General features: G+C 39.3%; 1 protein-coding gene across 13 annotated transcripts; it reads left to right on the forward strand.

The window, feature by feature from the left end:
• The first annotated feature begins 64,852 nt into the window (after window positions 1-64,852).
• ELAVL2 (ELAV like RNA binding protein 2) lies at window positions 64,853-200,750 on the forward strand. 13 transcript variants are annotated; one of them, XM_033437736.2, is made up of 8 exons: window positions 64,853-65,390; window positions 126,067-126,157; window positions 128,948-129,188; window positions 160,595-160,698; window positions 186,310-186,463; window positions 189,758-189,983; window positions 197,342-197,380; window positions 197,987-200,750. In XM_033437736.2, the coding sequence occupies exons 2-8, from the start codon at window positions 126,086-126,088 to the stop codon at window positions 198,315-198,317; spliced, it is 1,167 nt and encodes a 388-aa protein (XP_033293627.1). In that variant the 5' UTR covers window positions 64,853-65,390; window positions 126,067-126,085; the 3' UTR covers window positions 198,318-200,750. The 13 variants fall into 13 exon arrangements, with proteins under 13 accessions (XP_033293627.1, XP_033293625.1, XP_033293628.1 ...); XM_033437734.2 differs by having other exon boundaries at window positions 64,854-65,390; window positions 128,945-129,188; XM_033437737.2 differs by having other exon boundaries at window positions 64,854-65,390; window positions 197,990-200,750.
• The last annotated feature ends 87,608 nt before the right edge of the window (window positions 200,751-288,358 follow it).

The raw sequence follows: 288,358 nt of genomic DNA on the forward strand, positions 1-288,358 counted from the left end.
ATGACCCCCAAGAGGCAGGTGCAATATATAAAAAGCATGGTGTGGTACTTTCCAATTGAGTCCCTCTTGACTTTCAATTGAATGATGTCCCAGCCCGGTTTGGCTGAGATCAGACAGGTAACTCCTCTCCCCTACCATTCAATTTGACAACACCACAGGAGTACTGGAGTCCTGAAGGCTTTCTAGTAGTTCCTGACATAAAATAACATAAAGGAGAAATATCTGAACAGGTGGTTCAGAATTCAAAATGACAAAAATAGTGTGATATAGCTGGACACTAATCTACACATGAACAAAAATAAACAAATCAGAAGAACTATGTAAGATTCATCAGCAAATCAGATGCCTTCATATAAAATAGCAATTCTGGTTGCAGATTAACTGGGGGGGATGAAGTATTGGAGACAGTTTACAAATCAGATAGATTCAAAGAGTGCTCCTACTGGGGCTTGGCTTAGAATAAATCCTGCCTGAGTACCCTGAAATTCTGAGTTTAAATAATCAATTACTATTGATTTTTCACTTTTGTTCTGCCAACATTTGGTTATTCCCTGGGTCACATAGCCTTGCCATTTGAGCTAAAGTCAATAAATAATTTATTCATTCATTAGAATCTGTAGAGGTAGAATGCAATGCTGAAAAATTACATTTAAGATTTTCTACAGTAAATATCAATCATCTTGTGTGGGATTTTAATGTTCATGACAAATCTGGGTTACAGACACCAACAAGATAAACTTATGTCTTGTGAGGGACTGGCTTTGATTAATTGAATTGCATTACTGCCCGAGAAAAGTGACTTAGAAAGAGTCCAACAATAACTTTTTGGACTTTGTAGCAGGATTATGAATATTAATTTGCTCATATATTAACAATCATGAAGTATTGTCATTATATTCTTTATAATTCTTGAAGGCATCAGATACAAATAGAGTATTATGGTCTGACTTCTATTGGCCAAGTCCATTTCAATGATAAGCTGTTGGTAAGAGCATAGAAGTAAAGATTTCTGTAGGAATATCAAAGTATAATAGCTCCCACTTTGTCTAATGGTACAACTAGTGCTCATGAAACCATCTTGATTAACTAGGAAAAGTTTATTCATTTCTTATTTATTACATTTGCTCTAAGTATTCTCTTTAATTTTTATGCAAAAACACCAGAATGCCTCACAGTGCTTTTCAGTAAGCAGAAAGCTATAGCTCTATCAATCACTTCCAATAATAATATTGGGGTTTTTTTCAGTTGGTTTTCTTACGTATATAAAGATGGTAAATGTTGCTCAGAATATTTTGGTAAATTAATAAGGTTCTATTTCATCATATCATTTATCAATTGTTTTTAAAGATGTGTAAGAGTTATTTGTTGATTTCTACCTGGAAACCTCTTTGAAGGTAACAAGTGGTATACAGTCTTAACCACATTCTTACTTTTTTCCATGATTCAGTATGTAAAACTCTTAAATTTATGATTATGGAAGCTTCTTGGATCTTCTATATCTTTCTTAATATTATGTAGCGTTTCTATAGTGCTTTTACAATTACAGAATTTTTCTCATCCATTTTCCATTCTATCCCCACATCAGGCATTTCGTCTGTTTTACTCCTGAGGAAACAGATGCAAAAAGATTTAGTGAAACCAAGATGTAAAAACATTACTTGTAGAATTCAAATTAGAACCCGTCATTTTCTCCACTAGATCGCGGTCTCCATTTGTCCTGCTTGAGTTAAACTTTGAGGATAATTCCTCCTATACACTCATTAGTTCCAAACAATGTTACATAAATTCAATGAAGTTTTGGGTACACAATCTCAATCCAGGACAATGAAGATGTGCCATTATGCTCAACTTTTAAAAATTAACTTATGAATATTAATTTATAAAATTAACAAAATCATAGATTATATGAACAAGATTTTCTTCTCCTAAATGAACTATTAATGTAAAGTTGGATTTTCCAAAAATGACCATATATCTTATGTTTCCATTGTAATTTTTTCAAAGGATTTTAAGTTGTGGGGAGAAGGTTAAGCCTTGAAGAAAATACATAAAACAAATATTTCCCTTAAGTTTCTTTCCATTAGCAACCACTAGGAACCCACATGTGGATATTCCAAATCCATATCCCATCACCAAAAGCGCATATTTTAAGCAATTCTTTAGATTCTTATGGATTTTTGTTCTTTTTCACACCAAGTAATTCATTCCTATATTAAGACTGACATTTTGAATCAGAAGATATTTTTATCAAATAAAAAATTAAATGATTGACTATCTCAACATTTTCATTTTACAAACACAAAATGTCGATTTCAAAGATAGATTCAACAGTGTTTTTTGTGACTCTAAATGATATTTTCTTTCTGCTTTTTCAAAACAGGAAAAGAAATTAAGTGAGGGTTTGTGTGGCATACAAGTGAACACAATTAAGGAAACCCTCATTGTTGTCTTCTGAATAGACTTGTCACATTACTATTCACAGCTTTGTCTAGTGACAGTGGAATATCAAAAAGATACTGAATAATATAGCAAAAATCTATTGTGCTACTGAGATCTAATCTTTGTCTGAATGTAATTGCCTTATTAAAAGATTTGCAAGCTTACTCTTTCTGTGATTCTAAAATAAGCTAAGAAAAACCATGCTGTAAAACTGCAACTATAGTCTCTATGATATGGCAACAGCCTGTAAGTCAAAATGAAAATTAAAACCCCATTCCATGGTTCCCCAACAATGGCATGGATGCTTCTAGTCCTACGATTATCCCTGGTGGTATGAATGGCATTTGGAAGACTTTCTTCCCATGAACTTAGCTTAGAGCGCCTGAGGAACTGCTTATGTAAATACGAGTATCTCATTTAGATTGTAATTTATGTTATGTAGCAGTGTCTGATTCTTCATACCTGTTCATTATAGCTAATAGATTCAGGATAAGCTCTTTTGTCTTTTTCCCTACCCTCTACCCCGAAACACCTTGCTCTAAGCCTTCCTAGGGGGAGAACAGTTTCACTGTTCAGTGGAAGTAAAGAAGTAATTGCACATACTGATGCCAATGCCCATTACAAATTGTCAGCTTTAGTAAATAGTGTAAGTGAATGAAACTTCTTCTTCTACTTTTTTTTTTTTTGCCCTTCAGTCTATTCCTTTTTTATATATTGTAATGTTTTACTTTTATGATACTATGAAAGGCATTGCTTCCCACTCCCCTCACTCCCTTCACTCAGGTATAATAAGACATAATACATTCTCCACAGAAATAATAGCATTAATTCACTTCAGTTGTGGCCTCAAGTCTTTATTTGTAATTGAGAAATGAACAACAAACCATTTCAATTTTCTATAATACAGCTATCTCATTTAGGAAACAATAGGCATTTAACACAACCCCTTCAATATGAGTGGATTGAAATAGGAAAGCCGGTGAGGATTCATGTGTATTTTAGCACTGTGTAAATCAGAAGAATTATTTGTTATGCATCCAGCCTTGGTGGGTTTTGGTATATATTAGATATGTATAAAACCATGATGTATAAATTAGAGAAAGTTTTTCTTCAGTGTTCCCTTTGCACTTCAATAGCATGGGGGCAATCTAGTCGCATAATTGTGAATTTATAACTGCTTGTTTGCTGAAATGAAAGTATAAAGTTAAGTCTACTCAAACTATGACTCATCATGATGATCACCTGGAAACATCAACTTAACACTGAAAATTACATATGAGCTCATGTTCAAAACATAAAAATTTGACATACCAACTACATAAAATGGTATTTATTCAGTGAAAGTATTAACAAAATTCCAACAATGGAAGCTTGTTTATAATAAGAAGTTTCTCCTTACAAATTCAGATTTTGGTTAGCTGTTATGGAAGTTAGGACTATATAACTGTCCTTAAAAGAACATTTGTATTCATATTATAGTTATATGAAATAAGATCAAATATATTTGCACATAATTTGCATGTGCCAATATATCTGTGCCTTCATTTTAAATAGTAACAATTTAAACATAATTATTGCTTCCTAATAGAAGGCCATCACTTCATTTTTTTCACTTCCTTTTTCCTCAAATCCTCACTAGATGGGAAACTGGAAGACAGAAGAAGATGACTATAATATATTAATAGTCTCACAAGTGAATGTCTGTTAGTGTCCTTGAGCAAGAATGAGGTAAATGCTGTCTTATAGTAAGATTAACCCAAGTCTGTCAAGCACATAGTACACAATTGTCCAATTGAAGCAAAATTAATGTGATAAAATTTAGGGGCTCTAACTTTATGCAATTCTGGCAAAGCCATTCATTCATTTTCTCTCCAAAAATCTCTTGGATTAGCTGGAAAAATGTAAGCAAAAAGGAATATCCACTCCACCTTATCCCATCAGCATGGTTTAACCAAATTAAACACTCAATATCCTCGGGTACCCAAACTTAGATGGACAATTCTGATGTAAAAGAGGGAGCTATTAATAATTGTACCAAGACAACAAGCATAAACAGAAGTGTCTTGTGAATACTAGGAAGTACGTGTACTATATCCATCAGCCTAATCTCCCCTTTTCCAGGGCGGGATACACTCACTCTTTTCTCTTAGAACAGAGGTAGTGGGGAATATATATGATGCTGTTAACGTATCTCAGATGATGAAGGCTTAACTGCTCCTGGAGACATCCTTCTGTAGTCAAAGGGGTATAAACTGAAAAGTTTTAATCTTTTAGTATCTCAATTTTTCTTCCGTAAAATGAAGATATTGGAATGGATAGTTTTAAGATCTCTTTTCTGTTATAATATGCTTGGATTTCCCACATGAACTTGAAGTTCTGTGTTGTTAGGAAGAGGAAAACACAGTGAATGTTTTGCTCCTTGTTTTAAAAAATGTTAGTCATACACTAAACATAGGAAAATATCACTTTTTTTTCTCTTAAATGTGAAATCCTTGACGGCCTGTTTTTAGAGATGATACATAAGCTTGCGTTCTAACAACTTCAAGGGAAAAAACATTTTTTTTACTAAAATCTAAGTATAGAGCAAAATCAAAAATAATAAATTGAAGGTGATGCAAATATTGTCATAAATTTATAACGTTTTAACTATTTTATAAGACAAATACTAATAAATAAATCTCTTCAAATTATGCCAACATCCATCCTCTTCTGAGTTTATATCCTTGTATATAGACTTCTACACCTTCAGTAGAGATTTTCTCTCTCCCATTTCTGAAACAAATTACTTAATCTTTGAAATATTGAATACTCATTTGTTTCACACAAGACAGGAATTTTTCTTAAGTCTCATAGGTTCCTTACAAGCAAGATCAGTTATATTAAAGCTTTATTTGAAGACAATTACTTGAAGCAGATATGGATGATTTAAAAATTAAATCATTAAAATGCATCCAGTACAATCTCATGAATATTCATGGTAAGTTTTCCATTTATTGGCAGCAGTTGATTATGTATTTTGTCCAACTTTTATTTATTTATATATTTTTTGCGGTACGTGGGCCTTTCACTGTTGTGGCCTCTCCCGTCACGGAGCACAGGCTCTGGACGCACAGGCTCAATGGCCATGGCTCATGGGCCCAGCTGCTCCACGGCATGTGGGATCATCCCGGACCGGGGCACGAACCCGTGTCCCCTGCATCAGCAGGTGGACTCTCAACCACTGTGCCACCAGGGAAGCCCTCAACACCCATTTTTGATAAAAACTCTCCAGAAAATGGGCAGAGAGGGAACCTACCTCAACATAATAAAGGCCATATATGACAAACCCACAGCAAACATCATACTCAATGGTTAAAAACTGAAAGCAGGAAGAAGGAAGGATGTCTTCAGGAAGAAGACAAGGATGTCTACTCTCACCACTCTTACTCAACGTAGTTTGGAAATCCTAGCCACAGCAATCAGAGAAGAAAAAGAAATAAAAGGAATACAAATTGGAAAAGAAGAAGTAAAACTGTCACTGTTTGCAGATGACATGATACCATACATAGAAAATCCTAAAGATGCCACCAAAAAACTACTAGAGCTAATCAATGAATTTGGTAAGGTTGCAGGATACAAAATTAATGCACAGAAATCTCTTGCGTTCCTATACACTAACAACAAAAAATCAGAAAGAGAAATTAAGGAAACAATCCCATTTACCATTCCAACAAAAAGAACAAAATACCTAGGAATAAACCTACCTAATGAGGTGAAAGACTTTTACTCAGAAAACTATAAAACATTGCTGAAAGAAATCAAAGATGACATAAACAGATGGAGAAATATACCACGTTCTTGGATTGGAAGAATCAATGTTGTGAAAATGACTATACTACCCAAAGCAATCTACAGATTCAATGCAGTCCTTATCAAACTACCAATGGCATTCTTCACAGAATTAGAACAAAAAATTTTACAATTCGTATGGAAACACAAAAGACCCCTAATAGCCAAAGCAATGTTAAGAAAGAATAATGGAGCTGGAGGAATCAGGCTCCCTGACTTCAAGCTATACTACAAAGCTACAGTAATCAAGACAGTATGGTACTGGCACAAAAACAGAAATACAGATCAATGGTACAGGATAGAAAGCCCGGAGGTACTACGCACATATGGTCACCTAATTTACAGCAAAAGAAGCAAGAACATCCAATGGAGAAAAGACAACCTCTTTAATAAGTGGTGCTGGGAAAACTGGACAGCTACGTGTAAAAGAATGAAATTAGAACAATACCTAACACCATACACAAAAATAAACTTCAAATAGATTAAAGATCTAAATGTAAGACCAGACACCATAAAACTCTTAGAGGAAAACATAGGAAAAACACTCTATGACATAAACCACAGCAAGATCTTTTTTGACCCACCTCCTAGAGAAATTAAAATAAAAATAAATGGGACCTAATGAAACTTAAAAGCTTTTGCACAGCATAGGAAACCATAAACAAGATGAAAAGACAACTCTCGGAATGGGAGAAAATGTTTGCAAATGAAACATCAGACAAAGGGTTAATCTGCAAAATATACAAACAGCTCATGGAGCTCAATACCAAAAAAAAAAAAAAATCCAATTGGAAAATGGGCAGAAGACCAAAGTAGACATTTCAGCAAAGAAGACATACAGATGGCCATGAGGCACATGAAAAGTTGCTCAACATCACTAATTATTAGAGAAATGCAAATCAGATCTACAATGAGGTATCAGCTCACACTGGTCAGAATGGCCATTATCAAATAATCTAGAAACAATAAGTGCTGGAAAGGGTGTGGTGAAAAGGGAACCCTCCTGCACTGCTGGTGGGAATGTAAATTGTTACAACCACTATGGAGAACAGTATGGAGGTTCCTTAAAAAGCTACAAATAGAACTACCATATGACCTAGCAATCCCACTGCTGGGCATATACCCTGAGAAAACCATAATTCAAAAAAAGACATGTACCACAATGTTCATTATAGCCCTATTTACAATAGCCAGGACATGGAAGCAACCTAAGTGTCCATCAACAGATGAATGGATAAAGAAGATGTGGCACATATATACAATGGAATATTACTCAGCCATAAAAAGAAACAAAATTGAGTTATTTGTAGTGAGGTGGATGGACCTAGAGTCCATCATACAGAGTGAAGTAAGTCAGAAAGAGAAAAGTAAATACCGTATGGTAACACATACATATGGAATCTAAAAAAAATGGTTCTGATGAACCTAAGGGCAGGACAGGAATAAAGACACAGACGTAGAGAATGGACTTGAGGACACGGGGAGGGGGAAAGGTAAGCTGGGACGAAGTAAGAGAGTAACATTGACATATATACACTACCAAATGTAAAATAGATGAACCTAGTGGCAGGGCAGGAATAAAGACATAGAGAATGGACTTGAGGATGCAGGAGTGGGAGCGTGAAGCTAGGGCGAAGTGAGAGTAGCATCAACATATATATATTACCAAATGTAAAATAGATAGTTAGTGGGAAGCAGCCACATAGCACAGGGAGATCAGCTCGGTGCTTTGCGACGACATAGAAGGGTGTGATAGGGAAGGTGGGAGGGAGGCTCAAGAGGGAGGGGATATGGGGATATATGTACAACAGAAACTAACACAATATTGTGAAGCAATTATTCTCCAGTAAAGATCTTTTTAAAAAAAAGAAACAAAAAAACACCATGTACACATTTCTTAATTAACCTGCTGATACTTTTCAATAATATTTTCAACTTTATGGTTTTTAAATGGTAGCTATATATGGAGTTCTAGTAAAATAATTTTTTTTGTAAAATAATTTTTACTATAACTTTTTGTTTTAAATTTTACCATATTTTATTATAAAATTAACATATAACTATTACCTAAATTTTGTAAAGTAGAGAAAAATAAAAGGAAAAACGTACATCCAGTATCCCAACATCTAGCGACAGTCCTTATTACCCTTTTGGTAATCTTCCTTCTGGTCATTATTCCATAGATTCTTTTAAAATTGGTTCCAATTACAATGTGTAAAACTGTGAATCCTGAATTTAACATTTCACATCATAAAATGTTTCTTATACTAATATAAACTATGCATGAAAACAAGTCAATTTAAAGGATGTTATGAGAATTACATGAAGTAAGGCATGGAAAGGACTTAGTATAGCTCATGATACACAGTAACTGCATGTCAGCACATATCAGCTACCATCTTCACATTATATTTATTATATAATACGCAACCATAAGGCTCTACCATAATATACATAACCATCTAATTATTAAAAGATACTTAGTTTCCTTACATTATTTTTAGCTTTAAAGATAATGCTGTATTTGGCATATTTTGTACATAAAGCTGTTTCCATATTTTTTCTTATTTCCTTAGAGGAAAATTCCAGAACAGAATTACTGAATAAAATGGATGTTCATTGTCAAAGGCTTTTAATATACATCACCAAATATTTTGCAGAGGGTTATTCAACTTCTACTCCCACAAGCAGTGTATAAGATTGGCCCTTTCATGGCACCCTCACTAATATTTAATAATCTCTATTTTTTTTCCTTGGTGTATATTCATCTACTTCAATCATGTTCTTAGCTATATCCGTCTCTAATACCATATCAACTTTTTTATTTTGAAGAGTGAACTTATTGACATAATTTAAGAGTACCAGAAAAGACAGAAAAGTAATACAAAGAATTCTCCAATATCCTTTACCAGATTCCCTAAATGTTAGCATTTTATTACATTTGCTTTATCTTTTTTTTTCTCCTTCTCTCTCTCTGTAAATATAGATATAATTCTTTTCTGAAATGTATAACAGTAATTTGCATAAATGACACTCCTTTACCTCTAAATACTTATTTTACATGTGTACAGTACAATTATCAATATCAGTAAATTAACATTGACACAATAATATCTAATCAAAAGATTAGACTTTAAAGTATTTGTGCTATCTCAGGATTGGTTTCTATTTTCAGCTTTTTTTTTCTGAACTATAGGTCACATTTTCCTGTTTTTTTGCATGACTAGAAAAAAAATTGCTTTATGTATTGGACATTGCGGCTGACACACTGTAGAGACTGAATCTTGTTACCTTCCTTTGAAGAGTTTTGAGATTTTGTTCTAGCATAAAAGTTGACTTGGTAGTACTCAAACTCTAAACTGTCTCCCCTTAGCTTTCCAACGTGATATCTCCTAGACTCCTCAGAGTCTTCCTCACGCATGCCCAGTTCAGGGGTTAGCCAAAGATTTTGCAGATTTAGGGGCTCCCCACACTGTGGAGCCCTCTTTTATGTCATTTACCCCTTCAATTTTAAGCTACTCTGAGGGCCCTAAATGCCATACTTTATACCACAAGCCAATAATTCTGTGTTTCTTTACTTAAGCTGTCCTGCATTGCTAGGACTAGGAAAGGTCCTCAGGGAAAAGTCTATAATAAATGTGGGTATTACTCAGTGCAGTCTTCTTTCAAGGATCAAGTCACTTTTAGTATCTTTTCCTGCTTTTGGTTAAACTCCATGCCTTCCTTTTTTTTTTTTTTTTTTAAACTTAATCCTCGGTTTACAATTGTTACATATATTTGTTACATTTGTTACATATAGCATACAAATGTTACATATATTGTGGTTATTCCAATACAAGATCCATGGCTACTACTGGAACCAGAATTTAATAGTTTTTTAGTCTACATGATAATCTAACAGATTTACAGCAGCATTTCACAAAGTGTGTTCTCTAGAACTCAAGTAGTTCCTTAAAACAATCAAGAGGAGGTTGTTATGTGGTCAAACAACCCTGCCTGGTCTTTCATCCACTATGCCTGTCAGATATTTACAATTGCATAAGTATATTAAAGGATATTCTAAGTCCTTAAGTAAATAAAACTATTAAACTTTAATATTCAGTGTTTCATTGATTTAATAAATATTTATTAACTCACATTTTAGTGTTTTTTTCCAGGCATATCTCATTTGGAACTCTCTTTTATTTTCTTTTAACACTTTCATATTCCATAACCTAGTGTTCTTTGTAACACACTTTTAAAATATTGCATTAAAAGTATGGCCCTTACCTAGATTTTTAATTTTATCTCCTAGAATTTAATTTTAAAACTTTGCTGTTACAGAAAACTGGTGTATTACCACATAAACACATCATATTTGTTTTCTACCTCTATGATTTTATTTAGGGCAATTATATTTATCAAAATAGTTTCTCCTTAACTGATTAATTTATACTTCCCAATTATTTTACCATGAAAGTGGATACATTTCATTTTTTCCCTTAAAACCAGAATCCCACTAAAGATCTAAGACAGTTCATAATATTTCTCCCATAGGTGTAGCACATATTAGAGAGCATGCAGAATAAAAGTGAAAGCAGAATTACAACACATAAGGCAAAATGTCTTTTGTTGTTTTGTTATCCAGTAGTATGAAACAAAGTACCCCAAAACTTAGTGCCTAAAACAGTGAACAACTTCATGCTAAAACATTTGAAAATTTAGATGAAAATGAAGACTTCCTAGAAAGTATAACTTATAAAACTAATTCATGCAGAAATAAAATTATCTGAGTAGTCCTATTCTATTGAAGAAATTGAATCCAAATCAAAAATCTTGCCACATGGAACACTCCAGGCCCAAATGATATCACTAATGAAGATTTCCAAACATTCAAGGAATAAACCATTCCAGTCATATTCAAGTCTTCCAAAGATTAGGAATAGAGGTTATAATCCCTAAATCATTTTATGAGGCTATCATAAGCTCATGTATGATATATTTATTAGAGAGCTCAGCCTGTAATTGCCTTCTCCTGTGCTGTCCTTCTCAGCATGTCAATGATTCCAGTTTTTCATTATGTAAACATGTAAAATATAGCATATACATTCAACATTAACTCACATTTCTGAGGTAGATTAAGAGGTACAAACTTCAGTTACAAAATAAATGAGTCGGGCTTCCCTGGTGGCGCAGTGGTTGAGAGTCCACCTGCCTATGCAGGGGACACGGGTTCATGCCCCGGTCCGGGAAGATCCCACATGCCGCGGAGGAGCGGCTGCGCCCGTGATCCGTGGCTGCTGAGCCTGCGCGTCCGGAGCCTGTGCTCCACAACGGAAGAGGCCGCAACAGTGAGAGGCCCGCGTACCGCAAAAAATAAATAAATAAATAAATAAATAAATGAGTCACGAGTATGAAATGTATAGTGTGGGGAGTATAGTCAATAACTATGTAATATCTTAGTAGGAGACAGATTGTAACTAGACTCATTGTGGTGATCATTTGGAAATGTATAGAAATATCAGATTATTATGTCATGTAACAGGAACTAACATAGTGTTGTAGGTCAATTATAATTCAAAAACAAACTCATAGAAAAGGATCAGATTTGTGGTTACCAGAGGCAGGGGAGATGGTAGGGGAAGAGAGAATTGGAGGAAAGCAGCCAAAATGTACAAACTTCCAGTTATAAGATAATTCTAAGGATATATAAGGATATACAACATGATAAATATAATTAACACTGCTGTATGTTAATTTTTTTCTATTTCTTTAATTTTGTATCTACATGAGATAATGAATGTTCATTAAACTTACTGTGATAATCACTTCATGATGTATGTGAGTCAAATCATTATGCTGTACACCTTAAACTTATACAGTGCTGTATGTCAATTATATCTCATTGAAACTGGAAGAAAAAATACATTACTTACATTAAAAACTAATTAAACATTAACATGTGTTAATGTACGATGATCAGTTCCCTCAGTAAAATTAAGGGACATAGATGATTGGATTATAGGCAGTCTTTTTTCCTTTAGATTTTCTGGATATAGTCAGCCTTCCACATCTTCAGGTTCCACAAACTCGGGTTCAGCCAAACGCAAGTGGAAAATATTCGGGAAAAATATTTCAGAAAGTTCCAAAGAGCAAAACTTGAAATTTGCTGCATGCCATCAACTATTTACATAGAATTTACATTGTATTTACAGCTATTTACATAGCATTTACATTATATTAGGTATTATAAGTAATCTAGAGGTGATTTAAAGTATACGGGAGGATGTGCATAAGTTACATGCAAATACTTCACTTTATATAAGGGACTTGAGCATCCTCAGATTTTGTTATCCTAGGGCGGAAGGGCTGGTCCTGGAACCAATCCCCATAGATACCAAGGCACAATTGTAACGAGGAAAGGAAAAAAGGTTTCTAATGTGTGTTCTGTTTTTTTCTCTTTCTCCCTATAGCTGCTGAAGATAATTTTGTCATTGCCCATTTAGATTCTTTCCCTTCCTGCTTAGAACTCCTTCTTTGCTGGACCTGTTCTTTTGTGATGCAAAATATAAGAATGAGAGAGTGAGAGAGGGAAGAAGGAGGGAATCCTTAGCCACAAAGTTCACATCTATTTACATAACAAAGAACTAGGAGAGAGGGGACAGGGAGATTAGAAGACCTGGGTATCTGGGAGAGTTCTGGGAGGTTCCTAATTATGATCCTTCAGAGAAATCTTTACAAGATGAGTAAGGTGTATTTTAGAGAGTATAGTTTGGTAATATAAATTTGATCCCCTTTTTTCTTCTATAGATGCAGGTAAAGATTGAAATTACTTCTTAGTGACCATTGTAGTAGTAAGTATTGTTACAGTATTAGTCTTTGTTTATTTATGACACACTTCAAAGAATAAGCAATGTGGAGCACTACAGTGAGCATGTTCCATTTTTCACAATATTAAAAGAAAAAATTAACCAGATATCAGCTGGGGGATCCCCATGTTTGTGACCTGAGCAAACTTGGCTGATCTGATTTACAAAATACAAAACTCTACCCAAAATTACAACAAATTACTGAGGGGCTTATGTTCTCAAAGCTTCTTTAGCCACCTTGGTTCTTGCTGCCATGTTGCAGAGCCTGAACCTGGAATGAAACTTAACCCTCACTCCACTGTACACACACACACTAATGGCATGAAGTATTCATGAGTTTAATGGTTAATTACTGACTTGGGAGGGGAGGATGAGAAACAGGCTTATATCTCAGCAATTCAAACAATTTCCCATGGAATATTAAGTCTGAACTACCTTTAAATACCCTTATGCCATCCTACTATTGCAATATAGTCCCAGGTTTTCCCCCAGTTTCCTGCTACTCCTGCCTCTTCTCTCTTTCTCCATTCTTCATGCAGAGGAACTTGGCCTCTTCTGATGATGAAAATACTAGTTAACATCTATTGAATATTTCATATATTTCAAACACAGTGCTAAGCGTTTTATACGTATTACCATACTTATTCTTCACAACAATCCTAGGAAGTAACTATTAATATTGTTATCCTTTTTACAGATGAGGAAACCAAAAGGCCTAGTAGTTTTTCCAAGTTTACACAGCTAGTAGTAGAGATGGAATTTGAACAAATGCAGTTTGATTCTAGAGCCTATCCTTTGAACCACTAGACTATGCTGCCTCCAACTATAGTATGTGAACTTGGCAACTGCCACAACTTGCAACAAAATACAATTTATTCCACATGAGCTTTTTACCCAAAACCCTTCTCACCAAGAGAGGAATTCTGAGGCCAATTGCTAGGATGATAAAATATTTTCCCATCTCATTAAACTTATATTTTTAAAGCTTGAGATGAAAATCTGGCATGAAACAAACAACAAAAATTATTATTTGATCACACTAAGGATATTTATATTGACAGAGCAATACTTAGACTCAAAGCATGATGATCTCCTTGGGGAATAGAAGACAAGAGGGAAGGATGGGGAAAGGACTGGGAGCAGAGAGGATCTGAAATGGAACTTGTATCCTAAACTGAGTTAGATCCTAGGGAAACTGTCCTGGTTGCAAAAGTAAAGCCATGTAAACAATGTTGTATCCTACATATATAGCTTTAGTATTCTCAGTCCATTAATTGGAGATCAGAGTCAGGAAATATAGGAATCAAACAATAATTAGGCATTAATGAGCTAGATGGTAGAAATGCAGGAATTCATTGTTCAGTATAAGTTGAACTGAGGGGAGGAAACTGGTAATATAAGATCTAAGGCAGAAGTTAGCTTTATTGACTGGACAAACACAGAGTTGGGGAAGCTACAAAGGAGTTCCTAAGAACATTAGCCCCTGAACATGAGAGTTATGTGGGCATCTGGAGGTTTTTGTACCTGTCAGGGTTCTTCAAAGAATCAGAACTAATAGGAGATTAGATAGATATATATAGATAGATAGATATAGATAGATAGTTGACATTGATAGATAGAGATGTTATTTATAGATCTTATATTATTCTTATATAGATAGGTAGGGATAGTATATATAGAGATAGATAGACACATATACATGTGTATATATATATATGGAATTGCCTTATGCAATTGGGGGAGCTGGCAAGTCTGGATTTTGAAATCTGTAGGGCAGATCAGCAGGCTGGAAACTCAGGCAGAATTTCTACATCACAGTCTTCAAACCGAATACCTTTGTCCAGGGAAACATTAGTTTTATGCTCTTAAAGCAACTGATTCATGTTATCTAGGGCAATCTCCTTAACTTAAAGTCAGCTGATTGTAGATGTTAATTACAGCTACAGAATATCTTCAGAGGAACAGCTAGGCTGTTGTTTAACCAAAAACTGGGCCCTGTATCTTAGCCAAGTAGATATAAAATAAACCGTCTCAGTATTCTTCGGAGACATTAGATTTTACATCTAGCTACTAGGGGAAAAAAATGTGGAGCAACACAGGTGATTTGCCTCAGTCAAGAAAGACTCAGGACTGAGAGGAGGGAACCAGACTGGTGCTGGTTCTTTGAGCTGGACCTTTCTCTGAGAAGCTAGTGAAATGGGAGGCAGTACAGAATAACTTAGAGGATCATGGTTCTAAATGTTAGGTTAAATGGGAATCACCCGGGAAATTTGTTAATCCCTGTGTTTTTATTCTGTGAATGTGTGCTGGAATCTGTATTTTAACAATCATCTCAGGTGATGCTGATGCAGTTCACACAAAAATGACACTTGAGGAACAACTGAAGTTAATAATGACATTCATCCCATGACTAAAAGAGAAAGTGAATTCCTAAACATAATACAGTCTCAGCGAGGACAAGCTTCACCCACCAAAATGATAGAATGACCAGCTAGACCCGAATCTTATCAGCCCGCTGAAGGAAGATAAGCTCTATAAAACAAAAGGAAGCGATGGCCTAGATATGCCAAATGAATTTAATTTCAGAAGAGCCATTTTTGAATGTACAAATGGAATCAGAACAAGTCACAATTGAAAGCCAATTAAGGATATGGCCTGTACCCTACTTCCTATCCCTACGCCTTTCATTTGTTTGTGGTAATAAAATTAGAGCATAACACAGAGAAATAGAACAAAGTAACTGCAATGCTAACTGAACAGTTTGTTCTCTGTACCCAGTTTTCAAAACTGCTGTTTATGAAAAAAAAAAACTTCCTTCTTCTTGCCAAATGAGATACTCACCAGTTTGAATGACTTACATAGGGTATATTAGACTGCAAGCATACCAAAGACAAAGCTTCTAATAGAAGATGAGCTTGAAATAAAATTGTAACTGAATTACCGTTGGTAATAGAGAATGGAAAGTAGAATCAAACTTTCATCTTATGGCAAAGCATTATTATTATCACGTGTTTGAAACCATTGTTGTAGCCATGCAAGTAGAAAAATAAAAATTTTTCCCCCTTTGAACTCGATCTAATTCATAATTGCCATCCACGGACCTCTAACCAGTTTCCTATCTTTTAGAATCATGGATTTCTAGAACTTTTAATTTGTAAGTGGGCTTGATACAGGTATATCTTGTATATATTGCAGGTTTGGTCCCAGACCACTACAACAAAGCAAATATCGAAATAAAGCAAGTCACATGATTTTTTTGGTATCCCAGTGCACGAAAGTTATGTTTGCACTATACTGTAATCTATTATGTGTGCTATAGCATTACGTCTAAAGAGATAATGTGCATACCTTAATTAAAAAATACTTTATTGCTGGAAAAATACTAACCATCATCGGAGCCTTTCAGCAAGCCTCAATCTTTTTGCTGGTGGAGGATCTTGCCTCGATGTTGACGGCTGCTGACTGATCAGGTGGTGATAGCTGAAGGCTGGGTGGCCGTGGCCATTTCTTAACATAAGACAACAGTGAAATTTGCTACACCAATTGACTTTTCCTTTCACAATTTCTCTGTAGCTTGCAATGCAATTTGATAGCATTTTACCCACAATAGAATTTCTCTTAAAATTGGAGTCAATTCTCTCAAATCCTGCTGTTGCTTTATCAACTAATTTTATGTAATATTCTATATCCTTTATTGTCATTTCAACAGTCTCCACAGTGTCTTCACCAGGGGTAGATTCCATCTCAAGAAACCACTTTCTTTGCTCATCCATAAGAAGCAACTCCTCGTAGGTTCAAATTTTTATCAGGAGATTGCAGCAAATCAGTTACATCTTCAGACTTCACTTCTAATTCAAGTTATCTTGCTATTTTCACGTCTGCAGTTATTTCCTCCACTGAAGTCTCAAACCCTTCAAAGTCATCTATGAAGTTTAGAATCAACTTCTTCCAAACTCCTGTTAATGTTATTTTGACATCTTCTCATGAATCACGAATGTTCTTAATGGTATCTGGAATGGTGAATCCTTTGCCGAAGGTTTTCAGTTGACTTTGCCCAGATCCATCAGAGGAATCACTATCTATGGCAGCTATAGCCTTATGAAATGTATTTCTGAAATAATGACTTGAAAGTCTGAATTACTTCTTATTTCATGGGCTACAGAATGGATGCGTTGTTAGCAGGCATAAAAACAGCATTAATCTTTTTGTACACCTCTATCAGAGCTCTTGGGTGACCAGGTGCACTGTCAATGAGCAGTAATATTTTGAAAGGAGTCTTTTTTCCCTAGCATCAGATCTCAACAGTGGTCTGAAAATATTAAGTAAACCATGTTGTAACAAGATGTGCTGTCAACCAGGCTTTGTTGTTCCATTTGTAGAGCACAGGCAGAGTAGATTTAACATAATTCTTTTAAAGGCCCTAGGATTTTCAGAATGGTAAATGTGCACTGGCTTCAGTTTAAAGTCACCAGCTGCATTAACCCCTAACAAGAGAGTCAGCTTGTCCTTTGAAGCTTTGAACATAGGCATTGACTTTTCCTCTCTAGCTATGTAAGTACTAGATGGCATCTTCTTCCAATAGAAGGCTGTTTTGCCTACATTGAAAATCTATTGTATAGTGTAGCCTCCATTGTTAATTATCTTAGCCAGATCATCTGGATAATGTACTGTAGCTTCTACATCAGCACTTCCTGCTTCACCTTGAACTTTTATGTTATGGAGATGCCTTCTTTCCTTAAACCTCATCAGTCATCCTCTGCTCATTTCAAACTTTTGCTCTGCAGCTTCCTCACCTCTCTCAGCCTTCAGAGAACTGAAAAGAGTTAGGGCCTTGCTCTGGATTAGGCTTTGGCATAAGGGAATGTTGTGGTTGGTTTGATCTTCTAACCAGAATTTTGTGGCTGGTTTGATCTTCCATCCAGACCTTTTTCTATATCAGTAACAAGACTGTTTTGCTTTCTTATTCATATGTTCACTGGAGTAGCACATTTAATTTCCTTCAAGAACTTTTCCTTTATATTCACAACTTGGGTGACTGGGCCCAGAGACCTAGCTGTCATCATTGTTCTTTTTGTTGTTTTGAGTAACCAAAAGTCAAAGAAAAAAAGATTCAAAACAAAAGCAGAAACATTAGTTTTTAAGGTGATTATGCCAATCATTTGATTTTAGAACTTGTAACTATTGAAATATCATTATTGATAATAAAAATTCTTATATTTAGTGAGTTTCTAGGAAAACCTTTCATGATAAATATTATAATTATTTTTAAATAAATATTAAAAGAGGTGGGAATTATCACTATATGACTGGTCCTTGGAGAAGTCACTGCTTGATCAGGATCACACAGGTAGTGCATTGAAAAATCAGAATTTGAGGCAAGGTCTTCTGAAATAAGGTTCAGTCTTTACAGTGATAAAATAAGGAAAATCAGAGTTAAAAAAGAAATCTATTTTCTATAAAACAGGAAGGGTCCAATCTGAGAACATGAACAAAGGTATATAAGCAAAGGCATTTTGAATCACTGTCCATTATCATATATCTCAAATAAAAAAGATTACCTCTTTCAATTGACATTATGTTCATAAAGTAATGAAATCAAATGAAGGATCTGTTTGTTAAGATATCCCCGTGAATGTTTTCATTATTAAGTATTAACTATTTTAACTATAGCAATTATATATTAATTTATTAATATATTAATAGAATTAATTTTAATTAATGTTACTGTATAATAATGTTTTTATAATATATAAATGTATTTGTGTAATTATACAATATCATAAATATTTATATATTTTATATAATTTTAATATATATAATTATATTTGTTACTCATCAATTATTCTAAACATTTGTTGGGAATCATATTGATATAACATTCACTACACTTAGAAAAAGTCTTTTGGACTTCCCTGGTGGTGCAGTGGTTAAGACTCCACGCTCCCAATGCAGGCAGCCCGGGTTCTATCCCTGGTTGGGGAACTAAGATCCCACATACTGCAACTAAGCCCACATACTGCAACTACTGAGCCCACCAGCTCTACAGCCTGCGTGCTGCGACTAGAGAAGCCTGTGCACTGCAAGTAGAGAAGCCCGTGTGCCACAATGAAGACCCAGCGCAGCCAAAAATAAATAAATAAAGATAGCTTTAAAAAAAAGTCGTGTAAGTCAATATTCATTAAAGTACTCTCCACAGTCCATTTTATTTATGAGGTGAATTATTAGTTTATGATACCTAACGTAAACAATTCCATTACTAATGATTTATCAAAAGGAATTATTTTCTCCCTTTAAATTCCAGTCAGTCAGTCCGTCAGTGTGTAAGTTAGACTACTGCCAAATGGTAAAACAAGTATTTTGAATTATTTATTTTCAGTTTAAGTTTCAGCAAAAAGATAATGTAAGACATCCCCCTAAAGGAATAGTTCACTTTTTGTGAACCATATCTTTAAGCATCTAATTATATTTATACAAACAAGATACATTTGTTTTCTATATTGCTTCAATTCTCCTACATTGTCAAAAATAATTTTTATTAAATATTTTCATGGACACACTTCAAACTTGAAAGAATTAAGCTAAAAATAGCTAACCCATGTTTCTTAAATATAAAGTCATAGAAAAAGAAACATCATTCCAAATTTATATTTCTGTAATCAATGTATTTTCAACAAATTAAAAAATAAAAATTCACAGTTCATTTGTATAGTTCTTTAACTCATGAATGCTGTGTTTTGTTTTCCGTCATAATATTTTGCACTAGATGGTGAAGGAGAAAGCAGGTTCATGAAGAAAAGAAAAAAGAATGTAACAAGGACAGGGTGATTAAGAACAGAAAGGCTAAGGAAAAATAGAGGCCTTGAAAAGTCAAGAATAAAAGTAAAGTAAGAGGCAATTATCATGTTTAGCAATAGAAAAGGAGCCAGAAAACTCTCCATAGGGAAGGGAAAAAGGAGCAAATGGAACATTACAATTATCCCTGTTTTGGGGGCAGGGAGAGGGGATTGGGAACTCTGAAAGTAGTATAATCACAGAGTGAAATACCATAATACGACAATAAAAATGGACAAACTACATCTATAAGTAACAACATGGATGGATTTTATAATATTGAACAAAAGAATACATATTGTATGATTTCATTTGTATAAAATATAAAGCAAATACAACTAAATGATAATGTTAGAAGTCAGGATAGTAGGCAGAGGCAATAGTGACTGGGAAAGGGCACAATCGACATTTCTGATGCTTTGGTGCTGTTCTATTTTTTGACCTGGAAAGTGCTTTTATGGGTTTCACTTTGTGTTAAGTCACTGAGCTATACATTTGCATTTTGTGCACTTCTCTGTGTAGGTGTTAAATTCAAAGTAGAGCTATACAAAGAAGTATTGAGGGAAAAAAAGCAATGAGATGATGACAGGATGCAAAGCTAACCGCTCAACTTCAGTCATACAATTATTAAGGCTCAAATACTAATACTATTTCATCTGCATGGACATAACTGCCAAGAAAACAAATTTTTTAATTAAAAAATAATTAAACCAGTAAGCTAAAATAGTTTTTAAATGTGAATTTTTAAAACTCCTTTCATTGAATTAAACAAAATAGGTTTTAAGTAAATTTTAAATGCCAACTACACAGCATTGGCCTTAATGGGGAAACAATAAAAGCATTCTCATTAAATCAGGGACAAGTAAAATACATTCTTTACCATCATTATTGTTGAACACTAATTCATTCATTCAACAAACATTTATTCAGAGTCAATTGGTGCTAGGCACTACTCTAGGCAGCTGGGACAAATCTTTGTCCAGAGCAGCTAAATATCTTGCCTTCATAAAGCTTACAGTATTAGGGGAAAATCAATAAATAAGCAAACAAATAAATAAAGATTTGCCCATGGATAACTTCACAGAATAGAAAAATGAATAGTCCTTATGAAATGATTTTACTTTCCCTTATAGTAAAAGAAATGCAAATTAAAATAATAAGATATAATTTTAAAAATTTATCAGAATGACAAATCAGGAAAGCTGAGTACACACTGTATTGTATTCTCCTGTGTATCAGAAAATAGGTACTTTCATAAAATGCTGGTTGGGGTGTAAATTGATATACGTTATCAAAATTTTTAAAGTATAAATCATTTTACTTAGCAATTCCACTTCTAGGCATTTTTTCTACAGATGTGCTTGCACAGATGAAAAATGACACATGTAAAAAGAAGTACAAAATTGTTGGTAATAGCAAAATATTGGAAAAAACTTAAATGTCCATCAATAAGGAACCAGACAGATAAATATTACAGGATTTTAAAACTGAAGTTTCCACCAAGGTATATATGAAGTTCAAAAAAAAAGTTGTTAGGGCTTCCCTGGTGGCACAGTGGTTAAGAATCCGCCTGCCAATGCAAGGGACACGGGTTCGAGCCCTAGTCCGGGAAGATCCTGCATGCCGCGGAGCAGCTAAGCCCGTGTGCTGCAACTACCGAAGCCCACGTGCCTAGAGCCCGTGCTCTGCAGCAAGAGAAGCCATGGCAATGAGAAGCCTGCACACCACGATAAAGACCCAACGCAGCCAAAAATAAATAAATTTATATTTAAAAAAAAAAAAAAACCAAAAAAACCAAGTTGTTACATGTTGAATTTACAAAGCACACTAAAAAACAATTACTTCATCAAACCTAAAACTTTTTGTTCATCAGAGAACACAGTCAACATGGTGAAAAGGCACCTTACAGAAATGGTAGAAAATATCTGCAAACTATATATTGGAAAAGGTATTAATATTCAGAATATATGAAGAACCCCTAAAACTCAACAACAAAAAATCAAATACCACAATTAAAAAATGGGCAAAGGGGACTTCCCTCTTGGTCCAGTGGGTAAGACTCTACGCTCCCAATGCAGGGGGCCCAGGTTTGATCCCTGGTGGGAAAACTAGATCCCACATGCACAACTAAGAGCCGGCGCAGCCAAATAAATAAATAAATAAATAAATATTTTTTAATGGGCAAAGGACTTGAATGGACATTTCTCCAAAGATGATATATAGATTGCCAACAACTGTATGAAAAGATGCTCAGCGTAATAAACATCAGAGAAATGCAAATCAAAACCACAATGAGATATCACCTCACCCCCATTAGGAAAAACAGAAAATAAGAAATACTGAAGGGTATTTGGAGAAGTTGGAACCCTTGTACCCTGTTGGTAGGATTGTAAAATAATTGCAACCACTATGGAAAACAACATGGGAGTTCCTCAAAAAGTAAAAATAGAACTACTATATGACTCAGCAATCCCACTTCCGGGTATATAGTCAAAAGAATTGAAAGCAGGGTATTGAAGAGACATTTGCACACCTGTGTTCACAGCAGCACTATTCACAACAGCCAAGTAATAGAAGCAACCCAAATGGAACCCATTCCATTCTATACAATGGAATACTATGCATCCTTAAAAAAGAAGGAATTTCTTTCACATACTACCACAGAGATGAACCCTGAGGATATTATGCTATGTGAAATAAGTCCAAAAATGACGAATTCTGTATGATTTCACTTATACGAGGTATCTAAAGCAGTCAAATTGATATATATAGAAAGTAGAATGGTAGTTACCAGGGAATACAGACAGGAAGCAAAGGGGAGTTGTTGTTTAGTAGGTATAGACTTTCAGTCCTACAGGATGAACAAGTTCTGGAGATCTGTTCCATAACAATGTAAATAAACACCACTGAACTGTACACTTGAAAATGGTTGAGATGCTAAATTTTATGTTTTTTACCACAATAAAAAAATTAAAAATAACCACTAATATTTAAACTGGCATTACTAACAAGCACTTTATATGAGTTAATTCTTTTAAACCTTACAGGAACTTCGTGAGGAACATAATGCTATTATCTCAATTGTACAGATGAGGAAATTGAAGTTCAGAGAATTTAAGTAATTTCACTTGTAACTGGCAAGACCAAGATGTGAATCAAGCCAGTTGATTTCTAGAGTATATTTCTCAAAGACCTAACCATACTACTTCTTCACTACGTACTCAGAGCCAATTTCAAGACTGGTGGATGCCTCAGCCAGATCAAGGTATAAAAATAACTTAGAGAGCCCAGAATTAAACCCACACTATGATCAATTAATCTACAACAAATGAGGCAAGAATATACAATGGAGGAAAGATAGCCTCTTTAACAAGTGGTGCTGGGAAAGCTGGACAGCTACACGTAAAACAATAAAATTAGAATATTCCCTCACACCATATACAAAAATAAACTCAAAAATGGTTTAAAGACCTAAATATAAGACATGACACCATAAAACTCCTAGAAGAGAACATAGGCAGAATACTCTTTGACATAAATTGTAGCAATACTTTCTTAGACCAGTCTCTCAAGGCAAAAGAAATAAAAGCAAAAATAAGCAAATGGAGCCTAATCAAACTTATAAGCTTTTGCACAGGAAAGGAAACCATCAATAAAACAAAAAGATGACTTACAGAATGGAAGAAAATATTTGCCAATGATGCAACTTATAAGAGGTTTATATCCAAGATATACAAACAGCTCGTACAACTCAATATCAAAAAAACAAACAACGCAATAAAAAACTGGGCAGAAGACCTGAATAGACATTTTCCCAAAGAAATACAGATGGCTAACTGGTACATGAAAAGATGTCCAACAGCACTAATTATTAGTGGAATGCAAATCAAAACCGTGATGAGGTATCACCTTATACCTGTCAGAATGGCTATCATCAAAATGTCTACCAAAAGCGATTTTTGATCCATTTAAAAAAATTTATCAAGCGTTTCTCAAGATTAGCCATTTGATTTACTCGATAATAACAGTCATTATTTTAAAAAAATTAATGGAATAAATGAGAAAAAAATGCCAATATAAAAAAAAAAGTCTACCAATAATGAATGCTGCAGAGGATGTGGAGAAAAGGGAACCCTCCTACACTGTTGGTGGGAATATAAATTGGTGCAGCCACTATGAAAACAGTACAGAGATTCCTTAGAAAACTAAAAATAGGACTACCATATGACCCAGCAATTCCACTCTTGGGTATATGTCTAGAAAAAATGAAAACCCTTATTTCAAAAGATACATGCACCCCAATGTTCATAGCAGCACTATTTACAATAGCCAAGATGTGGAAGCAACCAAAGGGCCCATCAAAAGATGACTGGCGGGGCTTCCCTGGTGGCGCAGTGGTTGGGAATCTGCCTGCCAGTGCAGGGGACACGGGTTCAAGTCCTGGTCTGGGAGGATCCCACATGTCGCGGAGCAACTGGGCCCATGAGCCACAACTACTGAGCCTGCATGTTTGGAGCTTGTGCTCCACAACAAGAGAGGCCGCGACAGTGAGAGGCCCCCACCTGCCACAAGTAGAGAAAGCCCACACACAGAAACGAAGACCCAACACAGCCAAAAATAAATAAATTAAAAAAATTTAAAAAAAAAAAAAAGATGACTGGCTTAAGAAGATGTGATATATACATATGTGTGTGTGTGTGTGTGTGTGTATATATATATATATATAAACATATATGTATATATATATAATGGACTATTACTCAGCCATAAAAAATAATGAAATATTTTTTGCAGCAATGTGGATGAACCTAGAGAATAATTGCTTAGTGAAATAAATCAGAGAAAGATAAATACTATATGATATCACTTATATGTGGAACCAAAAAATAATATAAATGAATCTATATACAAAATAGAAACAGACTTACAGATCTAGAAAACAAACTTATGGTTACCAAAGGGGAGAGGAATTGGGGAGGAACAAGTTAGGAGTATGGGATTAACAGATAAAAATTACTGTACATAAAATAGATAAGCACAAGGATTTACTGCATAGCACAAGGAATTATACCCATTATCTTGTAATAACCTATAATGGAATATAATCTGCCAAAAAATGAATCACTGTCCTGTACACCTGAAACTAACACAATATTGTAAATCAACTGTACTTCAAAAAGAAAAAAACTCAGAGTATGGAAACAGAGAGGATTTTGTGAAGAGAATTTTTTGGAGAGAAGTTTTGTACTGATGTGAAGGGGAATGAATGAGGGATTTTCCCTCTTTCAGCTCAAGGAAGGAGCAGGGCCAAATGCAAAACTTGAGGGAGCTATCTTTTGGCTATTATAAATAATGCTGCAATGAATATTTTTGTGTGGACATATGTTTTCATTTCTCTTGGGTATATCAATAGAGACAGTAAGTACACTAGTGGTTGCCTAGGGCTGTGGAGAAAGTGGGGGTAACTACTAATGTGTTTTTTGGGAGGTGATTAAAGTGTTCTAAAATTGTGATGGTTAAAAACTCTGAGAATATACTAAAATCCATTCAGTTGTACACTTTAAATACATAAATTCTATGATGTGAATTATATCTCAATAAAGCTATTATTTTAAAAATTTAAGAGGATGCCAAAAATACAGTAATCAAGATAAATAATAGTGCAAGATTTTTAAAAAATCAAAATTAATGCAAAACCAATCCACATTGAACAAAATTTCTGGGAATTCCCTGGTGGTCCAGTGTTTAAGACTCCGTGCTTTCTCTGACGAGGGCCCAGGTTCGATCCCTGGCTGGTCAGGAAACTAAGATCCTGCAAGCTGTGCGGCACAGTCAAAAAATAAAATAAAATAAAATAAAAAACAGACTGAAAACTACATATTCTGGTGGCATCTAAAAAAACAAACAAAAAAATCAAATTTTTAAATAAAGATAAGTTGTTTGTTTGTTTTAGGACCTTGCATTATTGTGCAAGGGAAGAGTCATTTCTAAACAGCCCTCATTCCAGGCCAGCACAGTCATTGTGTTCTTCCCTCTGGGCATGTTTATGTGGGTTGGCAAAAGTGTGCAACCACAATGGACAAAAGTGAGGCTTTATATATAATCATAAGGGGAAGCTTTTAACTTTCTTTCACTTGGTTCAAAACATAGGAGGATATTTAGTTAACTATATATAGGGGTGCACATCTTCTTTTTGCCTCAGACACCATTGTAGTTCAGCAAAGTACTAGAAAGGAGCTTTCATTGAGGCTGGTGGGAGAGCTTGAGATGTGTTCCCTGTAGAGAACCCCATGGGAGCTGAGAAGTTCAGAGGGTAAATAAAGGGGGCTAACTAACCACTTGATGATAAAGCCAAGAGAGTTCTGTTGTGTTTAGGGTAGACCACAGTCCCAAAATTGTCAGGGGAAAAGATATGATTCTCTATGGACATTAAATAAAGAACCACACTGGGGCCATTTTTAGTTTGGCCTGAGAGGGCATCTAGAAACTGGCAGAGGGTGAGGGGACCCATCATTGAATAATTATGTAGGGTGAACTGCCTGCCAGGGAAATGTAAGTTGAGGCAGGATAGGAAGGGGCCTGATGAAAGAAAAGGTACATGGCCCATGTCAAGAGGGTCATGTTTGGTGGGACCCCGCAGGGAACCTCTGAAAAACCCACTAGAAAGTCCACTTTAAAAATATGTCTGGCCTAGAGGGCATGAGGAAATGCAGCTTGAAAGCGATCAGTCCATATGTCTTGCCTTTCCCATCCTCCCAGCTCTGACCCTGGAGGGCTCAGAAACTAGCAAATTTCAAGCGGTTAGGGGAAGGGGGTTGAAGGGGCTCCATACGGAAGAAGAGTTTCACATCAAAACAACCCTGTTTCCCTTAAGCTTGGTGTGTTAAATCAATTTCAAATTGATTACCTCTGAATTTTGAATAATCTCTAAGACAGTGCATTCTGATTTCTGAATTCAGTCTCTGTGACAAAGTGAGTATAGAACTATATAATTTCCTAAAAGGGAGCAAAAAAGTCTTGGGGATCTGCCCAAGCTTCCACCTTAGGAGCAGGGGAAGATTATGCCCATTAATTATATCTTGTGAGTCTCAGTGACACAATTATGCATGGATATAAAATAAAATATTGTGCACAGTTAAAAAGAATACATCAAAAGGGAGGAGATATGGGGATATATGTATAGCTGATTCACTTTGTTATAAAGCAGAAACTAACACACCATTGTAAAGCAATTATACTCCAATAAAGATGTTAAATAAATAAATAAATAAATAAAACCAAACTGTACATTCCATAAATTCTTTTGTATTTTGAATAAATCATTCACCAAAACAACAAAAAAAAAATGCAGCAGTTGTATATGTTTGTATATGGAACTACCTTCAAGATAAAATAAGTTTTTAAAAAGTATAAAACTGTATATGCTGTATGCTATTATTTTTATTTAAAATACTAAAAATAATATTTATGCATACATGTATACATATATACACAGATATATATGTATTCTGTATACACAGAAACCATTCATTTCTGGAGATTTACACTAGAATTGGTAACTGTAATTGCCTCGAGGGAAAGTATCCATATAGATGGAAGACAAGAGTAGGTAGAATACTTACTTCTCACTATACACACACTTGTATATTTTGCATTTTGTATTGTGTATTGCCTATTTAAAAAATTAATGTTAATTAAAAAGAAAAAAAATGATTTCAGACTCACATGTAAGGATAGTCAAATGAAATTAAATTACAAAATTGACTACAAAAATAGTAAAAGCCAGACCAAAAATGTCATATATACAAGAAAAGGGGCATAGCCTAAGGGCATTAAAAAAAAAAGATAGCCAACAAAATAAGTAGAGGATTTTGGAAGACAGCATGATGTATCTCCCAACATCAACCTCCAATCTGCCCTATCCCCACCTGAACTATACTGTTGAGGTCTCTGAGAGGGTCTTTCTGGCCTACCTGTTTTCTGAAGGGGAAAAATGAAAAATAACACAAGGTGTAGGCAGACAAGAAACATAAATATTACATTTATAGCTGAAAGAATTTAAGTTGATGACATAGCTTAGAGTAGGAGCAAAATGAGCTACCAACTAAAACCCAGAAATAATCATATTTATCTACCAAGTCAGAAGCATCATTACCCATCAGAGAAGTAACTCTATCACCTTTGGCACAAAGAGAGTTAAGAAAGGCCAGAATATAGGCTAATGGATCTCATTCAATAGGAAAAGTACCATCAGGAGTGAGCAACTTTCTCTTTTCCTTATCCTGACTGGAGAGTAGTGGAAATGATTGCTAAGGAAAAGGAGATAATACAAACAAAGTGAATGATGTGGGCTCTCTCTTTGAAAGAGGTGAGGTCTACACTCAGAATTAAGAGACCACCCTAATTGCAAGTAAATTCCCCAGTAAGAGTGAAATACACCACCCCTGCCCAAGCAGGAGCAATGAACCCTGGTAGAGACCTTTAATAAAATGTGCGAAGTGATAGCAGAACCCAGATGTTCACATAATCTTGAGTTCTCCTTCTTCCTCACTTTGCCTTCTTGGTCTAGGAAAAAAAAAATCTAGAACACTAAATCCCTAGCCATCAACTATTTATAAGAGGAGAAAGCAAGCTGGTCTTAGTTAAGGCAGCAAGTTGTCAAAGCATTCCTTTAATTACAGGAAAACAAAGGCAGGTCTGGACAGATCCCAATGCACATGCACAATGAAAATAAATAGCAGGCAATAATACAAACACATTAGGAAGGGAGGAAAAATATATTAAAGACTGACATTGAACCAAGCCTAGAAAAAACATAATGCAAGAAAATGAATTACGTTCTCTGCAACGGCTTTGCCATTTAGAATAACTTAAGAAAAACAAAAACACAAATTCAAAAATGAATTTTAAAATAGCAGAATGAAGAAAAGAGGGATTGCAAACCTAAGGAAGTAGAGAACTGAAACAATATTATTAAAGAACTAATAATAAATATTAAAAGCAAGAAAGACCTGAGATAATCATAGAAATGCAAATGAAAAATAAAGAAATTAAGAAATTGGAAAGAAGGTAATAGACATGGAGGACTGAAAAATTCCATGCAACAGAGCAGTGTCTCTTAGGTAGAAAACTCAGAGGAACACAGCAATGTACCCACAAAGATGTAATTTTTTTTTTAAATTAAGAAGAAACATTCTTTGAATTGAAGCAAAAGTTTAATCTGTAGATTGAAAAGAAGCATATGTTTTGATTAGGAAAACTCATCTCTGAGATAAATCCATAGTTAAATTACCAGTCCTCAAGGATAAAGAATTCTTCAGGCACCCAAAAAAGCAGAGCAAATCTCCATCAAAGGGAAATATCTATGCTAGTCTCATGTTATTCCACAGTAACATTCAGTAACAGAAGCCATTGGAAAATATCTAAGAAATTTTGGGGACTTCCCTGGTGGCACAGTGGTTAAGAATCCGCCTGCCAATGCAGGAGACATGGGTTTGAGCCCTGGTCAGGGAAGATCCCACATGCCGCCTATGCACCACAACTATTGAGCCCGTGCTGTAGAGCCCGTGAGCTGTGGCTGCTGAGTCCCACGTGCCACAACTGCTGAAGCCCACGTGCCTACAGCCCATGCTCCGCAACAAGGGAGACCACTGCAAAAAGAGGCCCGCGCACCGCAACGAGCGAGGACCCAATGCAGCCAAAAATAAATAAATAATTTTTTTTTTTAAAAAAAGAAATTTTAGAGTAAAGAAATATAACAGTAATATAAACATCCAAAATACACAAAGTATACATGTATACAAAGTATACAACAGCAATATGTAGAACAGGTAGATGTTTTCAAACATGAAAGAAGTCTGCAGAATACAACACCCATGCACACTTCTTCACCAAAACCAACACAAAACATAAACCAAAAAACAGGAACACACACTACTTGCTAATGAAATCCAACTACTTAAGAGATGAGGGAAAAATAAAGAGGAAACACATGAAAAGTCTTGGGTGAACATTGAGTCAATTTAAAATATATCTAATTATAGAACAGAATGTAAATGTAAAAACCTTGTCAATATATAAATAATAATATAAATACAAAGATTGAGAGGTGGGAAGAGGGGCAAAGAGAGAAGCTAATGTCTTCATCTTTCAGAGCAGGGAAACAATGGATGCCATCTACAACTGAAACGTGTAGGTTTTAAAGCTATGATTTCAACATTTTAATGTTTTCAGTTATCTCTTCTTAACTTTAGAGGAATCTCTCAAGAGATAATGTTCTCTGTACTGGATACAACATTTATTTGAAGTTTAGCAATCCATTCCAATTCATTTCAGCTTCACTTGGCTTCTTTCTAATTCATTACTTATTTATAAAAATAGCAAGCATTGTGTGCTAATAATGGTAAAAAGGGATTTAGGGTGATTTTTTTAAAAAGCTCTTTTTACTTTTCTGCATGACTTGAACTCATTAAAATAAGCAAGTGTTACATTTACAAAATCAATAAAGTAATTCTTCTTTTAAAAATGAACAGGAAAGATAAGAACGGGGAGACATTTAATTTTTTTTAATAAACTGATGTTGAGCTCAATAGAAAAAATGTTGTAATTTAATTATTTCTCAGACTTAAGATTTTCTGTGCACTTGGATAGATGTCATCTCCAAATTCCAGATAAGCGCTTCCATTTGAAAATCCTTTGATTCTGTAAACAGACTTTCGCATGCAGCATAAGTCCTAACACTTAAATTACTGACTTGGCTTCTAAATCAACAGCATAGATGGGATCCAGGGCTGGAGCCAGAGAAAATGATGAAGTTTGAGAGTGGAATTATTACATTATAATAAGAATTCAAAAAAACTGCTTCTACTTTTACAAAGCTATCTTCTGTTCCTTCTCCTTATTCCTGCACCCATTTGAATTGGTCCCCATTTCTTTGGGGGAAGCTCGTTTTTACAGATGCTCTCCTCATATACATAGGTGTGATGCTTTCAGGTTAAAAACAATACTCACAGAACATGAACTCTAGAACAACACAGGCTTTTAAAAACATACATTCCTACAAGCTACTAACTGCATTACAATTTCCTTCTCAATCTCCTTAGAATTTTCAGTGCACTACATGAATTCCCTAAAGTCAAAGAGCCTGTGATAGTTTTACTTGTATATTGTCTTTGTAAATCCTAGTGAATAGATATCTTTACAGATACTTGTTTACCATGAGAAATTTGTTTCTTCACTACACAGATGTGATAGGCAGAATAATGGCCCTCCCTAAGATGTCTATGTCGTAACCCCCAAAATTTGTAAATGTATGGCAAAGGGGAATTAAGGTTGCAAATGGAATTAAGTTTGCTAATCAGATGACCCTCAGATGAGGAGAGTATCTGGATTATCCAGGTGGACCCAATGTAATCATAACAGTCCTTATAAGTGGAAGAGGGAAACAGGAGAGTCAGTACCAGAGGGGTACAACGGGAGAAAGACTCCACCACCATCACTGGCTTTGAAGACGGCAAGGGGTCAGCAGCCAAGGAATGTAGGCAGCCTGAAGAAGCTAGACAAGTACAATGAAACAGATTCTTCCCCAGAGCCTCCAGAAGGAACGCAGCCCTCCTAACAACTTGATCTTAGCCCGGTAAGACCTGGGCTTTTGACCTACAAAGTTTTGTGTTGTTCCATTGTGTTGTTTTAAGCCAGTGCTTGTGGTAATTTGTTGTAGCAACAATAGACAACTAATTCAGTAAATAAAAGGTGAAGACATAGCACAAACTTTCTCCCTGGACCATGCTTCTGAATTTCCATGGATCCAGGGCAGAATTTCCATGGATCCTTAGGCAAAACATAAAGTGGCTGTCTAGGGCAACTTGCTCCCTGTCAGCACCTTACTGCTCCTTTTGGGTAACTTTGCCTCATAAAAACCACAGAATTTAAAAAACGAAAAGGGCACTGTCTGCTATATACCTATACTACACTGCCTTTCCAGGACCAGGCAAGTAACTCATGTTTCACTTTCCTCCCCCTACCATTCATTTCTAAGACCTGGGTGGTGGGTGAAACAGCTGCAATGAGAGAGACTGCAGTGCACAAAAAGAATGGGTGTCTGAACATAGAAACAAGGCAAGAGATTCATTATTCAAAAGATAGGCATTCCAATGAAAGATTTCCATCTTTTGTCTTCTTGGGGAAAATGTAAGGGGGATAAGGAAGCAGAGCAGACAGGACACAAGGACAGCTGGCAAGTAAATCCTGTAGCAAAAAATGATCAGATACCTAGGCAGGTAGGTGTTTGTTTAATATTGGGGAAGTCGAAAGGCAGGTATTGAGCACTATGACAAGTTATAAGATCTGTGCACGGGCATACCAGTCAGTTAATTGCACATAAGGATTTAATAATAACCATTAGCAAAGAAAACGGAGAACAAATCAGGAGAAAATTATGGTCAAAGTAGAAAAACCTATAGACTGAATCAATGCTAAGCTAAAAACTTCAAACATAGGGATCCTTATATTACCCTACCCTGAGACAGGTGTTATCTAAATGTGGAGTTGGAGTTACATGCTACCAACAGGTAACGGTTTAAAGCTGTATGAGCAGGACCCAAGCTCGTCATTTTATACTTACCGTGTTCAAATCATAATACTTCTGAGTCCTATTCTCACTGAAGCTTTTATTCATTAGATTTTACTGTGTGAGTTCATTTAGCCAGATAAAATAATTGAGGCAACACAACGCAGTGCAGTAGTACTTCTCAACCTTCGTCGTTAACCCCTACACACCTGGGGGCTGGAGATGATAACATAAATCTATCAATGACAGTAGAGTACTGTAGCAAAGGTTCTCATTTGGGGAGAGTGGGGAGAGGGTTTGTCAGGTGATCTGAAAAGTCCCCTTAGGATGATTCTATCAGAAACTGCCTTCTGCCCACACTACACCACCAGAGGGAATCCTCCCTATCTTTTGAAAATCACTGGTGTAGTTTAAAGTTGACCTCACTTGAGTCCTGGCTCCAGGATTAGTTTGACCCAGGCTTTCTCGGATAATTCCTAGCCCACCTGCAGCAGAATCACCTATTATGCTCACTTAAAAATGAAGCTTTCTCAAAACAAAAAAAAAAATGAAGCTTTCTCTAGAGGCCCATGTTGAAACAACTCATTGCTCAGTGTCTCATTTTGCAATCACAGGTGAGTATTTGGCACTCTAGAGATTGAAAACTTTATGTTGTGAATCACTTTAGCCAAGTTATTGCACTTCATTGGTTTCTTTATCTGAAAAATAAGAGGCTTGGGCTGGGAGGTATTTACAGTCCTTCCAGTTCCTACACTGTAGCAGAGTGGGAAATACAGGTGATTAAAAGACATGGGTTCCAATATCAACTCCACCACTTACTGTGTGACACTGAGTAAATTATTCAACCTATATTACTCTCATCTGTAAAATGGAATATTATTAATAGTAATATCCACTTCTCTGCAGGGTTGCTGTAAGAATTAGCAATGGTGTGTATAACTTGCTTGATTATTCTTAAAATGATCTTTATAAAGCAAGTGTTAACACCTCACAAATAATGTGATATCTTAACCTCATTAAAGTGTTATCAACGGAAAGCTTCTTAACGAGGGACTGGAATAGAATGTATTCTACACTTTGGGTAGGGTGTATCAATCAACATACTGCTGCATAATGAACCACCCCAAAACTCAGTGTCTTAAAGCAGTAAGCACTTATTATTGTTCATGGGTCTCTGGGTCAGCTGGGCAGTTTCACTCTTGGCTGGCCTTACTCATGCATTGGCTGTGGGTCCTATAGGCAGCTCTCCTGATTTTGGCTGGGTTCTCACATGTGTCTGGGAGTTGACTTGCTATAGCCTGGTCCTGATGCCCTCAGCTGGGATACCTGGGCTCTTCTCCGTGTGCTCTCATATTTGAATAGGCTATTCTGGGATTGTATACATGGCAGTGCCAGGGTACCAAAGGAGAGGAAAAATGAAAGAGTTCTTGAGGCCAGGGTACACAACTGGTACACTGTCAGTACTGCCACATTCTGTTGGTCAAATCACTTCACAAAACTAGCCCAGATTCCAAGGGTGTTGATAGAGATGACTTCTCTTGATGGGAGAAACTGTAAAGTCACATTATAAAGAATATATTCCTTTGCTCAAGCCTGCAGCAGTCGTTCTCAAATTTTCATATGCATCAGGATCTCCTGGAAGGCTTCTTAAAACTTAGATTACTAGGTCTACTTCGGTTTCTGATTCAGTAAGTCTGGGATGAGGCCCAATAATTTTGCTTTTCTAACAGTTTTTCAGATGATGATGATGATGTCTGCAGATACTTTGAGAACCATTGGTCTGCAGTTGAGTCCTTTCTATCAAAAAAAATTTTAATTTAACATACATGTAATTTTATTTCTGAATAAACTATTTCCTGCATAGCATAGCATATATTATTCATGCTATATTTCTCTTCTAGTAAAATAAGAAAAATCTAAAATCTAAGTAATTTTTAGAGGATTTTGCTTTTCCCTTTTTTCTGAAAAATTTAATTTCCTTTTGGAGATGGTACCCTAAAAACATAATAAACTCTAGTCAATCAAAAACTATTGAAAGATTTTCTTTCATCTCTCCCCTTGTCTCTCTCTACCTTTCTACATCCTATCCTCCTCCATACAACTATAATTAGGTCAGTGGGGGGAAGGTCTTGTTGAGTCAAATGAGAAAATTTTATTTTATATTTTGTTAAAATTAACTAGAAGCAAACAATTGAATAACTTAAAAGCATATTCATATTTCACTTTCTTATCTAATAGGTCTTTTTATCTTAGGTCTCCAAGTAATGAAATGCTTCTGGAGATCTTTTGTAAACTCCAAGTTAATTGTGACTTCCTGGTTCTTAGCAAATGCATCCAGTTTTCTATTCTTTACTTACAAGGGGTAAAGAAGTACTTACTGGATTCTTACCTATGTTTTGAGAACACTTCCCTGGAAGACAGACATTAGTTACACTACACTGAAGAAATGAGATTTAGGTAGGTTAAGTGTTTTATCTAGATTCATACACTGAAACCAGGACTGCATCAAACAAAATAATAAAATATCCAGATTAGTCCATGTTAACTATCCATGATTAACTCATAATTAACTCACAATAAACATATTGTGCATTTCTTTAGTCTTTTTTTCAAAGTGCCAAAGAAAACAGCTTTATTACATTTAGTTAGCATACCGATTCCTTCCTTGCGGGCCTCTCACTGTTGCGGCCTCTCCCGTTGCGGAGCACAGGCTCCAGACGCGCAGGCTCAGCGGCCATCGCTCACGGGCCCGCGGCATGCGGGAACTTCCCGGACCGGGGCATGAATCCGCGTCACCTGCATCGGCAGGCGGACTCTCAACCACTGCGCCACCAGGGAAGCCCCCTTCCATTTTTTCTTTCCTAATAGATGTGGTTCTAGGTTGGAGGACCTGAAAGGGAGATCAGGGAAAAATGAACTCAGTAAAATATGTTTTTCAGAATGCCTTCAAAACTGTTGAAAGTTAGAATTGTAGAATTTCATGCAGTTCTTGGTAGCAACTCCTATAAATGGCCTAATATTATTTACCTTTTAAGTATTCCAAAGACTTCACTATTTGCCTAACATGGTATTATCCTAAGTGATGCTTGTTGATCACCCACTACATCCCAATCATCACACACAAAGCCCATATATATTATTTAATATTCACAACAACTCTCTAAGATAGGTACTACTTTTATCTTCATTTTATAGATAAAAAATAGGCTTAAATGATTGAATAATCACTTAAATTACACAGCTAGTGAGTAGTAAGGTTGGAGCTCAAATGAAATTCTGTTTTATTCAAAATCTTACTGGTGATATTATTTTGTCTTGCTATTTGTACTTTTTTTTTTTAAAGAACTATAGTAAAATTATAGTACAAAAATGAACTATATGAACTTTGAATCAAATGAACACTGAACCTGTTTCAGAATAAGAAATTTATGACAGAATGGAAGGGGAAAGATGAAAAGGAAACATCTGGTTTATTCAAAGAAATTGCAACTGAGCATAGCTATGAAACTGATGAGTTTAGCTAACACATGTGACCAAGTGTGTGGACCTCCAAAGCTGCCACCTTGGGAAGACGTATGTTTATTTAAATCATGCCATCATTGCTGCAACACATTTTAAATTTGATTATTTTGTGTACATACCTAATTGTTTTTAACAATAACAAAAAATGTGTATTATCCAGTTTGTGATTGCTTACTTAATTTACTAGAGTTGACTCTGAACAACTTTTTGGATATTCTCCAAAATCGAATTCAATCTTCAGAGTACATATTCGTTGATATTGCTGGCATTCCCCAAAATTGGGATTCAGATTCTGAACATAATTCCTAAAAAGGGGCATTTAAAATTGTTTTGGCTATGACAGTAAACTGGAGTCATCAATTAAGTAGGTGTTTATAGTCTTCCAACATGAGTATTCTGAATATTGCAATATGAATACATTCCAAGGTGACTATACCTGTATGTTTGTTTGGAAACAAAAGCAAAGAGATATTTTATTATGAAAGGAAGGGGGAAAGACATTTGGATTAAATAAACTTTAAGTTCAATCTATTATAGGACAATTATGGTATTTCCTCAAAAAGAATTGTCAATTGCAGGATTTCCTCAAATAAATGGTCCTTAAAAACCTACTCCTGGCTCTATAATTTGAGCGAGCAGATTATCCCACCAGTACTAGTGACCTGGTTATGTGTGAAGTCTCAGAGAAGACTTTACCTGGAATTCTTCAAAATGGTTGATATCCAGAGTCATTTGAATAATTAAGCAGATTTTATTTACAGGCAGGAAACCACAACAATAGTAGCAGATATGTCAGTTAGGAAAGCTTCAAGTTACAGAGTATTCAGCTAAATACAGATTAAATAAAGAACAGTATGTTTTTTCATATAAAACAAAAAGTCCAAAGTTAGGCAGTCCACGACTAATTGAGCAGCTCAAATATGCCATCAGGAATCTAGGTTCTTCCCATCTTTCTTCTCCACCATCTTTCAAGGATTGCCCTTCGATTTATTGCTTCATAAATGCAGATGGCTGCACCACCTCCCCATCACACAATATCCAAGTAGGAAGAAGGGGGTAGAAAGGGGGGAAAAAGTGGTGGTAGCTGTGTCTATTCCTCTTTCATCAAAAAAGCAAGTTTTTCCAGAAGACCCCTCAGCAATTATGTATTAACATTTGCTTTTCCAGAAATGTGTCAAACAGCCATGACTAGCTGCAAGGAAAATTGGAAAATCAAATATTCAACTTTCTAGTCTCTAAATTAGTTTAAGACAAGAGAAAGGAGGTTGAGAATTTGTGTTGAGTGCGCCCAATTACAATGTTTGTCTCAATAGTGCTTACACTTTACCAGGCAGTGTTTTTTCACTCTTCGTATCGTTAAATCATCACAACAGTAGTTTATCCTTGCTCTTTTAATTTTACTAAAAAGAGAAGTGTAGTCTAGAGTGGTTAAGAGAATTGTCCAAGTCATCCAGTTGATAAGAATTGGAACCAATTTCTATATGACTCCAGAAATGCTGCTACCCAACATGGGTCAAGAAATCATAATAGCACGAAAATAATGCTTTCCCACAGACTGAGTATTGAACTTGCTCTTAAAAAGGCAGCATGCAGGAGAATCTTTAGATTCCTTATTGGAGTCTTACACAATCACCTTGTTCTTACTTGTAACAAAACTCATGGAGGAGTTCCCAAAAAGGGGAGAGTCAAGGTCTCTTGGGATTAACCACTGTATTCCATCAGTCACTGAAGCCTTAGCATGACTCTCAATATTTACCCACTGGTGGGAGATTTACAGTTGGTAAATTACTTATATAATACCTAGCCTATATATTTTCTAGACTTGTTTTGCTTTTATTGATTATAATCTAGTTCTTGATGTATGCCAAAGAAACTATTTTGTCCTCTATTTTTCCCTGCCACGTACAACAGGGAAAATAAATCAGGCCCCTAATCATAATTAAATAGATTTAATAAAAATAGAAAATATTATCTTCTTCGGGTATTAAACATCCTCTTTTCAGAGTGTACTAATGCTATCATATAGGTCATTATGGAACGGACTAGAAAATTTTGGTAGGACAAACACTTTTGCAGAATGGTAGTTTTTTTGTTTGTTTTGTTTTAACATACCTACAGTTTTTCTTTGGGCTTGATATAACCTTCTCTCCTAGAAAAATTTCAATTTACATTTAGGTATACGGTTCTTGCCAGTTTGGTACAACTGTTTTCCACACTAGGCTCAAGTTCTCATTAATGCTGAGTGAGTTGATACATCTTAATAATCTCCAACTGTGTTAACTTCTCCCAGGTGCAGTCTTATGTTTTGCAAGGTTAATACATTTAATGCATACATTTACTGGAGATATTTTTATCACATCTTAAAATTTTCATTTGTTAAAAGACCCAGTTTCTAAATTTATTGTTCATTTCTTTAGTCTGTTTAGAGTGTCGAGGAAAACAACTTTATTCCATTAGTTAGCATTCTCATTCCTTCCATTTTTCCTCTCCTAAAAGTTGTTCTAGTTTGGAGGAGCAGACAGGGAGATCAGAGAAAAGTGAACTTAGTAAAGTACATATTTTCCAGAATGTCTTCAGAACTGTTGAAAAGCTCATGGGAGTGTGGGGGAATTTACCCAGCCACCTAATGAGCTATTCTTTTTTTTCTTTTTTTTTTAATGAGCTATTCTTTTAAAAATGTCCTGGTTGCCTTCAACCAGGGGAATATGCTAAAAGTCCTTAGTGTCTTGCCCATCTAGGTCTTGAAGAAATGGCTAGTTTTAAGAACAACATAAACTTTTATTCTTTATTATTACACTTATAATTAATAATATAATACAAAAGCCATTCAAGCTCTGTTTCCACTCAAAACTGTCTTTATGAACTAACACTTGTACATTATGCAAATTATTAGTAAAACAATGTAAGAGGAAATGTCTTTTTAAAAAGTTTTCTATGTTCTTAAAAGAGCTGTTTACATGGAAACAATTATTTTGTTAAGTATATATAATTCTTATTCTTACTCATTGAAGTCTATCTTTAAGGAGTTCTAAGCATGTTTTAAGTCGGTGTTACTGTTAGTCAATAATTAGTCAATTAACTTAGATTCTCACTAATTCCAACTGGTCTTCTCCCCAACCTCCCCCCTTTATTTAATTATAAGAAGTAAGTGAACATAAGTCCGGTACTACCTTCAAATCATAGAATTGTAAAGAGTTGTAAAAAGTAATTGGTTATAAAGGGGGAAGGTTTTTGTGCCCTTGAAGGTTTATAAGAACTGAAGGAACCACGTAAAGTCAACACCACACCCTTTTTTCTCCTATGTTGAAAGTCTCTGACAAGATCTCTCCTTCCTGTCACTAAAAGTGGTTTCTTATCAGAAGCAATTAAAACCTGCCTGTTCTTTTGCTTTCCCTATGGATCAGAAGCTCTTTGAAGAGTGGCATAAAAATCGTCTTCAGTGCTCTCCCACGGCCTAGAACAGCCTGCACAACCTATATACACAAATTTTAAGTGATAAATAGCAGACATAAAAAGGGAGAGATGCTTCATTAGACATAAAGGTCCTGTTTTCTCTCTGCTTCTTGCTTTCTCTTAACTGCTATCAGGCATCAGCGAAGAAAATACATAAGTCGATTACAGTGTCAGAGAAGTGGAGCCATAAACTCTAATAAAAAATAAATATCATCCACGCGGTTCTGGAGAAATCGCTCAGGATGTTCGGAACAGGTGCTTTGTAGACATCGAGTGGATAGCATCACAGTAAGTTGGAAATGGTAAGCTGAGTGTAAAATAAGTCTATTTGTCCACGTAGAGAAATAGACTGTAAGGCTTTCCTATACTTGAAAAATCAGTGCCTGTGACTGGGAAAAAAAGTATCCGCGGATGTTTTCAACGGGGCAATAGGACGGCAGCGAAGCAACGATTCAAGACTCTCCACAAAGGGGGCGAAAGGAGAGGCATTTTCACGTGCTTTCTGCCTTCTGGGGGCTGCAGGGGCGAGACTGAGGAAGGAGTGAGACTGGGAGGGATGGCAAGGCTGTCAGGACGGGAGAGGAAGAGGCGGGGTCGCGTCCCGCAAGCTGAGACTTAGTGGCGCATCTGCGGCGCCGGCGCTGCCGGACCCGGGAGCCACGCAGAACTAGCGAACGGGACGGGGCGTCGGGCCGAGCGGTACCCAACGGCCGGGGACAGAACCCCTGGCCCGCCCCTCCCGTCTGGGACCCGGCACTCACTCCAGCACCCCGGCAGCCCCTGCCCGGCCGGTCCGGCTTTGCGTCGGGGTGCAGGCTTCCTCTCCCACCGGCTGCACGCGGTCCGGGTGCCGGGACCCCTCCTGCAATCTCCTCCCGGTCGGGGTCCTCTCGGGTGGGTTTTATCCCCTCTCCTCCCCTGAGCCCGGCCCCCAGGTTGGTTCTGGGGAGAACGCGGGGCGCGGAGAAGCCCGTCCCGTGCCTCTCGGAGCCGCGCGGAGGTGCTGGCGCGAGTTGGCTGACAGCTGTAAACTATCGGCCTGTGAAGGTCCCGGACGCCTGCCCCGGACCCCGCCCCACCCCACTCTTATCCCCACTCCCCCTTCCGCCTGTATTTTTCGATTTTAGGATCTTCTCTTTCCTTAAGGATAAATTCGCTATCTGTTCAGATGAAAATGACACGATGGTTTTCATACTTTTTTGAACGCTGACAGCAGAAAATCCCATAGGGAGGTGAGGAAAGAGGGAAGTGTGTGTGTGTGTGTGTGTGTGTGTGTGTGACAGAGACAGACAGAGAGAGAGAGAGACCGTCCGACCTAGGGGTGGCAGGGGGCTTCCCTCTCCTGGAGGACAGACAGAATGATACATACTGTCATTAACAGTTTTGACCCACCCAGACCCCACCCTTCGGTTGCATCCATCACACAGTCATTACAAAGGGGCAGCGCTGTCACACTGCCTGCCCTGGTCTGGGGCTCTCGGGCTGGCTTAATGAGGTGCACCCAGCCGGGGCTATTGTGCAGCGCGAATGAGGCAAGAACGAGACGGCAACGATCCTAGCAGCTGATCGCAGCCGCCCCGCAGCAGCAGCCAAGCCCAGACCTCAAGTGGATGGATGCCTCTGGAAGTGTTTTCCTGAACGAACCCAGAAGGCAGTGGAAGACTGTGGCAGGGCTAGCGAACTTAGATGGGGCATTCCTCTCCTAAGGTTGAGATGGCTGGAGGCAAGTGCAGTCGCTCGGGTGATCGCGGGGGTGCTGGAGGCGGGGGAGGGGTGATAGTCGTGCTGGTTTTAAGCCCTTCCTCAGTCTAAGGGCGGCTTGGATCGATTTCCCTTCCAACCACTCAACTCTCCCCTTTACCTTTTGTCTCGTTAGCTTGGCTTTTTCCGCCCCCATCCCCTCCCCTCCCCGGTGTAGTCTGAACCGTGCGTCTAGCTCTGGGGGTTGTGCATTTTAATGTAATTCTGATTGGTGAATGTTCTCTCCTTTTTGTTGTGATTACTAGAGATACTTTAGTCCTGCCTTCCCAGTTCTGCGCCCTGCACAAGCAGTTTTGAAAAATTAAGTGCAAAAAGCATGACAAAGCAATATGAGGTTGCCGTGGTAAGTGAACTTTTAAACAAAAAATTACCATTTCTTCTTGGGTGCTCGGTCTGTGGGTGGTTTGAAGGGGACTCATCACACACAAAGGGCTGGCGACTGGGAGCTGTGAGCAGGGGGTGGTGAAACAGAAAATAGTAGTTTTAATTTTTTCTCTTTACTATGGGCAGTAGAGGTGTTCCGTGTTTATCTGTTTGATACTCTTGGGAAGGCAATGGGCTTGATGTATTTCAAGTGGGTGAGAGTTGGCAGTCAGCAGGGTCGAGGTGCAGAGGATGGAGGAGAAGGGAACTAGGTTATTGTCTGGTTTCAAAAGAGCCGTGCCGTTCTCACTTCCTGAACTCAGCACAGTAGCCGGGTCATTCCTGACCAAAATCCTAAGGAGAAAAGGAACAATGGGGTCACGCTAACTTACTACAACTATCTCTGTGTCCTCACCTGCACAGTTAGACCTCCCCCTTTCTTCCTTGCACTTCCTCAGGTAGCAACCTTAGAAACCATCATTCTTACACAAATTTTAAACGCTAACTGATGATCACATAATGCATTTGGAAAGTTGTGATCTTAAAAGGTATGAGGCTGGAGAAAGGGATTGCTTGCTACCCTCCTTCCCACTTCTCCCTGCTTTCCTCCCCACCCCATCCTCTTTTTAAACTAAAATGAACAGGTTCATATACGGGTCCTTCCTCAATCTCCTCTCCTAATCCCTTTTATTTGTTTTAAATGGGAGGTGTATTCCAGGGAAAGATTTCTGAGTCTTGCCCCTTTATCTCATTCACTTTCTGAGAATAACTATCCAACTTAATATTTGTGGTAAAATTTAATAATTTCAAGTTTGGTAAAAGGCTCAACCTTTCCTCTGGAAAATTCTAAATTGTTTGGCCAGCTCTCAGTAGTCTTAACTTTTTCTGTTTGTGAATGTAGTTGCCTTTTGACTTGTCAAGGGCTGTTGCCATGGAGATGACTGGGATGCCCTATATTGCAATGGACCTGCACATTCTCTGCTGAGGCAAGGCCATCCAAGTTTTCTCATTTGAAGGATGAAATGGAGGCAAAAATGCCCCCTTGAAAGGAATTGTTCTCATGTTTTGTTGAAACCATACTTAACTTTATATGTGTGTAGATGTATAATTGTATGTGCTTACATGTCTCAAGATCTATTCTGAAATAAAGATTTTTTAAGTTATAAATATCTTCTGATCATAAGAAACACAGATAACTTTTAAACTGATTATATTGCAATAATGATTAATGTATTTTATTGGGCATATACTTTAATAACTTATTTTAACAACTGACTTATTTTTTGTCTATTCTACATGAAGCTACTGTAATTTACCAGTAACTATCACAAGAAAGTGTTACCTTATAGCTAGCTTTCAAAATCATCACTATTTCAATCACCATCCTTAAAACAGTTTTCAGTTTGAGAGCTTAAACACAAAATGACTAACTAAACTACTGATCTGTTGGTACAGGAAGAATCAATTCAGTAAAGTTTTGGCTCTCAAAAGAGTTTAGATTAGAATATAGTATTTTATATATTTTTAGGATATATATTTAAATCCCATTGAAATTAGGAAGTTTGTTTTTCTTATGTACTGATATTCTTAGAGTACAGATAGTCAACTAACAATGTTTTTAACTATATAATTTGTTTTGGACCATACTACTCAACTCTCATACCTATTTAATTTAAATGTATGGCCTGTACATACGTAAAATTAGATTGCTTTGATATTTGAATTGAGAAAAACATCTTTAATCAGATTTATTTTTATCATACTCATAATCTCAAACAAACCCTCAACTTTACTGTAGTTTTTCATTTGCACATTAAAAATACTATTTCAGTTGAAGATAATCATAACAATTATTATTTAAAATAAGTTGGATAATTGAGAGTTGTCTTCTAAATGATAATTAATATTAGTGCATATGTTTAGTTTCCTATATAAGTACTTAGACTAGAGCTGTATTTTCCTGGCACTTTCACTTACTAATACCCTAATTCTGTGGCTATTGTAGGTTTGCTAAATATTCTCAATATGGAAATTTCTGTATATCAGAATATGATACTATAATCATTTCTTTCTTCAGTGTTCTAATTATATATTATTGGCACATTAGAAATACAGTGGCCATGTTTTGATATTTTCCCTAAACCTCTGTCCATTAGAATAAATTTTACAAATAACAGAAACCTTATAATGTTCATAAGAACAAAATTCTAAGTGTTTTCAACTAAGCAGTATTTCTATACTCTCATAGAAATATGCATTGTTTCCCATAAAGGAGAAAAAAATGGGTGAGATATGGGGGCAGGGGGAGGGTAGCCAGGGTCATCTAATGTTACATTGTAGGTTTTGCCTCTTATACCATTCTTGGACATAAAATGTGCTTGCAAGCAAAAAAAGTAAAAAAGAAATGGCTGAAGTGATACTATGATTTTAAAAATTCAAAATAACTTTCATTTATTATGTCTAATTAGTATTAAACTTTAATGTGTATCTTATATCAAATATAAAATGTAAAACAGCTAAGAAGCTAACTTTAATAATTAACATTTGTTGTTTCTCTACCATGATCCAATCACATATGTAAGTGCTTTACATATATTATCTCAGTTAATCTTTAGAACTCTCTAGGTGGTAGGTTTTAGCATGCCTAGAAACTGAGTAGTTAAAATCAGACAGCTCATAAACCATAAAGTGAGGATTTGAATCTATCTGACTCTAAACTTGGGTCTAAAATCAAGCAAAATGAGAATCAAATAATAGAAAATATGAGCTGATTTACTCAATTTAAAGAGACCTTCCACATAAAACCCATATAATCTCCCCAATTCCAAACATAGGAAAGATTACCTGTTAATCTGGGCACTTTCCTCAATAAAACATTTTGAAGAAAAAAAAATCCTACTGAAACATTCCTAATTATATTCCCAGATTGGGATTGGATACTTTATGCTGGTTTGGCCGGTTGTTTCTTTTTGGGGGCACTAATGGAGGATTTATTGCCTCCTCTGTCCCACCCCAAAAATAAACAAAAGGAGAGGAAGATTAAATCAATTTAATGACAGAAGTATTTTCAAATATGTACCAATATATTTGAAACATACACAACATACACAGATATGTACCAACAACTTAATAAAAGGAAAGCCTAACTGAAAACCCAGTTTTCCTTAAATATAAGGGACATAAATAAAATAAGCAGAGTGATTTTTTTTCATTTTACCAACTTAAATTCAGATTTAATTTTCCATTTTAAAGACTTTAAAAATTCAGTTACAATAACATTTGATAGAGCAATGAAATATTGTATGCTTTTATAGGTAGTAAATCATTTCATGATTTTTTTTGCCATATATTTATTTTCTAATTTAGAGTTTAATCAGTTAAGTTTTATGCTAATTATTCAGTGAATAGGGGCCTCCATTTTAAAAACTACCTTCATTTAGTGAACTAAAGAGACTTAAAGATAGAAAGTGATATAGAAAATATGGGGTCTCATGTTATGATTCCTTTTTAAATATGAAAGATGATAGACTCTGAAATACTGGGGGAAAAAACCTTTCCTTTTAAAAAGCTCTAATTTTGCTCTTTTTTATTTATAAAATCTTTGAACCTAAGAGATTGGGACATAGATATTAAATTTAAAAATATTTAAGGCCATCATGTACATTCAACAGAAAACTGTTCAATTTTTCACTTTCACCTGAGAGGAAATGAAAGCACTCTATCTGCAATTTTTGCAGTAGATGGGCTCCTGAGTTGTTTTGTGTGGACCTTTTTTTTAAAAAAATGGAGTTACTTTTTTAAAATGCAGAGAACACACATATTTAAAAAGGCATACATACATATTTTAAAAGGCACACATATTTAAAAAGGCATACATAATTAAAAATTTTGAATTAATGCTCCTGATAAGTGAAGGACTTTTTAAAAACTGATTTATCTATTTTGTAAGTTTGATTTTTAAAAAGTGAAATTGTCCAGCTCTATCATGTTTAAACCCTATTACTATGAGAATTCCAATAGCTTTTTTAAGAGTCTGATAATTTTGGACTTTTAAGAACCATGTTATAAAGGGCTGAATTGTGAGGCTTAAACATTTCAAACTCCCAAATAGTCTAGCAGTCAGTCACATATAACTCAATTCTACTTCACTTTGACCTTGGAGACCATAACTTGAACTTTTACCTCTCCAACCTAATTCTAGTTATTGTCTCATTTTAATTAAAATTCAGGCTGGGTCTTAATAAAATATTAAGTTAATATATTAATAAAATTCAGGCTGGGTTAATAAAATATTTGTATAATCTATTTTACCCTTGATTTGGAAATTTACATTACATTATTATGTACTAAAATCATAGAGTTGTATGTACAATTTTCTTTCCCTTCAAATTCATCAAAGTACACAAGTCTGTATATATGAATAATAAATGTACAAAAAGTTATAGTTATATTAGTATGAAGCAAAAAAAGTTATTAAAGCAGTTTTTCAGTTTCAGTTTGTGGGATAATGCCATGAAACTGAATTTTACCTAATGATAATATTAACATTCGTTATTAACTAAAAATATAAGAGTATTTTAGGATAGGTCTGTGGAGTCTCTTCTTGTACTTCACCACCCATCGCTGTCCCATAACCTCATACAAAATAATAATTTCACTTGAAAAATTAGGAGGAAAATGTGGAGTATGTTTAAATTAGGAAAAGAATGAAAGGACCTTAAGATAGTTCCTGCATAGGTCCTGGAATCCTTCATGTTATGCATTTCAATTATCCCTTTAAATTCTTTCAAACATGAAATCTTTACATTTGTGTTCAATGTAAAGTTACATGTTATGGACTTTCAAAGCCTCTCAGAGCATGAAAAGTTTATAGGAAAGGGCAGAATACTACTAGCTAGGTACCACCAAACCTGACAGACATTGACAAAGGCTGAGAAAGCAGTGTTAATGGTTCTAAATTTAAAAAAGAAAGAAAGATATGTAAAGCTAGTAAAACCTGAAGACGTCATTACCATTCAGAAATGAGAATTCCGTTTTTTTAGTGTTTCCAGTAAAAATAACCGTTGGACACATTATAAATATTTAATAAAATCTAAAACATTACCCTTATCCTTTGCTAAAGATAAGGGGAATAAAGATTGCTACGGAAATCTAGACTTTGGAATTTCTAATTTCTCATTGCTTAATATATCACCATTAAATTTGATGTTATGGCAGAGATGGTATTTAATATATGGTTGAGCCTTAAGTCACCATAACGTTTTGATGTGTCTTGGAATACAAAAATGATAAACTTCACTCAACAAACATTATTGCATGCTTATTAGGTTTAAGGTGCAGTGCTAGAGCCCAGGAATACCCTGCTGAAAAAGATGGCTTTGCTGTCAAGCAATGCAGTCTGTATAGGAGACGGGCATGTCAACAAATGGTTATACTGCAGTGACATAATTGCTATCAGAGGTGTGTACAAAGTGCTTTTAGAAAGATAGAAGAAGCCATCACCAGTATGCCTGCAGTTGGCTTTTGTGTGGGTATTCAGGAAACGCTTCCCAGTGGAGGTGAAGTTTTGCATCCCGACTTGTTTTTCCATTAAAAAGAAAAGTGTAATAATGGAACTTCAAATAATATAAAGAAAAATGAAAGTATTCATTTTCCTAGTCTTTACATTTTGATATGTACTTATTATGAGGGAGAACAAGTTGTCTGTGTAGGATGCTGAATTTTTCAAGATTCATTAGTGTAATTTCTTAGACACACTGCCTTTGACAAATGTGCACAGCCGGGAAAGCCTTTAATATATTGATTATGTTAGTGTTTTGTTGCTAGTAGCATAATGGAGAAAGCAAAGGCTCCATTTTTATTCTTCTGTGCTCTACCAAAAAAAAAAAAAAGTATCTTGTAAACCATGAAAGGCACACAAAAGCAAAAGTAATTAAATAACATAAATGGTGAGGGAGATTGCCTGTGATCTGGGCTAGAATTAGAAAGAGAGGTGTAAGAAAGAGGTTATTTGAGAGGAAATGATATGAAAATGTTTTAAAATAGGAAAAAGAGTTCTGCTTCATAACAATAGGGCATCAACTTAAGCGATTTCACTTTCCTTTGTATTGCTTTCACATTTACAGTGGAGGAGGAAAGTACTATTAATCTCTAATTTTCCTTATTTATGATTAAGTTTCATCATTAATCAGACTAAAGCCACCCTATTTCCTTTTTTAAACTCCCAAAATCTTCTCTTGAGAGTGATTAGTCCTTCCTGTGAATATCATTTTGCATTTTGCTCTCTGATATCTTGACAATACAGTTTAGCCCATTCCTGCTGGGATTCTCTGCTGGCAACAATTTTTTATTTCCTTGTGTTCATTTTTAGGAAAATCCTCTCAACATTGTTATATGTATTATTTTATAGGAAGGAAGCATGTAAAATACTCTTGAACTCATTTTACTTGTGAGTTTGAATAGCATTCAGATTAGAATGATTTTCCCAGAATTTTATAGGCTTGCCCAATCCAGCTGTATATTTTATATGCTAATGTAAATTCTATTTTTGTTCCCCTTGGGGGTTTAAGTGATTATAATTGTTGCTCTTCAAAAGCCAAACAGATGATGATTGCTGCTTCAGGAGTATACCAAAAGAAACTGGCTTTCATTAAACCTGCTCAAACACTTCATAATTATCTCCATTTTATCTAGCTAAGAAGCAGGAAAAAATGGCAAGTACAGTTCATTGAAGCCAGTTCAGTTATTTAAACATCGCTTTATTGAACTAGCAGGAGGTGTTAAAGCAGGGGGAATGTTTTCGTTCTAACACTGATATGTAGCCAGTGGCCCAGCTCAAGAGTTAGTTGAGCATCAAATGCCAGAGGCCACAGGGAATGAGAGGGGAGATATTTAAAGCCATTCTGAGAGGTGTCCTCTAGTGGATACAGTAAATAGTACTGCAGTGGCAGCTATTCTGAAACAGTCTTTTTGCTTGTTCTTCTTTCTGTAAGTTCAAAACGGAGTTAGTTATTTAGTATCCATTAAGAAACACTCAGAAATGCACGCTAAATGAAAGGGAAATTTCCTATAAAATGTAAAAAAAAAAAAGGGGAGTGGATATTTATAAAGTCTAAAAGGATGCTAAATCCTGAGACTGACTGACATCAAAAGTCCTTCATGGAATCTTTATGGTCACATGAGCCTTGTGATCTAACCATGGGTCGGAAAGAAGACTTTTATGGAGGTTGGTTTTCCTCAACTGAGAGAATATTTCCCACAGGTGACACAAGGGCTCTGAGTTATCTGTGCCCCAGTCCTAGTGAGAGGGTGGAGGGGTAGCCCTGGAAATAGGTTGCATTGGAAAATATTTCTGACCACATACATCGCTGGCTGTCCTCCTAATGGCACAGTGAGGGTCCATGAACTCTCACCCAGAGGAATAGAAAAGTGCCAGAGTCAACAGCTGTTCAAGCTTCCAGCTGTGAGAAAGCAATTCTCTGCCGGTTAAATGAAAAATTCTGAAAGGGCTCTCTCCTCTAAAATTTCAGAGAGCCACGTTTTAGACACCAATTGTCTAAGGCTAGACTTAGATAAAACATTACATTCATAAACCAAAAAAAAAAAAGGACAGTTTCACTTTTTCTACAGATTTTCACGTTCCAAGATAGTTCAGCAAGTTTGAGGCAATTTCAATTTTTGAAGTTTTAACATAGGTTTATTATCTTACAACTTGATTTTGAAACTTTGGGGGAATCGTATTGAAAAAGGAAAGAAAAAAGAAAGTTTACTTAAGAAAAAGGAAATATGTTCCTGAAAGGCTTTGGATAATTTGCTAGTAAGTTGTGTACATTAAAAAATAATTCTTGGGCTTCCCTGGTGGCGCGGTGGTTGAGAGTCCGCCTGCCGATGCAGGGGACACAGGTTCGTGCCCCGGTCCGGGAAGATCCCACGTGCCGCGGAGCGGCTGGGCCCGTGAGCCATGGCCGCTGGGCCGGCGCGTCCGGAGCCTGTGCTCTGCAACGGGAGAGGCCACAACAGTGAGAGGCCCGCGTACCGCAAAAAAAAAAAAATAATAATTCTTTTCCTCTCCATTCTTATGAGACAACAATAAACGTTTTCTCCAGTTTTCATATATGTCATCTTATTTTGGCTTCACAATAACCTCATAAAGTAAGAAAATCAAATACTATAATTTCATTTTACATATAGAAACGTAGAGATTTACAAATAGTTTTAAAACTAGAATTTGGGTAAACCAACTTCTTGATCAACATCTTAATCAACATTAAGATTTGATCTACAAAGAGCTTGGCAATACATGATGTTGAATTGTACCTAGACTATTCTGAGCCATTTCTGAACCCTGAGGTGGGGTGGGAGGTAGAATGTTCCCAGGTAATATTTTCCCAACTAGATCTTATGTGAATTTGCATGTTTAGATCCAAGGAGAGAGTATATCAATGGCCCGCTCTCTAAAAACTCTCTAAATTCAAAATTCTGTTTGGTGGTATGGCAGTATCGGAATATTCCTGGATTCCTGCACAGAGCTGTGCCGGGGTATAAATAACTCTGGTTGCCTACAAGCAAGGAAGGCCTTAAGTCTGAGACCATACCAGCTGCACCTAGAGCTACCCTAGGCAAAAATGGTGACAAAATGGTGAATGATTGGTTATCTCACCTCCCCATCACCTTCTCTTGATACCTCTAGGACCTGTTATCCCATATGTCCCTAGGCTCGTGCTGCCCCCTTTACAGACATTGGTAAAACCCAAGGTCTACTAGGACAGTCTCTCTTTCCCTTCCAAGGTGACAGACAGGTTGTTAATCTAATAAACTAATCTCCACTAATGGGAAGATATTAAGGAGAGTCCAGGTTTCAGTTAATATTTAAAGGTTGCTCCCAGGTAAAATGCCCTCATTTTTGTTAAACGATCATGATGAGTAACTCATGGGGTGGTCATGTCAGGCCAAAATACATCTTTTTCTAGTAGCTGCTTTTCTTAACTGTGTGGCACTCCTGATCTCTATCACCGAGGAGAGGAGACTGCTTACTTATCTCGAAATAAGACAGTTAGAAATGAACTCAACAGGAAGATATAATGCTGAAAAAAATTGATTTGGTAGTATTGGCTTATCTGCCTATGTTATTAAACAGAAGCAAAAGCTACGAGATGTAGTAAACACTGAAATATATCCATGCCAGTGGAATGACTGTAATCTCCCATGGTTATCTCACGTGTCTATTCCTATAATAACAGGAACTTTTGGAAAATCATGCTTACTCTGTGACCTCACAGACATCTGAATGTAAATAATATATTTAAAGAGTCTCCCAGGTAAATCTCTTTCAGCATTATCCAGAATACATATTTGGCAATAACTCCAGTTCATCTGCTCAGTGGTGAAAGCCAAACCAAAATAGTTCAAGCCAGAGTTTACTTTAACTCCATGTTAACTGAGCAACTGAAAAATCTGTATCAGTTTTTGCTTTAAATCAGTGGCTCATCAGAATCATGCATAGAAGTTTTTATAAACATGTATGCTTAGACCTTACCTCGGAGTCACTGAGTAGAATTACTCCTGGGGTCAAGCCCAGGTATCTGTACTTTCAAAGAAAGCCTCCACAGGTGGGTTGAGGTATAGATGCACAGCTGTGTGTGAGAACCACTGGGCTTTCACCTCATCTCACCAGTTCTGTCATTCATGGAAGATCCACTCTGTGCCAAGCACTCTCCTAAACACTTGACAAATGTTTTTTCACTTAATGCTCACAACATCCCTAAAAGGTAGCTATTATTTTTATACTCATTTTACCAATGAGAAAGCTGAGGCTTGGAGAGATCAGGCAACATGCCTAGAGTCATATACCAAGGACAGGGGAGAGGCAGAACCAGAATCCAGGTCTGCTTGAATACTTTGAACAGCTATAACCCTGAAAAGGCCTTTTTAATATACAGATTGAAAATGTATGGCTGCATTTTATAGCTGTAATTTCCAACCTAGAAGCTTCCATTTTGCTGCTTTGATTACCCTAAGATTATCCGGAGCGCACAGGGATTGTTTCATTTTACGGCCTTAAAAGAGAGCCACTATATTCATGTGAAAGGAGACGTGGTCTAATAGGTAAAAGATACTTTAAAATTATAGGTAAAATGTTTTGCTTTCTTTTGTATAAAGGTCACAGATGGCTTTCTACCTTAGTTCTTAATTCATAAACTCAGGAGCTGCTGTAAACTACCTTTTAATTTTGTGGCTAAAAAATATTTAGAAATGAGACAATGTTAGAAGAGCATGATTTTCCTTCCAGGTCAGTTTCTTACTAAAAAACTTTAAATTGTATAAAATCATTGCTGAGAAATGCAGTTTCCAGTGTGGAATATGCAATTTTAGGACATGTTCCTTCTGATTTGGGGCTTAACGCCATTATTTAGAATAGTGATGACTCATGTCTAGGACTGAACTCTGTTTTTCATGGGTTTATACATTTTTCCCCTTGAATTGCACCAAAAATGGTTTTTTAATTGGCTTTAACTCATGCCCAATAAATTGGACGAAAATTGATTGCCGCAGTCATGTTTGGTTTAAAATTATTCAAGACTGCACCATGAGTCAAATGAGTCCATGAGTGAGAGCAGCAGCATTTTGTGTCCTCTGTTTATGACGAATAACTTTTTTTCCAAAATGGCCACAATTCATATATAAAAGTTAATATACATTTACATTTTATAAAGCTTAAAAGATAGTACCAGGGTCACATTAAAACACATCATGTTAAAATATAAAATTCTCTTATTTTGATATTGTTTCTTAGTACCTTCTTTTTCACTTCTGTCAATACAAATGTATTCATAGCATTCCTTTAAAAATAAATAATACCTGCATTTAACTCTTGTTAGATTCTTGGTCATAATATTAGAATATTTTTAAATGGCAAAATTAAATAAATGAGGATGTTTGGACTGTACCATCCTATAGACTTGAGACAGTGAAGAGTGATTTTAAAGACAAAAATTAAACAGTATGAAAATTGAATTAACTCAGGTGACTGTTTAAGGCATTGAAATAGCAATTCACTAAATGGTACCTGTCAGGAAGCCAGTTTTTGCTCAATCTCATCATAATTCTTTACTGTATTATGGTTTTCATTTATTTATTTGCCATAGAAATATAAGGACTTTGCTAGTTGGGAATTAAAGTTCATTTTATGAGAATCTCCAGCAATTGCAAGAAAGGATAGAGCAGGGAAAAAGAAATGATTAATTAAATGAAAAGAAGAACATCCCTTGATCATAATATAGATAGGCAGTGAGTGAAGGAAATAATTGTTGTTCCTGTGTGTAATTAATATTAGGCAATTTGGGACTTCCCTGGTGGCGCAGTGGTTAAGAATCCACCTGCCAATGCAGGGGACACGGGTTCGAGCCCTGGTCCAGGAAGATCCCACATGCCGCAGAGCAACTGGGCCCTTGCTCCACAACTACTGAGCCTGTGCTCTAGAGCCCGTGCACCACAACTACTGAGCCTGTGAGCCACAACTACTGAGCCCGCGTGCCTACAGCCCGTGCTCCACAACAGAGAAGCCACCGCAATGAGGAGCCTGTGCACCGCAACAAAGAGTAGCCCCAGCTCGCCACAACTAGAGAAATGCCATGCGCAGCAACGAAGACCCAACACAGCCAAAAATAAATAAATAAAATAAATAAAATTTTTTTTAATGTATACATTAGGCAATTCTAATGGGACAAGATAGTTACATCTGATACTGTATTATTCTAAGAAACTGATAGAGCAATTTCTGAGATTTTTTTCATTTTCCTCTATTAATTTATTTTTCATATGTATTAAATCTCAAGATTTGTCTTTATGAATGAATATTATTTTGTTTAAACTATACAGCTCCAGGGCTGTTAATCTGTGCTTCTCTAAATCTAAATTGTCTTTTAAGAGGTCACTGGTCCTCACGACTCAGTATCTACGTCCTGCTCCCACCTGGTGGGTACAAGGCTGAAGCTTGAGCTCTGGAGCTGTAAAGTTTTTTTCCTCCTCAAAACACTAAACTACCTGTTTTTCTGATTTGTATAAAAGAATGCATGCTGAGAATTTTTACAAATTCAATAATGCAGAAAATGTTAAGAAAAAACTGAAAGTCCAACTCCTATTACCTCAAAATAGGCACTGTTTAATGTTCTAGTGACCATCCTTTATATGATGTTTAATACTTTTGACAATTCCCTAAAAAAGCTAAATAATTAAAATTTCTTCAAACCCCCCGAAATTGCTGGTGGTTAGGACATCTTATGTAATATTTCTCAAAATTTTATTGTATTTGACCTGAATCATTTAAAAGAAGCTAATCATCCAATTATCACTTTTATCTCTTTTTCATTTGTCAGCAATAGGTAGCACGGCAAGACAGTATAATTATTTTCATTATAAAACGTAGAGTTTTGTTTGTTTATGTTAACTGTAATATCTATTTTCCTGACACTTTTTTTCTCTTACAAGTATTAATTTCTGCTATATTTTTTTGGAATTACTGAATTTTACGTCTGGAAAGTACCTTACAGGTCATCTAATAAATAGTGGTTTAGGACTTGGGCCATAAGAATGGATACTTAAGGTCAAATCCCAGCTCTGTCAAATTCTGGTTGTGTGATCTTGGGCAAATTATTTAACTTCCTCAGTTTCCTCATCTTTAAAATGATAGGATTATTGTGAGGATTAAATGATTTAATGCACGTAAAGCATTAGAATGCTGCCCAGCACATATTATATACTCAGTTCTTGTTACCCATTATTATTATTAATCCAGTCTTCTCCTGGGAATCATGAGGTTTAGTCAGAGGGACTTGCTGAAGGGAATCAGCTAGTTAGTGGGAGAAAGAATACTAGGACTCAAGTCTCCTTTCTTCAAGCCTAGGAATCTTAGCATGATGCATCCTCTCCTAGCATTGTTTATACAGCTCCCTCTTAGGCACAAAGGTGTTTTAGGGGCATCCATAGCTAAGCAGGGTGCAGCATGATAGGCTCTGGTTCCTGGTTTCTTTCCCTCATAGCTTTCTTGGGCATTTTGGCTCAAAAGTATTATTTGTTCAGAACCCTATCACTGTCCTAATACCTGCTGTAAATATTTGGGCCATCAAAACATTTTCATTATTATCAGTGTAAAAAACCTGTAAAGAGGCTCAAATTTTCATGTATCCTTTTGATATGACTAATATGGAGACACACCTCTATTTTAGTATTCATTTTACATCTAGGAAATGTTAGTATTCTACAAAACAGTGCTCTATGAGTTAAAAAATGAGCCCTGACATAAAAGAAAGACTTTTCTCTTTATTGTCTCCACAAGAAATCTAGAAATATCAGCAAGAGAAAAGAAGAAATTTCACAGTAAATTGTGTCAAAATAATTCAAGGAAATGTTTATTTGTTACTCAGACAGCTTAAGCAGTCTGTAACACCATTCATTTATGTTACATCTTCCAACTCATGTTTACAAAAACTGACATTTCAAACAACGTATTCTCTAATTTCTTATACTGAAATGACAGTGACCAAAGACAGTGAAATGACAGTGACCAGACATATTTCTATTACAACAGTATTCTCAGCCTTAAAATGCATATACATATGCTCAATCAGAGAAATAGATTTTCCATTTAGTCACATCAACATGAAGGGTTAAAAGGGGTTGGTGTGAAATGGCAATAAAGAGTAGCTCTGGCTCTTCTGTGTGTATGCTTCTGTTTCTTCTTGGTGCTAATTACACTTCCTCATAAAAGTCTGGCATTCACATGATTGGGCTTGACTTTGAGTGGGTCAGTCCTATCAAATTATAGGATACATTTAGGCTATAGATAGATACCTATTGAAGTTTAGAGAACAGTAAGTTTGTTTTTCCATTGTAACCTATGAACTTAGACATCCAAATATTTAAAGTTTGTTCTTTTATCTGGTTTTTATCAAGTTTTGTTTCCTTCTGTTCTAGTTATTCACTGAAAGTCCACACCTGTAGCTGAATCTATACCAATCCATGGAAAGTAAGCCCAGGAAGGAACTGAAAAACTATAAACCATACACAAGTTTTACTATTCTTCTGACATTCTTTGTTTTACAATGTCAAGTGGACATTGTCTCCATTTTGTTTCATTCAAAACAAACTATTATAAAAAGCATAGTCTCTTGTGCCCTTTACACAGTCTACCTCTATGTTCCTTTGGATATTTATTTTGTTAGATTTTTCAAGCACAGAAACCTAAGAAATAGAAAACTAGAGCAGAAATTACTGTTAGCCTATGTAAATGGAATAAATATAATAGCCTATAAAAATATATGTGGAGAGAGGAAATGAGCCTGGGGAGAGGCGAGTGATGAGGAGATTGAAACTGATTTCTTTCAAGGCCATAAATGACTAGTAACTTTGAAAATCTTGCCATAGAGTTAACATAGAATGGTAAATAAGAATGGATAATGTATGCATATATATGACACATATATATTTGAATAATAAAAGTTTCTCGGCATAAAATCAAAATATTTTAATTTGATTAGACTGTGATAGTATATATTTCACTCAACTTGATTTCAGTGAGTAATTAACTGAATTATAACCTATACTTAATGGCAAACACTAACATTGTGAGCCTAAATAAAGGAACAATGGTTGTAATTAATGCCAAAGAGAGTAACATTGCAGAAAGACTGACATTCAGGAAAGCTATTCTGTATTCCTATTAATCTTAGAACTGTTACCTAAATTCCCAGTGCCTCTGCTATGCTCCTGAAAATGAGAAATAATTTATGTCCTTCCTTACCTCCTGAGTTACAATGATAAATATGGAAAAGTGCATTGAGCTTTTTGTGATAAAAGGTACTATAAAAATCTAAGGTGTTTTTATTATTATATCAATCAAATAGGTTCTCAGACTAAGTTCCTTTTTGAAGACCCACAACTTTTTATGGGTGAATCATGAAATTGTATTGGGAAATATATTGAAGCTACATAACAGGGCAGACAGATTTTATGCCTTTTGGGGCCTTTTAAACTTGGTTACAATTAGAAATGTGAGAAGATATTTATCATAAGATATATCAGTTAGGAAATTAATGAGAGCAAATGAAAATGTTTAAGAGACATTTTATATAAACACAGGAATTCTAATCCTGGCTTCATCAAATAAATGTGCTAAGTCACCATTTTGTTCCATAATCGTAGTTACCGTGTATTGACTACTTCCTCTATGCCAGGAAGTTTGAGTATTTTACACTCATGACTTCGTTGAACCTCACAGGGATCCTAAATTAAGCATTATTATCACCATTTTGTAGATCAGGAAATCAAGGCTTAGAAGATAAAATAACTTGTCCAGGACCCCACAGTAAGTGGAGTCAGGTTCAAATCCAGATGTGTCTGAAGTGAAAACCCAAGCTCTTAAAATTTTCAAAACTGTAGCTCCTAATAAAGCAACATATCAATTTCCATTAAAAGGATTAATTTTTGGACAAACCATACTATTAAAAAACTTATAAAGAGATATTGTATAAATATAGGCACTCAAAAGATGATTGAATCAAACTGAAATGGGTCTTTTGTCAAAGATCAGGAATAAATAGTTAGAAATAGGAAATGATTATGTATTACTCATTTGACCCTCACCTGAAGATAAATGTTATATCTGGAAAGACAGAATTAGTTGTCTGATTGGTTTTTTTTTTTTTTTTGGTAATAAAATCATAATCAGTTTTAAATAAAAACATTTATAACTTTTAGGTATTTCCAAAGCATCCAGTATTTTGCCTTTATACATCATAGAGAGACTGTTTACCTTAAAAATCTATGATCCCATTTCCCACAGAGAAGAATTAATAATGGGGAATCACTTGAAAAATAAATTTTGCATTTAAAATTTTAAAATTATTTTTCATCTTTCATAATGAGTTGTTATGCCTTTAGAAATTGTATCATTTATTTGTGACAAAAATTAGACAGGAGTGGTTTTTGTAATAATTTCATGCTAAAACATTTTTCTGTTCAGAAATGAAATTTTTTCTTTTTAAAATTATCTTTTAATTTTGAAGTGTTATAATGATTTATATTTTTAAAGTATCTTTTTCTCACATTTCAAACTTAGAATAAATCTTTTAAGCCTTATGCAAATTCTCATCTTTAAAAAGTCCTACTTGTAATGACAAAGAATAGGTTAAGCAGTCCCTTGTATGCATATTTTCAACTTACTTAAGAAAAATAAAAATAAAAACCATAGCTTGAGACATTTAAGTTGGCAATTCAAATTTGTTTGAGTAAATACTCAACAATACTGTGCTTTGTAACAAGCAGAAAAATGTCTCATTATCAGAAGATAATATAACATTGCCTAAAAGTTTGGGATTCATTAAAAGAATATTTCTTAAAATGCCTATATAGCAGCCATTATTTAAACCAACATGATAACATTATGGAAAATGATGTTATGGAGGGGAAAAGCTAGCTAACATAAACTTAGATTTCTCTCTCATTGAAGAACCCATACAGCACTCATTCATTCATTCGTGTGCTTGAATATTTTTTAATACCTCTCAGTGTTACAAGGCATGAAGGATTTTTGCAAAGAATGTTCAACAGAAACATGTCTGAGATTCCATGACATATTTATTTGATTACTTCCCTATGAGTAATCAAATGACAATTTCAAAGATTAAAAGAATTGTTTTTTAATGTATCTAAATAGTTTAATAACTATTGAAACGTATACTAGCATCTTACATTTTTTCTCATCATTTTTTCCCAACAGATTTATTTTTAATTCTTCTTCACCCCACTGTGATTTAAGCAACCTTTATATTGCCAGTTAAGTGCACTCTGACATTGATCAAAATTTTGGGGTTAAACAAAGTAAAAACTGATCGATTTTCTAAAACTGTGTTAACCATGTGTTATCAGCTGAAGGTACGCTTTTAGAAACGTTGCTAAAACTTAAAATATAAATGCTGCCTGGAAAATGCACTGCATCCTCTCATACTTACACACTCTCATAAATGCACACCAGTGAATTTACAATCTATTCAACCACATGGAGAACCAGATACAGCACAGAGTCATCAGTGAATCAAGGCAACAGGGTCACTGGCTATATTCTGGTCATTTTACATCTTAAACCTTTTGTGAAACATTTATTCAAATAATGCATAGAACTTCATGCTCCATACCCATAAAAGCAGACAGAAGAGTGTAGATATAAAGTGTGCTGAAAGAATCAAGTGATGTCAAAATACACATGTGGAATTTCTTGAGTTTCCTGAAATACCCCATAGTAATTATCTAGGTAAAGGCAGAGGGGATGAAATATAACTCTTATTCTTGTAAGTAGCTAAAGCAGATTCGTTTCTGTGGTTGACAACTTCTTCGGCTATTCTAAAAACCATCCTGGAATCTCTCCTGTGGCCCCATCACTTCAACAAAAAGGTCAGGTTTACCTCAGTTTATGGTAACTCCTCTGCATCTGATTGATCTACTTTTCTTACAACAAAAGGAAAACTTTAGAGCCCGTTTGGAATCTGTTTCTAATACTGTAGTCAGAGAGCTTCCTCTGCCCTATGCTCTGATAAAGACACAATTCAGTTTTTCATCAGATTGGTTTAAATTGTCCCTTAATCTCTATTACACCAAACTTCACACAACTTTATTCTTTTCAAATTGTTTCTACATCGTAGTTATGACTAGGAATCATGACCAAGATGATGTGTCCCTTTGCAACTTTTCCTCACAGCTTCCTCTCCCCAAATAATTTTTAAAACCGGTGGACTTTTTCTCTCACCGCTCCCCTCCCCCCATTAAAAAATATATCCCATTCCAGGCGCCCCCTCTCTGCCTGCCGAAAGCATTTTAATGACAGTTTACTTTAGCGGTCTGTCAGCCGACTGCTGCCTCTGCCACCTGAATTTCAATTTCTTAATTTACAGCCCAGATAAAACAGAATGGAGCAGGATCTGGGCTGCTCTCTACATTGGGTTGGCCTTATCAAGCGTGAAGTTTGGCGCATTGCAAACGTATTCAAGTGATTATCTGTTGAGGACCTCTCGAGCCATCTCCATCTCTGCAGCGGGCTGATAAGACAGCTGTTTCTCTAGCCGGTGTCTCCCCGGGCCTCAGTCTTCTTCTGCTACAAACTCTGCCTTTGTCCCCGGGCCCTGGTACGGTCACTTGCTCTATGGGGCAAGGGTTTGATCTGAACACACGTGGGGGAAAAGTGTGAGTGTGTGAGAGGGCAGAGGAGAGAGGAAATAGGAGGGGGAGAGCAATGAGAGCGAGATAGAGGGGAGGAGGGAAAGAGGGTTAGAGATCCGAGGAAGCTGGGGGCAGGGCTGCGTGCCGAGCGCAGTTGATAGCTCTGATTGACTGGTTGCTCAGCCCGGCTTTATTATTTCAAATTAGACGTGCATCGCACACAAGTGGAAACATAAATCTTCAATATAAGAAAGAGCCTCCGAGCATCGGAAGCAGAAAAACCGTTTCTTCCCAGGTCCCGGTAAAGGGGCCGGCGAAAAGACTGATTGCCACCAGCTGAGACAGATGGTTTCCTTTAACTTTGGAATCTGCTATTTTTAATTACTTGTATTAGTTTTGCATGAGATGTATCGGCTCCAGGAGGAAGCTTAGAGAAGGCTGTTATCATCCCTGGAAGAAACGGACACAAAGCTCCGACTTGCCCTTTCTCACCTCCAAGTTTTTTCTTACCTCACCCTCCCTCGTCGCCTAGATCACCCTTTGCATGCTCAGGAAAGACGTGAGTTTACCTTGCTAAAAGTTGGTCCTGAGTAAAAGAGAGGAGGGGAAGAAAGCTGAGGGCATTTGCAGGAGCGTTTAACATAAATGATCGTTGATCCGAAGCTGCAAATAAATTTTCCGAGACACTCCGGGGCACGTGCAACAGATTTCAGCCTGAATATCCGCAGGCAAATCATCTAAAGGAGAATGCACCTCATACACATTTTGCTGAGAGGAGGGGGAAAGGCGGTCGTGGTAGGGGGCGGGGGGGAAGAACAATATAGGCTGGTCTTAATTTACCGCGACACATTACGTTTAATTTTTTAAAAAACCTGTACAATTCACGTGTCTTTAAGTGTAAACAGTAACCTCGGAATTTAGGGTAAATTCTCGCTGAGTCTGCTCCTTTTACAGCCTTTTCCCTTGAACAGGAGTTTAAAGGCATGATGTAAAGAGAAAGTAAAGGATGTTTGTGGTCCTGCTCACTGCCGTCTCTGGCACTGTTCCTAATGGAAAGTGTTTGCAATATAAAGGGTTCTTTGCGAAATAGTCTCGGAGGTCACTCACCTTCGGATAAAAGGCTTTGCCCCTTTGCCAGGAGATGGAGGGAGCCGGGGGAAGAACGGGGGGAGGGGAGAGAAGGTCGAGCGTGTAGGCGTTTTTGTTGCGATTCCCTCTGGGAATTTCGAGGATTAACAAATCTGGAGTAGGTTTAGCTGACTTTTCGATGACTACCTGGATTTGCATTTATTTTGTATGACCTCTTTGATGAATGACAGGCTCACTAGGGGAAGAAGTGTCTGGAAAGAGGACAGTGGAGGGTGCGCAGCGAGTTCGGGGCGCTAACCTTCCTGGCGGTTTGTCACTATGGCCGAGTCCTAGCAAAAGCCAGCCTAATTCAAAATAAACGTGTTTCTATGGAGTAGGACAGCCCTATAGTCTGTAGAAATGAAATGTTCCCAAGAACTGTAGTTTCTGTGTCTCACTGGGAGGGACAGAAAACTCCAACAAGCTTTGCAAACCTTTATTCAGGCTCGGCTTGTCTCTGTCCATGGTGCTAACTCATGCCTCTTTCTTTAGCCCGGTTTCATGTTCTAAACTCACATTGGTATCAATTTTCTCGACATTTTTTTTTTCTGTTTTCTAAACTGTGGAAGTAAAGTTGACGTACTTCTTTAAGAAGAATAAATAAAATAGTAATCATCAAGCTATATAATAGCTCTATTTCTCACTCAGGCAGTAAACTGTCACACTTCTAACATTATGAACAGCAGACACCCCCCTCCATCATCCCAAACAGCCCAACAAATTAACACAGAATAATATTTTTATACATCTGAGAGGGTATAATGTTTGGAACTATCACCCTAAGCCAAACATTGTAAACTCATTTAAATAGCTTAACTGCTTTCTTTACTTTAAAAAAGTTACAATTGTACTTTACAGCCACCTTTATCATAAAACCCTAAAAGTATCCTCTCTTCCTCCCCAGAACTAGTGTAGGGGGGTTATTTATCATAAAAGACATTGCCCGCAATAGCTTACGAGTATTCCTATGAATGACTGTTCCTTTATAAAGATATTTTAGTAAAATAATCAATTGAATTCATTACTTTTTCTGCTTTGAGAACTATTCTTTTTGCAGCTTTCTCCACGTCGAACTTTTTCTCCAAGCTCTCAGTGACTCCCTATATCTCTCCCTTCTCTGTTGTGGTTTAATATCAAGTACTTTGAAGATATATCAGAGCTAACAAGACAATCATAATTCAAATGCTTTTCTAATACAAGATCAGATGCTGTGGATAATTCTTTACCTAGCTATGAATGAAGAGGGATTGATTACAATTGCTTAATGTGGAGTGTGATGTTTACACATAGTCTTTATTAATTGCAAGATAGAGTATGTTAATATTTCAGGCTGTAACAGCATGAATTTCAAAGTGAAATATATATCCAGGTATCATTTGTGTTAAAGTGATTGTATTCAGTTTTTATTTTTAAAAGTTGGAAAAGTACGTGTTACTTATACTATATTTATCCATTTAAAAGTTTTTAAATGTAAAAACATCTGTTTGAGGAAGTAAACTAGTATTTTAAGACGTTTTCAATTTCTTAAATAATTTAACTCCACTTTATCTACATAGAAAAAACAACTTGTTGAAAATGAAAACATTCTGAAAAATATTTGCTCCTCTGAAAAAACTGAAAAAAGCGTACATACTGAAGCCATAAAATTTAGCATTTGGCATTTGAATGGACAAGTTTGCCATTTTTCAGGTAATTTCTTTAACTACATAACACACAGGCTGGATTTTCATCACTCCACACCACACCCAGCTTTCCATACCCACCCTCCCCCAATCCTTGCAAAAATATACTACTGTAATCCACAAAATCTTTCTTGTGGATACAAACATCAAAAAATAAAACAAAGTATTAGTTTCCACATAATTAGATGGAACTTATGTAATTGTAAGTTAATGGTAAAGATTTTCTTCAAATTGTTGAGAATATTACGTGAACAAATGCAACTAATTCAATATTAAGAGCATATTAACAAGGATAAAAGACAATTCACTTCATTGGTAATTCTGACTAAACAGTATTACACTTTTACCCAAATTGTATTTATTACCTTACTCTTTGTACTGATCTAGGGGTGAAGGGAGGGGTTGAAGGAGAATGACAGCGAACCCAGTGTTCCAACTGTTTATTCATACAGTGATTACTTTATTGTGGATGAGGTGGAGGTTTTCTGTTTTTTCCCTTTATTTGTTGTTCCCTCAGCCCCTTGACTCCCTTTCTTCAAACAGCTTTTCTTTCTTCTGCCCCTGAGTTCCACCCAGGTCTAGAGAACAGTTTTATGTTGAAATTAGGACTCCAGGCCTGTTGTTATATAAAAAGTAGGGGTGGGGATTAAGGCATGATAATTATAAATGTCAGTTATATAGATTCAGGCCTCCTTTCCCAAGTCCCAGTTATTGTTATCCAAAGTATAGAACTCGGACATATTGTACGGGCTATATGGGAGATAAACAGGTCTTCTGTTCTTTGCCATTAAGCATCTATCAACACTCAAAGACACTTTCAAGGAACTATGATTTACTTCAACCCTGACTTTCTAGTCATTTTGCTTTGTGACTATCTGTCCATTTTCCCTGCATTCCCATTCCAGCCCCCTGCAATCTCTAACTCTTACCTGTGCCTCCTCTTTCCGGCATTTTCAAAGATAGAGGCTAGTAATAAATAAACAAGTAAAGGAATTTCTTTTGGAAAGGAATGAGCTTCCAGAAAGATGTTACACTGTGCAAGAATTGTAAGTACTGTGTAGGAAGCTGGTGTTACCTTTCAAGATTAAAAGAAGAAATCCAAGCTGGAAAAGAACCTAGGTCAAGTGAATATTGTCTCTACTTATACATCAAGTCGATCCTGAGAACTACAGTTTCACTTGGAGGAAGAAATAAATACCATGAATAAAGCTATATTTCATCCTCCTGAATGTTATTAAAATATGGGGTTTAATAAAGTAGCCTTCATCTATAAAACAGAAGGGTTGACAGCACTTGGTCTTCTGGTTAAACTTTCTAAATCCTCAGAGTAAGAGTCCAGATAAAGGCTTGACTATCTTTACTGTCAGCAATACATGTGTGGCCCAAGAACTGTACTGCCACCAAATGCAGAGGAGTGGCTTGTTCTAATTTTATATACAGCTGCTCTTTTTGAGTGTCATCATACACCCCAAAGTGAAGGACCTTAGCTCAACTCAGCACCTCTTCCCCTGGACAGGATGTTTATCCTGCACTTTTCTACTCTGAAATGAAGTGAAAGGTAATTCAAACCGTGCAGCTTTATTTGAAAGCATTTCTGACTTCATTCTTATCCTAAAAGACGCTTAAAAAAACCCAAACAAACAAGAGAGCAGCAATATGCATATATTAAAATAGAGAAAGACATTAAATTACCTAATATCTAATATAGAATACTGGAACACAAATCGAAAAAGGCATGCGTGCAAGTAATGGATGTACATTCATCCCTTTCACTCAGTTCAAAGAGAGGGAGCTCTCAGTGACTCATACACAGGGGACAGAGTTTAATGTTATAAAGAAAAGTGCCATAGATGAGGCAGTGATGGCAAAGGAAATGAGTCTTTCCAAAGCAGAAAGATTTAAGAGGAAAGGAGATCGTGCCATATCGCAAAAACTCTGATAGTACTGTTCCAACCCTCCCACGTTGCTCTCTCCCCATCTCTTTTTGCTTCTTGCATTTCCCTTCGCCACCAGTGTTAAGCGTGTACCTCCCCGCACAACTTACCTTGAAACGGGACTCCATTGAGCTCTCGAGAGTGACACAAGGACCTAACCAATCATATCGCGCGGCCTCTCCTGGGCGGCCTCAATAGAAGCATCTGGACCAATCAGGATCCTGGGTAGATGAGCAAGTTGCGTTGTGGCACGACTCAGCGTATACTTCCGCGCGTGCTGCCCGGGATAGGAGCCTGGCAGAGCAGCTGCACACACGGCAGTGCGGAGGCAGAGAAGGGGTTGGTGATACGGTGCTATAAATCTGTGGTCCAGTCCACCTCCCTTTTAAGACGTCCTCCCCCCTTATTTCTGTTCTCAGTTAGAGATGCAGCAGCTTACTCCTGTAGCGACCTACTAAAAAGCAACAAGGAGAAAGACATCGTCTTTTTGAAAAAACGTTCTTTCGTCTCTTTCTTTGTTCCTTCGTTTGTTTTTCTTGCCCCTTTTTGTTTAGTTGAACGGCAATAGGAGGGTAGTCTCCGTCTTTTTAAACTCTCTTTTTTAAGTTTCCCCTCCCCTTTCATATATTTTTTTTTCGCCATTTCTCTTAGCGTTGGACTTTGGGGTCGAAAGCATTTCTTTTTATTTGCTTCTTTTAAGCCGAGCACAGTTTTAGGTTTCGTGCTGTCTTAAGAGAACTATCCAGCAGCCTCTTGCTCATCCTTATTGGGAGAACTGCACCGTTACTTTAAAAACACATATACACAAAAACCTTAAGGGAGAAAGGTAAGTTTCGGTTTGGTTTCTTTAATCATTAGTTGCAGCGATGCGCTGGCAAACCCAGAAAACCTGTAAGTGAGCAGAATACAGAATACGAAGTTAATTGCACATGTTTGTATTATTTCAAAGATACTGCTCTGCTTTTTAATTCTAGAGACCTAGACTAAAAGACCGTGGACGCATGCTTGACGTACTGAATATTCACAAATGTCGGCAGAAACTTAAGTGGTAAATGTGGCCAGGGAAGAACAGGGGTACAATGGGAGTCTAGATATTGAGTGAGCTTCGGGATTGAGGTTGGAAGTTCATTTCGTGGGAAGAGAGGGATAACTTGGGTTTGGGGGGGGGCGGGGGGATGCATGCCTCTACTTTCGCGAAGCAACCGAAGGACCGGAGAGGCTTTAGGACCATTAAGGGGAATCAGAAGCCTGGACTTGGAGATTAGACCAGCGAAAACCCCCGACTTAATTGCATTAACCAGATAACATGTGCTGGGGAGATGGGATTGCCAGATGGAATTTATATGCTGCACTAGGCAGCTAGTTGTAGTTGACTGAAAAAAGTACATGCCGCCTGAGGGCTGGGGCTGGGCTGGGGCTGGGGTGGGTAGAAGCTGTCAAAACTCATCGTTGCGAGGTGTGCGGGCTCTAATTCACGGCCGCCAATGATCATGGTTGTGTTTAAAAAGAAGATAGACAATTTAGGGCCGAATTCTTAAGCCTGTACCGGATATGAGATTCCCTTTGTTCAGAAAAGCGTAAATAAGATCCTTGGAGCTGTGTCTGTTGGAGGGGCGGCTGCCTGGGAGCCTCGCTGTGCTGCGCGCTGGGAAGTGGATTCCAAGCCCTGTCCTTGGTCCTACGCGGCTGACTTCGCCTTCTGGGTGAGGGGGGAACCCCCTTCGCAGCCGACAAGGCTTCGCAGCCACTCAGTAGCCAACTCGGCTACACATCCCTCAACCCCTTCCTTGCGGCCCCCCCCCCACCCCTTTTCTCGAATAGCTATTGTTAAACTGACGCCTGGAGAAAGATGGTTGGGGATGAGACGCTGGGCAGACACTTGCTTCATTTTAACTTTTGTGATTTCTCAGGGTTTAGGAGAAACCAGCTGGCTTTCTACTGCGAAAAAGAGAACACAGGGTAGAGGTGGGAAAGGGGGAGGATGTTCGCGGGGCGGGGAGGGTGGAGGGAATGGTGGTGGCAGTGCCCTTGCCTAAGAGAAGTTTAAATTATTGGCACGAGGGGGTGTGGGCGAGTGTGTGCATGAGAGCGCCCGTGTGGTGCTTGAGAAGGAGAGGATTGGGAAAAGGTACAAAGCCGGCTGGCTTAATTTCTCTCTGCTCTCCATCCCACCCACCCTCCCAGTTCGAAAAGCCAACGCGCGGCCGGTCTTCTCCGGACTCGACTTTGCCATCTCCGGGGTCCTGGGGGCTGGGGATAGCAAGGTGGCAGTGCCCACCCCGGGATCTCAGCGGCGAACAGGACTTCGCGTGGCCATTGTTGCTTAATTTATGCCCAGCACGTTGCCACGTACCCACCTATTTCACGTCTGTAAAGAATTAATATGAGAGCTGTATAACTGTGGGAAATTGGAGGTTGGATACATTCTCTGTTTTCCATTTGCAAGTACGGGTTAGCGAAACTGATGTCGAGACTGGGTATTTTCTCTCGTAATTACCAGCTGCAGATCTGGCTTTACTGTGGCCAGAGTGAGAGAAATTGTCAACCATTTAGAATTTACTCTTAACACCGCTGGGCCAGGATGGATGTCTCTGTACTTTCTCCCCGAAATGAACAGGTTCTTTCCCCTCCCCCGCTCATGTACAAACATTCCTGTTGGTTAAGATTCTAAACCTTCAGCCCTTCCCTACACCCTATTTATTATACCCATCCTCTGGATGTTGAGAGTGGACGGGAAATGGAGGTGGTTTATTTCTTAGGCCTACAGTGCAACCTATAAAATGTAGGCTTAACATGGGGGGGGCGGGGGTACAGAGCAGACAATAGTAACCTAAGAAATTATTTTCCTAACTGGAAGTCAGTTCCTAAAAGTCAGGGGGAAAGGTGTGAGTGTTTGGGGGATGGAAGGGTATGAAATCTGTTTAGGGCCCATAAGATTTCCTTGGTAAAATGGCTTCTTAAATGGGACATCTGAAAGATTTGTTAGAATCTAAAATAAGTCAAAAAAAAAAAAAAGACGGAGAGAAAATGTTGAGGGTTTAAAAATCACCTTTTGGGGGATTAAGAGAATAACTATTTCTCTTAGTTTTTGCTGAGTCTGTCTTACACCAGGTACTCCTGGGTTCCCCTTCCCTCTTTTATCCAAGTGCTTGGCAGCCCCACTTTATAAAGCTTAACCTGTTCTGGAGTTCTCCACGAAAACGCAGTGTTTGCCAACTAGAAGTGGTTTGGAAGACTTGGGGAACTCTGTTGAGAGAGAGGTCTCCCATGACTTCAAGAAGTCAGTTTCGGGAAGTAGGGCATCATAAGGCATTCTAAGAGTTTTAGGCTTGGATTGGCAAATTTGGTAGGCCCATTTTTGCCTAACGTTTGGAAACAGGCATTCTTAGCAATCCCCCCTGCCTGGGATGGGAATATTATAATTAACTGTTTAGAGGGAGGTCAAAGAGGCGCAGGCGCTTTGAGCCGTTTCCCCAGGAACCCGTACAAAGTCAATTAAGGTCATTTAATTGCAAATCGTAATTGGGGTGACAATAGAAATGCTGATATAGAATCAATTAGCTATTTCTGGTGTCCCCAGTCTGGGTCCCCCAAATTGAGGGATGGACTGTCTCCATTTCGATCATGGCTGAGCCCCCTACTTTACTGTCTGATTTGACTTCGCCCAGGAGGGCAATTTTGTCTCCTCTACCTCCCGCCCTGGGTTAGAGGAGTCCTTCCCCGCTTCTCCCCCAGCCCCGCCCGTCGCGTGGGGGGCGGGGAGCGCTGGCCGCCCTTAGCGGACCTTGCTGCATCAAACCCGCATCATGCCCTTGAAGCTGTAACCTCGGTCACGTTCTTGCGGCGACTCAGCCGCCCACTGCTCAGTTCTTTCTCTTACCTCGTGCGATTACAGGTAGGTTTGACAGGTGATATTTTTAAATGTAGTTTTTTAGGGGGAAGGGTTAAAACGGAAGCCTTTGCATTGAAAGAAAACAAACACACAAAAAAGCCCCAATATGACAGGTGCTCTCGTAATTAAGCGGATGAGCAGGTGTAAAAACGTGCTTCCGCCGCGTGGTTTGGGGTCGGTTTTGACTCCCAGTCTTGGGTCTGGGTCTGAGGACTGGCACAGGTTTTTCCTGGGGAAAGCGATTGAACTGGGCGTGGGGGCGGGCCAAGGAAAGGCAGCGATGGGACGCCCCCTCGGTGAAGAGTTGGCCGTTTCAGGGCTTCGGTGGGGGGCGTTGGAAGGATGCGGCGAGCGACAGGCGCTTATATAGTCGAGTGCAGGATTTCCTACTTTGTGTTTGAAGCAGAGTATAGCACCCCACACAGGTACTCGGGGCTTATTTGAACATCAGATTCCATCTAGACAGGCAGAGAAGGGCAGCGGGGGCAAACCTTTAGTTTTTCGCGGAGGGACCGGACCCTTCAGCTGTGAAGTAGGGAAAAAGCCCTTGAGCTTTGCTTGCAATATGTTAATATATGTATGTATATATATTTGATACACATATATCAAAGTACCCCCGCGCGAATCGCTCTGGCTGCCCGTTAGAGTCCGGAGCCTCGGGGTTTGCAAACTTGCACCTGGTATCTGACGCCTCTGGGCGCGCGACGCTCTCCGCGCTGCCAGGGGAACCTGGTCCAGGAGCCTGCCTGGAATCGGAAGCTGGGAGGGAAGGAGCCAGAGTCCGCAGTCGGGCGTGTGCTCCCAGGCACCGACCCTCGGGGCTGCCGGGCAGGGCACGCGCCGGCAGCAGTAGCCGCGGCGCCGCGAACTCGCCGCCGGCCCCGCCTCCTGGCGCTCTTCCAAGCAAGCCCCTCCTCCCCGCCCCGCTACAAACGGCGGGACCGCGGCGCCCGGGCGTCACTGAGGCAGCTGCGGGCCGTGTGAGGAGGCCGGTTGCTGGCGCGGCGCGGGTGGGGCGGGGGTTCCGCTGGGTTCCAGGCCGCCTTCCCGCCACCGTCAGACCTGGGGACGCCGCTGCCGCCGCCACTACCGCCTCTCCGCGGAGCCCGCCCGGAGCGAATCCTCCGCGGCTGTGTGACGGTCGGCAGCGCGAGCCGTAGTAGCTGCAGCTCTGAGTCACAGCAGGCAAGTGCGGGGGTGGGGTGGGGTGGGGCGGGGGCGGGCACGCCTCGCCGGGCCGCGAGTCTGTTTCGGACGCCGAGGCTGAGGGCGGTGCGCGCCGCCGCGGCGCTGTGTTGCGGAGTCCGGCCTCGGCTCGGCGGGAGCCCTCGTCCGGGCTCAGGGCGGGAACGTTGGTGGAGGCGGCGGAGGTTGTGCCCGGGAAGTTCCTAGAGCTCGACCCCTGGCGGCGGGAGTCGAGGGAATTGGTCGCCTCGGGAGGTGGCACCGCCCCTCTTGTGGGCACAAGCTGGTTGGGGGCGGCGGGAGCCGAGCGGGGCCAGTTGCGCCAGGCAGCGTGCACAGGCGTGGACGTGTCGGGTTACGGCCGCGGGTGGCGCGAGAAGAACTGCGCCGAGACGCAGGTGAGTGTATTGGAGGGAAAGTGGGGGAGGGGGCTTTTCTAGAAAAAGGGCAGGATTCCTGTGGTGGACTGGCACCTCCGCCTTGTGGGAGGCTGCGTGCACTGGGTTCTCCAGCCGGGTGGTGTCTGGTGGCGTGCCCACTTGGTACGGCGCCTCCTCGCGCGTGGTCCTTTGCGCTCCCGGGGCGTCTCGAGACTTGCTGCGGCCACGCAGTGTGCGGAGGTGGGTTGGGACCGTGGGCGCCCAGGACAGAGCAGGGAGGATCCTCGGGCCGCTCTTCCCCTTGCGCCGTGTTAGGTGAGATCGGGCGCAGCCGCGCGAGGTCGCAGCTCGAGGTCGCATCCCGGGTTTGCGCGCGAGCCGTGCGCTGGGCGGGAACCACGGGGCGGGTCGGGCCGCCGGGCGAGGCAGGCTCTGGGCTTTCGCTTGCTCGCGGCGGTTGCGGCGGCTGCCTCCAGCTCGGCCAGGAGGGCTGGCCAGCGGCGCCCCGGTGCACGGACGTGTGTGCGCGCCCTGGTGAGACTCGTGGAGTCTCGGGTGGACCAGCCTCTGTTAACCAGCAGGTGCTCCTCCAGTGGTCGTGACAGTGACCAGCACACAGTCTTCCCACGGCGTTTCCTTAAAAGCTGACTTGTTATCCTAGAGGGCTGGAGCGCAGGACATTGCCTCTAGATGTGAGCCACAGGCACGGAGCCGTAGCTGTCCAGATGGTCATTTAAAATAGTGTGCATTTTCAAAGATCATCTTTACGATAAAATGTTCATCTCCTATCGTCTATGTTTTCTGAAAATGTGAGGAAAGGAGGGTTTGTTACCGGCTATCCTGTCTCCTTTATTCCTTCCCCAAAGGATGGTGCTTAATGCCACACGAAATATGTCCGGCAAGGACAAAGAGCTTTTCAAAACTTAATATTTTTGTGGACCTACCCGTAATAATTGTCTTCATAAAAATGTAGCTCAGCCCCAAACTTATGGCAATTAAGTCCATTTAAAAACTCTAATAGCAGTTGGGATGTAATTTTCCCATCCTTTTAAGTAAAATCGGTTTGTTTGAAATACTGTTCAGTTGCCCTTGAAGACAACATTGTCAAGAATCGTTTCCCCCAGAGTCGTCTGAATTTTTCATTTGTGCTAAGGCCGCTTTTTCTTGCGGAAGCTGACCTGGAGTCTCCATTTTGGTGAGCGGGTGGAAAAGCTTTCCTGGATCTACTTTCTCATCTAGACCTTTGGTTCTAGAAATGGGTGACTCTTGATGGAGGAACTGCAAAGTTACTGCCTTTGGTTTTGAGCTGTTCTTCATAATACGTTTGTAGGAATGTTGGTTTAACACTGTTCAGGTGTGTGTGGGGTACATACTTAAAGTTCTCTTGGAAATGGGGGAGAGAATAGAGGGGGGAAGAGGAAAACAGTTCTGAAAGATCATGGCTGGGGTGCGGTGGGGAAAATTAGATTTTGAAGAAACACGTTCCATCCAATTTTCTATGCTTCCTCTACTTTCTTTTCCTTCTTGAGAGAATGTTCTTGTGTTTGTGTGCTCAAAACTGGCCCCTTAATGCCCTTTCGGGTAACTTTGTGCTGCCACCTTTCGGGGGAGTAAGGTTTTTTGTTTTCTCTTCAAAGACCCAGCCTTAGGCCTTTAAGGCCCCCCCCCCCCACACCCTTTCTCCCTGTCTTTAGGTGTTTCCTTCACTGTGTCTTGTTTGCTGTTAGAAATCATGTCAGGTCAGCTGTTTAAGCTGCCACGCACTCTTTCCCCGTGGTTCAAGAGAATTTCAGTTTTAGGATATGCTACTAGAATAGAACAGGTACCCAAAACTGGTCAGTGTCCGCCAGGCCTGTCTGTTATTTCCTACTGAACCTTATTTTCCTTTTCTAGGCTCAGAATGTATTGGTTGTTAGAGTTCCTTTTTTGGTTTTGGTTTTTTGGTTGGTTGGTTCTGGTTAATGCTTCTTCACCAGAGAAGCGAGGTCCTTCTCTGTCTGGTTCAGCGCTTTTAGTTAAGACTCAGCTCCCAGCTGGTTACTGAAGAACAATGCTCTAAGTGGCATTTCTACTTCCTCATTTCTTAATCCAGCTTTTGGTTCTTTGTATACGGACAGGTGTTCCTGGCTGAATCCTTGTTGCCACTTTCAGCCATTCTAGCCTTCTGTGCTTTTCCTGTTGATGTTATTTTAATTAAAAAAAAATACTGCTTTGCCCTCTCAAACGTCTCTTTCTCTTCTTCTCTTCTAGAAGGAAGTCCCAAGTTCTCTTTAAGGACACAACAGAGCCATCCAGAATACCCCAGCTTCTAGGCTGGGATCAAACTTTTCCTCTTAATTTGATTGGAAGAAAAAATATATTTTTTAATTTATGATGCTTTTCAGGCATCAGCATGGCACAAGAGCACCACAGTGGCAAATTACTCTTCGTGTTCTTTGTCCCCAAAGAGCTGGGTACTCCTAAATAGCATCTTATCAAGACTGACTTTACCTTCACCTTTTTGATGGCTTGGTCTGCATGGTAGGGTCAGTTCTTTTGCTTCTCGTTTGAAATCTTTTAAAATCTACCACATTATTACATTCTTGTTGCCACCTTTGTCACAGATAATGTTTATTTGGAAGTAAGGGAGGTTGGAGATCCACGCTATTTAGCCTGGTCAGGTTAATTTTTTTGATGGCATTGGGAGGGGCTCTATAGGTGAGATGGTATGGGGCCTGGGTGGTGTGCCACCCTGTGGGAAACCTGCCCATAGCAGTCCTCCCCAGCTGTTTCTGATTCTTTGGAAAATCAACTGAATGGGCCAATAATCATAGTAAGCTACCACATTAAAGTGTTGATGATGTTGTGTTTTTTCTTTCTTTTTTTAAAGCATGGGTATTTGGTTGGAGGCAGGGCCACTGAATGGGCACATGACCATAATGCCTCCCCATTGAAATTCTTGATTTTAGAACAAGGGAGCCAGTACTTTGATTTTGTACTGTGACCTACCGATTATGTAGCTTATCCTGCCTGGTTAGAGGCTTTCTTGATTGTTAATATTTAGCTGGCAGCATTGCTGCTTTATGCTAATACTATATTATAGAACTGTTGGAAATCCAAGGCTCTGTGCACTAGTGATGCCACACCCAACTCTTGAATTAACTCTGGAGGACATTAGATGCATAGAATGTTTACTTGCTTTGGCCAATTTCATTTTACTGATGTGGCAGTCTTCACTGGTTCTTGTTACTCACAGAACCCACGTGTTGTGTACTCTAATGCCAAATCCATTGTTTTGTTTCTAATTTGGGAAGAACATTTATCATCTATTTATTTGATTCTAGATACTGGTTGGTTTGCAGCCCTTGTCGATTTCAAGTGCTAAGTGGAAACAGAAGGTGCTTAAGCTTGAAAGGCAATAATTTGTCTTAAGCCTTTTGTGTGTTAAAATATACACTTTTTTTTTACGGTTTAAGTAGATTTGGTAACTTGAAATCTGAATTAAAACTAGGAATTAGTGTCTAGTAAAAGTCTACAGAGGTTTTATGGTGTATTTAGGAAAATTTTAACTAACAGGAAATGAACAGATTTGGCTTTTAGCATTCATGATGTATATCATGACTTTAATTTTAGTAAGGTCAAAGGAGAACTTTTTTTTTTAACGGGGAGACGACTTGCTATATCAATAGCCTTGTAGTCCATCGTATAAAACAAAACAAAAGGCTACTCCTCTGTAACAGTGGGTTAGGTGCATTTTCATAGCCATCATCCCCGCTATTACCAATGCTATGTTTCCCAAGATTAGTCTACATAAAAATATCTGTTTTTGGTAAAGGTGTTATTTTCTCAGAGCTATGGGTTTGGTGTTGAATGCATCAATTTCATTAATATTCTTAGCCGTATGTTTCCCTTTCGAATGTTGCTTGGTAGTTTTGTGTGATGACAGATAAGGGTTTTCCTTGTAAGCAGGGTTTATGAGGAGGAGGATAGGTGCTTTGGCAAGGAGTGGAATAAGGAGTAAAATAACTGAGAAGGTCATAGGAATAGGTGGCGTGGGGTTAAAGCCAAACCAATTTGGAGGTTGCCTTATTAATTGCAAGTAATTGTGTTTTATGTTTTTTTTTTTTTTTAAAAACTTGCACTTTCCTAGTACTTGTCTATATTACTGATTTCTATTATGTCAGTTTCTGACTTAAAATGAATAGCAAAGAAGGTTTGACAGGCAAGACCCTCTTTCCCACTTTTAGAAATTGTTTATTTGAAAAAACTGGATGATTTTTCTCAATAGACTTATGTATCATGAGACAGTTACAGTAAAATGTTAGATTTTTTTTTAAAACATGAAGGTTTTGTTTTAGCATCAGATAAGTTTTGAACTACTAGGTTGAGTTTTCTGTATATTTTTCCCTTGTCTAATCTAATAGTGATAGATTTATACCGGCCTTTTTCCTTGACTTAAAAAAGGAGTCTGTCTCATAAAAAGGAAATTTATATTCTATATGATTAGCTTTTCTTTTCCTCCAGAATTTTTGTTGTTGTGGGCTATTCATTACTGGAGATTATTTCAGCAGCTTTAAAGACTATATTAATGGAATATCACAAAAATCCCTATTTTCACAAATATCAGACCCATTAACTGTTCTTTCAGGATGGATTTTCATTTTATTTTGTTTTGCATTTAGTTAGCAGTGGTCAGATTCACTTCAAGCTCAGTATTTTCACTAATTTTATCTCCTTATGAGAATATGGGCAATAGTTATTTCAGAGTTCTCAGCTTTCCTGTATTTCCTTATTATGGAGCCACTGTAAAATTGAAATTTCTTGTTAAGATTGAGGAGTTTTGAGTCTCTTTGAGCATCTGAAGAAAGCTGCGGGCCCTCTTTCCCAGGAGAAAGTCACATATCCAGAAATTTCCATACAGTTTCTACCATCTTGCCCTCTGGAGTAAAGACTATTAAAATAAGGTTCTATTTAGGAAACAGGACTTTGAAAATTGGAGTTGTCTTACATTGGTGAGAGCAGGCAGAAATTCAGATTGGTTCTTGTGTGCCGTCATGTGAGTGGTGTGGGCCTTTAGCTTTCATCCAAGGCAGTCTCTAAGCTTCCTTGTCTCCTCATAGGTTGTTTTAAAATCCATTCTGATTTTGTAAACAAATATTATACATGTAAGGTCTTCTTGTGAACACAGTGCTGCCAGTTTAACTACTGAGTTGTCTTGCCTGAATAGATTTTGTCACTTTGGTTGAAATTCTTAATTTAGCAGATCCAGGTGGAAAATACTAGGCTGGTATTCTGAAGTTTCCGTCATCTGGTTTTGGCTCAATTACCTATGTCCTTGGTTTTTTAACCTTTCTTTGAGTGTGAAACCTCACACCTCATTGATGGGGTGAAGATGAGCATATTGAAGTATGAGATTTCTGGCAGCGGAATGACAATGTTTCCTGAATTGGAAAAGTGGTAATAGGTGGTCCCCATAGATGAGTTTTATATATTTGGCCTTCAATGTGTTATTATGAACCATTGTTTTTATAACATACCATCTTTATAACATACCATCATACAATGTGTATTTCTGCCACACAGAAAGAAAATTCCCAGACTGTAGGGAGGTTTTGGGAGAATTGTGACTTTGAACATTTCAATATGGAAATAGATATAAATATATCAATGGAATTTGGAAGGGAAGTTTAAAATGCATTTTTTTTCTTGAAAATATAAATAAAGCTAAGAGATTACATGTGAAATTATGAGAAGTTAGCCAGCTAACATTCCAGGAATATAAATATCTTAATTTAAATTTTCCATCTTTTTTCAATGAGAAGTCAAATTTTAAAATTGAAGCATTTACATTAAAATAATCAGCCCATATCTTCTTGATTTGAATTTTGTTTGATCTCTTATCAAGGATCTATTCCTATACATGAAAAAAATGAAATTTACACTGAAATAACATTTTTCCCCTGTTGGTTTCAATATCTTTTTACCACCCCAAGTGAAAAGTCATTGATGGATGCCCTATCAAGTAAGTTATTGGAAATTGCTCACTTGTTCAGTTTTTAAAGGATGTTTAACACTTTTTTATTCTTTAGGCATCATTTGTGCATATCAGAAGTATAAGAGGTATGTCTCAAAGCAAATAAGTCACAGTGTGTTTGAAAATAAATTCACCGAATTGGGTAAGGTAGGGAAAATACTCCTGGAACTGTTTGTACTTGATCTTGAATTTCCTCTGAGCTGCTTTTCAAAAGTGAGCTTTTTCTATTTCACTGTTGCTGCTGCTCTACTGGGGGTACCTTTGGTGACACGAGGATCATCCATCTTTATTGCAGGACTATCTAGAACATTTTAAATATACAAAGTTTATTATAGAGTGAGTAAGTTTTTATGACCTCTTCCCTGGTAAGGCCTATTTCTGTATGAGTTTGCTCAACACCACTTTCTCTCCCCTAGGTGCTACTTAACTGGTTGCTGGCTTATTTTGTTTAAACCCTTGGGGTCCTTTTTGGCCTATGGCTGTGAATGACTCATGGACTTTTCCCAAATACCAGGTCATCAGTGCTTTAGGTTTTCATCCCTTCCTGGCCGTTGTCCCTGCAAAGAACTTGAACCACCCACAGCCTTCCTCTCCTCTCTGTGATGCCTCTTGCTAGCCCTCTGTCCCTTAGTCACCTGTCTATGCTTCGGAGCCCTGTGCCAGTTCTGCTTCTAGCCTGGCAGTTCTGGGTCAGGCATAACCTACGCACTTGTCCCTTTCTTTTCTTATTCAGCTTCCACTTTTGCATTGGCTCTTAAGCATTTTGTTACATTTTGTTCACTGAAGATTATTTTCTGTCATCAAGACAGTTGCCGCTATTAGAGGACGAAAGGGAGAAATGGGTTATCAACTGACAAGTGGATTCTGCCACGGGTCCCAAATGGTGGCCCATGGGCTGCATATTCTGGGGCTGTTTCATTTGGCCTAAACTGTGTTTTAAAAAAAGTAGTGAGTTGTTGATTTAGGCATTGGCCAATATCATGTAAGGATCTAGAGCCATATTTTGTGTCTCTGGAAAACGTGTGAAGGTGGAGCAACGCTGAGCCCATATTCACTGCACTGTTTACATGGAGCATGGTTCATTTCACTTCAGAATACATTGTTGCTTGGCCTTTGTGGGTATTTGAGTTTGTGATTCTAATGCTGCAGTTCCTAAAGCCATGGGAATTAAAAAGTTTATTAAAATATCTAGACAAAGGCAGTAGTTCTGAAGACTTCACTTCTTTTGATTTTCTTTGTGTTTGCAAATAACGTTTGAATTATGTTAGATTGTTCCTTATAAATTTACATCTTGAAGTCTTCTTTATTTTACATAGAGAAGTCTCATCTTGGACCTCCTCTTCCTTAATGCCTGGCTGCAAGACAGCTTCTCGTTCCTTTACAAGATGTGCTTGCATCAGGGTATCTTACCTTTTTTCCCCTCTCCCTGGGATTTTAAACTTGCCCTCATTGGGAGCAGAGATTTCTTCCTGCCTGTTGCCTGCTTATATTTGTTCAGATGCTTTGAGGTCAGCAGAAGTTGCTTGGTGCTTTGAAAACTAATAGGATGTTATGAGCTGTTTCAAAGAGCCCCATGGCCCACCTGCTAACCTCATTGCTGATGGTGTCAGCTTAGAAAAGACATTCTCCCCTCAGAATGCTGTAAAAAAGAGCTGATATGAGAGGTTACCAGGTGTGAGGTTTATGTGTGTGTTGTTCTTCTCTCCTTTTCCCCCTTATTTTTTTTTTTTTCAGTTTTCAGCCTTTTCTAAACCCCCTCTCCAGAAACAGCAGGGCAACCCAGCAAAGCTTTCTCCCACGTGTGCAGTAGAGCAAGCTGATACGCCAGCAGAAGTAGAAAGAGGCCCCACATGTCGTGTTTGGACCAGTGTTGTAATTTTATTTTACAGTAAGGAAGGTGGATATTATTAATCTACTCCTGAGCATAATAGCACAATTTGAATAGCAGAGAGCAACTTTGGTGTGTGTTAATGTCTAGTGAGATGAATACAGATGAATGGTAAGTAGGTAGAAAATGTCAGTGTAGAGCTTTCCTTTTGGTGACTTTAAGCACTTACATTTCCAGTTAACTTTTTGTTCAGCCCAGCACACAGATATGAAGACCTGTTTTATCAACCCAGCATTAATGTAGCTTCTGAGGATGGAACAATGCCTATAAAGCCCTGCTCTCCCGGCAGCCACTTGAGCTGGGCCAGTCATAACAAGGAATTAGAATGTGTCCCTGTATTGAACATCTTAGCAAAACCTTTCAGAATAATAGGAGCTTAATGCTGGCAGTTTTAAAAATTGGTGCAGTTTCTAGCCCAGCCACATTTTTTTAATATTTGGGAGTGAGTGAAAGTGTGTGCTTAATTTGAAAAAAACTAATTTTGAATTAACTGTGTGTATAGTTTAAAAAATACTGTAGGTCTATTCTGAACTAATTTTTAAGAGGCACTTCAAAAAAACTCTTGGTACCAAGCATCTTCCATGATTATATGATTCTTTTAGAAGAATATATTGCTTATTTTGACATGCCCTGGAGTGTCTTGTTGAGGGGCTTCCAGGGTGTCTTCATTGTTGGGTGGGGTGGGGCATTGAGAATTTGTTTTTTAAAAAAAGAATCGTGTTTTATCTTCCTAAAGGTTGAGAATTATTGTCATGGAGCTTCTACTGTGCTATTAGAAAGGCTTTGGTTTTGGTGGGCTGGTAGTTACCTTGGAGACTAGACCTTTTCCAAATTCATCTAAAGTTTTTTCTTCTAGTTTTTTTTAAAGGATCTTAAGAAATGTCTTCACGTTTTTTGTATTGGGACCATGTTCAGAAGCCAGGGAGTTTGTGTAGTACTTATGGTTTCATCACACATTATTACTGAGTGCTAGGTACTGAGAGAGCTTTAGAGAAATTTATAAAGCATCCTTGTACTCATTCCTTGGTCTGCCTGCTTAAGGAGATGCGGCAGAAAACGATATCACAAGCCTCCCCCTCTAACTTTAATAGTAGTTTGAGGACTTGAGAAAAGGGACATATCTCTATAGTCTGGGCATTAAGGATATGGCCAGGATTCTGCATATTGTTTTGGGGACAGGAGTGTGGTTTTCTTGGTCTCAGTTGTTTTGTGTGTATATTTGCTTAGTTTTTGTGTCTTCCCTCCTCCCTCCCTCCCATGTCATTGTCATTCCTTTTGGGTCTCTCTTTTGTTGTATGAATAATTACTTCCTAGTTTGCCAGGAGTCCAGTCACAGGTAAAGAATGTTTATGCAATGCAGAACCTGCCAAGTTTAAGTTGTGGCTGGAGAGAGACACCACTGCGACTGTCTTAATTCTGCTCTTGTCCAAAGAAGATCGGATCCCAGGCATGTGTGTGTAACCACTTGAAGCCTCCAGTGTTTCCCCCATGGTTTTACTCTCTTGATAGCATGATGTGCCAGGAGCTTCTTCTGTGTATAACATTTATTTTTCAAAACATTTAGGAAAAAGTCATAAGGATGATAAAGTTTCTTGGACTCCTTCCCTGTTAGTATAGTTCCAGTAGTAGTAAGCCAGTGACAGGTTAGGATCTGGGATGCTTTTAAAAACACTGATCTATACCTTCTCCTTGATTCTTGCTCATGCCGAAGACCACGTCTGCCAGGAGCAAGGGTTCTTAAGGCTGCTGATTGTAGCTTTCTCATGCCAGTTCTTGATGTTCTTAGGTCTGCCTGTTGCTTTTCTCCATTAATGGCATTTACATTTCTTACTTCGGAAAGGTGATTGGACAGCCTGTATGCTGCTTCATCTCCTTGTTTTGCTGGAGAGGCTCATTCCCTCAGGTGGAACTGGCTCTTGATTCTTGGACTTTTTAAAAAGGATTTGGCTAATCTACCTGTATTGTTTGTGGACAGTAGGGGGCAAAGTTTGATTTCTTGGTGAACAACATAGTTTGTGATCCAGAGAAGAAAAGTGAAGGGGTTGGTTTTTCCCCTTTTGTACAACTTCTAAAAGTAACTTCTAAATTATTGCCTCGTGAGAATGCAATTAGAGTAAGAAATTTTGTATTTGATAGGACAGTAAGGAGCTGCCTGTTTTTAGTTGCTGAAAGCCCTGGCTGTTAGGACAGAGGAACAGGTGGAATCAGTAATTGAAGGTGGTGTACTGCCCACAATGATGGAACCAGGAGACACGAGCATTGTGTTTTCTGTTCTTCCAGGACTTCACCACAGTTCCCTGGGATAATGAGTTTACAGATGAGGGAAATGAGGCTCAGAGGTCAGGTGGTGTGTTAAAATCATCCTGCTGGGTGGGTGTGAAGGACTTAGGTCTGTGACTCCTAGTTCACTCCCTGTTACCCTGGTCTCCAGAATGATGTTCTTTCTACCTCTGGTAGTTCTGTTGGTTGTAGTTTCAGGTGGCTGAGGACACAGAGACAGATCCGAGAGGCAGCTCGACGACTGTGTCATCTCCAGGCCTTATTGTTTGGCCCCTCAGTGGTGGGGCTGTTGTAACCTGTAGCACTCGCAGCAGAATGCCCATAGCTATTTCCCCAGGGCCAGGATTCTGACCTTGCATTTTTTTTTTTTTTTTTTTTTTTTTTTGCGGTACGTGGGCCTCTCACTGCTGTGGCCTCTCCCGTTGTGGCGCACAGGCTCTGGACGTGCAGGCTCAGCGGCCATGGCTCACGGACCTAGCCGCTCCGCGGCATGTGGGATCTTCCCGGACCGGGGCACGAACCCGTGTCCCCTGCATCGGCAGGCGGACTCTCAACCACTGCGCCACCAGGGAAGCCCCTGACCTTGCATTTTTTAAGGTCTATGACCAGATGACTTCTGGAAGAATTCCATCACAGGCTGGTGTCTTGTTGCCAGCTGGCAGTCTCCACTTGCAGGATTACTTTTTGGAACTATATAAAGTATAGATCTATAAGTGAGGAAATGAAGGCACTGTCTTCACACTTATTTTAGGATTCTGTTAAAATCAAGAAAAAAAGATTGTGATACTGTGAGCTCTATTCCTGGCGAAGGTGACATTCTGATAACCCTAGCTCGTTGTAGTAGAGAATCTGTAAGGGCTATTCCTTAAAGTTGTTACGTTTCTGGGACTAATATGTTCCAAATCTGGTGGGCTTTTAGAAATGCACTTATCTTTGTTCTGAGAAAAAGTTGCAGGTCAGGTGCTCCATAGGATGTATGATGTCCAAACTTGAATCAACAAAATATCTACCCAGTAAAGATGGTTATTGATTTATCTTGTTTCTCCAACTTAACTGTCAGAAAAATCTGTTGGAGGGAGGGTGGATGGTGAAGAATACAGATTCAAGATAATCTTTCTGTTCTTCCCTAGAAAGGGGACATCTGTCTTGTTCATTATTTTATCTCTTGCACCTAGTGTGTTACTTGTTTGTAGTAGAAATTCAGGAAGTTATTTTTTTAATTCAATTGAATTCAGAGTCTGGAATTGAGATAATACAGTTCTTGAAACTTACTGTCAATTGAGAAAGTTTTATTTGCATCTGTAGGTAAACCATGAATGATAGGTGATCTTATTAAAATTTTAATCACTACAAGGAAATTTTAGCAAAAAATGTTGGTTTAACTAATGCCATATTTCCTCAAGTCTTAGATGTGCAATTTTTACATAGTTTTTGAATCTCATAAATATGTCCACTTAATGTAGTGATGTTTATTTTTCTTACAGCTGGGAAGCTAGTGGTGCATCTTTCAATCCATGATATTGTAGAATAGAGACGCTTCTTGTTAATGTGTCCCTTGGTTTCTTATCTTTGTGTATATTTTACTCTTTCAAGCCTATAAATATTATCCTTGTGCTCTGTGAAGCTGTTGTAAACCTAAAAAAAAAAATAAAACATCTCTACATATTTCAAGCAAGTGTCTCTGGTGTAAAATTGGCCCAACAGGCTATGCACATAGCGAAGGAGTATAGCATAGCAGTCAGGTGGAATCCTGCCAAGGGTGCTCCATGCTGTTTAGCCAGATTTAGGACATCACAAGATGAAGCAGAAGTTAAGATAGGTATTGAGAATTCAAAGCTGAATAGCTTTTTATATCATTTCATCGTATAGGACACTGCAATCCTAACCTTTGACTTTAATAAATAGCCTGCAGTTCCTTTTAATTTCTGTAAGTTTCTTTTTTTTTTAAAGTTGGCCTCCACTATCAAAAGATTTTGAGTGAAAGGTTTCTGTAGTTCCCCAGTTCTCTAAGAAATTCAGAAACATAAAGAGATCAGGGGACTTGTTGTCAGGTCTTGGGTATTTTATATTGAGCTTCCCTAAGGAGTTTTATGGAACTTTACCTGTAAGGAATTTTTCATTGTGGCTGGAACCTCTTTCTCTTCCCCATTCCCTATGATTATTTCCTGTTTGTTATTGTTTAAAGAAATGAAGCAGATTTGCTGACAGTTTATTAAATGACTGTTTGAAAATGTTCCCTATTCCTTTTTGCTAGAAAGTGGCTTCTTAAAACTTTAAACTTTCCTCTAGACCTACAGCTTTATAGGATTTAAATTTTTATGCTTGTGTTGTGCCTGGCCTCCTGACCTTAATGATATTTTGTTGTCTTCTTGATTTCTTATCCATTCACTTTTTTTGGATTGTTTATCAACCTCTTTTACTCTGCAGTAGTTTAAAAACAATTATTTTTCCAGCTTATACATGAAAACATCTCAGTTTCCTTAGTTTCATTTACTTAGTAAACATTTTGTTCATACTGTGTACCACACACTGTCTTAGATACTGAGACATAGGGGTGAGTGTGATCTAGTCTTTGCGGACATGAAACTCAGAGTATTGGGGGAGACACATGTTAAAGCTCTAGAAGTTATTATTTATAATGGTGATTTGTGTTACGAAGGGCAAGAGTCTTTGGGGCTCCTAACTTAGTGTGGGGTGGTCAGAGAAGTTCATTTGTTAACTTCATCTTTGCTCCCATCTACCCTCTCCCTGCCTTACTCCATCAAAGGCAGACGTTTTGTTTTTTAATTTTATAGGCAATAGAATATTAGAATAGAAAGGGGTCCTGAAGTTGAACTCTCTTTTTCCCTGATAAATTCATGGTGAACTTTGAATCCTGGATCTGATCCCTGCCATCTAGTTTATATCCCACCAAAGGTCTGGCTTTTTTTTTTTTTTTTAAACAGCCAAGAAACAAACTGTAATGTTCTCAAGTATACCAGTAATTTAGCAGCTTGCACACTAAAAACTATACAACCACTGCCAAGTCCAGCAGTGTTATCTGCATAGTCTACATCTTTCACTCGTGGCTTTGAAAATGCGCTGCTCTACTCAATTTTGAAGTATAATTTATCAACATTTTTTTGATAGTACTTTTCTAGTGTATAAATTGCGGTTGTAAAAACTATAAAGAGAAATGTCTGTTAGGCTTTTTGATTTGGTCTAAAGGACTTTACCTACTCGCCCCAAATTATAGTTTGTCATTGAATTGTTTGGTTAATTTATGAATAACCTTTTATAGAATCCCTCTGCCAGATCGAGGCAACCCACCCCATTTCTTCACAATACTGTGTTCCTCCCAGTATTCATTTAAATTTGAGCTAAAATCAAATACCATATTATTTTGGAATTGTCTTTGAAACATTCGTTGGGATGGGAGAGGCTTAGGCAGTTTTCTTTGTAGAAACCTTGGAAGACATTTATTGAAAAATACTTCTTTCTTAAAATGACCTGAATGGCTTTTGGGCAGTCCCTTAATTCTAAAGGGCTATGTGTGTTTGTAAGAGATTGGTAGCAGAGTCTGGGAAATTGCTCTAAGTAATCAGAAAAAGACAAGAAGAAAAAGAGGTTAGAGAAAATGAGGAAGCGAATTCTCCATGTGGCTTGTTTCCTCAACCCACAAACATCATCAGAACTATAAACAGTACTGTGAATTTATGACATGGTATTTTAAAATGATATCCCACCTACTTATTAGATCATTACATTTACTAGAGTATATTCTTAACTCATTGTTTTCCTCAGAGAGGTAGACTCTGTTTGCATTTTTTGGACACTTATTAAACGTTGTTTTCAAATGCATTGGAAGCTCCTTGATGTCAGTGATCCTGTTTACAGCTTTGTTCCTTGATATAGTAGATCCCTATATTTTTAAAATAAAGTTTAAAATTATAAAATTACACATGCCAAAAGTAAATACTACATGTAAGTTTTTTTTTTTTTTCTTTAAGGCATACTCAGCCTTCGTACTCAGGTTAGTGAGAAGTTGCCATGTGTAACATACATATTTGACCAATTGTAGTTAATCAGAATTCTTAACATTTAAACTGAGCACTTTGAGGTTTTTTATGGACATTAATTATTACTATACAATACTATTTAAGTGCTGGATAGTAGATAATACAAAAAGTCATCTTAGAATATTAAGTTAACAGTGCTGTTTGTCTTCATCCATTCCTGTGAATAATTAAGACTTTACCATATCTATTTGCAGTCTCCTAGTTGGTGAATTTAACAGTGGACCACACAGGAAAAGATCTGGGGTGATGCTTCTGTAACCACTTTGACAAGACTGAGATTATGCCTTTTACATGTATTTATGACCTGTTTTATACAGCTTCAAAGCATGCTATATTAAAAAAAAAAAATCCCTGCTTTAAGACTGGATTGAAGTGGCCGTGTTTGCCAGGATTAAGGAGGCAGGCTCCAGGGATGACTGCCAGGCTGGTCTAACAGCAGTGTGAAACCTCCTTTGGCTGTTGGGAGAATGGCTGCTTTCTGCTCAACACTGAGTCTTTTTGGAAGCAGATAGAGAAGTTGAGGTCCAAGGTGGATGCTCTGATCAAGGATGGCTAATCTTAAGAAGGGTTATTGGGCTGGGTATTCCTGAGGTATATGTGTGGCCCCTGTACACACACACACACACACACACACGCACACACACACACACACACACACACACACACACACTCTCTCTCTCTCTCTCTCTCTCTCTCTCTCTCTCTCTCTCTCTCTCTCCCTCTCTCTCTCTCTCTCTCTCTCTCTCTCTCTCTCTCTCTCTCTCTCTCTCTCTCCAGGGTATAGCGGCAGCTCCATCTGGTATGTTGCAGGCCTGCCGTGACATAGAACTGTTTGTTCTAAAGCAACTCATTTTAAAGCTGCAATATGTTAAATGGGCAGCCCTTCATTTGAAGGCCCCGGGTATGTTGGCAGTTTATCAGCAGCAGGGTTGTGATCTTGTCACTTCTTGTTAATAAAGGCTTTTATTTAGCTTAGCAAATCATATCTCCTGTTAACATCCACTCTTTCAAATGGTAAGCTTGAAAGGGATGTTTGTGACTTTTTATTAATTAGTAGCCATCAGGGTGCTTTGGTCCTCCCTTGTGATAGCCATTTAGCTGCATTTCTTCTACTGAGATGCGGCTTGTCTTAACTAGGAAAACCACCAGATGATTAAAATGATCCTTTTTTTGTTTGTTTGTTATTTTTGAAATGGTTTTTTATCTTCCCTCTAAGGTGGCCATTTCCTCCAGTCTCAATTTCACTTCCATTTTTAAATTCCTAGCAGGGGTTTTATCAGAGCATTTACTTTCCCAGTGCAGCAGTTTGACTTTCCCAGCACTTGTTTGTTTATTTCCGGGCAGCCCAAGAGAATAAGTATTTTGTCTTCAGATTTAATGTGCATTTCTTATATATAGCAAATTCAAGGACATCAGAGAATGTCAGAGCTGGAGGGGCCCTTATCCACAGTGTTGATGAAAACCCTCATTTTATAAACATGGAATTTGTGGTAAAGGTGTTGCCTAATGTCTTATAAAAAGCGATAGCGGTTGGTGACTCTAAACCCATAGCTGGTTCCTGACATGCCTTTCCTTCTCCCAGTTCCCTCTCGGCACTGCTGCATTATTTCCATTTCATTTTTAAAAATGCAGGCGAAGTCTTGGTGGGATTGTAAGTTGATAGGATTTTTTAGAGGGCTTTTTGGCAGCAACTTAGCATAATTAAAAATATAAATTGACTATGAACCAACAGTTTCTATCTTTAAATGTATATTTTTGCTCTCTTGTATAAGGTATTTATTGCAAGCATTGTTTGAAATAGTAAAACCTTGGATATTTATCAGTAGGGAATCATTTATATTAATTTGGGCCATCTCAGTTATAGTCAGCTCCTCTGTATCTGCAGGGAGTGGGTTTCCACGTCCACAGACTCAAACAATTGTGGACTGTATACTATGTTTACAGTCGGCAGATGCAGAACCAGAACCGGATATGGAGGGCTGACTTTGGGACTTGGGAATCCTCGGGATTTTGGTATCTGTGGGGATCCTAGAATCATTACCCTGAGGATACCAAGGGACCACTGTATAGCCATCTATAAAGAAAGAATTCTCTTATGTGCTGATATTTAACTGTAAAAAGCAAGTTGCAAAGATCATTACAGAAAGATCTACCTCTGTGTATCTACTAAAGTATTTGCTTTCCTCACCTGTGCTTGTACATGTTTGTATTGGCTTTGAAAAGGTTCGAATTGTTAATGAAACTGTTAACTTCTGGTGTGTGCGTTGGAAGAATTAGATTTCTTTCATTTTATAGTGTTCAACAGTTATCTTTTTGCGTCATGTATACATTTTAGTTTGCAAAAATATTAACATGCAGTTACTAATTACTTCAAAAGATAATCCCCCTTGTATTTTTCAAAGCATTTTAGCAGATTTTCAGTATTCTCTGCATCTCAACTGTTTATTAATGTTTGGTGCCTCGATAGAGCCTAGCACTGTGCCAGGTCTTTGGGAGTTCAGGAGCAGTAGGATATGGATGCTATCCTTAGGTTAAGTCTAGTTGACAGCCTGTAGTCAGGAAATGTGATGAGTTGATTGTGGGAGAGGGGGTTTGGTGAGGGCTGCTGCATAGTTGGGAAAGGTTTGAGAAACTAGGTAGATGTGAGTAGCACTTTGGGGAGGTTTTATAGAGGTAGAGGGAGACTTTTTTCCTTGGAGAAAAAGAGGGGGATTAAACATGATGTACTCCCAGCATATTGAGGAAATAGCTTTGACTATTAGAGTGTGGTTAGGTTTCTAGAGGGCCTTGAAACTCAGGAAGGAACGTTTCCCTTTCTGTATGGTGTAGGGTGTTGTAAAGCCTTTGGAATATGAGCATAGTAGGAAGAAAACTTGAGAGAAACCAGATTGGGGACAATTTTGTAGGATGACCTGGTGCAAGGAAAACGGAAATAAAGGATGTGGGTTGGTATGGCAAAAGCAGCCCTAGAAAAGAAGGAGCAGGACTTCAAGAGTGAAATGAAATGTGATTTGGTGCCTGACTATGGTGGAATCTAGCAAATGGAAAACTACTACTTGGCATATTGTATACTGTTAGTACTCTCTAAACCAAAGTAAGTATGCAACATGAAACATAACTTATTATGCTTTATAAAGTGTCTTTTCTGAGAACCAGAATATAGAGTTTATTCATGGTTCCCCTATCATGGTTTTATAGAAATTCTATATCAAAGAAAGTTGAACTGATTAAAGTGAGTACTGGGCATAAGAAGTACTTCACACAGTCCCAGGGCTGGAGAAACATGTCTTTGAAGGTAAGGAGAGGAATAGGACACCATTCTAAGGTTTACCTGTATATGCTTAAAAGATTCACCATGGGATTTCCCTGGTGGTCCAGTGGTAAAGAATCCACCTTCCAATGCAGAGGACTCGGGGTCGATCCCTGGTCTGGGAACTAAAATCCCACATGCCTCTAAGGGACAACTAAGCTCACGCGCCACAACTACTGAGCTCGCGAGCCTCAGCTAGAGAGGCTGCATGCCGCAAACTACAGAGCCCTCGTGCTCTGGACCCCACTCGCCACAGCTAGAGAGAGAAAACCCGCACGCTACAACTAGAGAGAAGCCTGCGCGCTTTGACGAATACCCCGAGTGCCACAATCAAGACCCATCGCAGCCAACAACGACAACAACAGAAAATCACCACGGAAGAGAACTTATTTAGCACCGGTGAGACTAGCGATTCTCAAACTTTTTGTTCTTAGGACTCCTTTTTACACTTAAATTATTGAGGACTCGAAAGACCTTATGTTTATGTAAGTTATGTTTATCAATATTTTTTGCATTAGAAATTAAGATGAGAAAGTTAAAAACAGATATTTAGCTCAAAAAACTCCAATAGCATTAACAAAAGTAACATTTTAAAAATGATGGATATGTATATTTTGCTAAAACAAAAATAATGGTAAGTGGCATGATTTTACAGTTTTTCATCTCTTTAATGTCTAGCTTAATAGGAGTCAGCTGTATTCTTATATATTGCACCAGGCTGAATGCAGAAGCAGCTGTCACACATCATATAACCTTTGGAAAGCTCTAGTGTACTTTTTTTTTTTTTTTTTTTCTTTATGCGGGCCTCTCACTGTTGTGGCCTCTCCTGTTGCGGAGCACAGGCTCCGGATGAGCAGGCTCAGCGGCCATGGCCCAGCTGCTCCGCGGCATGTGGGATCTTCCCGGACTGGGGCACGAACCTGTGTCCCCTGCATCGGAAGGTGGACTCTCAACCACTGCGCCCTCTACTGTACATTTATGAGAGAATGAGAGGAAAAGGTATTGTTTTGACCTTCTGGATCTGTGAAAAGGTCTCAGGGACCTTCAGTGGTTCCTGGAGCACACTTTGAGAACTGCTGGGTTGGACTCATGTCTTCCTGGGATAAATAGGGCAAAGCTCACTTGAGCCTTAAAATTTAGAAATCTGTATTACAGGTATTAATGGACAGTCATGTTTCCAGTGGAAGTGCAAATTTAAGAATAAAGGCATGGAATTAGAATAACTGAAGGTGAGATTGTGCTGGGAGTTGAAGCCTCGAATAGTGTGACCAGGTTCAGTCACTAGCAGGTTTTACCTTGGTCCAAATCTTGGTACTTATCTTCCTTACCTTAAAATCAAAGCTGTGACTAGCTTTCAGAAGTTCCATGTAGCACAAACATTCTATGATTTATTCATGTATTTTTTTTTTAATAGTGCTCTCAACACTTTCTTTCTATAAATACACACATGCCCACACATCTACGTACACACATTTGGAGCACTGTAGAAGGTCACATGAGCTAAAAATGCACTTTGGAGTACTTCACCTAAGCATTTTCTTTTTCCCACATTGGCTTCATTGTCCTAGTTTGTTTTTAAATAGAAATTGACTAAATTGTATTGTGGGTGTATATAGAATCTTAACCTCTTTTGTCAGCTGTTGAACACATCTGCACTTTTTTTTTTTTTAACCTTCCACTGCATTTATTCACCCCCCCCCCCCAATTTAGTCAAGACTAGGTGGGTAAGAAGGAGGCAGGTGAGATATCATCCAAACCACTGTTGTCAGGCAGGGCTCCGCTTGTACATTCCAGGTTGCTGAGGTCCTTGAGAGAAGAAAATGGCACAGTAGTCCCTTCCTTTGAAATGCAAAATGGGATTGGTGGTGGTGAGGTGGTGCCCATTTAATTTTTTGTGATACCACATTTGTTTAATATTCTGATAGAATTAATTACTTTCAAGTCTAAATGAGCAAATTTGAAACATTTCCTGGATTTTAATTTGGATAAAAAATTCCTGAACATTACGTTGTTATATATTAAGGCCTTCATATGTCCAGACGGGATCAAGAAATATCCACTTACATGTGGAATCTAAAAATTACAACAAACTAGTGAATATAACAAAAAAGAAACCGACTGAAAGAGAGAACTAATTAGTGGTTACCAGTGGGGAGAGGGAAGGGGGGAGGAGCAATAATACGGGTAGGGAATTAAGAGGTACAAACTATTATGTATAAAATAAGCTATAAGGCTATGTTGTACAGCACAGGGATTATAGCCAATATTTTATAATAACTATAAATGGAATATAACCTTTAAAAATTGTATAACCAATATAAATTGTATAGCCAATATTTTATAATAACTGTAAATGGAGTATAACCTTTAAAAACCTTTAAAGTGAATCACTTTATTTAACACCTGTAACTTATATTGTGTATCAACTATACTTCAATTTTAAAAAAGTTTAGTTAAAAAAAAGAAATATACATACCAGCATTGTCTAACATTCTTTTTTTAATTAATTTTTATTGGAGGATAGTTGCTTTACAATGTTGTCAGTTTCTTGCTGTACAGCAAAGTGAAACAGTCATACATATACATATATCCACTCATTTTTAGATTTCCTTCCCATTTAGGTCACCACAGAGCATTGAGTAGACTTCCCTGTGCTATACACTAGGTTCTCGTTAGTTATCTATTTTATACATAGAAGTGTGTATATGTCAATCCCAATCTCCCAATTCATCCCATCTCCCCCCCTCCCTCCTTGGTAACCGTAAGTTTGTTCTCTACATATGTGACTCTTGTTTCTGCTTTGCATAAAGGTCCATGTGTACTGTTTTTCTAGATTCCACATATCAGTGATATTATATGATACTTGTTTTTCTGACTTCAGTCTGTATGACAGTCTCTAGGTCCATCCACATCTCTGCAAATGGCACCATTTCGTTCCTTTTTATGGCTGAGTAATATTCCATTGCATATATGTACCACATCTTCTTGGTCTGTTCCTCTGTCAGTGGACATTTAGGTTGCTTCTATGTCCTGGCTGTTGTAAATAGTGCTGCAGTGAACATCGAGGTGTGTGTATCCTTTTGAATTATGGTTACTATAAATACTATGTATTTAAAGATATACTTATAGATACTGTAAAACTCTTAGAGGAAAATATAGGCAGAACACTCTCTGACATAAATCACAGCAAGATCTTTTTCAGTCCACCTCCTAGAGTAATGAAAATAAAAACCAAAATAAACAAATGGGACCTAATTAAACTTAACAGCTTTTGCACAGTAAAGGAAACCATAAACAAAATGAAAAGACAACCCTCAGAATGGGAGAAAATATTTGCAAACGAAGCAACTGACAAGGAATTAATCTCCAAAATATACAAACAGCTCATGCAGCTCAATATCAGAAAAACCCAATCCAAAAATGGGCAGAAGACCTAAATAGACATTTCTCCAAAGAAGACTTACAGATAGCCAACAAACACATAAGATGCTCAACGTCACTAATTATTAAAGAAGTGCAAATCAAAACTATAATGAGGTATCACCTCAGACCGGTCAGAATGGCTATCATCAAAAATTCTACAAACAATAAATGCTGGAGAGGGTGTGGAGAAAAGAGAACCCTCCTACACTGTTGGTGGGAATGTAAATTGGTACAGCCACTATGGAGAAACAGTATGGAGGTTCCCTAAAAAACTAAATATTGAGCTACCATATGACCCAGCAATCCTACTCCTAGGCATGTATCCAGAGAAAACCATAATTCAAAAGGATGCATGCACCCGGATGTTCATTGTAGCATTCTTAATGATGTTGTTGATTTCTATTTAATACCAAAGTCCCTTTTCCAGGATACCTCTGGTGGGTGGTGGTGAAGATTATTGATGTTTTGGAATTTCAGGTTGCAAGAAACTTAGTTCTCTGAAAACTTTGAAGTCCTTGAGAGCAAAGAGACACTTTTATATTCTGATAGTTCCGTGTACATAGAGCTTAATATTTATTGAATGAATGACAGTGAAATTTTTATTTCCTTTCAAACACAAAATTCAGGACAAGAAACATTAATCACTTTTTATTTTGGAAATCCCTGTAGCTGTAAAAATGAAATCTTCAACCTGAGAAAATTTCTGCCTAGTTTAAAGAAATAAGGCCACAGTTAAAAAAAAAAGAATTACACACACACACACACATATTAAATTTGAGACTATTTCCAGTAGTGCTGCTTTTGTATGTCTTTGGGGCTTTTATATTTCATACTTGCAGGTGTCTCAGGGTAAGGGTGTCTCTAAAGGTCAAGAGCTGTTTGGAGAAAAAAGCCTGGAGGGCAACTGTGTCTGTGTTATACAGCTCCAAATGGAAATGAAAAGTGAAATTAGAAGGAATAAAGGGGTGATATACAATACATGATATTTCGGCTTGAAACTGGGTCCAACTGTAAGGTTTACTGGTACATAATGTGTTCTTAATCTGAAAAGCCCAAATGAGGTGTTTTTGCTTCAGAAGAGCAGGAAGAGGATGTTAATGCCAGTTTTCCTGTGGTTTCTGCTTAATAAATGAGAATGAGATCCTCTGAGGAGATTTAAGAAGCATATTCATTGCCCTTGAAGGCACCCATATCGAAGGAAGATAGATCTAAGTTAGTATTTGGGTAAGAATTTCAAACATGGTGTGCTTCTGCAAACTAAATTTAAAAATTGGTTTTAAACTTTTACTGTAACTTTATTTTAAATAAGTTGATTTTTTCTAATTTTGCAGATTCATTTGCTAAGAAGGATTCTAGACTGATTCTGCACTCACAGACACCAAGTCATCTGAAGTAGCTTTTCTTTCTCACACTACTTAGATCCCAAGGAGTTACTCTTAGTAAAGATGAGGACCTCAGTCCTTTGAAAAGTGTTTTAAAATTTCATTTTTAGTTTTTTAAGAAAGTGAATGGGGCTGCAGTCCATTTCAAGTTACCCTTAAATGAGAGGAAATGAAGTTGGGGGAAGAGTTGCACTGCAGGTTTCAGAGTCACTTTTGGCATTGAAGCATGCTCCTACCAGCTTGGCACAGTTGCTCTTTGGCTGCACCGTTTGGGGTGTGAGGTGACCCACCCATGTAGGACCTGACAACCTGGTTACTTCTGCCAGTGTTAGAAAAGCTAAGAGTAAGAAATAGGAATGCTCTCATCTTATAGCTTGATGGTTACACCTGAGGTTAAGAATTCAGGGACCTTATTTAAGTCACCCAGCCTCTCCCAGCCTTCCCGTTTCTGACCTACAAAATGGGAATGGTGATGATACCTATGACGAAAGGTTAAGTGCGATGCTATAGTAAAGCTCCCCCAAACAGTAGCTGTTTTCTTTTTTCATTCCTGAATTGGAATTCTTTGGAAAACTGAAGATAATGAGATTGTCTTAGGAGAAATTTAAGGCTCTGTTTCTACAGTAGAATCCTTCAAATCCTGCATAAAGATCAGATCTGTCCTCTGCACTAGAGTTCTTGGACAGCTAAGTTTAAAGGCACAGCCTTGGTTTAGATTTGCTGGGAGACCTCTCATAGCTTTTGAGAAAAGAAAAAGAAAGGAAAACTAAAGAGATGAGATTTCTCTTTTCAGTGATAAATAGAGCCCTCTCAGTGTTTTCTAATTCTTAATAGATTTCTTGCCCAACTGTGTGTCTCTTGTTTGGTGTATTAGGGCTGTAAAGAAGCTTAGTCTAGCCAGAAGGGACTTGGGTGTGGTAAGGCAATTATAGGCTCTCAATAGATGATGCACTAATTAGTGATCTGCATCCCTTTCAAACTAGGGTGTTGGCTGCTGAGAGTAGCAGGAGTTACTATTAAGCATCAGTGACTAAGAATTAATCTTATTTGGCTGGAAATGGGGATAGATATAGTATAATTAGATGTGAGAGACACAGCTATCAGGCTTGAAAATGTAGGCTCGCAGAATTATTTCAATTTTCTGTACTCCCATGATGGAATAGAGGTGTAGAGTACAAAATACTGTTTTTTTTTTTTACTGGAGGAGACCTAGGTTCTAGCCTGGTTTGACCCTGAATGTCTTAGGAGGGCACCACTTCTCAGGGTCTCTGTTTCTCATGTCTAAAATGTGGGATGGGAAACAAGCATAGGGTTGCTTTTCTCCTTTCAAGGTCTGATTTGCAGATGTCAGAACCAGGGGAAGGGTTGGATGCTGTTACCAATGACTTTGTTTTCTTGTTTAGAAGGTAGTAGGTGAGAGTTAAATACTACCTTCTATATTGGGCTTTTTGTGCGCGGTTGTTTTTCACCGAGATGGAGGTGAAATAATTAAAGAAAAATGCTGCTATGAGATTGCATTAGGTTGTGTTAGGCTTTCTCCTCTCAGATTATGTCTGTCATAATTGGGTAATAATTAGCACTTTAGGCCATTATGATAAGGGTTTTTAATAGTTCTTATGCCCTTCACTTTACATGACCACCACCTGGGAGAAAATTTTGTGCACCTATCAAGGAAGAAAATGATCAAGTTCTGGATTTAAGAACCTAATTGTTAAGTCTTGATTAAATGATGCCTATTAGGTTGTAATTATATCCACCCATAAAAAAAGATGATAGCAGATTTGATTGCTGGGCTTCCTAAAGCAGTCTTTTAAGATAATGAATTTTAATTACATATGTGTGCCTGGGAACCATTTTAAGCCATTGAGAAGGGAAAAATGGGCAAGACATATTGAAAAAGGAAGTGTTCACCTAGGTACATAGCTTTTGGCTTGTGGTTTTGGAAGGATAGGAACAGAAAAACATGACTCCTCACTCCATCCCCACACACAGACTCCTCTGCAAAGGCTCCTGGATCAACATTCCTTCATTTTATAGGAAATGTTATGTAACTTTGATCAGATGTCAGAAGGATGTGGCATAGTAGAAGTGGTTGTATCAGCGTCACTTGGAAGCTATTTCTCTGTGCCCAGGCCCTGTTGTAAGCAGTCTGCATTCTTTCACTCAAGTTATCAGAACTCTAAGGTGTACGTAGTAAAAATTCACCAGTTTTGCAGCACAGAGAGAAGTGGCAGCACAGAGAGGTTTAAGTTACTGGCCCAAAGACACAAAGTAAGTGGCAGAGCTAGAATTAGAACCTGGGCAGTCTGGCTCCCGAGTGCATGATTTTAACCATGCTAGAGTTCTCTGGGCCCAGGTATTAGACGTAAATTGTGGATCAGCTGGAGTACTATTCTGCTTTTGTAACTTTTTAGCATTGATTTTTATGAACCATCTCCTGGGATAAAAGTAGCCCTGTAGAATTTAGACACATTTGAGTCAGAACTTTGTAGAAGACAGGTAAAGGGCAGCTCTGGCTGTCACTCCTGCCTGAAACCTTCCTTGGCTCCTTGTGGCCTTCAGAACAGATTTCAAGGACTTTTGAACATTCACATTCTCCATTCTTTCTCAAATGCAATGTTCACTTTGTGAACTAGCCAAATACTCTTTTTTCCCTTGAACATGGTCAATGAATTCTTAGCCCATACTTTTTATTCACTCATATATCTTATTACTGCAACCCTAAATCCTACACATGTTGCCTTTTTTCATCTCCTCTCAGCCCATCTTTTACTAGTTCTGTCATCACCTCCCCCACTGCTCCATCCCCCCCAGCACTTTAACTCTGTTTTGAATTCCCATTGCCTGGCATTCAGGTCTCATTTAAATGTGTATTACATGAAATTTACCTAATAACAGGAAGATGACTTACAGATTCCTTCACTTGGTTTGTGTTTACACTGCTCCTACTCAGTATGAGGAACTTCCTCAGGGATCACACATTTACTTTGGGCAGCTTATATTTTAAGCTTCAATTAATGATTTTCAAAAAATACTTCTCTTTTCAAAGTGCTTTTGTTGGTTTGCATTGTGGGAAAACTGCTTTTTTCTTTTTTTTTAGTAATAGGATGACGGTTCATTTTTGGGTTTAAACAAAAAGTTGGATTCATTCTGGATTTTGGTTCATTTTTGTCTCAGATCTTAGGCCATTTAAATCCTATTGTTAGCAGCTCAGGACTCAGCTGGGCAGATAGTATCGATTGTATAAATCAGGACATTGTAGCATAAAGGTCAGGTTAATTCAACCTGTATCCACTTAGCAAAATTGGCTACTGTGTCATGCTTGTGGGTTGGACTCTACATCATCCAGCTTTGCTTTCCATTATCCTCTTCCTCATCCTTTAGGGGTTCCTGTCTATCAAATGCATCCTTATTATTGGCCATAGGGAGAATGTGGTTAAAGTGACAGGATAAGCAAACTTAAATTTAGTCCCTCTGTTGTACTTCATGATCATGAAATTGAATCAGTAGGGAAATCTATACAAAGGACGCAAGCAAGTGCAGTTGTTCTCAGAATACCTTTTGCATATTGGGGATATTACTCTTCGTTTTGAAGATTCTTAATTATAGAACTATGACTAAATGCCTTTTTGTTCAGGGAGTCAAATCTGTATGTAGAATTGACAATGGTAGTGTCAAGGCTCCCTGTAAGGATAGTAAACCCTGAATACCTTACTTACAGAAAATCATTGCCCCAGTGAGGTAAATCACAGATCTTTGGACTGTAATGACTATGTAGCAGAATTATAATCTGGCAACTTTGGCTTTACCCTTAAGAGTGAAGCTGTTTTTGCCTTTTGGCAGTATTTGCTTTCATCAAGATGATCTCAGCTTTCATTAAGTTTTCATCTAATTGAAAAGATTGATTTTTGAGTAGGTGAGAGTCCTTTTATGTAATGTCTCAGAGGACAGAGTGGGGGTCAAATCACTCTTCAAATGGATGGTAATTGTGAAGAAGAGGCTTTTAAAGTGGAGATAGCAAGTTATCCACAGCTTATTGGAACTAAGAGCTTTTATATGTAATAAGCTTCCACATTTGTAAATAACCGGAACCTTAATAACCCAGTAAAAGCCGGGAGACCAAGGTTTGAACCACAGTTATGCTTTCCCGTTCATCACCCTTCGAACACTTGAGTTTTGTATTAGGCACTCCTGTAGTAGGACCTGAAAAGTTCGTCATTCTTCCTTGGATTGCTGAAGTATTTTACTCTTTATAGTTTTGTTTCTTGTAAAATTAAGACTCAGAAAAATCCAGGGACCAAAATGAGTATACTTCCTATGTATGATATTCCACAACCTGGTGGGAAAAAATATTGAGATCAAGTAAGTCATTGAAGCATTTCCCCTGATCCGTATGGGGGTGGGGTACCACAGAGCAGGTTGTGAAGAGGGGTCAGCATTAAAAACTATTGCTTAGCTCTTGGAACTACTTCCTTGGATACGCTAAATAGCAATAAATCCGCTTTCAGGGAGGGGACACATTGCCATTAAATGCCCTTTTTTTGTGTCAGCTTTGTAAGAAACAAAGGAATGTTCTTTCTTAAATGCATGGAATCCTGGTATTTTAAATTCCTTCCTAATACTGGCAATTGAAAATTTCTCCTCTGTGTAAGATGTTCTACATTTTATAAGAGTCCCATTCCTTTGGGGTAATTTTATATGCTGTTAATTGTTATGAACTTATTATTGTTCCATACTTAAAATTTTGTCTTCTCAGTGTCTTAAATAGTCACTGGTAGGATCTTGGACTCTTTGGGAATCTTTATATAAAATGTGAACAAATAAATTACCCACTTAATCATGAGCTATTACTCTTATGGTCTATGAAGGTAGGGGCTTAATTTAATTTTCAAGGTTGTTGGTTTTGAAAATATTGTTTAAAAATGTGTTTTTAAATGTCTAAGGAGCAATAATGTTATTTTACTCCTGCAGTTTATTTTGATAGCTGTTGATATGTAGAGTGTGTGTGTGTTTTATGTATGTGTGTGTGCACGTACATGTGTTTTCTGTGTGTGTAGAACAAAATAAGAGGGAAAATTTGATTAAGGAGGAATGTTAATCATTTTAGCTTTCATTAAATATTATTTTTCTAGGAGCTATATATACCAACCAATATGCTCCTGGCACTCTGTTTATCACTGTAACAATAGAGGGTAGAAATATTAATACTTACTTTGCCATATTTTATCTGTATTTCATTGGTCAGGAAATCTCCCCAGATTTTAGAAAGCAGTGCCAAGTGGTTGGTGTACTGGCACTGAAAAGATTAGGTAGCCTTTAACCACATGAATTTTAAAATGATTTCCCTAAACACTAGGGATTGATTGTACAAGCTTTGTGGAATTTTAATAATTAGTCTGGTTTGACAAATGTAGTTATTTGATCTGAAAAGGGTTGGTATTTTGAAATTCTCAAATTGTAGGAATTTTTAAAACAGAAAGGTAGTTTATTAAGTCCTGAATTTGAGAAAGGGTGCTGTCTGTCAAATATGGGTTAATATATATCTTTGCACCTCTTAATAATTGCTGTTCTCAGCAGCTTTTGAGAACTCTGGCAGGACAGCTTGCCTTTTCCCCTTTGAGGCCTGCTGTACATGTGTTTAACAGTCAATCTGTCTTAGAAAGTGGGTGGTTCTTTCCCCCTTTTGATAGGAAGCTGATGGCCCAGCCCTCTTGGGCACTTGGTGTCCCAGGAAATGAGAAAATGTGAAACAGTCACTGAAGTCCCGGAATGTTATACTGTCAATTTGCTTCTGATTCTGGACCTAGATTGTAGATCTGCTTGGTATCATTTCTCTGTTCTTTCACTCCTGAGTTAGAATGGGAAAGATAAGCTCATCAAGCAGTTTGAGTGCTCTTAGGGTGCTAATCAATGACATTGGAGTATCTCTGGGTGCTGCTGACTATAGGGTACTTTGACTTGGGTTGGAGCAATAGAGCTAAGCCTCTTCTGATATAAGTTTCTACTCTGGTTAGGTTTCTATTCAATACATAAAAACTACTACTTAGAAGTGAAGTTATTGGTGGGGTGTTAAAAGTGTCTGTATGATACAGTACATGCTAAGTTAACAGGAAAAATCTCTTGGAGGATAACTTTTAAAGGAACGAGGGATTTGAAGGTACATGAAGTTTTTATAGTGATGAGCTTGTATGTGTGTGAATTGGAACTAGGGGAGGGAAGATGCCAAGTGGAGAAAATAACAGTTATGAAAGTATGGAAGAGAAGGCCCAGTGAGTGGGACAGAGGCTATTTTAGTGCATACAAAATTAAGAGCCAGGCATTCACTTTGTGGAGATCTTGGCATGTTACTGTTTTTTTTTGTCACTCACATGATAAAAATCAATAAGGATATAATGTAGGTTATGAAGCTCAGTTATGTCCTCAGGAAAAGAGGGTTGATGAGGCTTGGGAAGTTCTTTGGAGAATTGATAGGGGAAGGGATCATTGAAAATCGGGAGAATCCAAGAGAGACTCTGTTTAGAACTTTCATTGCTGGGATTTAGGTGCTGGCTTTGGAAATAAAGTAGTGTGTTTGAGAGGGGAACTGGTTGAACTTGGAGATCAAGTTCTTGGGTGCCTCATGGTGTCTCTAGACCTTCTGTGATGCTTACTAGGATGTAAGATTTAGGGGGAGATAAGAGTCTTCAGAAACTTTCTGAATTTATGTGTGATCTCCCCATTTCCTATTTATATGGAGCTGAAATTTTTATGTGTTGTGAAAGTTAAACATCATTGACTAAGTAGAGCATGTAGTCTGTTTTCAAATGACTGTTTTCAAGGGCCAGTTGAAAACTCATGGATTTTCTCCTCTCTACTCCCAAACCAAAAATAGTTGGGATGGGGATGTATTATGAAATGCATGGACATGATGTGGAATTTGTGGTGTCATGTTGCCTACTTCTCTTTTACTGGATGGTACCATCTTCAGATCTTGTGTAAGACCTTGGCATGATGCCTTGGTGAGGCTAAAAGCCTATTTGAATAAAAATAAATCGGCAGGCAGCATTTTGGAGTAGAAGATTTTGCCACAGCCTCTTGTATAATGTTCTTCAGTAACTTCTCTTCCAGCTACCATTTAGAAAGAGGAAGTAGAGCAGAGAGGACATTTTAAGTTGTAACAATGAGAAAAAAAAAAAGCAAAGAAATAGGAAAATTTGAGAGGTATTCAAAGGATGGCTATGGGTCATTTTGACCTTGTGCAGGGTTTTTGCATGAGAAGTTGGAAGAAAACATGAGGGCAGGTAAGTTGCTATAAAGTTGAAAATGCCCTTGAATGCAGGCCTGTATGGATGTAATTGATGGTATTTGAGCAGGTGATAGAGTGAGATGTTTTTGGGAAGTTGAAGCTAGCCAGATGGGGATGAAATGTAGGTGATGGGGGGAGACAAACAGGAAGCAATGTATATGGTGATAAAGGTTTGCCCTTGTGTTTTGGAAATTGTAAGATGGAAGTGTGGATGTCAGTAGTGAGAGGAAAATTAATGGTTGTGAATTCAAAAGTAAGGAGGTATTGTTTCGATGCCAAGGTTCAGATGCCAGGAGCCTGTGAAGGTTGGGTGGCAGCATTAGGAAGAAAAAGATAATCGAGAGGAAGAATTAGTTTGGGGGTTATATCAGTCTACTTGGGCTGCCATAACAGAATACTGCAGACTGGTTGCTAAAACTAAAGAAATGTATTTTCTTATAGTTCTGGAGGCAGGAAGTCAAAGATGAAGGTGATGGCAGGGCTGGTTTCTGATAAGGCCTTGCTTCTTAGCTTGTAGAGGGCCGCCTTCTGAATGTACCCTCACATGGTGTTAACTTGTGCACACTCCTGGTGAATCTTCCTCTTCTTATGTGGGCACTAGTCCTGTTGGTTTACAACCCACCCTTATGACTGCATTAACCTTAATTACCTACTTAAAGGCTCTGTCTCTCCATATACAGTCAGTCACATTGGGGGTTGGGACTTCGATGTTTGAATTTTAGGAGAGACATTCAGTCCATGACAGGGGTAAAGGTATTTAATTCCTCCAAGGACAAAGAGAAATTAATCTCTTTTTCCTGCATTTCTGATCTATACTTTTCCTTTTTTCAGTGCAGAAGAGAACTGCTTTCTGATCCTTACAACCTGTCAAAAACTTCTTTTCTTGCTCCTACCCTAGGGATTGGGCATTTCCAATGTGGAGAGTTTCTCCTCGCTTTCACCCTGTACAACAGTTTCTGACCAACTCTACCTTTTAAAGTTGCTTTTTGACAATTGATACACAATTGATTTCTTGTCTCTTCAATTTTATAGTCTGACCTCTTATAAACTGCTTTTAAAGGCACGGTGCTTAAGCTTTAAAAGCCACTTAAACAGAACATGTATTTAAAAGACATGATGCTTTTGCTACAGGTGTCAAGACAGTCTTGGCAATGGTTTCCCTGAATGTCTGCTGAAGTGTCCGTGCAGCTCCGAGATCCTCTGGGCCCCCTTTACTTGGAGAACATTAAGAGGTCAAGTGTTCATGGAACTGGTGATATTTGTGTTGGAAATGTGAAAAGATGTGAGGTTTGGGGTGCCTTCTGTTTCTTTTGCTTTGTGTACTTATGCAGAGTGCACATCTGCAAGTCACAACTTCTTAGTGAGGCCCTGGTTTTCAAACTTAAAGAGAAAATGAGCAGTGGAACTCTAATACAGAAACTAAAATCAAAGCTCTGGGATAAATGACCAAAACCTAGTTAAGTTATTAGCTAGTCAGTTTGTGGTTATTGGCCCCGACCTTGCTTAACTATTGCTTTCCTATCTATCTCTTCAGGGTAACTATGAGAGATCCAAACCTTTAAGTTTCTTCTCTTGTGGGAATGTAGCAGGATTTCTAGCTTTCTTTGGGCTGAGTTATAGGTGTTAGTGAGATTGAGTTGTGAGAACGGAATGGAGCCTGAGATGGATATTATCCCATTTCCTTCAGTCAGGTTTTTACATGGCCTCATTTTATTTGAAAGTAAACTCCCAGGGCAGCCGATATGCCTGTAATTAATCTTAAGTAGAAAATCCATTCCAAAGCCAAAACTATATTTTTGCTTTACCTGTGCAGGCACAGAATGGGAAAGGACATGTGTGGGTCTCTGAGAATGTGAATTCAAATGATTTGGTGAAAATATCCACTGCCCTTTCATCCAAGCAGTCATTTCAGTATATTTTTGTGTCCTCTTCTACGCTTTTCACCAAAAAAAATGTTGTCAACTTCAGGATTCCCTCTCTGATCTCTTCCTGTTAGATATACTCTGTTTCCTGTACAAAACAGGAGAACAGCGGTAGGACATTTCACTTGGTTCTCTAGCAAAAGGATGATTTAGGAGAAAACTTCTCACTTGCTGAAAGGCTTTTTTCCCCTTCTTCCGGCAACTACCATTTTATTTGTGTCTTAAAGAGTTACCCAAAGCATTATAGTGTTTCCCTGTGAGAACCGGTTTCAGGGATTGGAAATTAATGTAATTACTTCACTGTAGGAACATGAGTTCTTCTGAGTTGCCCTACCTTTCTACAGTCAAGAGAGGGTTAAAAGAACACAGCTCTTTTAAAAACACCTTCAAATATCTTTTTTCTAATTTGTAAGCTATACTTAAAGACTTGGACAGTAGAAGAAATTAACTCTTTTTATATCTGTACTCTTATTTTTTCCCCATGTTGGCTCCCCTCCCCTTTTTTAAAGAATATTTATTTTCTTAGAGAAGGAACCCAAGTTCTTTTCTAGTTACCAAATCAGGTTTCCATCATAATGACCAGACATGGTAGCTTATATCAATATATTGTAATATAACAAATTATTAAGGAAGCAATTTTTTGCCATTCAGAATGTGGGTTTAAAGGTCACTTAGCTAAAGGATTATCCACTAACTGTGTGGGAAATCATCTGAAGACAAAATAAGGTATATGAAAGTGAAAGTTAAATGGGAAATCTTGCAGACTACAAGCTTTATTTTGTGTAGGTTATTTTGATGAATAATTGACAGTTTAACCAATCCTATTACTAGATTTGTTTCCTAAATAATATTTGTCTCCAAGAATTCAGTTGAGGACATACAGAGTATATCTTAATATATACTTTTGTATATAAATTATATAAAGTTAGTATATTGCTTAATATATAAATTCACTAACCATCTGTAAAATGACAGTCACTTGTGGGCGGTAGGGTATATTCCACCTTACCATTTAGGAAAAACTACCATTTTTTAAAAGTTATTTATTTATTTTTACATCTTTATATTGGAGTATAATTGCTTTACAATGGTGTGTTAGTTTCTGCTTTATAAAAAATTACCATTTTTAAATGGCTGCATCTTAGCTCCTTGGGTACTGGCCTGGACTGATGTAGAGAGTAATTGAAAATAGAAACTAAATAGACAGGTCATGCTTCTATTCTACATTACTAAGTCTTTAAAGCTATCAAGGCCATCTAAAGATGTACTGCTAAGAAGGAAAAAAATTGGGGTACTATTTTCTTATACTTCTGGAATACAGACGCTCCAAGTCTATTTTCTTTTATTTGGATTATCTTCTCATTTATTCCTTCCAGTAAGTGGGCAAGATGGCGTGATTATTTTCTCCATGTTCTAAATGAGGAAATCGAGGCTTAGAATGGTGAATGTTAGAAAGGATCACTGCAGAGCTTGTCGTTATAACTACTGAGCTACATCTGATTGCTCAGCAAGCCCTACTCGTTATCTGTTCCTTCCTATATTTTGTATCTCTGCCCATTTGCTTTAGATTAGTCAATTATTATTTCTTATCTTGCTAACATTCAAAGCTCTTTTGTCACATTAGCTATAAAAATCATTTTGTGCCCCTTTCTTACTATAGTCTTCTAAATACAAATTTCCCAGCCTGTACCTTGCTTGCGTTGTCAGCAAAAAAGATTCCAGTTGACTTTCTCTGCCTTTTAGTCACTGCTCTGGTGAGACTCCCTGAATGACCTCTGGCCTGGCTCTGCCTCCACAGCTTCACTGATGCTCAGTCCTGTTTCCCCCTAAAAGTTGGATGCCTTTCCTTTCTCTGATTATTTGGATCTTGTCTGTTCTGCACATCCCAGCTGATACTCCACTTGTTTTATGAAGGTCTTTGCAGTGGCTCTCAACCTTGGCTGCACATTAGAATCAAATGAGGTGCTTTTAAAAATCCCAGTGCCATGGGCCCTTTCGGGAGAGATTCTTATTTAATTGGTCTGGAGTGAAGCCAGGCATTGGTTGTTTCAACTGCTTTACTGAAGTGGTGCAAAGAGCATGTGCTTTACAGTCCGATAGACCTGGATTTGCAAGTTTTGTAGTTCAGGGCAAGTTAATCTTTTCTAAGCCCATATCCTCATCTGAAAAATCGGGATAAAATGACCCATTTCCTTAGGTTGTTAGGATTGCATGGAGATGGTGCCCCTGAAAAGGGTTTAGCACACTGCCTGACACACCCTAAATTAAACCAATACTACCTAGTGTCTTTCTCACCCCATCTAACAATGCTGTCTTTCTTTTCAAAATGCCCAGATTTTTTGTCACATTTGCCATTTATATATTGCCTTTTCCCCCATGTTTGTATTTTTCTTTCCCATTAAAATTTGTTTACAGGTCCAAGGTTGTCCTCAGTGATATTTTATTCCATTGTGTGCTTAAGTAAAGCCATACCTTTTACCTCTTAAAATATATTAGATATGAAAAGCTTCCAAAGAAAAATAGATATATAGCATCAGAATTCTTTGAATAGAAAAGTACTGGGTCATGTAAGTGTCATTTTAAAATTTCAGTGGCTTAGGTTTTTAAAGGCTTTCTTTTCTTTTCTTTTTTTCTCTTGCCACTAAAGACTGTTACTGAATCCACTGCAAGTTTCCTGCTAATATGCTTTTGAACACTTAGGTCTTAGTTTTTTGTCTTAATAGGCCCCTAGTCCTATCCTTACCAGAAGTTTAATTCCCCCCCCCCCCAAGCTTCTTTATAGCTTCAGGGTGACTTTCTGAGTGACATATTCTATTTCCAGTGATAAAGGGCAGATCAGCACCAGTTGAAAGGGATAACTCTTGCTATTTTTTAAAGGTGGGTGGGTTTTTGTTGAACTGCCTTTTTTTTTTTTTGAGAGTAAAACTTTCTTCTTCAGAACTCCCATTGATTTTCTGATATGTCAGTAATCACCTTTGGGTTGTCACCATTTTAGTAGCTCAGGGTCCATGTACATTTCTAAATCATTCATGTCTTATAAATCTCAGTATGAAATAAGCATCCATCCAATTTCCTTGCTTAGAATAGTCTGAGCTATGTATTAGTTTGTCGTGATATAAATTATATCTTTATTGCTTACATTATTTTGATAAAATTAGATATCAAGGTTTTAATTTTCTTAAAGTTCACCTTGACTTTCCTTATATATAATGGAAGAGCGTTTTAAACTACTTCTCCTGTTCTGTTACTTTTTTATTAGTGCACATGATGTGGGCTTTCATGGCAATTCTTCTGGAAGGTGACTTTCCTTCAATAACAGAGATAAATGCTCTGGTACAAAAATGTTTCGGATGTCCTTGAACGATTTAGAAATCTCTCAAGTTCAGGTAGCTTGAGACAGTGTCCAAAATAGAGTGTGGCATCAGTGAAGACCAGCCAGGCTGTTCTTCCACTAGATCAACCCACATTCTGGGAGAATTCCTCTTCAGGGTGACCTTATCTGGTGACCTTCAGGGCACAAAGGTCTAGAATTCTTACTTAGGTCACTATTTTTTCCATTGAGACTGTAAATTAAAGTGAAAAGGTTGAGAGAAGCCTTCTTCACGTGGGAGCCAGTGTCTTGTCAGCTCTATGCAGAATTCTGTTAAATGGATTAACTGTTTTTCCCATTTCTTCTCTCTCCACTTTTAACCTGTTATTCTGCTCAGGCTGAACCTGGTCATACGCTTTAGAAATGCCTGTTTGCAGGTTGACCTGGACCTTGAGCAGCAGTTAATGGGCAAAATAGGTCCAGGTTTCTGTTTTAGGGCTGATTGTGTTTGTGGTGGGAGTTTTGGGTTAACCAGACATAAGGCAGTGAGGGCTGAGTTGTAATGGCTCCAATTTGAAAGGCATTTCCCCCCATGTTATTTTTGTTTCCACATGATCCTTAAAGTATAATGTAAGAATTGAAAACTACGTGATTAAAATTTAATGATTTTTTTTTTTAAAATTTATTTATTTATAGCTGTGTTGGGTCTTCGTTTCTGTGCGAGGGCTTTCTCTAGTTGCGGCGAGCGGGGGCCACTTTTCATCACGGTGCGCGGGCCTCTCACTGTCGTGGCCTCTCTTGGGGAGCACAGGCTCCAGACACGCAGGCTCAGTAGTTGTGGCTCACGGGCCCAGTTGCTCCGCAGCATGTGGGATCTTCCCAGACCAGGGCTCGAACCCGTGTCCCCTGCATTGGCAGGCAGATTCTCAACTGCTGCGCCACCAGGGAAGCCCCTAATATTTCTTTTTGACTATATTTGGTTTATAAGGGCAGCTGTAATAACTTAAAAGATTATAAATCCCTTTTTGTCCTGAAGGACACAGAATTAAATTGATCAAAATTCTGTTTGTGCTATACTTTTGTCTGTGCGTGGGCCCTCTTATTTCACTGCTGAATAATATTCAGTTGGTGAATGTATGACCATTTATTTATCTTCACATCTTCCTTGCTGTTTATCTTCCTTTGATAAGCACTGGAGTTTTCTTTTTTTGCTTTAATGAACAGTGCTGCTATGACCTTTCCTCTTAGTGGCTCCTCACATTCTCCCTACTCTCTGTAACTCAGTGTTTGTATTTCTCAGGCAAGTACAATAAAAAATAAGTATATGGAGGGGAGGGGACTGATAGATTTGCCAACTCTTTTTGCCAAGGAAAGGCATTGAAAATAATCTGACAGAATTGCTATTATCATCATTTCCTGGATGCTTAGATACCCCAAAGTAGGACGCACATAACTTCAGAAGAGAAAATGAATACATTTCACTTCACCAAAAACTGGCTACATTTCTCATTGTGTTCTGATCAGGGAAAATTATTCCACAATGTCTAGTGAAGTGCTTGGAGCTTAGATCAGAGTCCGCTTATTTTCCCTACAGATATTAAGCATTCCTTGTACATTACTAATTTACTGAGCTCTGATTGTCCAAATGAGTTTTCTGATCAAAAAACTAATGGGCAGTGCCAAGTAATGAGAGTTAATAATAGGCTAGTGCCCCACCTCTGCCTCTGCCTAGTTCAGGGACCCCTGAGCCAATCTCTGGGCTTCATTTCCTTCATTTAAAAAAAAAGGAATGGTTAAGCTAGATGGGTTTCAAGATCTCCTCGGGTCCTTAAGGTTCCATACCGGTAGAACCCTGCTTACTGGGTTTCCACATTCTGCATGTGCCTGCTTCCCTAAGATGAGATTCCTCCGGGCGTAGGTTGTATCTTATTCACCGTTACCTCCTGGTCCTCCATACCCACAGCATCTACCATGTGGCATGGCACCATCCCCTCCCTCCAAAGAGACAAGTATTAATACAGCTAAACATGTTCCTTATCTTGAGGTCTCAGTTTAAATGTCACTTCTCTAGAGACGCCTTTCCTGATCACCTTCCCCATTTTATTCACATGGATGCTTTTTTTCTTTTCCCCATGGCATGGGTTACAGTTTTAAACAGTAGTTTTATCCTTTTGTTTGTTTAATCTCTCTACCACTAGGTTCCCCAAGTGCCTGTTTTGTGGACTCTCATAGTAGGCATTTATTAAATGTCTGAATCCATGCGTGTCTCATCCCCTATGTGAACATATGAAAACAGATAGCTTAGTGCATATGTCCTTTCTGTTTTCTGAACCTTTCTGATTTTTTTTCCTCTGTCATCGAGAAATAATCCCTCCTCCCCACAGGTTGTGTCCTGTGTTGTGGTTCTGCATGTGTTCCCTTCTTTGCTAGACACTAAGTGGGAACTCCTTATCTGAGCCATCTGAGCCATCTTGAGTATCCAGCACAGAGCCCTGCATGTTACAGGATTTGCATATTAGAATGAATGTGAATGTCTTTGTCCTTAACACATGTTTATTTGAGGCGCATCTATTTTTTTCTGTGTCCTTTTAGTTGTGACTCAAGCCTCATTCGAAAGCTCCATCTCAAAGGATTCCTGATGCCTTTTCTTATGTAATGACCCTCCTTGTTTGCAGGCTCGTAGATGGCCACTTTGTAGTTGTCCAAATCACACGGGTTTGTCATGCTGTCCGCAGTGATGTGTGTTTCTTCAGTTGAACTTTGGTTTTGCTTGCAGTCACTCCATTTAAGTGGCTTCTGGATTGTAAGCTGAGATCTTGCCGTTTTCCATCCTTAGCCCTTTGAGCATTTCCTTTCATGTTCACTTTAGCTATTTTCTTTTGAACAGTAAAGGTTAACAGATGAGGTAAGGATTGTTTTGCCCAGTGGTTCCTCTGGGAATGGGATGACTGCATCCTCCAGAGAGTAGATGTTTGGCTACCTTTCATAAGTATTGGAATACATTTAGAGGTATTTCTTGCCTTTTGAGGCATGAGTTTGTTGGATGCATAGAAAATGAGATGGGCTTCTTCTTTCAAGCCAGGTATTTACCAGTTAGTGTCTTGGGGTATTATTTGGGGACCCAGCTGAACTCTCACATGGGAGAGGGGATGAGGGTTCATTGAGCAGCAGAGATAAGAAGCTAGGAGGGAAAAAAGGGTTGGTAAGATAAGTACAAGACTGTCAAAGAAGTTTGGCCTCCCTGCTTTTCTTCCGATTCCCCCTACCTCACCCCCATTTTTCAGTGCTCTGGGATTTCCATCTTCAGTTATGCTTTACCCTTGTGCTCAAGTCTGTTTGGTAGGCTTGTAAGTAGTTTCTTTATCAGTATCAGTATGATACTTTATCAGTACGTTCAGGTAGGAATGCCTCATCAGCAGATGATACCAGAAAGTATTTGGCTTTGTAAAGTGGTTTTCTTGGTGTGGTATGGTACATACTAATCATCCTTAGGCTTAATTGTAGTTCATAGTTGTAGCTCTCTAAAATGGCCTAATCTCTTATATGTTTTAAAGAATGCTAAACATTTAACATTAATTACAGGTAACTGTCAGTATGTTGACCATGCTAATAAGACCCTATGTTATATGCTAGGCTCCGAGCAGATGCCTACCATGTACTTTAATTACTGATTATGGCAGGATATCTGTAGTGCATGGTTCTTAAGTCGGCATCTGAACATCACTGTCAACTGTTTAGCAAGAAAGTGTTTTGACTTGGTATGTGTTTAAACATTTTTATGTTAAACTTTACTCAGTCTATTACGTCTGCTGTTGGTGGTTTAAATATTTGGAACTTGGAACTTAGTATACGAGAGTTTTTGGTCTGCTTGCAGGTCAGTTTAAGGCAGATACTGGCCTTATTATTATTATTATTCTTTGGACCAAGTGAAGAAAGCACAGCCTGGCCTATATGCAGGACTTTTGTTTATTTGAATTTCCCGAGTTACAGTGATTGTGACAGCTTGACCTTAGCACAAATTAGAAATGTGCTGTTAGAGAGAAGAGGAGGGCAGAAAACAGTTCTATAGAAGGTTAGTGTCTTAAGAGCAATACTGTACATAGTATTTTACAATTTTTATAAGCTATTTTTTTCGTTTTAATCAAAGAATTTATTTAAAAAACAACCTGTATATAAGTATATATTAAAAGTATGATGAAAACAATGGAATAATATATATCAAGCTGTTATCTCTATGTCAGGTGGGGCAGGAGGGGTGGTTTTAGAGGAAGATTTGGGAGGGAGATTTAAATTTGAATGTGTAAGCTGTTGTTTTATCCATTAACTTATTTCTTATAAAAGCTCTGTTTGCTAGGCGAAGTGGGAAAAATCTATACTTTATAGATGAGGAGAGTTACTAAGGTTAAAAATTTGTCAAAGATCACAAACTACAATATTTGCCTCCTGCCCCCAATCAGTTCCTAGCCCTAACTTTGTTCGATGGCGAAAGCTTAAACTCCAGATTTCCCTCAAATGCTCCGTAGAATTGAGACTTGTCTTTTCTTGACCTTGGTTTACCTGGCCATCACTTAACTCTTCTGAAGAACTAAACTGAAGCCTTCATTTTAATACAGGTGGATGCAGTTTGTATCCATTTTAGGATATTCTGATATTTTAGGTATGGGAAATAGTAGCCATACTTGGGAATTGCTGTGTGTTATAATGATAATTTTGATTTGAGTACAGACTGATCCAGTGCACTCATTTCTGTAACCTTGGCCCTTAATGAAGAATATAATAAGAATCTTGACATGGGCCAACATAATTAATGGGAGCTAAGAGGTGTACCTCTTATCTGAAATTCACATATTCTAGAGTTTAGCTTTTATAAGGTTATAGTAAACTGACCAAAAATATGAGAAAGTGATTATGCAAAGACCCATAAGGAGTCAGTGCTTAAAAACTTCCATTAAGTTGGAGGTATTTAGTATGTGGAAAACCATTTCCCCAGGTTTATTAGGCTGAAAGCATACCTTAAGAGTTCATAACAACCAGGCATCAAGGGGAGAACATAAATAATTGACAGTGTTTAAACCTGAGAATTTCAGATTCTGTTCGGTAAGTTCTCTATTGTTTGACTACTTTCTTGTTTTGGAATCTCATACTGGATTAGTAAACAAAAAAAATTTAATGCCAAGTGTTGGTCTGTTCCCAGTTCATGTTTTATAATACAGTCCTGGAAGAAGAGAGAATCGACCTAGGTTACATCCGAGGTTTAGCACAGTGGGCAGTATACCCTGCACATTTAGGAACTCATGCCCCTTGACCTTATTATAAAGATTGGACTCGAAGTTCATGAGGAGTTTTGTTTTTAAGGAAAGTTACCATGGATTTTGGGGGTGGTGGTGGAATCAATAGCATTAAAGTAATACTCTGCAGCCTAAAGATCGGCAGTTGATAAAGCATAATTTAATGTGCCCTATAAAACCCTTAATCTTTTAGTTCCCCTGGCTTTTTATTTTTTAGCTGTGGCCTTTAGTTAACGAGAAGAGGTGAAAACTGTAGTTTTCTCTTAGTCTCTGCAATTACTGAAACTTTCAATGCTGAGACAGTTCAGGAGATCCTCGGGGGAGACCATTATTTGGCATTGGGTGGTGGTATCTTCTGCTTTGTTCAGACCTCTATTTCTAGAGAATTCTTTATTTCTGGAGAATTGGAAAGAATGGTGAGTTAATTATCTTAGGACTTTAACCAAATTGTAATTTCTGTGATGTTGCCAAATGGTCCTAGGGACAGTTTTGCAGTTCTTTAAAGACTTACAGTGGAAACAAAATAGCAGCTTTGGGGCCATGGAAGAATACATTCAGCCTACCCTCTAGTGGTTCATTCCTTTAACCGCCTCCCAACGGGGGCATTCACCCCACTGGGAAAGCAGCCAGTCTTTAGGCAGGGCTTTCGCAGGCTCAGGGATCACCTTTGTCCCACTGCCTGCCCACTCTGCAGGTTTGAAGCAGGTTTTCATGGGAATCTATTTGGGTACACTGAAGGTAGCAGGGAAAGTGCAAAGTAAGACCTCTTTACGCTTCTGTTCTGTCCCTACTTACCCTCTATTCTATCTCCAAATATAATTCATGGTATGTCATGAGACAGTGTTTAGAGATGATGACCTTGAAATTTGTTTATATTAATTCAAGGGCTTCTGGTATAATGCAAGGTAATTTTTATCTTTTTGTATATGGATCACTTGCCGCCTGCCCCAAATCCTGGGGATAAAGCACTTAATGTGTCCCTTCCCTTCTTTATGGTCTCAGAATATTTAATTAGGTCTGAATTAACTTTCTCCTCAGTCTCTGGAAGGGACAGGATATACTTAATTCTGTATGGACAAGATAGCTTTTAGTTAGTCCTAATCCAGAGTAGTATAACATGCCAAAATCGATCTCCTTTTAAGAGTGCTTTGAATGTATGTGGAAGACTTATTAGGATGTATAGTAACACGGAATTGATACTTTTTGTTTGTTTGTTTTTGGCCACGCCCTGTGGCATGCGGGATCTTAGTTGTCTGACCGGGGGTCGAACCCACACCCCTTGCATTGAAAGTATGGAGTCCTAACCACTGGACCGCCAGGGAAGTCCCGATGCCTATTTTTGCTTCTTTATTATGCTTAGTCCTTGGAATATTTCATAGATAATTAGCTCTAAAATTAAAGAACTTGAGTTTAGATGAACTTGATATGTCAAAAGTAGTTAAGATTAATTTATTCCACTCCAGGCCATCCTTAATGTATCTCTGTACTGTACCTACAGTGACATTTTCACGCATTTTACACTAGGCATTATTGTCTTTTCTATTCCCCCACCCACTTGCCAATATTGTAGTCTTCTGAAACTTTCCATCACCATAGTAGAAAAGCTGTGCGCCCTTCAGCATGTTTGACCTTTAGGCTGTGACGTTTTACTTGAGATCCAGCCCTTGCAGGGACTAGGACAGTCAGGCTGAAGAGAAAAGCTGGTACTGGGAGAACAGCAGAGAACATGCTCCATTTGAAGGGCAGCCTGCTGGCTCATAGCTCTGTGGGAATATGGCCTCTGTTGCCAATCTGTTTGTTTATTTTTTTAAAGAGAAGCTGGGAATTTTTTTTAATAAATGTGAAATCGCTAAATTGGTAAAGTTTTATATGCTGGACACTACTAGTTAAAAAAAAAAAAAAAGGACATTGAACAGACCAAATAACACATATTTGCAGAATAAATCCCCCCTCTGGCATCCACTTGTGACTCTGGCCTGAAGATCTTGAGCGTTCATTGCCTGACTGCTTGTTTCCATCTATCTCTTGGCTTTCCTCCAAGAGGCATATGCATGATCATATGTTGTTACTAATGACTATATTTTTGGCACCTTTCCTTACTTCTTCTTTTAGATGTGATCCTGTAACCTCTTAATGACTTTGTGCATGAATTAAGCGAAGTCCATTGTTGCCTTTATTCTTGGTGTTATTTACTCTGATCATCTGACTTAGCCATGTACTTGAATGTGTTATACCTTAATTAGAAAGACTTCTGACTTCCTACCCCAGATTTTCTTCCTGCTGGTCAGAGCCACTGTTGGGTATTATTCACCATGCCATTGGTATATGATGAACTGTATACCACGAAGAATGTCAGAAGTGGCCACCTGGCTGTTGTCATTTCTGTTGGCCATGTTGAGTAGGTCTTAGTTAATGTGTAGCCAACCTTGACAGATAAATAAGAGGATTCATTTGTTTGCGTTTTGGTCCGTTCTTAAATGTAGGAAACCAATCGTTTTTAGTCTCAGCAAGTCAAGAGATGGGTCATTTTCAATTAGAACAAGAAGTTACTTTGGTGAAATACTGCTTTGTCTTGGCCAGTGATGCATAGTGATTGTTCTTTCTTGATCTGATGGCAGTGAAATTCACTCTAATGACTGTTCCAATGCAGTGAAAGTTTTGTCCAGTCTTAATTTACTACTCCTGCTTCTACCTCAGTGATTCCCTTCCTCTGTTCTTGCTCTTCTTGAAATACAGACCGAAGAATAGTATCCTGATTCCTCAGCTTACTTCCAAGGGCTGCACTCCCCTGACCTTTGCTGTGAATCTTGGGTTTTAGCCTGAGACAAGATGGCTTTAAAAAACATGCTTGAGGGGGCTTCCCTGGTGGCGCAGTAGTTGAGAGTCTGCCTGCCGATGCAGGGGACACGGGTTCGTGCCCCGGTCCGGGAGGATCCCACATGCCGCGGAGCGGCTGGGCCTGTGAGCCATGGCCGCTGAGCCTGCGCGAACGGAGCCTGTGCTCCGCAACGGGAGAGGCCACAACAGTGAGAGGGGCCCGCGTACCTAAAAAAAAAAAAAAAAGCATGCTTGAGCAGGGCTAAGGGTATAGAAAATCACATTTTTAAACCATTCTACTTCCCTTATATTGATGATTCTCAAGCAGAGATTGGCAATCAAAATCAAGTCAAGAAACTCTTTAAAATATGTCTTAGAGCGTACTCGAGTAAATTTCCACTCTCTTTACAGAAAGTGAAAAATTTGGGTTTGGGGCCATAGGCTCAAGGATGGCTTGAGAATCTCTCTTTTTTTTTGTTTTTTTTAAATCTATCTGAGATTAAAGTAGTAGATGATGGTAAAAATTTCTTTCCTTTTAGGTTGATCTGAAAGAGATTGCAGTCATAACTGCTCTGGACTAGGATGTTGCTTGTTACATAGTAGGTACTTTCTGAAAGTCTTGTCAGTGGTAAAATACAGTGCATTTCCTGCTAAGCAATTTATGTGTTAAATCTACTGTACTGAGAGAATTCTTTTAAAGAAACTTGCTCTTTATATGGGATAAAAGTATAGCAGGAAGTGGGTACCAAGAAACTCCTAGCAGTCCTAAATCAGGAAAACTTTTCAGCTTGTGATTGTAATTTCAAATTTTCATAATGCAGAAATCCAGTTTAATGTTGAAATGGGAAAGCTGTGTACAATCTCCTGTTACCCTCTAGCATTTTAAACATTGGGAAGCAAGATGCTTCATTTCTGCTCAAATATATGTTCAGGCTCAGATGTTTAAGTTAGCAGTGGTAGTTTCCATGGCAGCAGTGACTTTGCCCTTTTATCTTTTTCTTCGACAGCTCAATATTTAGCATAGGTTGTCCAGAGGGATTATTATTCCTGGCTTTGTGTTCTTAAAGACTTTTTTGGGAGCCTTTGACTTCTCTGGGTGCAGGTGTGTTCCAGAGAAGCTCCCTGAGAGGTGGAATATGAGTCTGTTTTGTATACCCTTGTTTTCTTAGCATCTTGCACAGTATGCCTGTCATATCCAGTGAATCAGAGATGTTGCTTCTCTCTCCTGGGTGGTTTCTTCTGTACTCGCAGCTTCCTGAGACCTTGGCTGTGCTGGAAGAGAGGTGTTAACTCCCCAAGTGGTCTTGGTTTTTCACATTGGTGGTGAAGTTTGCTTTTTTAAACTGTGATGTGATGACAATGGACCACTCCTATATTCTCCTCTCTTCCTTCCTGAGGCTTGTGTTGTTTTAAACAAAGGCTTGTAGCTAGGATTTTTTTTTTTTTTTTTTAAAGCTGATTCAGCTTAACGCTTGAGCTCAAAATATAAGAATTAGTAGGTGTATCTGGAAAGGTGTGTCTGGAAAGGGATGTGTGCATATGTTAGTGGTGGGGAATGACAGCATACTATACGTCTGCCTTCCTTCCCCTTCATTATCAACCTGCGGTGACTTTGGCTCCTCCAGGTATGTAGAGTTGCAATAGAAGGTTTCCTGCATGGCAGGGAATATAAAACCACGTGAAAAATTCCATAAATAAATGGGATTTTTTTTTTTTTTTACTTGTCACCTTGAATTGCACTTCACAGCATTGATGCTCTTTCTTTTATGGATCTCTGTGCACATTTATTGCTGAAGAGACAAAGGTGAGTGTAGGCTAATAGGAGCACAGAGGAGGAGTGTCTGGCTCAACTGAGTGGTTCACAGAAGCCTTCCTGGAGGCGTTGTGCCTCCTTTTCATGTGCTGAGGATGTTTCCATTACCAGGAGAAGAAAGGTAGTGAGGCTCTTGCGGGTGGAGAAAAGACCGTGAGTAACAGTGGGAAGCAGCCTGTGTGTGGGAGGAACCGCTGGGAGATTGTTCGAGCCTCATGTGTGCAACGTGGAGGGGTGGGCATGGAGCGGTGGGCATGCCCGTGGAGGGGGAGGTGGGAACCAGGTCAAGTCCGATGATGCCTCACTGCAGGTTGAGATGTTACTCTGTATGCAATGTGGGGTCAGTGAAGGCCTGAAAAAGAGAAATGGTCCTGGGATGCTGACTGTTTTTAGGTAGATCACTGTAGCAGTGGAATGGAGGATGGATTGGAGAAGGGACAAACCTGGAAGCAGAGATCAGGTAGGAGGCTTCAGATGGAGTCTCAGCGCTGGTTACAAATCCCAGTTTCTCTACTTAATAGCTGTATAGTTTTGAAATCCTCATTTGTAAATGGAAACTAATGTATATAGCTCATAGTGCACAAGGTGATTAAATGGGATTTTGTCTGTAAAATATGAAGCTTCAGGCCTTGCCCAGAATAAGGAATCAAGGAATGCTACTTTTCCTTCCTCACTTTTCCCTACTCTCTTTCAGTCATAGGATTCATTAAATTCTACTACAAGAGGCAGTCAGATCATCTTTCCTGTAGCAAAAGATACCCAGATCCTTCGGAGAGTTCAGGAGGATGCCTTTTGTATTTTTATTTTAATTAAACATGATCTTAAAACCAACATTAGTGCAGTCTTAGAAAATGTGTAAATTCAGGTCATTTTGAAAATCATGATAGGAGAAAGATGGTAGGAGGCCATACAGTTGTGTGTGGATGTATATGGATCATTGCCCTGATTTGTGAATTGTAGCAACTGTGACACTATGCAGAACATCTTAGTGTGCAGATTATCGATCTAGCATACAATCATGGATGAGACTTCTGCGTTCTTTTTCTGCCTTGTATTGTAAATAATAAATCTGAATTTAAATAGAAGATGCTTATGTCATCCTTGGAGTTCTTAGCAAAAGGAACAGTGAGGTAGCAGTTTCTAATCTTAAATACTAAAATTCCAAGAGGCTGAGCAGCTGATGATGAGAAGATTGAATTGGGGAGGATGGAAGGCATGTGTACTCTTCTGTGCGTTGGGTGCAGGGTTTTACTCTTTAAAGTAAGGTAAATTAAAATAGACAAGGCTGTAATTCCGATGTGGAACATTTAGGCTATTGGCATCCTTTGTACTTAAATATAGTATTTGGAGGTCAGGGGTCGAAAATTGCAGCATTTTAAGTAAAAATTCTAATCCTCCTTAGTCACCATTTGTGACCATGTGCTAAATGTAGTTTAACATAGCATGTGCTTCAGGGGCCCTACACAGGAGTTGACAGTCATGATTGGGCAGTCTGCATACTTCACTTTCTGTCCGGTGTTCCCTTTTCAAGTTAAGAAGCTCCCAACACAGCTCTGCACCCTGTTGCCCATTGAGACATGGAAACAAAACAAAACAACTATGCCTTAACCTAAAAGACAGATGAGCAAGTTCTCTATGCCAACACTTTAAGGTGCATCTTCCTTTGCCCAGCAATAATGATAATAGCACTTCAGAATTTGTAAAGTGCTTTGACATATCTGTCTAAATTATATGCATATAATTGAAGCTTTTATAGAGAACAGGCCCCTTTACCTCCTCTCCCTCTTACCAGAGTGGAAATAATTCAAAGGCTAGATGTGTGGGGTTTTTTCTTTGTTAAAATATAGCCTGTGGTTACACGTGCCCCCTTTCCCAACTTCAACCTATGGGTGATGGAGATTGCTTCTCTTCAACTTTTGGAACTATGCATGTACATACACAAATAGGTTCTGTATACATATATATGCTCACACCCTTGCTTCATTGTTCATTTATACAATGGGGGAACTTGCCTCAATGCACTTTTAAAGATCCTTAACTGTTTATTTAAAATATGCTTTACCTTAGTGATAAGAAGGTAATTTGCAAAGTGGGAAGTCTGACAGAAGTTGAAGTGACAGTCATTGACAGGGAACCCAAGCACCTTAACTCCTTTTTTCCTGTTAGAGAGGTATCCAAGATCTGGGATTGGGTGTGTATGCCCACTATGGATATAAGCAGGCAAGGTCTGAGGCTAAGAAAGACCTTACCCTCATCTGTAGTGTATCGCATTAATTTTCTTTTACTTTTTAAACATTAACTCTTATTTTTTTCTTAGTTTTTCTTTTTTTTTTTTGGTAATGAAAAGCATCACTCGAGATAGATTCATTTATTTTGTGAAGGTAACACAAGTATGCACCATGGCCATGTGAAAAGAACTTAAAGAGTCTTGTTTTCTGTGTCTTAAAATGCATACTTCCCAACACTTTAGAATGCTGATCCCTGGAAAGGGGTGAATCCATACGCTGAGAATCTTTTTCTTTTTCTTTTCTTTTTTTTGCGGTACGCGGGCCTCTCACTGTTGTGGCCTCTCCCGTTGCGGAGCACAGGCTCCGGACGCGCAGGCTCAGCGGCCATGGCTCACGGGCCTAGCCGCTCCACGGCATGTGGGATCTTCCTGGACCGGGGCATGAACCCATGTCCCCTGCATCGGCAGGTGGACTCTCAACCACTGCGCCACCAGGGAAGCCCTTTCTTTTTTTTAAATTAATTTTTATTGGAGTATAGTTGCTTTACAATGTTGTGTTAGTTTCTGCTATACAGGAAAGTGAATCAACTATACGTATACATATATACACTTTTTAGATTTCCTTCCCATGATTTAGGTCACTAAATCATTAGGTCATTTAGATCATTGAGTAGAATTCCCTGTGCTATGCAGTAGGTTCTCATTAGTTATCTGTTTTGTACCTAGTAGTGTATATATAAACATTAACTCTTACACACATTTCTAGGCAGCAGATTAACCAGAAATTTCCTTGTGATTCTCTCCTTTAGGCCCCCTCCCCCAATTGGAATCACTAGAAGTTAAAATAACACTTTGATTGCCAATCCTTGCCCCCTCTTGAAATGTAGTTAATAACCATAAGCTTAATTACCATAAGAAGTCACAGATGTATGTAGCTTGTTTTTTCTAGCTGCCATGTAGCTTTTAAAGAAAGCCATCTTTTGGGGAGGAGGGGAAGAGATGGACCAAAGGAAATAAAGTATCTTTCTTAGTGTGAATCATGTTTTTTAAGATGCTCCAACTTTCTGTACTAAATAATTCGTAGTCATGTTTCTAAATCAAACGCAGTTATCTCTTGGGAGTCTCAGGACTTTAAACATCAACTGAAAAGAAAAATACATTTCATAGGTGAATACCAGTGAAATGTTCTACATTTCAGAGAGGAAAGGAGCTGGCCCTCTGTGTTGATCAAGGTTTACACTCTCACAGTCCTTCCGTGGATGGGGGAGAGCCCCTTGTTCTATGCTCCACAATGCATTAATGAACTACAAGATTTTATATGTCCTAGGGTAGCGTCTCTTAATTTCAGTTTCTTTGAAGTTCAGTAGAAATATTTGTAGCCCCTCAGCATTATTAAGGAAATATGCCTTCTTCTGTTGACATTTTATTTTGTTCACTTTATTTTGGTATAAGCTACTTGGGGTTAAACACTAACTATAGTTTTTAGTTTTCTGTGTGATGACAGTTAAGAGTAAAATAACCTTAGTGGCCAGATGGAGTATTGTGGCCCTTTATAACACTTCTGAGTTAAAAAAAAACAACAATATTCGTGACCATAAACCTTCCTTGTCTTTTATACTCCCTTTAAGACTAGGCATACTTGCTGTTTTGGAGCTCAAATATGACAGTATTCTACTGTCTGTATCCTACAGAGGAGCTATGTTTTTAACCTACCTAATGAAAACACTCAACTAGTGGGATTAATTTGAGGATTTCCAATCAGCCTTTCACAATTTGTACTACCCTGAGGGGGTTCCTGTTAGCTGTGACTTTTGTAGAAGAATGTGAAGTTAATCCAATTTCTATGTTGATTACTATTTTAACTGTCTTAATTTAGCAATTCAAATTTATCTGCCTATACCAAACAAGAACTCTGCTACAAAACTGTGGGAGTAGTTGATTTTATTCTTATTATGCTCATAACCTATTTTAGGTTCTACAGACAAATAATGGCATGGAAATTAATAATGCCCACTGAGGTTGGAATGATTCATCACTAGATGGTAGTGTATTCTAGCCTATAACCAAGATTGAGTTAACCCCTGGCTTAACCTTGACTATGGTGGAGGTGTGTAAATGACCCTGTTGAAGAATATGGATTTTAAAGTTTAATTACACTTCACAAAAATGTAACTTATTCTCGTTATCTTCATCTACTTTGTCTTTCACCTATTGGGGTGAACTTTGAGATTTCTTTTTATTTTGAATTCTGACAGCTTTAAGGGGCTGTCGTAGGTTACAAAGCCAATTTCTGACATGCTATACTCTTAGTAAGTAGTTTCATCTTTTAAGTTATTCTGAGTTTTTAAAAATTTTGCATTTTCTATTAAATGAATCACTTGCTTAATTCTTTAAAGAATCCATAGATAAAGTGGGTAACTCTTGATTTAATATTATAAACCCAGATTTTCATATATTGGGTTTTCTTAAGGAGATCCCCCCCACCCCCAAAATAAGACATAACTTTCTATAGAAGTTTAATCCCTTTCTTAATCGTCATGTATTCCTAGTGCCCAGAAAGTAATAAATGAGTTGGTTTGTTTGAATGTGAACAGTTAGAATCTAAACCAGTTTCTTGATAATGAATTTAAATAGTTTACTGATGTAATTATAGTAAGTACTATAGTAAGTAATATGTTTCCTCCTGCCTAAGTCCACTTCTCACCCTGATCGGGGTCACTGTCATTCTACATCTTGGTTACTGCAATTATTTCTTGATTGATCTTCTTGTTTCCACAGTTGCTTAGTTCTTCCACACAACCATATCCAGTTTATTTTCACAATAGCCACGTGCTACTGTTTTTGCTCAAAACCTTTCTGTGGTTTCCTTTCTTTTTATGGTGACCTCTGATGGGGTTTAGGACACCCTACCCCAAAGTACGGTACCTTGGCGTATTGACTATCTTAAGCTGAAGAAGTTTGAGAAAACTGCAGAAGCAGAAAGGTTATTCTGACCGTCTCTCTCTCTCTTCTTCCCTGAAACAGGTAATAAAATTCCCATGTGGAAGGTACCCTCCCTGTACCAGGAAGAAGGAAAACATTCCTATCACCCGTACAGGGATTTGGGACCTGGAAATCTGTATATGAGCAAACCTTATTAAACTAACCCATATCTTTTTAGTTTAATCCTTATCACTTACGACCCCCAGCCCAAACCCCTTTGTCTTGTCAATTCTTCACAACTTTATTGTTTATTTATCTAAAAGGTATATAAACTTTCTGCTCAGATCGCTTCTTTGGATCTTCATTCTCTTGTGAAGATTCCCATATACATGCACAAATTCGATAAAATTTGTATGCTTTTCTCCTGTTAGTTTGTCTTTGTCAGTTTAATTTGCAGACCCAGCCAGAACCCTAAGGGTGTTGAAGAAAACTTTTTCCTCCCCTGCACCTCCAAGATCCTATGTGGTCTGGCCTTATACCTCTTAGACTCATCTCCCTCTGGCCTCCTCCTAGCTTCACCCTAGCTGGTCTCTGCCTGGAGTGCTTCTCTTCTAGATATCCCTATGGGGATGTATTTATTTACTTTTAAATCTGTAACAAATAACCATGAACACTTGGTGCTTAAAAAAACACAGATTTATTATCTTACAGTTCTGAAGGGCAGAGTCCCCTGATGTGGGTCTCCTGGGCTGTCATCAAGGTATTGGCAGGGCTGCATTCCATCTGGAGATGCTAGGGGAGAATCTGTTTCCTTGCCTTTTTCAGCTTCTGGAGGCTGCCCACATTCTTTGGTTGATGGCTCCCTTCCATCTTCAAAGCTGGGACTGTGGGTTGAGTCTTTTTCAGGTTGTACCACTCTGACACTGACTCTCCAGCCTCCCTCTTCCATTCATGTGGACTCTTCTGATTACACTGAGCCCACCTGGGTAATCCAGGATAATCTTCCCATCTCAAGGTCATCTGATGAGCAACCTTAATTCCATCTGTATCTTAATTCCCTTGTCATGTAACGTAACATGTTCAAAGATTTCAGAGTTTAGGATGTGGGCATCTAAGGTGAGCCGTTATTCTGCCTACCACAAGGGCTGGCTTAACTGTCCTTTAAATCTTGGCTGAAAGCTCACCTTCTCAGTGAGATCTGCTGTTTAATACTGGAAAGTATCCATCCTCCATCTCCACATTTTCAGCACTCTTACTCTGCTCTACATTTTCTTTTATTCCAAAGCACACTTATTTCTAGCTAATGCACTGTTTTATACATGTGTACACCTATTGCAGATGTACACTCCAGGGTATTTCTTCATTGCTGTATCTCAAGTACCTAGGACAGTCCTTAGTTCATGGGAGTTGTGAACAGATGTTTGGTGGATGAATGGATGAGTGAACTGAGTGTGAAGATTAAGCCAGTCTTCTTCACTGGATCTTTGTTTTCCTGTTGCCCAGCATAGAAGCCAGATACGGACCTAGAATGAAGGAAGGGACTTGGGACCGACCCCCTAAACTCACTTGCTTTACTCTCTAACTGCAAAGCTTTTAATTCTGCCAGCTCTAGAACTACAAAACCTCAGAAAGACTGGCGTCAGAAAGACTGTGCAGTTTGCCTGTAGGAGCCATAAAGGGCTAAGAGACAGAGAAATGTTAACATTCACTGCCAGAGAACATTCTCCCTGTGACTTCTGCAGCTGTTTGGTGCAGTGTCTCTGGCAGCTCTTGGACCCTTGTTAGCCCCAAGGCCAAAAATCTGAGCTTGACAAGGCTGAGGAATCCTTGGAGCTGGTGAGGCAGCTAAAATGGTATGGGGGGGTAGGATGGGGAGTTGACAGGGATTCCAGGATTGAGGAGCTCTCTTGAAGTTTAAAGCCACAAATGTTTATTACTTTAGGAATGACAAAGCAAAGTGAAGAGGCTTAAAGAAAACAAACTAATGGCTTATTCTTAGAGCTGACATGTCTGCCCCATGAGTGCTTGGTTGACTCTTCTGTTGTTTTAATTCAGTAAAGCCAAATTGTATCCTGAAAATGCCACTTTAGTGATTTGAATGGGAAAGATAAAACATTCTGTAGGAATGGTGTCTGCTAGACAGATGACCCCACCTGCTGCTTACCCAGCTCTCATTTGTGAGCTCTCATTACTCACTTCACTGAGTATTTCGAGAGCTTTAGCTACTTGCCTTGAGTTCCTCAAAGGAAGATGCCTTTTGGCCAAGGCTGCTGTCTTTATCTTAGTGGGTTCTGCTCTTAAACTTTAAGACAAATTGCTTCCTTTCATCTTGTGACTTGGCCTTTAGAGAGGTTTGATGTCATCTGAGGGAAGGCTTTGCACTATACTGATTCTGCCCCGGTTCTGTGTTGCTCAAGGCATTGAGAACCCTCTAGCTGTAAATAAGTATCCAGACCAAGGTCACTTTATCCAGGCCAGACCTTTTGAGTGTGAGAGATGCTTGCCCTTTCCCCTAGCTATGATTCTTTTTAGAGATGTTACCTTTTGTGTTTGCTTATTACATTTTCTAGTTTCTATCAAATTAAAACCATTTGAGATCCACAGCTTAATTACGATGTTTTTAAATACCTTTGAGTTAAAATTTAATTTTTTCACATTTACCTGTACTTCTGCTGTTTTCTTGAAGTTAGACCCAGATTCCAGATGCCACAGCTCCATAACCCTGCTGGACAGAGGGTTACCATGTTTTTGGATTTGTCTTGGCTTCCGACTTTTTTGTCGTGGGCATATGGTCATAATAGGCTCTTGAAATAACAATCCACAACTGATCACTCAAAAGATAGTTTCCTTTTTCATGCCATTGAACAAGAATTTGGATTTCAGTGGGTGAGGGTGGCTGATGGAGTGTGCCAAAAAATGAAAATATGCTTTCCTGATTATCGATGGTTTGAAGTACTTGAAGTGAGATAGAAGAACAAGCTACCAAGTTTGCATGTTATTTAGAAAGGTGATTGCCCTTTCAAGCTCCAGTTTTTTAAAAAAGGAACTACTCTTGTCCTTACATCTGTTTTTGAATGCTTAGTCTGTACAAACCCCTGAAATGGAAGTGGGATAGGTATGACTGAGGGCCTTCCAGGCAGCTGGAACTGCATGAGCAAAGCCAGAAGAATGTATGGTTTTCAGTGCACTGTGATTGCATGAAGGACAAGGAGCAGTTCAGATTTTCAGATGCTTGAATAAGTGGGCTGGTAAAAGCAGTTGTAGAGGATCTCAGATGTTTATACTCTTAATAATATAAGTAGTTTGTACTTTATTTGATAGGCAGCAGAGAGCTGTTGAGAGTTGAGGAAAATCTACCTGGGAAGAGTGTAAAGTGGGGATTAGGATGATGGAGGGACCTTTTGGGAGGCTGTAATTTGGTGGTCCAGGTAAGAGATGAGGGCCCAGATCAGGATGGTATACGTCACAGTGGACAGACAGGCTGGTGCAGATAGGCAGGCCTCACCAGGGTATGTGCAGTGACCCTTTCAGCAGTCCTGCTGTGACTTTAAACCAGAGATCTGATCCCTGAATCAGGTGGATTCTAGGTCTTGGAAACCTTTTTTTCCCCTTGCAGACAGTGTACTTAATGAGAATTCTCAGACTATATTTAGTATGTTTTTGATTAGCCATCTGTCTTGTTTGGTGGCTGTCTGAAGGAGGTTTGAAAATAGGAAAGAAGCTGATTACTTTAGTTTTCAGAATTTTTTATTAGGAAGTTTGGAAAATAGAGACTTTTCTTTTTCTCTTCATGTGACCAGGAAACTGTTAGTCCCAGCTATAAGCAGTCAAGCAATAGCATTGGTTTCCTAAAATCCATTATTGTAAGAAACTTAAGATATGAAAGTACATAGAGGGCCATTTAAGTAAAAAAGGAAAAAAATTCCATTTTAAAAGTCTTTATAGAAATTTGGAAGTAAGCTATGAGTGAAAACATCAAGGCCACTTCCTCGCCTGTCCTCCACTCCCTTCAAAATCCATGCTCCCACCAAACTAACAACTCATCATTATCTCTCGGAACCCAGGGAAAGTTTAGAATATTCTAGACTGATCTGTGCTCAAGTGTCTTTTCATAAATTATTTCATGGAGAATAACAAGAGTTAGTCTCAGTTGACACAATTGATGCCTAAATTAAGAGGCGAACATATATTGAGACATTTTTTTTTTAAGCTTTAAAATTAATGGTTCTTTGTTGCTGGAATATGGCCTTTTATTTTCCTTCCAAAGAGTTTCAGAGCCAGTAGAATCTATAAATAGTGCACAGCCTGGTTGTCTGTGGTAGATTGAGTAGAGCAGAATTGCCTGTCCTTAAGCGAAGGGGAAGTAGCTTTACATTTTTAGTAACTGAATTGTTGGCCAGCATAAAGGTAAGGGCCATGTGAGCAACTTATTTATAACTTCCCATAAAGGTATGTGTCTGCCTCAAGCAGAGAAACTGTCTGGGGTGCTTGAAATGTAAAAGTGCAGTAGAATCATTTTCCATACACAGCCTTCCTAGCTAGTTGGTGCAATAAAGTGATTGTTCGCATCCCTGGGGCTTTCAGAAAGAGGGGTGTCAATAGATTAGCTCATTAGCGTCCGCTTCCTGTGGAATGGAAGGGATGAGGCGATTAAATTCGAATCTATGGTTTTATGTAGTGAAGAATGTTTAGGTATTAACTCCTGAGGGTATGGAGGACATAAATTTAAGCTTGGTTTAACCTGTTAGGTGTGGTCCTCCTAACTGTTCTACCCATGTAGTCTAACCACAATTAGGTTCTTGTCAAAATACTTGATGGCTATGAAAGCACTTTATTTTTTCACAGGTTCAGTTCAACTGTGTGTTCTTTTTTTTTTTTTTTTTTTAAAAATAAAGGACATAGAATCAGACTGAATTCCCTGGTAACAGTGGGAGAAGGGAAGAAGAGTAAAACATTTTCATGGCATCCCGTAAAGTGTATGTTAAACCCTTTAGATAGATGCCGGAAAATGGAATCTGTTGTCACATGTTACAAATTTCATCGCACTTGCCTCAAGAGTAAATAACGTACAGCCAGGTTTAACTCTAAGGATGAAATTTTTATAATCATAAATATGCACATAAAAGACATTTTCAGCCCTCCTTTGTTACTCATTTATTTTCATAGACCGAGTTTTTCTGAATATTATGTTGACCATTTAAAGCATCTGCGTATATGGCTAAAATGTAAACCTTGGCTTTTGTGCCAGTATTGTGGCTCTGTTTAGTATTTGGGCAAGTTGTAATAAGTGGTAAATGGCCCATTAACTACATTGGAGGCCTCATAGCAACACTCATTTCAAATTGTGCTGGGTTTACAATTTACATATTAAAAAATGTTCACTTGATTTCGTTCAGGGACAAAGCTGACATCCTATATAAACATTGCTTCAAACGATCCTATTTATTGGTCCAATTATTTCAATTGAAGGATGCTGGTTTACTGCCTCTTAGTATATGTGAACAATTCTCAGCAAAACTGTTAGAGATCCTTTGACTATAGTGGCAGAAAAATCTCACAGGGTTTTGATTCACTTTTAATTTTAAGTCCCAGGATTAAGGATCATTTATTTATAGTATAATGTGACAGTGTGGGCAAATATAGCTTCTCTTAATGCCCTTTTGATATTTTGGGGAAAGAGTGCTTTTATGCAAAGCATTCACTAATGACTGCCTTTTCTCACTCTAAATATAATTTCATTCACATTTCCTCCCTTCTCCCACATCCTTAAGAGATAGGACAGCATGCAGCGTTTTGCTTCATTTTATTATTTAAAAATAATTTTTTTAAGATGTGGTTTAAGGTAGTTCTTTAGGATAGATGCCAAGGTAACTAGTTAATACTGTTTTAAAATCAGGCTCTTAATTAAAAATGCTTAATTTGTGCAAGAAAACTACATGTTAAAATGAATTTGGAAAGATTAGATTGGAATTGCCTCAAATTCAATTAAGCCACACTGCATGGACGTGCTGGGAATATCAATACAATCACTGTAAATTTTGTACAAACTGATTTGTTGCATTATCTTGCTCATCTAACATACGGTACTTTTTGTGTCCATATTGCAGACGGCAACTCCAAACTAACATGGCAGTCAGACTGTGTGATGTGGCTTCTCTGCTTAGAAGTGGTTCGTGGGCAGCAGAGCCTTGGACCGGGGTCTGTGGGATTTTTCTTAAATTCTGTAGGCTACTTTTTTTTAGCATGTTGCAGGAGTGCTGAGGCCATACCAAACACTTGAACTTTTCATTTGGCGTACTAATTATTCTTACATTTAACCTATTGTGGTATGGCCATCATTAGGATGTAAAGCACATTGCAATTTTAGTGGTACATGTAGCATCAGAACCTGCTTTTGTATGTAACTTTTTATTATCTTATTTAGGATTTAGTACAGCCTCAAAAGAGTGACAAGCTTTTTTTAAAAAAAAAAAAGTTTTGGTATGGTCTGAATACTAAGTTACCGTAATTCTTTACATTCTGTTTACTATGTATTTTTTTGGTTACTAAATTTTGAAGTTATTTATAATTCCTGATGCTTAAAAAAAATGTCGAAATTGTAAATCTGGCTGAAAATTATTTGCCCAGTAACTGTTGAAAGAGTTTGCATTCTGTGAACAGTTGTGTTGAGCCTATCAATGGAATATGCATTATTTGTAAAATATAGCACATTAGTATCATTTTATTCTGAGCAGATGGTCCTATAGCTGAGAGATGCTGTAATTTTCAGCGCACACAGCCTACTGCAGCTGTTCACTTGAATGTTGGCTTAGGAGCTCATTCTTGCCACCTGAACATGGAAATAAATGTGCAATTAAGTGAGGAGTGTTTGTTGTCCTTGCTAAATCCTGCTAATTTCTGTCAATGAACGCTTATATATTTCAAATGCCATCCCAGTGAGCTTTAGTCCGAATCTCTTATTTGGGTCTCATATAGTCTCCACATATACCCTAAGGTTTGAATAGTGATTTGTTTTAATTGGCCTTGGCCACTCATCTTGTAGCTCATTGTTTTCCTAACTGCTGGGCAGAGGTTAATCCCACAAGCATTTTGCTGTGGAAAGAGTGACCCATGGCTAATATTCTATAAAGTGAAACAGTTATGGTTTATTAGGAAATCTGAAACCTCCTTTCTCAGTGTCAGATAAATTTGTTAATTATGATAAAATGCATATCTTGAATTGTTTCGGGTTTTTTAAAATATAGATTTCCAAAGGTTCCTTTATTTTCCTTCCCCCCCCCCCCGCCCCCAAAGTATTCTCTGAAAATACTTGCTCAAGAGAGGTAGCTTGCAGTTTGCAGAGTAAACAACCCATTTCTTTGAAAAGGAGATGAAGTTATGGAAGGGTTATAGGTGGTTTGATATTTCATAGATAGCCTGGATTTTTGTCTCCTGTTTTTTATCCTGATAACACTGATTCTTGTCCAGTTTGACCAGTCTCAATCTGTCCTATGCTGGCTTCCTTTATAAATATCTCTTGGCAGTAGAGATTTCTTCCTATTGCTTATCCACGGTTGTGCCCTTTTATTTTTCTTAGGCAATATGCTTTTTAAAAGACTTTTTTTCTCTTTTCTTGTAACAGTCTTTGCCTCTACTTTGCTTTTTTTATTTTACCTCAAATTCTTTGCCTTTTATATGTTAAAACTTCCCTAAAACTAGCATCCCATCTATTCAAAATTGTCAATTTTGAGAAGTACTTCTTTGTGGAGCTGAGAGATGGATGAAGTATGAAGGATAATCCTTTCAGTGATGCTTTGATTTTTTTGGATTCCCCTACAAGCTTGGCTGTCCAAAGTAGATAGCTATTGGAGGATGGTTTTAGAGAATTTGGGGCTGTGGTTTGTAGCTCTGTTGCTCAAAGAGCATAGGATTGGTTTTTAGGAAACTAGATCCAAATTTGCTTACTAAGTGATTTTTAGAGTAGCCTGAACAGTTTGAGGCCATTTCCCCCAACTCTGCTATTTATTCTGTATCTGGAGTTTATAGATACCTTATCACTTGCATTTTCAACAGGCTTACATGCTCAAATGAAAATTCCTTGGGCTCGTCTGTTTGCAAAAGTTCATATATTTACATTGTTGTTTGGTGGACTGGATAGGGATTTTTTTATTTTTATTTTTCCTTTAAAGTCAGAGTCAAGGCAAAATACCATTTTGAATTGTTTGGGGATTTTATTTTGACGCTGTAGGTCAGCTACCTTGTTGGTGATCTTTAGCTGCCAAGGTTGACAAGAATGGCTTGTTAGATTCTACAAGGTACACTAAGTACTCAGTTTATTATTCCCCAAGTTATCCTACAAACCCTTTTGACGCCCTAACATATAACATTTGCTATTTTCTTATTTCTTACCAACGATAGAGGTATAAGATATTGTCAATTAAAAACATTTTCAATATGTAACCAAAACAGTACATGTTGACAAATTTATATTTTTTTAAAGTACTCTTGCTTCTTGATTTTAAGTTAATGGATGTGTCAGTTTTAGAATATTTGAACTTTTAGGCTAACTGAATATCTCTGCAAAGTTAGGTAGACCATTTTTGGGGGCTTGTTTTTGGCAGCATGTTAAGCACTTTTATTTTCTGGTATTTTTAGTCAGGGTTTAATTCTATGCTCTTTGGTACTAAATTTCCTCAAGTCTGTGGACACATAGCAGGTGAGTAAGGGTATGTGAGTTGACCCAGAATGCGGTTCTAGAGAATGTTAAAGATTTAAATTGTGCTTATGTGCATGTATGGAATATGTATGTGAAAAGTACAATTGTGATCTTAAATCGAATAGCTTAATGTGAAGTAAGAATTGCATAGGTGTCGCACTTTTTGAAGCTTTGTTGTAATTTCAGCTGAACGACTTGTGTTTAGTGACAAGTGTTTAAATTCTTCGATGGAATCTCTAATATTAGTTTGTGAAATATGAATTCTGACATTTCTTATCTTCTGTTTTTAGCAGGTAATTGCTGCCATGGAAACACAACTGTCTAATGGGCCAACTTGCAATAACACAGCCAATGGTCCGACCACCATAAACAACAACTGCTCGTCACCAGTGGACTCCGGGAACACAGAGGACAGCAAGACCAACTTAATAGTCAACTATCTTCCTCAGAACATGACACAGGAGGAACTAAAGAGTCTTTTTGGGAGCATCGGTGAGATAGAGTCCTGTAAGCTTGTAAGGGACAAGATAACAGGTATGCAGTTTTATGTAAGGTTCCTCACGTGTAAAGGATTGTGTTTTAAGGTATGGGAAAGTAAGTTTACTGCTTGTAAATGATTCAGTGCTCGAGTTTTACACATCTAGATTTTCTCTCTGTTTCTGGTTACATCAACAGTATGAAACTTAGTTTTAGAGAGTTTTAAGTTTTCCTTTTAAAGCATCAAATAATATAATAAGTAGACTTTTTTATAATCTGAACTATATAATAACATCTTTGAAAAATGCTTTAAAGGTGTGTGTGTGTCTGGAGCAGCAAGTATCATGTTAACCTTTAGTTTTGAGATCTTTGAGCTTACATGATTTAGCATTTCAACAATGAAATACAAGGAGAATTGTTTTAGGAGAGGAAAAAACCTCTTAAAATGTCCTTTTTCTTAAGTCTCTATAGTCCTCCATTTGTATGGCCAAGTAAATGGTAATATTGACATTGTCAGTACGTAAATATTTGTACTGATACAATTTGAGTTTGGTAAGATCTTAGCTTCTGGAAAAAGTGGTGTATGAGTGCTCCTCTTATAAAGATAAGAATTAAAAGATGAGTATTTAGCCTTTAATGATGGTATATTTTGAATATTGGGTAGTGGAAAATCTCCTTAGTGTTTTGTAAGATTCGACTAAATTTTTAGAATAAGGCAAAACCTAATTAAGGAGAGTGTTCTTGGCAGAGAAGGGTTAATGCTTCCTGCGGGAGTTGTTTTTAAACACTGAAAACGAATGAAGTGTAGACAGACTCTAGCTTTTTCATGTTACTGTTAAATTTGAGTGATGGTGTGTATTAAATGGCTTATAACCAAAATATTAAGCTAAATATTTGAAATGAGGAAAGGATACTTAAAGGCAGTTTGAGGAGTTGGACGAGGAGTCTGAACTTTGACTGGTCGTATGATGTTGGTCACGTCAACCCTTGGCTTGAGCTTCAGGTTTCCCTTGGTAAAATGAGGTAGAAGGCAGAGGAAGGGGCGCCTAGCTAATTTCTGAGGCCAATTCTGACTTTTTCTGAGACGGTACCTTTAGCTGTTCTTTTATCAAGACAGCAGGGCTTATTGTCTCCAGGGTGACTTAGAGCTGTCACCTGGGCTTGGCCTCATAGTCGTATTTACTTGAGATACAGATTGAGGTTCACAGAGAGAATTTATTCATTAAAATCAAGTAAACCAAGTAAAAACTAAGTAAAACCTGGTTGTCATCAATCCATACATAATTATATTGTAACTAATTATGTTACTTAGACGTTCACCATGATTATCAGGAAGGTTTCTTTTTTGTTTTTGAATATTGATATTTGAATGGATGAGATTTTTCCATTTCTTTTTCCAAAATCAGTGTGAGCAGCATATGTAAAATTTATACGTGAAATTTATTAAAGAAACAGTTTTTGAAAAGTTGGGAAAAGTAGAGAACAAAGGCTTTTTATTACATGTGTCTGTCCTGGTACTGAATTTTATTTTATGTTTTTAGCAAAACAGCATCCTTTTATATGTGAATTTTGCAGTCTCTTCGACATAAATGTGATAAATGGTTTGAAGGTTTTGACATAAATGATGAGGTTTCTGGTTTGATTGCTTAGTAGTTATTCTTATTATTTAAAAAAATGTTGCTTGAACTAGGCATAAAGGTCACATTTTTTGTTATGGTAGATGAAAACAGTAAACCAATCATACATCCTTTGTATTAGGCATTTTCCACAGGAAACATTGCACAGATTTTCATCTCTTACCTCTGGTCAGTCTTGAATTATCTTACTCTTCTGTAAACCTTTTACTAGAACTATTATGTGGCAAAATTGGATAAATTTGACTTCTGTATCTTCAGACCCTTTGCTTCTCTGGCTTTATGTGGAGGATGGTAGTAATAGAACCACAGCGCATGGGTAATCTGAAAGAGTACCTGGTTAGATACTTAGATACTGGCAAAGTGTGTTAACATTTGTTGTCCATTTCTTTCACTCTCTCACCCCATTGCCTTTTCAGGGAGAGCTGGATAATGGAGGTTTCCACCATAGTGAAATTTCTGTTTAAAATCTCTCATAAGCTGAGTACCCAAGAAAATGAACAGTGAGCACCAAGGTCAAAAGATGTTTTTTCTAAGCGTAGTTCCATGATTTAGTCATAAATATTCCTCAAAATAACTGTTGCACTGGCAGACAAGTTTGAGAAAAATCTGTACTCTGTAGTTTTTAAGAACCATATTGCAGATCATTAACATAATAAAAACTATTAAAATCCTGCAGTAAAGAAACCAGTTTGATTTACAGTTCCCCAGTCTTATTTAATCACAGAACTCATGGCGGGGGGTGTGTGGAAATACCTCCTTGACACTAGATTTCCATCGAACGTGTTGCTTTGGAAGTCATTTGTTAACTGGTTATCAGAAAATCTGTAATTCTTCCATAAAACTTGTTCACGTCAATAAAATATGAGCATGTTTCATAAAATGAACATCCATGATAATGAACTATAAATTAAAAAGTTGAGTAGGCACATCGGAATACTAAGGACCTCTTCTAGTAACCCTGTTTTGATTTGGCCCACTAATGTCTTATTCTTGGTATGTGTTAAATCAGTATTTAGACGGGTCTGAATTGTTTAGCTTCAAACATAAAATTACCTTAGTTTTTTTTTTGTTGTTATTCTGAGTTTCTTAGTAAGTACTTGTATTGAACAAAATAGTCTAGTACGTAGATTTCTAAAACTGGGTTTTGAATTGTTGCACCTGGCAAAGTGGGCATGTCTTCTGAAGAAGCTACTATTAACATATCTGTAAAAAGGTTTTGAAAGAATCTGTGGGGATTTGGACCCTGCCCTGTGGCATTTAGCATTAGTCATCTTGAGCAGTTTTTCAGTATATGTTTTTAGGGTCAGGGCAGAGTTTCTCAGTCCCTCTCTAATTATCCAACTTATTCTACCTCCTGGGGAGCTACCAGGGCAGTTCCTGGTATCTGATTTTGTAGGAGCGGGAGCATTAATTGATTGGGTTGTAAGAAGACTGGGATCACTCTGTGGGAAGAAAATTTAAATCCCTCCTTTTCACTTTTCTTAACTCTTTCCTTACTTACATGGTGCTAAAACTAAGAAACTGTGTTTCAGGCACAAAATACCTAGTTAGGAAAGTTTGTACCTCTTTCCTAAGTCCTAAAAGAGAGTATATCATTTTTAGATTGTGTCATTGTTAGCAAATTAATGTCACTATTTTGATAGAATGAGGATTAGGGCAATACATTAAGAAATGTGTTCAGTTTCAAATACAATTATCTTCTCTCTAGTCGAAATTCTATTTATTATGTTGTTCATCAGGCTCGCTTTGGGCTTATGCCAGCTTTATGCTTCACCCTGTTTCCTATCTATAGGCATTAATTATGAGAAGCTAATGCTGTTTGTACAGCTTAGCTGATGTTGGTCTGTCCCTTTGAGTTCTCAAATGCACTTCAGAGTCCTTGACACCTGCTGATGCTGCAGGAGTGAAATGGATTTTATGAAGCAGGGAATGAATAATAGAGCGTTGAGAGTCAGAAAAACCCTTGAGGTGACCTTAGCCAACTCCCTCGCTGACAGGTGAGGAGAGGCCCAGCTTTGTTGACATGTTGAGTCCAAGACTACACATCTATTAAATGGCAGAGCAGGGACCCTAATTCTGGTTTTCTCATTCTTCCCTAGCATGTTTCCTCCTTGCCTTTGTTGGAGGGCCAGAACTCACTCTTTAAAAGCTAAGCACAGGACCAGCTGATGAATTTCTAGTGAGACGTATAACTTGTACAGGGGTCACGAAGGGGCGTCTTCTGGTGAGTGGTGAGTCTCCCACAGGAGGAGAGTGGAAGATTTTTGAGGGTCAAGGAGTGAGGGATACATAAAACTAATGAAAGCATCCGTGCTTCTCTAGAAACTTTAAATCTATGGTTGTCAATTCAGATAGTCTAGCCCTGTGGTTCCCAAGTCTGGCTGCATATCTTTACCTGAGGGAGTTTTAAATAATAAAGATTTCAGGGCTTCCCTGGTGGCGCAGTGGTTGAGAATCTGCCTGCTAATGCAGGGGACACGGGTTCGAGTCCTGGTCTGGGAGGATCCCACATGCCGCAGAGCAACTGGGCCCGTGAGCCACAACTACTGAGCCTGCGCATGTGGAGCCTGTGCTCCGCAACAAGAAAGGCCACGATACTGAGAGGCCCACACACCGCAATGAAGAGTGGCCCCTACTTGCCACAACTAGAGAAAGCCCTCGCACAGAAACGAAGACCCAACACAGAAAAAATAAAAACATAAATAAATTAATAAACTCCTACCCCCAACATCTTCTTAAAAAAAAAAATAATAAAGATTTCAGAGGCCCTGGGAATCTGTTGTCAGGAAAGCTCCCTAGGTGATTTGATGGGCAAGTGAGCAGTTTGGGGAATCATAGTCTTTATGGTCAGTAGAGTACCTGCATTGGAATCGCTTGGGATGACTGTCAGAAATACAAGTTCCTGGGCCCTGCCCAGATCTACCTATGGAATCAGTCTCTGTAGGTAGGGCCTGGAATGTGCCAATTACCTGGGAGTTATTGACTTCTTTTCCTGAATATTTTGCAGGGAGATAGAACCAGGGATTTCCAGGTTTATCTGAATTCTGGCTGGAGGTGGGTGGGACAGGTGGGTGTAACTGCAGTGCCTAATTGTATGGCAAACTAAGTTTCAGATGCTGTTCCCTCCCCAGCTTTTGATCTCCTGGGGGTCAGGACTAGAAACGTTGAATGTAAAAGTCACTGGGCTGTGTCTTTACTGAATGCCTGACCTGTCCTTAAAAGAGTGTGTGCGTATGTAGGTATGTGCGTATGCGCGTATGTGTCTGTAAGTGTGTAATTAGTTTTCACGACTCCAGGATAGCTTGTTCTGTAGCTGTTAGTTTTCCTTCAAAAAGAGGAGATAAGAGAATTATAGTTGAAGACCTCAGGTAATGAGTGTTGCTCTTTTTAGTTTTGATGTGATAGCTTCATTCTTAGCCTAGGAATTGCTTGAGGTGCGCCCTATGCTGACCCTATAAGCTGCCAATTAGAAGCTTTCAGACAAAATGGAAAAACAAAGGCCAAAACAAACATATAAAAATACAAATTACAGGGGCCCAGAGGAGGGGAGGGGCTTTGCAGATGTAGATTATCTGTGGACAGGCAGTGCCTTGGCTGGGGTAAACTTCCTCAGGGCCCATGGGGTAAAAAATCTCATATAAAATGTGAGGGTTCTTAACTTATGTCCCTGTTGCTTCCTGAGAACTTCAAAGTTAGTTTTAATGCTGGTTTCTTTTATGAGGATAATGTGATTTTCAAACTTTATTTTGATGACACGATATTTTCCCCTCCTCTTTTTAACAAATATACTCTTAGCTCCTCAGGATTGAAACAGATAAGTGGTATTTTATAAGTCTAATGCATACCTTCAAATTTAATAGCATTTATTTACTGTGATGAAGTCAGTCAATCACAGTGAGCCCAAGGCTGTGATGAACACTAATTTGAAAATGTGGTTGTGTGCATCAATTACAGTCTTAAGGTCAGCTGTTAGTTGTAGGTATCCATAGTATCAAGAGATTAAGAATTCTGATTCTTGCAGACAGGTACTTGAAAAGATCCGGGCGGTTGGGTGGGTGGGTAGGTGAGTGGTGGTAGCTTAATAAATACCTCATTTTGCTGACTCTGGGTGCTATTTAATTAGAAATTTGGCAGAAAGGCTGGGTGTATGCCCAGGTATTCATAAAACAAGATAACTTGGCAGCACAGGGTAAATGCCGTGATGCCTAGTGTATTAACTGTGGAATATACATTTGAATATGGCTGTCTTTAGATATTAGTGGCTAAATTTGTATAAAATGAAATTTATATAATATGAGATGAAATTTACTTTTTTGTGGTATTGAAGAAACTATTTGTCTATTTATCAATATATCTTTAAACCACATTATTTTTCCATGTACTCGTTTTTTCCAAACATCATGACTAATCAGTCATTTCAAAAATTTGATGTTACTACTTGATGTTACTGGTTTTTATAAAGTTTCAGGGAAAAACTTTAAAATTTATTCTTTCAGGTTTATTTTTCTCCACTCAGACCTAACTTGGGTGTCTTATAGAACAATTTTCAAAGTGTCAGTCTTGATTAATTTAGATGAAGGATTTCAGGATGATGAAATTAGAAATTTATAAGATTTAAGAAACCAAGTACGTTTTTTTTTTTTTTTCTTTTTTTAAAAAAATCATCGTCAGGGAGGAAAAACTTTCCTCCACCCTCTTAGTTTAATTTGCAAGCCCCCAATTATTGAACCTAACAAAAGATAGGTTATACAATGTTATATGTCCATTGTATCTCAGTGAAACTGGGGGAAAAAGGGATTAACAGGAGAAGAGGCAACACAGTTTTTAGTAATATTTCACATGCATTGGAGTTCACAGAAAAAAAGTGAAGCAAAGAAGTTGTTAGACTCTGAGGCTTATATACCATTTTAACAAAGCAAAGGGGGTTTGGGTTCTGAGGGTGGGTAAATTGTAGGGGAGTGACCAAGAAAATATATAGGGGGAACTAATGGAAGATGAGAGCTATTTTAGCAAGGTTTATCTATGCAGATTCATCTTGGTGCTGACTCTCCATCCCCAGTGGTAAGAGTTGCTCTCCTCTTCCTGGTATAGGAGAGGGGAACGCCTTCATAAGGGAAATTTATAACCTGCTTTTAGGCAGAAAAGAGTAGGGCAGAGAAAAGTACTCTTCCTGCATCTGTTGATTCTTAATTGCCTTTAACTCAAAATATTCCTTATGCTTATAACTGGCATATTTGAGGGGTGGCAAGGCATATTCTGACTCTCTTCACCATGAAATAAGTTTAACTCTCAGCAGACTTAGAAGAGTTTCTTCTTCTGATAGCCTGTGGTAATGAAACCTTAAATGACTAGTTTCTGGGAAGAAAAACGTCTATTGTGAGGATATGGAAAAGTTTGAAAGAGAACCGTTCCTGATTAATTTGTAAATCATCTGGATTTTTGTTTCTCTGATTTCTTGATGGTGATCTTTGTATTAATTTGTTTTATTCCACTAGAAGGAAATGAAGAAAAGTATTGTAACTCTGAAGAGCAGGTTGCACAGTTCTCCAGCAGCTTTTGAAGACTATTTACTGTGAAAATGAGGTTGAACCTGTTGGTTAAATGAAGTTTAGGAGTTTTGACTCTGTGCTTTCTTGGCCCTTGTTGTCACTGGGACGTTTTGCCAATAGATTAGGAACATAGTGTTTTAGTGCCCTTGGCCTTACTGCGTTATTAGTTTGATACAAAACATAAACTTTGTTAATGTATGCAAATTCATAGAAAACAGAATACAGTTGAAGTTCTTTCGTAAGGATTCACCCCTTGAAATTTAGCAAGATATGAATGCGTGTGTGCTCTTTGCTATTCCAGACCTTTCCACAGTGTTTCTTCTAGTTTTTGTTTACTTTTACATCAGAAAAAGTATACATACATACATATATCTATACATCAGGTGGTATAGAATAGAAACCATTTTCAATTTATTACTTAGTGGCTGTCATCATAATGATGGAAAAATGTAGATGAGAAAAAGATGAACTAAATGGAAGAACGTAAAGAACAAATTCTGATCCAGGAATCCTTCTTCTTTTTAAAATCTATAGAATGCTAAAATTCTGTTTCTCAGGTACGCAATTGATTTATCAATCTGCTTTTCTTTTGGTGGATTTTACTCTATTTTACTGCCTTATCTGTTACACTACCTTAGCACCAGCCTTTGCTTTCTTAACTTTCTAAATTATGAGTAGAGCAAAGTGTTTTTCTTTTGCACCTATTGGAACATTTCCTTTTAAGTATTACTTGAACAGAATAGTTGATCGTTGAAACTAAAGCTGTGCTTCAGAATTTGCCACCTTCTTTTGAGCTTGTTCTAAGTTACTTGACTTTCAAGTCCACTGCTGCTACTGAATTTTGAGAGCTGGGGAAACCATCAGAGTGTCCTTTCCAGCTAAAAACACTAACTTTAAAAAATATTTTCTGTCATTTTACTTGTGAGTGTCTTTTGATCTGTCAGGCCTATGCAGTGACTCATTTAGCATGATTTACTTCTTTTTTTAACATTTAATTAATTACTTATTTTTTGGCCGTGCCACGCAGCTTGCGGGATCTTAGTTCCCTGACTCAGTGATTGAACCCGGGCCGTGGCAGAGAAAGCATCAAGTCCTAATCACTGGACTGCCAGGGAATTCCCTAGCATGTTTTACTTCTTAATGTATCTGGTTTTGCTTCTTAAAGTATCAGAATGTCAGTTTTTGACACCATTGGATATCCCTTTTGTTGGTTATGGTATCTGTCATACATTTTTTTTTTTTTTTTTTGGCGGTACACGGGCCTCTCACTGTTGTGGCCTCTCCCGTTGCGGAGCACAGGCTCCGGACGCGCAGGCTCAACGGCCATGGCTCACGGGCCCAGCCGCTCCGCGGCATGTGGGATCTTCCCGGACCGGGGCACGAACCCGTGTCCCCTGCATCGGCAGGCGGACTCTCAACCACTGCGCCACCAGGGAAGCCCCTGTCATACATTTTTTGAGAGACTTCAAGCTGTAAAGCAGCATTGGCAGCTCTTCCAAGTATTGTGAAGAAATGGAGCCTCATTTAAAACTATATTTCTTGTGATCTAACTACTCAGTAGTCTCTTACATCATACATCACCATAGGTAATTGAGGGGTGATGGCAGAGGCCACGGTCTAAGACCTGCTGTCCTCCCTGTTGGAGGACCCCTGCCCATCCCAGAGGGTCTTAGACATAGCCTTCCTTGGCTGGCCCAGCCCTACCCTGAGCCAGAGCACAGGGTAAGTGTGTTCAACCAGAAGAACCAGGAGGGCTTTCCTGTCTTTCAGATCAGACTGTCATCCACTTCTAGCGTGCTGTGCCTGTGCTGAAGAAGTTCATTTCTTTGGAATCCAAAGAGCAAAAGTTGCACAGGGTTCCCTGAAGCCTAGAGCCTCTGGGTGGGGCTGAGTGGGAGGAGGGGAGACAACCATCTGTACCTCTTGCGGCCCAGGAGACTGTCTGACCATTTAAGAAGAAGAAGAAGAAGAAGAAGAAGAAGAAGAAAGCAATATTCAGTTTAAACTGTGTTGATAAGCGTTTCTTCCCATCTTTCCATGTGAAATGGACTTTGAATGCAGGGGTGGTAATAGTATTTACCAAACCCCTATGTACACTAGGGTTGTTATTATGTTATTAGCTTAGCTTGGCATCAAGTTCTTGGGATTAACATTGAAACAAAATGCCTGCTGTCTTCAACTCCCCTGCTAGGGAGGTGGGCTCATGAGCACTACTTTTAGAGGTTTTAGCCTAGAAAGAACGCATTACACTTAAGTTTAAATCCCAGCCTAGCCACTTACTTTATATGAGCTATTTGACTCCCAACTTGAGTTTCTTCCATAAAGTGCCTAGCATGTTGGGGTACTCTCTGTGTCCCCAGTCCCTTCTTACCAGTTAATATTCATTTGGTTAGAAGACAGTTGTAGATGTTTTTTTCTTTGGGTAAACTGATTTTTGAAAAAAATCTCCAAATAAATCTGTTGTTTTAGAATTCTTAGATTTTCTCATGATGTGGGAAGTTTGCAAAGCTAATTTCCTGTTCTTTGCTTTCTAGGTGATTTGACGAACAAAATTGATTTTCTAGGAGTGGGACAAAGTGGGACTAGGAAATACAAGGCAGGACTTGTGAGCCCAGAAAGATGATTAATGATATTACACCAGCTTCTCTGAACTAGAGCACTGGAGTATGGAGTTATTGCTCTGTGTGGTATTGTGTGAATGTTATTCAGAATGAATTAGCTTGACTTAAAATATGGACGTACTCTAAGCCAAGCTTCCCCAGTGGAGTGTTATTGATCTGGAAGGTCCGCAAGTTGTTAAATAGAGCCATGAGGTATCAGATAGATGAAAACTAACTGAGGCTTGTTTTCACTGTTACTGACAGCTTCTTCCTTAAGATTAATACCCCTTTAATATAAATTGTAAATACCAGTACTAAATATTCTAATTTCATAAAGTAAGGTTTTCAAGTAGAGAAATAGAGATGTGTGTGTGTGGATATTAAGAAGCCCAGTATTCCTGTAGTGTTAGCAGATCAGAGGACTTAGAAAAAAAATTGCTGTCCCTTTGTTTTCTTTCTGTTGAAATATTCATTGAAAGCATTTAAAGCATTGCTTTATTCAGTCATCACAGATTTTACAGATTCTAGTTTGTGTAAGGGGGGGGTGGCGATTTCCATGAGGGCATGGTTAACTTAGCAGATGCAATTTTACATCTTGTTTTCCTTTTTTTGTTAAATCCTTATGCATATTGTGAATTAGAGTTTATTTTTAGCTCTTAATGAGTTCTTTTCTCATCATTGTACTTTTTGTTGGAACTCTGTTTCCTACATAATGCTTTGATTTTGAAGGGGGAGTGTATATGGCTCACAAGACTTGTATCCATCCCCAATCCCCACTCCAACTCAACTAGAATTTGCATTTTTTTCATTTGAGGCAATAGATCTGGTTATGTTACCTTGTAGAGTAGATGTGGTGATGCCCTTGACTCTTCACAACCTGTTTGACCTTCGGGATTTATCCTGAGAAAGTCAGATTCTCCCTTTAAAGTAAGGTTTAAAGGAGACATATCTGCATGTAAACAGGTAAGCCAGAATCATTTCATTGTATTCAAGGTCACTGGAGCCTGAGGGAGCAACTTTATTTCTTCATGTTTTGAGCTTTAAATCCAGTCTTAAGGAGTCACTGGGTCATTAACACTGGCCTCCAAGATACTGTGTTCTGAATCCTTCTTCCTAACCCTGATACTTGTCTCTGAGAGCTTTTTTCATACCACTAAAATGAATTATAGTTGCTTTTAGTCCACTTTAAAATGTATCTAAATAGGCTGGTTATGGTGTGTCAGATCAATTGATTTCTATAAAATAAAGGCACTTTCCTAAATGATCTGAAATCGTATCTAGCCCTAGAATTCTGTGACTTTTCTCTTGTGAACATAACTGCAAAGTTAGTTCTTCTTAAGCATAGTGCTTAGGGATTCTGACATGTATGGTGCAGACAGCATATTACCTTTTCAAGCAGAATGATTTGGGATCTAACATTTAACCTCAAGATATTTAACCAGGGTTGTTTTTAGACCCTTATATTCTTGTTATTTCTGGACCTTTATTTCAGGGGTAAATTCCCTTCATTCATGTTGTAATCAGGTTAAAATACAGAATTGTCAATACTGATTTGTTACTGTGTTTTTTTATCAATACATTTCCTTTTGTAAGTGCTGGAAATTGGAAGCCTTTCTAAAAAGGCATGATAAGGTTGTTCACTGCATTATATTCCCCAATTCCATATTTGGGAACATTAAAAACAGACCTAATGAGCTATTAAAAATCAGAATGTGGAATCTTCTGAGCTTAGGTTCCTTGATTTTTTTTGAAATTTTAGTTCTCTAAGTGTTTATGGAAAACAACATTATGTGGACATAGCCATCATGTAAGGAGGGCATCTAATATTCTTCCCTGGTTTCTAGAGCTGGACAGCAGAGTTTTAGAGTCCCTCCCGCCTTTTTTTGAGGGTGGTGGTGGTGAGATATTGCAAATGAACTTAATTTAGTGTATACAGTTCTTAGGTGATTTTGGGTAGGTGAAAGTAAACATCAAAGAGGGAGGAGTGAGGCTTAGCTGTTTCTCAAGACCAAATTCTGCCACATGTACAGACATCTAGCAACCTGGCCCTAAGTGACTGATACAGTTACTTTGCAAGCTTAATGAAGTCCCAGTTCTCTGTTCTTTTATAGGTGCTTCGAACACACCTTCTGTGAAATGTTCACTTGAGGCTGACAGCATTCCAGAGGTGTGGATCTGTGCCCTCTGTTTGCATATGCAAAAGGAAATCCTTCTAAACAAAGGCTGAACCCAGGACCATTTCATATTTAGGGGTCCTATCCATAAGGGTACAAGTTAAAGCCATCTTGGATTCTTGTGTCCTGTTTATACAGGGGTGGGTAGTGTTTGTAAACTACTTTAGCACATCTGCATATCTTGAATACCTTTGATTTTACCAATGAGACCCCATTTCTAACTCTCATTACACTAATTAACAATAAGTAGCTTAAGGAACAAAAACCCATTTTGACATTCATTATACTAATTAGCAGAGAAATGGTTGTTGATTTAGATATGGATAGTAGATAGTCTTGTTAACTAGTCATTTTTGGATGTTGGTCCCTTACTTGTGTTTTGCTAGTTAATTATTCCTGGGCTGTGTGTGCATTCAGGATAGTGTGTTAGATGACCACTCCTAGAATTAAAGCTACTGGCACATAAATAACATCACACTGATTCATGAAAAACTAAAAAAAAATTAATTGTGGTAAAATATATATATAACATGAAGTTTACCATTTTAACCATTTTAAGTGTATAGGTCCATGGCGTTAAGTATATTCACAATGTTGTGCAGCTATCACCACTATTTGTAGAACCAGTCCATCATGCCAAACAGAAACTCTGTACCCATTAAACAGTAACTCCCCACCCTGTTTCCCCCAAGCCATTGGCAACCACCATTGTACTTTTTATCTCTGTGAATTTGCCTATTCTGGGTACCTCATATAAGTAAAAAGTGAAATTGTACAGTATTTGTTATACCAAAGTACTTTATTTATTTATTTTTTATAAATTTATTTATTTTATTTACTTATTTTTGGCTCTGTTGGGTCTTCGTTGCTGCGTGCAGGCTCTCTCCAGTTGTGGCGAGCAGGAGCTACTCTTCGTTGCAGTGCGTGGCCTTCTCATTGCGGTGGCTTCTCTTGTTGCGGAGCACGGGCTCTAGGGTGCATGGGCTTCAGTGGTTGCAGCTCAGTAGTTGTGGCTTGTGGGCTGTAGAGCACAGGCTCAGTAGTTGTAGCACATGGGCTCAGTTGCTCCACGGCATGTGGGATCTTCCAGGACCGGTACTCAAACTCGTGTCCCCTGCATTGGCAGACGGATTCTTAACCACTGTGCCACCAGGGAAGCCCTACCAAAGTACTTTAAAAGTAAATTTTTTTTATATATATATATACACACACACACACATATATATATATATATATAATTTACTTCTAAAATACTTTTAAAAATAATATATATAATATTTATAACATATATATTGTATATACAGTAATAGTTTCAGGAGATACTAAATTTCTTTCTTTGGACCATGGGCTTTTTCTGTGTATTTTATTTCCTTTCATTTCAACTTGCCTTTAGGAATCAACCCCTCCCTTTGAAATAATTTCTTTGTTTTCAAACTTAGTTCTTGCCAGTTTCCCATAAAAGGAATATCCAGGTAAAACAGTGAATTTGTGCAGTATTTAATCAGATTGCTCACTACTTGCAGGGATTTCATCTCGCCCCTTTGCAGTGGTCCCGCCTGGTTCAGGCTTGTTTTCTTCTTTTGGAAGTTGCCTGCAATCTCCATGGCATAACGGCAGGCCACCTGGAAGAAGAGGCAGTGGCACACACGGTAGATTCAGAAAAGAACTAAAGCAGCTTTGCTCTCCAGCAGTTTTCTCTGCCTTCACACTTTTTTTCTACTTCTTCTTCTCCCAGAGAGTCACAGCGTCCAGGGATGACCGCCTGAGGGGTGTCCTGGGACACAGGGCGATGGCTCCAGACTTCTTTCTCTTTATCTCACTTCATCCTTTCCTCCACTGAGAACCTGAAGGAAATCTTGGCAGAAAGCTGTTGCTCAGTAGAAGGAGCCAAAGAGGGAAAAATAGAAATTCTCTTCTATAGTTTTAGCTTTTCCTTCTATTTTTCTTCCTTCCCCAGCACTCCTTCTACCCACCCCACCCCATCCCACCTCCCCTAAAAAAAAAAACACCAAAAAAACAATTAACCAACCAACCAAAAAAAAAAAACAAAAAAACCCCAAAAACCCAGCCAGGGACATTTCTTTTTAGACCACAGGAACAATTACTGTAGTAAAGAAAGCCTTAAGCATCTTCCTGCAGCAACTTTGGGAGACAGATGCTGATGTAGGTTGAATTTAGAGGCAGGTGGTGGCCTGTTTCTGCCTTTACATTATTTCAGATTCTATGCTACCGAGTAGAGCAGTCTTCCTTTAAAATTTTCGGTCTCATATCTTCGTCTCCTGCCTTCTCTGTTGGCATCTGCCAGATGCCTGCTGTCTACAGGAACATCATTCCACGCTTAGTGACTGTATTTATTTTCAGTGCTGGCTATTGACAACTTAAAGAGCAATTCCATGAGTTGAGACTTAGCAGAAAGGCTCCCCCGGTGGAGGCTTTAATAAAATAATAAAATAATAAAAAAAAGTTAATACTTTTTATAGTTTAAGGTCTTAATTCAGGCTTCATGCAGACTTCTCCGCGCTGCGTTCTTTGTGGCGAGCTACCAAAGACCTCTTATTGGGATAGGGAAGATGTTCCTCTGGAGCTGTAAGTTCTTGACCGGTATTAGTGGTGAAAGTGACTCAGGTTAGCAGCCTTTGTCGAACTAAGAATCTTGGCATGCTGGAGAATATCAGCCAGTGTTGGGTACTTGATTCAGGGTAGTGACTATCTGTTAAAGAGATCCTGAGTCACAACATACTCTGATAATGTAATTTCTTACATTTTTTGCACCTTATTTTTAAGGTGTGGTAGAGGTGGAGGGAACTGGTCATAGTTTGCAGAGGGAGATGCAGAATGTTCTAAACTGGTGACTTTGTTTTTGAGCTAGGAGTTAGAAGCAATGCTTTCTATATGCAGGGGATGGTCTGGTCCACTAGTGATTTGTTGATTATTCCATTTTATGGTCAATCTTTGAAGCAGTCTTTTATTTGATCAGAAGTAAGAGAGGTATTTCTTTTCAGTTTGTATGGAGAAATTTGTAAGACCCTTCATGGATGCAAGAGAAGATTGTCTCTCTGATTTCATAAGACCATTCCATATTGAGGTATTCTCTTTCCTGCTGTACAGTTGGTGGGAGTATAGTTCCAGAAGCCAAGAGACAGGTGCTCTCGGTCCTTGCCTTAGTATAGACAAGGGGCCAGTATGGGACCCAAGCAAAATCAGTTAAGTATTTTCTCCCAAGACCTCAAGGAAGTGATGGAAGGATGAGATGGTGATGGTGACCCATCTCATCAGACTGTGTGTTTTAGATCTGAGATGATGGCTGTTCTTTTCACTACTTAGCCCACTGGAGCCTGGTTCCTAACCCCTATTGATTCTGAAAATTTCTGTGCCTCTTCCAATAAATTCCCTTTTGCTAGTTAGCTAGAGTCAGTTTATGTTACTTATAATATAGAACTCTAGTGAAACAATTCTTGCTTAATTCACATTTCTGTCTCTGTGTGTCAGAGTTTACTTTTCTACACACCCAAAAGTAAGCTTACTGATTTTTTTTTTTTTTTTTTTTGGTTGACATCACATTGATCCATAAGAAAGTAACTTTTGAAATTGCTTAGAAGTCCCTGTTTTGAACTCACCATCTTTCCACACAGGGCTGTCAAAGAAGGTGCAGGTTCCAGGCCTCACTTTCTAGATAACATCTTGTTTAGACCAGAAAGTTTTCCATTAGGAAGTTATTTGAATTGAAATGGGAGATTGAGCCCTTTTTTGGCTCAGGTCATATTTCCAGTTAGTTGGATACCTTTCACACCTGTATCATTCTAACTTGAATTTTTAGTTCTTTAACATACCATGTGTGTTCAACTAGATTCTCTAAAGCACCTATGATGTGGAAGAAGTTAAGCTGCAGTCTAGAGTCATCAGATACGCAGACATATTACTGCTTCGTAGGGATAAAGGTGTTGTGATTTTTATTTTTATTTTGGTTTGTTTGGAACAGCTTTTACCTCTGATGGAGTCTGAGGGTTGTTGTTTAAGGACTATCTTTCACTTCTAACAAAACAATTACCCCTTTTTGTACGGTACTCTTTATTGCCAGTAACTCTCCAGGGTTCACATCCTGACCATTTTCCCAGTATCTGTAGGGTCACAGTTTTCCCTCCCTTGAACCTGTTAAATTTGTCATAGCTATAATAGATGAACTGCCCAAGCTGACCGCTTACTTGCCCTGAGACTTTTAGCTTTGAGGAAAACAAAAGCTATTGGTAAAGATGTCTGTCTCTGTTTTGCGAGGTATATACGTATGTGTATTTTATAAAGTCACTTGGCTCTATCTTTCAAAGAGTTGACTCATATTTGATTCACATTGTCATTGGTGGAGGAAACCGAAGTTCTGATATAATTATGCAAAAGTCGTAGGTGCAATGAAGATAATTGATATTCTGTCCTAAATAACATCTTGTGACTTCTCCCCCATTTCATTATGTTTTGTGGTCACTACTTTCCTCCTTGAGTGAGATCACCAGTAGTAATGGCATTCTCTGTGGTCACTCAGCTGGTTAATCTTCAGAGGTCAGTAATGTTCGGTGGCTCCTGCTGTTTATAGCAGCTGATGAGAGGCATATACCTTGTAGAAAAACAAGTTTGCTTGTGATTAACCTTCGTTTATTCCCTCTGCTTACTTAGTCATCATTTAATTAAAACCCCTTGGTTTCTAGCCATGTGGGGACATAGGTATGCTTAGAGGCATTAAATTTCTGTGTTCCATAGAGTCAGTGGTATACATCATCAGTATCCATTTTTTTGAACAGTCTTCAGTTCTCTTTGAAAAGATTAAATTCTAGTTTTAGCTTTATTTTTGTATTTTTATTTCTAATCATTGATGCAGAATCTTAACTTTGTTTGAAATACGATCAATTTTATGTTCTTACCATGCAACCTGTTAAGATATTTATGTAAGCTTTAGAGGATTAGAATGGGATTTCTGTTCAAGTAGCTTTAAGTAAAAACACAGCATGGAGGTGGGAAGAAGGATGGCCTGGCCAACATATTACCAGGTTTTAGGAAATGATACAGAAAATCTTTGAATAACACCTTAATTAGGCTGTAGATTCTGTATTCAGAAAACAAAATCCTATGGAGATTGTAAAAATCTCACTTAGCTCCTGGTCACTTGATTTGAATTTCCATAGAAATTTTGCTTCACTTTTTTTTTTTATCCTAGATGAAAGTGATAGAAAATTAAAATGAAGGAACACCTTAGCTTTGTAAGGAATGATGGAATCAAAGGCTTAGGCAGCAGTCAAGATTGGGAAGTAATTATATCTTATGGTAAGATTTAAAATTTGACCAAGGACAATTATTTGACGAAATTTGGTAACTAATATAGTTATCACTGTGGTTAACCTTTAGGGTTTTTTTTTCTGGATATTCAACCAGAAGTCTTGAATTGCTAGGAAAGAGAAGAAATTATGGGTTAATTCCCATGTTTTAAGAGTGGAAGGACTATAATTAAGATGGCCAAGTAGCATAGAATACTTAATTGAATTTTTAAATTATATGTTTAATGTAATCTTTCATATTGTGGAGGCTTATGAAAAATAATTTGCCCCTCTTCCTTGCTTCAAAAGAATGCTGTTTAGAACCAGTCAATCTTTATCTGAATCTTAACTAAATCTCAGAGATGTCTGAGGTTTTTACACATACACAAGTCACAACTGTAAGATGATAAAACTTTTTAAACCATAATACAAGTTTTACTTCCTTTAGTTTTAGGTGTACGTTTTTTAGGGAAGAGCAGAGGATCAAGAACCCAAATAAAGTATAGAAGGCTTTTGGGTTAACGAAATGCAATTCAGAGTATATATATGTGTGGTTTCTTGCTAGGAAATATTCTTCCTTGGGGAAAGTAAGATTGGTAATTTAGGTATATATGGAATACCTTAATAATGTTAGTGTTTATTAAGAGAAGTAGAATAAGCATTATATTATATTTGGGAATAGGACTTAACTAGTAAGTGATCTGGCAGCATACATGAGGTTTTCAAGTTTTTCCCCAAAGAAAGGAGATTAGTTTGTAATATATAACTATTTAGTGTTCTGTTGCTTTATAAAATAGCAAGTAAGAAATTGTCAGCAACAAAATAGGAAAACTCCTCGACACTAAAGGTTTTTGCATACTAGAATGAACTAAAGACTAGTGTTTAGTGAAATCTTTGAGTGATGTACTTGTAGTCAAATACCTAGTGTTTTGTATAGCATTCTCCTGAATAGGATGCTCTTTAAGGTGACTGATTCGAATGCACAGGTCTGAAATTATTTGTGAAACTTACTTGACAAGAGCAAGGTAGATTTTGTCACTGATGAGGTATCATTTAATGGATCTAGGTCTTAGACTTAGCAGGAGGCCATAAACTCCTTGACCCCTTTTCTTTAAGGGACGCTTGGTGGCAGAAAGATGAATTAGTATGAATGAGCGCTCTTCTGTTACCTGTCTTTGCCCTAATCTTGAAATGTGTTTGTAGAATTATGTAATATGGCCCCTAAAACCTAGAAGCTCTGTCTGTAGAAGTTGCTTTCCCACATCCAGAGGGTCCTTAATACTAATCTGGTGCCATGAAAACACAGCACTTTCCCCAAGAGTGAACCTCAGATATGAGAATAAGCAAGTAGTCCAGTAACTTTAGTAATAGCAGATGAAAGAAAACATTTTAAAAGTTCCTAAGTTGAATTAGTTGAGGTGCTCTTCTTGAATAAAATTTTTTACCTGCACCCTGCTTGTAGATTTGTGGGTATATGAGACAATAAAATGGTAACAAGTTAAAAAGATTATTTTCGTGTTTAGGTTTTTCCTGTCTCACAGGGTTAATGTATCCAGGAGTTAGCAGCAGTGGTCAGGTATACTAAGTTGTGGACTATATAATTTGAATATTTCATTTTTAATACACTTTTAGTCAGTGGTAAAAGACACACCTCTCTAGTTCCATGTGATGGTGCTTTTGCTGTGATGCTGCTGTGGACAGTGCTGCATCACCTTTGTGTGCTGAATGATTGTCTAGGCCAAATCTTTTAAGCATTTGCTTTTTTGTCCTTGTGTTTTTGTGAATTTTTAATTTAGAGGATTACAGGACCTAATTCTTTCAACTTTTAAACTAGGTGATTGTGGAAGAGATGCTTCTGTGTGATATGAATGTGGCAGTTGCAAGAGCTAGCCCCTTTTGTATTTCTGTTTAGATGCCATCTGTTAATTGGTGGAGAAATTGCACTGGGGTCTCAGAGTGGTTTGCTGTAACATAGCTGTCTCTTAGCAAGAAACAAAGCGGATATTTATTTTTGTCAGGGCACCTCTTTGACTTAATGGTAGCCATGGCTCCCACCTGACTTTGCAGCCTTTACCACTTTTACTGTGTCCTGCTCACCTTCCTCTATAGATTTTGTTCCATTGGGATTCTTTCCTCTTTACTGCTTCAGAGAGGGCTTTTTTGAGGTCCTTGAAGCTGTATCTGCAGTATTTAAATAGGTTTCCTTTATAGTCAGCATTTATACCCTAACCTGCCAAAACACAATTGGTCTGTTTGGGGATTTCTCCTAAGTATAAAAATCAGTGCTTTTGTGTGACTATTTTAAATTGAGGGGGAGGAAAAAAAACCCTGCTCCTCACATCGTCTTGGAAATGTAACTGCCTTTCTTTATTAAATATAGACTAAACAAAATGTCCTGTACAGAGAGAAGGAAAATCGTATGTTATTTATACCTAAATCTTTGTGTAGATTGGGGACAATGGATTCCTCTGGAATTTTACTTCCTTTGTTGTTGCTAAAAATATCAGTAATTTCATTCTGGTCTGTCTTTTTAAAATAAAATGAACTAAAGTGGAGAGTTGTCCCCAGATGGAAGCCTTGTTACTTGTATGGAGGTTACTTTATCAGTGATGCAGATAAGAAGGTGAAATATGTGCTTTTACTTTATTTGAAACTTTCTTTTCTTGATGATACAGTGCTCTCCAGTGTCTCCTCCTTAAATGACCTGGCCTTCCTCCCTCCCCATCTTTATTTTTTGACTTGGTATTACCATATTATATGTAAAGGACTTAGATATGTGTGTGAATTCAGAAGTCGTGTATAACTTCGTGATTGCTACACAAAATGTCAAAGTGAGGTTTGTTAACACTTTGCGCCCACTTAGGGTGGTTATTAACACTTTCACTCATAATAGCAGCTTAACTGGGAGTTGGGGAGCATTCAGGTACATATGTTTTTATAGCTTTGTAAAAGAGATCTCAGAAATCATAAGCCTTCCCTGGGGCAGTCATCTTGAGTGCTGCTCTTTGTTGGCTGGAGGTTATCTACACCCTGTTAGATTCATAGTGAATGAATATTTGAGAGGTCATTAGGTGGGTGGTTCTGTATTCATGTCAGGGTATTAACCTAAGGTTCTAAAGGTTCCTTGTGTCTTGTTACTCTTATGAAGGTGAGACGTTATCGCGCCAAGGAAATACAGACCCTCCTGGGGTTTGAGGGGTTGCTTTCGATTCCAATCCTGGCCCTTAATCTGGAAGGCCCTCTGAAGGAAAAGAGTACTTGTTCCGAAAGTTCAGTTTTGGGGGAAAAGGCCACTTGGATTGAGTTAATCAGGCTCATTTTCAGATACAAGTGTATTTGGCAGGGGCTCAGAGAACTGTAATGTGAACCAAAGTTTTTGTGGAATAGGAGAATTAGGAATAGAAGGTTTGGGCTGGGATTTGTCCAGATGAGAAGTTTGCGATTTAGGATTGGGGCGATTTGTAGGGACTTGTGAAAGGTATGATGAGTTTTCATCCTCTCATTTTTGTCTTTTTAGAGATCTCTGGGGACTTTATTGAGAGGGATTTGGGGTCAGATCCCAGTTCTGGGTTGTCACGGCTTCTTCCCCAGGAGTCTCCTTGATGCTAGATCTGTATCTCCTTAGTGATTGTTCAATCTGCCGAAGTTAACCTCCGTAGGTTTCTCTCATGTGTTTCATCGTCACTTCCTGCTTGGTTCATCCTACAGTATGACCACTACAAGCCTTTACATGGGGTGCCCCAGTTCTCAAGATGGAGGGTCTGCTTCTTACCTCTGCACAGACTACTTGTTGTTCAGTATGCCTTTGGTCTAACAAACTCCTCTGTACTTCTCCACCAATTAGCTCTTCTCCATATGCCTGTTTCCACAGTTTCTCTGACAAGAATCTCCTTAAATTTCACCTCCTCTGTTTGAACCAACTAAAGCTTTCTCTTCAAGTTCATCCTGGTTAAGCTTGAAACACCAGTGATTAAATATAGGTGTTCTGTCTTCAATAAGTGCCTGCATCTCTCTTGGTTATTGTCTTGCTTTAAATTTTTGAGCTAAGATCTTAGAGGGCAGAGACCATGTGGTACTGATCCCACCTGCTTTTCTACAGCTAGAAAGCCATGCTATGCGTATGAAAGCATTTCAATGCAATCTGCTGATGAGGGAAGTGTCTTGTGTGGGAGACGATTTTGGCAGTAGCAAACACGTTTGGCTTTAGCCATAAGAATTGCTTTCTGAGTTTCTGGAAAAGGAGTATGTAAAGCAAGTCCTGTTTTAAATGAATATTTTTATAATGCGGAGATCTCTAATCTATGCGTTTTGTAGTGATGGATTTGTTTTTGAGGGTTGAAGTGGTTTGTGTACCTGTGGGGCGATAAACCTTTTCGTGGTTTTTTCTTTTAATACATAGTGTCTTGATGGATTGAGAAAGAATGGTGAAGTTCCAGTCAATCAGTTACATGACAAAGAACAAGAAAAACAATGCAGGTGTATTTGGAGATTATGAACATCCTGGTTGAAAAGTTGTGTACTTTGGATGCACAGGACTCTGCCTCAAAATAATTCCCAAGCTTGGCCAAAGGCAGTGAAATGTATGCTGAAAAGACCGAGTTTGGATAAGTCAATTACGGTTTCGAAAACTACACTACCACTTAACAGCTACCTCTGTGCCTTTTGAGCAAGTTAGTTAATATCTCAGGACCTCCATGTTTTTACTGTAAAATGGGTTACAGAGAGCTTTGTTGTGAGAATTAAATATGTTGGCTGTATGTAATACAAGGCTCATAAGATGCTTGATAGCAGTCAATAATTAGGTAGTGGTACTGTTTGCTTCCAGAAAGCTAGAAAAAAGCATTTATGGGGCAGTGGGAACAGACTTCTCTCCCAGACTTACCGAGCTTTTCCTATTGGAAGGTTTTGGCTGGTGAACCTTTAACTTTGGGGCGAGTGAGAGACTTTTTTTAAAAAAAACATTGTGTGTTCAAGAAGAAAACTTACCCTCTGTAACAATTTTTTTAAATCATGTGGACCTGGTGGGATTTGCATGGTCTGACTAATGTTTCCCATTCTTCTGGACAAAACACCACACCATAGTGGTTGGCAAAACTCTCTTATACAGCTCAGAAAGGGCACTGGGCTAATTATAGTGTTTAGGGCCTTTACTTTTTTTTTCTTGCAATATCTAAATTTAAAAAATCTCTTACAAAGAGAGAAGCACATTAAGAAGCTGTACTGCTTTTTGATGGACTGCTTACGGATTTCCGTGTGTGTGTAGATTGACACCAGCTGGTAGTGCAAGCAACAGCAGATGCCCTTTTTACTACTGCAGTTGTTAACTGGTTTCCCTCTTTACCACAGTAATATTTTGAGGAGTATAGTTCCCTGGCCCTCATCTCAAATGATATTTATTTGAACAACTCTACTGCTTTTTAAGTAAGCACAAAATAAAGCAGGTAACACAAGCCCCTTTTTGTTTTTTTGGGTATTTTTGGCCGTGCCCTGCGGCTTGCGGGATCTTAGTTCCCCAGCCAGGGATTGAACCTGCGCTCTCGGCAGTGAAAGTGCAGAGAGTCTTAACCACTGGACTGCCAAGGAATTCCGCACAAGCCCCATTTTGTGTGTGTGTGGCAGGGGAAATCTGTATAGAGTTAATTATAAGAAACAAAGAAGTGAGACTATTGTAGCAGACTCAGATCTTTAACTGAGAGTTGATTTTGCCCTAGCTCAGGGTATATTAATATCCTAACGTTTTTTGAATGGTAAGGTCTGACTTTCTGGCCAACCAACAGTTTTCTGGCTTTTGCTTTCACCACGGGGATAGCTCCAGTGTTTGAAGGTAGGCCTGCTGAGTTTTCTTTTAGAGCAACTACCTAAATCAGAGAGTAATGAGAACTGGTTTTTTGTTGTTTTTTGTTTGTTTGTTTTTAACAATGGTGTTGAGATGCTATAATATCATATTCGAATACTTTTTCTCAAGCTAGAGAACCTGGTCCAAGTTAAAGTCTTCTCCTAAGATGGGTGTACTAGAAGAAATAGTTTATTTTCCCACTTTAAATAAAGATCATTTTTCCTATTCTTCCTGGTCTCCGATGCAAGACATCTTAGTACCCATATGCACTATTTGAGAATTTAGAGGATTTAATATGCTGTTCTCAGAAGCCTAAGACTGAATTGTGTGGGAGTTCTTAATGTCTGAAATGGTGATGTATTAAGAACCCACAGTTTTGCCAACTTAAGCAAGGTCATGCTGCATTGCCAGCAGATTCATAATTACTGGGACTGGAACTATAGGAAAATGGAGCTCTACCAGTTGTATAATCGGAGGACAGATATGGCCATTAAAATTAACTCAGTAGGAAAATGCTCCGGTGCTTGAGGTCATTAACTGCTCCCTCTCGAATTAGGCTACTTAGGTAATATTTACCAAGTGATGACTGTTTGCAACTTTGATTTCAGCAGAAAAGTTACGATTTAAACTCTTCTATGTTATCTGAATATATCTGTAAAGTCCTGAAAACCATTTTAAAATATTGGGCTCTTTAGTCTCAGGCCAGCTTTATTAGCAGTTGGGTAGAAGATGAGTCTTCTGGTGAGCCATCTGTTTTCTGTATTATGTGAGTGTCTAGGTTGAATTCTCCATCCTGGTGATAATCCCTGGTAATATCCTTTGGGAAGCTGGTAAAAATGCTCCGAGCTTTCAAGGGAGTCTGGCTTGGTCTGTAGTAATAGGATCTCACCAGTTCTCTGCCTCACAATTTGATCTTTCCCATTAGAGGGCGGTGAGGAGGACCTGTTTAATTTGACCTGAGTTAGTTGAATATTTAAATGGAAGGACCTCCTGCATCTGGCATCTGAGGAGACTCAGGCTAAGTCAGGAATTAAAATTTGGAGAGACTGGAGAAGATGACATCCCTCTGTTCTTCTAAGATTCTCTCAAAGCTTTCCCCTGATGTGTGGTACCTGCATGGTTTTGTTACACATCAGATCTGAGATGTTGAGAAAGCTCCTTTGTAAAGTCTGGTGCATGTTGTTGTGGTGCCAGAGCTGCAGTGCACAGCCTGTCTGAACAGACACACAAAACCAGTGCCCAAGAACAGAAAGTCCATCTGAAGAAACACAACACATTTACAACTTCATTTTGTGTTTGGGGGAGGAGGGAAGAATGGTGTTAGAATGAGGGAAAGGAGTGGGTCTGTCTTTAAAAACAAAAATTGTACCCCCTTGGAGTGAAAACTTGTTTTCCTAAATCAAATTATTTGCTTTTTTTGTTAAGGGATGCAGTTTTATATAGGGACTATGTTTAGAAACAGTGTATCTTCCCAATTTGCTTTTTTGTTGTTGTTGTTAAGTGTTACATTATTAAACCTCAGATTGCAAATAGTCTTGCTTGTCAGAGAGGACCATAGTGACCTGTTTCTGCTTACTGGGGGATTTAGAAAATAGTCATGCTGCTTTTGTCCTTTTTATTTCATAAAGCATTACTACTGCTTTAAATAAAATAATAGATACACATCAATCAGCATAGTCACCTTTTATTGTTGATTCAACTACTAGGTTTTTACAGAATTCACTCTGCATTTTATTTGACTTGTACATGAGTAGTCTCGGCAGACTTAATTATATTAGTGAAAAAGCACTTTCAACAAAATTATATGCTGACATCCCATAATTTATACTTACAGATTTGTGAAACAGATTTATGTAAATCTATCAAATTACTCTAGGTGACATTATTTTTTTAAATTGAGATTTTATTTAAATGGTATTCGTAGAAAATTTTCATATGAAAAATTTTACATGAACTGTTTGAAAAAATGTATCTTTACATCACTCCCTTATAAAGACAGAATACTGTAACATTTGAGCATCTTGTCTCCTTTTGTTCTGTAACCATCTGGTACGATGTAGGGACATGGGGAGCATGTTTATAAGGGCATCTCTCTTCTAAACCGTAAGTTCCTGGAAGGCAGATGGCTGTTTCTTCGTTTGTTCATTCTTTTTTTATTAGCTTGTTCGTTCATTCATTGTTTCAATGAGCATGTTAATAATCTATGCTAAGGTCTTTTATATCAGGAACTATGCTCAGCTTGCCCTTGCTCAACAGTCTAAGGGAGGCGACATCCAAATTGACTCAATACCCATACGTATTAAGATAAAGGTATATAATATAAAGGCTGTGGAAGGACTAGGGAGGGGCACTGAACAGTGAGCATTGGGAGTGGGACAAATTGTGGCAGGAAATGGTCTCAGAGAAAGTCCTAAAGGATTTGTCAGGGCTGGCCAGTTGGAGATGTGTATTCCAGGCACAGGGAACTGATTATGCGTTTCAGGGTATACGTATGTATAGGAGTAGTAGAAGTAAGCAAGAAGCTGTTGGTGACCTTGGAAACCAGAGTGTGATTGGGATTTTCTTGTAGAAAGATAACCCAGACAACATTACAGTTGAGAATGACTGGTTTTGGAGTTAACAGGAGTCTAGGGAAGGGATGATGGGTTAGGATATTGTAGCAATAATCCAAATTAGAATAATACATGAGGACCTGTGCTAATGCCAAGGGGCTGGGGCTTGGGGTGGGAGCAGATTTAGCTGGTAGAACAGACGGGATGTGATACCCCTATGGTAGAACTTGCACTGAAATGAATCTGCTTGCACAGCTTCCCTAGTAAACTATGAGCTACTTCCTTGAAGTGTTGGATCAAATGTTATCTTCAGGGCGGGGCCTGCGCTCACCACTATATTTAGGTCAGCAGCCCTGACCCTGCACTCCAAACTCTCCTCTCTCTGCTTTTTTTCTCCTTAGCCCTTAGTCTCTTGTAATATATACTGTAGAGCTTGTTCTTTTGTTTCCTTCTACCAGAATGTAAGTTTTACGAAGAGGAATTTTTTGTCTCTTTGCTTATCCTCAGGGATTAGCAAAGAGCAGATTTTCTATAATCACTGAACAAATGAATGCTGAATGTTGGTGAGAAATATGTAGGATGACTTTTTTAAAAATTTATTTTATCTATTTTTGGCTGCGTTGGGTCTTCGTTGCTGCGCGCGGGCTTTCTCGAGTTGCGGCGAGCGGGGGCTACTCTTCACTGTGGTGCGTGGGCTTCTCATTGCGGTGGCTTCTCTTGTTGCAGAGCACAGGCTCTAGGTGTGTGGGCTTCAGTAGTTGTGACTCGCGGGCTCTAGAACGCAGGCTCAGTAGTTGTGGTGCACGGGCTTAGTTGCTCTGCGGCATGTGGGATCTTCCTGGACCAGGGCTTGAACCCGTGTCCCCTACATTGGCAGGCCGATTCTAAACCACTGCGCCACCAGGGAAGCCCTAGGATGACTTTTAAATACAGAATTTTATTTTTCACAATTCCATGTTGAGAAGGGTCTCACTTAATATAGGTTGGATAAAATTAAATTTATGTACCAGGTTTGTAATCAAGAATTGTGGTGATCTATTGCTTTTACCTTTAAACCTGAGGGGGTAATTTGATACTTAGGACATTGATAATCATGTGAAATAGAAAAGACTAAATAAAGTGACCTTTGAATTAAATGGGTCCAGAAGATTGTGTATTTTTAATTAAAATATGCAATTAAATTTGTAATTAAAGTATGCTATTAAAAGCAATGTAGGTGGCAAGGGAACGGCTGCTGCTTTGAATTATGCACCGTTTGGGATAAATTGGAGTTTACTGTGTTTCCCACTAGCACTTTGTCACTAAACAGATTCTATTCCTGCTCTGACCCCCGTGCAGCTCTCCATGTGCCTCAGTCCCATTCAGAGGCCTTGGAGTGTTTCAGCTCTGTGCTTTAGATCACTTGACCATGGCTCTAAGCAGCCTGTTTATAACTGTTCTCCTTATGCCAAGGAACAGTTTATAAGTAATTGTTCTGTCTCTTGTGAAGAAGTGATCCTTCTCTGTGGCATATATTTAGATTAAAAAGAAGGGTGCAAAACAGAAGGCATCCACACAGACACTGTCTACAGAATACCATGCGCGGAAGTGCGGTATTGAGCTGGAGCTTTCAGTACCTGCTTTTGAAGGTTTTAGTCCTATGACTGTAGAGATACCTTCCTCCATAGTGAAGTTTTAGAATCCCAGCTGTGACTATTAGGACCAAGACTTAGATTAGTGCTTCCAAAATCCCTAAGAGCATGGGACCACGAGTAGCTTGTGAGGATAGCTGGGGACGAGTGGCATTGACCTTATTCTTGATGTTCAGCTACCAGAGGAATTTTTTGGCTTCTAAAGACAGGATTTATTTGTCTTGAAGGCTTTTTGGGGTGAGCCTTAGCTTTGTCATTTTGTTCAGAAGCTTCTTTTGATCATGTTGGTTTCCATAATTGTTATACTTGGAATTTAAATGTAGAGCTTTATAGGTTTTTTAAAGAAGTGATTCTTGGTTTTGAGATTGTCAATATGCACATTCTGAATTCAGAATGACGTGAAAAATAGATTTGGAGGATATGGTTAAATGATGCTTGGTTTCCAAGCCTTCCTTGGTAGTTTATGACTGTTACTAGCTGATGCATACAAAAGTGGGAAAAAGTGGGTCCAGGCTAAATATTTTTTCTTGATGTTTGACTTGCTACTGCTTCTGTTTTTTAAAACTCTACTCATAATAACCTGAAACAGGCACTGTATAAATAAGGTGCCTTTACATTGTCATAGGAATGAATAACAGTGTAGGAATTCATATATACTGAAATTGATATTTGCACAAGAAGTACTGGAATTTGAGACAGTAGGCAACTGTCTCAAAACAAGTTTTTGTGGTAGAGCTCTGTTAGAAAATGTGTGGTTACATTATATTTCAGGCATACTGAAGGTGACCCAGGTTCAGATATAAACTAGTTGTGAATTGAGGGGAGAAGAACATAGCATTTCAGAGTCTTGGATTCAAGTCCTGACCACTACTTTATGCCTGTTTTTTCCTTTAAGGAAGCTGATTGACCTTGCCCAGCTTCAGACACCATTTCTTCCTTACAGGGAAGAATATGAGTATCTCACAAGATCAGTGTGAGGCTAAAATTAAACACTAGAACACCACACAGCTTAAAGATGAGAATGGGGAGAGTCTTGCCTATCTTTATATCATTTGTGATGCCTCTGTGTATTTTAAGCATCCAACACATATTTGCTGACTTGATTAACTCACTTTAAAATGAAAATCTGTGAAGTTACTAACTCCCTTGTAGTTCCAATGCCAACATGTTAATGCATCTACTACAGTGGATTTGGGAATGCAGCCGTTTAGCAGCAAATATCTCCTTTCATATTATTTTACTTAGGGTAGTAATAACATTTTGCTTACCTTAAATACTAATTGGCAGGTGTTGCTCTTCCTAATACTACCACTAAGCAAATTAGAAACTTTGTGGCAGAGAGCTCATCTGGGCATAAATATTGATTTTACTCAATTTCCAAGAGTTGAAATTTGGTTGACTCCTCATTAAAACTAGCCATGGCTGCTTGAGGGGGTCAGGTCAAAGACCCATTCATTCAATGGCTAGACCATCTGATGGTGACATTGATGATAATACCTTTGGTTAAATTAATAACACCACTGCGCTTCTCATTCGTGCATTTAGCAAACTTCTTGAGTGCCTACAATGTGCTAGGAGTAAGAGCTCAGAGGACAGGGCAAGAGACAGCTAAGCAGGTTAGGATTTTTTACTTTACCCAGTGACCCAACTCCAGCAGGCACTGCTCTGCTAGAGAGTGACCTCGGTAGGCAGTAAACTGTTTCTCTGAAGTGATGGATAACTTGAAGATTTTAGAAGAAAGACATCTACTGGTTTTTTAAAAATGCATCTGTAAAAAAGGCAGTCTTCTTGCAGCGTCACTTCGCATGCCCAGACCATCAGCATCTGGCCCCTCTAAGAGCTCCCAGAAGCCTTATTTGCAGCCTCAGAGTATCTCTCACTATTAAAACTGTGATTCTCAGCCTTGGCTGCATATGTTAGAGTCACCAGGCTTTAAAAAACCTGGTATCAATGCTTCATAATAGACCAATTAAAAAAGAAAAACTTGGGGAAAGGGACTCAGGCATTAGTTTTTGTTTTTGTTCTTGTTTTTTAAGTAGATGATTCCAGTGTGTGCCAAGATTAAGAAAGGACTTTGATTAGAAGCTGCCAAAATACAGGTGTGAGGGTGGTGGAGAGGGTAGGTAGGAGAAATGGACTCAATGCTAGTACAATTGATAATTTGATTAATTTTGTTATAGAATAGCAGTGTGACAAAACCACCCAGTGTTCACTTTGCCTTTCCTTCCCCTGTTATATTGGTAGCATCTTTCTGGTTTAATTTTAAATGAATACATGTAAACTCCTTAACATGTAGTAGATATATGTTATTTTTCCTCACTTTATTTTTTGACTGGAGTGGTCTACCTCCGTCAATAGTGAATGTTCTCATCACTGCCTTAGCAACCTCACTGGGTAGGAATTATCCTCATTCTAGAAATAAGGAAGTTAATGACTCAGAGAGGTTAAGTAGTTTCTTCAAAGTCACACAGTTGGTAAACAGCAGAGCCAGGATTAGAACTTCTGTGTGTTTATCTCCAAAGCCTGTATTCTTTTCATCATAAACAGCTTCTTTGAGCAGATTTTTTAATGTTCAGCCTATTTGAATCCTGCTCAGTGACAACAGAACTGCAGCACATTTCATAAGAGGGCACTGGGCATGCAATAGACACATGATAAATGTCAAATTAGGAAAAAACTGAATGCTTAAAAATGCAATGGTTTCACATGCAACTTTTAAAAAACAGAGCCTCGAGTAAAACACAATCTATATGAGTAGTGTGAGAAAAAATAAAAGAACTGAATTAGTTTTAGCTCTCTCCTAACCCCCTTTTTTAAAAACAGAAAAAAATATAATTTGATAAAAGGGTATAAGCTAGCAATGATTATCCCCTCAAAATTATTGTGGTCCCCAAAATATAATCCCAAGTTTTCATGGTTATTAGGCATTGTGTTTAGCCTTCTCTCTCTCTCTCTCTTTTTGTATACTTATAAAGAACCACATTGACCACTCTGGTTAGCCTATTCTAAATATCTGTATTCATAACCACTTGGACCTAAGGTGCTGCTTAAAAGAAAAAAAAAAAAATCCCTTTTTTTTTTTTTTGCTATGAAATTGATCCAAAAATGGTAATTAATAAGAAGTATTTGGACCTTTACTGGGAATCTTCCAGGAAACCCTCAATTGGTTTGGTTTGACTTTTAGTAGACTAAATCTTTTTAATGTCCATTTTTGTCACCACCCGTATAGTGTTTCTCGCCTTTTCAAACTGAGAAACTTGCCCTTAGTTGAAAAATGGAGACCTTTAGGATTGGCTTTACTTGTCTGTGCGTTCCATTGATTCCGATCTCTTGTTACTTCCTATAGAGTCGGGACACATCAGTGAGCCAGAGGCGAGAGGGCTCAGATGATGGATAAAAGCAACAATAGACTCATTTGGAAGCAACTCTTACTCCAGAATTATTCTGTTTTTTATCTTTCTTTATGCTTTTCTTTCTTTTCCACATGTTCTCATGGGCTTGGATGTCCTCAAGTGTAAATCTTTGTGTTCATATTTCCCTGTATTCCTTAGCTAGGTCTTCAGACCCCTTTTAGAAAATTGGATTCAGTTTATTTGAATAAGCTCCTCTAAAATTAATGTACTTATGCATATACACACATATATTACATGTACACACACACATACTCACGATTCTCCACAGTTTTAGAATCTGAAATAATTGTACTTGGTAAAGGCTGTAAATTTGTCAGGGTAATGTGTACAGAACACTGACAGATTCTTGGTTGATGCTTTTCGCTTTCCAATTTTATGGGTAAGGAAACTGAAGCCGAAAAAGTCGTGCCCATGAAGCCCACACAGCAGCTCAGCGGAGACTTGCACCCACAGTTTCCGAAGCTGAATGTTGCCTTGCTGCTGGGTGCTCTGGCTCAGGCAGGACATGTATGATGGAACACTTTGGGTATGTGTGTTTTTTAAACAGCACAGCTTGCTGAGTTCTAACTGATGTTTAAACTTGCAACTGTAATAGACAGGAGATGAAAAAAGGCCACATGTATATTTCTAGAAGAATTAATGTAGACTTTTTTTTTCTGTTGAGAGAGTGTGCTGGCATTAATGACAAGACCATATGCCAGAATGAAAGTGGATGTCTGTCATCAGTGGTGTAGAGCTAACGTATGCCTTTTTCCCATTCCCTTTCATTAGGACAGAGCTTGGGATATGGCTTTGTGAACTACATTGACCCTAAGGATGCAGAGAAAGCTATCAACACCTTGAATGGATTGAGACTTCAAACCAAAACAATAAAAGTAAGTTTATGGTTTTTTTTGTTTTTTTTTAATATCTGCTTGCAGAACAGAGGTTAAAAGAATTAAGGTCTACTTGCAGTTCTTTCCTTTATTCATTTTGTGCCCATATGGACACTTCTCTGGGAGGCATAGCAGAATTTTTTTGTTTGTTGCATGATGAGGGAAACTTTATTCATGAGTACTACATGTAATTACTTACGTGTTAACAAAGGGACAGAGCAGCAACTTTCTCAGATAAGTACTTTGTGAAACTTACTGAATTAAATTTCCTTCTTTGATAGAGAATTACTTGCCTATAATTTGAAGAAACCTTATACCATTTCTTCTAGCACAGGGGTTGGCATTCTTGTTCTGTGAAGGGCCAGGTAGTAAATATGTTAGGCTTTGCCGGCCGTGCAGTCTGTGTCACAACTTCTCAATTTTGCCCTCATAGCTTGAAAGAAGATATAACCTCCATATGAACAAATAGATGTGGCTGTGATCCTATAAAACTATATTGATGGGCACTGAAACTTGAATTTCATGTAATCTTCATGTGTCACAAAATAGTCTTTTAATTTTGTCCCAATCATTAAAAAATGTAAAAATCATTCTTAGTTCTTGGGTCATAGGAAAACATGTCCTTGGGCTGTAGCTTGACTCTGTTCTGGCAGATTCAGTTTACTTTGAGGAGACTGACTAGAAGAGTGTACATGCCACACAGGTTATTTTTTCTGTTACAGTTTTCTTTTCAAGACAAATGGTAAATAATTTTATGGATGTTTTTCCTGCTTTTTTGAATTTTTGAAATTCTGATGTAAATTCTCTCTGGATAAGAAGTTAATCCAGTTTGCTGTGTAGATTTCTTTTCCTTTAGAATATGAAAGGGACGTTGCCTCTGGCAGAAGCTTAGTTCACGTGCCATCAGTTTTCCCTCTCCTGCCCAGTGCATCAGTCTTTCTCACTGAGTCTGGATGAGGCTCCCAAGTATTTTTTTCAAAATAGTGTTCCAGACAACCTCTGTCAATTGACTCAAGTTGGAACCTATTTTCCACCCTTGATTTAAGAACTCAGCTCAGACCATCGCCTGGAGTGGTAAGGGGAAGTTAGTCACAGCTGACTGTGGTATCCATCTTGCTTAGAGACGTGTCTAGAAGATTTCTGCTCATTTTCTCAGGTATCTGGAAATGCAGTGTCATCTTTGTGCTTAAAAGTTGCTTCTCTCAGGGCTTCCCTGGTGGCGCAGTGGTTGGGAGTCCGCCTGCTGATGCAGGGGACATGGGTTCCTGCCCCGGTCTGGGAAGATCACACATGCCGTGGAGCGGCTGGGCCTGTGAGCCATGGCCGCTGAGCCTGCGTGTCCGGAGCCTGTGTTCCGCGACGGGAGAGGCCACAACAGTGAGAGGCCCGCGTACCGCAAAAAAAAAAAAAAAAAAAGTTGCTTCTCTCCGAGTTGTCAGTTAAGGTAATTCACTAGCCCTGGGTAGTTTTGACATCTTGTTCTTTATATTTTTTGGCCCAGAGGGAAAATGCCTCCCACCACTGTCTCATCTAAAGGAAACTGTATGCAGTGGCCCCCAAATATACTTGGATGTAAGATGTCCGAGATTCTGCATGTTTCTTGGTCAAGAAAATGTCCTACGTACAAACCGTCTGATTATTAGATTTCTAATCCATTCTAAGATTGCAAACACTTGTTTATTTTGACCTTGTTTTTTCAATCTGGATGATTTTTTCTAATTGTCCACACTTCTTTGCACGCTCTCTGTTTGTGTCACAGAGATTAACCTTTTAATAGTACTGTTAAGTGTAATGATCAAGTGTCCTTAAAAAGAAGACATCCAATGTCCAGTTACCGTCAGATTGTTTTGTGAATGCTGTATCCTACTGCAGATTTTTGTGAGGCTCCCAACTTAAACTGACTTCAGGATTGCTGCTAATTTATCGTAGTTTTGAGGTCCTGAGTGGTGGTTAAGAAGAAAATGGAATAGATGGTTGGATTGACATACCCTTTTCTCCATTCCAGAAGTATCACCCTCATTTCATTCTACTGAGTCAGCTCTTTTGCTCTAAATCAGTTCTTTTGCAGTAAGGTCCACGAGAAGGTAGAAATGCAGGGGAAACAGGTCTCCATAGAAGAAATACCCATGGCCTGCACAGAGACCATTGGTGACAGCTGCTTCCTCACTGTCCATCACCCGGCCTTCTCTTCAGGGCCCAGCTGCTCAGGCAGAATACGTGGAAGAAAGGACAGTAATGCCTTGTGGCTTTTACGCCACATGTGGCATCTGCTACTTTTCTTTGGATTTTCTGAGATGGGGATGGAGGTGGTGGGTAACAGCAGGCTACTTCTTTCCCCACCCCCATTCAGTTCCTGCAAAGATACCAGATAACAGCTGGTGTCCTCAATTTGGCCCACATTTCTCTGAGGCAAAGCAGACCATTTTCCAAAACTACATAGCACCATTTTTGTCTATTTGTTCTTTCTATGTGTGTTTTTTCCCCCCTTATTTTCAGTTAGATGTGTCTTGTGTTCTTATACAACATCTGAGCCAGGTTTTTCCTAGTGTTCACTGCTCTAAGTACCCTTTGGAAGTTGTATTTAAGCCTTTCCGGTCCGTATTCTGTAAATTAGTCTCTTTTTCCTTTCTCCAGTCCGTCCTGGTTGTGACCGTCAAAAAACACCACTTTCCTCATATTGCTTCTCACTCAAAATTCTCTCATATTCCCCTACTCTTTTACCATATCATTTGGCTTAACTTTGGAGTGACCCAGTGTTATTACTGTTCTCTATGGTAGTCAGACTGGCTTTTTGCTTGCAAGCAGATCTTATTTCCAGCCTCTGCATATATGCTCATACAGCTCCCACTTCCTGGCATACTCTTTCTCACTCAGTTTATTTTTTATTTATTTTTTAAAATAAATTTATTTATTTATTTTTGGCTGCGTTGGGTCTTTGTTGCTGTGCACGGGCTTTCGCTAGTTGCGGTGAGCGGGGGCTACTCTTTGTTGCTGGCGGGCTTCTCATTGCGGTGGCTTCTCGTTGCGGAGCACGGGCTCTAGGCATGCAGGCTTCAGTAGTTGTGGTGCGTGGGCTCAGTGGTTGTGGCTCGTAGGCTCTAGAGTGCAGGCTCAGTAGTTGTGGCGCACGGGCTTAGTTGCTCCGTGGCATCTTCCCGGACCAGGGCTCGAACCCGTGTCCCCTGCATTGGTAGGCGGATTCTTAACCACTGCACCACCAGGGAAGTCCCTCTCACTCAGTTTAACAGCAATCATCTCATCTTTTAGAGCCTGTCTGAAGTTCTTTCTTCAGCTGCTGCCTTCCTGGGTTGTTCTAACTCGTGTTGGGTTCCCCCCTTCTTTGAAATATGTTCTCTTTACCCATGAGGAATCACAGAAGTTTTGGGGTCGAAGGGACCCATATATGATTTAGACTTAAGCACTAACCTCTGCCCCCAGTAAAAGAGTTGAGACCTAGGTAGTGGTCATAGAGTTTAGCTTAGACCAGGCAGTTGAAGACAGAGCTGTGACTCAAATCCTTGTCTTTTGATATCTACACTAAAACTCTTGCCGTGACACCATGCTTTCCATTAGAAAGCTGCAGTAGATTAATTCATGTATACGTTATGTACAAGTGTACAAGTGTTTGTGCACCCTTGAGTTCAGGTTTCTCATATGTCTTCCAGACCACCTAGCATTTATGCATTTTATAGATTGGAATATTAAAACAGTGAATCAAGTGCTGTGAAAGGTGGTTTATTTAGCAGTTTCTCCTGGGGCTTCCTAGTAGCATTAGCCCAGTAGGGTTTTGTGCAATAGAGGGATGGTATGTTGAATAAATGACGAATATTCAGTATTTCTGCAATGAGTAAAGCAAAGTCCCTCAGGCACTGTGAAATCCTAAAGCAGTTATTCCCAAACTTGGTTGTATCAAAATCACAAGGAGAGTGAGTTAGAAGTACAGGTTCTGGGACCCACTTCAGACCTACTCAATCAGTGTCCAGAGGTGAGATGCAGGAATCTGTTTTTAATATGCTTTCTAGGTAATTTGTGACAGTGAGTCTAAGACCTAGCACTTAGAAACTACCAAAATGTACGTTTTTTTGAATAGATGGTTTCTCTAAACACTTGGTATTTTTGCATGCAAAGTTCCATTTGTCTTCATCTTTTACCTTGATAATCTTCTTCTGGATAATTCACTTAACTGGAATATTAACCATGCTTTTTTTTTGAGCGTGCTGAATGCTAGTTTAGTATTCGGAGTAAAAAGCAGTTCATGCAGTTTTCACTTTTTAAGAGGTGTGGCTTAGAAATTAGAAAAACTTAATATGTTCACCTCATGTTAGAGAGAGGTTTATTTATTATGAATAGCAGCATTCATAGGTTAAAGGTTCAAGATGAGGATCACTTTTTTTTCCTGGTTGGGTTAATGTCCCAGCAGCTTACATTGCTGGTGACATCACACCATCCTTGAACTGCACAGGAGACAGTCATGATGGGTTAAGCCTACCCGCGTTGTCCCTAATAATCAGCTGGTAAATAAAGTGGATATTACAAGATGTTTTTAACTTTTGATATTAAGGAGGGTAGTAAAAAGGGAGTATATGCACAATTCTTTCCAATCCTAAAGGAAAATGTATTTTTTTGCCTAGGTTAATGGCATCAGACTTAAATTCATAATTAGCAGAGTAAAAGCATTCATTTCTGAAAATACTTAGCCTTTCCCCCCACATCAAGTACTGTGAATAAGAGAATATCACATACACAGTAAAATGGATATCTTGACTCCCAGCATCTCTTCCACCTCCTCCCCCTCCTACAACGGGCCTAGGAAGCTTTATTCCACAAAGTGGGCTTGCTTCATCTGAAAGTAGTAGGAGCTATTATCTCAAGGAATAGAGAACTTTTCAGCATTATTGATAGGTACTACCCTTAGAAATCCATGTCTTCTGTCTCACAACAGAAGAAACCCTGTCTAGAAATGCTACCAGCATAGAAAAACTGCCTAGATTTGGTTTTGATTAAATCGATTTTTCTTAATCATTCAGATGTAAGTCAGATTAAATCTTACCTTGGCTTAAAAATTATTAATTGACATACATTAATTTGGAATTTCTCATATTAAATTAATTAAACTGCCATTTCAGTCTGTATGGAAAAACTGTTATAAAAAATTGGAATATTAATTACAAATAGTAATATCTATTCCTTAAAGTGTTCAGTTTATTAGAGAGCAATTAAGTAAAGCTTAATAAACCTTTATTCTAAGCTACTGTATTGCTTTTAATTTTTTGTTAAATTTATACCATTTCCTAGCTTATCCTTTTCTCAGTAAATGTCATGTTTGCAGACTCTTTTGCTGTTTAGCATGAACTATATCCTTAATCTAGGAGGAATATAGAACTACATTTCTGAAATCTTACCCTCCCTGGCATTGCTTAAGTGATTTAACTGGCTCTGTAATCTTGGACTTATCTTTTAACCATTTAAGTTTCTATCTATATCTGTAAAATCTTTAAAATTAATGAATTAACTTATCACTGAGTATGTTTATTACCTGACTCTTAACTTTCCGTAGTCTTCCAAATTGCATATTAAGAAAAGGTGTAACTGTTTTTAATGAACTCATGGTTATCATATAGAATGGTTTAGTTGAGAATGCATTTAGAATGAAATGCAGCACCCTGTCCTGAGGAGGTAACAATTTTAACCGTTTCCCTTTGCCACTGTTGAATGTGTAGCAGCCACGGTAAAATTCATACTGGAAACACTTTTCTGGCTCAACCTTCTTTTTGGTTCAGGATTATCTGGGATGGGGTTGGTTTTTATTCATCATTTAAGTTGTTCATTTATAAATGTTCTGAACATGAGGAAATATCTTGTAGATAGACTGCATAAATCTGCTCCCCACTGTAGAGAAAGAAAGAGCATGGAAGCAGGAATGGGAGAGTGAAGCTTGGCTACAGGCTTGCCTCTTGGTGGGTGCTCTGTTTAAAATATCTGCAGTACCATTCTGGGGTGTGGGTTTTATGATAGTAGGAAAGCTGAGAGTTCATACTTTTGTCGGAAGTTTGAAAGCGGGTGTTAGGGAAATCACATAGATTAGCTAGAGGAGAAAGCTGGGTGGGGGTGATGCAGAAATGAGCCTGAGAGCAGTTAGGGATCCGAAAAGGTATGGTACGTGTGGTTTTATAGTGTATGTGAGGGAGAACCACCAAAGAGTTTTGAGCAGAGTAGTGACGGAATTGGACTTGAGTGTTTATTAGGAGGGGAAGATCTGCTTTGCATTTAACTCCACATCTCTCTGAGCATCTCAAGCCACCCTAGTGTTCTTGTGGCTTATGTAGTTGATATTTCCCTTGAAGGTACAAAGTGTAGGTGCTTGTAGAAGAAGTGTGGGCTTCACAAATTTATAAAGCATCTTCTATAAAGTACCCATCAGTTCAACACTTGAGTACAGATCATCATTTACCTTTTACCTTGACCAGATTTGGAAATTTTGAAAGTAATAGTCTGAAGGACAGGCCTCAGATTAACTGGCAACTTTTGAGACGTTATCCTAAATTGTTATTTAGGTGGTCAGATCTCTGAGGAGAGACAAAAAAGTTGAAAATGTGGAGGCAAAAATGGAAACTTTGAGTAAATGATTTCTTTGCCTTTTAAAAAATACAGACTGAGTGCATGTTTTTCTAACTTCATTTTTAACCCATGGTCTGGAACTTTCTAGAGCCATGTGCCAAATTTTAAGTGTACTGCCATATCTGATTATCAGAAACTCTTCGGTGCATTTAGATAAAATTCTTGTATCTATATTGAGTCCAGTTTACATAGTCCTTATATGAAATGAGGAATAACAGATTTTTTTTGAGTAATGTGTTATTTGTATAATGCACATCATGTGTTTTGTGGAATGATTTATTTTCAGCTTTGATTTTTTAAAACATAAAAAGCCCCAGAGATTTTTACTTATCTCAGGGACCTAGCAGGGTCCAGACTTTGTTTGTCCTGACTTCAGACCTGTTGTGTTACTTCTGCTCCTTACAAGCTTTGTCCATATTGGGAATTAGACATTTGAAAGTTCCCAGAGGGCAATAACTTGGCATTCTCTGAACAGCTTTTCTGTAGATACTTTTCCACAGTTGTTGGAGCAGAGGCTGAGACTGTACAGAGGGAAGGGTGAGGAGGATGGTTCCTGGGGGCAGTGTCCTAGCTTACTTCCTGTCCATCCCTGCTTGTGAGCCATGGAGGGTGGTGGTGGGAGAGTCTTAGCAGCTGAACTAACCCATCTTCCTTGGGAGAGATTTTATAGATCACTTTATTACCCAAGCATGGCCCTACATTTCCTGCCTGTTTCATAAACGTACATCAGCAAAGGCATTTCTGCAAGGCACTGTTAGCACTTGTCTGCTTAACTTTTCTACTGCTCTTTAAGGGTAGGGTAGGACTTGTTGTTGTTCACGTATAACTCAGGAGAAGTAGTGCTGGGTCAGTTTGGTGGCTTCAGTCTGTTCTTCCAGAGCTAGCTGGAGAGGTTAAGATAGGTGTGCTACCTTCTGAAAAAGTCTCTTAATTCCTTGCTCTATCTGCTTTGTATAGTATTTTCATAGGACTTTTATCCTTTTGCTTGTCTGGATTCATGCCAAAACAATAGTCTCTTGTAGCCAAATACTCCCTTTGGCCAGTGAAAGGAAGCTCAGGTTAAGGGACTTGTTCAAAAACGATATAGCTAATAATAGTACTACTAGGACCAGAAATAGGCCACATTGGCTGATGCCGGCACCTTTTATGGTTTTCTTTCCGTTTCACATTATTGATGTTCAAGCGTCCGTACACTATAAACAAACTGAATATTCTCTTGAGGACCTTGATTTGGGGCTTTTAGCGTCCTGAGATTTTCTGAACCAGGCCTCTGTTAGGTGCGAGGGAGTGGAGCTGTGCCTGGTGGTAGAAAAACTCTTTCAGGCTGTGCACGTGAGACAGCCAGACCTCCGGTTTGAGAAGAAAACTGGTATCTGGAGGTCCTATTTAGCAGATAGGTGAGTTAACATCGATTTAAGTATTTCAATGGTAATGGACAGTAAAAGAAGCATTATAGTAACTTTTTGAATCTCTGTTTTATAGGAGACCACTCATTCTTCAAGAATGTTTTTCTGGTAGGTTCCTTTTGAGTCCTAGATGCTAGTTTAAAAATCACAGAAAAGTGCATTTGTCTCTCTTTAAATTTGTGTGGGCTCTTTACAAAAGCATGTGTAGTCCATTTTCTTTCACTCCCACCTCTGCCAGGTTTTCCTGTAATTGCCTTTAGCATCAGTTCTCAGCCATAAGTACTACATCAGAATTCCTGGTGGAGCTTTTGCTTCGGGAAGTTTCTTGGCATGCTGTTTATGAGCAAGCAAGAGAGGCGGCTATATTTTGAAAACAATACAGGAAATCGGTTACTTACCCCTGTCCCTCCCACCCCACCCCACCCCACCTTTGAAGAACTCCTTGGAATGCTGCATCAGGACGTGGAGTCACAAGTCCTGGGTTCGTGTTCTGCTCTTGCTCTGTTGGCCTAATTCGCTCATTTATAAAATGGTAGAGATGGTCCCAGGTTACATAGTTCCGGTGAAACGGTTGACTTGACATCTAGACGTAGAAAATACTTGTGTTGACCTGTTGTTTTCAGAGACAGAATATCAAGAATATTCCCTTGTTTTTCAGTCTGCATTTTCTATATTAAAGTGGTATTTTAGAAGTCTAGTTGGGGAGGAATTAAAAAGCTACTTTTACTCTGAAGAAAGTAGTCACAATGTTTAATTCTTTGGTTCAGTTTTGTTGGATATTTTTAAAATGGCTCTAGTTACCTTGTGTTATAGAGAAGTAGATTTTGAAAAAAATAAATCATGCTAATAGGCTTTCTTTTGGGTCATTAGTACCAGGTTACCTCCTCCCAGGGGAATGAGAAGTTTAATCCTTCCTGCATAGGTTCTGGGCTTGCTAATGAGTCTTGAAATGACCCACAGGTGAGCCGAAGGAAGGGCAAGCAGAGTGCCTGCATGGCCCTGGAAACTTATAATTCAGAAAATGCTTTAGTTTCCACAAATTTTGTTAAATGACTCTTTAGAAATTTGACCACTTCTGACAACCCAAACGACCCTGTTCACCTTCCTAGAAAGATTCCAGAGCCATTGAGAGAGGCTCTGACCTCATAGAATCAAGCACAGCAGCCTTTTCGAGACTGGCTATACTGATGGGCTCCCCAACCCAGCTGAGCCGCTTGCAGCAGGTCCGGTTCTTAGAAATACCTTTGGATGGGTTTTATGGGCTTTGTTTTACTTTTGCATTTTTGTATTTGTTGGTGATTTATAGTCACATATAATTTCAAGCTACCTGGGAGTTTGTGTTATTCAGAAACCAACACTGGTGGATGGTGAAGAGAAGGGCTTGACATCTGTAATTTTTATGAGCTCTCCAGGAAACCCAAACACGCCCCAGAATTTGAGACTTTTACCTATTTAAAATCCCTCAACATAAGAGACTGCTAAAACTTTAATGTTCATCAAAATCACTGGAGTGGTCTGGTTGATAAAATGCAGATTTCTGGACCCTAGTCAAGACTTACTGAATATGATTATCTACAGAGTGAGGCCAAGGAAATTGTAGTTTAACAAGCACCACAGGTGATTCTTAGCAGGTGGTGGCCTGACCTGAGAACCATTGTTTAGTGGACCTTAATAGTTTACACTTGGATAGGTCTCTGGTGCTTGTTTCAAAACAAATCTGTTGATACATGTAAGTAAGATTTTCATTTGTGGGTCCTCTCATAAGCTATCTGGAACGCTTGTGATTAACAGGTGTAATTTTAATGAATATAATGTCATACTTACCCTTTCTCTCACACACATTCATTCTCTCTGTCTCTCATACACAGATGCACGTGCTCATTTTCAGAGCATTTGAATGTCATTAAATACTTCTAGCGTTACAAGTACGTAAACATCATTTAATGTTTGATTCTGAGAGTGGAGAATTTGCCGCATGGTTCTTCTGGGGCTCATTCATTTACAATGGGTATTTCATAGTATAGAGTTTAGGACTTGAATTTTATGATCCAAGATGGTTGTGAATCCTTAGATTATAGAGGTTGCTTTTACAATACAATAAAAGTTTGTCTCATTTTTATAAACTTCTAGCAACACTCCTGACCCACCCTCCCTAGTATCTGGATACTTGAACTTTCTAGTCAGGGTCTGAATAAATGGGAATTTGCTCTTATCATAAAGGACTCTTACACATAGCATGTTGAAAATATTTAAAGAAAAAAAATTTACTGTGTGCTACCTTAATGTATAAACCTTTTGACCTATAAACTGTATTTTGTCCCAAAGCTGTGGGAAAGTAGTGTGTGCATACTGTTGCCCAAAGGCTTAGTATGTCTCTGTTCTGCTCAGATTTGCAAAAATGGGTTAATAAGTACTTGTCACCAACTTGCAGGGTTTTCCTTAGTGTTCTTCTTCATTAACCAGTGTTCTTGGGGGAATTGTGAAATATGCATTGTCTGCAAACTACTCTGAAGCACAAAGTCAAATGAACTGTGAAGGTGAGGGCTAAAAACACCTCTCTCACCTTTGTACTTTGTTCTTTGAGTATTAAAGAACATTGATCTGCCAAGTGGCAAAGGGGATACTATTTGGCGGTTTTAATTACAGCCAGTGAATGTTATTGATGCTATCAATCAGTGAGACCCAGGGAAAGGGCATGGTGCCAGACCATTCTGTGCTCCCAACAGTGTAATTAAATACCGTAGAACTGGATTCTCAAGGTAAAGTGAGGTCATCTGAAGCAGGGGAACACTTTGTCTTGCAACAAAGGTAAAGGTGGTTATCTCCTCCTTGCTTCCCCTCTTTACATTTCTGGAGGAGTTCTGTGAATGGCAATGAATGATATACAGTCTCTTCTTTGTGTACAGTTAAGGTTGTTGGTGTTTTCCTTAAAAACCCTCTCTCGTAAAATCTTCACAACTGTCATACAAAAGGCTTTAGGAGTACAGTAATTACTTTCTGTTAAAGCTGTTTGGGGGAATATATAGCTCAGGTGTCTAATAGATATTTGGAGAATCAGAGATTGTCTTTGAATGAGACTATTAGTCCCGCAAATCAGCTCATTTAAAAAAGCTTTCCCCATGATTATTCTCTAATGTCTAATCATGTTGAGAGAAAAATATCTTGGTAGGTTTGAAGTTATAAAACATTCAGTAATATTTCAGGGGTTATTCCTTTTAAATTATCTATTGAACACATTTTTCATAGTTGTATAACTTAGGTCAGGTCTACAAAATATATGTAGGTAAAACTTTCTTTGGCTCTGGGGAAGGCTTTTAATAACATTTCTATTATCCTTTTACTGTATGTTTTATACACACACACACACACGTATCTGTTACGCAAATCTCCATCTAGGCCTATTTGAGAGGTAAGAAATGCCATAGCTAATCCAAAATGTTTTCTGTTACTGCCTCTTTTTTTTTTTTTAATCGATGTATAGCTTATGATGATCAAGTCTTATTTACCAAAGACAGTCTACCCTTGAAAGAGATTTTGGTTTCCTAATTTTTTTTTTTTTGAGAGTATAAGTGCATACACACACACACACCAGATCCCTGACAAATGGGTCAAAACAAGCCCTAAAACAATAATAAATCTTGGCTATTGTAGTATACTTGTAATACAGGTATGGATTGCAGACTGTTTATATTTCTAACAGGTGTTTGAAGGGGGATTGTTGAAATAAACTATCTTCTCCTTTGTTTAAAAGAGGAAGATCGTTAGAAAATTTCCTTCAGAAGTTTGAGGAATAATTTTTTAACATACATTAAAGGTTTAGTAAAAGAGTCTCATCCTATTACAGCCTTATTACATTATATGGAACTATAACAAGACCAGTGGGTCAGTCTCCAAGTTTGTAGGGAAGGTCATGTGCTTTAAAAGTTATTATGTTCATTATACATGTGCTTTTCCCCCCTGCTTCTCCCCCACCCTAAAGGCAAAGATATCAATCATAATATTAAAAAATAATTAATTGCAAATTATTGTAAGACTGTACAGTCATGGTTATACAGTCTTGGATAGGGAACACCTATGAGTAATTAATTAATTCTGGAGGCATTTTGAGTGGTTAGTATGTACCAGCCAGCTTTGCTAAATGTTGGAACAGTGCTAAAATGTGACAAGATGTAGTCTTGTCCTTGATGTCATTGTGTAGCAGGGGAGACAGCACTTGCTTTATGTGACCATTATTTGGATGTACGGTAAGTGAATGCAGAGTGCAATGGAAAAGGATATGTCACCAGCTGTTGAGAGGCCTCTGTAATGGTTTCAGAGATGATAGGGTTTTACAAAATAGGATTTATCAGGGAGAGAAAGAAGAAAGATATTGCACATGAAGGAATGTCTCATCCAAAGACACAGAGGCCTTTATGTGACATGTACTTTTTTGGAGGACACTTGCATCTAAAAACTGTAAGTGTGCTTGTTCTATCAAGTAATAACCTTCTACAAAAATGATTGGTAGAAAAATTTGATCCATCCTAGCCCCATATTTTACATTTATCCTTTTTAAGTGGAGACCTAATTTATAAGAGGAACTATAGGAATGAATTTGGGGCAGATTAATTCATTTGTTCATAGACACATATCTGCCTTGTTTTGAAAAGATCCACTGTGACCTTTGAGACTCTTAAGATATTTACAGATGGTACCAAGAAGAAATTTCTCTGTGGAGTATTTAGTGTACACACAGAGATAGGATCATTATAATTTCATTACAGTATGTATAAGTAGGTCAGAGAAGACTCAGATATCTGAGGTAACATTACAGTGAAGCAGTTTTTTTCTTCTAGTTATAGAACAAAAAGAAACTTATTGTAGATGGTATTCAAATTAACTTTTTTTTTAATTGCCACACTGATTTTTTTTTTTTGGTTTTTTGTTTTTTGTTTTTTCGGTACGCGGGCCTCCCACTGCTGTGGCCTCTCCCGTTGCGGAGCACAGGCTCCGGACGCGCAGGCCCAGCGGCCATGGCTCACGGGCCCAGCCGCTCCGCGGCATGCGGGATCCTCCCGGACCGGGGCACGAACCGCGTCCCCTGCATCGGCAGGCGGACTCCCAACCACTGCGCCACCAGGGAAGCCCTTTTTTTTTTTTTCTTTTTTTTTTGCGGGCCTCTCACTGTTGTGGCCTCTCCCGTTGCGGAGCGCAGGCTCAGTGGCCATGGCTCACGGGCCCAGCTACTCCACGGCATGTGGGATCTTCCCGGACCGGGGCACGAACCCGTGTCCCCTGCATTGGCAGGCGGACTCTCAACCACTGCGCCACCAGGGAAGCCCGCCACACTGATTTTTGACTATTCTCCTCACCTAGCTTATGATGGAAAAACTATCTCAGTATTGTATATGTATATGACAAACGCATATACATTTCTGTAACCTGTTACTCCCCTGCTTATAAAAGCTTCACCTTGACGTTTAGGGCTCTACCATTACTATTCCAGTGTTGTCACTGTCCTATAGAAATTTTTATCCTGTCACATCTGGGTTCTTTACTCTTGAAGATGCAAGTCTGACTCTTACCTCCTGCCTTGCTTGGGTCATCCCTGCCTATACTGCCTTATACCACCATCATTACTTACCAAGTTTTATTTGGCCAACAAAGCACTTATTTTTCGCTGCACGTTACCTTTCTCTCCTATTCGGTGGTCTGCTCTCTGAGGGCAGGCATCTTCATCTTCAGAGCACGTCATAGAAAACTTATGCTTTTGTCTGTAATTTCTGAATGAGGAAGTTTCTATTTATTGTTCACAAGAAAGAGTGGGAGACCTGCTCTATGTACTCAAAGATGGGAAAATTCACAATTTAAGTGAAATTAAAAGTGAAACTGTGGCTTCCTGTTAGGTGTTAGGATTCAGTGAAGATACGGGCAAATGATGGGTGTATAAGGGACCTACTGGCTTTTTTTTTCTTTTCTACAATAAATGAAGATTTAGCTGTTATTTTTTTACGTGAGATTTTCTACATAATGCACATGAGCCTGTGTTGTTGTCTATCATCTGTGTCTCTTCCGTATATTCTTTCTCTCTCAAACCTTAGATGGAGTATGTGAAAGTCCTAGAATGTGTAACCTACCAAAATTGGCCTGTTGAGAACCTTTTTCTTTTTCCACACGTTACCAACCAGTAAAAAAAAAACCTAATTAGCTTTTATTCTAAACAGCTCCAGTTTACTTATATCACATGTAGCGTGTAGTCCCTTCTTTAGGTTTAACTTTGTAACTCAGCTATTTAATCTGTTGACAGTGCCTTAGACACGCTAGATGCTCAAATATTACATAAATTATATTTTAACTTTATTTTGGGGGGTAAAGTTGTGACAGGTATCCTGATAGTAAGGTTTTTGTTGGAGATTGCGTCTGATGAAGTTTCAGAATCTTGAAAGAACCCTTAAGAGCTTTTACTGCAGAATAGCTTTCTAAGAATTGGGTGAGTACGGCTATTTTTCTATAAGCCAATTTAACTTGTATTGTTTCCAGTGAAGCACAAAAAGCCAGATTGTTTGGACAAGCATCACACCTTCTAGTCATCTTGTCTGAGAGGTACTTTAGAAATAGCCCCTGCAGGAGGCCGTGGAATAGATTCACTCAGCAGGTATTGGAGTGCTTACTTGGTAGATGGGGCTATCCATACATACACACATATAGGCAGCCCTCGGGTTCACATCTGCAGATATGGAGGGCTGACTCTCTTTGTTGTACTACACTGTTCTATATGAGGACCTTGAGCATCTGTGGATTTTGGTACCCACAGGGGCTCTTTGGATACTGAGGGATGACTGTATGTATAAGAATAAGTTTCAACCCTTTAGGAGCTTAAAGCCTAATACTGTAAAAGCGTTGTAAGTGAATTGCAGTGCTCCCAGTTACTTGGGGGCAGCAGGGAGGCTCTGAGGCAGTCTGCTGCTCTGCTAGTGTTGGAGAAGCCCAAGCACATCTGGGTATTGAGTCCTAAGTACTGAAATTTCCCTTCTCTAAATCTCTCTAACGTCCTCAGAGTATATTTAGTGAAAGTGTCTAAAATGAAAAATTTACAATTCTCCCTGCTAGTGTAGGATTCTTAGTGTTTTTTCATAGTGTGAATTCACATTGAGTCATTAGGCCCTGGTTTCTTGGTGACTCTTGTAACCATCCCATATTCAGAAACATTCATGTAACCCTAATCTAACTTGATGTTAGGCTCTATTTCATGAAGTCCATTTATTGTGTCTACTACTGTCTACCAAAAAAGTATCCTGTTTCTCATTCTGCATTTCACATTAAGCTCTAAGAGACCTCTGAGAGGGAGTGAAGAAGTAGGAGGATTTGATATGTGGCAGTTTCTTTGGAGAAATTGTTGGCTTTTCTTATCAGCCCATTTAAAGATGCTAGATGGGAATTCCCTGGCAGTCCAGTGGTTAGGACTCCACACTTTTACTGCCGAGGGCCTGGGTTCGATCCCTCCGGTTGGGGAACTAAGATCCCACAAGCGGCACGGTGCAGCCAAAAAAAAAAGATATTGGATGTTGACCCTGTGTATGACAGTAGGATGGTCTTTCCATCATGCTTTGTTTCAGCCAGGCTCAGGCTTTCCAACCTACTCATCTGCTCTTCTCTTAAAAAATACTTGTTTTGTAATATTGTAATTACAAATTTTATTGTAATGAGAGTTTTGATAATAACTGCAATAGATTTGGAAGAAGCTTTACTTAATCTTTGAACTGTTTTTCTGTTAAAGTACATACATCTTCCTTGTGCCAAACCTCAGAGATACTGGTAATATTTGAGTTTTTTTCTTCCATAAATTGGGGCCTCTGATAATAATAACCAATTAATACCCTGGTTATGAGGATCAATTGAATTAATAAATGTAACATACCCAGGACAGTACCTGGCACATGGTAAGCACTTAATAAATACTAGGAGCTATCATCATCTGTATTGTTACATAATTTTATATATGTGAAATCATTATATTATGATGAAAACATTATTATTGTTCTCCAGCTCTATGCTCTTAGTTTTATCATTCTGTTTAATCATTGTAAAGTCACTGTGAGGTAAGGACTATCATTAACATCAAATTACAAATAAAGAAATACCCGCTTCAAAGGACCTAAGGAAATTATTCCCAAGTTATATAACTGGTGACAAAGCCAAGACCTGAACTTAGTTCTGTGAGACTCCGTGCCCTATGATCTTACTCCCTTGTAACTTTGGAGAGTTCTAGCGCAAGCACCAGTTTCAGGCCACTAGTTCAAAATATGATCTCTTGTGGCCCGAATTTCACCAGTAATAGTGCATTCTCTTTTGCCGTAAGTTTTTTGACCTAGTACTAAACTAACTCGTGTTTGCCTCAATTCCAGCCTATTCATTATTCATGTTACTTGACGTTTCTAAAGATTATGTGGCCAAAGAAAGAGGCTCATTTCTCACTTTAGATATTAAAAGTAAGGGAATCTGCTTTCTTAACCACTATTGAAAACAACTTAATATAGACAAAGCAGGAATGGATTCTTTGGTGGTTACAGCTGAAACTCCCATCTATTTTTTTTTTTCCATGCCACTTTACTGAAATCACTTTCTAAAATTTTAATGAGCTAAGTGAAGGTATGGGATTGGAAATGGAATACGGAACACTTTAATTGACGGATTCCTGCTTAGACCTTGGAATGACTAATCCACCACCACTGCAGTAGTGGATATGATTTAACCACACACTGCATTCAGATGTCATATCCACTACCATCGTTCTACTTGTGTTTTATTTTTTGGTAAATTCTTTGCGTGCAAAGATCTTGAGGAATTTGGAAGATATTTGTGGCCTCTCCAAGTTGCATTTCAAGAATATCTTTACCATGGACTTCCTGTTTGCTTTTACCAGCATGAGAGTCCTTGCTGAACCAACTGTGTACTACAGCCAAAGCAGAAGCAACAATAAAAGGACAGATACCTGCCAACTATGATAGTTCAATAAAAAATAAAGATGCCTGTCATGACAACCTATTTGGACCCTCATTTAATTGATGCACATGGATGAAACTGTTTTGGGTAACATTTAATAAACTCTGCTTAAGGTAATTTTTCAGAGGGTGTTTAAGATGTGTGAAAAGGGAAATCTAATCTGTCAAGTCCTCCGTTTATGATTAGTTGTGTCATACAGATTTCACAACCAGCATACTTTTGTTTTCCTATGGCTCTTTAGTAGTTTTAGTTTTTTTTTTTTTTTTTTGCGGTACGCGGGCCTCTCACTGTTGTGGCCTCTCCCGTTGCGGGGCACAGGCTCCGGACGCGCAGGCTCAGCGGCCATGGCTCACGGGCCCAGCCGCTCCGCGGCATATGGGATTTTCCCGGACCGGGGCACGAACCCGTGTCCCCTGCATCAGCAAGCGGACGCCCAACCACTGCGCCACCAGGGAAGCCCTAGTATTGTTTTTAACAGTGTCATATATGATCACTTATTCTTAGCTTCACCTTTAAGTTGGATATAAGAATCACCTGCCTTGAATTTTATTTAATGATGTTGCACTAAAACTTGGAAATGATGTGAAACTGGGAAAGTCCCTCTGGTGTAAAACATCCAGTTGCTGTTTTCCCTTTATCTTAAATGATACGTGATTCTTTTAAAAAAAGAAGGTACAGCGTGTTAGCCTCAGGATTCTTTTTTTGGCCACGAAGTGCACTGCATGAGATCTTAGTTCCCTGACCAGGGATCGAATCCACGCCCCCTGCTGTGGAAGTGCGGATTCTTAACCACTGGACTGCTAGGGAAGTTCCAGTCTCAGGATTCTTAGTTTGATTTATTTTTTTCTCTTCAACTCCCCTCACCCCTATTAGATTTTTCTCAAATATCTCATAAATCTCCTAAATAATTCTCAGGCACTACTAGTAGGAGAAATACAGTAACTGTCCTAAGGGAAAGACTCATTTGATGTATTTCAGATTTCCTTATGTATAAGAAAACATTTGGCAAAATTAAGGTTCTTTCCTTCTCGCATATCTTTTCTAGTATATCCTTATAAATGTCTGATCATTTCTCTAGAAATTTGCATCGTTTCAGACTGTGTGTTGCAGCCAGTGGTGTAATGAAAAACCCCTTGACAAAGAGTCAAGACTCTGGTATTCTACACCCAACTCTTTTGCTCTGTGTCTTTGGACAAGTATGAAGTTTCCCTTTTTTTCTAAATACAAAGAGTTTGGACTAAATGATATCTGTATTTTTGCTCCAAAATTACGACACCCCCCACCCCTGCAACATATAACTGTGTTTAAGGTTTTATTGCCTCTTGAGATTTGAATCCCCAGTTTACAAAATGAGACTTCAGTTTTTTTTTTTAATGTTCAGTGGAATCTACAGTCAAGTATATTCAGAAAGTACCATCACATAGGATTTTTGGTATATTAGCAGATTGTGGCCTCTCCTAACTTTCTAGACAAGATTTCAAAAATAAAGTCTCCTCAATAAGTGTGTGATGATAAATCATCCTCATTACAATATATGTTTGGTAGGTACTAGGGTGAACAAAGAGGATAAAGACAAGGTTTCATATTTCAAGCAGTTAAGCCAGTCACAAGACACAGTAACAGATGAGTACATCTTCGTTTCTTCAGTGTTTAAGAGAACAAGGCATACAATGCAGTGTGGGCACAGGTAAGGGGTACCCAGCTCAGACTAGAGTGGAGAGGATGGATGAGAGTTGACTTTAGAAACTAGGTGATGCCCAAGCAGAGTCTGAAGTGACGAAAATTTAGATGACTGGAAAGAGCAGCTTACACTAACACAGGGAAGTGAGAGCAGGAAGCTTTGGGAAACTACTGAAGGTTGTATGTGTTTATATAGAGAAGCTAGTCAATACCCTGAGTGTAATGGACTAAGAAACTTGAAATTAATCTTAAAGCATTAGGGAGTCCCTGAGAGATTTTAAGCACAGAATAACCCAGTCAAATGTATTTTGTGGTATCTGTGAACTTCTCATTTGAATCAAGACAATCTTTATATAGACTGAAAGCATTCAACCAACCCAGTCTCAGTAAAATTTGAGGTTCCGTGTGTGTTTTCCATGGATGCAGTATTCTGTATTCTTGGAATACCTCTTAAAGGCAACTGCTCTAATCTACAGTACCTTTACTAAGTCTTCCTGTTAGGTATGATTATTCCTTTTATCTCCAGCACCTTTGCTAGAGGGAATCTTTAATTTCTTATGGACTTACTTCTGTATGCTTTGTTCTCTCAAGTCTACTCATTTGCAGCCCTCTGTGAAACATGCTTGTCCTGTGCAAAACCTAGTCTTGGACGGATATGTGTATGTCTTGGTGTGTGTTTGAGACCTGTTCCTGGTAGGGTTTTGCGTTTAGAAGTAGATCAAAGGACATTGCTTCCTTTTGGTGGGTTTTGAGGTCTGTGGCCTGAATTGTGGTTAGAGGTCACATCTTTCTGTGTGTTTCTGAGCTCTCTTGGAGGGTCCAATATAGCTCCCTGCCTGTAAAGCCTTGATGCTTTCACAAGACCTTTGCTACTGCCTGCCAGAGCTGGAGCTAATTTTTATTTAGCGATAGTATCATTTTCCTTAGTCCCATCAAGACTCCGTTTTTTGATATGAGCAGCAATTAACTCTCAGTTTAAATAGGCATAACTATGACCTTGTCTACTTCTTTCAGCTGAAGAGATTGAATGGAGCTTTTCAAAAAAAAAGTCTGAAGTGGCAAGTATCTAATTTTCAGGTTTAATGTTTGTAGTCCTGGGTCAGTAATTGACAAGTGATAGAAGTTGTTCAATGGTGATCTTGCCAGTGGGAGATTTTTCAGATGTCCTTAGTTTAATAAAGAAGAGATTGCTTTGTTCATTTATAGTCCTTATCACTTTAATCTGTTGGTATTAATGTTCACTGTCACTGATCATTGATGAAGCAGAGAGAATTGAGAGCAGTTGTATTTTTGGACAAAAGCATTTAGATGGACTGCTGATAAAGTGATGTGCAGGGATTTTAAACTTTACTATGTACATGTAATAAAGTACCAATTCTTTCCATAAGATATTTTCATTTCTTTTAGTTCTGTGTATTTTGATTAACTTGTGTTTTGATAGCCCATTCTTAGTATATGTGTTACTTGTCCTTGAATGTTTAATGTATAATTAGTTTTAGTTGCTGATGAAGAAATGAGGTTTTAATTGCAAGGAACATACTGTGTCTCAAACTATTCCATTTTCAAGACCTAATTACTTTGATAACTCTGTTTTTATCTCTGTTTTGTCCAGTCTGATCTCATTTGTGAAGACAGTTTGAGAAGCCATTGGCTAGAGCATTTATTTGTCTGGTACTTCCGATTGTCTCCCATCCTTTTCCCTTCAAGTAATCTCAGCACTGCTTGTCTTTGTTTATTATATCACTTGTAGGGTTGTGAGGAATTCCAGAATAAACCTGAGTTTTAAATTGCTATCTTTGGAGTAGATTGGTATTCAGTGTTGTACTTTCTGTATCATCTTTAAATATTTAAATTGAAGACTCTCTGGCTGCCTCTTAAATTAGATCCTTCACTTAGTAGTTTTGATATTTCATAACCTTGCTCCTCAGGCATTAAATATTTACCTGTTTAAATGGCAGTGAAAATGTAAAATCCAAATCTATCTATTAATCCGGTGAATGTAGATTGGAGAACAGTTCTCACTTGGTGAAAGAAGAAGCTATTTTGACCCCACTGGAACATATGCTGGAGGTTCATTGTATCAAAGTATTTCTTTTTTTTTTTTTTAAACATCTTTATTGGGGTGTAATTGCTTTACAATGATCTGTTAGTCTCTGCTGTATAACAAAGTGAATCAGCTATATGTAGACATATCCCCATATCCCCTCCCTCTTGTGTCTCCCTCCCACCCTCCCTATCCCACCCCTCTAGGTGGTCACAAAGCATCGAGCTGATCTCCCTGTGCTATGCGGCTGCTTCCTACTAGCTATCTATTTTACATTTGGTAGTGTATATATGTCCATGCCACTCTCTCACTTTGTCACAGCTTACCCTTCCCCCTCCCTATGTCTTCAAGTCCATTCTCTACGTCTGGGTCTTTATTCCTGTCCAGCCCCTAGGTTCATCAGAACCATTTATTTTTTTTTAGATTCCATATATATGTGTTAGCATACAGTATTTGTTCTTCTCTTTCTGACTTACTTCACTCTGTATGACAAACCCTGGGTCCATCCACCTCACTACAAATAACTCAATTTTATCGAAGTATTTCTACTAAAGAAGTTGCCATAAAACAAGACCATGTCTTGGGTCTTCTCCATAGGGTTTTATTTTAGTCTTGAAGAACCACAAAGATAGACTTAACACTTTGAGGTTTCAGGTAGCCCAAGAGTAGTTCTCTAGGTAAGTATTAAAGCCAGGCACCAGTTTGAGCTCCAGACCCACAGAAAAATCAGAGTCAAGAATTGCTGATAATTGCCAGATAGAAAATTTGGTCTGGAAACTGATTTGAATCTCCAAAGTAAAATACAAGTCCATATCCTATTGCAAGTCTTCTGCCTACTTTGGTCTAAGTATGTTTTCTATTTATAATCCTTTGAGGTAGAAGAAGAGGAAGAAATACTTTCCGTTTCCTGGAAGGGAGGATGTTGCTGACAGTGATATCCTTGATAGAGAGGGGAGGGGGGGGCTGCTTTAATTCCAAGAAACAATAAACGTATAGAGGGGAGACATAGCTCATTGATCTGGGAGAAGTTGCCCTTCCTTCATCTTTATTTCCTAGAAGTGGGCAAGGGGGAGTGGTGGTACGATGCTCATTTAATGGAATTCTAAAACTTAGAAAGTAATAAAACTAATTTCAGAATTCTTACTATGATGTGTAGTTTTTCCAGTTAATTGCAATTAGTGGCCACTCATCGTTTCTTGGGAAAAGTTGCTTTAAAAAATATTAATGGGAAAATAAAATAACTTGACTTAACCGTAATTTTTGGTGCCATCCTATTCTACTGTCTGTCCTCCTCAGTTTCACTGTGTGTGTGTGTTTAAGAAACAATCAAGATTAATTTAATTTTTCAAACTCTCAGAACAAGTGCACTGATGAGCTAGTTACTGTAATGTGGTATTGTGGCATGAAAACCGGACAAAGGAGACAAGGACATGGGTTCAGAAGATCAGAATTTTAAGCCAGAGTTCAACACTTGTGTATAACCTTAGGAATTTTACTTACCTTGTCTATATCTGTTTCCTCAGCTATAAAATACTAATGTGTGCCCTCACAGGGTTGTGGTAAGGCACAAACAAAATACTGTATCTGAAAATGCTTTGCAAATGATGAAGTCCCATAAGCCCCTAAGTGTAAGTTAAATGGAAATATTGTTACCACCATGAGCTTCTATACAATCAATCACCCAGTCTGCCTGTGGTGATAGGAACCAGTTCTTTGACAAAGTTACTGAAAAACAATATTTTGAGAAGGTTTGTTATTGGTTCTTGGAGCCCTTTTAATGTAGCTGTGTTCTAAAAATGTACCTGGGATTTGTTTTAATCAGGTGTCTTACCTTACATACAGACACATAAATGATTGTTATGAAGGAAGAAGTTTATACTTAACAGATCTCTAGAAACAGGAGGCACAACGTTCCATGCAAGTCCACATGGGCAAGCACCCAGGGATGGCTAGGAGGCAGAGGGGAGAGGGCAGAGCATGGCCCAGAGCTTTTGCTGGGTCCTAGTGGAAAGCTAAGGACAAGGCAGGACAGGTACACTGAGTAGGTTTGGCGTTGGGTAGTTTGAGTAGTTTTGGAGGGCTCTGGTCTATAGGGGTGGTCCCTGATTGTAAGTTACCTGGCCCTAAGCTGATTTAGAGCAGGAGGAATATTGGCTTGATGTGAGGATTTGATAAAGGAGTTGGGGGTGTGGTCTCTGGATTGACTGGTTTGTGTATCAGAGGTACCTCACGGGGGAGTCATTTACTATCTCTAGAATTAGCTATTCCTGGGAGGGGCAGTCTCTCCAGGATCAAGGCCACAAATGCCAGAGCATCGAGAATACAGAAAATAAGAAAATACAGTCAATACAGGTTGGGAATTAAAGAAGCAATGTGAACTGAAGACCAGACACTGAAAGAAAAAAAAAAAATGCAGATAACATAACTGACCCAAGTATGTTTTCAAAGCTTTTACATAAGCACTAAATATAAACCCGTTTTCCTAAATATATTTTAGGATAACTTTTAAAACACTCCACCCACACTCCTCTGAAATGCACAAAGCAGTGAATGTCACTGCGTGAGTAAATTATTCTGGAACACAATAAGGGACTCAGGTTACTCTCAACTGTAATGGTTGAGGTCTTTACCTACATTCTCAGATGCATGTAGAGGTAAATATAGTGTAGTCACCTAGGTTTTTAGGCTCTGTGCTAATAGCAGTTTAGGTGGATTAGAGATTATTTTATTATTCCTATTAACCATACAAAGAAGGTAAAATTTGTTCAAATTCAAGAGCCCTTAATGAATTAAACCTGGTTTTGAGCCCAGGCATATTGGTTAGAGAGGTGTCACCTTTGCTTGAGCTTGTGTTGAGGCTGCCTGCTTCATCTGTCATTGGAAGTAAACCTCCTAACTCTGAGCATGTGTAGGTGCCTATTCTGTTGCCCATGGGAAGTGGCTCTTTATAAGGGGAACACTTCAGTCACACAATCTGGAGCAGACTAACAGCTGACTTGGTGAGAGCTCCCTGCCACTGAAATAAAGCCTTAGAGTCCTAGATTCTAAGAGTGTCTGAGTGGTGGGATTTTTAGCTTACCCAGGTAATGAAGGATTGTATTTTAGAAAAGAAATTGGATGTTCGTGTATTCACATCACTGAATGCACATATAGTTAATTTGCTTTGTTTTTATCAGTTTTTAGCAGTCCCAAGATTAGACTCCATTTGAATTATTTTGAGCACTTGGAAATTTCTTTCATTTCTTAATTTTCACTTATATTTAAGTTCCCCAATCTTCATTGTTCTTAAGTATTTAGGCATAAAGAAAAAAGGAGTAGTATGTGAATAGTTATCTATCTTTTCTCCACCACTATTCCAAATTACCTGTGTCTGTAGTATAAGACAGTGCTAATGTGACTTCCAAATACAGCTTTTGGAACAGCAGGTATAGTTTCACTTGTGATTGAGCAAACTTGTTGAATAAAGGGTAAGAGTATTAAATGTTAACACTATGGGGATTGGGGTGAAAGAGAGCAAGACCTTTATAAAACCTGTCCTTTTTTCTGGAAAGAAAAAAATAGTGATAACACAGAGAACTGTGGACATAATTGAAATCATGGAGAAAATATTTGGTGTTTCATACCAAATATCAAAAACTATTTAACTTGAAACGGTATTTTTTTATTTTGTTTTGCAGTAAGCAGTGAGCCAGATTAAAGGTGGATACTAATGGCTACAATGAACAGGCAGAAGTTATCTTGTCATGGTACTCCACCAAATCAAGCCCAGGAGTAGACTCATTGGCCATTTTTATGAATGGTCTGGCAGATGGGGTATACTGTGAAGGTCCTGTCCTAGTAGTCAGTCCGGAAGAGCTTACAGTTAAACTAAAGGAAATGAGGTCAAAATAGCACATGAGACTCAGCGCTAACTTAAAATTGGCAGAGATAGGTTATAGGCACAGAGCTATTGGTCACAGTTTGGGCAAGATCTAGATGACGTGATGAACTCTCCTTGAATGCCGTGTGCCTTGCAAACTGTTGTGGACCTACGGGATCAATGGGGTACTATCCTGGCTTTACTCAGCAGATATTCTAGCACGTGTGATGTGCTAAGATACAGTGATAAGAGAGACAGATACAGCTCCTTTCCTCCTGGAGTTCATGTAAAGAGTGTTGATGATAAATACACATGGACTTGTTGTGTCTTCCATCCTGGTAGAAATTTGGACACTATATCTCAAAGATGGGAAGCTTTTTGAAAGGGTACCTAAAATGGCAGGTAAAGTCAATAAACCAATAGACAGACTTAAGACCTTTTGAAAATCAAGATTAAAGAGATTTGTGGACAAGAAGACAGTAGGCAAAGGATAACGGGAGGTACAGTTCATTCATGCTTCAACTTCTTGCAATTTAAGGACGATAGCTATTTTCGAATAAATCAAAAGGAAGTACTTATAATAAATTCTTCAGAAACTTTGTACCATCACCCCCAACCCCCGAGATGGGAGAAGTGCAAAAACAGTTCACACAGATGTGTCAGGTGAATTTAGAATCTTTAAGCTTGGTCTTCTGATTGAGCCTAAATCCCTAGTTTAGGGGGATTTCCCCCCTCAAGGATAACTTATTACCATGAGTAGTACTCTGCTATGTGCACCATTGGTCTGTTTTGAACACTTACAAAGCTAGGGGTAAATACTGTCTTCTCTCCATGCAAGGGAATGGCGTTTCTCATTTGTCGAGAATTTCTCCAGAAATGAAACAGTTCACTCTGGACTTGCTTGCACTTCAGTGTTTGTTGTGTACTTCTAATGCAGAAGCTGCTAACTAACTTGAGGCAGTTTTTGAGTTTGGGAAGGGAGGTCACTGAGTGTGCATATACGTTTCATTGCTCTCTTCCAGGTTTCCTATGCTCGCCCAAGTTCAGCTTCTATCAGAGATGCAAATTTGTACGTCAGTGGACTTCCGAAAACAATGACACAGAAGGAGTTGGAACAACTTTTTTCACAATACGGACGCATTATTACTTCTCGTATTCTGGTTGACCAGGTCACTGGTAAGTAGGCAGCTGCTCTGGACAATCTTTTCTGCTTTCCGACTGGCAGATGGTGAAATATTCTGCCTTCCCATACAGAAGTCTTACCTGTGGAACACATCAAAGGTATATGTGGGACAGAAAATGCAGTTTTCTGCTGGGACTGTTCATAGATATGCATGGATAAGAATAGATTGTGGAGTGTAGTGAGCAAGCTTGAGTCATTTCCTCCGCAAAGGTGCAGATTTGGAGTCTGTTTTGTGGCTTGTAATAAATTTATAAGTATAATTATTACATGTAAGTTATTACAAATAATTACTACAAATTAATCTTCATTTCCAAGCTGCTGCATGAAAAAAGCTCCCATCCTCCTTATAAAGTACTAATAAACAATCTTATTTTTGTGAAAAACATAGTTTAGTGCAGCTAATTCTCCAGGAGCGGATTACACTACATCTACCCTGGTAATTGCTGTTAAGGCTATTTTTCAGGTCCATGCTTTGTTGTATAGGCATGTGTAAGAGTTTAAAATTTTGAATGTTAAAAATTTATTTTAGCCCTTATATTACTTTTAACCAAACCAAAATAAGAAGACTAATATGTTTATTAAAAATTTTGTATGTAAGGGAGCTAGCTCTTCTGCTAAAGCTTTGAGTTAAAGAAAAACTAGCAATATAGATTTGATTATGGATCTTAAAAATAAGGCACTGGCATAGTTTTCTATTGTAAAAGCAATATTCTTTTTAAAACATAATGAAATTAGGGAAACATGGTAAGGAGGGGGAAAAATAACCTATAATGCCATATACTTAAGCAGTCACATTAAGATTCTGTGAGTAGTCTTTTTTTGGGGGGTGGGGTTTCTTTGTTTTTTAAGAAAATAGGTTTTTCTTTTTTCTGTGCGTTTCTTCTTTCTCCCCTCCTTCACTCTCCCTATTCTCTTTCTCTCTCCTTTCCCATCTCTCTCTCTCTCTCTCTCATAATTATTGTACCTGTGGAGATAGTTGTACATTGCAATGTGTGATTTTTTTTCTTTTTAAAGAAACAACGGACCACAGAGTAAAATTAGGCCAAGTTTTTAATTCTTCAAGTGACGATCAATTTAGTTGATCTGAATTTGATCAGAAGCAGCCTATGTTATGCCCCTCTGTGCTGTTAGTTTACCTCTTACAGAGTCTGAATACCATACTTCTGAGTTCTGAGTAAAGTGATATCTACCATCATTCACATACTTGGGAGAATGGCCTGTAGGTTTTGCTGTATGGAGAAAATTTAGTCCAGTGAGGTATATACAAATGTGGTCTTTTCTTCTTAGCTGCATTTTGTAATTATCATACATTCTATCACAGTGTATTGTACAACACAGACTGCTAATGGGGTCAAATAGAAGTCCAGGCCTAGCAATCTAGGTATATTTGTTTAGAGCAACAAAAATGGCCTGATATTTTGTTCATATTTTTCATGCTTTTTCATTCATTCATTCTCAGTGAGGACTTGTGAATCAAAAGTAGATTTCTTTCCCCTGTGATACAGAAAGCCCATCTCTTAACTGCAAGTCCATCCTGAGTATATAGGCTCACAGGTGGATTTATCTCACCACCTCCTGGTTTAGTCAGTGGTTCTCATGTGTGATTCTGCACCTGGAGCATCAGCATCCTCCTGGAACCTTCTTAGAAATGGAGCCCTCCTTTGGGCTCCACCCAAAACCTAATGAATGAAACTCTCAGAATGGGCATTTTACCAAGCCCTTCGGGTTATACTGATGCATGCTCAGGTTTGAGGACCATAGGTTTAGATGACTCATCCTATATAGAGGCCATTTCGTTGCTTATCTAATGCTTTCCTTATGGAATAGTCAAGTCCTAGGGGTTATTCATTCTTAATAGATAACTGAAAGGATAGATTTGCTGTCATTTCACCATTTCATCTTTATACTTAAGACTTACAGAGTGAAATTATCCACTTTACCTAAAATGAAAGATCCTGCAATTTTGTTATTCAGCCATCAGGTGGTAATAATGTGCAGCAGGTATAGCTTAAATAGGAAGGGTGAAGTGATAGGGGCTGTCTGAGGTACGTGTATATGGAAAAAAGGCCTCATCTACCTTAGAGTAAAATTCTAAGCCATTCAACTTACACAGTATTAATTGTAAAGCAAGCAGACCTTTATTCTTTTTTAAAGTTCCTATAAATCATAATGGTCTAGTGCATTTTCTTAGCCTATCTTTCTTAACAACCTCTCACTCTTTTCTTCAGTGACATACTCTGAATCATCTAGGCTTTTCTCACTGCTAGTCCCAAGCTGGTACTGCTACTACCAATTTGCTTGCCAAGAAAGTCTTTCCCTACAACTACTAATCTCATGATGGCCAGCTATGGCCACCCCAAATAGCCTGTTAAGCTAATTAAATGGAATGAGTTGGGTTTCCTGCTACCATTTCTCAAAAGCTGGACAGGTATTTGGCCATCCCTCTGCCTTCCCCCATTCTTGTCTCTCAGGGTGGGGAGAGCGGGAGCCAGGGAATGACATTCCGTAGTCAGAAGTAAATGCTGCCAAAGAAAGAGAGCTTTGAGGCTTTACTTCTATCTTATTTATTTTTAAACTCTATCTCCTCTTTCACCTCTTTTTCTCCATATAATATTATTTCTCTAATAAAGAACAGCCAGTTAAAAACAGTGGGGGAACTTCAGGGAACCAGAAAAGCCTCTTCAGACATTTTTCTTAAAGGGTCGGTTTCCTATATAATATGATTAAGTAGAATTATATTGTTTAAAAATGTAGCTGAAATATATTTTTCTACCACTGTGCATATATTTTTAGCATAGCTTTTTAGCATTTTTAACAAATGTCTGTTTCTGTTCTCCTTGTAACAAGAAAAAGAGCTACTGTGCCCATCATTTCTGAACTGTTTGTCCAGTAGCATAATTTGAAAAGTACAAGTCAGGCATACTGTTGAGTTTTTTAAAGAGTGTGAGTGCATGAGAGGGAGAGAAGAAGGTGGGGAAAGGAAACGTGGATATGCTTGTGTGCTTTCTTCTTCTTCTTGGCTTATTGGTAGCATGTGGTAATGGACTTTAAAATGCGTTAATTTAATTTAATGCATTTCGTGTATTTAAAAAAATACAAAATTGTAACGCTATACTGAATTGCTACTAAGTCAAGGTAAAACTTTTCTCCTCATGTGATTTTGTGGCAGATGTTATATGTGGGTGAAAACATGTTCTTGAGAAGGAAAAATTAATTTATCCTTTCTTCTCTCCCTCCTGTCTCCTTCCACTCCCTCTTTCCCAAATCCTTACCCACATCTACCATAGGCATATCAAGGGGTGTAGGGTTTATTCGATTTGACAAGCGGATTGAGGCAGAAGAAGCTATCAAAGGCCTAAATGGCCAGAAACCTCCTGGTGCCACAGAGCCAATCACTGTAAAGTTTGCTAATAATCCAAGCCAAAAAACAAATCAGGCCATCCTTTCCCAGCTGTACCAGTCTCCAAACAGAAGGTATCCAGGACCACTAGCTCAGCAGGCACAGCGTTTTAGGTAAGTCTGGTCTGGTTCTCATGCCCAGCTACTCAACTCAGAACTCTCAGGTTCATTGTCCAGTACTTTTACGGACAGGGTCTCCAGTTTGCTATTATTATTGTTGTTTTCTTTCTTTTTCTTATGGGCACAGAGAAAACCTACTTGGGGAATAGTGTCTGTTGCGAATATCCAGGGTGGGGACAAAAGGACAATAACCTACAGCAGTGGTTCTCAACCAGGAGTAGTTTTGCCCCTCTGGGGGCATTGGCAGTGTCTAGAGACGTTTATGTGGGCACAGCTTGAGTGGGGGGTGCCACTAGCATCTAGTGGGAGAGGCCAGGGATGCTGCTAATCACCTTGCATGTACAGTTATAGCCCCCAACAGCAACAGATTATCTGGCCCCAAACAGCAGTAGTACTGAGGTTGAGAAACCCTGACCTACAGAATGCTGGGGGTCTTCTTAACTGTTTCCAGTGCTTTCAAATTCCCCTTTTTAGTTTTTTTCTTGATAAGATCTTATTCTTGTGTTTCTTTTTTTTCTTTTTTTTTTTTTTTTTTGCGGTATGTGGGCCTCTCACTGTTGTGGCCTCTCCCGTTGCGGAGCACAGGCTCCGGATGCGCAGGCTCAGCGGCCATGGCTCACGGGCCCTGCCGCTCTGAGGCATGTGGGATCCTCCCGGACCGGGGCACAAACCCATGTCCCCTGCATCGGCAGGCAGACTCTCAACCACTGCGCCACCAGGGAAGCCCTTGTGTTTTAATTTTTAGGTCAAGCTCTTTCATTTACTTCGTTTTATAATATGTGCACCACTAAGGGTACCTAACTTATGTGATGACATTACGTTTTTATAATTTAGTTCCTTCTTCCCTTTTTAGGTTTTTATTCCTTGCAGTTTAGAGGTTGGCAAACCCCTGTAAAGGCCCAGATAGTAAATATTCCAGGCTTTGTGGGTCATGGTCTCTGATGCGTGTCTTTTTTTTTTTTTTAAAACAACTCTTTAAAAATGTAAAAACCATTCTTAGCTCCTGGGCTGTAGAGAAACAGATGGCAGTCTGGATTTGGCCCGTGGGTGGTAGTTTTCTAACCTCTCTATAGTCCATAGAATGACCATGCATTTTTAGCCCAAAGAGGATATTCTGTCTCATAGATGGGTATAAATATTCTGATTTTTCAAATTTTATTCTAATACTGGGGCAACAACCAGATTAAGTCACTTAAAAAAATCCCTAATCTGCATGTGAGAAGAATGGTGACTTTTAGATGTTAAACAGAACACAGAGACATAAACATTTTTTATTTTCTGTAACATTTTTAATATCCTTTTTGGCCATATGGTATACTGCAGCCATAATGCCATGTAACCTCCATGCTAGTATTTTTTTGTTTTGTTTTTTATCACCAGTGAATATCAATTTTATTTCCTTGCTGGAGCAGAATAGTGAATTACCAAAAATATAATCACAAATTTAGCTTAATAAAGAGTTACATGTTTTCTAGCTTAAATCACATGCATTTTTTCATTCAGCTGTTTTAGAGTGCTGAAGAGAGTAAAGATAAAAATTAGTAAAATATCTCCTTTAAAAAAAAATTATGTCACCTGAGGTATGAGAAAGAAATTTTCCATAAACACCATGTTCATTTCCTACTTAGGGTGGCTTTTGCCTTGGGAGAAGAGGGTTTACTGTCAGAGGCTCCATTTGGAACTGTATGACTTGGTACCCAGTTGACTAAGCCTTGTGTTCACTTCGCTCTCTGCTTTAACTTTGTAAGTTTTTAAAAAAGCATTGGTAGAAAGGGAACACTGCCACTTTTGACTGTGGTGGTTGGTGATTGGGCTGGAGGAAGACATGCATGGGGCTGCTTGCTCCTCGCCCTTGCGGAGAAAGAAATTTCACAGTCATTTCTTAACTCTGCCTGTAGGTTTCCTGTGTGGCATCTTAAGTGAGTAATATTTTTTTGCAAATTTAGCACAGACATGCATGAAGGAATTTTAGAGGTGTTTCCTAGGCAGCCTATCCAGTTAACTTCAGAGCTCTTTGGGGCCTAGAAAAGAATTTTGAGCTTATTATGTAGAGGAAAGTTGTTTGAAACTTACTGGTTGATTTTAATACTGTGAAAATACAAGATGTTTGATGTTAGTAGAAAGCTGTATTAGTTTAAATTGTTATTTTTGGTGTTTCCCAATTTAACCTCTGGTTTTTGTTTTATGGTAGTTACTGAGTAAAACTGTGCTCTTAAAATCAAGATTGAATTCTGAGAAAGATTGAGCAAGAGGGCTGAAATGATAGGATCTCCAGGAAAATGCCTGATTATTGAAATGACAAGGCATGTAGGTGACTCAAATATTAGGTTGTTGATAGCTATTTCATCTGCTCTCAACATCATCTAGCCCCCTCCCTGCATGCTTTTTTTTTTTTTTAATTCGGTAAAGCTTTACAGGATGTTCTGATGATCAAATTTAATATTTTAAAAATTATCTTCTGCCCATTCTGTGCTTTTATCTTTTAGTTCCGTATGTAATTAACTTAGCGATTCTTACTTTCCTTATCTCCTATAAAAAGAAGTTTTGGAAAAAGGGAATAAGAGTTGTCTGTTTTAAGGGAAACTGGGTTTCAGAAAATCGGGAAGAAGTTTATTGTACTTTCAGATTCTTAACTCCTGTCTACGTCACCCCATTTCTCATAATCCATCTTCAGATAATAAATTATGAACTAGTCTTTGAGCTCAGTGAAGGTGTTTGGTTTAGATTCAGTGTTATAAGAAATTGAGAGCCTTTATTCCTAGATTTTAAGTTTACCCTGTTGTGTATTTGGTTGCTTTTCTTTAATATCTTTGAACCTGGTCTGTCATTACCTTGATTTTTTTTTCCTTATTCTATTGAATTAAGGTTGAATCTTCTTTCATCTCAGAAGGACTCTTGAATTGAAGGACTGGCTTGCTTTGTTGGTATTTTGCTCTTTTGTAGTTCAGGCCTAGGTCATTACCTAGATCTTTTGTCTCTAGTATCTGTGTTCTCATGCTCTCAGCCTTGAGTTTGTCACCTTCCTGCGAACACTTAGAAAATTTTGCACTGTGTGCTTTTATGTTGTCATAGTGCCTCGGGAGTTGAGAGACATTAGCGAATACAAGTTATAAATATTAATAGCCAAGGATGTTTTTAATATTTATGCAATGTACCTTATCTTTTAAGGTTAAAAAAAATTAAAATCCATGTAATAAGAGTTAAGTTTAAAAGTGGGCTTGGGAGGTTTATGGCTCAGTCAACCCATATGAATAATTAGAAAGAGAATTATTTTAACATGAGCACTGCTAATCTAATATGCTTATTTAATTGACTACAGTTTTCAAAATAAGACCGGCCTTGTTTATTTGGATGGATAGTGTAATTCAAGCCCCTTAAGTATGTTCTTGGGACATGGTATCTGAATTAAACTTTCAGCCAAATTTTTTTCATCTCTCTACTTGTGGAGCAGCCTTAATTTTATTAAATGTGGTCTAGTCTAATGGCTTGTGTGCCTGCTTCTATAATAAGCCTTTATACATTTTTAAAGGAGCCTTTTAAATCAGCATTTGAGTTTCATTTAAGGCATGTGCTGGTTGCACTATCACAATTTACTTTGGGAAGAAACTGGTATCAATCGTCCCGAATAATTTTTTTCCTCTGTTTACAGGAATTAGATAAGGAGATGAGTTGATGATCTTGTTGTGGGTTAAATTCAAAGCAGATCTTGGTCAGTGATCTTTAGTGAGGTTTTAGGAACCATTATTTGTAGAGTTCAGAGTTTTCTTTTCTTACCCATTAGTAATCTCTCTGTATATTTTTATTTCTCACTTTGACTGACATTTCCCCTTCCAACTGCGTGTAGGCCCTCCCATAGTCTGTCAGCTAAATTTCTTGGAAACTGGGAAGGTACCTTCTTTTCACTCTCTACTTATAAACATCTAGCTTTGAAATGGGACTTTCTATTCAAAATATTGCCCACTTATAATCAGAAACTAGGCATGTAGTCATAAACTATATGCACATGGGGGCTTGTGCTATTATATTCATTAATTCATAAACCCTAATCATAAACAGAAAATAAAAATAAGGATGAAATAAACAATATATTAGTGTTTTGTTAATATGCTAACTGGCTCATTTTTCACTTACATAATATCTTAGTAAATAGTATACCTTTAAAGCAAGAGTCATAAAATTATGATCTTGATAATTTGGAATTTCTTGTCTGACTTCATGTGAGACATGTTAGATTATTTTGTCTAACCGCATAGTGTAGCTTGTACTAGGAGTAGGAGAGAGAATCAACTCTCTCTTTTCTTATTTACTTGGGCTTTCCTTACTGGTGTCATCCTCCCTCTGATGATGGTGATGATGGTGATGATGATTTGTTGTTTGCAGGAATCTTTTTAAAACTACCTCTTCTTTGAGGGTTGTTTTAATTAAATCTAATCCTTCAAATCCACTTAACGTGTTATTTGTAAAGTGGATTATACCCATGCTAAAGACCAGGTGACTGTGTCACTTTCCCTTTGAGGACCGCTCAGTCTTCCCTCAGGAGAGTATGTGATGCATGGGGACTGAGTGAGGGCTTTGGATGCAGTACATTTATTCAATATGAGTAAAGAATACTTTATTTTTAAATTAGAAAAAATTTGTATTGGACACTTTAATATTTAGTTGCCATACAGCTGTATATCATCACACACACCCCTCCTAGGTCATTCTGGAGGCTATTAACTTGGTCTCCACTAAAAATTGGCTTCTGTCATTAAATGATCACATGCAAAAGATGGCTGTCCCTGAAGTCTGGACAGACCCAGAAAAAATGTATAATTCTGGAGAGTAATAGTGGTCCTTGTGTCTGAGCTAACTGCCTAATTGACAGTTTTCCAACTTCTACAAGGCTTGGGGTACATGGTGCCCTAGTGGAGCACACACTGCCTTCTCCCAGCTCCTGTGGGTGTGTGGCACTGAGAGCAGGGTAAACTGCTAGGTCCAACTGTGGGCAGGCGGGGGTTTTCAGTGTTGCCTAGGTCCTGTTTCTTAGGTGCCATGTTCCTCCTTGTTGATGGGAGAGGAGGGAGGGGCAAGGAGAGCAAAGAGAGAGAGGGAGAGGCAGATAACTTGGCTTGAATTGCATAGGATTGAATTTTTTCTAAAGTGAATATTGAGTGAAGATATCAGTGGGCAGGATTGTGGTATCACACAGGATTTCACAGGTAGGGCAAATATGAGGCTCATTGAGAGGGTCCTCAGAGATCCTAGTATAAAAGTCCTAGGCCTCCTGCCTGGAGAATCCTGGGGTGGAGAGTGAGAAATGAGATCTCTCTCCTTTTAACACATGTAATCCACTTCTGGGGCAGTTTTGGTTTCTACCCTACTTAGAAAATACTGAAAACTTGCTTAGGAGATTCTGTCTCTGGACTTTTGGTTAGTGTCCTAAGCTGGTGGTGATAGAGTCTGCACAATTAATGGGCAGAGATGATGTGACTCTGTTTTGGTGTCTCTGCATCTGAGCCTTTGAGTACTTTGGAAGCAGACCTCAATATGCTATTCTGTTCTACTGGTGTCATATGCCAAATGCATTCTGTATTGATCATTCAGCAATTCTATGAAATTACCTATATCAGATTACTTTATTGTTGATGATACTAATTTGTTTGCATCCTTATTTCTGGTATTTGTGGCCTCTACTTTGGAGTATAAGGGTATGGCATCTTTGACTATACTCATTACCTCTGCACAATACAAAATCCCCCTCCCACCTGTGTACTTTTTCCATACATGTGCTCTCTCCCTTGCATGTGCAAACAGGCTCCCCAGTCTGCCCTTCTGATAGTTCTTACTCTGGATTAAGCAGTTAAGGGTAATGTTAGTAACCCCAATGCTTTGATTCAGTCAACAGATACTAATTGTAAACCTGTAGTGACCCAATCTGTCTGTGCTCCATGATTAGTGGTACGATGAGTAATGAACTTGTCCCTGCTCCTGAGAGGGTAGAGGGACAAGGCACACACCACACACAGATGAGGCTCCTTTGTCACTGTGATTTGTTCCTTTTTTTTTTTAATAGTACTTTGCATTACAGTCAGCTCGGTTCTTTCTTTTTAATTTTATGAAACACACAAATGTGCAGAGGTAATTGGGAATAGGAACCTGTGAAGATTCTTTGTCCAGTTCTGAAAGACCAGAAGGAGGCGTCTTGAGGCTTTTATGAAACTAGGAGGAGTTGCTTTCTCATGTGTGCTCTAGCCTCACTTGAGGCCACAGGTTAGACAATAAGGTTGAAACATTTTTCAAACTTAACTGTTCATGGCTGTTATAGAAAAAAATGTTCTCCTGACCCAGGGTCTTACTCGGAGAGTGTTGAACATTGTGGCGTTGAGGTATTCAGTTATGCCTACCTCCTCTAAACACACGTCATTGATTGGTACTCATTGCACAAATGTGGAACATTGGGGAATGGTCTCTTTGAAACTGATAAAGCAAGAAGAATCAAGTGCTTAAAGACATCAATTTAATTTTTGAAACAGGAAAAGAGTAGAGAGTTTTAAAGAGTACCCACCCACCGCCATCTACTTCGTAAAAAAAAAAAATTGTTAAGAGAAGCTCACTTAAGTTTGTTTCTATCTACCTGCTTCTTACACCCTGAGTAGTGGGACTATACTTCTTGTAGGACAATCAAAATAAGCGTCAGACTGGGGTCTGAAGTCCTTGCTTTGTTGCTCAGTGAGTCTGTCGTCTTAGGTTCTGTGGACCTCAGCTGAATACATTGAGCAATGGGAGGTTCAGCTGAGGTTGTCTATAAGGTTCTTTTTACCTACAATAACACCACTTTGATTTTAAGAAATGAAAGTCCTTTGTATTTGGGGGGTTGAAGGGAAATTTATGGAATTCTGTGTAAACTGCAGAATTTGAATATCGATGCCACCATTTCCTAACTCTTTGGCCTTGAGCAAGTCCCTTAATCTGAGTGCCTTATGATACTCAGGAACTATAGTTCTGAAAACTAAAAATAATATAAGGACATGTAGGTGCATGTGGAGTGCTTAGAACTTGCCTGCAAAAGGTGAGAACGCAAATGTTAAGTATTCCAGAGCCTCCACATTTCCTCTTGAAAGGGTTTCCTCAGATGACCACCAGTGATTTCCCTGACCTTTGTAGAGATAAACTATATCCATTGGAAGAGCTACTGTATTATGGCAGTGGGTACCATCCTCTCAGAAATGTAAGAAGACCCACTGTTCTGAGACTTCACATACAATTAATATATAAAAATCCCCTTGGAAGATGGCAGTAACGAGCCCAGCTTTCTTGGACATCAAGGGGAAAAATTAAAAACTGAAGTTTGCTAAATGTGTGTTTTGCAGGTTGGACAATCTGCTCAATATGGCTTATGGAGTAAAGAGGTAATGATAGAGGTTCATGATAACCATAATCCCTTCCCATAATTGACTAGTTTCTTTGATTTGGGGAGTGACACCCTTCATAAGTTTGTGTTGGGTTTTCTTTTGCATGTACAGCCTAATGAAAAGCTGTTTTTGAAGCACGGTTGACTCAAGGAATATTATTATACCACTGGATGCCACCTGGCCTTTAAAAACCCCATTATTTGTTTTCTCTTGCATTGCGACGTTATAGCATGTTTCTGTCTGTGTTGGTCCTTCTTGCCCCCAGTCCTGCTTAAGTTCATGAAGCCAGTTCCAAATTTATTTCTTTGCTATTGTGAGTAATATTTTTCAGTACAGCATATGTGGCCATTTCATAACTTATTAATACCGTGATATTATAGCATGCCACTGCAAGCCACACACCGACTTTGGTTGAAACCTCAAATAGTTGTATGTATCTGTTGTGGGGAGGGGAGTTACCGAAACTCTTGGGATGGGAAAGGGGAAAGAATTAAGTCCATTGCTGTAACCAACCTCTGTTTCTATTTGTGCGTGTGTGTGCGTGCGTGTGTGTGTGTGTGTGTGTGTGTGCATGTGTGCGTGTGTTTCTCCTATTTTGTTTAGTAGGTTTTCTCCAATGACCATTGATGGAATGACCAGTTTGGCTGGAATTAATATCCCTGGGCACCCAGGAACAGGGTGGTGTATTTTTGTGTACAACCTGGCTCCTGACGCAGATGAGAGTATCCTGTGGCAAATGTTTGGGCCTTTTGGAGCTGTCACCAACGTGAAGGTCATCCGTGACTTTAACACCAATAAATGCAAAGGTTTTGGATTTGTGACTATGACAAACTATGATGAGGCTGCCATGGCGATAGCTAGCCTCAATGGATACCGTCTGGGAGACAGAGTACTGCAGGTCTCCTTTAAGACAAACAAAACGCACAAAGCCTAATGAGCTCTTGTCCTCAGTCCATTTATATATGAAAACTATACAACAAAGGCAAGTTAAGAGAAACTTTATACATTAGTAAATGTCTTTGTAAGTCAGTGTTGAGATGGGATAAAACGACTACTTAGCATCCTAAGAAATATGTGAGATTTTTTATTGCTAGTATTTGAATTAAAACTTCTTAAATATCTTTTATGTTTGAATATGGACAAGAGGTACAGGGTTTTTACCTGTCACATTGCATTCTATTGCCTTCTTTGAAGAAGGTGGACCTTTTAAAGTGTTTCAGCTAAGGGAAGACATTTCTTTTCTTTTTACATAACTGCCTTGAACCTGTGAGTAAATATTGAGGCTTTGTGTTGTAATTCTTTAGTTGGTTGTGTCTTTCCCCCCCCCTTTTTTTTCTTTTTCTGATTAGCTTTGTGTTTGGTTTACATTTAAAGCATTGCTGTTATGTCTGAGAAAAGTATTTTGAAGTTTACATTTTTATTTATGAAGTTAAAAACAGTATTTATTTTGTAATTATGATTTGGGTTGGGGAAGGGGGGCTACATTATAAACGCTTATTGTAAGAATACTGGAGAACTTTTCGTAAAGCAGTACCTTGCCAAAGAGATAAGAGCCTCTTTGATGTGGGTTTAAAAAAAGCATCTATTTTTATAAAAAAGAAAATTTGGAGAAACTTTTTACTGGTCCTGGAACAAATATTTTGACTTGAATACTTTGAGAAATCTCTTCATATGACACCTAGTGAGCTTTTAAAATTTACCAGGAAATTTGCAGTGGTTGGAAAATTTAGAAAGATTTATGATGTAGAAAATACTTTTGAGATCTTTGTATGAAAGGAGTAGAATCAATGGGGGAAACACTGCTGGTTTCATTTTTGTAATCACCAGTGGAGCGTCTGATCATCCTGGTTATTATGTGATAGGTGGCTCACATTGATTTGTGATTTTGAAACAAAAAAAATTTACAAAAGAATATATAAGAGCAGGCAAGAAGTTTAAATTACCACGAGATGGGGGAAAAAAAATCTGTTCTTCCTAAAGAAATCCCTTCAGATAGAGCTCATGGTGTTTAGTGATGTACTTGCAGTATTGTTTGAAGAATTGTTTTGTCTTAAGGAAAAAAGATGTTGCACATGATTTGTACTGCAGCAGATCGGCAAAAGTGATCTGAGTTGGATATATTTGAAGGTATTTTGAAAGTTATGTTCAAGGCTAACACCTGAGCTTTGTGTAATGTAAATAAGACCTTGTGTTATGAACCTTTCAGCTAATTTGATTTTTTTTTTCCTTACATGCCAAGTGATGTTCAGGTTTTGAATGTTTTTGTATCAGTTTTTTCCTTTGTAAATGGCATTAACATTGTTATTTGAGGTCTTGCTTAATCACTTTTGTTGTCCTGAGGACTTGAATTTACAGTGCATCAGATTTGTTGCTAATTTTGTCTGTAGATAGTCTAGCTTCAGCTGTTTATGGTGATGCTACATTTTCGTTTATAAATATGTTTGTGGTAAAAAAAAATGAGTATAACCATAGGTTTTGAACAAATTTCCTTACATTTTTCATACAAAAGTCATAAATATCTGTATGCTATTGAAATTTAACTTTGTATGATGCTTAAACCACTATTTGGGGAAATAATAAAATAAGTCTTTACCATGTATGAAAGAAATTTTAAAAAATACAAAATATTTTCTGATTAGCATCTAGCTTATAATAAATTTTCAAAAAAGCTGAAGGCAAAAATGCCTTCATCAGGATGCACTGAGAACTATATAGTTACGTCCTGCTTTTTGTATAAACTGAGATGCTCACATGCTTCCCCTTAGAACAGGCAATGTGCTATGCATAACATAGTTGTACATTATCTTTGCAGTTGCGTTGAGTTTTATTTTTATTATTTAAAATTGTAGTTATAAAAATTTTCAGTATAGTACAGTACATATACTGTGAGGCGCGTGCTAAAGTGAATAAGCGAGTTTTCATGCTGACCCACTCAATGCTATTCAGAAATCAATTGGCTTAGCACTTTCTCATATCCTTAGGTGCATTTAGATTGTCAGAGTTAACCTGCATTTAAAAAAAAACAAAAAAACTAAAAAACAAAATACATGTATATACTTAAAAAAAATAAGGTTTCCCTCATGGGAAAACAGCAGCTACATGCTTCTTTCCTATACTACTGTAGCAAACCAAGGCATTGATGAGAGGGCATGCAAATTGTGCTTCACTTTACAGTGTTTATCAGAGCACTTAATAAAATGTAAGGCTGGTATTTATTTGAAGTTGTACAGTATGACTTAATTCACATCTGTTGGAATAGAAAATATATTCTGTTGAGTATTTAAGAGGCTGTACATGTTTTCTTTTGTGTTTGGATTCTTTGTACTTTTTCATGTTCAGTACATCAATAAACAAAGTTGAAGGGAAAGAACAGTGTGGTGAGTAGGTCTTTATACATTTTTTGGGGCTCCTGTGCTCAGTCTAATAAACTTGCTCTCTTGAGTTAAGAGGTTCCCTCAGAGCTTTAGTTGAAAGCAGTGTTATGTAAAGTATTCCAAAAGGCATGTTAATTGAAGTAGAATGTGCAAAAAAATTTTTTTGAATGACACCTTCTGATAAGTTAGCTTTCAAACATTAACTCGATGGGTAATTTTTATAGGGATACGTGCTTTCATTGGCTAGTTGTACAGTTTGGGTAATTGGATGCTGACATCATTCTATACCTCTGATTGAATAACCATTAACTTTTTTTTTTTAAACAAATGGAAATTGTCCTCACACATTTACTTGAGCTAAAGAAAAACCAAATAGAAGGAAGGTAACTTACTCTGCTGCCACTGGCAAGATTTAATTCACCCATAGAATCAACTGTTGTTGAGTGTAACTTTTGTTGCCAATGCCAGATTATCAAGACACTCCTCTAAAATCAGAAACTCAGTTTCCATTAGGTTAGGGTTGATGTATGTAGTACACGTGTACAAATCATGACCTCTGCCAACGCTGTGTTTCACATATATATTCAGCCCTGGTAAGCATCCTTAGCAGATCTGTGGAGGAAGGAAAATATTTCTTGCTCATCTTTTATACAAAGGTTCTACTTCTGTAGAACTTAAGAAAACTTGATACGATAATGAAGTGCTTTTTTTCTTTTTTTTTTAAACAAAGTATACTAAATGGCTTCTTTTAATTTGATTGTGTCTGTCAGCTTTTTTGGTAAAAAGCCATTCTAAAAGTAATTGTCCTGAATTCACAGTTTAGTAGTCAAGAGCTCAGCTGAGTGACAAGACAATTTTTTTTTCTTCCAACATGCAATTAATCTCAAATCTCCATGCTCCCTTTTTTATTACAGGAATTCAATACTCTAATTTTGTGATTTTGGAACATCCTCCCCTCACCTCTCTCCTCTTGTATGCTTATCAGTATTTTGACTGGTTTGCATGTCAGCAGTTCTTTTATATTTGAGCAGATAAGGGGAAAATTCTCAGTAAAGGTTTGTGACACTGTTGGTGTGCTTGAGGAAATAAGTTTTTTTCCTCAGAATTCCTTCTCACCTTATGCTTGCAAATCATCCAGGTTATCACAATTCAGTGTTAGATTAGCCAGTATAAATTTTGAATCTTAACATCATTTTACATTATTATAATCTGATTTGAGGAAAGGTGTTAGCAATTTAACCTTAATGTTTTTTTAAAAATAAACAGATTGCAAGTGTCCTAGCCTTATTTTATGCGACGATCAAAAAAATGTAGTGGAAACTTGTAATTTCCCACTCAGAGGGGTACCTAGAAATAAGAAAATGCATATACTTTAGTAAGAAGTATGTTGACATTTTAATATACTTCTAGAACAGTATGTGTATACCTTGTTGGTAGAAAATACAAAAAAAAAAAAAAGAGGCAGTGGTTTTGATCCTTTATGCCTGTATTACCATATTGGATCCTCAAACAGTGGAAGAGAACAAAAGTATTGCTAGAATTATAACAGAATTGATTATTATTTGAAGAGCATTTATAGCCTCAGTTATTTCAGCAAGTGGTTCATTTTTTTCTCTACTGTTGTTTGTATTCTTTCTCTGAAAATTTTCAAAAGTGGGCTCAATTCCCTTCAGGTTGGAAGGACTAAAACATCTACACATTAATACAGGTAGCCTGTTGACATGGGGTTACTGAAATGAACCTTTCCGGTGTTCTGGTTCATAGAAATAAACAGAAGTATTTTTTGGTTATTCAGCACAGGTTTATTGGTTATCTATGCTGTGTCCTGGGTCTGTAAAAATGAGCAAGATGTGGCTCTTACCTTCTTGGAAACTGTTGGAAACTGTTGGAAACTCACTTGGAAGTGAGAACAGACAAGCCACCCTGCCATGCCACCTGCAAGCAGGTGTCCAGCTAACTTGCTGTAGTTGTTACAAACCCCTTTACAACTCATAAGAGTGAACCTGCTCTGTTCTTCTTATAGATTCTGCTTTTCCTTTCTTGGATTGATTATTAGCTCATTTGTTACTAATTTTGTTTTTTTTTTTTTTGACCGTGCCCCTCGGGCATGTGGGATCTTAGTTCCCCTGACCAGGGATTGAACCCACGCCCCCTCCAGTGGAAGCATGGAGTCTTAACCTCTGGACTGCCAGGGAAGTCCCTCATTTGTGTAATTTTCAATCTGGCATCCGTATCATTTAGTTTAGTCAATCTTGAGATGCTCTCCTGTTCATTAAGTTGTCCATATCCTTTCTGAAGCAAAATAAACGTTATTATACACAATAAAGACATTGCCTGTGTGAATAGTTAGGTTGATGGAGGAATTGGCTGGATGGTCTTGCTCTCTCTAAACATATAAGATATGGAGTGACAACTTGCAAAGCACTCATGGTAAAATATCCTGAATATTAAAAGTATGCTGACTAGCTTTATTCTTTGAATGAAAACATGTCAAAATCTTAGGGTCTCACACTCATTATTAATACTACTTTTAGCTTAAAAAACTAAGATGTAGGTTAAGATGTAATAGATACTAACCCCCAGAAATATTCATGGATGTTACATTTTGGAATACCTTAGAGCAGTCAAGCATGAACCCCTGTTTGGAAGTCATATGCCTCTCTGTCCTTAACATAGCCTGTCTTATTCTCCAGAAGATTTGTCCGCATCCACAAGTAGCTATACAATACAAAGAAAGACAAGAATGCTATGAACAGAGTACATTAAAAAGAAAAGGAAGATGGGAGTGACTCATACATGTCTGAGTGTGTGTGTGTGTGTGTGTGTGTGTGTGTGTGTGTATTGGGTGAGGATAGTTAGTGGGGTGGGAATGGGCAGCCACACAAAAGTGGTAGCAGTTGAGCTGCATCACTAAGGGTAGGTGGGATTTAAAAGAGATCGGGGGAGGGAATCCACGAAGAGAACACTGATTAAAGACATGTAGGTAAGCTTCTGTCTACTTGTAACAGTTTCTGGGCTATTAAGTCACATTCAGTACAGACCTATGAGCTCATTAAACATTTTTGTGTTCATGACTAGTTAAATCTCAGATTAGTCAGAAAATTGAGTCCATAATGAAATACAAAGTATCTAAACATTGAAATTTTGTTCTTGTTACCTTGCCCATTTCTATTGTAACACTAGAAATACTTGCTATGATAGATTATATGTGATTTTTGGAGTTGCAGAGAACTTGCTGGTAAGGACATTGACTTCTTCTAAAAGAAGTCATTGGTATTTGGAGCATGTTGTTCAGTGTATGCAAAGAGACCAAATGAAACTAGATCTCCCTAGTAAGAGAATAGTGGATCAATCTCTTTCTCACAATGTATACTTCTCAAACTCAATAATTTAAGATGATAAAGTGATCCTTCTTTAGTGGTTATGCTATTTCTAGTGCCATGGTACCTGGTTCACTCTTAAATGTTGGATTTACATTTCATACTTTTCTTACCTATCGCTCAGGTATCACCTGCTTGGAAGGTGAGGGGAAAATTATAAAATTGAAATATTTCTCAGATATTTCCAAGATGAGGTTTTAGTTTGACAGCTTTTTACCTTTCTGTTGTTGTTTGGGAAGCTCAGTTAATAGCCATACCTTGCATTTCAGTGAAGAGCCACAGAAAAGGCAGCCCATTTAAATAGCCCTTCAGGGGAAGACGTTTGTTTGTTTGTCCTGAAGGGCCCTTTGACCTACAGATTGTCTATAGCCCAGTGCTATCTCTAACTCTGATCTTTATTGTGCACTCCTTCCGAGAATTCTCCTTGTCCAGTTTCGGAAGCAGCCAACCCTACTGTGGACCTCCTTGCAGATGTGAAGAAGCTGGCAGCCATCTTCAGGGTGACCCACCCTGTGGAATGAAGCACAGCTGTCGAGGTAGCTTTGTTCTCTGGATTGGGCTGGATTGTGACAAAGGTGTGGCAGCTGCGGTGAGGATGGGGGGAGGGAGGCTACAATGCACAAATGCAGGTGGTCAGACATCCAGAAGATGCACAGCTTTTAGTTCTCAGACCCGGAAGTACCATGTTGAGCACCGTGTTGAAAGTAAACCCTTATATGTTCACAGGCATGTTCTAGGTCTTTTCCTTTATCAAAACGTAGCTTTTGTGAAGTTGCAAGTAGTAATAATTACAAGAAATAATGCAGATTCTCACACCAAAAAATCCCTGAATACTTACCCAAAAGGATAAGTAGCTATTGCTGTATATGTGGAAGCAGAAATTGCAGTTGTTACCGTATTACTTAAATGTTTAGCAGAATTTCATCTCTTGAGAATGGTTGCTGCTGTGTGTTCTCCATTTGAACTCAAGTATATGTTGAGAGCATTCTGCTTTTCAGGAATTACTCTTTAAGAAGTACCTGCTTTGCACCCGTATATCACGTAAGGAAAGCCTCTTTGCTTCTTCAAGTAAATTTGCTCCTCATGTTTTCTGTCTTAGGATTAAATGGCCTGAGTACCAAATGATAAGGCAGACATTCTGTGTTTCCTAAGTGAAGGGTGGTGAGAACTTCTTAGAAGTTTATCTGAAACTTTTCCTAATACAGATGATTTGTTTTTTGGTGTGATGGTAGTATTAAGTTGTGCTTCTCAAACTTCTTCATGTTCTTGGCTCCAGTCCTGAGGAGATCAATATCTCTACACACCCATAATCCTTCTATGATAAGGCAGCTTGCCATGGCACACAGGTTGGGAAGCTCTCTTTTAAATACATTATTTTTTAAAAACTTCCCTTCTGTTAACTCTTTCATTAAATGTATATTAAGCATCTACTCTATACCAGTTGCTTTGCTGTTTCAGGGCTGAAGATTTAATTTGTGTCTATTTTCGCTCTGGCTTTGAGCAGGAAGACACCTCAGGTATCTTTTAGCACCTTAATTCTTCAGATTTGAGTCAGGCCCAGAGAAGTTAAGGTTCTCCAAGGTTCTTTTGCTAACACGAGACCTGGCGCTTGAACCCAGTTCTCCTAACTCTTGGAACTCTGCCCATTGCTATCATTCAAGTACCAAAACACACACTGAATTAACTTTCATAAACTGTGTCCTTTTGTGGGATGAGATTTCTTGATTCCTGCAGGATATGTAGGGTATCTAGAAATTGAATATAGGTAAGTGCATGTAGTATTTTATTGTGGTACACTCAGTATAATTTACATCCTTGTGGATAAGTTTAAGCAGTAAAAATATGGTCACTGTAGGAAATTTATACAGTACAAAAAGTAACAAGTCAAAAATTACTCAATCCTTTCCTGAAAAAGATACCTTTTTTCCTCTGACACTTTTTTTTTTTTTTTTTCCCCCGGTACGCGGGCCTCTCACTGCTGTGGCCTCTCCCGTTGCGGAGCACAGGCTCTGGACGTGCAGGCTCAGTGGCCATGGCTCACGGGCCCAGCCGCTCCGCGGCATGTGGGATCTTCCCAGACTGGGGCACGAACCCGTGTCCCCTGCATCGGCAGGCGGACTCTCAACCACTGCGCCACCAGGGAAGCCCCCTCTGACACTTTTTTGCTTGAAGCTGTGATTATATATCTCACCTTCTTCATAAAGATTTTAAACATTCAAATTTGTTTTTTTCTTGATAAAGCTGTTTTCCTTCCTTTTGATTTTGTTCATGAGTGTATGGAGAAATTTTTTAACAGACGTAAAATAATGCGTTTTGATTTTGGTTTAAGATAAGGCACATGAAAACTGTTATCTAGTTTTGTTTGTATTGATTGCTGCTCACATGTCAGGGAGGTATAGAAATCAGGAATTCTACATGGTTTCCCATTACAACTCCATTCCTCCAGGTTTTAATAAAGACTGAAGACCAATTGAAGTATAGAAACTGCGGCAATATCTCCAAGTCTCAGTGTGGGGATGTGCCTAAATGCCTACTTGCCACTGTCTAAGGTGGGCAGTTTGGTTGCAGACTTCAGCTAAGCATCAGGGGCCTGAATGGGAAGGGAGAAGTGTGAAGCTACTTCTTCTCTGTCTGGACAGGGGACACGCAGATACCCTACCATACTGATAAATCAACTGCTTCTATCCTTTCTTTCCTTAGAAAAAGGAAATGCTCCCTTCCTGAATAGGGGCTCTGAGGAGAGGAGGACGATGAACACAAGTGTGGGTGAGTAAATTTTCCTCTTTCCATGGGTCTCTGATTGCCGTGATCTTTCCAGCGAGGGTCTGCGTAAATACTGGCTCCTTATTGCATGTTCTGGGAGAAAAAGCTGATGGTAGGAGAGCACTTGTAAAAGGATGGAGGAGACTGAAAGACGCTCGTTAGAGTGCACCTGGATGCTGCTGTGACATCACAGGCGGACCATAAACGGCTCTCCAGAAAATACGACAGTCTTTTTTCACCCCTTTCTTAACAATGAGACGTAGATTGGGCTTGTTCTCTATTCAAGCATCCTTATGAGTAAATGTCTATTTTTACAGTAGAGCTGCACTTTAAAAATAGCTCCAATCAGTGCGACTCTTTTCCCCCATATGTTAAAAAGTTATGAGTTAAAATAAATTTTAACTCAGATTGCTTAAATTCTTCCAGACACAAGGCACTTTCCTTTTTTTCTTTTTTTGGGGTGGGGGGAGGAAGGGGACAGGGGAGGATTAAATACAAAATAAGGACTTTTCTTTCTGGGCCTCCTCAACCCTGTGTTTGTTCTTTGAGACATTTTATTTTTACCGGTAGCAAGGCCTTTAAACCAAGATTTGAGATTTCTGACTGTTAAAAAATTCATTAATATTTGGCGGGTTACAGTCTTCTTCCTGGAGTGATTGTTTATTTTTGTTGCTGAGAGCAATTAGCTAGAACAGTCATAGTTGCAGCTGTTAGATACTCTAAGCTCCAGCGGAGATCACAAAAGGCTTTCTGCACATTTAGAGTCTGTATTTGGATTGTTTTTAATGGGTGATTCTTCTGGAGTCACTGTGTTAGCCAATTCAGTTGGGTGATCCCGAGCCAAGTCGAATGTACAATGGGATCCTGAGCCTGCTGTGTTGATCAGAGTCACCTAAACCACTAGCTTTGTAGAAGCCGGGGTGGCAGTGGCTGCTGTGTGTGGAAAGAACCTGTCCCATTCCTTTTCTCTGTATCTTTACCATGCAAACCTGGGTATGGCTTGTCCCCAAACACTATGCCCAAAACACTGCGTTTTCTCAGGGATTTGTCCTTGGGTGTTTACTCCTTGTTTTGTTGCTCTTAACTTGCTAAGGCTTTTGTGGGATAATCTGCCTGTGCAAATGTGAGAAGGAGATTCATGGGTACAATCTGGTGCCCAGTGACTTACATCTTTAGGAAAGACTGGCTTCTTAGAAAATCTTGGCTCCAGTTGAATGCCTGACACTTCAGAAACAGCAACTCAAATGAAAGGATTGTTTCACTATTTTTATAGTGTCTGTACTTTCGCCTTCGAATATAGTTTTGATAGAAAAGTATTTATGTGTGTACATATTTAATAGTCATTACTGCTTTAGGGTTCACAGTATGCTTTTCTAATTTGAATATCACAGTGACCTGTGAGGCAGGGAATTCTGTGTTGTCCCTATTTTACGGAAAAGTAAATAGTCTCACAGTTGGTGGATAGCCAACCACCTGCTTGGTTTTCTGTACTGCGGCCATTTACTTTGTGTAAATAAAAAATACATGTTTTGTATATTTCACTGCTAGCATATTGAGCGAAAGCAGGTGGATGGACTTAGCTTTATTTTAAAGGCTGCCAGAGATTGCTCTAATGTACAAGGCTAGAGTGACAACTCAGTAAAGTGGTATAGAATCAGGATATGTTACTTCGTCTTTCTTTCAGGGAAATTATTTGGGAATCTTGGAGAGGTTTGGTAATCGTATTACAAGTAGGAATCTAAAATGTGCAGTGAAAGTTTGTTTCCTGCTAGCTAACATAAATTAGAAGTCATTACATTTTGATGAGATTTAGGTACTTATATGAAGGTATTTTTAGAACAGCCTTTCAAATGGCAGTTGATTGACCAGATGGCAGTTGGCTTGATCAGCCAGCTTGGATCTATTACTAAGTCAGGTGGGTAGTTCTTCTTTAATCACGCCCCCTTCCAATAAAAATTTTCATATAATTGGAGAGGTATGAGCACTGGTAAATTAAAAATTAATTTAGTAATTTTAATGAAATTTTTCTGTAAATATTTTATCTCTCTCATATTTTAAATGATACTATAGTCTCCTGAAGTATCATGATTTGAATTGAACACACAAAAATTTCAAGCAAAATGCAAGACTTTCTTCTCTCTTCCCTTCTTGAAGATTAAAATAATTGTAATAATATGAATTATTGATGGCTTTCTTGTTTCCTCAAACTTTTAAAAATAATTAATGTTTTAAAATCTTTTGGAAACCTAGGCAGTATCTACTAGGACACCACAAACATTAGAATTGACATATGTAGACAAAGTTTTTTAATACTCAGAGTTGACTGTAAATATATTTGAAAGCAATGTGGCAACATCATCTTGGATAAATTAGTTAAGGATTCACTGGTGATGCAGATAAGTGAGATGAGAAGGATGTGGAAACAAAAGGATAGATGGGATGGCCAGAACATCTGAATGGAGGAGTGAGGGCATCTCTGTGTGATGCTCTCCTTTCCATCACAGTGAATGGAAGCCTGGGGTGAGGTGCTGATGGATCAGCGAGAACCCTGTTAGGAAGACTTCTGGATAGAACTTTGGACAGTGATCCTGAAATTTTTTTTTTTTTTTTTTTTGCGGTGTGTGGGCCTCTCACTGTTGTGGCCTCTCCCGTTGCGGAGCACAGGCTCCGGACGCGCAGGCTCAGCGGCCATGGCTCACGGGCCCAGGTGCTCCGTGGCATATGGGATCCTCCCGGACCGGGGAACGAACCCGCGTCCCCTGCATTGGCAGGCGGACTCTCAACCACGGCACCACCAGGGAAGCCCGATCCTGAAATTTTGAAGCCTGGAATCTCTGTTAGCCTCAAAGTAAAGCATCAGATCTTAGCTGAATTATGACTAAAACAAATACTGAAACACAAAATATTTTGTCTTCCACAGTCATTCTCAGACTTAGGTATGCATGATACTCACCTTTTTTTTTTTTTTTTTTTTTCCTTGCGGTACACGGGCCTCTCACTGTTGTGGCCTCTCCCATTGCGGAGCACAGGCTTAGCGGCCATGGCTCACGGGCCCAGCCGCACCGCGGCATGTGGGCTCTTCCTGGACTGGGGCACGAACCCGTGTCCCCTGCATCAACAGGTGGACTCGCAACCACTGCGCCACCAGGGAAGCCCCATGATACTCACCTTTGAGGCTTACTAATACAGATGCTTGAAGCTCATCTCAGATTCTGATTCAGGGGCTCTAGAGCGAGTCCCAGATAGGCTCCAAAATAGAGGGGGCTTTTCAGCCAAGGTAAAGACATACTGGTCTAGTGTATATTGAAATGAGCTATCAAGAGTATAGGAGTTCAAAGTGTTCCTACTCTGCCTGTTGCCTGTTTCCTCTTCCTTCTCTGTTGTATTCTCTTCAGTTTCCAGGAAGCCTGTGGTTGTCTATTCCTACCCCAATTTTCACCTAGAAAACTGAGTGATAATTTGGGTCAGACAACATGCTAATAAGCACTCTATTTGCAGTATCTCAATCTTAATATCACGAGAGAGGTACTCTAATAATCCCTACTTTACAGAGGAATAAAATGAGACTTAAAGAGGTTGAGAAACTTGTCCAAGGACTTTAGCTAATCGGCTGTTGGGCTGGAGCTGCAGCTCACTGTCTGACTTCAGAGCTGTGGTCTTAACGACACAGTCTGCTCTAGTGGTTAACAGTGGGCAACCGTGGTGGAAATACTTGATTTTACCCTAACATGAGCTAGTTTGGTTTTACTGCTACAAATACATCTACTCTTGGAAAAGAGTTCCAGATGTTTGTTGTTGTTGTGTGTGTAGTTTATAATATAAAGATAGGTTTGTTTGTGTTTTAGCTCACAGAAATAGACTGGGAAATTCCTTAGGGTAGGATCTTTCTGTGATTCCTCTTGGTGTTTCTTTCCCCTTATGTCCACCATGGTCCCTTGCACATACATCGTGAGTGCTCAGAGGGTTGTAGAATACATAAAATGGAAAAACGAAGTTTGAGGAGCTGCTACCTACTCAAAATTAGGGCTGGTGTGAGACCTCGTGTATCCTTACATTTATTTTCTCCACTGGGAAATTAGTGCTGATGCTGTTCCATGTTTCTTGAACATTTCAGGTTGCTTGCTTGTTTTGCGGATGAGTCAGGGTTGACAGTATACCAAATTGTAAAATGATGACTCCAGGAAAAGTATAGAAAAGGAATTACTCTGCTCCAGGAGAAAGTGCAAGTCTATACACCCAGGGATTTATGCTATACATTCTGGTTTCTGTTCTCCTCGGGTAAAAAAGTCTTCTAAGTGTGAATATTAGGGATATGAACAGTTAATTTCTTTACTCTTGGACAATGTTTAAGCTGGTCCTATGTCTGAATAGGGTATGAGACAGAAATGTAAAGAAAAGTTGAAATGTCTGATTCTACTGCTCAGGAGACTCAGGTGAGCCCGGTATTTGGTGTACATTTTTTTTTTTTTTTTGCGGTACGCGGGCCTCTCACTGCTGTGGCCTCTCCCGTTGCGGAGCACAGGCTCCAGATGCACAGGCTCAGCGGCCATGGCTCACGGGCCTAGCCGCTCCGCGGCATGTGGGATCTTCCAGGACCGGGGCACGAACCCGTGTCCCCTGCATCGGCAGGCAGACTCCCAACCACTGCGCCACCAGGGAAGCCCTGGTGTACATTTTTAAATAAAAGATTTCATAGCTCTTTCATTGTTTTTAATGAAGATATTATGGTGTTAATAGCCAGAAAGTAATTATCCTTTTCAGATTTACTCCGAGTGATAGAATATCCTCTGCTTAGAGTTTATAGCTTGACTAATGCCATTTCTTGACTAAATTGAAGTACTTAGTGAAAGTCATACAAAAATATCAGGATGTTAGGTACAGTGTGTTAGTTCAGGTTGCTGTAACAGATTCCCATAGACTGGAGGCTTATAAACAACAGAAATTTATTTCCCATAGTTGTATGTCTGAGATCAGGGGGCCAGTATGGTAGGGTTCCGGTGAGGATCCTCCTCCGGGTTGCAAACTGCCAACTTCTCATTGTGACCGCACAGGGTAGAAAGAGAGTGCATCAGCTCTCTGACCTCTTCGTATAAGACCCTCATCCCATTCATGAGTCTGCCCTCACAACCCAGTTACCTCCCAGAGGCTCCACATCCAAATAACATCACATTGGAGACTACATTTTTTTTTCGCAGTTTGCCTTTTTATTTTTTTTTCTTTTTCTAATTTTATGAAGTATAGTTGTTTTTTTAAAAACATCTTTATTGGAGTATAACTGCTTTACAATGCTGTGCTAGTTTCTGCTTTATAACAAAGTGAATCAGCTATATGTATACATATATCCCCATATCCCTTCCCTCTTGCACCACCCTCCCACCCTCCCTATCCCACCCCTCTACGTGGTCACAAAGCACCGAGCTGATCTCCCTGTGCTATGCGGCTGCTTCCCACTAGCTGTTTTACATTTGGTAGTATATATATGTCCATGCCACTCTCTTACTTCATCCCAGCTTACCCATCCCCCTCCCCATGTCCTCAAGTCCATTCCCTACGACTGTGTCTTTATTCCTGTCCTGCCCCTAGGTTCTTCAGAACATTTTTTGTTTTCTTTAGATTCCATATATATGTGTTAGAATATGGTATTTTGACTTACTTCACTCTGTATGACAGACTCTAGGTCCATCCATCTCACTACAAATAACTCAATTTTGTTTCTTTTTATGACTGAGTAATATTCCATTGTATATATGTGCCACATCTTCTTTATCCATTCATCTGTCGGTGAACACTTAGGTTGCTTCCATGTCCTGGATATTGTAAATAGAACTGCAGTGAACATTGTGGTACCTGACTCTGTTTGAATTATGGTTTTCTCAGGGTATATGCCCAGTAGTGGGATTGCTGGGTCGTATGGTACTTCTATTTTTAGTTTTTTGAGGAACCTCCATACTGTTCTCCATAGTGGCTGTATCAATGTACATTCCTGCCAACAGTGCAAGAGGGTTCCCTTTTCTCCACACCCTCTCCAACATTTATTGTTTGTAGATTTTTTGATGATGGCCATTCTGACTGGTGTGAAGTAATACCTCATTGTGGTTTTGATTTGCATTTCTCTAATGATTAGTGATGTTGAGCATCCTTTCATGTGTTTGTTGGCAATCTGTATATCTTCTTTGGAGAAATGTCTGTTTAGGTCTTCTGCCCATTTTTGGATTGGGTTGTTTGTGTTTTGGATATTAAGCTGCATGAGCTGCTTGTATATTTTGGAGGTTAATCCTTTGTCAGTTGCTTCATTTGCAAATATTTTCTCCCATTCTGAGGGTTGTCTTTTCATCTTGTTTATGGTTTCCTTTGCTGTGTAAAAACTTTGAAGTTTCATTAGGTCCCATTTGTTTATTTTTGTTTTTATTTCCATTTCTCTAGGAGGTGGGTCAAAAAGGATCTTGCTGTGATGTATGTCATAGGGTGTTATGCCTATGTTTTCCCCTAAGAGTTTGATGGTGTCTGGCCTTACATTTAGGTCTTTAATCCATTTTGAGTTTATTTTTGCGTATGGTGTTATGGAGTGTTCTAATTTTATTCTTTTACATGTAGCTGTCCAGTTTTCCCAGCACCACCTATTGAAGAGGCTGTCTTTTCTCCATTGTATATTCTTTTTTTTTTTTTTTTTTGCGGTATGCGGGCCTCTCACTGTTGTGGCCTCTCCCGTTGCAGAGCACAAGCTCTGGACGCGCAGGCTCAGCCGCCATGGCTCATGGGTCCAGCTGCTCCGCGGCACATGGGATCTTCCCAGACCGGAGCACAGACCCTTGTTCCCTGCATCGGCAGGTGGACTCTCAACCACTGAGCCACCAGAGAAGCCCTCCATTGTATATTCTTGCCTTCTTTATCAAAGATAAGGTGACCATATATGTGTGGGTTTATCTCTGGGCTTTCTATCCTATTCCATTGATCTATATTTATGTTTTTGTGCCAGTACCATACTGTCTTGATTACTGTAGCTTTGTAGTACAGTCTGAAGTCAGGGAGCTCTGCTGATTCCTCCAGCTCCATTTTTCTTTCTCATGATTGCTTTGGCTATTCGGGGTCTTTTGTCTTTCCATACAAATTGTGAAATTTTTTGTTCTACTTCTGTGAAAAATGCCATTGGTAGTTTGATAGGGATTGCATTGAATCTGCAGATTGCTTTGGGTAGTAGAGTCATTTTCACAATGTTGATTCTTCCAGTCCAAGAACATGGTATATCTCTCCATCTGTTTCTATCATATTTAATTTCTTTCATCAGTGTCTTACAGTTTTCTGCATACACATCTTTTGTCTCTTTAGGTAGGTTTATTCCTAGATATTTTATTCTTTTTGTTGCAATGGTAAATGGGAGTGTTTCCTTAATTTCTCTTTCAGATTTTTCATCATTAGTGTATAGGAATGCAAGAGATTTTCGTGCATTAATTATGTATCCTGCTACTTTACCAAATTCATTGATTAGCTCTAGTAGTTTTCTGGTAGTGTCTTTAGGATTCTCTATGTATAGTATCATGTCATCTGCAAACAGTGACAGTTTTACTTCTTCTTTTCCAGTTTGGATTCCTTTTATTTCTCTTTCATCTCTGATTTCTGTGGCTAAAACTTCCAAAACTAAGTTGAATAGTAGTGCTGAGAGTGGGCAACCTTGTCTTGTTCCTGATCTTAGTAGAAATGGTTTCAGTTTTTCACCATTGATAACGATGTTGTCTCTATGTTGGTCATATATGGCCTTTATTTTGTTAAGGTAAGTTCCCTTTATGCCTACTTTCTGGAGAGTTTTTAATCATAAATGGGTGTTGAATTTTATCAAAAGCTTTTTCTGCATCTCTTGAGATGATCATATGGTTTTTCTCCTTCAATTTGTTAATATGGTTTATCACATTGATTGATTTGCGTTTATTGAAGAATCCTTGCATGCCTGGGATAAACCCCACTTGTTCATGGTGTATGATCTTTTTAATGTGCTGTTGGATTCTGTTTGCTAGTATTTTGTTGAGGATTTTTGCATCTATGTTCATCAGTGTTATTGGCTTGTAGTTTTCTTTTTGTGTGACATCTTTGTCTGGTTTTGGTATCTGGGTGATTGATGGTGGCCTAATACAATGAGTTTGGGAGTATTCCTCCCTCTGCTATATTTTGGAAGAGTTTGAGAACGATAGGTGTTAGCTCTTGTCTAAATGATAGAATTTTGTGAAACCATCTGGTCCTGGGCTTTTGTTTGTTGGAATATATATATATATATATATATATATATATATTTTTTTTTTTTTTCTGCGGTATGTGGGCCTCTCACTGTGTGGCCTCTCCTGTTGCGGGACACAGGCTCTGGATGCGCAGGCTCAGCGGCCATGGCTCACAGGCCTAGCCGCTCCGTGGCATGTGGGATCTTCCCGGTCCAGGGCACAAACCCGTGTCCCCTGCATCAGCAGGCGGACTCTCAACCACTGCACCACCAGGGAAGCCCTGGAATATTTTTGATCACGGTTTCAATTTCAGTGCTTGTTACTGGTTTGTTTATATTTTCTCTTTCTTCCTGGTTCAGTCTGAGAAGATTGTGCTTTTCTAAGAATGTGTCCATTTCTTCCAGGTTGTCCATTTTATTGGCATATAGTTGCTTGTAGTAATCTCTCACGATCCTTTGTATTTCTGTGGTGTCAGTTGTTACTTCTCCTTTTTCATTTCTAATTCTGTTGATTTGAGTCTTCTCCCTTTTTTTCTTGATGTGTCTGCCTAATGGTTTATCAATTTTGTTTATCTTCTCAGAGAACCAGCTTTTAGTTTTATTGATCTTTGCTATCATTTCCTTCATTTCTTTTTCGTTTATTTCTGATCTGATCTTTATGATTTCTTTCCTTCTGCTAACTTTGGGTTGTTTTTGTTCTCTCTCTAAATTGCTTTAGGTGTAAGGTTAGGTTGTTTATTTGAGATGTTTCTTGTTTTCTTGAGGTAGGATTATATTGCCTTAAACTTCCCTCTTAAACAGCTTTTGCTGCACCCCATATGTTTTGGGCCATCGTGTTTTCATTGTCATTTCTTTCTAGGTATTTTATGATTTCCTCTTTGATTTCTTCAGTGATCTCTTGGTTATTTAGTAGCGTATTGTTTAGCCTCCATGTATTTTATTTGTATTTGTATTTTTTACAGTTTTCTTTCCTGTAATTGATATCTAGTCTCATAGCATTGTGGTTGGAAAAGATACTTGATACGATTTCAGTTTTCTTAAATTTACCAAGGCTTGATTTGTGACCCAAGATATGATCTATCCTGGAGAATGTTCCATGAGCAGTTGAGAAGAAAGTGTATTCTGTTGTGTTTGGATGGAATGTCCTATAAATACCAATTAAGTCCATCTTGTTTAATATATCATTTAAAGCTTGTGTGTCCTTATTTACTTTCATTTTTGGATGATCTGTCCATTGTTTAAAGTCCCCTACTATGAATGTGTTACTGTCAATTTCCCCTTTTATGGCTGTTAGCATTTGCCTTATGTATTGAGGTGCACCTATGTTGGGTGCATAAATAGTTACAATTGTTATATCTCCCTCTTGGATTGATCCCTTGATCATTATGTAGTGTCCTTCTTTGTCTGTTGTAATAGTCTTTTATTTTAAAATAAATTCTATTTTGTCTGATATGAGAATTGCTACTCCAGGTTTCTTTTGATTTCCTTTTGCATGGAATATCTTTTTCCATCCCCTCACTTTCAGTCTGTATGTGTCCCTAGGTCTGAAGTGGGTCTCTTGTAGACAGCATATATATGGGTCTTGTTTTTGTATCCATTCAGCCAGTCTGTGTCTTTTGGTTGGAGCATTTAATTCATTTACGTTTAAGGTAGTTACCGATATGTATGTTCCTGTTATCATTTTCTTAATTGTTTTAGGTTTGTTGTTGTAGGTCTTTTCCTTCCTTCTCTTGTGTTTCCTGCCTAGAGAAGTTCCTTTAGCATTTGTTGTAAAGCTGGTTTGGTGGTGCTGAATTCTCTTAGCTTTTGCTTGTCTGTAAAGGTTTAAATTTCTCCATCGAATCTGAATGAGATCCTTGCTGGGTAGAGTAATCTTGGTTGTAGGTTTTTCCCTTTTATTACTTTAAATATGTCGTGCCACTCCCTTCTGGCCTTTATAGTTTCTGCTGAAAGATCAGCTGCTAACCTTATGGGGATTCCCTTGTATGTTATTTGTTGCTTTTCTTTTGCTGCTTTTAATATTTTTTCTTTGTATTTAATTTTTGATAGTTTGATTAATATGTGTCATGGCATGCTTCTTCTTGGTTTTTATCCTGTATGGGACTTTCTGTGCTTCCTGGACTTGATTGACTATTTCCTTTCCCATATTAGGGAAGTTTTCAACTATAATGTCTTCAAATATTTTCTCAGTCCTTTATTTTTTCTCTTCTTCTGGGACCCGTATAATTTGACTGTTGGTGCATTTAATGTTGTCCCAGAGGTCTCTGAGACTGTCCTCAATTCTTTTCATTCTTTTTTCCTTATTCTGCTCTGTGGTAGTTATTTCTACTATTTTATCTTCCAGGTCACTTATCCGTTCTTCTACCTCAGTTATTCTGCTATTGATTCCTTCTAGAGAATTTTTAATTTCATTTATTGTGTTGTTCATCATTGTTTGTTTGCTCTTTAGTTCTTTTAGGTCCTTGTTAAATGTGTCTTGTATTTTCTCCATTCTCTTTCCAAGATTTTGGATCATCTTTACTATCATTATTCTGAATTCTTTTTCAGGTAGACTGCCTATTTCCTCTTCATTTGTTTGGTCTCGTGGGTTTTTAACTTGCTCCTTCATCTGCTGTGTATTTCTGTCTTTTCATTTTGCTTGACTTACTATGTTTGGGGTCTCCTTTTCGCAGTCTGCTGGTTCGTAGTTCCCGTTGTTTTTGGTGTCTGCCCCCAGTGGGTAACGTTGTTTCAGTGGGTTTTGTAGGCTTCCTGGTGGAGGGGACTAGTGCCTGTGTTCTGGTGGATGAGGCTGGGTCTTGTCTTTCTGGTGGGCAGGTCCACGTTTGGTGGTGTGTTTTGGGGTGTCTGTGACCTTATTATGATTTTGGGCAGCCTCTCTGCTAATGGGTGGGGATGTGTTCCTGTCTTGCTAGTTGTTTGGCATAGGATGTCCAGCACTGTAGCTTGCTGGTCGTTGAGTGAAGCTGGGTACTGGTGTTGAGATGGAGATCTCTGGGAGATTTTCGCCGTTTGATATTATGTGCAGGTGGGAGGTCTCTGGTGGACCAATGTCCGGAACTCAGCTCTCCCACCTCAGAGGCTCAGGCCTGACACCTGGCTGGAGCACCAAGACCCTGTCAGCCACACGGTTTAAAAGAATAGAGAAAAAAATAAGGAAGGTAATGAGGGAGGGAGGGAGGGAGGAAGGAAGGAAGGAAGAAAATAATAATAAAATAAAGTTAGTAAAATAAAAAATATTATTAAAAATAAAAAAATTAAAAAGTAATAAAAAAAGAGAGAGAAAGGAAGAGAGCAACGAAACAAAAAAACAAATCCACAAATGATAAGAAGCGCTAAAAACTGTAGTAAAAGAAAACAGAAACGGGCAGACAAAACCCTAGGACAAATGGTGGAAGCAAAGCTATACAGACAAAATCTCACACAGAAGCATACACATACACACTCACAAAAAGAGGAAAAGGGGAAAAAATCATAAATCTTGCTCTCAAAGTCCACCTCCTGAATTTGGGATGATTCGTTGTCTGTTCATGTATTCCACAGATGCAGGGTACATCAAGTTGATTGTGGAGATTTAATCCGCTGCTCCTGAGGCTGCTGGGAGAGATTTCCCTTTCTCTTCTTTGTTCGCAGAGCTCCCGGGGCTCAGCTTTGGATTTGGCCCCGCCTCTATGTGTAGGTCGCCTGAGGGTGTCTGTTCCTGCTCAGACAGGACGGGGTTAAAGGAGGAGCTGATTGCGGGGCTCTGGCTCACTCAGGGCGGGGGGAGGGAGGGTTACGGTATGTGGGGCGAGCCTGTGGTGGCATAGTCTGGCGTGACGTTGCACCAGCCTGAGGCGTGCCATGTGTTCTCCCAGGTAAGTTGTCCCTGGATCACGGGACCCTGGCAGTGGCGGGCTACACAGGCTCCCGGGAGGGGAGGTGTGGATAGTGACCTGTGCTCGCATGCAGGCTTCTTGGTGGTGGCAGCAGCAGCCTTAGCATCTCATGCCCGTCTCTGGGGTCTGCACTGATAGCCGCGGCTCGCGCCCATCTCTGGAGCTCGTTTAGGCAGTGCTCTGAATCCCCTCGCCTCGCACACCCCAAAACAATGGTCTCTTGCCTCTTAGGCAGGTCCATACTTTTTCCTGGACTCCCTCCCAGCTAGCTGTGGTGCACTAACCCCCTTCAGGCTGTGTTAATGCAGCCAACCCCAGTCCTCTCCCGGTGCTCTGACCGAAGCCTGAGCTGCAGCTCCCAGCCCCGCCCATCCCGGCGGGTGAGCAGACAAGCCTCTCGGGCTGGTGAGTGCTGGTTGGCACCGATCCTCTGTGCGGGAATCTCTCCACTTTGCCCTCCGCACCCCTGTTGCTGCACTCTGCTCCATGGCTCCGAAGCTCCCCACCTCCGCCCGCGAAGGGGCTTCCTAGTATGTGGAAACGTGTCCTCCTTCACAGCTCCCTCCCAGAGGTGCAGGTCCCATTCCTATTCTTTTGTCTCTGTTTTTTCTTTTTTCTTTTGCCCTTCCCAGGTACGTGGGGAGTTTCTTGCCTTTTGGGAAGTCCGAGGTCTTCTGCCAATGTTCAGTAGGTGTTCTGTAGGAGTTGTTCCACATGTAGATGTATTTTTGATGTATTTTGGGGGAGGAAGGTTATCTCCCCGTCTTACTCCTCTGCCATCTTGAAGGTCCTCCAAAGTATAGTTGTTTTACAGTGTTGTGTTAATTTCTTCTGAACAGCAAAGTGAGTCAGTTTTATATGTATATGTTCTTTTTCATATTCTTTTCTATTATGGTTTGTCATAGGATATTGAATATAGTTATAGTTCCCTGTGCTATACAGTAGCATCTTGTTGTTTATCCATCCAATATATAATGGTTTGCATCTGTTAATCCCAAGAGATTAGATTTTAGTATATGAATTTTGGTGGGGACACAGACATTCAGTCCGTAACATATAGTGTGGAATTCTAAGGTATATTTGGGCAGACATGTTTCTGACTCAGTGTGAGACTCTCAGCATATAAAACTGTTCTTGTTATAATGGCTTTCTTCTGTTGACTCAGTCATCAGACTGTTCATTTCACATGGGCTATTGTTACTTCTCCTAATGATGCTGTGAAGTACGTAATACTATTTCCATTTTACAGATAGGAAAACCTGAGGCTTGGAGAGACCTCTGATGGAATAAAAACGTTTTAGCTTCTTTCATCATTGCTAAGTAAAATGGAAAAGGCAGTTCTCCATTTCCAGGTAAGTTAATGATAAATGATGTATTTAGTCATTAAAGTGTGGTCAGGGGGATACATTTTGGGACTGGAACTCAGATTACTCCCTTTGTGTCTTGTGGTACATGCACCTCTGAGGGATCAGAAGAAATCTTGCAAGCTTTATTGGAACCTAGTTCAAATTAAATCTTTATTTTTCTGACTTCAGAGACAAGAGAGCATGTGTTATTTTCGGTGGTAAGATACTCAGTTATCTTACTGCTTTTTATCTCAGTAGCAGTTGTGGCTCTTTCTGTTTTTACTGTTTCCTGTTGGTCATGCATGTTATTGTCCCTGTAAGGAGTATATAAGTCTGTGGGTTAGTTGTAAATGCCTTCATTTGACAGGTGAGAAAGTCCGATAAAGGAGAAGCAGGTGACTTGACTAATGTACAGTCTCTGTGTAATTAGAACTGCAGCCCCTCGGGTACCAGGCTTTGATTTAGAAACTGAGCAGTATCATGTGAAATGGTACCTGGAAACACATTTGGCAGTAGCACTCACTGTCTAGACGGACGTGCATACAAGTGGAAGGTATGGGCTTTTCTAAAATAAAATGCACAACATTTCAGGGAGTTGTCCTCTTACCTACCATTATTACCTCTCCCCATTCAACATCACGCAATTTATTAGCAATCCTGGTTCCCAGATTGGATGGCTAATAAATTATTACAGTACACAGAATAAGAGTATTGGATTCTGTTCTGTAAGACCTCGCTCTTCTAAGTATGGTCCGTGGGTCAGCAGCATTAACAGCATCTGGGAACTGGTTAGAAATGCAGACTCAGTGTATCTGCAACCCCCAGCTTATTCCACTATAATCTGCATTTTAGCAGAATTCCTGGGTTCATCCATATGTATATTAAACTATTAAAGTTTAACATGAAGTACTCTAAATCGGTTTCTCAAATTTGAGCATGCTTAAGATTGACCTGGGAGAGCTTGTTAAAACACAGATTCCTGAGCCCACAGATTAACTTGGTAGGTCTGGGGGCTATGCACTGGGAGTTGTCCTGTCTTTGGACATGTTGCAGCATTGGTTGGATGGCCCCTGGTGCTGGGATGTTCCAAGTATAATTTGGGTAGTTGAACTCAATGACCTTTAGATCCTGTGCAACCAATTCTGGGAACTTTTACCAAGGGCCGAAGATGGAGTCCACACGAGTTCCACATTTATTTATTGAAAAGTTACCTTGCAGAGGACTAAGGTCGATGGAAAACTGTTCTGTGGTCACTAGGAGAAGGGAAAATCTATCTCTATATATAAAGGTAAATAGAACAGGAGAATAATGTCTGAAAAAGTTCCAGTAAACCATTTAATGGGTTGACCAGAAGCATTGCCGTCTTTATCCATCAAAAAGGAAAAATTGCACTTTTCAGCTTTTCTAAGATTCCACTTCCTTCTAAGAATTCTGATTGCTTCCCTTGCCAAGTATAGCAAACACAGATCAGAACTTAGTAGCTGACATGACCATCCTGCCTCCCCTTTTGTACTGATATAGGGCAGCTCTTGTACAGGTGAGGGTAGGCTGCCTACGACTTTGACTTAAGGCATATTTTTATGTGTTTATCCATTGAGAGCATAGGTACCTTTGAGGATTGCAAGCAATTCTGGTGATCCAAGCAGTCAGGAAGTACTGAACTCCCCAACCCTTGTACGACTGCTAAGTCTGCAGGGAAGTAGATATTGGATTTTTTTTTTAATTGAAGTATAATTGGTTTACAATGTTGTGTTAGTTTCTGGTGTACAGCAAAATGATTGTTATACATATATATTTATATATTCTTTTTCAGATTCTTTTCCATTATTATTACAAGGTATTGAATATAAACTCTTGGTGTTCAAGTGTACTCTTGTTTGTATTATGAAATTCTTTTTTTTTTGCAGTATGCGGGCCTCTCACTATTGTGGCCTCTCCTGTTGCGGAGCACAGGCTCCGGACGCGCAGGCTCAGCGGCCATGGCTCACGGGCCCAGCTGCTCTGTGGCACGTGGGATCTTCCCGGACCAGGGCACGAACCCGTGTCCCCTGCATCGGCAGGCGGACTCTCAACAACTGCGCCACCAGGGAAGCCCTGTATTATGAAATTTTAAAACAGTAGAGGCACTGGAAAATTCATACACACCCCAAAAGTACGTTTTTCTTGAGGACTTTTTTTCTGCAACGTTTAAACCATTGTTTATCTTCAGTGGTTAGCATTAAGTATTTGATATGTCTTAAAGGAAAAAGGTTGCTTTACTACTGGTGGTGGGTGGGATATTCAGCAAACTCTGCTTCTTTTAAGTTTGCAGGTGAAGCTTTGGGTATGTGAGGTTTTATTCATTCGCCATTAATTTTTAACTAACTCCTTTAATTATACTAAGTAACTTATTCATATATAAAGTACTATTAAGAGGGAGAAATTACTATATGACAGATGTCGGGATTTTAAAAGCTGCTCACCCTGTAAATTTCTTTCGTTTCAGCTTTTTTTTTTTGCTTTTGAAACAGTGTAATAGTTGAAAAAGTTGGATGCATATTTTCTAGAAAATGTGTCCTAGAAAAACGTTTAGTGTTCATTTTGGGCATGGCATGTATATGTACTTACTATATTATGTCATATATATGAGATATATATCATATGTCCTGAGATATTATGGTATCACAAAACTGATAAGTCCAGAAATTTTATTTGGAAGAACTCATGAGATTAGAAGAAGAAAACCAGTGTTTCATGGAGTGGCCACTGTTAGCCTAGCACTGTGAGGCCCCTCACAATTCTGTAAAGCAAGTTGTATGTTCTTACAGCTAAGGAAACAGAGGCTTAAATCAATTCCCAAGATTTATATGCAGAGCTGAGATTTAAATTCAGTTTTGCACATGGACTCTGGAGCCTGTTGTCAACATGTGCCTTACTTTGTTGAAAGCTGGGTAAGAGAGATTTGAGTCTGTGCATTCATGGGGAAATAAAAAAATCTATGCCTACCTCAGGATTTCAGAGTTTTAAATATGTATTTTAATTTGATCCTCAAAATCTTGTGAAATAGACAGGACAGGTGCTAATGTGCTCATGTACAGGTAGGAGGGAGTGGGGGTAGGTAAGGATCTGAGACTCAGGTTGAAGGACTTGCGGAATTGAACAAAGCTAGGAAGTGGCAGAGGCTCTGATCGGATCCTCATGTTGACTCTTCAAACCTCAGGCACTTTCTCATGCCTGCCCTCCCTCTTTGCTAAAAGTGTATTTCAAAGAGGCTGGAGGAGTTGTTAAGCAAGAGTATCTCAGGATTGTAACATTTCCTAAAAAAGGCTTTTAAAAAAACACCTTTCCATCCATGCCTTCCCTACCACAGCATCCTTTATAAATTGATTCTAGCAGGAAGCTGTGTGCTGCCCACGGCCAGCTGGATGAAATGTGTTAATAGTTGGGGGTCTAATCTAATCATATTTAATACCCATGTCTGCAGAGCTTAATTTTCTTAGGAAAAAAGTTTTTAAATGTGCTGGTGCCCTTTAAAAATATTCTATCCAGTGGATTGATCACACTGCTATAAAAGTTTATTCATCTTTAGGCTTCTGTTGCAGCTTAATGTTCACATCATTACTTGTTATTTGCATAAAAGGAGGTTTTACTTACCATGAGAACATTTTTAGCCTCTTTGCTTCTCAAGAGACATTTGGAGTTTGGAAGGTAGTGTCCAGTGTGAACACTTGGGACTTTGGTCGAGAATGTGGCAGGGGTGGGTTTCTAATTCCTGCAGGGTTACTTTGTGTTTGTTCTGACCAATCAGGCCCGCATGTCTGGCTCTATCTAGTCATGCGTGGGGGTCTGTTCTTTCTGTCTGGTCAGCCCAGGCTTAGAACGTGACTGCCCCGAGAGCCTGCTTGCGAGGCTTGGCAGACTCTCTTGGTCATGCTGTGAATCCCTCAGGCTTGTGAGGGACGACAGATGGTCGAGCTAAACCCAGAGCCACCCCTCTACGTAATGATGAAAAATGACCAGCCTCCTGGTAAGTGGAAGTCAGAACCCATGCACCTTTTTTTTTTTTTTTAATTTATTTGTTTGTTTTTATTTTTGGCTGTGTTGGATCGTCGTTGCTGTGCGCCAGCTTTCTCTAGTTGTGGTGAGGAGGGGTTACTCTTCGTTGCGGTGCGTGGGCTTCTCACTGCGGTGGCTTCTCTTGTTGCGGAGCACGGGCTCTAGGCACGCAGGCTTCAGTAGTTGTGGCACGTGAGCTCAGTAGTTGTGGCTTGCGGGCTCTAGAGCGCGGACTCAGTAGTTGTGGTGCGTGGGCTCAGTAGTTGCGGCTCACGGGCTCTAGAGCACAGGCTCAGTAGTCGTGGCGCATGGGCTTAGTTGCTCCGCGGCATGTGGGATCTTCCCGGGCCAGGGCTCGAACCCGTGTCCCTTGCATTGGCAGGCAGATTCTTAACCACTGCGCCACCAGGGAAGCCCCCCATGCACCTTTTAATTCTGATAAACAGGACATTGAAACAAACACAAAGGGAAGAAGGGGAGGAAAACCTTTCATAAGTTACCAGTCTGTCTTCGTTGGTACTTCTTGCACTGATTAGTAGAAAACTCTTCATGTTCATACTGTTTTAACTGTATAGTCACTACACATAGACTACTGGGACTGAGAATTTATCCTTTGTGCCTTTGGGTATAAATAATCTCTGTAAATGCCAAAAATATGAGGCAGGATCCAAATGAGGGTGCAGAATTGCTTTCTGTATATGATGGAAGCAGCATGGGGCTCGTGCTCATGGCCCCTTCCAAGGTTGTCTCCCTCTCCTGTAACTCGTGCTGAAGTTATGGTCCTCTGCAGCCCCTGCGACCCAGGCTTCTGTAACTGGCCTCCAGTAATCAGACCTCTGGCACCTGACTCAAGGACAGCCAGGTTGTAGGCTAGCCAGTGAGTGACTTGGGTTAGTTACAGAGTGGAAACAAGTTAGTTGAAAGCAGAGAAGCAGGCAGGCAGAGTACCTGAATCCCAATAATCATGGCACTCAAGAGGGAAGACTCTTGAACTTGTGCTGCCTGCAGTCCCTCTAGTTACTTAGGCTCCCCAAAGCATGGCACTGGATTCTTGTAAGATTTCTGTCTTCCTCATTACCAGTATATCCTTATGATGACACTTCCTTATTTAAGCTGGGCTACGTGAGGCCTGTCCACGGGCACCGTAGTGCAGTAGTTATGAGTGCAGTCAGACAGCTTGGCTTCAGTGCCAGCTCCACCCATTCCTAGCTGGTGAGTTCTTGGATGCTTACCCCCTGTAAGCATCAGTTTTCTTCCCTGGTACAATGAGATAACAGTACCTGCCTCAGAATGTTGGAAGAATTAATATATAGCAGATGCCCCCCCTTAACACAGTGTCTGGTACATGGTATGTGCTCAAAAGATGTTAGCTTCTTCCGTTACTATTATTGTTGTTTGTTATTACTGTTATTATCATCACTCAGAGCAGGGGATCATAGGAATATACTTCCCTTTTCTGAGAGTATACAAAATCCCAAGATTATCATTGTCCAGTTCTTGACCACTGATGTGACTGACTGTGTTGGGGCCTTATAACAGTGAGAGTAAATTGTACAAGGCTTTCCCTTCCTTTCCCTAAGCCCCTTGGAACTCTGTTGGCCTGATCTTTGTTGACAAACCTGAGGCTTTTTTCTCCTGTTCTGTTTGAGAAAGAAACATGTAGCATACAAAGAGGGCCCCAAATCCCATGAGTTGCAGACTACTGAAGGATTATCATACCAGGATAAAATCATATGGTGTCTTTCTTAAGTGTATGTGCACTTTAAATGTCTCTTTGCCAACCAGTTGTAAAAGAGAAATGGATTTTAATAACATCCCTATATATTTTCCCAAATAGCTGTTGGTCAGTGAAATATACAAACATGGCAGTCTTTTGACTGGATCTCTCCTCCTTCAATGACGAAGGCTCTCTGGGTTCTGTCTTGCTGGTGCCTGGAGCAGGAGAAGAAGGTAAGCAGAGACAGTCTTTCATCTCTGGCCTGTTCACCTTTGGCTCAGTGCCCTACTGCTTGTGTAGAGGAAAGAGAAGTAAAAAGTAATTATTAAAGAGAACTCCCCCACTGTCAGTGCCATGACCTCCTTCCCTGGCAGCCAACTTTTAAAACAAGCATCTTAATATTTCAGCAGATGGTGATGAGGTTTGTTAAAGCAGCCTACAGTATTCCCAGTTCATTCCCACATTTCTGGATTCTTTGTAATTAGCTTCTAACATGGGTGAAAGTGAGCTCAGATGTAACCCAAACCCGGGGGAGCTTGGAAAAAGAGAAGCATGTGGTGACAGGAGGAGGATCATCTCCCTTTGCTTTCAGGGAGTTTCCCTCAGAGATGAGCTCTGAGGGGTTAATGGCAGCCAGAAGTCATTGCAGCTGTGTCCTGGAGTCTGTCCTGGCTACCCATTTCCTTCCAGATACAATTCAAGTATTGATTTTCATGTATAAAGCCCTTTGTCATTTTCATCCCCAGCCTGGTTTTCTTGAAAAATTGACTGTCGCTCCTGGGTTGATGATTTGTTCACTGTCTCTGTTCCAGCGTTTTGTACGTATGTCTGGGGATCTCATGTAGAAGGTGATAATTTTGGAAAACACTGAGTTTAATTTTGTAAACAAATAAATAGTATGTTGTTAAGAAAATCTTGTAAGACTAAGTGATTTACTGCATCAGGGTCAGTGATCGTATTTTGCTAATGTTACAGCTGCTTACACTTTCTTTGTCAAAGGAGCTCGTTGTTTCACAACCCACTCTGCCTAATTCATACTGGGTAGGTAACTATTTCTTGATGAATGTATGTGGCCTAGCATCATCTGCAGGGACCCCCAGTTATTTGAGGTGACATCTTCTTTCCCCTTGATGTTGCACCTGGGTGAGGTAGTGTCGGACGGCTGCGTCAGTAACCCCACAGAGGGCTTTGGGATCAGAAGCACTTTATTTTTTTATTTTTAAAAATATTTATTTATTTATTTATGGCTGTGTTGGGTCTTAATTGCGGCACTCGGGATCTTTCGTTGTGATGAGTGGGCTTCTCTCTAGTTCCGGCACACGCGCTCCAGGGCGTGCGGGCTCAGTAGTTGTGGCGCATGGGCTTAGTTGCCCGGCGGCATGTGGGATCTTAGTTCCCTGACCAGGGATCGAACCCGCGTCCCTTGCATTGGAAGGCGGATTCTTAACCACTGGACCACCAGGAAAGTCCCCCAAAGCACTTCAAAGGTGGGAGTTGCTTTAGTATTGCTCATGATGAGAATAGCAGAGGTAGAATTTAAAACCGTCTTTTCTACTGAGAATTTGCCTTTGTCTCCAAGTGAATGGCTTAGAAGAAAGTCAAGAAGGATATCTTCCCCTTGTGACTTCTTCCCTAGCCCATCTATGTTTCTGTTTATAACAACCACTGTGTTCTTAGCAGGAGCTTTGCTCAGTAATGGTTCTTAAGTATATATTAAGGACTTAAGTACATATTAGGAACTTACTATGACCCAGACACTGTTAATGATTTATATGCATTTTCATTTAATTCTTCTAGAGATAACTCCACAGGTAACTTGGTTATTATTTTGTTTTATAGAAGAGGACCCTGACATTATCCAAATAGTAAATGGTAGAACTGGGACTTGAACTCAAGTCCATCAGGCTTCCCTGTCAACTGAGACTGGATGGAAAGAATTTGTTTGGACTTACTGTCCTTAATGCTCTTGTTTCTTCTTTGTCGGTTCTTAATTTTGTCTCTTCCACACTTAAAGACAAAACAGAAACGTATACGCTACACTGTGGAGTAGAATTAGGAGCAAAATGGAGGAAAACATCAGTTTTTCTGGGTTAATTAACTTTGCAAATGTATGGTTTGTTACCCTGGGAGAAAAACTCTTTAGAACAAGGTCAGTATCAGAAGCGAGTTAGGGCATTTAATGAGAGGAGAAGCATTGCTGTGTCTAGGGGAGAGCAGCTGGTAGCAGGTCTGAAGGTAAATACTGCTCCTCCTACTTTCTGCACATGGCACAAATATCTGGGTGTTATCGTCCTCCTCTGGGGGATTATTTACTGTAAGAGGAGTGAACAGATCCTTTGAAATGGGGCCCCTAAATGACTGTTAGCTGTTCTTATCTTCAACCTTACAGTCGTCTTCTGACCTTATAATATTTTGAGATATCTTGTCTCAAGGGCAGAGTTGGAATGCATTACTGACATTTTGTCAGAGAGCAAATACCTGAGCTTCTAGCCTTGTACCTAGGGTTTCCCTCCTGAATGCTGAACAAATTCAAATAGCAAAGGTACTCCTAAGGAATCCTTTTTGGCCAGATGGACCAGGGATACATTTCCAAAATTAGTGCTGCACAGAGAATTCTCTCTCACGGACTAATTCTTCTTCCCTCTCTAAGGACCATCTGTCTCATGGGCAGAAGAAAAATAGGCATCTGTTCAGATCTGCAGGGTTGCCACCTGGACCTGTTCCTATAGTGCTTCCAAGTGGAGAGTTGGGCTGTCTTTGGGCCAACCCAAAGCCTTAAGTAGTGGTTCTTCAGTGAGGAATTATAGAATGAAGACAAAATAATTTTGATCCAGAACCTAGTTTTGTAGAGCAAGGATTGGTGGATGACCCATCACTCTAGACCAGGGGTCAGCAAACTTTTTCCACAGAGAGCCAGATAATATGGCTTTGCAGGCCATACAGTCTCTGTCACAGCTATTCACCCTTTCCTTTGTAGCACAAAAGCAGCCATAGATAATTCGTAAAAGGGTGATCATGGCCGTGTCCCAATAAAACTTTATTTACAAAAAGAAACGGCCAGCAAGATTTGGCCTGCAGGCCATAGTTTATGACCCTGTTCTAGACTGCAAGAATTCAGTATATATGGGGGATTTTTCCATTGAAGGATTTGGATTCATGCAGTGTAGCTGTCCAGGCTGATGTTGTGAAATCTATGCTTCTGGATTTGCAGTTTTCTTAAGGCAGTTTTGCCCTCCACTTCCACGGTGTTCACTGTTTAGTCACAGTTCTGATTATTTGGAAGTAATTTCATCATCAACACAAGATGACACCAAGAAGATTCTGTGCTGATGTTGGACTCCCAGAAGAACACCAGATGCTTTTTGAATGTCAGTCTGAACACATCCACTTAAATATGCTGCTTCTAAACTGAGTGTGACCAGCTCAGTCCTGACGTTGTTGTGTATACTGAATAAAGTCAGTCATCTCGAATAGACTGTTCCTTTACTTCTAGATTTTGCCTACATATGGGTTGGAGTTCTTCATCAGGAAACTAATAACTTCCTTCTAAAGATGCTGTGGGTGGTACAGCTTATCACAATTACAGTGATGGATTTAGGCCCAGTAACTATGTTCCCTTCCCCGTTTTGGCTCTGAAAGGATACACTGAAGGGAAAAAGCTGCAGATGTGAGCCACCAAAATAAATGCACTTGTGACCAAACTGATGCTTCCTGTTTCTTGGTTGGGCTTAAATTCTTTACATCCAGACTGATAGCTAACTATCTAGGCAAATGAATTAGAAATTGTTTACAAGCTAGAATGTGAATACCAGTCAAATATTCCCACATTATTTTGTATCATTTCCTTTCTCTTCATTCTCCAAGGGGAGGGATGGTAATTGCGCCCATCTGAACATTCTGCTTTTCCTGCCCAATTTAAAGAGACAATGCCTTGTTAGACACGTGCAATGTTTACTTTTTTATTTGTGATCAGGAATATGCAGTAGGGAGAGGTACTAACCTCTTTGCTAGGTGACTGAAAAGCAATATTTATATTTAAGCATTGGTTTTAAGACCTAATTTTCTTTGATTGGATAAGTTGAGCAACTGGGCAATGACTTGTTTCTCACTTAAATTAAATATCTTGTTCTTGGAGATACATGGAAACCTCAAATGCATGTAGTAGGCCTTATGTGCACTTGAGCTTATTTTTACCAGGAAAATTAACTGTCAAACAACAGAGAAGAATGAATGAGAAATGAAGAAAGTAAGGAACTGTAGTGAGACAGAGGGATGAATACTGGTGTATTTTCTCCCATCTTAGTCCAGTGAACTATAAGCTTCTAGGAACCATTAATTGATGTTAATGGAATTTATATAGTAGTGTCATGAAAAATGGTATATGTGAACATATAGTTTTTTTTCCTATAGTGTTTTCCTCAGAATTGGAGGGAGAGTTGTGAAAGATGAGTAATGAGTGAATAATACATAAGTATCAGTAAATACAGTAGTATTGACTTACTGTGGAAAATAGTTCACTTTTTCATTTGTGAGATTGCAGGGATTTGATGAGATCTTCCACAGCTTCTTAAGATAATGAGTGAGAAAGACAAAAAGGCAGTTGCAACGCAGAATGTGAGGGTGCTGTGGAGGAGAAGAATAGCTCCTAACTGAGACTTGAAGAGATAGATCTGTCTTTCTGGTAGAAGTAATTTGCAAGCTGAGACACTGAAAGATGAGGGCAGTTAGCAGGGAGCAAGGAGAAAGCAGGGAGATGCATGCCATGTGCAGGGCCTGGCCTGCTCAGAGATGAGAAAGAATATATGTGAGTTCAGGAACTTTCCAATAGTTCATTTTAACTAGAGTATAGGGACAAGGGAGAGAAGAGTGGGTGAGAGGCAAGGCTTGCAGATATGAAGAGGGGTCAGATCTTGATAGGTCTTATACACCATGTCAAAAAGATGAGTTTAGGGCTTCCCTGGTGGCGCAGTGGTTGAGAGTCCGCCTGCCGATGCAGGGGACACGGGTTCGTGCCCCGGTCCGGGAAGATCCCACATGCGCAGAGCGGCTGGGCCCATGAGCCATGGCCGCTGAGCCTGCGCATCCGGAGCCTGTGCTCCGCAATGGGAGAGGCCACAACAGTGAGAGGCCTGTGTACCGCAAACAAAAAAAAAAAGATGAGTTAAAAAAAAATTTTTTTTTAACCCCTGCAGGGCCAGTGGGATGCCTTGAGGAGTTTTAAGCAGAGGAGTGATTCGATTAAATTCAATCACTATGGAAAATATGGATGAAGGGTTGGGAGGAAGATAAGACCGGAAGCAAGGAGATTGGTTAGACCATTGCTGTAAAGCAAATGAGATGATGGTATCCATTTCTAAAATCTGACTAGTCAGGTAATTAGTGGCTATAGAATCTTCTGAAAAATTATATTCAAAATCAGAGCAAGGGAAAGGTAGGAGTTTTGGTTGATGGTGAGGTATCTAACTTGATTTTGCCATGTATTCAGTTGCTCATTTGTTGAGATGGGGAGCAATGGGGGAGAAACAGGGTTGGGAAAGGAGGAGATGAGTTAATGGTTTATTATCAAAGCCATTACAGCTGCTTGGGAAGAGGCCTAAACTGAACAGGTGTAAAAGAACGTTGAGAGGTGGAGCAAAAGATGAGGCTTGGGACCAGGTTTGGGGGGGTGGGGGTGGTGGTCTGTGAATGCTCCACGTCAAGCCAGATTTGCAGATGAGGAGAGGTGACAGGATTTGAGCTCTGTTTGAAGGAGAACTCAAGAGAGATGGAAAAGGACTAGGAGACTAAGTGGCCTTCGCTTTAGGCCAAGTGAGGGAAGGGAAAGTGTCCATGGAAATGGAAAAAGAGGCTTGCAAGAAAAAGCAGGGGTAGATGTTGGAATGTAGCTGTGATACAGAAGAGTTCAACATAATTCGGAAGCATATCTCATTTGCACAGCTGGCCCAGTTTTACTTTCCCAGTCTTTTTTTTTTTTTTTTGCGGTACGCGGGCCTCTCACTGTTGTGGCCTCTCCCGTTGCGGAGCACAGGCTCCGGATGCGCAGGCTCAGCGGCCATGGCTCACGGGCCTAGCCGCTCCGCGGCATGTGAGATCTTCCCGGACCAGGGCACGAACCCGTGTCCCCTGCATCGGCAGGCGGACTCTCAACCACCGCGCCACCAGGGAAGCCCTACTTTCCCAGTCTTACCTTATACTTCCTTTCCTGCCCTTACATCGTAGCCAACCTTGATAGTTTGCAATTTCATGAACATGTGAGCTTCATTGTTTTTTGTATTTTTCTCCCTACATTTTTCCTTTACCTTAAATGCCCTTGTCCCACTTACCAAACACCGATGAGCCTGAAAGAAAGGGTAGGACTTCAGTAAGAAAAGGGAACTTTTTCCTCTTCGCAGGCTTCACTTCAAAAGCCACCTTCCCTCATCCTCCTGCCTTGGCCTGAAATCTGTTGTAGGGTTTCATGGTGACTGGTTCTCACATCTGGCTCCACTAAGCTTTAACCTCATTGACAGCATATGTCTTGACTTACTCAGGCCTGTGTTCGTTTTGATGTACCTAGTAGTTTCTCAGTGAACGTCTGTGCATGCTTACTGGGGTCAGCCTGGGATTGAATCTGTACCATATCACTTATTGGTTCTGTTACCTGGAGCAGTTTATTTCATCCTTTGAGCCTCAACTTCTTCCAGTGTAAAACAGATTTGTTTTGAAGGGTAAGTTAGGTCACGCATATTCTGTAACATAGCGTGGCGTTCGGTGCGTGACAGTTGGCATTATTGAGTGCTGCTACTAATAGCTATGTGGGTATTGGTTTATGAGGGACACTTCGCATAATGATTTCTTGTAACTAAGAGAGGACACCTGTACTAATGGATGTCCCAAGGTGTAATGATGAGGCTGTGTCCAAATGATGGATTCTAATCATTTTCCTGTACTTCTCGAAGAACTAGCAGATACCTGAAACTTAACTAACAGGAGTCTTGTGGAAAAGAAATCTGCAACCAGCATAAACCCATCATGTTTTGCTTGGGATTAAAGCATATCCAAAATATCCCCCCCCCACCCCAACCGCCCCCCCCCCCCCACCTTTTAGTCTACTAAATTATAGAATGAATCTTGTTCCCAGATCTGGAAAAATCTGATTCTGTATCACGAAGGGCCTTGATTCCTCCTCCCATTTTGGAATGTCAAGACCACTCAGGGAACTTCTTAGAGGTGCCCTAGATAAGTAATATGCTTAAAAATGTAGTAAGTCTGATGATCAATGGGCTCATCCTAATTTGTTTAATTTGAAGACCGTCTAGCAGCTTATTTCTCACATTTATACACAGCATTGCCGATTCTTAAAGGTTTTTTAAGATTTTATTTTTCTTTATGTTTTCTTAGAAGAGTTGATTGTGTGAATTCTATAGACTTTCTTTCAGGTCTCACTTGTGTTTCGTTAGGACAGGTAGATCTTGTTGTACTTGAATAACTAATAAGTTGGCTGTTTTAGGATTCGGGTTATAAAACCCTGTTTTCCTCAGTTCATCCAATAGACAGGGCAGATTCCTGGGTGTTGTGAGTCTACGCGTTGTCTCTTCCCCATCCCTCCCCGTGGACTTTCTTGGGTGGCTCACGGTCTATAGATATTCTCCATATCCTGAAAGTTTGGCTCCTAACACAGTTATCTTGACGTGAACGCTGTTTCTGTTTTTAATCCACACAGGCAGTTTCCCATTATAATACAGCTTTCTTTCACAGTTGAGTACTGCTGATCCCTTGTGTTCTTGAAAATGATTGGTGATTAAAATCACCCTTTTTGCAGGCAGCTACCCACGGCTGCCCTCCACAGAGAATAATAAACTACCGTACACAGAAATATTGAGATACCACTTAGAGTATTAGAATTTTAACCACTTCACGTGGCTGAGGCACAGAGGCCTTTTCAGCACCAATGCTAGTTACCTCAGAATTGGTAATGGCCTAGCTTAACTTGGTGTTCCCCTGGGGCCCGGGCTGCCTCCTGCAGTGCAGTGTGAAACTTAACTGTAATGTGTTGTGACTGATCCCTAATGCAAGTGTTGACAGTGGCTACTTGCCATGAGTAGGAAAGTGAGAGTAAGTGTTGTTTATCCAGATAAGAAGTGATACCAAAATGAGACTGGAGGTGTGATACTAATTTGCACCTCCATTTCATTTGCCCGGAGGAACTACATTTCTTTGTCATTATTTCTGAATATATATAGTGACAGGAGAAAGCTTACCAAACGCACTGCTAACAGATGTGGCAGTCACACTGTGCAGCCCCTCATTTTGTTCATTCATGCTTTCTTCAAACTGCCGTGTGCTTTGGAGAAAAGACCCATACCAGAATTGCCCGAAATCTTAGCCAAGTAGGAAATATGAGTAATAATGCCAGGGAGCATTTTGAAGCACATTCATCGTCCTATTATCTTTTCTATATTGTGATAATACTACATATTAGATTGCACTATGCAAAATATCGTCATAGAAAAGCGGGAAATAGTGAAGAGTGTGTGTGTGATAGAAAAGATAGTAGAAGATTCCTAACACTTTTTTTTTTTTTTTTTTGCGGTACGCGGGCCTCTCACTGTTGTGGCCTCTCCCGTTGCGGAGCACAGGCTCCGGATGCGCAGGCCCAGCAGCCATGGCTCACGGGCCTAGCCGCTCCATAGCATGTGGGATCTTCCCGGACCGGGGCACGAACCCATGTCCCCTGCATCGACAGTCTCAACCACTGCGCCACCAGGGAAGCCCCCTAACACTTTTAAGTGACCAGTTCCAGAGATTCCAAAAGTTTGTCCCATGGAACACTAGCCCTACAAAACGTGGCACTTTATGAAAAAGAATTCAGTGGTAAAACGTTAAAGAAGATTTAGAATACATGTCTGAATATTAAACGCTCAGAGAAATTCTGCAGAAAAGCATCCAGGTTAACTTTTATCTCACTCTGAATTTCTTGTACTTATTCCTGTACTTGTTTGATCAGAGAAGGCTTCTTAGTCCCTACTTAATAAATTACACTTTTGAAAAGGCCAACCTGTTCTGATTGTCAGGCTAGATAGACATTTCTTGTCACGTGAATCAGCTTTTGTGGCCCTGCATTCTTGAGTAGACCAGTAGTATGTTCAGGAATCTAAGCGAAGCACAGCAATTTTTCCGCAAGAATATTCATGACATTGCCATTATTTATTTACTTATTTTACCACTGCAATTGACTTTAAACAGCTCTATCCTAAAGAAAACCAAAGTGTAAGTTCAGGGAATAAAGTATAGTTGGAATCAAGCTGTGAGACCATTGTATTTCTCACTCATGCAGTTGAGGAGAGAGGGACACGTCCTCCTAGAAACCTAATCTTAGCAGCTGTGGGAGGCTTCACGAGTCAAATGCTGAGGAATGCTTTTACCCTGTAGTCTTACTTATTAGAAAGCCATGTTGGAGGTTTTCAGGCAAATTGAGACATTCCCTCATTTCTAGCAGTTACCCGTGTATTGTGGAAATAAAGCTTTAGGAGATGTACGATCAATTAATGCCCTCCTTCCCTTTGTGCCTTTCAGCAATAGCTCACAAATACGTACTTTGAGTCAAATAAAGAAGTATTGTATAAAGGGAACTGCAGTACAAACTGAACTGCATTGCCTTGTAAAAATGCAGGGCTGGAAAATGTATTTCTAGTGAATCAAAAGGAGCTCCGGCTTCACCGGCCAGCACTTAATCACTTTAGAGTGTGACCCACATAATTGGTTTTCTTACTGTCACATGACAGACATAGCACCCCAACATTATATCAGAGAGCTGAAAAATAAAACAGGCTGCATAGTAATGTCTAGAGCTAGGAAAGAATAATGCCTGCAGTTTTGCTCTGGTTGCTGTTTTGAAGTTTGCACCTCAAGGTACTGCTTTGTGAAGAAAATCTAATTCAAAGGGGAAGTGCCCAGATGTAAGTCACAATTAAATCAACGATCTTTTTCAAGAGATCTTGGGGAAGCATCGCCACTGATATTCCTGTTTGCCCATATGAACAGAAAGTTGGGCAGGTATAACAATAACTGCCTCGTTTTCCAAAACTTAGCCCCTTTGCAGCATGAAGTTCACACTGGAAAAGTGAAGGGATTAAGCCTTTTTCAGTAGAGCAAGTACAGGGGTCTCCTTACTTGGAAGGAAAATTGTACAGAAAGTGAACACATTTCACAGTCCAATCCCATCCATGTTCTACATTAAAGAACTAGGTGAGCAGGATGCTATCCCAGGCACACACAGACCCGAACATCTTTTAGGGTCTGAATTCCCTGTGATAAGAAGCAGTTCTAGCAAAGGAAGATTTCCCAGGGCCCAGTTCCCAGAATTGCTGGCAGGTTTCAGATAACTGTATCTGGCCTCATTGGGGAACTCTCGGGTGTAGGGAGACAAACTCACGTAACTAGTGTTGACAGGTTATCTTATCTTCAGTTAAGTTGTAGCATGCCCTGAGATCAGATTGTTCTACTTAAAGATGTTCTTTGTATTGCAGTTTGTGAAGCAGGGGAGGGGCTCAGAGGGTGAGTTGGACCACAGCAGTTAGAAGCTCATCAGCTTCATCACTAACCAACCACAAACAAATCAGTGCATACCCGTCCTACTTTCACTTTGCTTTCTGCGCACTGTGGAAGTTTATCTCCTCACAGGCCAGTGTGGGGAGTAGGAAGCAAGCACTGACTGGGTGGAACCTGCCAAAGGTAGCTGTAAGTCATAGGGAAAAAACAATTTTTGTTAGTAGAAGATGATGTTAAGCCAATGGGTGCTCAAATTCTACTTTTCAAGGCAAAGACTCTCCTACTCTTGGGCTGTATGCACTGCTGAAGGTCCTAGGTACCTCAGTTCCCAGCACATGGCAGGTACTTAAAAGTTTGCTGAATGAATCAGCCTACCTATTTGATTTCCTCATTCACTTGGTGCATTTTGCTGAATCAGATCGGCGGGGGAGAAAATTAAAGGGTACGAGCTGGGACACCATTCTTCTGCCCTTGGACTGGACTTAGATCTTGTGATTCCCCAGCCTTCATAATCCCACTAGCCAATCTCCTATTGGTTCTGTTTCTTTGGAGACCCCTGCCTAATACAGAGGGCAGTCTGTTTTCCTCAGTCTGCTGGTTGAAATGTTAATCTCATCTAAAAACACCCTCACGGACATACCCAGAATAATATTTGGCCAACTGTCTGGGTACCCTGTGGCCCAGTCAAGTTGACACATAAAATTTAAACATCACACAGGGTCAAAGACAAGGAGAGGAGTACAAAAGAGGTTGGAGAGAATGGCACGGGCTTATGCAGGTCCTGGTAAGAAGTTTGGAGTTTATTCTGAAAGTACTTGGGGGCTATTGAAGGTGCTTATTACACAGGAAATGACTCGGCCCCATCTCCTTTCCAAGCCCATCACTCACGTTTCATGCTTGGGTGGAGGCTGCTCTGACGGTATGAGTTGTGCAAGATGAGGCAGGGTGATGGGAGGTGGGGAGACACGTGGATCCACTGGAGGAATATTTGGAAGGATTGAGTTTGGGGAAGGAAAGGGATAAATCGGGTGTGACCAAGCCTCTGAAGCAAGGCTCTGTGCTTTGCATTCTCTGGGGTAGGATGCTGAATATGACAGTTGTCTCATTCTCAGTCAGGTATCAGCACACTACAGCCCACTTCTTTTTGTGTGGCCTGCAAGTTAAGAGTGCTCTTTACATTTTTATGTGGTTGAAATAAAGGTCAAACAAAGAATACAGTTGACCCTTGAGCAAGGCGGAGGTGAGGGGCGCTAACCCTACACACAGTCAAAAATCCCCATATAACTATGTATTTTGTGACCTGTTAATAATTACATGAAATTCAAATTTCAGTGCCCATAAGTGGTCTTATGGGAACGTTTGCATAGTGTCTGTAGATGCCTTTGCCCTAGAACGGCAGAGTTGAGTAGCTACAACAGAGACCATGGCCTGCAAAACCTAAACTATTTATTATCTGGCCTCTTACAGAAAGTTTACTGATCCTGTGCTAGCGGTCTCTGGAAAAACATGTTGGTGTTCTTTCGTCCATCTTATCTAACCCTGAGATACGTCTTGGCAGGGGCGTTGTCAGAAGTGTGCATTTTTCTGTCTTTGCTGTCGGTGGACTGAAGAAAGCCAGCATTAAAGAGGCATTTTGTTCACCAGCCTTAATGCCTTGACCTATTCCAACAGCCAGTTAAGGAAGCTTCTGAAATTGAAGAGATTATAGAGGTGGTGAACAAAGATCTAGGATCAGGAACACAGCCTCCTCTGTCCTGGAAGGGACCAGCTGGCCAGTGTCCCAGGGAAAACAGACCAAAGAGCATTGGCTGCCTTGAGGATGGAGGGACCAGCTGCCAGAGGTAAAGGAGGAAAGGTGCCTGGCAGTAGCTCAGACCTAACCCTTTTCATTTTTAAATTTAAATTCTGCAGAGATTGTTTTTGGCATCATTCAGTTGTTCTGGCCCCTTGAGATGTGAAGTTGTGTGTTAGGCGTCCAGCTTCCGCCTCCATATAGGGCCAGAGGTCGTTCTCTTGATCAGCTCTTGCTGGGGCTGAGTTTTATACAAATAGAAGCTTCTCAACAGGGATCCTGCAGTACCCCCTGTCAAGATAAAAGCAAAACCCACCCAGCCTGCTTTTCAGATACAAAGGCCGTATTCCTGAGTTCTTTGGGGGTAGGTACTGCACCTGCGTGGTAAATATCCTTTCATTTGTATGAATTTGATACATTTAAAGTTTTCTTCATTTGGGGGGACGATATCTGAACATTTATGGTTGGGACACAGTTTCCTAAAACTGATGTTGTTCAGAATTTACATTAGTGGAGTGTATTTCGATAAATGTGAGTGTGACCTCATGATTTGCCATCACAGAAGCATAGAATGGCTCTTTGGTTGGAGGTGGGGTCTTGCCCTAATCCTTTTTACTAAGGCTCCAGGGGGTTGAGGGAGTTTGCAAGGCTGCAATCTGGTCAGTGAGGAAGCCCAGCCCGGGGCCACAGGCCGCTCCCTGAGGCCGTCAGCGGACTCCATCCACACCGCCCTTGTGCTCTCTGCACAGTCATCTGAGAGGCACTTTTCTGGGCTCCATGTCTGCAAGCTCTGCTGGTTCACCTTCAGTGACATTGAGAGGGAGAGTACTGCTGTCAGAGAAATGGCACTATAGCTTTCGATGGCTGAGATCGTCTAAGTAGGACTCAGGCTTAACACTGAAGCCAGAGAAGGTGGGCTTCCCCGTAACAGCTCTTGACGCTGGTCCGTGCAGGCGAAGATGCTCAGGCTTGGTGAAATTTACAGCGCGGTGCCATGTAAATACTCTTCAGTAAAGAGTATTTAGTGTTCCTTTCTCATCTTTGTTTACTTCCTGTTTCTGTCTTCTTGACCTATTGTTCCATCTCACCTTTGCTTATACCTCCTGGAGAAATCTGAAACGAATACTGAACAGGAAGCATTCTTTAAAAAGTAGAAAAATATTCTGCTGTTCCAGCATTATTTTTTCATACTATGCTAATCATTTTCGAATACGTTGTACAGATGGTAGGTTGTATTTTTGCGGAGAGTTTTTTTCAAGCCAAGTTCATAGACATGATCTTGAATTTGTAATGCTGTATTCCTAAGTGTCTTTTTTGGCTGTCAAAATAGTGCTGTCTTTAAAAAGTGCAATGTAGATACTCTGGGTAAGGCTGATTATATCTGCTTGCTTTCTTTATAAAAAAAGAAGTATTTTTCCCTTATTATAAAAGTAACATCTATTATAGAAAATTGGGAAAAGTAAACAGAGGGACAATGAATTGGTTTAACAACCACCCCCTCTTTCTTATCCCCCCACCCTTTTTTTTTTTTTTTGGCCGTACAATGAGCAACATGATACAGATTCATTCAGTTCCATCTTAACTGTCTGTATGTGTCAGATATGCAGGGAACAAAATATCTGGCTCGGAGAACAGATTAATTTTATGGAGTTTACATGATAGAAAGACCATGGGTTTTAGGGACATAGAAATATGGATTTGAATTCAAGAATTAGAGTTAATTGTATGTTTTTGGGAAGTCACTTGTCTGCATTTTAACTGTAAATTAGACACATGGTTATTTTGGGAGGTGTTGCATGAAGAGCCTCAGGTACTGCTGGCTGGGTGTCCACCTAGTCCATGTGGTGGCAGAGGGCAGCAGTGGTTCTCACCTCCTGAGCGCCCGCTACTTGCAGACCTGGCTCAGGTCTTTATAATGAATTTTCATTATAAAGGGTCACATGGGAAATATTTTAGGCTTTGAGGACTAAGGGCACAATCAAGGATATAATGCAGGTACTTACATAACCGTTTAAAATGTCACAGTCCTATCAAAACAGGCAGTGGGCCTGTTAAGGTGTCTTCCCATATTGTTATCTTTGCGACCCCGTGAGGTCGTCACACTTCTAATAAATGGTGGAGGCCCGATGCACACCGAGGCAGCCAGAGCCAGGGGCCACCCCCGTCTGCACCACCCTCTCTCCTGCCTGGAGGTCCGTCCTTCCAGTCAGTGTAACCACCAGGACCACATTTCCCGCATGCTGTCCCCTCAGCTCTGTCCCTTTCTCTGCCACCCGCACCCCCTTCCTCCCCCTCAACCCTGCCCTCATCCTTAAACCTGCCAAGCTCTTGGCACCCTTGGGACCTTTTCACCACAGATCTCTCTTTATGGAATGCCCTGCCCCTGGGTGCTTGTCGGGCTCGTTATCCCTCAGGTTTCAGTTCGAATGTTACCTCATTTGGAGAATCCTACTTCAAATACTCATTCTGGTGCTCCAGGCATTTTGTCACATCATCCTTTACCTTCAGATTCTTTCCTTCCTTTCCCCTACTTCTTAGCATTCATCACATTCTGTAATTGTGTTGTCTCTGTTTCCAGGTTTATCTGCTTCTGCCCAGTAGGATGTAAGCCCTTCCTCAAGGGCAAAATCAGGACAAAGTTCTTTTCATTGATAAATTCTCAGGGCCAGAACAGTGTCGAACATAATAGGTGCTTAGTCGATATTTGAGAAATGCCATTATTTGTCAAATAAAGGTGGCTGTCCTTATTCCTTTGTAGCTACAAGAGCCACCTATTATTTGGTAAGCCCAGCATCTGAGAAAAAGACCCATTGCCTCTCCTGTGGAAGGTGTGAGCCTCAGGAACCAACAGCGACCAGGATTCCTGCGTGAGATAGAACCTCATCCTCAGCGGGAGGAGGGAGATAATGTAAGGAAAGACTTGCCTGGTGAAGGCATTGCCTGACTCCAGTTGTTGCTAGAGCAGTAGGTAGTGCTTCTCAAGTCTTGGTGTGCTTAAGAGACACTTGGGATCTTGTGCAGGTTCTGATTTAAGTAATTTGGGCTGGGATTACAGTTCTGAATTTCTGACCTGCTTTTAGGTGCCACTGAGAGAGCTACTGGTCAACAGACCATATGTATAGTAACGAAGGTCAGTGTTTCTCAACCTTAGCAGTATTGACATTTTGAACCAAGTTATTCTTTGTTGTGGGGGCCTGTCACGTGCCTTGTGGAATGTCTAGCACCGTCCCTGGCCTCTCCCAACTAGATGCCATTAGCATTCTCCCAGTGTGACAACTGGAAGAGTCTTCAGACTTTGTCAGATGCCCTGGGGTTGGGGGTGGGACAGAATCATCTCCCATGAGAACCACTGGCCTAGATGCGCCTCTGCTCTTAGTTTGCTTTTCAGTGCTTCTTTAGATTCTCTGATGAGCCAGTGAACTTCCTTTTTGCTTAAGCTAGTTTAGTTATTTTGGAACGTGTAATTGAATCCTACTACTTAGATACACATAAGTATGTACTTATTTGTGTGATTTTATTTATAGTGCCTGTGTATTCCACCAAGCTCTGTAAATGTACATTCTGTGTATCTTTATTTTAATACCTAGCATGGAGTCCCGTCTTTGAGAGGTAGTTGATAAATGCCAACTGAATGAGTGAAATTCTATAAGGGATGGTATATTCATGCCTTTTTTCTCCCTTTTGGGCTCTATAATATATTTTTAAAAGTGTCTTATTGAAGTATAATATATATACCTCAAAAAGTACACATAAGTGTATAGTTTGATAAGTTTTTACCTATCAAACATTTGTGTGTTACAGATACCCAGATCAGGAGCAGAACGTGCTCAGTATCCCAGAAGCTTCACCTTGTACTCCTTTCTACTCACTCTATAATCTTTAAAATATTTCTTACTTTTCAATAATGAGAGGGAATCCATGTTCACTGTTGAAAATTTTAAAAGTACAGAGAAGCAAAAGGAGAGAAACACTGTACTCTTTTATACATAAATTTTAACTTTCTGATGTATATCCTTCCAGTCTTTTCAATGCCCACATATGCACATAGATGTATGATTTAAACTAAAATGGGATCCCGAGATTCATCTTGTACTGTGACTGGCTTTTCTAGCTTAATACCACATTGTGTCCATATGAGGAAATGCACATCTAATCACTGTTGTAATGGCAGTGTGGAATTCCACTGAATGGATATACCACAATTTATATAACTCATCCCCTCATTTCTTGGAAAATTGGGTATTTAAGAGGCTTCTACTTTTCACTCTTATAAGCAATTCTTTTTTTAAAAAATTTTTATTGGAGTATAGTTGATTTACAATGTTGTGTTAGTTTCATATGTACAGCAAAGTGAATCAGATAAACACTCTTTCAACACCCAGTGGATTTAAGATGACTTCTTTATCATTACAATTGCAGAGTTAAATAAAATGAACCCTAATTAAACTTCTAATCCACATAAATTCGGTTGTTAGAACTGTTTTTTAAAGAACTAATTAAAAACTGTGCATGCATACATATATACATAGAAATTGAATTTAACACATGCTTTTGCTAAAACAGTCAAAACGAACAGGAAGAATATGGTAGAGAGTAGCTGTTTCTTTCCCAACCCTACAGTCCTTCTCCTCAAAGCAAGGGCCATTATCAGTTTCTTGAGGGTACAGGAATGTCGACATTAGTGGTCAGATAGTGCCTTTTAAAATAAAGTTAGTGGAACTGTTCTCTAAAACCTGAGATTTCCCAAAGACAACAAATGGACTTATCGGTTGACTAAATCTATACTCTAGATCAGGGGTCGGTAAACTTTTTCCCTGTAAAGGGCCAAATAGTAAATAGTTTGTAGACTTTACAAGCCGTATGATCTCTCTTGCAGCTCCTCAGCCCTTTGTAGTGCTGTTGCAGTGCTAAAACAGCCATGGGCAATACATAAGCAAAGAGGTACGACAATAAAACTTTACTTACAATAATAGCTCAAGGTGGGATGCACACATTAAAAGGTGTCGTAGGTAACGGGGACCCATATCCCATGACTAAGGATAGTCTCCCTTTGGGCCAGTCTGGTTACCCCTTTTGTGCCCTGCTCATTGTCCTGCCCTGTACTTGTTCCTCCCCAAGAGTCTGTTTTGGAATCAGTTGCTTTCATTGCAGGGGCGTCTCAATCTCATAATGAAATCAAAACTTCCTTCAGGTACAAAATCTTTTCAGTTGGTTTGAGTCCACTTTCATCCACAAAATACATGCAACCAATCTCTGGTAGTCTAGGCACTGCTGTCTCTGTGTTGTGGTGTGGTGGCTCTGCCTATGTTCTCCTCTCATTTCCTGCCCCTGCTTTCAGCCTCCCTGCAGTAATGGGAGGAGTTGCATGCTGCTCTGTTGGGTGGTAAGATTTCTGCCTAACTGAGGTTCAACTAGAAACTATTCTCTTTACGGGGTACAGATAGCCTGAAACCTCTAAATTATTACTATTGAGAGCCCTGTATCTGCCAAAGCCGAGGGGCTCACTTCTTCCTTCTTGAAAGGGCCGTGTTTAATGTTACGTGACTACTCCTACAGGAGCATTTTTGGCGCTCATTTGATGAAGGATTCAGAAATCAAAGGTGATTTCCTTCTTTTTTTTTTCCCTTCGGCCGTGCCTCGAGGCATGCGGGATCTTAGTTCCCAGACCAGGGATTGAACCTGTGCCCCTGTGGTGGAAGTGCAGAGTCCTAACCACTGGACAGCCAGGGAAGTCCCCAAAGGTGATTTCCTTCATTAAAGTTGTGCAGAGTTTTCCCAGTTCAGAGTTCTGTGCCTCAGCTGAGGGCTCTGCCTGATAGTCCGCACCCTGGGGTCCAAGCTAACTGAACTTTCTGGCCTTCTTCTGGGTGCTCTATTCTCTCCAGTTTACATATGTGTAATGAGTTGCCCATGAACCTTTGGATGGCGGGTCTTGTTTCTCCTTTTTAATTAACAGTTGAAAAATCATTACCTGACTTCAAGACTTACTGTAAACCTGAAGTAATCAAGACAGTGTAGTACTGGTGAAAGAACAAATAGATCATTGGCTCAGAATAGAAAGCCTAGAAGAAGATCCACACACAAATACAGTTAACTGATCTTTGACCATAGGAGCAAAGGCCACACAGTGGAGAAAGGAGGTCTTTTCCACAAATGGAAACAGCTGGGCATCCACGTGTAAAAAAATGAATCTAGACACAGACCTTGCACCTTTCACAAAAATTCACTGAAAATGGATCATAGACCTAAATGTAAAAGTCCTAGAAGATAACCTAGTGGAAAATCTAGGTGACCTTGGGCTTAGTGATGAGTTTTTAGATACAACACCAAAAGCATGAGCCATGAAAGGAAATAATTGACAAGTTGAACTCCATTAAAATTAAAAACTTTTCTCTACAAAAGACACTGAGAGAATGAAAAGACAAGCCATGGACGGGCAGAAAATCTTTGCAAAATCACATATATCACAATGGTTGTGTATCCAAAAGATACCAAAAAACTCTCAAAACTCAACAATAAGGAAACAACCCTATTAAAAAATGGGTGAAATATCTGAGCAGACACTTCAGCAAAGAAGATATACAGAAGGAAAATAAGCATGGAAAAGATGTTCCACATCATATGTCATTAGGGAATTACAAACTAAAATGAGGTATACACCAGTTAGAATGGCTAAAATCCTAAACACCCACAACAGCAAATGCTGGTGAGAATGTGGAGCCACAGAAACTGTCACTGGCTGCCACTGGGAATGCAAAATTGTACAGCCACTTTGGAAGACAGTTCGGCAGCTTCTCAGAAAGCTCAGTGTAGTCATACCATATAGTGCAGCAATCACACTCCTAGTTATTTAACCGGGTGAGCTGAAAATTTATATCCACAGAAAAACCTGTACATGAATGTTTATAGCAACTTGATTCATAATTGCCCAAATTTGGAAAGCAACCAGGATGTCCTTTAGCAGGTGAATGGGTAAGCAAACTGGTACATCCATACAGTGGAAATTTGTTCAGTGATCAGAAGAGTTATCAAGCCACGAAAAGACTTGGAAGAACCTTGAATGCATATTAGTAAGTGAAAGAAGCCAGTCTGAAAAGGCTACATTATGATTTCAACTCTATGATGTTCTGGAAAAGGCAAAACTATGGAGTTTTGGAGTAAAAAGATCAGTGGTTGCCAGAGGTTCAGGGAGAGAGAGGAAAGGAGGGAAGAATCAGTGGGGACAAGGAGATTTTTAGGGCAATGAAACTGTTCTGTTTAATACTCTACTTGTCGATACCTGATATGGTGCATTTGTCAAACCCAGAGAACTGTACAACACAAAAAGAAAACCGAATGTAAACTATGGACCTTTAGTTAATGATGTATCCATAGTGGTTCATCAGTTTTAGCAAATGTACCACATTAATGCAAGGTGTTAATAATGGGGGAACTGATATGTGTGGGGTAGGAGAAGAGGTATATGGGAACTCTCCGCACTTTCTATGTAATTTTTCTGTAAACCTAAAACTGCTTTAAAAAATAAAGTCTATTAATTTAAAAAAATTAGATGCTTGCCTTTTCCACACAGTTATTTCCATACAGTTTTAACAAAGTAAGATTCCAGAAGACATTCCTATGGGGAATAGTGCCACGTCTTTAGCCACTAGCCAGTGTGATGGCTCTCTTTACCTGTCAGAGATCTTTTCACTTTTGGAAGGTTCTCATGAGCCTGATTGCTTGACAGCCAGAGCTCTGGATAGATGAGCTGTTATTGATACTTCATATTTATTGTCTCTTCTCTTGGAAATTCTCTGTGATAAGTGTATAATGGGAGCATGTAAAAAGTGATAAAACTTTTAGATTTAGGAAAGAGTCATTTACCCAACTGAATATATGCATTTTGGGAAATATTATCCTGGGTAAGTTTTAGAAGGTTGATTAAAAGTCATACATGCAGAACCTTTGACTTGTGATGTAAGAATTCCAGTAGCTTGTAAACATTATCTCCCTATTGTTGGTTCTTTTCCTTCCTTAACTATCCCGTCTCCTAAAGGAAAAAAAAAAACAAACCTGTCCTAATATGTGGGTGTTTTTTCCCCAAATCATGGTTTTAACTCTCTGTGCCCACCATAAAAACCTTCAGTGACTTTGCATTGCTTTGAGGATGGAGTTCACTCTCCTTAGCAAAGATATTACCATCATTTAGTCAGTGGGACTAGTGTTTGAGGGTATCACAAAGAGTGCCAAGCCTGTGGTTATCACTCCCCTGCCAGTATGTGAAGCCTCATCTTTTACTACTTTCCTCCATTCCATTCTCCACAGGACCCACAATCTGGCCCCTTACCACTTTTTCACATGGTTTTTCCTGTGATTGGAAAAGCTTCTGTCATACCTGTGCTTCAGAAATCAACTTGGGAATCATGGCCCATATTCCCCTAGCACCACTCTCCAATTTCCACAGAAACTTCCAGAACTCTGCATGTATTTCATTCATAGGACTTAGGAACATGCATCCTTGGATCTTTGTCTACTTGTGTTGTTTCCTTGATTGGCAAGTTTTCTGGGTTAAGTCCTGTGTTTCCTCATTTTCTGGCATGTGTGGAGTAGCCAGCGTATTATTATTTTTAACTGAGTCAACATAGAAGTTAACAAATTAAGCAAAACAACTGTATTAAGCTAATGGTAGCTGCTTCAAGAAATAATGGCAATAGTTTATTCCTCCAGGTTCATTTGATTTTGTGGCTGTGCAAGCCTTCTTTAACACATGGCTCCAAAGGCTGGTGCAGAAGGATAAGGAGTGTGGAGAGTCATCTCCTTGGGGGTCTGTGGGCCAGGCCTTGAAGCGATGCACATCACTGTACCTGAACTCAATCCTATATTCAACCCTAACTACCTAGAGGCTGGGAAATCTAGTCTAGCTAGACTTCATGAGGAAGATGGATATGGTTTGTGAATAGCTAGCAAGTCTTTGCCATATGTTTATTTAGAATTGATCTACCTTCAGATCTGAATTCCCATTACTTTCCATGGAGATACTCAGCCACTTTTACGTAGAGTGTGGTGTGGCATGAGTAGTAGGAAGGGGGAGTTAAGTCCCTCTTGCAGAAAAGTGAGTTGTGTAGATAGTTATCCCTGCATTCTAGTAGTTATATATCATTCTTTCCTAATTTAGGATACATTGAGCTATCGATACTTTATTATTTTGCAAAGCCAGATTTTCTAGAAGACTGTGTGAAAAAAATATACCATGCCTTATCATACTCCTTGTACGCAGCACCACTACTTTCATCACTATGTGGCAGTAACTCTGTCTCATTCAATTAAGTGTCATATAAATTACATTATTTTTTGGAGGATGAAGGAGTTCCTGTAAGTGTGGTATGTGTTTGAAGGAAATGGCGTTCTGGAATTCAACCTAGTAAGAGAATTAGAATTCAATCAGTGTGATAAATCATTGAACTTACTGTTGAAGGGCCTAAATTTAAATTAAACCCTTAAAAGCAATAACCTCTTTTCAATTTTGGTACTACTAGGAGATAATGGAGCTCTTAAGTGGAATGAATTTCATTTATAAGAACAGCAATTCTTTCTTCAGTTGCTGATGTTTTTCACAGTGTATATTTTATTCTTTCAAAATTTAATCAATAACTAAAGTAAGTGAAATGTCTCTTTCTCATTTGTTTCCTGTATAAAATATTCTCTGGTTTCTAGATTCGTGGAGCTTTTTGCTTGACATCGGGATTATAGGTTTATGTATAATTGTGCCAGGTGCATGTTTTAATAATATCCTGGCCAGAGAGATGATTTTAAACAGATGCTAAAAATGTCAGGGGATAATGTATTTAATGATAAACTCACATTACCCCAGGTAGCTTTCACATGACTGGGCTCCTATCTCCTAGGTTTAACTCACTTTAACAGTGTGCCACTCAGAGGTGCTATGTCCAGAGCTTGCAAGCCAGTGTCCTGGTCATTCCTGAACCAAGGCCAAGGGACAGTCACTCATGGTGGGGATTGCCTTCAGGCACCAGCTGGTCAGCCGGAGAGTGAATCTCCTGTGTCCTGGTATAAATCGAGACCACTTGTGTACTTTAGACTGGGGCATTGCATTCGTTTCCTAGGGCTGCTGTAACAAATGACCAGAAACTTGGTGGCTTAAAGCAGCTGAAATTTGTTCTCACGATTCTGGAGGCCAGAAGTCTTAAATCAGATCCATTGGGCTGAAATCAAGGCATTGGCAGAGCTGTACTCCTCCTTGGAAGCTCTAAGGCAGAAGCATTCCTTGCCTCTTCCAGCTTCTGGTGGCTCCCGGCATTCCTTGGCTTGTGGCTGCGTCACTCTCACATCTGCCTCTGTGGCCACAGGACTTCTCACCTTTGTTTGCCATATCTGTCTCCCTCTTATGAGGATACATGAGACTGCGTTTAGGGCCCACCCAGATAATCCAGGATAATCTTCCATCTCAAGATCCTTAAATTATTCACATTTGAAAAATCCTTTTTTGCCATATAAGCAACATTCACAGGCTCTGGAGATTAGGATGTGGATATCTTTTGGGGGAGAAAGTACATTATTCAGCCTACCACAGGCATGTAAGCTGTTCTGGAAGTGACCGTTCTGGAATTGACTTACCGACTATAATGCTGAATTTTTTTTTAGAAAAAAACAATCTGAATTCTAGGTAGGCAAGAGCGTATCTTTACGGTGGTGTGCTGTGAATCTCTTGCGAAAGTGAATGTTTTCCTTTCTAATGAAGGGCAGCTCCTATACCTTGCCAGAGAAAACAAAGGCAAATTTAGCACTTTTGGCTCATTTTTCATGTTTTAGTTTTAATTTCTGATCTAGGTTTTCTATAGTCTATTGGGTGTGCAGATGAAAATGATGACATTGTAAATAGTTCTGTTATAAAAGCTCCCCTGAGAAGCAACTGCATTAGACTACCTTTTAAAATGATATCTAACATTTATTTTGCGATTAGAAAAGGATAGCTCATTTTAGGAAATTTATAAAACCCAGAACAGCATGAAGACGAAAAAAAGCCTCTGTAATTTAACAACTAGAAATGACGACTCTTGATATTTCGGCTTCTTTTATCATGTTACACTGGTTCTTTCCCTAGAGTGTTTAGCAGTTGTTATACCATTTGTCCACACTGGGTTGAAACACCATGATTATTGGTGGTAGGATTTTCTGAAATGCTGGAGAACTGAAGAAACACTGCTGTTGTTCAGCTTAAACTCTGCTTTCTTCCCACAGTTTTAAGAGTTGGCCTTACTGACCCTGAGTTTGAGTTGGTACAGAGATATCCGGATTTTGCAAGCATATCCTTAAATGGAAGTCCATCAGTTGTTAGGGTAAGTTCTTCCTGAATGCATCTTTAAGCCATTTTTCTAGCATGTTTTAGTAGAACCCCAATCCTGAGAGATGCTCTGAGGGGGAAACAAATGTCGTTCAGGAACAAGTAAGTTTGGGAAACCGTGCATGCACGTGTGTGTTTTAATAGTCATGATGCATATTAACATTTTAAAAAGCCAAAGACCTTCTAGAATAAAGGAACCTGTTTAACCTAGAGTTTCCCTCCAGCGTGTTATAAAGAACTATGTGGAGCATTATTTGTGAAACACAGTGTTAATGAATTTAGGTAAGGGATAGCCAAATGTTTTGGTGTGATATGATTTTGGTTGGTCAAAAAAATGTGTGTGTGTGTGTGTGTGTGTATTTGTATCTCTATGTAAGTAGTGTTGCTGTCATCCTTGCCAAAATCAGAGTTTTTAAAAAGTGGCTTATTTGATTCTAGTATTATAAAACCTTGTTTTTTTAAACTAAAGATATCTTAAATTATAATACATTAGATAGCTTTTCTCTAGCCTTTGGGGAGTTAGGAATTAAAATCTAGGAATAGTACCAAGCAAAGTGAAAGTTCAAGGGAAGAGTGAAAGAAATGTGTATGTTTTAAAAAAATATAGTGTGAGAACTTCCCAACCTCTCCCACCAAGTGTCATTTTGGCCTGAAGCTGAATTAGTTCTCATCTGATTAAATCAGAACTAAATTCTGCTATTTTCTAACTGCTGTGAAGTGCAGATTTTTAAAATGTGTCAAAAAAGCAAGAATTTAATCCTGGTAGGAAACAACTCTCTTAAAAGAGAATAATTAGCATTTCATTTATATCATCATTTTACAACTTTTCAACATATAAAATTATTCATCGTGTTTATGTAACATGTAATTATTAAGTGCCCCGTTAGAACACCAGCTTTAATTTTGAAATTCAGGTTACTAAATTTAGATCTTTGAAGGCTTGAGAAATCTGCAGGGGGGCGGTGGATGGAAAACCACACTAACTTTGTTTTAGTGTCCATGCCTGTCAAATGAAAATGGTTATCTCAGAACCATAATTAAACTTCTGATTTTTATACTTATGGGATCAAGAAGGGGCTCAGGTAATGTAAGCAAGTGGCTAATCTGGAAACTGTGTGTATGAATTTAGGAAGCAACCACAGATGTATACTTTTACGCATACCCTCTCTACGCAAACACACTCCTCAAGTATTTGGAGAACGAAACCCTCATTTCCCTGGTCAATTCAAAATTAAAAGGCCTGTAAAGGAAGAGAAGAGGTAATTGTAATTGGATACCCTTTGCCACCAGATGATGTTATGTTTTCTCACTTATCTTCACCACAGTCCTGTACAGCAGTGGCTCTGAGAGGACCCCAGGACTTCAGCATCACCTGGCATAATGGTTAATTTTAGTGTCAACTTGGCTAGACTGTGGTACCAGTCATTTGACCAAACACCAGTCTAGATGTTGCTGTGAAGGTATTTAAATCAGTAGACTTTGAGTAAAGCAGGTTACCCTCCATAACCTGGGTGGGCCTCATCCAGTCAGTTGAAGACCTAAAGAGAAAAGATTGAGGCTCAACCATTGTCAACATGTGACTTCCAAGGTTGCCATGTTAAGGGAGAGAACATGGAGGTTTCGACTGGGCAGGCTGGGAAGTGGTGTCATCAGTTCCATCTCCATTCTGTTGTCTGGAACTCAGTCATGTGGCCGTGCTTAACTACAAGGGAGGCTGGGAATAGGGTCTGACCGTGTGTCCGGGAACAAGCAGAAATTAGTTTGGTGATCAGCTGTCAGTCTCTGTCACCTGAGCTCTAATTGCTCTGATGTTAGTAGGTTTGTGCTTCTGCTCATGTTGGGTTTATGTTCTTTCCTAATAACCAGAGCAAGGAGAGTGTGAGGAGTAGGAATAGACTCAGTCACTACTGGCCTGTGGGACCAGATAGAACCACAGAAAAAATAACTCAAATTGTACTGGCTCTTGCCCACAGCTTCAGCAGGGATCTTCCACCACCTCTAGGTTTTCATCTAGTTATGTCTAATAGGTCAGTCTGTTAGCAATACTTTTTTGTCTCCCATTTCATGTGCACCCCCAGCCCTTATCCATAGTTTAAACTCACTCCCTGTTAGTCACCTGAGGGCACCCTAGTGTTGCTACTGTGCCACGAACACTGACTTGGGCTCCATAAATCCTCGTCCCCTGAGAGGCTGGAGTGGTACTGTATTCAGGGCAGAAATAAGGAGAATTCCTGTTGTCTTAGTTATCTATTGCTGTGAAACAAACAATTCCAGTTCATTTTTTTCCACAAGTCTTTGGGTTGATGGGGCTCAACTGGGCAGTTATTCTGCTCCATGTGCTGTCCGCTGGGTCTGCTCAGGTAGTTGCTTTCAGCTGGGAACTCGGCTGAAGCTGGTAAATCCGAGATGGGCACCCACTCTCCAGGGCCGTGTCCACATGGCTCTCATCCTTCAGGAGTTTCTCCTGGACTTCCTGACAGCTCAGTGGCTAGGCTCAGCGAAGGGGGAATCTGCCAGGTCTCTCATGGTCTTGGAAGTCTCAGAACTTCACTTCCGCTGCATTTTATTGGTCGAAGCAAGTCACAAAAACAGCCCAGATTCTAAGAGAAAGGAAATAGGTCTCGTGTGTTTGGGGACGGGAGGAGTTGCCGGTGGTCATATTTGGAGGTTATCACCATGCCTTGTCACCCTGTCCACTTTGTTACCTGTTTCCTCAAGGGTGTGCTACCTGTATTTTGGTATATCAGAGTCACCCATGAAATTCCACCCACCAGGATAATTTTTCTTCAGAGGGTTCAGGCTACTAACATCATCACTGTAACCCTGGGCAGAGAGGCCCTGATTCTGGGAATGCGTGAGGTGTACACAGGAAATAATGAATGAGCTAGTTTGATTGTTGATGAGGGTTTGTAGTGAGGAGGGTAATGAGTTTGAAGAATTAAGTGGTGGCCTGAATTCAAGACTAAAGGCTCAGGGAGCCTTGAACTAGTGGTGGTAACTCACAAAGCAGTGTTTAAGGAAGATGAACCTCACAACAGTGTTATTATAAAGAGGATTGAAGGATAGTGTCACTGACCTTGGCCACCATATGTGGGCATGAAATGAGCAAGGCTTGGACCAGAGGCAGAATAGCGGGGACTAAAAGAAACGGTCATGAAAGACAGAAATAATCAACGTGACTCAAGAGGCAGTGGGGAGGCAGAAAGGAAAAAATGGAAGGCTGGGTGCAGTCAACTCTGCCACAAATAACAGTTTTAAAATACTGTTAACAGGGAGGTTTGTACTAAACGTGAAACTCTAGAACTAATCAGAGATAGGTAACTGAGAGGCTCTTATATTTAAATCTCAGTTTGGTCTTGTTTGAGTGGTAGTAAAAATTCATACATCAGTCAGCTTAGAGTTTATTATGCTCTGGCAACAAATAGCTCCAAAATCTCAGTGGCTTATGACAACTGAAGACTTACTTCTTCTCACTCCTATTATGACTATTGTAAGTCAACTCGAGTCTGCCTCACATCTTCTCTATTTTGTGATCAGGCAGAAGCAGCAGCCCTATCTAGAACAATCCTGTCTCAGGGTGGAAGGAAACTAAATTAAAGTACATGATAGCTCTCAGAGTTTCTGCTTGGAGTCACACATGTCCCTTCGATGTTTTATCTTTCTTGTATTAGCCGAAGCAGATCACGTAGTTAAGCCAGATGTCTATGGGGACAAGAATTATATTCCTCTCACAAGAAGAGTCATCAGGAAAGAGCTGCATTGGGGCAGCAAATATATATGAATAAATAATGGTCAGCTATGGTTACATTTATCCCTATTTTGAATGACACAAACAATGAAAATCGTCATAGACAACACAGAAAAGCACATGGCAAACATTTCCAGTCACCCCAAGTTTCTCTCACTAGAAATAACTGCTGTTGTTAGAATCTTGATATAAATATCTTCAGATATTTTTCCCTGGGAAATTTTTATAATGGAGTCAAATGGTCTATACTATCCTGTCACTTAGGTACTGACTCCAAGGTACACAATGGCCATGCACTCATGCAAGTAAACACACATCTGTGTCCTAACTCATAATGACTCTCTGGTATTCCTCTGTACAAATATACCATAATTTACTTAATTGTTGGACACAGATCTTTTTCCAATTTCACTGTATAATAAAGTACTATTTATAAGTCTCTTATATGTATATTTGCACATTTATCAGACTATTTCTCTTGGATAATTTCCTAGCAGTGAAATAATTAAAGAAATTTCTTGATAAACTCTTTTTGATACGTCATTGACAAGTTTTATAGCTTAGTTTTTAAGGCCCACTCTTTTCCCTCTCCTAAAATGGAGTAGTGTTACCATAGCAATAGGAAAAAAATAATCAGTACTCTTGGAAGGGGCTCATTTGTCTTTGTCTTCATTTTAGCTCAGAAAGTTAGATTTTGTGCCAAGACACATAAAATACCTGTTCGGAATCTCTCCTGGGTTAGGGGGCCAGTGCTTCTGGCGATGACCTCAGCATCCCTGGTTATCCTGTTTGACAAATTGGCTCCCCTTGTCATCTGCTGGAAAGGCTTTGTCAGTCACCGTCGGTCACGTAAGTTGCTCTGTCTAGGGAGACTCAGTGACTGATGAGTGTCCTATCAGCCTGTAATTTGGAAAGCGGTCAGTCATAAACAAGGCAGTTTATGTAAAGATCATTAATTTAAAAAAAAACCAATTCGTTATGGTAGATTTATTTGGGGATCTGATTCATTTCTCAAAACCAATTTAAGGCATGGTGCCAGCTACCTGTCGTCTGGATTTTCTTGAAGACAGGAAGAAAATTAGTGCATGATTAAACGATGAATTTAGTGCCTTTCACTTTAGACCAGCTTCTAGGGAGGGTCTCCTGTTTTGGAAAGAGAGCTTGAAATCTGGATTCTCAAACTGGCGGTTGAATTAAAAGATGGTCAGAGATGGTCCTAGTGTAACTTCAGAAACATCCATGTGAGGCAGGTGAAGCGCTCATGGGGTGAAGGGCGGAACATGGTTCTTGGGAAAGTGGAGATGAGCAGCAGGAAAACGTCCTTTCGTTACACAGCTGCCGAGATCGGGCTGGGGAACCCTGAAGCTAGACTTAAACAACTCTGCGGTGGTGCTAACTGAAGTACCAGCCTGCTTATTCTGTGTGGCAGAAAATAAATTTACATTCACGTTGTAAAATGCAGAGTCTCATGTGGTAACTGGAGCGAGAGCCATTATATGGCATTCTTCTCTCGTTTGTTGTTTTTCTTAAAGAAGGCGGGTAGCAGTTAAGACTGCTTTGGAGAAAGACAGCGTAGGGCTTGAGTTCTGGCTGTGCCGCTTTCTAGCTATATGACCTAGGCTCGTCCCTGTTCCTTTCCCTGGGCCTAAGCATTCTTATTTATGAAATGAGCCAGAGTAGCAATATCTCCCTTATCGGATATTTGTAAGAGTACAATGGCATAAAACACATAGTAGGATCCCTGCCTAGCACATGGAAAGAGGTCAGTAAATGCTGGATCTTTTTCAATATGATATATAGTATAATTACAATTATTTTCTTAAAACAATAGCATACTTGATGGGTTTGAGTCATATAATCAAGGGCAGTACCACAGCCCTCATAATCATGCATAGGAAGATGACTTGAAATAGAACCTTACATGGTTCTAGTCTTCTCGGTTTTTGTGCTGTAATAAAGGAAACTGCAGTATTTCAGTGACTTAGTACAATAAAGTTCATTTCTTAATGTATCTGTTAAATGGGATGTTGCTGGGCAGAGGGTAACTTTCCTTCACGTAGTGATTGAGATCCCAAGCTTCTTCCATTCTGTGGCTCCACCAGCCCTTAAGACCTCAAATTTGATTGGTGCCAGCAGAGAAGGGAGAAGCGTAAAGGGGCGTTGTGAGAGGGTTTTCCATGGTTCTGGCCTAGAAGTGGTGCATATCACTTCTGCTCACATTCCATGCTCTAGAACTAATTCACGGCTTCACATGTACTGCAAGTGGTGGGGCTGAGAAATAGAACCTCTGGGTCGGCAGCCACTTCCCAGCTCTACACCACAGAGAGGGTGCATGAATTCTGGAGAAGAGCTAGCCAACTTGTAATCTATGCTGAGGTTCCAAAGCACGGTCAAGTGAAGGTTTAGATGTTTTGTCTGTCCCTAATATTTTAAAGGAGGAAGTGATGAGATTTTGGTGACAGAGGAGATTAAAGGAGAAGGGAAGAAGGATTTGAGAGTTTGAAGTAGTGGATCTAACTAGGCTGGTGATCGTGACAGTATAGGAAGTAGGGTTTGGGGCAGGTCAGCACCTTTGTGGGAAAAAGACCAAGGAAGGGTGTTTGAGGCAACTGTGAGCTGTACCGTGGAAATCTTCCTTAGGCGCTTGGAAAAACAGGCCCAGTGCTTCAGCCTGGCCATCTTTCCTAAATGAGGGCACATTTGCCTGTATCCATCTTAGATACTGAGCTGTCAGAAGACGAAGCTCAGGACTTACCTTTCCTTCATGTGCAACCCAAACAGAGGGAAAAATCTAGGCTTTTTTTGGATATCTTTTTCAGAATATGCATTTTCAAGAAGACCGTGCCTAGCGTACCTTGGGACTGGATTTACCATCACATGATTTATATTTGTTCCACTGCCACCCAGGGAGAGTGAGCCACCCTTGAGTACAGGAGATCTCTTGAGGAATACAGATCCAGCAGAACTCCGGGCAAGCCATTGCGTGATCCATGTTCATTATACCATCATCGATCTGGTGTCTGCAAACTTTTTATGGTATTTTGATTTAAGTTGGCCTCAGTGTAGGACTGGGTGACTGGCTGCTTGCACTTAAACAGTTTGTTAACCTCACACCACAGGGGAGGAGTTTTCTCACAATCCTCAGATTCTGTAAAGAAGTGTTTATTATCTGCAGTAGTCAAAATTAGATTCTTCCTCCATAGCTTCTTATGCAGATACTTCATTTAATAATTCAACCTGGGTGAACATTTCCTATGGTTTAAGTTTACCTTCCTCGGTGCTATCCGTATTTAATCGAATATGCCTTTCATGTTAAGCATCTGTGAGTTTCCTGTCCTCAAGAATCTTACACCTTGATGTAAGATGGTATACCCAGGCCATCTTCATCTTGGCAAAATCATGTGATACATCTAGTAATCACTCTTAGTCTGCTTGGACTGCTGTAACAAAACAGCACAGACGGGATGGCTTAAACAACAGAAATTAATTCCTCTCAGTTCTGGAGGCAAGAAGTCCAAGATGGAGGTGCTGACTGATTTGGTTCCTAGTAAGGACCCAATCCCTGGCTTGTAGATGGCCACGTTCTCAATGTCAGCTCACATGGCCTTTCCTTGGTACATGTGCATGGAGAAAGAGCTCTCTCTGTCTTCCTCTTGTAAGAGCACTCATCCCATCATGACGCCCCACCCTCGTGACCTCATCTAAACCTAGTCACCTCCCAAAGGCCTCACTTCCAGATACCATCACACTGGGGGTTAGGGCTTCACAAATGAATTTGGGAGACATGCAGACATTCAGCCTACAATACCTACCTTTATCAATTCAGTAGGTTTTACCCTACACAGAAACTTGTTTAGTGGAGCTGAGGGTCTTTTCCACATTTCAGATGGAAGAAAGAAAAAGGTACAGATGGGTCATCCTGACGGCACTTTTTTCTTGTCGTGATAACATTATAGCCGTTTATTTATTCATTTAGTCCTTAAACATTGATGACACAGTTATGTACCAGGCAGTGAGCTAGGTGCTAAGGATGCAGAGACTTTTCAGACATGGTCAGTACCCTCAGATAGCTTGCAATTAAAAATAAAGTCAGCCTTTACACAAATATGCCTGGCAAAGTACTGTGATAGGAGCTAGTGTAGGGCACGATGGGGACCCAACAAAAGAAGTGGTTCTTTCTGCCTAAAGATGTAGGGGAGGGGATCCTGTCAGAGGAGCTTGTGAGCAACGGTGGGTTGGTGTTCGGAAGTCGGGCATAGAGGACATGGGCATTCGACTGAGGGATCAGCGTTGCCAATTTATGTAGCTCGGAAATGACCTGGTGTGTGTGGAAAAGCACACAGTTCAGCATGGGTTTTACGTGAGGACTTAGCTAGAGATGAAGCAGGTGCCCTATGCAGGAGGACCCCACCCCATGTAAGGATTGTATACCTTATCTTTTGGGTATTGGGGAACCATTGAAGGGTATCAAGCTTGGGAATGACATTGACTTCTGCATTTTAGAAAGATCACTGTGGCACATTATAAAGAACAAATTTAGAAAGTCATGTTACGTTTTATTTCATCAGTAAATTGGACCTTGAAAGTTGGGATGTTAACTATTATCAGACATCTTTTGAGGATCACTGTGACACAGGTCTAGAAGTCCATTTATGAGAAAGTGTGGGAGAGACATGAATTCTGTTGCTCAGCAGCTCTGCCTTGAACTTTGACCTAAAGAAGATTGAGCTCATTCCATCCTGGGGCACTTATACCACCTAGAAAGGGTCGTTGCCCTCAGGTTCTACTGCTGTACCTCATACTGTCAAGTAGCTTAACCTTAGATGAGAAAATACAGTGTTGGCCCAAGAGGGGTCACCGGCTTTTTTTTTTTTTTTAAGATAAGTTTCAGCAAAATGTTTAATCTTTCTGAGTCAGTTTCCTCATCTGTAAAATTGGAGTTCCTACTATCTGGCCTGCAGAATATAATCAGTTCTGCTATAATTATTTTGAAACCATTAATTTGTTCTAATATGCTCAATAAGGGGAAAATTTGATCATAACGTGGATTTTATATTTGCTTATTCAAGATTTTGTCTGCAAGAAACATTAGGTGAACACAGCTGACCCAGGTCACATAGGAGTACACAGATCACACATCCACACCTCAGAAATCTACCAGCTGCCTCAGTTCTCTGCAAGGGTTGTAAGCCACAGCCATTCCAATCTGGTATTACAACTGTCCCTCTGGTTTCACGTAACCCTCCCTCCATCACAGTAACTCCTGAGCTGCCCATTTCCACAAACAAACTCTGGGCCTTTTTCAAGGTGAAGTTCCATAAAATTCCATACATACTTATTGTACTATTTATGTATTTCTTAATCATTCAGTATGTATCAAACTATGCTACTCTTTTTATTAGGTTTCTCTGTGTCACTGACAAAATTTTGTGAGTGTTGTATCCCTAGCCTCAATTTTCCCGTGAACCCTGTGGTTTTTATTGTGCGATTTTGCATAGCATAGTGATTTTTAAGAATGCCCGTGTTGAGTTCTAGCAGAACTGACTATTTTGTAAAGATTAAATGTTAGGATGCATATGATAACATTCTTGGTACAATATTTACACGTTGTGGGCATCCGCGTAGGCTGATTTCCCTCCATTCAGGAAGCCATTCGATCAAATAGGAAGTATCTTTTCAGTCAGCATTAATATGGGTCACACTTCATCATCAGGTGAGGGGACGGGACCGTTGGTGGTGGGCTCCTGGGGGCTGCTCTGTCTATTCCATTTACCAGTGCACCCCGATGGGATGTGTGCTGGTTAGTACCTAAGCTTTGTCTCCGACTCCCAACTCGCACTCTATACTCGACTTGGGGTTTGGACTGGGAGTCAGTCCTTGAAGCCAGCTCCCACTTTGATCCCGCCCACAGGGAGGGAGACTGGGAGGCTGGAAAAGGGGAGGAGGGGTTGCTCCTTCCTGTATGTTTGTTGTTATGCTTTTCATCCTGGCAGTGGTCCTTTGGCTCAGCCTCCAGTTTGTTTGTTGTTTTGACACAGCCAGCACTGGCTGGGCAGCCCCGACTCCTCAGAAGTCCACACCCAGCTCACAGAGCCCCTTCTCTAAGCTTCTAGAGCTCTACCCTTTCTTCCCTAAGGGTGGTGGTTGCTTCCTTTGGTGTCTAAATTATTTTAATTTTTATTTATTTTTGGCTGCGTTGAGTCTTCGTTGCTGCACGCGGGCTTCCTCTAGTTGCAGTGAGCGGGGGCTACTCTTCGTTGCGGTGTGTGGGCTTCTCATTGCGGTGGCCTCTTTGTTGTGGAGCACGGGCTCTAGGCGCGTGGGCTTCAGTAGTTGTGGCACGCAGGCTCAGTACTTGTGGCTCGCGGGCTCTAGAGTGCAGGCATGGTAGTTGTGGCGTACAGGTTTAGTTGCTCCTTGGCATGTGGGATCTTCCCGGACCAGGGCTCAAACCCGTGTGCCCTGCATTGGCAGGCGGATTCTCAACCACTGCGCCACCAGGGAAACCGCTTCCTTTGGTTTTTATTTCTTCATTAACTCACTGTTTCCTGTTTACTTTTTCGATTCCACAATACCTATTTAACTAATTCCTTATATCAAAGTCACTCTGGTAAGATACTTGGTATGGTTTCTGTTTTCCTCCCAGGATCCAGGATGGAAGATACGGTAATTACAGTGTCAGTAGAAGTGGTACAAGAGCAGAAGGTAGAATGACTGGTTGATAACCAGGATTTGAGAGGCTCAACTGAGAAGCAGCAGCTCAGAGATCCTCTGACTAGGATGCCGGATTAATGCCATTGGGGTGAAGAACTTGGGCCCTGGAGCCTCAGCTCTGCCTTTTAACTAGTTGTTTCTTCAACAGTTTATTTGATTCCTTTAAATATGAATTTCTGTACCTGAAAAAATAGGGATAATAATATCAGTGAGTTATGGTCAGGACTAAATGAGATAATACTTACAACATGTTTAGGGCAATGGCTGGCACATGAATAAGCTCTGAATTAAGGATTTTCCATTTCCATGCTGCTGCTGCTTGTGTAGTCACCCTGGGGAATGCCTTTTGACGTCTGTGGCTGTAGTTACTCATGTCCTTTTGTTTTGAATGGCATCAAAGGAGGCATTTCATAGCCCACGTTTTCAGTATTGAAGTTATCTTTTTACCCACAGATAACTTGCTAACTGTGCTAAAGAGTGACTCACCTTTTGAAGCTCATTTTAAGCAGAAAGCTTTGTTCGATGAGCTGAATTTAGAATGGTTAGTTGCTTTGCAGGGGAGTTGCCGCTCATCTGTTGAGGAAGCTGGTGACCCTGTCCCAGTGCTTTGTCACGCAGATTGGATGTTGGAATGTACTATGGGCTTGAAGGCGTGATGCAGCAGTGCTGCAGATGCCATGATATCACTCTAATAAAACGATCTTAACTGTCTTAACCCTCAAAAGAAAATCCCTGCGTAGAGTTAATATAGTATGGGTCCCGCATTTAAGTGCTGGATATGAATTTGATCTATTCTAATTGAATGCATGAATGTTACATTTCCTCCTTGCTCAAAATTCAAATTAGATCTGAGACTAAGCCCTTTCTTGCCAAAGTGGAGAGATGCCCAACACAAGTTATTGGGATGGGGATCTTCCTAAGGTTTCCCATGAGTTCCTGAGACCTTACACAGTTCTGACGTTCTGTGAAAGTATCCTTGTTCTTATCTGTATCGGTTGACATTGACTCATTTTTTAAGTCAACATGACCCATTTTAAAGGCAAGATGGGCACAGCAATCATTTGTCAGGGCACTAAGCTGCAGGATTTGTTTTACACTTTCCAGGTACCACATAGTCTTATTTAGAAGATGCACTTGGGCACCCTATTTGTTGTCTCACTCCAAGGAAAGCTAACCCGTCCCTCTTTCCTTGCCACCTGCTGCCCCTTTCAGCCCTCACATAAAGCCCCGGAACTCAGATCACAAAGACGTATAGCTATGTTTTTGTAACAGGGAAAATACTACTTAGGATTTTGCTTCTTAGAGTTGTGAGTAAAATTCAAACGATCACCTCAATAGATATTATGCCACAGTCCTGCTTGTCAGAAATCATGTTCAAAACTTTGCATTTAGTACCCCTAAACCTTGATAATTCTGCATGGTATCGACCCTGTTTAACAAATGAGGAAGCTGAGACTCCAAGAGTTTAAATGATATGCCCGAGGACATACAGCTGTTAAATGATAGAGCTTGGATTAGAGGGTTGAATATTTTTTTTGTTTGTTTTTTGTTTTTTTGCGGTACGCGGGCCTCTCACTGTTGTGTCCTCTCCCGTTGCGGAGCACAGGCTCCGGACGCGCAGGCCCAGCGGCCATGGCTCACGGGCCCAGCCGCTCCGCGGCACGTGGGATCTTCCCGGACCAGGGCACAAACCCGTGTCCCCTGCATCGGCAGGCGGACTCTCAACCACTGCGCCACCAGGGAAGCCCGAGGGTTGAATTTTTAATATATGAGACTTTCATACATTTCTTTATGGACGATTTGATGATTGGCTCAAAAATGAGAGAGAAAAGGCACTCGGCTAGCCATTTGAAAGAGAACGTTATACCTTAGAATGTATTTGTACTTTAGAGTATTCACAACTTAAGTGTTTCGCATTTTGCCTTGAAAGAGAAAAACAAGGTGAACATCAATATAGCTGAAATTGTGACTGTGGCTGAGTGGTTACTCTGGCATGAAGGGGTGGTCTTCTGCAGGAAGCCTGCTTGTTACACGAATGTCTCAAGGCATGCTTTTGATTTCTGAGCCCTAGGCCATGTTTGTATGGGGACACGTATTTTGGTACGTTGGCATTTTTATGTTGTTGGCCTAGGGAGCTGCTAAATAAGAGTATCTATCGCTGGTTATGAGGCTGTGAGCTGCATTGCCACGGCCTCCGTTCTCTTGTTCCTACATGGTGGTTTTGTGACCTCTTCTTTTTTTTCCTCTTGATAGATAAACTGCAGTTAATCCTTGTTTTAATAGCACCTGGCAAACACAAATATGGGCTCATGGTTAAGAAACGAATACACATTTTTTAAATGGAAGAATTTATCTTATCAAGAAAAAATTTCCACCTTCATATATTTTAAGTGCTTGGGTCATGTCACTGAACAAAATTAAGATTTCTACTTAATTTTGTGGATTGTGGTGGATCATATAGTCTTTTGAGGGGAAATAGGCCACAAATATTATGCATAATGTATACATATATTTACATGGACATAGAAGAAATAAGACAATTGTGGATAAAAAAGAAAGTAAGGGGTATCAGGAGTCAAGCTGAGGAGTGTTGAATCATTAAATACAGTGGGCAAAAGGATTAGATATACATGAACTTATAATAATTAGATATACATGAACTTATATTTGCTAAAAGTTTGCAAAGAACTCAGCAAGGGTTTGCAAAAATGTATTTAGCGCTAGGCCTAGTTATTTGACCTGTCATTTCTGTGTGGAGTAGTGCAAGCTGATAATGGCAGTGCAGATTCATTGTTTCCAGTCAAAGATAGAGCAGTCTTGGTTTCTTTCTGTCTGTGACAATCCATGAAAATTAACTGGCATGGTTTCTCCACAGATACGTTAGGTATAGAAATAAACATTAATTCTTATAATATATTGTGCTTTATGGAGCTTTTGATTTAATACATTTAATTACTTTGAAAGATTTGGAATAAATTTACAAATATGCTAGATATAATGGTGTATAGCAATCTACAAATTAATTGGTCTTCATAAACTGGTTGTTATATAATATATTTATATAATATATATAAATATTATATAATATATTTATATTTATATATTTATATATAATATATTTATATTATATATTTTATTTATATATATTTAATATATAATATTTATATATATATAATATATTTATATTATATATTTTATATATTTATATATTTATATATAATATATTTATATTATATATTTATAAATATTATATATTTATATTATATATTTATATATAAAATATATAATATAATTATATAATAATGGTTGTTTATTTTTATTATTTCTCAAATAGATTTCCTAGGGGCAGTTTTTCAGGAGACTAACACACATTCTTTTCAATGGTAAGTGAGAAAAATCTATTAAATTCATATTTGGCCAAATATAAGTAAGCCAGCTGTTCGATTAAGTTTGCAAATTTAATTTGAAATCAGTTTCACTACTTTTCTTTCACCTGCATTGCTAAAGGGACCATTTTCAACAACCTTTGTAAAAACCTGGCAGTCAGTATTCAACTAGTGTTAGAATTTATTCATCCCATATATTTGGAGCATTTTATCCATTTCACTGAAGTTATTATTTTTGCATTGGAAAATTGTATCATTCAACTTTTTGGCAGTCATCAACCCATATAAATCAAAGGCAAGTCCCATTAGAGCAATACCATTTCAAAGGATTCTGTTTAACAGGATTCTATTTAATAGAATTCTATTCTGTTAATTTTTTCTTTAACGGAAATAGGAAGTTTTTGTTTTGCCCACAAAGAAATCCTCTGTAGGAAATAGTACAGTCCAACAAGTGCCTTTGAAAGTTGCTTTCTAATTCTTCATTAGTGTGTAAATTTTAACTCTATGTGTGGAAACAAAGAAGAGAAAAGAGCTAACTTTGCTCTTTACTTTGGTTCAAAAAGAATTCTTTAGCCTCCCTCAACTCCAGCATGTCTCCAATATAACACCCTCCTACAGAAGAGCCGGCTGGGAACACAGACGTGCATGTTCCCAGCCACTCCATGCCATGAATCTGAGGGAGATGAAAAAGGGAGAGGAGCTGATTTCAATTAAGGGATTGCTTGGAGGCGGCGGACGCTGTGCTAGGGACAGTGATGAAAATGATTTCAGTTAATGCGGTGCTAACTCTGTCCATAGCTCTCTTTACAGCATGTCACGTCATTGTCACGTGTAAACCACATTTAACCTTTGTGGCGGGTGATTATTTCAATTATTATTGTACAATGGGTGTACAATTATCCCCGTTGTACAGGTGAGGAAACTGAAGCCCAGGGAGTCTAACTCTGCCTAAGAACATGAGTTTCAACTAGTTTAGCTGGGTTTCAAACTGTGCTTTGTCCCTCCAGGGTGAGGGGGGATGTGAAGGCTGGGTTGCAACAGCGTTTCTTGGTCCTTGCCATAACCAGGAAATGCTCTCCGTGATCTTAGAGAAAACTTTCTGAAGCAGCCTGTTATCCAGTCATGACTCATTTATTCTTCTGTCCTTTCTCTCATGTGGCACTTGGTACTGTCTGACGTTACAGTATACATTTATTTGTTGAGAATGGTTTTTTCAGTGGTGGCAGAAACTGTGTTTAACTTGCTGCTGTTCCCCAGCACGTAGAACAATTCCTGGCTTTGCAGTAGGCGTTAAATAAATTTTTACTGGACGAACACATGAATCCACTTGACTACAGTACTTCACTCTTCTCAAGCCTGTGCCCTGCATTGCTGCAGATTCTCAGAATGAAAGGCTCAACCCCTGCCTGTCCAGAATAAAGCACTTTCCATCCCTCACCCATTGACTGCCCATTTCGCAGAGCCAGGCCCAGTGGCTGTGAAGCCCTTAAATATGATTTTTAGCCCTGAACAACTTTTGACCCCACACAGTTCAGCTGTGGTATCCTTGTGTGTGGAAATTATTCTTACATACAGTCCCTGAAACGCTGAAGAAAGCCAGGTTAAAAAACCCTTATTCTGTCTATAAAACTAATCAGGAGACTCAGATCCTTCAGCCCTAATATCTCTGAGAGTAAGTCATCTTGAGAAGCAGAGAAAACTCAACCAGCAAATTTATTTCAATAAAGAAGACTGAGTGTAGATATTCAGTGCAAACGATTTGATAGTGCCACATGCCCCAGAAATCCTTAAAAAATATCAAAACGAGGCCCCTTTTTATTTCTCTTCCTTGGAAATATTGAACCCAATATTAAGTTTGCTTTGAGAAAAGAAGAGGAAACATAAAAGGCATTTATATCCAAGGCTAGCTGGTAATCTTCTGCAGGCCCTTCTGGGTTAGAGTAGCATTTCAGGTGCCTAAGTTCTAGCGGGCCCTCTACTTCGTCGTACTTTCTGCTGCTGAGATGATCTCCAAACCCTTGCCTTAAAACTTTGATCACATGGTACGAACCATTGGTCTCTCAGCTGCATCTGGCACCAGGTGTATTTTGTTTGACCTGGATGTGTTTTACGTTTGTTGCCAACATTTCAAAGTTGGGGAAGTTCACATTAAAATTTATATTTCTACTTCTCTTGAAATATCAGAAGATTTGTCCATCCCGGCCCTCCATGCTGTTATGACAAAACGTTGGGCTGAGGTTGAACAGTGGCTGCCCTTTCAGTAGAGCCCGAACTCTCCAGTTTGCCACAGTCCTCTCCACTCTCTTACAGTAGCGTCCATACTTGCTTCCCTCAATTACTTGTCTGGTTCCTGCAGAATTTAAGCACTAACTGATTCAAGGTGACCTTAGAAAGGCTACACTCTTGGTCATCACTTCATGCCTTTATGCTCTCCTCCTGAAAGAGCTGTGCATCTGTGCTTCCTGCAGAAATGCCTAAGTTTCGCTAGGATGGCAAAGCCCTTGGGAAAGTCTCAAAGAACTGATTTGGAGACTGGCTTGTTTCTCTCTTCCACTGAGATAGGAATATCCGATTCAAAGCCTGTGGGATTAGAGAAGATAGACTGTAGCCTTCTCCTCCTTCCTGAGCTTTTTCCCATCAGGATGAGGCTCAGTGGAAACTCTCAGTAGGCCTTGAACAAGCTGTGCTAATAACTGGAGTCAGCACCTGCTACCCAGTGTGTGAAGCGGGCTAAGCACATTGACAGTCTTTCTTCTGCCCTCCCACTCCTTTTGATTTTCAACACTCTTCTCCTAATGCAGCCCATTTTAGTTGACTTTTATGTGACCCAGTGGATAGAAAGCTTAATGTCAGTGCCATTAAATCAGTACCTACAGAAATAATCTGGAAATGCTAAACTCTGGCAGGAAGTATGTTCTAATTAATATTAATAAAAGTACAGTGAGCTGAAAACAAAAGTGACTTCAAGTAGGAAAGACAAAGTACAGCTCCTCTGGCTTACTTGCAATATGCAAAGAGTCTCAAGAATTAATCTTCCTTGTTAAGTATTTCAATTATTTCTAAAAGAAAGTTTCCCTTGTTTTTTAATTTACTTCACTGGTTGAAGGGGATGTGAATGTTCCTTTGCAAGGATGGAGTTTTAGGATTCTGGGACTCTTATTAGTGTCTGTGTGGTTGTGTGCATGCACGCTGCACAAGAGAGATGGGATTTTAATTGCTGTCTTTTCCTAGCCAAATTTCTTTGAGATGCCATAGAGTTTGCCCTGTATGTCAGCTGGGCCATCAGAGGAATCACTGGGGCCTGTGTTAGGAAAAATCATGCCAACTTCCCGTGATCTTCAGAGAGAGAATTTGATTGGCTGTGCTCAGATCAGATCTGAATCTCACAGGGTTATATTAGACTTGGAAAAGTTTTGTGTACTAGAAATGTGTTCTGTTGTTATCTATGAAAAAAACTGTTAACTTTAAAATGCTGTTTTCCTTTTACCCAAGTAATTCCTGCTTATCCTTTAAAACTAACCAAGAAGACTTTAGAGCCCCCACCCCCTCCCTATCTGAGCTAGGTATGCCTTTCCATTGCTCCCAGAGCATCATCTGTAATCTTCTAACATACAATCTTATGATCAGTGTTTTGTCTCTGCCGGATTCCAGGCAGTGTCTCCTTGAAAGAGTGTCTTTTTCTTTCATCTTTTTACACTCAGTGCCTATCACATAATAGGAGCTTAGTATATGATGACTGAATAAATGAATGAGTGAATGAATACTAATTGGATGAGTGGATAGATGAATAAATGCATTTTTTGCTGAGTTAGCATTGTTTCTGGATTTTATATATGATTGGACTAAAATACATTTTCCAGTGTATCTTCACTTGTCATTTTGCTTTCATTTTATGGGTTTGCATATCCTGATTTTAGGTTCTAACATACGACATGTTTAACATAAACATGAAGCATTGTTTTTTCAAATTGTTAATCGGAATGTTCTATGAAAAATGTGCAGCACTGAAAAAAGGACTTGGCCCTAGAGGAAGCGAGGGTAAAAAGGAAACGTTTACTGAAATATTGACAGGTTTGGCTTCAACAGTGCAGAGGAGGCTGATAGAAGTTGTTTTTACCTCTAGGCCCCTTTTCCTGCAGGGAGAAGATGGAGGGAGATTTGCCACCTTCTTCCCTGATGAGGAATGTCTCTGCAGGAAGGGACAAAAGCACCTCAGACTCTGAATCCTTGGGTTTAGCCCGTCTCATGGACATCTCTTTAATCGCATTACAAAAAGAAAAATCAAACTCTAATGCTTTTAGAGGAGGTATGAACCCTCCTTCCAGAGCCAGTCTTATGGTAGCTGTCCAAATGGTGAAGACATTTACTCCATCTCCTCTTGCTCTCTCTCTGTCCTAGGTTTTACTCTCACTGTTTCTGTTATAGAGGTTTAAGGACTTGCCCAAGGTTGCAGAGTTCAAGCCTCCTGCCTTTCATTTCGCTACAACCCCATTGTTTTGTAGGCACCTTGGTGATTCCACTCTCAACCAACGACAATAAAGATTTTTTTTTAAAACGTGATGTAAAATGAGAGCTTTTGAGTGAAAAAGTCTCAGAAAGCAAAGACCTTTCTGTATGGCAGACCTTTCTTGAACTGAAACTTTAAAGAAAGCATGTTGCTTTTGTTGACGGCCTCATGCATCAGAGCTTTGTTTTCTGTGTTACTCTAAAAGCCAGGCAGCTTAAACCTAAGACTTAAATGTGTTCAACACAGTAGTCCTAGCTCTGGGGGCTCTGTAGATAAAATAGTTTCAAAACCACACCACACCTCTAAAAATACTGCAGAAGGTAAAAACCAGGTTAGAAGTTTGCCTTGAGCTTTTAGCACAAAGGGGACACAGAAAGCCTAAGGTAGCTGTAAATCTTTCTTTAAACTTGTGCTATCAATGTGGAATTTTAACTCAACAGCATTGACATTATTAGATAAAATGTAGACGCTAAAAGTACAATAATGTGGTGCAGAATTATTTCTATTTGGTAACTATTATGGTATAGTGTGTATAGATGAAACAGCTGCTGAAGCTCATGGAAAACTACAAGATATATGTCAAATTACGGGTTTGAAAGGACTATTAAGGCGTCATTCATTCATTCATTCATTCACAAAACATGTAGTTCTTCCTCATGCTATTCAGTAACCCTTAATTATCCCAGACAGATGAGGAATATTGGAGGTTGTGACTTCCAGAGAAGTTGTTTCTGTTTTGTCTTCAGTAACTCATTCAAAAAAACCAACCAACCAAAAACACAACCAACCAAAAACTTCCTGTATCTTAAAATTTTAGGAAAGACGGCAGCCAAACTTACTATCTTCCATTGCATAAAAGCCCTTCACCTACTTGGATGATACCTCATAAAAATTTTCCTCACTGCTGCTTCTGAATGCTGAGCATAATAAAAAAATTTTTTGACCTTATAGGTTAATTTTTTCACTATACCCTACCTATGACATACATGTTTAATGAAAATTAGAACAGACTATGAACTTTTATAAGAAAATTACTCCATCCAGTCTCCATTGAACTCTATTCTGTTGTGACTCAGTGAGCTCTCTAGATTAGTCATTTTGAAAATCAATCCTCTGAAACAAATTTCTGACCTCTCCTCTGTAATATGTCACTTTGATAGATTATGTTTTCAGAACCATGTTGGGAAAGGACTTTAAAGATCCATCTAGTCCAAGGGTTTTTTGTTTTGTTTGTTTTTTTTTCACTTGGTGTCCATTTATGAATGTCAAGGGAAATGTGAAGTCTTGGACATTATTAATTAAAGGGCTTGGGTGTTTTTCTGTGCAGAGGGTCTAAAACTTTTATCAGATTCTCTAAAGGGTTGGGGACTCCAAAAAAATTAAGAATAATTAAATCATACATCTCTCTTTTACCCACCATTTTAACTTGGGCAGTTTTACGGCTTGCCTGAGGTCCATTGTTAACAGTCTTTGGATTTCCTGTCTTGTAGGTGTAGCTCATAGTTGGCCAAAGTGAATTCCTACCAGTAACAGATGAGTAGGGGGCCTTGCGTCGTCTTTCCACATAGCACTGTCAGTACAACTGTCTTCGACATCGTGACTAAATAGACAGAAGTGGGTCTGGAATGTCCAAAATCCATTTGGATATCATTTTAATGTCCATAAGAGTATTGGGGCAAAGGTAGGAAATACAGGAAAAGAATGTGTATTCTGCTGTTAAGACATAGGTCTTCAGACTTAAAAGAGGAGATATCAGTATCCGAAGAAACATGTAATTCAGTCAAAGTGGTATAACCATCTGAGTGGCAGTTATAGGCTCTAATCTGATATAAAATTTAGAAATGATGTGACTAAAATCTTAGGAACCAGGTATGTGACCACCAACTTTAGTTTGAAGTCCCTCATGTAGAGTATAAATAGGACTCAGGATGTCCTATGAGTTTTACCAACAAGAATCCAATGAGTGTCCTGGTCAAAATCAATAGTTGTGTTTATTAGCTGGAAAAGTTGTAATCTTTTTTTAGCCAGAAAGTTTTTAAATTAAATATAGAAATATTTAAGAGAATCAAAACTTAACACAAGGAGCTTTTGTGTTAAAAAAGGAATCTGTGTGTGTTTGTTATTTAAAGTTTTTATAATATTTAAGAGAATTTGATCTGGTAGAGTAACAGATCAGTTTCATAATTCCAATTTAAAATGTATAATTGAGTAATTGATTTAGACTTGTGGTTTTAGGTTGAAATATTACTAAATTAATCTACAGTGTTGGAATATTTAGAAGAACTTGATTCACTATGTTTATAAGTTTATTTGATTTAAGAGGTTTATTTAATTACTCAGGAAAGTTTTAAGTCAGACAATGGAAATACTTAAAGGAAATCAAATACATTAAATTTATAAATGAATTTTTAAATGTTTGAAGAGCTTTAATTAGCTGTTTATAAATGAAGCTAAATGTTCCTCTAGGTCCTCTTAAAAGCAATTGCTAAAATTTACTAGATTATAAATAGAATTAAATTTGTAAGCTGAAATGAGAAGCTTAAGGAAAAACTAGGCTTTTAAATTTGTAACTTGAATAAATCCAACATTAATATTTAAAACCAAAGCACCATCAGACTAATCTTTTCTGAGCACAGAGGTCACCCTCAAGGACTCTAGAAACCTCACGTTTAATGCACACTTTTTGTTTTAAACAAGGATTGTTCTTCACTTCCATGGAGAAGCACGCATTCCTTTTTTTCCTAGAATTATGAAGTACTTTCAGTAGTTTTCCTTTTTCCATTTTTGATAGTCCCATTTTTGCTGGGAAAGGAAAAATCAGTGCAAATGTGATGTTTGGGGAACAAGAGTGGTAGGGATTGTTACAATCTAAATAATGCATACTAGTTGGCTAATTATTGCTTGGTGATTATCCCAGTGAATGCTAACATCTTTTGTTTTGTGTTCCATGAGAAGTCGGAAATTTAATGTCAAATCTCTTACATGAAAAATGTTGGTACCAATTTTTAAAAATAGCTGGAAGTTGAGGGTAGGGTGGGAGCAGAAATCTACATCTGAGACTGAATTAGCTTGCAGGTCACTTGTTTTAGGACTTTGGTATATATAAGAAAGTGCTCTGAACAGTGATGTAACCTGATGTCAGCTGTCCCCTTGTCATTCTGTGCCCCAGAGAGATTAGAACTCCGTGACTTTCTGAGCGTACCTAGAATCAGCTCAGACCAAAGCATTGGTAAATAATGTAGTTTCTACTGAAGATTTTGAAGAATAGGAGGAGAGGGAGTTTAATGTATGGCCATGCCCTCATGTCACATTAAAACACAAGAAAAACTGTATTACAGATCCCCCATTACATATTTCTTTCCTCCAGTCTTTTCTACACAGCTGCTGTGCTTGGGGTGGGGAGCAGAATGATTTTTTTCTCCTCCTCAACCTTACACAATACCCAGTAAATTAGGCTTCTGTTTCCTTCCCTGATTCTCTTAGGGGTCTTCAAATTCCACTCCTTTTATTAAGCAGAGCAATCCAGTTTTGTCCCACACTTAAGCATCCTGGGCACTCAGCCGTACTACTGCTGCTGCTGAAATGGATAGAAGTCCAGTGACCATTCTGGTTGTGGTTGAAACCAACAGATATCAGTATCTGAATGTTGAGCACTCATAGCTCGCCCTGTGGTCCACCTCCAGGTGCTGGCACTTGTCTCCTTTCTGACTCTTGTTCTTGTAGCAGCAGCTGTAACTGCTGCCCTTCCTACGTCCCCTCGGCCTGTGCCATTTCCGTGCACACTGCACCTGACTTTCAGTGTTAGCGCCGGCTTCTCTTCTCCGAGCTTTCTCTGCCCTCCCACCGCAGCCGTGCAGGCTGGAGGTGCCTGGCAAGTAAGGCCCTCCCTCCGCCCCCAGCAGCGGGTGTGACGGCAGTTGGTGTTTGAAAACACCAGCACCTCCTTCCTCAGGTGGGGGAAATATGAGGCTGCTTCTCAGAATTCCTCAGTGGGGGTGAGCTCCAGTTGCCCATGCTGGTAACCAATTGATGATGACCCCTTGATTAACTTTCTTCCTTTTCCCTGCCTCATGTTTTTACTGATGTTTCCCTGAATCACTTCCCAGTTACATTCTGGTCTCCCCCTCTAGATCTACTTCTGGGGGAACCTAAACGATAAAATAACCTGAAACCAAATGCCACTTTAATGAAATAAGTTAGGCATGGAATTTCGTTAGCCCTGAGCAATCTCAAGGGAAGGCATATGCCTTTCCTACAGAACTCTACAGAGTCTGGCACTTAGGCCCAGCACTTCTCTTACTCACTAGAAAGAAAAACGTGCTCTGATAGTAGCCTGGACTTAATAATGGGGCCTGGGTATTAGAAAAGGACGTTCTTCTCTCTGGAAATTTTGATTCAACAATTTGAATTTTAATAAATGGTGCCGACCCCTGTTTTCTAGACAAAATCAATTCCCAGGAATCCCATCCCAACTTGAGGTAGAAGATAATGATGGTCTGGGCGAGAAGAGGGTTTCCTCTTTAAGCCCTTCCACAGTTGTCTTCACACAGCTTCAGAATGGGGCTGCACTAATGGTTTTCTGCTCAACTCTGTTCGGGGGCCAAGTATACTCATGGGCCTAATGGATGCTTACGAAGTCGCTCATTATTCCTCCGATCTGCCTCTAAACCACCTTATTGGTGACTCCACCGCCCCTGGGAGGTTTGCTTCAGGGAAGACATTTAAAATTTCTAACCACTGACCAGGGAGTGGCTTACTCACGCAAAGGATGCAGTCTATTCACTCTGACTAGACTCTAATGCACAGACTGTAAAGTATTCATAAGCTTCCCCTTTGCCTCAAAACAGAACCCATTTCTCCATTTGGATAAGGTATGAGAGCTTTAAACGCCTCCACAATGCATCTGCTCACTTCTGGGTTCCAGTTGTTTCTCTCTCCTCCTTGGAGGGTGACTCTGGTGTGCTCTGCTTTTCTTAGCCATCTGTCCGTTTGCATTTGCTCTCGCCTCACCTCCCTGTCTCACTTTTCCCTTCAGCCTTGTTTACAGTTCTTTTTCTGGAGGGGTGGCTGCAGAGTTGACTTCCCAGGAAAAGACATTAAATATTCATGAGGAAGATGGTGCGGGCTTACGGGTCTGGGAGAAGGCAAACTGAATACACAGTAAATGAAGAAATTTAAGCATGTTAATTTTAATACTTGAACAGGCACTGGCACGTCTGTAGCCCCTCACAAGATGTAGTCTTCTGGATAGCCTGTGTTGTAGTTATTTTAGTCATGCATGATTTTTTTCCCCCTCTGTCATTAAATAAGAAAAAGATTACCTCTTACAGCCAAAATAGCTCCCTTGGGTACTAAGTAATATAATTTATATCATAAATAGAATAAAAACACCTTTATTAGATGGTAGTGACTGGGGAAAAACAGCATTTTATTCATTTTAGTATTGACTCTGTTTTATTACATTTAAGCAGAGTGGGATTTTGACAGTTACTGAGAGAAGTACTCTCAACTTTTATCCATGCTTCAGCTACCTTGCTTGAAAGATGCTTGTTTTTTCTTTTAATGTAGAAACCAAACTGTTGGTGACAGATTCTTTTCAAAACCACAAGGGCTACATGTTGAGTTTGTCTGAGATCTGGGCTCCCAGGGCTTTCTTCCTCTTGGTAGGTTCAAGTGAACGGGGCCACAGAGAGCGTAATGTGCAAAGCCCGAAGTAGAGGACCCATGAAGATACTTTTCTTCCTCCTTCCCTTCTTTCCTTTCTTTTCTGTTTTCCACAAATATCTATTTAACACCTGAGGATCCAGCAGTCAACAAAAGAAATCCCTTCCCTTATGGGTCTGGAATATAGGAGGAGATGGACAATAAAAAATAAAGACACATGGGCTATGACATAGGGCGTGTCCCTCATTCAGCACAGGTGTTCTGGGCAAGTGCTGTGTTAGGTACCACCTGCAGCCTTTACCGCGTGGTGGCTGGCAGTCATACTTAGACTTTCTGTCATGTTTTGCCCAGGAGATGACAAAAATAGGATATCACCTCACCTCTAGTTAATAGAGGGCATAAAAAGAATTACTGGAGACATTAAAGGTCTGTTTTTTTTTGTTTGTTTGTTTTGTAAGTGCCACTTACGAGAAAGGTGATCTTGGTCAAGTTATCAGACTTCCGCATCTCAGTTTGTTCTACTGTAAAATGATAACGGCACCTGTCCCTGCGGATTGTTGTAAGGGTTAAATGAGTTATTTTTGGTGTACCTCCAGTAGTGCTGCTGGCATGCAGTAAGTGACATACACATGTGAGCTTTTTGGTCTGCTCTCCTGCCTGAGGCTTGAGCTTTTTGTCTCTGTTGGGTTGGTTGGCTGGCTAGCTTCTGCTAAACAGCTCCACTGATGGAAGTCGGAACCTTCTGAACTTTGCCTGCCACTTTGCCTGTTAGTGCCCTTTCTTGTGTAGAGGTGACATATCCCTTTCTCTCATGTGGCTTCTACCCCGTGGTCTTTCCCCTTGGGGATCAGTTCAGAGGAATTCCAGTTCTTCTTCCATGTGATGCCCTCCTGATATTTGAAAAGAGTATGCACCATTTGAGAGTACTTTGCACTGGGCTAAATATCCCACGTCCTATAATTTTCTCTCAAAAGACCTGGTTTCCGAGTTAGTTCTAGTCTCATCCCAGGCTACTAGGACACACACACACCAGTTCCTCCTTCATATCCTGTGGCTCAGGGTGTCCTAATTATCCTAGTTGCTCTCCTCTGATCTATTTTCTGTTTGTCTATCATCTGTTATGGGATGGGATGTCCAGATATGTATGAATAGCCTACTGACTACTAGCTCTGCAATGTACAAGTAATGAGATGGAAGAGGCCCTGCGCTCATAGAACTACATTCTAGTGATGGAGACAGATAATGCTGTTTCATATTGGATGGACAGGGAGGGCCCCTTTGAGGAGGAGATCTCAAATGGAGAAGGAACCAACTCCTCTAGGAAGGAGTGTTTCAGGCAAAGGGAAGAGCATGTGCAGTTACCCTGAGGTGGGAACCAGCTTAGCCATCAGATCAAGCAGCAGAAAGAAAGGCCATGTTGCTGGAGCAGAGTGGATGGGCAGAAGGAGGAGAATACACTAGATGACGGTCTAGGTCTCTGCTTATCATATGGGATCCTGGTCACAGCTCTCCTCTTGCATCCGGAAAGTTTAAAGATTCTCAGGGTTGGAAGGGACATTTCCCAAACGCCCCAGTCTCTCTTCCCCACAGTACTCATACTCAGCCTTCACTCAAGCTGTACTTAGGTTCTTACGGCACCCTCTGTAGCGGCACTATAAACACTAGAGGTGCTTAAAAAATACGCAGGTGCCCAATATGTAACTATTGCAAAAAAAATTTTTAATGAATTGCCTTCCTAGAATGCTAGTGCCAGGTTCCCTCACACTTCTGTTCCTTTACACATACTGTTTTCTGCACCTGAAACTCCTTCATCCAACGTGTGAACTCCTGTGCATACTCTATAAAACCCAACTAGAAGGCACTACCACCTCTGAGAGGCCTTTCCCCCTCTTTGTATAACCCAGCCACACTCCAGTAGTTAGAGGAGCACTCTGTTCTTTCAGCACCTGTTCACATTTCTAGATTAGCCATGTGTGACTCTCTTGAAACTCGTTACTTATTTCCTTATCTCCCTCTGCTAGTCTCAAGCCTCTTGCAAGAGAAAGCTTCACCTTGTGCAATTAACCCTAGAGTGCCTGAAACTTACTTGCTCAACCAAATGATTGGTTATTGAACATTAACTGAAACATGCCCTCCAGGATTGGTCTAGCCTGCTGTTTCTCAGTGGGAGCATGATTTGCATGTCGGGTAGTAGAGTTATTTGTTGTATGGAGACATCCCTTGCCTTGCATCCCACCCCCTTCACTAAGTGCCTCAGTGAATTTCCAAACACCCCTAGGGGGCAGTCGTGGCCCCAGTTGAGAACCATTGCTGGCCCATTAATTCATCCAAGCTCTGTGACCAGTGTACGTGTTTTAAGTAACACTGAGGCAGGAATTCATTGCTTCTCATTCTGCCCATCTTCAGTCATCTCTGTAGGACTCTTCTTCTTCATTATATCAAAATGTGCCTCTCCTTATTATAGAACCAGACTTGGGTCTGCTTGCCCGTGCAGTCAAGCCAATCTCCTGACATCGGGTTGTGGTGAAGGAAAGTGCAGCGTTTATTGTAAGGCGCCATACAAGGAGTCTGTGACAGGTAGTACTCAAAAAGCCCAAACTTCCCGATGGGTTTCAGCAAAGCATCTTTAAAGGCAAGGTAAGACAGGGGCATTCCAGGGTATGTGATCTGCTAGTGCACAGTTCTCTGATTGGGTGATGGTGAGGTAACAGGACGGTGTCATAGGGGTTAACATTGTCAGTCGTTAGATGCCGGTAGGTCTGGGGGGTTCATGGTCATCAAGTAGTTAATTCCTTTCATTTGGTGGGTGTTTTAGCACCTGTGAAACAACTCAGGAAATGTGCATCAGATACTATTATCTAGGTACTTCAGAGAGGAGCTACAGCAGAGGGTATGGGGAAGGGGTCTGTTCCAGGAAGCCCCACAGGGTCCTGCTTAGTTATATCCTAGCATCTAAACGTCGATTCTGGTATGACTGTGTAGTGTAATACAGAACATATCCAATCTTCTCCTTTTGTGATAGCCTTTCAACTATTTGAAGACATTTTTTACTGCTCTCTGTGCATCTATAATTTTTCCTTTCTCTAAGTGAAACAATACTGATTTTTTTTTTTTTTTGACCATTCCCTATGACATGAATTTGAGTGATCTCAGCTCTTGGTGTCAGTATGCATCCACTCTGACTGTCAGGCTATAATATTTTTACTCTACTTTCACAGTTGGCATTTTCTCCATTGTTTACAACTCAAGCAGGGATAGACCTGCAAGGTGTTTGTGTGGGCAGTATTTTTAAATGCATCAGGTCACATAGATGTAGCCATAGCCAACTCTTCTTTGTGAAACGATTGCCTCTTTCTAGGCTTCTAGCACGTGGCAAAATGTTTAGCACCTACTGTGTATGCAGTGCTATGTTGAACAACACAGAGGACAAAGAGAAATGTGAAACACCACTACTGTCAAAGAGCTAATGAACTCATTAGAGCAGTTTACAAACGTGAAGAAGTTAAAAGCAGTGGTATGCCAGTGAACATTTAACAACGGCTCTGTGGTTTGGGAGTGGAGAGAGAGCCTGGATTTGCATTTGCTGATTTTTGTGGTGTAAACTCTCCTGTCATGACTGATCGCAAGTTGCCAACATGATGTCACAGCATGTGACGTCGGAAAGAGAGGACGGTAACCCTCCATTTTATATTATTTCCTCCATACACATATAACAGACAAAAAAAACCCTGAAGGGCATCTGTCATAGTAAAATATAAGACAAATAGCTAGGAAGTGTTATATTTTGAGTGTTTGCTACCTTTGCTTTTAATATAATTTATTTAAGTATAATTTTATGTAATGTAAATTTTAATAATGGCTGTTTAATAACCACCTCTCAAAATTCCTGAAAATTTAACAGTTAGCTCTCACAAGCTGATGTGAGCTGACTCCAGCTCACTACTGGAAATTCAATTTATGACACAGTATGATGGGGCATTAGACACAATGTGCAGACTAAAGGGCTTGGAAATTCAGATAAGAAAATAGTCACTACATTTTGTGTTGAAGTAATCAGGAAGATTTTCCTGGAGGAGGTGGTAAGACTTGAAGAGCACACAGGATTTGGATTAAGGAAGAGAAGGGAGAAACATTATGGCTTTGCAGTATAGATGAAGATGGATAGCATCTTAGTAACACAACAGCTAATATTTCTTGAGGGCCTACTCTGTGCCAGGCATCGTACCACACACAAAAGTGTATAGTTTAACATAACTGTCTTAATTAGCCTCCTTTTAAAATGAGGAAACTGAGACTTATGTCAAGAAACTTGGCTGAAGTCACACAGCTAGTAAGAGTTCTTTTGCTTCTCATGTTCATCTTGTCTGAGATGAATTTCAGGTACCTTTAGTAGAGGCAGCCACACCTGTGAGCATCCTCTGGCTTGCCAGATCATCTGTTCATACATCAGCGTTCATGATTATAGACGTCAACTAGTGGTTGCAAATACTCTTAGCACTTAAACATTCCCATCCACGTTTTCCTGATGGACAAAGCACTAAAGAATGCTTTCCCGTGGATATCACTGGGTCTTTTTTGGGGGCGGGGGGAGATGGCATGTGACCAAAAACCCAGATGAAATTAACTTAATAAAAAGTGACACTTACTGGCCACAAAGCTGAAAGTACAGAGATACGTCTAAGGTCAGGCACGTCTGGACTCAGGGATTCACACACTATTACTGTTCCATCTCTCCTCTGTGTTTGGCACCGTCATAGGCAGGCTTTCCCTTGGTGAGGCCAGATGTCTGCCCTCAGTTCATGCTTACATTCTCACCACTCTAAGTCAGGCAGAAAAGGGAAAGCAGCTCTTTCTTCACAGTGTGAAGAAACTAGGACTCTTAGGCCATATTCTCCTTGGCCCTGGTTAGGCTGTACCTTCATCGGTGAACCACCCGTTCCGACCAGGAGGATATTCTCTTCCTTCTTCCGGCCAAGAGTGAGTCACATGCCCTCCTTCACCCCACAATACACGATGAGAGTCAGGGAAGGAAATTCCTCAGAGGGAAATGAAGATGCTGTTAGCTGAAGCCCATAATACCTAAGTAAGGAAGAGAAATAGGGGACAGAGGAATAGACAGTCATAGAGGAGATGATGACACAGTAAGCACAGAAATCAGAGAGAAACCGTACTATGAACATACAGAACACAACTATATAGACACATGTGGAACACATATAACACTTACAGAACAATAGCTCCTGTATGGGGAGAGAAACTGTGCCCATAAGAAGTCATTTCTTCAACATTTTTGGAGCACCTACTGTCTGCTAGGCACTGTGACAGTTCACATTCACATTCTCATTTTTTTTTGGTCTTTATACTTAATTGAAGAATAAGCTGCATGTATTTAAAGTGTACAGTTTAGATTTGACATATGTATACACCCGTGAAACCTTCACCACATCGAGAAAACAAACATTTCCATTGCCCCTAAAAGTTTTCTAGTGCCCATTTGTAATGGTGCCCAGCGCTCTCCCTTCCCTCCCTCCTCAGGCAACCTTTCTAATCTGCTTTCTGCCACTATAGACAGTGATTTGCATTTTCTAGAATTTTATGTAAATAGGAGAATATAGTATGTACTCTTTTTTTAATATGTTTTTTCACACAGTGTAATGATTTTGAGATTCACCCATGTTGCATATATCAATAATGTATTCTTTTATGTGGCTGAGTAGCATTCCAATTGTATGGATATACTCTATAATTTGTTTATCCATTCACTTGTTGATGGATGTTTGGGTCGTTTCTTGTTTTTTGCAGTTACAGATAAAGCTGCAGTGAACATTCATGCCCATGTCTGTGTGTGAACATATGTTTTGGCTTCTCTTTAGTAAATACCTAGGAGTGGAATCCCTGGGTCAAATAGCAGGTATTGTTTAACTTTGTCAGAAATTGACAAATTGTTTTCCAAAGTGGTTGTACATTTTACATTCCCACTAGCAGTGCCTGGGAGTTCCAGTGCCTCCACTTCTTGGCCCATTGTATGGTCAGTTTTTTTAACTTTATTCATTCTAATGTGTGTATGTAGTGGAATCACAGGTTTTAATTTACATTTTCCTGATGACTAATGACACAATCCCATTCTGACATTATTTCTTACCTAGAGATGATGTGTGTTTTTTTTTTTTAATTAGGTAAAATTTTTCTGTAGATATAGACTAAGCTCTTTTGAACTCCCTGGGCACAAAAGGTGTTATTTCTGTGTCAAATAATGACATTTCACAAATACAGCATCTCCCTTGACTTCTTATATCCATGAAACTTTTCTAAGGAAATTAGTTGCAAAGAATCCTCTCAAAGTTTTGACTCTTGAAACCATTGCTTGAAATCAGAGTAGTTTAAAAGAATGAAATTTTAGCAGACTGTAGCTGGCCCTCCTTTTTCTTTCTGTGACTCAGCATTTGCATATAGAAATTTATCAGGAGGTCTGTCTTTAGAAATAGTCAAGGCAAAATCTCTCTTGAGTCTCTTCTCTCTGGAAAATTCTGGACTCACAGCTGGAGATAAAGTGACATAGTAAGGGAGAGGAAATTTACATTACTGTGAAATGGTGCAATTATCTTTCTTTCTGGAGTTGCTCATATCCACACATCCGCAATATCGAGCATTGTCATGAGGTTGGACTTTTAGAAATAACCACTTGATTACTGTGCCTGCCTCTGTTCTGACGCTGTGTTTTACTTTTTCTAATCTTAATCGGATGCCTCTGATTAAGTCAGTATTTTCTGGTGCACATGCACGTGCACAAAACTTTAATTTGAAGGAGGAAATCGGATTATTTATCTTTGTTTTCGGGTTTCCAACTTTCTGGCATTCAAGTCAGAGGCCTGCCTTTGAATGGGGTTCCTGGGTTTCCAAGGCAATCATCAACCAGTATTCTGTCCAGCAGTCTTTCTGCTCACCTCCAGAATTAGTGGTGGTTCAGTTGTGTTTGCCCTAGTCGTGGAAGGAAGGAGGAAGAGAAACGATGAGTGGCCTAAGGGTTTTCTTTAAAGAAAGACTTCAGGGCTATGCTGGCAGCACATTTTAAAGAACTCCATCTAAGTTACAGTAATCACTTCTAATGCTTATTAAGCGTTTGGTGTGTGGCAAATGCTGTGCTAAGTTATTTACTGGCATCCTCTGTTTTAGTGAGGGGAAGCAGTGTTGTTATCCTCCCATTTGTGGATGTGGTTCAAAGAATGTAATTTGCTGAAGGTCATTGTGTATGTCTTGGCAGAGTCTGGGTTTGAATCTGGGCCTTTGTGTTCTAGAACACATTTTAATCGCGACGTTGTATTGACTTGACTGGGGCAAACACTTATTGGCTTATCAGAAAATATGGAAGAAGATCCATTTTTATAGCCTTGGAAATTTTTGCCATTCATGTCTCTAAAAAGCTTGTTTTCTGCTGGCTGAATGAGGAGATTTTAACGACAAATAACGTGCTAAGCACTTACACTATACCTGCATGCTCCACTGAGGGTCAATAGACTGGCTCCACTGAAATATTCCCAGAAAGAAACGTCAGCTGAAAGCGAGAGGAGACAGACGTGAGCCTTAACAAATTGCTCCACTTCCTTTTCTTCTTTTTCAAGTTCTGGATGCCTGTATGCCCTCCTGATGAAACACCCTTAGAATCTAGTTTTGAAAATGCCCTTAAATGTCATTGAGACCCTTGTGTTGGTTAATTTTATGTGTCAGCTTGACTTGGTGATAGGGAATAGTGCCCAGATCATTGTCAAACATTATTCTGGGTGCATCTGTGAGGGTGCTCCTGGATGACATTAATATTTCAATAGGTAGACTGCCGGCCTTTGGAGTGAAACTGTACTCACCCTGCAGATACTGGGATTTGTCAGCCTCCATAATAGTGTGAGCCAATTCTTGATAATAACCCTTTACATTATACACACTCACACTCTGTTGATTCTGTTTCTCTGGAGAACCCTGGTTAATAAAGACCCTTAATGCAATTTCCTCTACATAACTCCATGCCAAGAGATCATTCAGTCTGTGTGTAATCAGAAAGCATTTCCCACTCTCCTGGCTCAGGGGGAAGTGGGGTTGGTCCCATTCAGCTCTGCCGGAGTCTAATGGTTTGACCTTCCCTTTCCAGCCTCTACCCTTTCATCTCTGGAGCTGAAAGCATCTAGGACACTGGAAGGCTGTAGTGGGAGTGAGTTTTCTCATGGGCTGTGTCTCCGAGGCTGAGCAGAGACTCTGGGCATGGGTGGGCTCTTCTACTGGGCATCTCTATGCTTGCAGTGCTGGTGCTGGGGGTCCCCAAAGTGGGCAGCAGGCAGCACCCTGAGGCATAGGCAGTGTGTGCACCTGGTTCCAGGGGAACTTGTGCCATCTGTAAAGGTGGACTTGGTTCTTACCTGTAGGGTCTCTCCAGGGGAGGGGCTGTCATCCTGGACTGCACCAACTCAGCATTCACGAATCTCTGTCTCCAACTTCTGCCCAGGACATGGTTTTATTTTCTAATGTGAGTTTTGCTGTTGTTTAGGCTTTTGGAATACAAATGCAAGAAAGGGCTCCGGTTTTCTCCGCTCTCTGTTCCTTCCTTCCGTGAGGCAGTGAGCACCAGCCACCTGGCTCAGAAGGGTACAGAGAAGGAAGGGTTAAGAAGGAAAGGAAAACTCTTGGTGGTGGACTGAGGAAGTCAATTAACATTTCAAAAATACCATCTTTACATCTGCTTCAGGGCAAAAATGTAACCAACTCCTTTTCCTCCTTCCAATCCAGGGAAGACCCCTTCAATTTTTGGAATGTGGTGTTAGCATGAACTCGGTTCCCTCCAGGTTTAACGTCTCCACTTCCTTCCTTCCTTCATTCTTCAACTATTCATTCCCATGTGACATCCATTTAAGCCTCTCTCTTGTCCGGCCTGATCACTTTCTTTGAATGTGCTCATGTCGTGCTTAAGATTTGTGACTGAGACTGGGCACCACCTGTGGTCTGAACAGGCCACGTGCATAATTTCAGATGATTTCTGTTTCAGTGATAAAAACCACCCAACCCCTGCAGTGCCAGTGTGCTTGCGTGTATGTTCGCGCGCACACACACACACACACACACACACACACACACACACACCCTCCTGCTGTAAGTTAGAGCAAAAGCAAACACAGGATATCTTCCTGCAGCTTCACTTGGTCCCCAGAGTCTCTAATGGGTTGGCGGGCGGGGGGCATGCAGCTACCAGGAACATTGTCTGCTTAAAGTCAGGTCCTGCAGGATCCAAGAAGCTTAATTTTGTGCTGGGCTAGACTTTATATAGTGTCTTTCATCCCCATTTAGAAAGAATTTACGTATTCACTAAAAATGTCTGTGTATAATTCTTCCATTTAAGGGGATATTTGCAAACTTTAAGCTTGCTGGTTGCTGAACCAAACTCAGGTCGTCGGAGGGTTCCATCCTCACCTGGGGGAAAAAGCAGTCAGTGTGCAGATTTCTGGGCTGTGTCTCTCTGCCGTCCATTCTCCAGCATCCCGGAAAGCCCATTCATTCACAGCACCGTGGAGCACGTTATTGCACTGTAGCAGTGGCTTCACCTGGCTGGAGAGAGGTTTGCGTTATACAGTGTGCCCTGGTAGACCTGGCTTTGCCAAACAGCACAGAATTTAAAGCTGTTTTCTTGTATTTTTCCCACTCCACATCCCTTAATGCCCAGGGTTTAAGAACATAAGAATTCTGATTAAAGTTTTTCCAGAGGATTGTACATCTGGGCATCTCTGTCAGTGTGAGAATACACCCACCACCCACTTTGGAATATAACGGGTCATGCAAGACTGAACACACAGAGGGACGAGGGCCAGATCATATAAGAGAACTCTGACCCCCATCCTCCACAGCACTTGGCCCATTAACGTCAGGGCTTGGTCAGTGACTGCCAGTTCCCCTATTTTTTACCCATTTCCAAGTCAGGATCAACCAGAGAAAATCAAATATACTTTTCAAACCGATCAGTTAAGATGCTCTGCTTCTGGTTAGCCCACCTCCAGCCTCCCCATGCCAACAATCTCCAGTCAAAGCATACCCCTTTCTTTTAAGTTTTTTAAAATAAATTTATTTTATTCATTTATTTTTGGCTGTGTTGGGTCTTCGCTGCTGCACGCAGACTTTCTCTAGTTGCAGCGAGCGGGGGCTACTCTTCCTTGCAGTGAGCGGGCTTCTCATTGTGGTGGCTTCTCTTGTTGTGGCACATGGGCTTAGTTACTCGGCGGCATGTGGAATCTTCCTGGACCAGGGCTCGAACCCATGTCCCCTGCATTGGCAGGTGTATTCTTAACCACTGCGCCACCAGGGAAGCCCCCCTTTTTTGATTATAAAGCTCTCTCACTGCCTTCCTGTCTGAGTCTCTGCCTAATGCAGGTGATGGTGTGTGACTCCTTACTATACCGAGCCTGTGTTGGCTCTCATTTGGGCGGTCTTTATTTATGTACATTTCATTACTTAATCCTCACTACAGCCCTGTGAACAGACTATTACTGCTGTCTCCGTTGTTCTGATGAGGCATAGAGGGGTTAAGTTATCTGCACAAGATCGAACGACTACTAAATGATGGATCAGGATTCGAATCTAGGTTTGTAGTCCTCCTAAGCACATATATTTAAACTGGTACCTCTTGCTGTTACTCTGTGAGCACTAAGGAGCTATGTGTTGGTATCTGCTGTCGGATTCGTAGGAGCTGAGATTTGGTAGAAGATCTTGTGGTTTTTTAAAATATATGTCTACCATAGGTTCTTCAGGCCAGAGATGGGTAGCTGATCACCCGCCTGGTGCTCCCCTCGCGATGTAGACTTGTGAAGTGCCGTTCAGCTGGGACTGCATTTCCCAAGGTTCTTGTGTCTAGCTGAGAGCATGTGGCTGTTTCTGGCTAATGGAATGTGAGCCTAAGGGATGCGTGTTCCTTTGGAAGAGGTGGTCAAGTTTCTGATAGGCCGTGTCCACCTTGTCTTATCCTCCCATGGAAATTGTGTAGGGTTATGTCACAGGTGCAAGCAACAAAAGCTGGAAGGGAAACTGAATTGCTGAGTTTGTACTTAAAGCAGATCCACCCAGGAGAGCTACCAGACCAGGGATATCCCCATTGGACTGGGCATAAATGTGAAATAAATGTTTTTTCTCTTAAGTCTTTGAAGTTTGGGGGTTCTTTCAGCAGCCAGCTTATCCTGACTAATATACTTCTCCTTAAAAATACTTTTAGGCAGAGAGTTAGGCCCTCAGATCACTTTCTAGAAACAATTAGATTTCATTTGGATCAGTGAAATGTCCATGCTGGTGTTTCCGTAAAAGCATTTGTAGACTTTTTAGCTTGTAGAGCTTGAAGTGAACAGTAGACTGTTGCACTAGAACTTGACATTGAATACAATTGATTGCAGCCACACTGGGAGCAAGACAGACAAGGTAAATAAATTATGGATTCTGTTATGAATTCTGGGGGAAAAGAGCTTTTGCAGTAGCTGCTGTTTCATTTCCCTGTTAACCCCCTGTGACTATAAACATGCTTATAGATATATTTTATTAATCATTGTTTTGATGTATTTGGATTTTGCAAGTGGCTCTTGTAGCTAAGGGATTTCTATACACCCCTGTAGCTAATCAGATTAAGGACACGAACGCTGTGGTGACAAACTAGCGTATGTATGAAAAGACAAATGGAGAAGCTCTCCCTTACCAGCACTTGTAACTAGCTGTTTGTTTAACATAACAGCTTTAGACCTCTTTCCAACTGTGCTGTCCTCACTTCTGGCTACAAATGATGGACTTTAGATTGAAAATTGCATGAGAGATACTTAACAAATGGACATCTTTCAAGGGACATCAGAATAAAGCACTTCAAAATTTACTTTATGGTACTTGAAGAAAGATAGCATTGGTACGATATATTGAAAGAGCCACAGCCACCAGAGCCTTAAAAGACCTGTTCATTTTATAAAGAAGGAAAGGCAGACATCTATATCATTAATGGCACAGCAGGCTTTGCATGTACAGGGGACAAGATAGGCTTTGCATAAACTCAGCGTACCCACACAAGTTCGTGTGTGTGTGTGTGTGTGTGTGTGTGTGTGTGTATTTCTGGTTTATTTCTGTCCTGTACTTCATAGGGTACAGATAGTGGTAACTACTAGTCTCAAACTTGGGTTCTTTTCAGAAAACCACACAGATCCCAGGAAGCTTGATGAGATCACTTTTCATTCTGATATAGTCCTTCCTAGACAGTCATCTTGTGGTAGTGCCTTTCGCTATGGAAATACCTTTTTCATTTTCATATCCTTTTTGCTGTGCCTTCTTTACTACTTGTCTGTTTTGTTCACTGTTACATCTCCAGCACCCAGCACCGTGCCTACCACAGAGAATACGTTCAGTGTTTGTGGAATATATACAAGCGTGAGCAAGGTGACTGGAGATGACAGGGGTTGGGGAAGTCTTAACATTTAAACAGAAGATGGGACTTAGGATAAAATGTGAAGGTTGAATAGATGTGAGTACGTAAAGAGGAGCAAAAGTATTGCAGGTGGGGAATGGAACACACCCCGGGCTTAAATCTAGGCGTCAGGAATGATTTCAGGATGTTTTCAGAACAGTAAGGAGAAGCTGGGGAGATAGGGTGGCAACATGGAAGATGTGTTCCATGGCCAAGTACTGCTTTCGGATGCCAAGCATGAATATAAGTATGGAAAACTCATTTAAAGTTTTAGGATAGCCTTCTTTTAACTCAAAAGTCGTTATAAAATGTCTTTTGTGGGTTAGTTTTACTAGTTATGACCACACACTTTCATTCCTGTTAGCCTGTATGGTTCATCTGCATTAAATTCTCATTAATACTACACATGTAAAACCAGACTATAAGAGCATTTATTGGTTTTATGTTCCCAAAGAAAAGAATAGAAATTCATTTGTCACTCAGCCATTGTACTTTCCCATTCCTAGCCCCAGGACAGAAGATTCTTAGGAGTCAAGAAGTATTTCCTGGGACGGATGTGGTTATGTCAGACACAATTTTCGTGCTTCCGCATGGACCAGCATTCAGTCACTTGGGTTCTGGGGTGTCCATTCCTGGGGAGAGCTGGAGGAGCAGAGCTGGGTCTAAGACATCATTCTGTTGGATGTAAAGCCAGCTGCAGTGGCCCCAATCTGTGTGGGGACCCAGATGTTTTATGGTCCCATCTCCCTGCTGCCCACCAACTCCTTATGTTCAGAGAAAAAGAAGCTTTTCATCGGTCACTCTCCCATAAAGCACTTACTTGTCAAGTCAGGGGTCTTATCTCTCTGCCTTATTTCCTTCTTACCCAGAAGCAAAGGAGTAGGTAGTCTGTCTGCCTCAGCTCAGCTATCTTGGCTCTCTTAGGGAGACGAATTTAATAAATCAGAACATTCTTCCACCTCAGACCTGTTTTCCAGCAATTAATAACAATAATTACCAATATGTATTTAGTCATTACTAAATGCTTAGAAGCACACTAAATACTTTACCTGAGTTATTTAATTTATTCTCCAAGAACCAGATATTTTTATGATCCTTAGATCAAGAGACTGTGCCCTGAGAGTTAGGGAACGTGCCCAGTCTTACAGAGCCAGTGAGTGACAGGGTTATCTGTGGATTCATGGTATGTTTTGATCCAAACTACAGTCACTATCTAATGCTAGCCTTTGCCTCCATTTTTGAAGGGAATGATTCTCATATTTAGGCTAAAATCTTCTTCATGGTTTTCTGTTGGGCCTCCAAGTTTAGACAGTCACAGACCTAACTTTAAGAGAGATCTTTGGGGCTTCCCTGGTGGTGCAGTGGTTGAGAGTCCGGCTGCTGATGCAGGGGACGCAGGTTCGTGCCCCGGTCTGGGAGGACCCCACAGGCCGCAGACCGGCTGGGCCCGTGCGTCCAGAGCCTGTGCTCTGCAACGGGAGAGGCGGCGGCAGTGAGAGGCCCGCGTACCGCAAAAAAAAAAAAAAAGAGAGAGATCTTTGGCAGGGATTATTCAGGTAGAACTAGGAACACTACAAGAATGTGGTGATCTCAGTACCCACTTACCTGGTGGCCTGGGCTCAAATCCCAGTGTACCGTTTACTAGCTCTGTGACTTACACCTGATTTCTCATCTGTAAAAATTGGGATAATACTTACTTCTCAAGGGATTTGAGGCTTAATTAAGATACTATGTGTAAAGTACATAGTATTGCAGCTGGCACACATAAGAGCTCTGTAGATTCTATTAATAATTTCCTCCAAAGTGTACACAGTTTGAATTGACAAAGATGGAACCATTTTCCTAGTTCGAGGGTGTGCACTGCCTCACCTTTTTTTCTGTCTCTGAAAGCATATGTTGGAGTGCTTGGTGGTCTAGATAATAAAGGAATGAAGCAGAGTGGACAGGTGCTTCTAACCCGGAGAGGAGACTGCAGGACTGACTGAATAAATGTATTGTCATATATTTGTGGGAGGAAATTTTAAAATAAAGTATATGTGGAAGCTGAAGTTAAAGGAGGGGTCATAAAGTGCTGAAAGGACTTCTTTGTGAACCCTGACCTTCTCTGGCAATGCTCTTACACTTTTAGAGTCACAGA

The sequence above is a fragment of the Orcinus orca genome, chromosome 6, assembly GCF_937001465.1.
Source record: "Orcinus orca chromosome 6, mOrcOrc1.1, whole genome shotgun sequence".
In the NCBI taxonomy this organism is placed as follows: Eukaryota; Metazoa; Chordata; class Mammalia; order Artiodactyla; family Delphinidae; genus Orcinus; species Orcinus orca.

What these genes read in the sequence shown, in the direction of transcription:
- ELAVL2 (XM_033437734.2), top strand. Translation starts at nt 126,086, where the DNA reads ATGGCAGTCAGACTGTGTGATGTGGCTTCTCTGCTTAGAAGTGGTTCG. An exon ending in CAGCAGAGCCTTGGACCGGG is followed by an intron (nt 126,158 to 128,944) that starts GTCTGTGGGATT and finishes TTCTGTTTTTAG; the next exon opens with CAGGTAATTGCTGCCATGGA. An exon ending in TTCAAACCAAAACAATAAAA is followed by an intron (nt 160,699 to 186,309) that starts GTAAGTTTATGG and finishes GCTCTCTTCCAG; the next exon opens with GTTTCCTATGCTCGCCCAAG.